Here is a 288358-nt window from a genome sequence, read left to right as displayed (position 1 = left end):
GCATAAAATCCGTTCTGTTAGCGGAATTTGCCGATTTTCTGCAATTTCGCGGTCCGCGAATCTCGCGAAATTGCAGAAAAATCCACTAAATCGGGTTCGGGACGGATTTTCAAAAACTGAAGTACATGAAGCACTTACAGGGTTACTGCAGGTGCCCAAGTTGAAGCTAATTTCTTTGTAAACATTTACAAAATGGTTACAAAGAAATTAACTTCAACTTGGGCACCTGCTGTAACCCTGTAAGTGCTTCCTGAGCGGCGCCTCCAGAGTTGTTGCCTACTTGCAACTATTCTCTGACCATGCTCTGACCCTCGAAGCAGGGTCAGAGAATAGTTAGAAGTATGGCACAATGCTCCAGGCTGTCACAAAAATTAAACCACAACCAGAAGCACTTACAGATAAGGAAGCAGGTGCCGGACTTGAAGCTCAAATTCAGTAACACATTAACCAGCCCCCGGTTGAGGCTGGGCAGGTGTGCTTTCTCCCCATAATCTACAGTGGTTAACCAGAGGGTGCTGTGATGAACCAGAAGGTGCAGTTGTGAACCAGAGGGTGCTGTGATGAACCAGAGGGTGGCAGTGGTGAACCAGAGGGTGGCAGTGGTGAACCAGAGGGTGGCAGTGATGAACCAGAGGGTGGCAATGGTGAACCAGAGGGTGACAGTGATGAACCAGAGGGTGGCAGTGGCGAACCAGAGGGTGGCAGTGACGAACGAGAGGGTGGCAGTGGTGAACCAGAGGGTGGCAGTGATGAACCAGAGGGTGGCGCTGCTAAACTGCCCGGGAGCCCTGTAGGTGTGAGCCCCTGTGCTGCTGAGCTGCCCAGGGGTTATGAGCCCACGCGCTACTGAACTGCCCCGGGGCCCAGTGGGTGTGAGCCCCCGTGCTGCTGAACTGCCCCGGAGCCCTCTCAGTGTGAAAATAATTCGTGCTCAATTGCCTGGGAGCCCTCTGGGTGTGAGCACACATTGTGCTAAGTGTCCCCCTGCCTCCAGAACATATATACCCATACCGCACAGCACCATTATGCTCTTGCACCATGAAGTCTGGTGCCTGGATGCTCCTGATCCGTGTAGGTGGAACCACTGTCTGGTGCAATCAAAATGTAAATCATAACTTGCTACACAGCACCAATAAACACGTGTCCCCCCTGGCACCAGTATGTGCATGTACCAGGCGTGGACCCGCGTGCCACTGCACCCTACTGCCCAGCGCCAGCATATGCCTGTACGGGGCAGTTTAGTATGAGATGGGACATTGTCCAGCAGCAGCAGCTGCATGCGCCTGAACCCACTGAGCAGGATCAGAATGGCTTTGTACCAACACGCGCAGCAGAGCTATCTTGGACATCCGAAGGATTCTGGGGTCCTATGCCAAACGTATTTTTGCATCCATGAGTTTCCCGAGCGCCATCCCCGTGTAGCTCCTGTGACCCTTTATAAACAAGATGCATGTGGACTCGCATAGAAGCCCTGCCCGTTTGGCCCCATCCACCACACACTAAGAGTATGAAACATCTTCCCGCCCGTCCCCACTATAATGGCCAGCTCACTTAAGGGACCTCGGCGCCTTTTGGCGCGCTGGCAAAGTTACAGGCACACGTGGTCACATATTTGTGCAAATGGCACAAAAATCCGCGAGTTCGCGGGAAAATTCACGAACTCGCTGACTTTTTTTGCAATTTCGCACGAATTCGCGGACTGCGAATTCGCAAATTTCACCCATACTTAAAATTAATCAAATAGCAATGGCTATATTAGGCATCAATACAGCGCCTAAAATCCTACTAGCTATATTACTAAACCAATTATCTACTGCAGCAAATACCTTTCCATCCATTTCCAATGCACCTGCTAATTTCTTCAAATCCTTTTTTAAAGTGGTGCTTTACACAAACACTTTTATCTCTACACTCTTATCTATATATATATATGCAGTATTGTTGAACCTTCATCATTTTACGGACTCCACCATTCTTTACCAGCAAAATATCCAATGCAAGGTGATTTTGCAAAACCATGGGTCTAATAGCTATTATTTCACTATCAACTGCCAGCAATGATGCAGCAGTACTAGTTGCTAATTAATCAACTATGGTGGAAAGCTTTCTAATCTTGAGGTCATTTATAACAACCCCTACAGATGGAATCATAGTGCCAAAAATACTTCCAACTATTTCAGAAGAACTACTATAACTGTTTGGCCTACCAAAGAAACCCACTTTTGTGCTTGTCTACCTTTTCCACATGGTAGCACTTTGGAAGTACTACAACAAAATTACAGGTACCAACTCAAAATCTTGGTAATTCAAAATATGCATGTGGGTCGCACACGTAATAGATTTAAGGAATAACAGGATCCTTCCTCACATAATCTGTTCTATATTGCCCACTAACTCAAACATATGTTCACGCTTACTTTCTTCCATGAAGTTATCATGTGCCACATTTTATCCTGTATACACACACAACTTGCCTCTGTGTTGCCAATCTAAAGTTAATGTAGGTCGAGTTCCCAATTCCCTATGTTTAATCTACTCCTTTGTACACTTGTGTTTACCACAATCTCTTCCTGTTTCTTTTCTCTCCTCAGTCACTGTTCTTCTTTCCTCCAATTCATCAAAATATTATTTTCAATTGCAGTTATGGAACAGGTCAAATTCTGTCTATTGGTCAAGTCAATCTTGGTTACTGGCCGAAACAAACTTCAAATTGTTTCCATATCATTGGCATTAGTGTGTGAATTCAAGTGTTCATACATTGTTACTTTTGAAAAGACTAAATCTTAATTTAAGAAGCAATACTTAAATTGCTCTGTTGATATAAAAGACTAAGGCCATATGTATTAACATTGTATTTTGCAAGTCCCTGATAGCGAATTTTACAGATTCACTATTATGGACTTGCAAAATGCAACGTATTTTGGATTCGCAAATAAAATTGCGAATCCTATGCATTCCTTAATTGCGACTCGCAAATTGTGAGTTTAAAATAAGGAATGGCTTCCCATTCATTTCTATGGTCCTAGAGGCCGATAGGAATGAATAGGAATTGCAAGGGCAATTTGCGAGTACGCAATAGGTACTCGCAAATTGCTCATGCAATTTCAAGGGTGCCAAAAGGACACCCTGTTGTACTCGTGAAATATGCATGTGTGCACATGTGGCACACATACATGCCCTAAGGGATGTATGTGCCCCACATGACACTTAGATGTGCATTTTTCGAAGGATTTGCAATTTACCACCAACTTGAAGTTCATGGTAAATTGTGATTCCTTAAAGCAGGGTCGCAATTTGAAAATTTGAAAAGCACTGCCTGCATTGCTTTTAGAGAATCGCAAATTGCGATTTTCTAAATGCATTCACAAAATAGGTCAGCACAAATATTGTGATTCCCTTTTTTGCATATGCCCTTTGGGGTTATACATCCCAAAAGGCTTTTTCCTGCTTGTAAATGGCCCGATTCTGCAAATCGGCCCATTTGCGAACGGGAAAACGCTTGATACATCTGGCCCTAAGGCCCTTATTATGAGTACATTGGTCCATTGGACCGCCGTACCAATGATGGCGACCTGACAACTGCCACACTGGGGGCCACCCACAGAATTATAACTGTGGAGGTTGGACCGCCACGAGAACTGGCACTGCACAGATCAAAGATCCAGCTAGGCCAGCGGTCTTCCACCGGTTAGAATATACTGGCGGTGCTACAGTTGGCATGGCCGAGCATATTCCAAGTTGCCATTTCCCCACCCTTTTCATGGCGGTGAACCCGGTGAAAAGGGTAGCGGAATGGCAACAAAGGGTGCCCTGCTGGATTTGAACCTGGGGGTGCATGCAGGAAGGCATATGTAGTGCCCCATTGGATATGCAAACCTCCTCTTCCTGCATGGTGTGGAAGGTGCAGTCGATGCTCTGACTGCGGCATACTGTATAATAGGCTCTTCTATGAGATTAGCAGACCCCCACCATCAGACGGTTGCAGGACTACCCACCGAACCAGGATTTAAACCCTAATCTGATGGGCAGTCACACTGCAGCTTTGCCAGTCCTACAGCTGACGACCCATTGCACAGTCCACTGTAGGACCACCAAAGCGCAATAAGGCCCTAGGTAAAATGCTACAGATGATCCATTAAGCGAGAGGAATATGGTGGTATGTAATGCTCTCAGTTGCTGAAGCAGGCAATCGGGTGCAAACATAGCAATTCTTTGCATCCAGTTTATCAATGTATTCAGAAAGTACCCCAAATTATGTGTTTGAGGAACAATTTGCTTTAAAATCATCGTTATGCAGCAGCTTAACATTTACATTTTGAAACCTCTCTAAAGCAGAAATAGGTGTGGAAGTTTTGAGGGTGGACCTAATAGAATCAGAAGGAAAAGGGGAAACCAAGTCTATAAGCAAAGCAATTAATACTATGATAGCGAAGATTAATATTACAGCTATTATCACCCTACGCATTTCAGGATTATAGATATTCATTACTTCTCTGCATTCAGACTATGAAGTAGATATAGCAATAAACAGAGTTTTTTCCTTATCGTTTCTCCTTGTGCAAATTACAAAACTGATTTCAGGGATATAATGTGGTTGGCTTTATATACAACAGACTTTGTGAGCCATCCCTATCCCTACTAGATTAACAATCCTACTCTTCTTCGGCGGTCCTCATCAAGGAGACACCCCACTTGCTGAGTATATGATGCATGAAGCCGGTTAGGCAGCCCTCCACAGTTGACAGCTGTATTGGTCACAAGAATGAATTGGAAACGAGCCATTGGGGCAAAAAGCTATCAGGCAACAATGGTCTTCCATTCTTCAACATCCAATTCACATCCTCATTCTTAGCACAACCAGTCTTGCTGTTCGGTATCTGGAGTCTCCTCTTGCAACATGTTAACTTCCTCCCAAGTATAAACTACAGACAACGGAAGATTTAAGTTGGTCTCATTTTCAAATACATTTCTGTATTCCCCGTTAAATAAACAGAGCCAATGAGCACAGTACCGGGTGACTTCATCAGTATTCAGCTGACCTACTGTTAACTATTCATTTTCACTCCTATGCACTGTGTATGTAACCACTGCGACTTCTTGAGGCATCTATAACTCCTCTAACAACCTCATAACATATTCCCTCTTTCTTATTGGGGAACCTGAAGAATTCATAAAACCCCTTTGTGGCCATAATTGGACGAACCCAAAGCTATACTGACTGTCAAGAAAATAATCACCCTAAGTTGGTCTGAGAACACTGCAGGCTCTTGTAAAAGCAGCTAACTCGGCCACCTGTGCAGACATTACATACTGGAACCATGATGTTTCCACTAAACCTTCAACAGTGCAGACCGTGTTTGCAGCTCTCAGTTTTTCTCAGTCAAGAGCCATCTACATCTAATATATAATCCGACTCATCGAGGGGTTAATCTTTAATACTAAGTCTTAGCTTGGTACACAATTCCGTGGCATTCACACAGTCCTGCTCAACCTCCCTGTCAATCATTTTATTTTGAGGTAATGGTAACAGTGTAGCAGGATAGAGCAATGAGTACCTCTGTTAAGTAATGTTTTCAGCTGCTAATATAACTTGCTCATAATTTGTTAAAGTCTATATATCAGGTGTTGAGTTCAGATCCACTGAATGAAGGACCACCACTGTAAGATGATAGTGACACCCACAGTTGCAACAGCCTTAAAAAAGCTGTGTAGTCCTCCAGCTGCAGGGTGAAGGGTAGCAAAAATATGTGCCACAGGTGTTCAGGCATCTCCATGCATTTGTGTAAGCACTGAGAGTGTGCTGCCCTCCCTCTTACTGCAGAAGAGTGTAAAAGTTTTATTGTAATCCGGCATTCCAAGGTATGCAATTAAACAATCATTGTCCCATGGTAGCAGATAAGGTACATCTGCGTGGGTCAGCTTCGTAGGGCTTTTGCTAGTAGGGGAAAGTTTGGTGTCTACTGTCTATAGTAGCCCATTATCCCCAAAAACATCATAACTTTTCATTGCGTGGTAGGTGGATTCGTTTTCAGAATGGTATATATCCTTTCTTTCTAAACCTTCCACTCTCTCTTTTCAATATTATGGACACATATGGGACTTCATGTTGGCAATACTGTAATTCACTTAGAGAAACCTTGGGGCCGATTCACAGAACTATCTTAAGACAAAATCCTAAGCTTACTACTTTTGGTATTCACAGACGGCATTTAGTAGTAGTAAAGTTAGGATTTTGTCTTAAGTTTGACTTAAGACAAACGTAAGACAGAATCCTAACTTAAGTCTGTCTTAAGTCTGTCTTAAGTCTGTCTTAGTTTGTCTAAAGTCAAACTTAAGACAAAATCCTAACTTTACTACTACTAAATGCCTTCTGTGAATACCAAAAGTAGTAAGTTTAGGATTTTGTCTTAAGTTAGTTCTGTGAATCGGGCCACTTGTGTCCATTTCCAGCCATGTGGTTCAACAAATCCTGCCTACCATCTTCTTGTGATTTTGATGCAACCAAAAGTTTGTCAATAAATTGCACAATAACCGAATTGCGAGGCATAATTAGGGACTCAAGGTTTTTCTTTAGGATCTGGTTGAGAATTGAGCCGCTTTCTGTATAGCCCAGAGGAACTCGCACAATGCCAAACCCTATTTGGAATCTAAGGGAAAAGAGGAATTGGCTTTCCCCATGTAAGGGAACAGAGAAGAAAGTTTAACACAAATCAACAACAGTAAACCACACGGCTTCAGACAAGATCTAGGGGTCAATCTTCAACAGTCATTAATAGATACAGTCTGTCAGCTGTCACTGTCATTGTGACTGTAAGAGCCATAGCCTCTGAAGAATCAAAAACAGGGAATTATGGAAAAAGTCTGAGTTTGAAAAGGGATTTGAATTAGCTCATTGACTTTGGTTTGGGTTGAACCTACGGTTTACCATATTTTGTTGTGGCATCAGAGCTTGGGGAACTTGCATCTTGGGGATCAAGGCATATTGGGTTTTTATATTCTCTGTATCGAAGTATTCGGCATGTGCACTGAGTTAACATTCTGCATTTGCTTGTGATTTGCATGTTGCACCTGATTGGTATTTAACCTCTTATTGGCATTCAAGGAATACTAACACTTTCAATGGCCAAATTTATTACAATAATGACGTGACTTAGAACTCTTTAGCATCGCTATTTCAATCATTGTATTTGGATCAGTAGGACCAACATGAATTCTCCATTGTGACCCACAACTTCTTCCGTACATTGTTTGCCTTCCAGATGGGTATCCTGTGCCTTGCATAACACCAACAGTTCCCACACTCATAACCCCTTCTGACCTAATTTAGATTGGGCAAACACAAATGTTTCTTTACACCACTTCTACGTCATTTCCTGCTCTTTCTTTGCACTAGTTTGCATACCAAAGGATCTCATCTAATGGCTTATTCTTCCAAAATATCACGTTCTGCTCAATATGCATAATAATCTCCAACCATAACCCAAGAACCAATTGAGACAAAAAACTGCTCATATTTCCCTTTTATGCATTGTCGATCTAACTATGGCACTTGAAAACCTGCAACAATCACTCATAATAAGCATGCACTGACTTCTTAGCCTCCAGGGTTGAACAGGTTATTTTCAAACAATGAATCGCCTTCTGTGGAACCTTTCCCTTCAGGAATGTTATCACTTGGTCATACTTTGTCATGCCAACCACCCTTGGTCACTGTATGGACACCTTAAATCAGCCCACAAATCAATTGGAACCTGCATTTCAAACAGAGATTTCAAATCCTCCTACAATACCAAGGAAATCTTTTCAAGCTGTTGACCTTTGGTATACTAATATTCAGGATTTTCCCTTAATTTTGGGAATTGGTTTGCGAAGATGTTGAGATCACCTAACTACAGGGAATGTACATATCCTCCTCCATACATCTCTCTTAAGGGGAAATTCTGAGCCGTCGCTCTGTCTGGGCGAGCTGGAAGCAGCTTCACCTTTCTCCTGAAGCACCTACAGTTTTCATTTTCTTCTTCTCCTGTTTCTTAGTCCACTTATCTTAATCACTCCATTGCTATAAACTGCCAACAAATTCCCTCACCAGCAATTTCATCCCACATGCCCTCATATTCAGGATAACCTCATTATCTAACTGAGTGCAGAAACATGTCTGCAAAGACTTGGGGGACTTTTCATGAATGGTTACATTACCCTTTTGCCACACAGGAGGAGCAAAGGTGACACAAAACCTAAGTGTGAGAAGTTGGCCTGCCATATGCTGTCCACTAATTAAAGTGGGCACCTTGCACCAGTAAGTAGCACTAATACACAGTGGGCTCCAGGGGGAGACCACACCATACACTAAAATAGTGATGTAAGAACCACGATTCGAGCCAAGAAAGTGTCTAGAGGTTGTACAATTACTCAGACCCCTAGGAACCACCCCAGGTGAGTAAATAGGGACCCCACGTACGACGGGTGCAGTGAGAACACCACTGCGTGTTACGTACAATTCAATTGGAGAGTTGCGATTGCAGTTTTAGTGTTTAAGGACCCTTCCCAGTGGATTGCAAGGAAACCCTTTTGAACATAGAAGGTTGGAGAGTGACCCCACCCATGAATACTGAAGTCCCAGAGTTACCTATCCCAGGGAAGTCGGGTGCAAAGAGTCAAAGTGGCGTCTGAAACTGCTGTCGTTCTCAAAGGGAGTAGTCAAAGAAATGCCACTACTAGAAAGAAGAAAAGTGTCCAGTGGAACCCCCAAGTGGATTCTTGAAAGAAGGAACCTGAAAGCAGAGGGGAGAGAGTCTGGGTCACTCAGGAGTGACCAGAGGCTAGGTACACTACTGCCCAATGTTGTTGGGTGCTTCAGGTGTGAAGAAGGAGACATTGACTCCGCAGCCACGGGGACCAGGAGACATTGAAGACAAACAGGAGCTGGATACAAGCTGTCCCACAAAGGATGTTGAGTGCTGAGTGGTTGGTGTCCGGCAGGAGCACCAACAAGCCTTGGCAACGGCAACCCACAAAGAAGATCAAAGAAGGTCACAGCCTGGCCCAGCAAGGACCAAAGCACTCACCACAAGAAGGAGAGTCAGGGCAGGCCTGGAGCAACCAGGGGAGCCCAAGAAAACCAGTGTTGTCCCTCAAATGAACCCACAGGCCAAAGGCACCGGAAATACGGTGGGACCTCAAGCAGTTTCACAAAGTATCAGCTTGCAGGGCATAGAGTGTGAGGAGGCCAAAGTCCTTTGTATGAAATGTGCACAGAGGTTGGGGCTATCAAAAGCCCATGGCACAAAGTTGGGGAACAACAACAGGCATATGCACTTGCAAACATATGTGGTGTACAACGGGTTCGGGTTATGCAGTCCCCATGAGGGATACTTGTTTAGAGGGCAGCTTGGCCTCAGGAACAGTAGGAACTCACGTCCTGTGTTGCTGGAGCCTTCAGATTCTGCAAGAGCTCAGGATCAGCAGACTGGTCAGTTGCGTTACGGGGCGGGCAAATGTAGGGGAGTGACTACTTTACCCCAAGGAAGGTCCTTCAGTTGTCCTTGATGCTCCACAGGTCCTGCACATAAACTGTATGGTGCACGGGCACAGACAATGCTTTGGATGGAGAAGGAGGCAAAGTCGGGCCCAGTCAAAGTCCAGCGAATTCCAGAGTGTCCAGACGATTAAAGGTCTGCGGTTTCTTGATCAGAATCTTGTCCACGTCGAATCTATGGTCCTAGAGCCAGGTAAGCCCTTTTACACCCACAGAAGACAGATTCACTGGACCCTCCCAGGGGAGGGTCAGGACAGTGGGGGGATACTCCCATATCCTTTCTACAGTTTTGTGCCAGAGCAGGAGCCAATACCTCCCAAAACTGCTTTGAGCTGGACTATGCACAGGGACACCAAGGGGTGATTCCGATTCGGGAAAAAAAACGTCTGTACGATTTGTATCCGGAGCCCTCTCTGTACAAATCGTACCCGTCCGACCGAGTCGCGTAGTACGATCTGTATTCCATGCATCCGTCCGAATCGTTGCGATCCGTACGTATTGCAAGACTGAAACCGTTAAACCGTACGACTCGTACACATGCCGTACCACTCGTACACATGCCGTACGACCCGACGAGCACGATCCGGACCGGGGTATGAGGACGCGATTCGCAGGGTCCACGTCAGGTAAGGGCGAGTCGTACGGAAAAGCATACAAACACATACACACCGTACGGTCCGTACCCCCCATGATCGCATCGTACATGGGGTACGGTGCGTAGACCCATCGTACATGGGTACGGTGCGTACATCCATCATACATGGGGTATGGTGCGTACACCCATCGTACATGGAGTACGGAGCATACACCCATCGTACATGGGGTACGGTGCATACACCCATCGTACATGGGGTACGGTGCGTACACCTCATGATCGCAGGGGTACACACCATACTCCAGCGGCAGAAAAGTACAGCTTGCAATGTGCAAGATGCCGTTTTCAATGATTGCACAGTGCCGGATGCTTGTGCGCACTGTGCAAACATTAAAAACAACATCTTGCACAGTGCGAACATGCTACTACGCAGTTTGCGTAGTGCTACGCATAGCTCGCGTAGTGCGAAGTGCACTGTGTGTAGCTACGGGTACTGATACTTCGCGAACTACACCCACCCCTACTTGCAAGGCAACCTTGCATGGCCCTGCCTGACTTGCTAAATCCAGAGTGACGCAACGCAGAGCAAATCACTGCATTACATTACTCTGCCCCAGGTAGGCTTTCCTGGATGGAGCGTTGGTGTTATCATGCATTCCCCCTTGGTTTTTGACAAATTCCTAGATTTACCAACACTGGTAACCATGGAAATGCGTTAAAATGCTACACCTCTCCAGGGGAGGCCTAAGTAGAAGAAATATGTTTATTTTTTCCCCGGTTTTTCCTCTTTCTATCAGTGCTGTATGCTGCAGCACACATTGAAAGAGGAAAAAGCTTCAGAGGATTGTTTTTGTTCAGGAAGCTCCTTCCTACCCAAACACAATCCCATCTGCAAAGCATGCACCCATGCACCACATCACAAGGGTGCCTGCATTGGCGCTAGGTAGAGGGCGCCAGCTCAAGGAAAAAGAGGGATGTGTCCTAATATGTTAAATAAGGCACATTATTTTCCTTTTTCTTTCACGCAGCGTAGAGCAGCAAGGTGGCTTGCTATGCCGCGTGAAAGTTACATAAATATAATCCTTAATTCCGTGGATATTTATGGCATATGATTCTGCTAATTCAGCGAACATGTCCTGTGCTTGAGCTGCACAGCGAGTAATTTCTTTACATACATACATGAGTTCCTTCTTCTAATATTTACCTATGTGGGAAAGGGTCAAGATTACCCAAAATAAGCTAGTCTAATTCTATTTGCAGTCTAGTAACATCTAAGCATCTCTCATCTTGAGGGGAAGGATGTTCATCACTTTCCTTTACAGACTCACCACTATCTGAAGATCTGCTAAAGAAGGGTGGGTGTGGGTCAGGGCCGGGAAGACTAACCTTCGTACAGGTTTAATACTCTGAACTTTTTGAGGTGGACTTCAAAGGGTGATTTGGGAATTCTGATTAGTAGGGGTAAACATAGCGATAAGCACTCCTCCCACTGCCCTAGCCTTGTGGGCATGTGAGCACTAATCAATAGAGCAGTTGTTGCAAGGACTTCTAAGGATTGCGTGGGCAACTTAATTGTTGGTGGCCCAAATACAGGTACAGCAGGCACAATGATAACTGATATATGTCCAGCACAGCAGACAAATGAGGCAAAGTGGCTACTTCAAAGGTTTGAGAGGATCCTCCAACCTGTGTCACTTTAGGGCTGATAGGGTTTGTAGAAACCATACCTCTACCAGTGGCTGCATCACCATTTGAAGACGAGGCAGCATTGTAAGGCTGGGGATGAGATGCCAATACGTCAATTAAAAAATCATCACTGCAGTCACTATCCATTAGTTATTTGTCTGGTTTCTCCGCATGTTTCTCTCTCTCCTAGGTCTTTCTGGTTCTTAGGGTTCGCATTTCTCATTATGAGGTACATACTAGCTCCCTTGATTGGTTACCTTCTCCACATTTGCTGTTCTGTATCCTCCTATTTAGCATCCAGGTAACTGCAAACAGTTTTATTAGATCTCTTCTGATACTTCTCCTTGTCTTTCACTTGAGCAGCCTGCTCTCAAGCATTCAAAGTCTTGTAATGGACAGGTCTAGGTGGAGGCTTCATAACATATAATAGACATCTCAGATGTTTAATTAATCATAGATTGAATGTCACATACCATGGGTTTCATAATGGCCCTTCTTTCTTGGTGATCGTATGCCACTGGTTAAGCCAAATGCACATTCCCAATTACTGCACAGTTCTGCCTGTCCTGACCAATCACATCATAACAGTTTATGATGTAACAACCAATAGCAGCGTGGCACCTGCACCAATTGTCCAATACCAGCGCGGCACTCTATAATGCAACTCTCAAACCTTATAGTGGTTCACCCTCCCTTACAGCGTTTCTGTACACTCAAGCTCTCTCAAAACATCAAAGCTAACTCTTTTACTACACAGTTCTTGTCTGTTTCACTAAAGAAAATCAAAGTGAAAACTCATAAAAGGTGACAAGGGGAAATAATGTTTTCCATCATTAACAAACACTTCTATAAAATCTCAGCCAGCGAGAAATCACCTTAACTAATGTAGTTTATCCTTTGTGCAACAGGATCTACCAGCAACTTCAACTGCTCAATAATATGCACATATGTGTCTATGCAATAAACCTAAAAGCATCATCACATCGCAAGACACACATTTATGACACAACACTGCCAGCTTGACATGCACAGTCTCGACACACAACCCTATTGATCCTCATTCTTCAGGCTAATCAGAACTCCTTCAAACCTGCTATTACGCTGTCATCCCTCTAAACTGGGCCATAGATATTAAGGGTTTGGTTTGAGCTTGGGTGACTCCAGACCTCTTCTAGGGTATTCTAGCCCCCCTACACTTCAGTGAAAAAACATCCTTTGATCATTATTATTTGATGAAGCATGGGTAATTGAATATCCATCTCTTGTACAATCATAAAATAGAATCCACCACTGGTCGTATGTACCTTTGGTTGTTAACTTGAAGCACTGCAAAGGAGCTAACATTGAAAATACTTTTCAATACAGTGAAACCATTGTGGTTTCACAATAACATCAGAGAGGATTCAATTCAATGGTAAAGGTTTATTTTCTAAATATTAGTCAAATCAGTAAGTTGGCAATGGTTAAGAAAATATTTTAATACAGCCATATTATTCAAGTGCTCAGGCATTCTAAATATAAGTATTAGGAAATACAAAATATTAAAAATATGTAAAGAATGCAAAATATATAAAATATGTGCTCCATAAAGAAACTCACTGTCTAAATTAGGTATTGTAAAAGAGCCAGGTATTTCTAAAGTGGAAGGGAAAAGGGTATGAACATTCTGTGAACCTCAGTTGAAGTTCAGAGGAAATAAAAGAGTATCTAGCATGAAGCTTTTCACTCAGAGGAAACCCAACAAAGGGGTCTGCTTTCTCCTCAGGCAAGGTAAAATCTGTCCCAACTACAACTATGGAACACTAACGTTAAAGACAATTGAAATTTCCAGAGTTCCACATTCATATCTCAGTCTCACAGTCTGGAGAAAATCCCATGGCAGTGTTTGCCGGGAGCTGGTAAACTCCCTATATTTACATACTCACACAATTAGGTGCATATCTACTTGTCCTTGAGAGTTGCATCTTCCTATTATGTCGGGTATAGCGGGCTCCTTTCACGGTCATTCCGCCACATTTGCTGCCAGCGTTTGTCTTGTCAGGTCTCACTAACAGTCTAATTCATAACAATAAACCTTTCTTTGACTAACAAGGAACCCTATAACGCGGTGCCTGCCGCTTTGTGCATGTAAATGCTGGGGGGTACCATAGGTACCCCCCATGTGCACTCCCCACCCCCCGAAACCCTGGGGGCCCGCAACGGACCCCCAAACACCAAAGACCACATGCTTTTCCATGGCAGAAAAGCCGCCGTGGAAAAGCATGTGTCAATGCACATCCTAATTTGGCTGACAGTGTCTTGCAGACACCGCCAGCAAATAGCCCTCTACACCAAGCGAATCAGCGGCGGACGGACCTGCTGTCCGCCGCTGGTCCCACCCCAATCCAACCGCTATCCTAATCTGGCGGTGGGTGATGTCTGTGGCCGCGGCGGTGAATCTGCATCCTCCAGGCCAGCGGTGGCTTCTGCCGGCCCGGAGGATGCGTATTCACGGCCATCCTAATCAGCCCCTAAGGAAGGACAAATGTAGGTAAAAGGTGCTTTGCTACTTAGGCCTGGGTTAGGAAACATAACACCCACTATAAGCTTGCTAAAAAGCATAAAAACATTGTCCTAAAACCTGTGTCTAAACACATGGTATATGTAAAAAACGGAAAAACATTTTATTGTCACTTGGCCCATAGGGACTTTGTCATTTTCACTAAGTTAGCATGAACACGCTGCAGTTTTCCTGCTGCTTTGTGCACATTACTACATGTCTTTATTTTTTGTAATAATTTCCAAGGCTGTTTTCACATGAGAACTAATTGCTGTGTTCACTCTCTGCATGTTTCTGGGATTTTGCCTGAATATTATGTGCAAGGTCAAACAACAATGCCCCTTGATATTATGTTCTGGCCAGGCCTTAGCCCTTAGACAAAACATGTTGATGCAGCTGTTGTTTGGACAACATACTTTGGTCTTATTAGAATACACCAATAGGTAGCACACACTTGGAGAGGTGCCTTTCCAGTGTGAAGAGTGAGACAGCACCTATGATGTAGACCAACCATCTATAGGCTAAGGTATGGGTTCTGCTAACAAAGCACAAAGATCTTCTAAAATATAATAATATTGCCTCTTAGCAAGGGGAGGGAGGTTAGGCTCCATTGTCTTTTCCATTATGATTTCTGCTTTCATGATACATGGACTAGTTACTATGTGACTGTATTTGTACTGTTCATTTTCCTGCTGCTTGTGGCACGTATACTGCATGATAGGGCACGTTAGTTAAAATGAATATGTAAAACTGTTTCGTGTCTCTGTCAGTTCTTATTATGGACAAGTACAAGAGTGAGGGCAAAAGGTTGTGTCTTGTTATGCAATTCCTGAAAGATCTGGGAGTGTTGTGTTCTGGGGTGTCTAATCCTTTGTTTCTCTTTGAGTGAGTAGGAGAGCAAGTGAGACACTATAGCTAGTTGGTACTGGGTTTATGGGTACTAAGGTTTTAGAATGATTCAGTCACTATACACCAAGGTCCTACAATCCTGCACATAGTTTTGTTTTTGGTCAGAATCCCTGCAACATGGCTCCCAACGTTTTGTCCGGTACTTATTCACGAGACCCCTGAGAAGCTCTTGTGCTTGTCTACAATAATCTCTACTCAGTTCCGGGAGTAGTATGTGGTGGGGGGGCTTAGCCTCCTATATTTGTATATTTATAGGTTTTTCAACCTTGAAATTTAAAAGGTTTTTCCTTACCCTATTTTGCACTACTGTTGTCTTTCTTTCTTTCTTCCTATACATATAAACATGGCACAACCGGTCGTTATTGCAGTACATAAATTCTCAGCTTTTACAGCTTTCTTGACTCACCAGGACACGGCAGTAGTCTGTTCATTAGTCCCATATTGATTAGCTCAAACAGCCTAAAAACAGCATTGATTTGCCATTTGTGCTGGCTGCTGAAAAACACAGGATCCTTACAATGAGTTTGCAGAGTGGTCTGATTCCTGCTTTAGCTGACTGCAACACCTTGGGAACGGTGTTTATTTCTGTGTATACTCTGTGCCATGGCACCCCCTCCATGTACGTTTTACTGAGCGTTCTGAAAAAAGTACAGGGTGTACACTGGGCTGGATTTGGGGATGAAGTTAGTGGGAATGTTCCCTATTCTCTCGGATATGATTCTGGCCAACATTAAAGGTGAGGTAGTTTGTTTACAAGTACGTCACAGCCTAGTGGCGGTGGCAGAAGTGGATCAGCAACAACAGTTGCTGATTATTATTGCATATGTGTATACCTCTTTAGGTCGCAATTGCTTGGAGATTTGACCATTTACACGGGCACAAAGTATACCCCTCCCATGAAAAAGAGGGTGGTCCAGTCTTTCCTAAAGAGGCTTGGAAAAGGATATAGCAGCAGCAACAACAGAAGCCTGGTTCACGTGCAGGTTCGCCTCCACCTGACGCTTCTGGGCGTAGATACGATTTGCTAAACATGTGAGAGGTTCCAGGTTCCTAATCGTCAGATCAACAGGTTGGCTGGGGAGGACATCAGGATCGCAGGGACCACCACTGTGTGAGAGAATAGTGACATCCACATTTGCAACAGCCTTAAAAAAGCTGTGCAGTCCTCCATCTACAGGGTCGAGGGTTGCAGAAAAATGTGCAACAGGTGTTCAGGCATCTCTATGCATTTGTGTAAGCACTAAGAAAGGGCTGTCCTCATTCTTACTGCAGAAGAGTGTAAAAGTGTTATTGTAATCCGGCATTCCCAGGTATGCACTGTGTGGGTCAGCTTCGTAGTGTTTTTTGCCAGTAGGGAAAAGTTGGGTACACACTGTCTATAGTAGCCCACTATCCCCAAAAAAGTCATAATTTTTCATAGCATGGTAGGTTGATATTTTTTTAGAATGGTATATATCCTTTCTTGCTAAACCTTCCACACACCCTTCTCAACATTAGGGCCCACGTATGGGGCTGTATTTTGCCAATATTGTAGTTCACTTGGAGAAACCTTGTTCCCATTTCCAGCCAAGTGGTTCAACAAATCCTGCCTAAAGTCTTCTTGTGAATCTGATGCAACCAAAAGGTTGTCAATATATTGCACAATAACCAAATTGTGAGGCATAATTAGGGACTCAAGATTTTTCTTTAGGATCTTGTTGAAAATTGAGCTGCTTTCTTTATAGCCCTGAGGAACTCGCACAATGCCAAAACCCTATTTGGAATCTAAGGGAAAAGAGGAACAGAGAATAAAGTTTGACACAAATCAACAACAGTAAATCACACAGCCTCATATAAGATCTAAGGGTCAATCTTCAACAGTCATTAAGAGATACAGTCTGTCACCTGACCCTTGCCTGGCCAGTTTGAAATCAACGTCTTCATCATGGGTCTGCAACTCAAAACAATCTGGTGTGCAGTATATAGTACAATTCAACTTGCACAATAAATTTCGGCCTAGAAGGTTTACAGGATTAGAGTCGTATATTCGAAATTGATGGACTTCTTCAAAAGTCCCTATCTTTACAGGTAGTTTTTGCAAAACAATGTTAGTATTATATTTATTGGCAATTCCCACAACTTGGATCTGTACTTTTGCTGTTCTCACAGTGGAACTGGTGGCACCAGTGTCAAAAAGAAAGGACACTTGATGAACATTCAGCTCACCTTCTACGATTGGACCACTCTGGTCTATCACCAAGACTGACTGATCCAAGTGTGCAATATTTCTCCATACTATGACACTGTCATTGTGACTGTAAGAGCCATAGCCCTCTGAAGACTCAAAAACAGTGAATTATGAAAAAAGTTTCAGTTTGAAAAGGGCTTTTGAATTGGCTCATTGCCTTAGGGTTTGGTTGAACCTACGGTTTTCCATATTTTGTTGTGGCATTGGAGCTTGGGGAGCTTGCATCATTGGGGCTCAAGGCATATAAGGTTTTTGCATTCTCTGCATTGGAGTATTCGGCATGTGCACTGAGTTAACATTCTGCATTTGCTTTTGCATTTTGCACCTGATTGGCACTTAACCTCTTATTGGCATTAAAGGAATACTAACACTTTCAATGGTCCAATTTATTACAATAATGACATGGCTTAGAACTCTTTAGCATCACCATATCAATCATTATATTTGGATCAGTAGTACCAGCATGAATTCTTCCTTGTGACCCACCACTTCTTCCATACATTATTTGCCTTCCAGATAGGTATCCTGTGCCTAGCATAACACCAACAGTTCCCACATTCTTAACCCCTTCTGACCTTATTTAGATTGGGCAAACACAAATGTTTCTTTACAACACTTCAACTTCATTTCCTGCTCTTTCTTTGCACTAGTTTGCATACCAAAGGATCTCATCTAATAGCTTATTCTGCCAAAATATCACGTTTTGCTGAATATGCATGCTAATGTCCGACCATACCCCAAGAACCAACTGAGACAAAAAACTGCTCATATTTCCCTTTTATGGATTGTCGATCCCACTATGGCACTTCAACACATGCAACAATCACTCATAATAAGCATGCACTGACTTCTTAGCCTCTTGGGTTGTACAGGTTATTTTCAATCAATGAATCTCCTTCTGTGGAACCTTACCCTTAACGAATGTTATCATTTGGTCATACTGTGTCATCCTTGCCACCCTCGGTCATTGTATGGACACCTTAAATTCAGCCCACACATCACTTGGAACCAGCATTTCAAACAGAGATTTCAAAACATCCTACAAGACCATGGAAAACTTTACAAGCGGTTAACCTTTGGTATACTACTGATCAGGATTTTCCCTTAATTTTGAGAATTGGTTTGTGAAGATATTGAGATCACCTTGACTACAGGGCATGTACATATCCTCCTCCATACATCTCTTTTAGGGGGACATTCTGAGTCGTAGCTCTGTCTGGGGGGGCCAGAAGCAGCTTCTCCTGAAGCACCTACAGTTTTCTTTTCCATCTTCTCCTGTTTCTTAGTCCACTTATCTTAATCACTCCATTGCTATAAACTGCCAACAAATTCCATCACCAGCAATTTCATCCCAGGCGGCCTCATAATCATGATTACCTCAGTATCTAACTGAGTGCAGACACATTTCTGCAAAGACTTGAGGCCTTTTCATGAATGGTTTCATTACCTTTTTGCCACACAGGAGGGGCAAAGGTGACACAAAACCTAATTGTGAGAAGTTAGCCTGGCATATGCTGTTCACTAACTAAAGTGGCCACCTTGCACCAGTCCAAACAACCTTTTGGTGATTTAAGAGGTCAAAGATAACCTTAGAAAGCTATCCAAGTGGTAGCCGTGGAGATCAGTCTTCAGGCTTAGTCTTGAAGGAATGTTAAGCATTTTGTTTTACCAGAATGCAATCTTATTGTATTGGTTAAATGAAAGAGAAAAACAAGTTATAAGAATATATAATTATTGTTATAACACTTTAAATACCTCACCGTATCAGCTACATGCAGATAAACACAAAGCACACAATACTGTAGCACAGAAACAATCGTAAGTAGCACTAATACACAGTGGGCTCCAGGGGGAAAGAAACCCAGATACTAAAATAGTAATATAAGAACCATGATTCGAACCAAGACACTGTCTAGAGGTTGTAGAATTAGCTGGGACCCTTAGGAACCACCCCAGGTGAGTAAATAGGGATCCCATGGAAGATGGGTGCGGTGTGAGAACACGACTGAGTGCTGAGTACAATTCGATGGGAGAGCCGCAGTTGCAGTTGTAGTGTTTAATGACCCTTCCACTTGCAAGGAAACCCTTTGGAACATAGAAGGTTGAAGAGTGACCCCACCTATGGATACTGAAGTCCCAGAGTTACCAATCCGAGGGAAGCCAGGTGCATAGGGTCGAAGTGGCGTCTGAAACTACTCTCGTTCTCAATGGGAGCTTTCAAAGAAATGCCACTACTGGAAAGAAGAAAAGTGTCCGGTGGAACCCACATGTGGATTCTTGAAGGAAGGAACCTGAAAGCTGAGGGGACAGGGTCTGAGTCACTCAGGAGTGACCAGGGGCTCGGTACACGACTGCCCAACAATGCTGGGTGCTTCAGGTGCAAAGAAGGAGACCTTGAATCTGCAGCCACGGGGACCAGGAGACATCGAAGACAAACAGGAGCCGGATACGAGCTGTCCCACAAAGGATGTCGAGTGCTGAGGGGTTGGTGTCCGGCAGGAGCACCAACAAGCCTTGGCAACGGGCACCCACAAAGAAGACTCTAGAAGATCACTGCCTGGCCCAGCAAGGACCAGAGGACTCACCACAGGAAGGGGAGTCAGGGCAGGCCTGGAGCAACCAGGGGAGCCCAAGAAAACCAGTGTTTTCACTCAAATGTATCCACAGGCCAAAGGCACAGGAGTCGCGGGGGGACCTTGAGCAGTTTCACAAAGTATCAACTTGCAGGGCACGGAGTGTGAGGAGGTCAGAGTCCTTTGTATGAAATGTGCACAGAGGTTGAGGCTATCAAAAGACCATGGCACAAAGTTGGGGAAAACCAACAGGCATATGCACTTCCAAATGTACGTGCTGCACAATGGGTTCACGTTATGCAGTCCCCATGAGGGATACTGGCCTCAAACTTGGTAAGAGGGCAGCTTGGCCTGAAGATATATAGGAACTCACCTCCTGTGTTGGTGGAGCCTTCAGAGTCTGCAAGAGCTCAGGATCAATAGACTGGTCAATGTTGTTACAGGCCTGCAAATACAGGGGAGTGAATCCTTCACCCCAAGGGTAATCCTTAAGTTGCCCGAGATGCTCCACAGGTCCTGCACAGAACCTGTATGGTGCTCGGGCACAGACAATGCTTTGGACAGAGAGGGAGATGAAGTCGGGCCCAGTCGAAGTCCAGCGAAGTCCAGTGTGTACAGACGATTCAAGGTCACTGATTTTTTTTATCAGAATCTTGTCCACGTTGAATCTAGGGTCCTACAGCCAGCTAAGCCCTTTTGCACCCACAGGACAGGGTTGGACAGATTCAGGGGACCCTTCCAGGGGAGGGTCAGGACAGTGGGGAGGATACTCCCATGTCCTTTTTCCAGTTTTGTGCCAGAGCAGGAGCCAACACCTCCCAGTACTACTTTGAGCTGGACTATGCACAGGGACACCAAATGTGCCCCTTGTGCAGACTTTCGGGCACTTTGGAAGTGCACCCACCCAGCCCCAATACACTAAATTCTGTCTAGGAAGTGGTCACACCTCCCTGTGACAGGGTGCCTATTGTCCTTCCTTCCCCTGCTTTATAGTTGCTCAGCAGCAGGAGGGCAGAAATGTGTCTCTGGTCGGCAGCAATTATTTTGGGCTGCCCGGGTCGAGAAGGCCGGTACCCGAAAGACCAGTGCACCCACAAATCTTGCTACAGAAGGGTGGAATCATACCTTACACACCGGTTACCAGTGTGGAGGTATGATTCCAAGGTGTTTGATACCAAACACAATATGTTTTGTTTCAGCCATTTTCAAGATAGCATTTACCGCAAGGTTATAATGCACCTCCACCTATATGTCTGGCAGTGTCACAGACAACCCAGGAAAATGGTCTCTGAAGGTGGCAGAGGGACTCTGCTCATGCAGGGACACCCTCTCACGTAAAACCCAGCATCCTGCCTTCAGGATTTTCACGGCCTGCTATAGGCGGGACATACGTTTTAAGTGTAGTGACCTACAGGTATAGTAAACCTATCTTTAAAGTAAGTGGTGTAAGCACCAGTTTACACAGGCTGCAATTGCAGACCTTTAATTCCATTTTGCATGGCCTCTCATGGGTGGCATGATAGATGCTTCAGCCCATGGGAGGCCTCTGGGGTAGCTGCGCCCTCGGTACATGTGTACCATATAGTAGGGACTTATAAGGGTACCCCAGTATCCAATCTGGAGTGTACCTCAGTACATGTCATTACATTTTAGGGAGAAAGCAGATAGACTGGGGTACTGATAAGCAGCATCACAGTCAGACTAGTCAAAAACAGTGTAACATCAGGCAAAAAGTGGGGGAAACCATCAGAAGCAGCTCCTGCTTTCCTACACTACGTCAGATTCATCAAGCCTTGCAAGGCATCCTTGCATGGCCCTGCCTGGCTTGATAAATCCAGAGTGATGCAATGCAGAGTAAATCACTGTATTAAATTACTCTGCCCCCGGTAGGCTTTCCATGGATGGAGCGTGGGTGTGATCATGCATTCCCCCTGGAAATGCGTTAAAATGCTACATCTCTCCAGGGGAGGCCTAATGAGGAGAAATATGTTTATTTCTCCTCAGTTTTTCCTCTTTATATCAGTGCTGTATTCTGCAGCACACATAGAAAGAGGAAAAAGCTTCAAAGGTTTGTTTTTGTTCAGGAAGCTCCTTCCTACACAAACACAATCCCATCTTCAAAGCAGGCACCCATGCACCACATCACAAGGGTGCCTGCATAGGCGCTAGGCAGTCTAGAGGACGCCAGCTCAAGGAAAGGGCAGAATGTGTCCTATCATGTTAAATAAGGCACATACTTGGGCTTTCCCTTTCATGCAGCGCAGAGCAGCAAGGTGGCATGCTATGCCGCATGAAAGCTACATATATATAATCCTTAATTCGGTGGATATTTATGGCATATGAATCTGCGAATTTAGCAAACATGTCATGTGCTTGAACTGCACAGCGAGTAATGTCTTTACATACATACATGAGTTCCTTCTTTTAATATTTATCTCTGTGGGGAAGGTTCAAGATTACCCCAAATCAGCTAGTCTAATTCTATTTGCAATCTAGTAACATCTAAGCGTCTCTCATCTAGAGGGGAAGGAAGTTCATCACTTTCATTTACAGACTCATCACTATCAGGAGATCTAATAAAGAAGGGTGGGTCATGGGTCAGGGGAGGGAAGACTGATCTCCATACAGGTTAAATACTCTGAACATTTTGAGGTAGACTTCAAAGGGTGATTTGGGAATTCTGATTAGTAGGGGTAAACTTAAACATAGGCACTCCTCCCACTGCCCTAGCATTGTGGGCATGTGAGCACTAATCAGCAGAACAGTTATTGCTAGGACTACTAAGGATTGTGTGGGCAACATAATTGGTGGTGGCCCAAATACAGGTACAGTAGGCACATATTTGATATTTCCAGCACAGCAGACGAATCAGGCACAGTGGCTACTTCAAGGTTTGAGAGAATCTTCCATCCCAAGTCCATTTAGGGCTGACAGGGGCTGCAGAAACCATACCGCTACCAGTGGCTCCATCGCCATTCGAAGGCAAGGCAGCATTGTAAGGCAGGGGATGAGATGACAATAGGTAATTTAAAAAATCATCACTGCAGTCACTATCCATAATTTATTTGGCTAGTTTCTCCGCATCTTTTTCTCTCTCCTAGGGCTTTCTGGTTCTTAGGTTTCGCATTTCTCATTATGAGGTACATCCTAGCTCCCTTGATTCGTTCCCTTCTCCACATTTGCTGTTCTGTATCCTCCCCTTTAGCATGTAACTGCGAACAGTTTTATTAGCTCTCTTCTGATACTTCTCCTTGTCTTTCACATTAGCAGCCTGCTCTCACGCATTCAAAGACTTGTAATGGACAGGTCTAGGTGGAGGCTTCATAACATATATTATACATCTTAGATGTTCAATTAATCATGGATTGAATGTCACATACCATGGGAATCGTAATGGCCCTTCTTTCTTGGTGATCGTATACCCAATCGCTACGCAGTTCTGCCTGTCCTGACCAAGCACATCATAACAGTTTATGATGTAACAACCAATAGCAACAGGGCACCTGCACCAACTGTCCAATACCAGCGCGGCACACTATGATGCAGCTCTCAAACCTTATAGTGGTTCACCCTCCTTTACAGCGTGTCTGTACACACAAGCTCTCTTAAAACATTAAAGCAAGCTCTTTTACCACACAGTTCTTGTCTGTTTCACTAAAGAAAATCAAAGTGAGCACACATAAAAGGTGACAAGGGGAAATAATGTTTTCCATCATTAACAAACACATCTATAAAATCGCAGCCAGCGAGAAATCACCTTAACTAATGCAGTTTCTCCTTTGTGCAACAGGATCTACCAGCAACTTCAACTGCTCAATAATTTGCGCATATGTGTCTGTAAAATAAACCTAAAAGCATCATCACACCGCAAGACACACATTTATGACACAACACTGCTAGCTTGACATGCACAGTCTCGACACACAACCTTATTAATACTCATTCTTCAGGCTACACAGAACTCCTTCAAACCTGCTATTACAGGGCCATCCCTCTAAACTGAGCCATAGATTTTAAGGGTGTGCTCTGAGCTTGGGTGACTCCAGACTTCTTCTAGGGTATTCTAGCCCCCGTACACTTCAGTGACAAACCATCCTTCGATCATTACTATTTGTTGAAGCATGGGTATTTGAATATCCATCTCTTGGTAAAATCATCAAATACAATACACCACTGCTCGTATGGACCTTTAGTTGTTAACTTGAAGCACTGCGAAAGAGCTAACTTCGAATTCAATGGTAAAGGTTAATTTTCTAAATATTCGTCAAATCAGTAAGCTCCTGCTTTTCGGACGAACCGTAACCGTAGCCAGAAGCAGCAGAAGCAGAGCAGGAGCGGGAGTGCGAGACGCTGAGGAAACTGCTCCGCTTCGAAAATGCTCGGAAAACGCCCTAACCACCCGGGCTGCCTACACGCCGAACTCCCTGCATTGGGGCCCGCACCGTCTCTCCAACACCCGCAAGCTGCCCCTCCCAAGCTGTAAGGGGTACCTCAACGCGGCAGGAGCCACGAGCCACGTCACCAACGCGGCTGAAGCTGCAAGTGTCACTGCAGCACCGGAGCTGGCAGGAGCTACAGGAGGCTACAAAATACAGCTTCAACGGCTTTAACGGCTTCAGCAGGGTTGGTGGCAGGAGTCAATAGAGACAATGGAGCATTTAGACGGGGGGCGAATGAGTTGAGCCCCTCTTCTCTATTGCATAATCGGATCTGAGATTGACTGAGATTGACGCCCCAAAAAAATTGTCAAGGAAGACAAGCAGGAGGAGGAGCCTACCCTGCAGAGCTTGCCACCTGCCACTGTCCCCTTGAGCCAACAGAGGGTCCATTCTCGGCTGGGCTGAGCTGGCTGGTCTGGTCTGTACTGAACAGGGACCTGGACACGGTCAAGAATCGGGGGCCAAATTTGCTGCTGCTGTAGCTCGCCGCCAGGTGCCTAAAGCCCGGAACGAGCCTGAGCCAGGGGTCCGAGACTGAGAGAGCCTGGTCGAGCCGGGAGCACGGAGCACGGGGTGAGTTAAGCAGAGTTGCGTTCAGTCAGTGTGGTGGCAGCATTATTGCTCGTCCACTCTCCCTCGCTCCCTCTGCCCCTTACTCCTTTTTGCTCTCCGCTCCTTGCTCAAGTTCCCCCGGCACTCATATCCACCTTCTCACCCTGCTGCCCGGCTGCCAATTGGATATGTGAAGTCTTAGCGGTCTATACGTCTACTCCTACACTTCCCCACAGAGGCCTTGAGACATTGAGGGGGCCCCTCCCAGGCCAGGGAGACCTGGGGGCTGATACTACACTGCACTTTTTGTATGACAGCAAGGTGTGGGGCAGAGTGCGACAGCGAGGTAAAGGGCCAGTGGTGGGCAGAGTGGTCGGAGTTGTTGGAAGACGGTGAGAGGGGGCGAAAGGTGTTGGGCTTCTCCCCCCCCCGCCCTCTTCACCCGTCGCCGCTTCCCTCCCGCTTTCCGACCCCAGCCCCCTCACCTCCTGCCTTGGCACCCTCTTATGTCCACCAAGAGGAATTGCACCATTGATCAAGGCCCAAGGATCAGTATCAGGACCAGGGATTAACCATGCGGTCAAGGAATGCAGGTTTGACCCAGCCCCAGGCCAATTACCTCCCTCACCAATCTGCAAGATGCCAAAAGGCTAAGATGTTGTATCCCCCTGGCGAAGCCAGTGTAAGAAATGGTTTGACCTTACAGGATGGGCAACAACTGGGAGAAAAGCAATCAAACTCTCCTTCACAACTAATAAAAAATACAAACATACATACAGCTCAAAATCTGAGTAAGTACGCCACAACTGACAATAACAACAGTAATAGTAATGCATCTAGCAGGAGCAACAGCCCCAAAAGCAACGACATCCAAAACTATTTCCAACAATTGCCTAAAAGAGGCAACTCCAGTAATCGTGGTAAGACAGTAGAAATCTCTTGCTATACAGTTAGCACCAAAATCAACGAAATCATTGCTAATACATTAGTATGTACTGAAAAATATGATATTTTGAATCAAAGCCCCTCACTGATTTTTCCGCTTTCACCAGATTCTATTATAGTTAAGGGCAACAGCGTACAACCACAAGTAAAAGAAAATGCAACTGATCTCAGCTGGTCTCATTCAGGAATCAGCATATTGGGGTCCACAGATATAGACAGTGGCCCCATGGAACAGGAGAGTGACATAGGTAAGGATCTACCTTCTTCAGCTCGACACATCACGGTCCCCACGGATAACTGTCCATCTTTGAAACCTCAGTTGGACCCCCTGGCTTTTCCTTTTAAGCCCTTTGAGATTGGGGAAGGGAACCTCCTATTAAAAGAGAGGTCTGAGCGAGTTTCAGACCTAATCCGACTAAGCATAAATGACACAAGGCAGCTGCCTCACTCAAAACAGGAATGGAAACTGGCTCAGAGCCGCAAAAAAAGTAGAAACCCATCTTGCTCTGATTAATGAAGCTTTAATCTCGATGGCAAATGCTGCCATAATGCACGCAGATAAATTAGACACTCAAATAAATATACTACAATTAGTCGCCAGCCTGATTTCTGAGTGGATTCGAAACTGAATCATTTAAACTCCCTGGTACGCAGAGCTCAGGCACACACAGACGTACAGGTAATACCAACCGACTGCGGGTGCTCCCCAATACTGCGGTCCTTGGAAAAACTCCCAGAAATAATGAGCACCCTAGTCACGGCCCTCAAGAGTGAGACCACCACTTGGACTGGAGCATGGTTCAGGAGAAGACGGTGTATGTGGCTCGGGGATGCCCGCGGAAGTGGGTGGCGATATGGTCTAACTGGAATGAGTATAGGGGAAATATTTGTGAACCTCCATGTACTGCCCGTGACGAAGAGCTGACCACTATATGATTATAGAGAATTAGCACTCATCCTGTACTTGATTACGATTTGGCTGAACTGTAATCCCTGTGATTCCAATGTGCATTTATGTCCTGTCTTTATGCCTCGGAAGTGACACCCAATGTTTGTTCTTACTTTTGCAAATAAAAAGATTTTTTTTTTTTAAAAGGAAAAAAAAAAGAATGGGACCACCAGCTGGACAAGCAATACATCTCAAAGTCCAAATACAAAGATCGGCCACAAAGAAAATAATACAACAAAAGTTACGAACAAGGGCGTATGGGAGATCAACCAACCAAAATAAGAACAAGAGACTCACAGTCCAGGCTGGACCCACAGCAATGGCCACAAGATAACCATGACAGCTCAGACCAATCGCAGGAATCCCTCAAGAATGATAGTAGCAACTTCAAAGGCCCATTGAGTATCCACAGACTGGTTTTGGCACCAAACTTGCAGTCTAAATCACAAACATGCTTCATTTCTGATGCTGGCCCTGGAAAAATAAATGACTTAGCACCCCTACCATTAGCCAGGAAAAAAAGGAAAAAACTGAGAAAATTAAACAAAACAAAAAACGACAAAAGAACCCGTGAGGGTACTATTAAGCATTGGCTTTTACCAGTAAAATATGAAAACAATTAACATAGCATGGAAAATAAAAATGGTGATGGCCACATACATAGAACAATTACTGCTGAACAAAACAGTGGCACACAAATCTGCAATACATTCACTTCTGAAATATACAGTCAGAGTTCCACAGGCAAAACATGCGGGCCCTTGATTAAAACCCAGTCTATAACATCGGCTGTGCCCAGTGACTAGCTGTTGACTAACATACAGGGCCAACAGATCGAAGAGCAATGCCGAGAAACCACAAACAAACCTGCTGCCGCACAATCAATAGCTCACAATGAACCCCACTTTGCAAATAAAACTAATGATCAAAGGGAGAGGGAAATCACCCAAGTAAGTCTGACCGATTATCCGTCCGCCCTGGACTGCACTGTTACCCTCAGGAGTGATTTGCAAATCTGCATTCCAAGCACAGTTCCTACCGGGAGGGAATTTGCACCCTGTGAAAACCAAAATCGGAATCTAACAGAGGACCTGGAAACTTCTAAGATCTCATCCAATATACTCAACTCCCCCGAGGTCCATGCCAAAGGCTGAGAAAATTCGAAAGTTTTGGTATATCGGGAATATACTTTGCAGGGGAACTGGGACATCCTCAACAGAGGAAACCTCCTGAAGCGCTGCGAAAATATGCCAGGCCTGGCAAACATCAAAACAACCAATATTGAGTAGGTGGCTTTCTCCGGCCCAGGGCTGAGCGAATTAAACGAGACAACTGAGATAACTTTTTCTAACCCATCCATGGCGAACATTTTGAAAGGGTATAAAACGCAACTGGACAACTGGGGCATAAAACTTAACCCCCACTTGTCAACAAATATCCAGAGATTTTGAAAAATAAAGTACCTTGCGCTAAACAGGGAGAACAAGATCTGAATAGACAGAAGTGGAAGAACAGTAAACACCTAACTGCACTAACCACTGGAACGGTTTTACATGGCTCCATAGGTGGCCCACAAGCAACACAGCGGAGAAACAACTCAATTCTAATCACCAAATATGTTGATGGAGGGAATCGCTTATGTTTAACCAAGGGGAACAGCACCAAAGATTGGTCCTGGCTCCCACTGGCTCTAAAGGCTAGCTCCTAACCTTGGACCCTTATCGGGTGACCAACAAATACCATCAAAGACCACCTATGTTTTAAACACTGCCAGTGCTCAGCATAGCAGCCCCACTGAAAACCATCAAACAATAAATATAATGACCTGGAATGTTGCAGGGTTACGTAAAGCCTTGCAAAGCCCAGGGGTAATAACATTCCTTGCAGGAGCAGACATAATCTGCGCCCAAGAAACATGGGCCATTTCCTCAACACCATTAGGGGGCTATGCTGAATATTTTAAACCCGCAACTAAAACCAACATTTTCGGGAGACCGTCAGGTGGCATATCAATATACATCAAACATGCACTGAAAGTTCACTTCTCTGTAATAAAGAATTCATCAGACATGTTCCTGGTTGGCATTTTGAAAGGCTTGAATACGACAGTCGGTCCAACACCTATACTTCTAATCAATGTCCACTTCAACCACCATGGGTCGGGTTCAAAAGATAAACTGACTCGGCTGATAAATGAAATCGAATCTCTGCTATTACAGCATGCAGGCATGGATTCCATCATTCTTGGTGATTTTAACACGCACAACATAGGGCTAAACACATCGGAAAACCACCTCAATGGGAACCCCGGAAGATTTAACGCCCTAATGCAAGCATATAACCTGGTAACGTCACACTCTTTAATTATAAAAGTCAATCCAACAGCACTAATAACACCTACTTACAATAACCTGACCACTATAGATTATATTCTATTAAGCGAGAACCTACAAAAACACATGCTAAATTATGCTGTTCAATCTCGGAAGGAAAGCGACCATGCAGCTCTAATCTTAGAGTTGTCCATTACTGGGAAAAATCGTCACACTCTCCGCTGCATTGGAGCTACAAAGGGAGAAGAGCTATATAGTCTCCTTAGAAGAATAACATGGGGGCCCCTCCCGAATCATAAGTTTACCTCATGGAAAGCAACATGGAAAGGCTGGCAGACAGGCCATAATGACAAGGGTCGCATAGGGGAATAGGGCTTCCTTGCATATGAATTAGCATCTCAGCTTCGTGGGAGAAACATCACTAGCAATGTCGATAGAACCCAAGGTAACCCCTCATATAAATTGGGACATCAACCAGCAATTAAGAAATCCTACAGACAACTGAATTTCAAACGCAGGGCCTTTCGAGCAACTAGATCTAAATCTGAAAAAAAAGAACTAAAACTAGCGGCTAAAAGACACATAATATTGGTCTGGCAGGGCAAACGCGAACTCACAGAGGCAAAATGGCTGAAGATCTTTGAGTTGCTTGCACCCACCAAATCACAAGGATTTTGCCAATACTTAAACAAAGAAATCCATGAGACCACCAATTGAGGGAACCCACTCAAAGCAAGCACTTGGGTAACCCATGTAAAAACCCTTTACACTGATGACTCAAAGACAAATATAATAGAACGTTCAAAAACCTTTTGGGATCAACGACCCCAGGAATTATTTTATTATTGCCTTACTGGATATTGAGGGCAAGGCTTACGAAAGCACTCTCCTGAACGAGCTAACAGACTGGGTTAGCAAGGAAGATTTGCTTCCTTTTTACCAGACTGGATTCCGAGCAGGAGCTTCCACCTTAGATAACATCATCGCCCTCTCATACTTAGTACACCAAACGACGGCTCATGGCAATCAACCGCTTTTTGCCTGCTTCATTGATTACACAGCAGCATTTGATGGGATAGACCGTAACATCTTATGGAAGAAATTGGCGCCCTGGAACATCTGTCCAAAATTGCTACAGGCCATCAGATCACTTTACTCCCACACTTGGGTAAAAGTCAAACTCTCAGGCGAATCTGCCACTGCAAAAATTAACACAGATCATGGCCTAAAGCAGGGCTGTGTCCTTGCTCCGCTGCTCTTCAACTTATATACAGCGGACTTGGGTAGTGCTCTGCACGGAGCCACTTTAGCGACGCCAAGGATTGCGAGAACTAGATCTAGCTGATGCAATATGCAGACGACTTGGTGCTCTTGGATCACACCAAAGTCGGCCTTCAAAAAGCTCTAACAGCACTCTCACATTATAATGCTAAAAACAAGCTGGTTGCAAATCCAACTAAATCCAAGATAGTAATCTTTGACCGTAACCCGAAAAAGAAATGGATGAAATGGAGCTTGGGCCCATTAACACTGCATAGTACACAAACATATAACTATCTTGGAATTTGGTTCGGCGAAACTGGACGCTCACAGGTCCACCGCCACATCTGCAAACTTTATGCCGTTTTAGAAAGCCCAAGAACTACAGCTATTCAGCGAGTCCTGAGGGCAAAACTATTATCTTCCCTTAATTATACGATACAGGCTTTCCAGGCAACTTTGCGCAGGATCTTGAAAAGATCCACTGCACAGCTTAGAAAAAATTATTTAGGCTTCCAGCATGCACTAGGAATACTTTAATTCGGCTAGAATCTAACCTCAATCGACAATCCCTGAAAGAACTGGCAAGCTTGGCAAAATAATTTTACCTAACAACCGCGGGCCCAGAAAACTCAATGAAGAGTGTTATAAACAACATTTTTCAACAATCAGGCAAACTGTGGTCTATTGGCCTCGCCTCAGCCAAAGATCTGCTGAACTTAGCCATTGAGAATTGGGATCCTAACATAATCAAGTACACCACAATTAAAACATCAATAAAAAAGCAAGTAAGATCATGCTCTCGTATACTGGACATCGAAGCTCTGTCAGCCAGAGGCTTTCATGAGACTCAAAGCTCCCTTCTTGCTATGTTGCCCTGCCCTGCTGTCAGCCCGCCGTTACTTCCTAAGGCCCGTTCTTCTTCAACTAGGGACACGGACAGCAAATGAGGCGGTTCAACAGTTATTTTAGCTGGAAACAGTGAAGCACATGGCCAATTTTGCCAAGTTTATATATCACGCCCGCCAAGCTCTTATGGACAGGCCAACCTCTGCATTACCCGGGACCCATTCGGCAGAGGGTCCCGCACAGTCTGGCCCGCACTGAAACTTTGCTTTGCTGCATTAAAAGAAACTATATTAACTGCGTTTAAAAATAAAAAAAAGGTGCCTTTTATGAATCGAAGATATATCATTCTATTTTAACTAATTCTTTTATACTGATTGTGTTTTTGTATTGGTTTTTATTATTCACACAAATAAGTTCATTGCTCATTTCTCATTGTAGTAAGTTGGCAATAGTTGGCAATAGTTAGGAAATATTTTAATACAGCCTCAATATTCAAGTGCTCAAGTATTCTAAATGTAAGTATTAGGAAATACAAAATAGTAAAAATATGTAGAGAATGCAAAATATACAAAATATGTGTTCCATAAAGAAACTCACTGTCTAAATTAGGAAATGTAAAAGAGCCGGGGATTTCTAAACTGGAAGGGAAAAGGGTATCAACATTCTGTGAACCTTGGTTGAAGTTCAGAGGGAAGAAAAGAGTATCTAGCATGAAGCTTTTCACTCAGGGGAAGCCTAACGAAGGGGTCTGCTTTCTCCTAAGTCAAGGTAAAATCTGTCCTAACTAACATCTATGGGACACTAATTTAAAAGACAATCGAAGGTTCCAGAGATCCAGGTTCATATCTTGGTCCTATAGTCTGGAGCCAATCCCATGGCAGTGTTTACCGGGAGCTGGTAAACCTCCTAAAAGTCCATACTCACACAATTAGGTAGATATCTGCTAGTCTTTGAGAGTTGCATCTTCCTATTATGTTGGGTATAGCAGGCTCCTTTCACGGTCATCCTGCCACATTTGCTGCCAGCGTTTTTTTCTCAGGCCTCACTAACAGTCTATCTCATAACAATGAACCTTTCTTTGACTAACGAGGAACCCTATAACACACCTGCAGAGAAGCTTTGTATTGAGAAAGGAAAAATAGCGTGCTCTGCTAAGGCCTTGAGTCAAGCTAAGTTTACTCAAAATGTAAAATGGAAAAGCATTGCAATATTATTAATCCTTAGCAAATCAAATGATTATTATTAAAGTGTAAATAGGCGTTTACATTGATTATCACTCAACTCAGAACAGCGGATCACAGACATAATATTGATGTATACAATATCAAAAGAGGATTGGCACAATAGCGACTACAATATTATCACCACAATAGGTGAATATTCATTAATAAATATAAATAAATCCCTTTTTGCATAAAGTAGTTATTGGAAATAAACCTAAAACATTTTATACACATGTTTAAATTAAACATAAATATATGAACTCAACAAACTCCTTACGATACACACCAATAAATTATATATCTAAAATCATAATACTGTAACCCAAAACAAACATGACCATTAACTACATACATTAACTACAAATATTTAAGCAATCTAAATAATATTAAATATGTATATAAATAAAATAATATTCAAACTGTCAAACAATATACCAAACTATATACCATACAATAAGAATAAAACTTAAATTAAAATTTACCTCAGAAGGATGAAACTGATAAAATATTAAACTAAAACAGCCAATAACATATGAATATAAACAACTTCAACCAATAAAATCAGATTAAATCAACAATATAAAAGGCACACTAGTTTAAACAACTAAATAATTAAAAAACAACAAACACTACAAGAAAAGTCTGCTGACCTCTACCACCAGACAATAAAAGAAGAAATATATACATCTACCTGCCTAACAAAGTAAGTAAAACTCATATTTAAATAAAATGTACTTGTTAATAAACTTAAAAATGTAAAACAACAATTAATAAAATGCTCTCAAACTTTTAGAGCTTTATAAAGACGTTCTTAAAGACAAAATTGCAACTTAAAAAAGGATAAACTGACTGAAAAAAACAACCACCATGAACCAGCAAAAAGATATAAGAAAGTAAGTACACATAAATTATAAAAAAATTATAAACTCACCCAAATAGCGTGTAAAAATAAACCTAAAGACCTCAACCTCTACACACTACCAACAAACTAACATTTAAAATGAAATTGTTTTTTTTATCCAACAGAAAAAAAAACACCCACCCGACATTACAATTCTGTTGCAGCCAATTTAAAATCTGGATGATTGATGAGACCTTCAAACTGTGTCCCAAACCATTCACTCCGATATACACCATACATGGTGAATATAAAAATACAAATATCCCTCTTGTATGTGCCCTACTCCCATATAAACAAAGCAGCACTTACTACAACCTCTAAACCATGTTACACATATAACAAATAACTAAGTTTGAGAAAGCCATGATTCAAACTGTTTTAAAATGTTAACCCCGCAGAGCCATACAAGGCTGTTACTGTCATTTAAATCAAAGCATATGGAGATACCTCCAACAATCTGCACTAAGGGGTCTATTTGAATTGCGGACGGTCTCTAGTCCACCCACCACCCTAGCGGTGCAGGGACCAACTGCCAGCGGTGAGGAGGTGGCGCACAGTCAATTAGGATGCGACCGCCACCATGGCGGTCGCATCCTGTATACTTAACATACTTAACATAGTGACAGGCAGTGCTGTATCCAGCACCCGCCACAATGTTAAAAGGGCACGCTGTGCATTTGCATGCACAACGTGCATGCAAATGTTGGGGGTATCATGGGTACCCCCCAAGTGCAACCACCCGCCCCCTCAAACTCCTGGGGGCCCGCAACAGGCTCCCAAAGGCATTCCCCGCATGCCTTTCCATGGTGGAGTCTCCATCATGGAAAGGCATGGGACCGCCATCATCGTAATATGGATACCGGTGCTTGGATATCTCCTCTACCATATTGCATGTCTTTTCCGCATGATAGGCAATCAGGCGGAGTGCCTACCGGCGGAAAACTGGCGGACGGTCTTCCCATCATCCGGGGTCCCCCACTATCTTATTATGGCAGGGGGAAATATGATGCGGGCGGAGGTTATTGTCGGGCGGATCGCCACCGCCATGCGGGCGGTGGCGATCCACCCAACATACTAATAGGCCCCCCTGTGTCAAATAGTCTTCAAACAGCAGAAGTGCATTTGTGCATTTGGAATTTAAAAAACATGACAGAACTAGCCTATATCCCTGTCACAGAGGTAGCCAACCACTATAATTTAGTAACAAAAAAAACACCTCTCTACCAAAAAACTGAAGGCAAACTAAGTCACCTCACAGATTATTTCGAAGACACTTGTGTTAGCAAACTACATTATTCTTGACACAGATGCCAAATCAAATTCCAAATAGCATTGTGGAATATCTATGACAGCATTTCGGCACAGGAAACCAAAACAAAAAACACAGTAGAAGGGTGACACGATGCCTTCCACTCTACAGTAGGCAGAACCCGACCTATATTCTATTAATTTATAGAACCAATACAAATAGACCAAAGCTACCAACAATTACAAATAGAGCAATCTGTTAGCCAAATTGCCTCTAATATTAAAAAATAAACCAAAAGAATGTATTAAATGCTACAATTTAAAGTCAAACTCTTCCTAAAGAACCCATAGGAATGAATAGGAATTGCATGCACAATTTGCGAGTACCCAATAGATACTCGCAAATTCGTTCATGCAATTTCAAGGGTGAAAGGGTGCCAAAAGGACACTCTGTTGTACTCATGAAATATGCATGTGTGAACATGTGGCGCAAATACATGCCCTAATTGTGCATTTTTCTAAGGATTTGCAATTCACCACCAACTTGAAGTTGGTAGTAAATTGTGATTCCTTAAAGCAGGGGCGCAATTTGAAAAGCGCTTCCTGCATTGCATGTCTCTAAATTCATTCACAAAATAGGTAATCACAAAAAATGTGATTCCCTAATTTGCGTATGTCCTTTCGGGTGATACATCCCAAAAGGCTTTTTCCCGTACGCAAACGGGCCGATTCTGCAAATCGTCCCATTTGCGAAAGGGAAAACGCTTGATTCATCTGGCCCTAAGGCCCTTATTATGATTACATTGGTCCATAGGACCGCCGTACGCATGGTTGCGGCCCGACAACTGCCACACTGTAGGACCACCCACAGTATTACAACTGTTGTGGTTGGACCGCCACAAAACTACTGGTACTGCACAGATCAAGGATCCCGCTAGGCCAGCGGTCTTTCACCAGTAGGAATATACTGGCGGTGCTACAGCTGGCATGGCCAAGCACATTCCAAGTTGGCATTCTCCCCACCATTTTGTAGCCGGTGAACCCGGTGAAAAGGGTAGCAGAATGGCAGCAAACGTTGGCCCTGCTGGATTTGAACCTGGGGGTGCATGCAGAAAGGGATATGTAGTGCCCCATTGGATATGCAAACCCCCCTTCCTCCATGGTGTGGAAGGTGCAGTCGATGCTCTGACTGCAGCATACTGTAGAATAGGCTCCTCTATGAGCCTAGCAGGCCCCCACCATCAGACTGTTGCAGGACTACCCACCAGATCAGGATTTAAATCCTAATCTGGCGGGCAGTCACACTACAGCTTTGCCAGTCCTACAGCTGACGACCCATTGCATTGTCCATGGTAGGACCACCACAGTGCAATAAGGCCCTAAGTAAAATGCTACTGGTGATCCATTAAGCGAGAGGAATGTGGTGATATGTAATGCTCTTAGTTACTGAAGCAGGCAATTGGGTGCAAACATAGCAATTCTTCGCATCCAATTTATCAATGCATTCAGAAATTAACCCAAATTATGTGTTTGAGGAACAATTTTCCTTAAAGGCATCCTTATGCAGCAGCTTAAAATAAACATTTTGAAATCTCTCTAAATCAGAAATAGGTGTGGAAGTTTTGATGGGTGGACCTAATAGAATCAGAAGGATAAGGGGAAACTAAGTCTATAAGCAAAGCAATTAATACTATGAAAGCAAAGATTAATATTCCAGCTATTATCGGCCTGCGCGTTTCAGGATTATAGATATTGATTACTTCTCTGCAATCAGACTATGAAAAGTAGAAATAGCAGTAAACAGAGTTTCTCCTTATCATTTCGACTTGTGCAAATTACAAAACTGATTTCACTGATATAATGTGGTTGGTTTTATATACAAAGGACTTTGTGAGCCATCCCTATCCCTATTCTATCTTCTAGATTAACAATCCTACTCTTCTTCTGCAGCCTTCATCAAGGCATACTCCACTTGCTGAGTATATGATGAATGAACCCGGTTAGGCAGCCCTCCACGGTTGACAGCTGTATTGGTCACAAGAATGAATTGGAAAGGAGCCATTGGGGCAAAAAGCTATCAGGCAACAATGGTCTTCCATTCTTCAACATCCAATTTGCATCCTCATTCTTAACACAACACAACCTGCTCTGATCCAGCCTTACTGTTCAGTCTCTGGTGTCTCCTCTTGAAACATTTTAACTTCCTCCAAAGTATAAACTACAGACAACAGAAGATTTAAGTTGGTCTCATTTTCAAATACATTTCTGTATTCCCTGTTAAATAAACAGAGCCCATGAGCACAGTACCGGGTGACTTCATCAGTATTCAGCTGACCAACTGTTACGTATTCATTTCCACTTCTATGCACGGTGCATTTAACCACTGTGACTTCTTGAGGCATCTATAACTCCTCTAACAACCTCATAAAATTTTCCCTCTTTCTTATTTGGGAACCTGAAGAATTCATAAAGCCCCTTTGTGGCCACAAATGGACGAACCCAAAGCTATCCTGACTATCAGGAAAAATAGTCACCCTAAGTTGGTCTGAGAACACTGCAGGCTCTTTTAAAAGCAGCTCACTCAGCCACGTGTGTAGACATTACATACTGGAACTGTAGTAGTGGGTATCAGCAAGGCCTACCAGTGCCAGGGGTTCGCCCTTCTCTGCACAGAGTCCTCAGACCGTAGAATAGTAGTTGGCACAGAAACTGGAATAGAAAGTACAAAGTTTATTAAACCTCATGAGGTGGAACTACATTCACACAACACCCTTCGGTAGTGTATGAAGTAGCACACTGAATGGAAGGAGCTTGGTCCTTTTATACCCACACAGGGGCCCAAATGAAGGCGGTTCAAGTACAAAATGCTGGTTTTAGGAACATATAAGGTCATACAGAAAATGCACAGTCAACAAGTGGGAGGAGCTAACAGTTGCTAATTCTGGTGAACACATCCTGACAGTTACAAACTGGGGACAGCTGCAACCTCAACTGAGCATGTGCGAAGCAGAAAAGGCTAAATATAACCTGTCTCTAGGCAGATTTAAAGGGCAGACAACAGAAAGGTACGACAGAGCACATGGCGAGCACATGGTAGCACATGGCAAACAAAATGGCTGACAGAAATACAAAATGGATTCCACAAAACGGACAAGATAGCTTCTAAACACAGGATGGCTTCTACTAATGCTAACCTAATCGCTGCCAAATTACAACAGACAACCCTTTTAGCATTAGCTGAAGACAGTCGTTCATCTGGAGTAATCTAGATATGCATCCTGTATATTGATGCTCATAATCTCAATGATCTCTTTATTTAGCATTTGTTGTTCTTTTATTTCTGCAATACTTCTCTTGGCAGGTGTACAAGCAATGATGCACATGGAGCAAAGCATGGGACAACATTGTATACAAGTAGAGCATGTAAATAATATCGCCAACAGTATACATAAATTAGTCAGTAGTTTCCAGCCCCAAGTAGCAAATAGTGTCCAGAACCAGGTCAAAAAAGTCCATGTACCAGTCTCTCTGTGAATCTCTGCAGCAATATTATGCAGTTTTGATATTGCGTCGTATACTGAAGGTGAGTGATCTGGTATAAATACGCAGCAACTACTACTGATGATGCGACATGCACCACCTCGATCAGCCAAAATCACATCAAGCACCATTCTGTTTTGGAGTGCTACAATCCTTGCAATTTGCAGTTCCTCTGTAACGTTCCCAAGCGCCATTGCTGTCTGATTGGTAACCGCTTCCACAACACGAGTCAATCGCCTTATCTTTCTGCTATTCAAAGCAGTACCCACAAAGAAGAACAATCCTAAGTGAAAATCAACATATTGTTGTAGAGCAGTGTCAGTTTGATCCACTTCATCAGTACTTATTGTCCTCTTATTTCTGTTCTTGGAAATGTCATTGTACAATTTGAAGTCGAGGTGATATGACACAGGTGCCAGAAACACAGGGGGCAACAGAAAGGACACATAGCAGATCCCTGACCACCCAACAGGTAGTTGATAGTATCCCTTATTTCCACAAACTAAATAGGTATTGTGCAAAGATGTGGAACTACTATTATTAGCTCCCTCAATAGTCAGTGTCAAAATACATTCACTCCGTCCCACTGGAATTCTCCCAACACTGCTTATTAACAAATCTGCTTTAGCTCTGGTCACAGAAATTACAAAAGGTCCATTGTTCTTAATATTTCTCATGTTTGTAAAGACAAATGGTGTGGAAATATTGTCAGGTTGATACTCTTCCCATTCCCATTTAGTGCTTTTAGCTTGAGGATAACTATTTGTATCTTGATAGCATACTTTATTCAGACGAAAGTTAATCCCACCTACTGAAGGTTTTCCAGAAGCAAACAAAAGTGCATACCAAGCTTGACATGAACCATTATGGGATAACGGCAGAGGAATAAAAGGTGTTCCTCCCTTTTTCTGGTGAGCCGGTATCATCCCACACACCCAACAGCTGGTGGTATTCCTGCCAATATGTGTATGATGCAACATTTGAATAAAAGTGTTGTTTAAGTAGGATTGTCGATGCTTCTGCTCGTGATAGGGAAGCGTGAAGTAATGATGTTCCATTGGCACTGTAGTAGTGGCAACAAAAAGCTGTCGAGCAGGAGCCACTTTCTCAACAAACCAGGTGATTATTGCCATAACCACCAGAGCAACAACAAACCCTACAGCACAAATGATTCTTTTGTTACGCATTGTAGCAACAGCGATAATTGATCTTTCTGCAAACTCATTGAAACAATAGTTGGAGCTCTTATCCCTAGGCAGCCGTTGATTTCTTCACCACGGGCCAAGACGGGTGTCACTACACTACGCAGGACTGATCCCCCCCCTTGCCACATCGGCGTTCCGTTTCACTAACCCAGGGCGGTAGCTCAACCAGTCTTTTTCGGCAAAGCAGATTCTGTCCTTGGTCTCAGCTGATATCGGGATTTTCCAGCGATCGTGTGGTCCGGGAAGACTTCCGCAGATTCGTCAGGTGAGATAGCTTGACCTTTCTCCGTCTCCAGAATCTCTCGATGGTCTGTCAACACATCAGGTTCCACCAAGGTAGGTAGTACTCTCTTGCAGTGAGTACTATGGACCCAATTCTTTCGATTTGTCACTCGAACTGCAGTCCTTGTAGCAAGGAGCGCTTGCTCTGGTCCTCGCCACCTTGGCTCCAAGCTGTTCGATCTGTCGAAGACCTTGACCATCACGTGGTCGCCAGGACAGAGTTCATGGGCCTCACCTGTAGATTTGTCAGGAAGAGCTTCTCGAACCTGTTGATGAAGAGAGATCAAACTGTCGGTTAACTGTGCCAAATAATCATTCATCAGAACACATGGAACATCATGTATGGGGCGTGGCTTAGGAACTCTCCAAATGTTCATTGGTCTCCCAAAGACCACTTCATATGGGGTAAGGCCAGATCGTGAATGTGGCACTGATCTTATGGACAAAATTGCCAAGGGTAGTGCATCTGGCCACTTCAAAGACGTGGAACCCAGTATTTTCGCCAACTTCAATTTCAAAGTAGCGTTGTACCTCCCCACTAATCCTGCTGATTGCGGGTGGAAGACTGCATGGAATTTCTGCTTGATCCCTAATCCTTTCAGGGCATGCTCAACAACTTGCCCAATAAAATGAGGTTCGTTGTCACTTCACAAAAATTTACAAACACCATATCTAGGGAAAAACTCCTTTAGAAGCACCTTCACTGTGGTGAGAGCAGTATTATCCTTTGTAGGGTATGCCTCTATCCATTTACTGAAGGTACAAACCCCCACTAGGACGTATTTCAGATTATTGCAGCGTTCAAGTTGGATGTAATCCATCTGCAAAACCTCAAAAGGTGCGGTTGGTGTAGCAAACCCTCCTGTAGGAGTCCGTGTCCCTTTACCAGAATTATACTGCCAACAGATCAAACAGGACTGTACTACTCTTTTAGCTGTGCTGGCAATTTCAGGATGCTCCCAAACGTGCATAAGCAATTTAGTTATTGCTAGAGCTCCAACATGTGCCAGCCCATGTGCCATTTGAACCATAGGTTGTAAATAGGCTGCAGGCAATTTCCATTTATCCATGTCTTTGTTGCGCCAACAACCCTCATCGTCCAATATTCCTTCTTTAGCCCATTGCTCAAGTTCTGCTACAGAAGCAGATCTCTGTACATCTAACACTTCCTGTCTAGCAACATGCCATCGCTCAACTTCAGATTTCACTACATACATAGAAGTAGTGCTTTGTTGCATTGCAGTCTCACGAGCTACGCGATCTGCAAAGGCTTTACCTTGTCCTATCTTATCAGTCACTTTCTTGTGTGCACTACACTTCACAATCGCTATCTTCTTCGGATATGTCAGTGTAGTCAAAAGGTTATGCACTAATTCTCCAGGCATTATCTGCATCCCATGGGATGTAAGAAAGCCTCTATTCTTCCAAAGCAGGCCAAAATCATGGGCCACTCCAAAAGCATAGCGGCTATCTGTATAGATGTTCACACACAAGTCAGTGCTAAGCTCACATGCTCGTGTTAAAGCTATTAGCTCAGCTGCTTGAGCCGACTTCTGAGATATACGAGCTGTTTCCACTACTGTCTGAAGTGTCGTAATTGCATATGCAGCTGAGGTCGTGCCATCTGGTAACTACAAACAGGACCCATCAACCCACAGTTCCCCATCTACATCTGGAAGGGGCGCATCTTGCAAATTTATGCAACCATTTTCTGTTCCTCATTAAGGAATATACAATCGTGAGGCTACTTTGACTGAGACTGAGTCGCAGGATTTGGCAACAAAGTGGCTGGGTTCAGTGTCGCGCATCTCTTCAAGGCAATATGAGGTGCTAACAGTGTCAATTCGTATCCTGTCAAACGGGCACTAGTTAAGTGTTGTGTCTTAGTCTGATTCAAAAGGGCATCGTCTGCATGGAGTACTAACACCAACAGTTTATGTGACAAAACTATCCCTTCACTCTGACGTATAGACACAGCTGTTGCTGCAACTGAACAAAATCACCCAGGCAATGCACGAGCAACAGGATCAAGGACAGCTGAAAAGTATGCACATAGACGCTGCTTATCACCATGTGTCTGCACTAAAACTGACAATGCGCATCCATCTTTCTCATGTACATAGAGTGTAAAACCCTTAGTGTAATCTGGAGTGCCTAACACTGGTGCAGAACAAAGAGCTTGACGTAACTGATGAAAAGCATTCTGACATTCAGTTGTCCATGGAAGGGGCACTGGAGTGTCTTTGGTCAAAAGTGCTAACAAGGGTTTGACAATGTGAGAAAAACCTAATATCCATTCCCTACAAAACGAAGTCAGAACAATGAATGCACGGACATCTTTCTGAGTAGAAGGCACTGGTGTATCTAAAATTGCTTGAATGCGATCTGGTGTAAGTGCATGACCCTCCTTAGACAGAAGGTGACCTAAGTAGGTTAGCTTTGGTCTAAAATATAGCAATTTCTTTTGTGACACTTTATGATGGTGTGTAACAAGAAAAGAAAGCAAATACAAAGTACACTCTTCACACAGTTCAGGTGTATCGGCTGTCAACAAGATGTCATCTACATATTGTATGAGAGCCACTCCTTTAGGCAAAACGAAAGAATCAAACTGTCTCTTCAATGCTTGGCTCTAAATACTAGGACTCTCAGTATAGCCTTGAGGAACTCTACAAAATCTATACGATTGATTATTCAAAGTGAAACCGAACAAATATCGGCTATCAGGATGAATAGGGATTGAAAAGAAAGCGTACTTCAAGTCTTTCACGGAGAATGTAGTTGCTGACGGAGGAACCGAAGTAAGTAGTGTTGTTATGTCAGAAACCACAGGATATTGCGGTATTAAAATCTTGTTAATTTCTCGCAAATCAATAATGAATCTGTAATTCCTAGTGTCAGTATCTTTTTTCAAAATGGGCAGAATAGGACTGTCACAAACATTGTAAGGGACTTCCTCCATAACCTCCACTTTAATCAAAGCATGAACAATGCTTATAAGTGCTTCTTCGCCTTCCTGAGAAATTTTATATTGAGGCAATCGTGGCAATGAAGCGCCCTCCTTGACACTAATATGAACTGGTGGGATAACCATCTGTCCTACATCTGTGTCTGAAGTAGCCCAAAAAGTACTAGGGAGTGAAGATAATGCAGTATCCTCTTTAACAAGACAAGATCTCTCAATTGTGGGGTAGTTGTCATTCAAAATATCATGTACTCCTTCAGGAGAACATCGTATCGTAGCCCTGAAATACTTGATCATATCAAGACCCATAATATTGTCTGGTGTGTTCGGAGAAAGCAAAAATGTACATGGAGCAGTAAACTTATCAACATGGAATGGGAGTAGTTGTGACAAAGGGCTAAGGGAAGGTGTTCCATCGAACCCTATCCATGTAATGGTTGAGCCAGACAGGCGAGCCCTTGGAACCAATTGTTTAGATAAGGCGCTACGAGTAGCTCCTGTATATAGGGACCCCTCTGATCTACTGGAGCTTCAACTGATTCCTTACCCCATCCTAGGCAATCCTATGCATAAGCAGAATCTTGAAAATAAGACGGCACATAGTCGGACATTTGATACTGGTTCCTTCTATCAAAAGCCTTAAACCTATCCTGTCCACGTGTATTAGCATCAAATCTAGCACGATCATCTGTGCTTCCTCTAGGCCCTGAATATCCTGAACGACTTCTTATTTGTCCCCGACCACGTGGACACTGCTGAGCATGCAGCACTGGAAAATCAGAAATCCAATGTCCAAATTTCTTGCAGTACGCACACTGGTCAACAGACAAATTCGAACGAGGATAGGAGGGAAAGGACGAACCATAAGATCCACGTCCACCTCTATCATTACCACTAGAAGGCAGACCATAAGCTTGAGCCAACATAACCTTCAGTTTGAACTCTTTAGTCTTTTTATCCTCATTACCCTTCGCTTCTAATTCCTGGCGTTCATAATACTGAGCCATAGTCAAAAGAGAAACCAGAGAAGAGGTAGTCCATGAACTCTCACTGGCCTTTATGCGACTAGCTATTCCTGGCAAAAGGTTTGCCACATATTTATCGACAAACAGATGCCTACCAGTGTCATCTGTCAATGACTGGCCACTAAAAACGTGGAATGCCTCCTCAAAGCGTGTAACGAAATCTGAAACCAATTCATCTGGCTTTTGCTTACACAACGCTAATACAGTCCAATCTATCTTTTTAGGAGGAATAATCGTCTTTAACTTAACTAATATAGCTGTAGGGACATATAAAATCAATTTACATGGTTTCTGTGCAGGCTCCCGCTTCTACATCCATTTGTTCTAACTCTTTCCATAATGCCCCAAAAGTTGCACGATCATCAACTTTACGCACAGTTCTCCACATGTCAGGCCGCAATATCGATCCGAAAAACAAATCAATATCAGGCAAAGTCATGGTACAAGAGCTAATAGCACCCTCAACTTCCTCATAAAAAGCTGCTGTATTTTTGCTCGGATCAGGCAATGCATTTTTAAGGGCCATAACATCCGCTCTATTCCAAGAAGTATAGACCCAATTATAAATAAAGTAAACCTTCAAATCGGCAGAACTTTTATCATCATCTGTTCCCTCGCCTCTAGGAGGAACATACAAAGGCGCGGCTTCCCGCATATGTTTTGCATGAACTATCATAGTCTTATGTGTTCCGAAGATAGAAGCTTGTGCCACGCCGGTCTTAGATGTTTGTGCTGCTGCGTCTGCTGCCTTTTTCTCCTCTCGTAAACGGACTGCCTCAACACATAATTTAACCAAACGCCTGATAGAGTCAGCCACCTGAGAAAAGAGAAAAAAAACATCACGCATTTGCTTACAATCATTTGCTATATCAACAGGCTCCAATTCCTCAGAATGTTTCCTAAACCGTTCAACTACTTCTGCGGCAAACACCTCTGTGAAATATACTTGCTCCCTTTCCTGCCAATTCTTCATGTCATCTAAAAGTTCAGAGGCAGAAGCAGAATTACGGGCGGCTTTGCGAGCAGCAGATTTAAGCTCAGCAGAATGTGCAGTGGGCAACATAGAACTAAGCATGGGCCAAAAATCCGTTCCGCTCGTGAAATTTGCGGATTTTCAGCAATTTTGCGATCCGCGAATCTCGCGAAATTGCTGCAAAATTCGCAAATTCGCTCGCGGGCGGATTAGTTTTTTTTTTGATTGCCAGCTCACTCAAGGGACTAAAGTTACAGGCACACACGGTCACTTGAGGCAAATCTTCTGGTCCTTTACGCAGCTGCAGTGTAGGAAAAGCACTATACATTTACCCAACGAGGTAGCACTTACTGATTAGCCAGTAGAAAGTACTCCAGTTGAGTAGAGGTATTGCAAAAAACTGTGGCATCTTCGTGGATAACTATGCATGGCAGGATTCATTCTGGCACAAGGCTCCTGTCACAAAAATTAAACCTCAACAGGAAGCACTTACAGATATAAATAAAGCAGGTGCCCGAGTTGAAGCTCAAATTCAGTAACTTTTCAATCAGCCCAAAACATTAGTGAGCACGGTCGAGGCTCGGCAAGTGGGCTTTAACCCCATATCTGCTGTCGAAAATTAGCTGTAATACTCGAGGGAGGTCTTTGAATCCATGAGTTTCTCGAGCCCAATCCCCGTGTAGTTCCTATGACCAGGAGGCTGCTTTCTCCTCACCTGCTGCCCTTTCCTGCTCTCTGACCCTTTGTGCACAAGAGGCATGTTGACACGCATAGAAGCCCTGCCCGTTTGGCCCCACACCACACACCAGCGGCATCAAATGTCTTCCCGCCCTTTCCCAACTATGATGGACAGCTCACTCAAGGGACATCGGCGCCTTTTGGCGCTGTGGCAAAGTTACAGGCACACATGGTCTGTGGAGACAAACCTTCTGGCCCTTTACGCAGCTGCAGTGTAGGAAAAGCACTTTACATTTACCCAACGAGATAGCACTTACTGATTAGCCAGTAGAAAGTACTCCAGTTGAGTAGAGGTATTGCACAAAACGGTGGCATCTTCGTGGATAACTATGTGGGGCAGGATTCATTCTGGCACGAGGCTCCTGTCACAAAAATAAACCTCAACAGGAAGCACTTACAGATATAGCAGGTGCCCGAGTTGAAGCTCAAATTCAGTAACGTTTTAATCAGCCCAAAACATTAGTGAGCACGGTCGAGGCTGGGCAAGTGTGCTTTAACCCCATATCTGCCGTCGAAAATTAGCTGTATTACTCGAGGGAGGTCTTTAAATCCATGAGTTTCCCAAGCGCAATCCCCGTGTAGTTCCTGTAACCAGGAGGCTGCTTTCTCCTCACCTGCTGCCCTGCTCGCTCTCTGACCCTTTATACACAAGAGGCATGTTGACACGCATAGAAGCCCTGCCCGTTTGGCCCAGCACCACAAACTAGCGGTATTAAACATCTTCCCGCCCTTTCCCAACTATGATGGACAGCTCACTCAACGGACCTCGGTGCCTTTTGGCGTGGTGGCAAAGTTACAGGAACACATGGTCAGTGGAGACAAATCATCCGTCCCTTTACGCAGCTGCAGTGTAGGAAAAGCACTATACATTTACCCAACGAGGTAGCACTTACTGGATTAGCCAGTAGAAAGTACTCCAGTGCAAATCGCAAAAAAATCTGCGAGATCGCGGGAAAATCCGCTAATTTGCGGATTTTTTGCGATTTCATGTGAATTCGCGGAACGCAGATCCACAAAATTCACCCATACTTACATAGAACAAGTTTCTCGCGCTTTATCCTGATCTGTAGAATATTCCTCATCGGACTTATGAGGAGCGGAAGGGAAAATATACGGAGGTGGAGAACGATCTAATAACAAGAAATCATCTTGCGGTTTATTAAGGATAGGATAAAGGGGTTGCCTAACAGCGTATTGGCCGCTTACCTGTAAATGGCACTCCCTATCCTCTCTCTCTTTCAGTTCTTTTATGTCCTTTTTTTCAACTCTAATGCTTTTACATCAATGTTGTTTCGCTGTTCTTTTTCAAACAAGGCTTGCTCACGCTTCATTCGTTCACGCACTTCTTTCTCCCACATTTGCACACAGGCAAACATATCTTGCCTAGTCTTTCCCTTAAACATACATTGTTCCACATACTGAATCTTTCGCAAATCAAATGACCCATGCATAGGCCAACGCAACTCAGGATCCTTACGAGTGTATTTATTCCATAACGTGCTGTACATTATAGAAGAAATACCATACTTAATATACATGTCCCTATATGGCGTCCCCTCCGAGGGGGCCGGTTATGCTTTATCGAGTCTCAAACTGGTACCTCTACAAAAGCAACACATCATACGAAGTGTGCTAGAAACAGGCATGCCAAAAATAGTGCAGAATATGCAGTATTATAACCAAAGTAGCGCTTAAGGTACTCTTTGTACGTTGCACTGTTCAAGCAAATTCAAAAATAGAGAAAATCTCCTCAGAACCTACCTATATAAATTGAAATTTATATATACCTTACAAACAGATACAAATATTGGCCAATCCTTCAAATCAAAAGTCACAGTAAGTGTTACTAAACTACCTTGCCAATCCGAGGCATCAAAAACCAACGGCAAGTGCCACAGAATGACTCTTACCAATCAAATGGTGCCCAGGTTCCAACTGCCAAGTTCTCAAATCGACCAAATGGTCACTGCACGGTGAATCAACAGAAGAGATCTCAGTCAAGGACCGGCACCACCTGGATGGTCAGATCAGAAAGAAAGGAAAAACGCTGTGGTTGCCAAGACTCAGGTCTCCCCAGGCAGCGATCGCGTCCAAAGCGAGATTCCAATCCTTCGTTTTGACCAGTCCTTTGGGCATAAATTCCACATACATTTTATGTTATTTTGTTATATTACATTTTTTTAATCTTGTTAAGAATTATTCTTTCTTTCTCTTATCTCTAGACGCTGGTATATATTTTGTGTTTACATGTCAGTTTGGGGCTGCATATTCCAGTTGGTCTTTAAACTTTGGCCTCTGACCCTATCTAAGCTTTTTTGTGTGTCTAGTTACAGATTGGGGACAGCTACAAGGACAGCTGCAAGCTCAACTGAGCATGTGCAAAGCAGAAAAGGCTAAATATAACCTGTCTCTAGGCAGATTTCAAGGGCAGGCAACAGAAAGGTAGGACAGAGCACATGGCGAGCACATGGTAGCACATGGCAAACAACATGGCTGACAGAAATAAAAAATGGATTCCACAAAACGGACAAGATAGCTTCCAAACACAGGATGGCTTCTGCTAATGCTAACCTAATCGCTGCCAAATTACAACAGAACTATGAAGTTTCAACTACACCTTCAACAGTGCAGACTATGTATGCAGCTCTCTGATTTCCTCCATTTCTCAGTCAATAGCCATCTAAAAATAATATATAATCCGACTCATTTGGGGGTTCATCTTTAATACTAAGTCTTAGTTTGGTACACAATTCCTTGGTATCCAGTCAGTCCTGCTTTACCTCCCTGTCAATCATGTTATTTTGAAGCAATGGTAACAGTGTAGCAGGATTGAGAGATGAGTACCTCTGTTGAGTAATGTTTACAGCTGCTAATATAACTTGCTCATACTTTGTTAAAATCTGTATATCAGGTGTTGAGTTCAGATCCAATGAATGAGGGACCACCACTGTAAGAGGATAGTGACTCCCACAGTTGCAACAGCCCTAAAAAAGCTGTGCAGTCCTCCAGCTGCAGGGTCGAGGGTTGCAGAACAATGTGTCACAGGTGTTCAGGTATCTCCATGCATTTGTGTAAGCACTAAGAGTGTGCTGTCCTCCCTCTTACTGCAGAAGAGTGTGAAATTGTTATTGTAATCCGGCATTCCCAGGTATGCAATTAAACAATCGTTGTCCCACGGTGGCAGATAAGGTACATCTGTCAGGGTCAGCTTCGTAGGGTTTTTTCCAGTAGGGAAAAGTTGGGTATCCACTGCCTATAGTAGCCCATTATCCACAAAAACATCATAACTTTTTATTGCGTGGTAGGTGGATTCATTTTCAGAATGGTATATATCCTTTCTTGCTAAACCTTCCACGCTCCCTTCTCAATATTATGGCCCAGGTATGGGGTTTTATATTGGCAATACTATAATTTACTTGGAGAAACTTTGTGTCCATTACCAGCCAAGTGGTTCAACAAATCCTGCCTACAGTCTTCTTGTGAATCTGATGCAAATAAAAGGTTGTCAAAATTTTGCACAATAACCAAATTGCGAGGCATGATTAGGGACTCAAGATTTTTCTTTAGGATTTGGTTGAAAATAGAGCTGCTTTATGTATAGCCCTGAGGCACTCGCACAATGCCAAAACCCTATTTGGCATCTAAGGTATAAGAGGAATTGGCTTTCCTCATGTAAGGGAACAGAGAAGAAAGTTTGACACAATTCAACAACAGTAAACCACACAGCTTCAAATAAGATCTAGGGGTCAATCTTCAACAGTCATTAAGAGATACAGTCTGTCAGCTGTCCCTTGCCTGGCCAGTTTGAAATCAACATCTTCATCATGGGTCTGAACTCAAAACAACCTGGTATGCAATATATAGTACAATTCAACTTGCACAATAAATGTTGTCCAAGAAGGTTTACAGGATTAGAATCGTATATTAGAAATTGATGGTCTTCTTCAAAAGTCCCAATCTTTACAGGTACGTTTTGAAAAAGAATGTTAGTACTATAATTATTATCTATTCCCCCAACTTGGATCTGTTTCCCCGAGAGGTACTGTTCTCACAGTGGAACTGGTAGCACCAATGTCGATAGGAAAGGACACTTGATGACCATTCATCTTACCTTCTATGAATGGACCACTCTGGTCTATTTTCAAGACTGATCCAAGTATGCTATATTTCTCCAGACTGTGACACTGTCATTATGACTGTACGAAACTACTAATAAGAAGGGGGACCGCTGGCAAGATGCAGGCAGGTAAACAGGGAAAATGAAGGCAACCAACAACTGGAAAATACTTGCCCAGCACTTTGAAAAAGGCCCTAGGAGAGGGTCCTGATACTCGTAAACACACACCGGAGCACACCAGGGCTATAATAGATAATCACATTGGGTTTATCAAAGTATATAGTCCTTTTCTTTTTCAGATGTACAAGTAACATTTTATCAGTTTTTCAACAAGAGTTGGATACAAAACCAAGCCAAACTTTAATAAAATATTAATAAATAGATCATGTCCCACACACCAAATTCACACATCACAATCATACTATCATATATCCCAGGACTCATCATCAGATATCCAACATCACACATACACTTCACATCAACAAATGCATCAGGGTAGACACAACAGCCACAGAATGATTGGATGACAGGTTGGAAAAAGTCATCAGGGGCGTAGGGGTAGATACAATCCAGCTGCCCCCGCACGAACAACGCCAACATGCTTTTTGGTGTTTCGCCCCAGCCGGGGCTACACCTCCATCAGGGCGGAGATGGACGAGAGGTGTGGGACAGTACACCTAAAAACATAAGAGAGGACACAAACATTCAAGATAATTACAGATACTGTCAGCCTCAAAATTCTTCATTAAATAAGATCAAATAGCTACATGATCAGCTCCAGGGAAGACAGTGATTTATTTATATAAAAGGTATTACACAAAGTCAATAAAACTGGAGTAAAGTGCATCATTACATAACAGAGAAGAGAGAAAAATGAGCAAGAATATACAATGCCCAAAGATCTCATATTCAAGGCCACGGGCAGAGCTCAATTCAAAGTCCCAGACCAAAGTTTAGAGAAGCATCACCAAAAGTGTTTAGAAGAAAAAAGAGCATATAAAGTTTACGTGCTACAAACGAAACCAGTGCCAACTATAAAAAAGAAGAAAGAAAGAGTGATGTGTGTATAACATATACCGATCCAACATGCGAGGGGAGAATTCACATGTACCACTCAGTCGCTTACCTGTTGTTAAAAAATGCAGAAAACAGGGGATTCACAACAAATTTCTGTGGAAAATAATACATAAACCTGAATATACACTGTAATTTGACAAGGAGATATCCTGTCAGTTAGGAGGTCCTTAGTAGACTTAATGTAACTCCCTCAGAGTGAATAGGGGATTAAGGAACCTACCAGACGAATTCCTGGCGAGTCCTTCTCCACAGTGTTAGAGTACCTCCATCCGTGAGGCAAAGGGAGGAAGTTTGAAAAGGGATTTGAATTGGCTCATTGACTTTGGATTTGGTTGAACCTACGGTTTTCCATATTTTGTTGTGGCATCGGAGCTTGGGGAACTTGCATCATTGGAGCTCAAGGCATATTAGGTTTTTGCAGTCTCTACATTGGAGTATTCGGCATGTGCACTGAGTTGACATTCTGCATTTGCTTGTGCTTTGCATTTTGTACCTGATTGGCATTTAACCTCTTATTGGCATTCAAGGAGTACTAACACTTTCAATGGCCCAATTTATTACAATAATGACATGGTTTAGAACTCTTTAGCATCGCCATATCAATCCTTGTATTTGGATCAGTAGGACCAGCATGAATTCTCCTTTGTGACCCACCACTTCTTCCATACAGTGTTTTGCCGTCCAGATGGGTATCCTGTGCCCTGCATAACACCAACAGTTTCCACATACTGAACCCCTTCTGACCTAATTTAGATTGGGCAAACACAATTGTTTCTTTACATCACTTCTTTTTTTTTTTTTTTTTTAGTCCTCATAAAGCATGTTGGGCAATCTTGAAAGGATTCCTCCAACTCTTCTCATCTGGCCAGCTCGTTCCGACTATTAGGCCTGTAATGATAAGGAGCTGGGGTTCCCTCAAGCTAGAACTGTTTCCTTAATCCACTCCTTTTCACAACAGCTCCATAGCCATATGTTACTTATGAGAAAAGGACCAACAGAGCCCAGGAAAAATCATAGGACTGCTTTTACTTATTACGCCAAGTCACAAGGACCGACCATATCTTATCTAGGCTCGTACTGTCACAGGCTATATCTGATTCACTTGTAAAGATGATGTGGGACACGCATTCCGCAAACGTTGGGGAGGTTTGCAGATTTCCAGGCCCTATAAATCTCTCTCCTCGCCAGAATTACAACATAAAAGATGAATTTAGATGCTAGATCTTTGAAGCAATAGTCTGTCATCAGGACAAGGAGAATTGTCCTTGGGATGACATCCACCTGTTGCTGGAGAACATCTTCAAGCAACTTTTTCACCTCTAGCTAATAGCTGATGATCTTCAGACAGTCTATAAACATATGGAGGTCGTCATCAGCTGGATGCTTACATCTAGGGCAATGATACTCAGACCCTATCGCCTTAGCTAATTTCCCCGGGATCCAATAAACCCTATAGGCCGTATAGAGATGGTTTCTCTTAAGAGCGGCTGGTTATACTACTGCCCGCAGCATAGTGAAAGAGTCTTCCCAGATGTCTCCTAAATTATGCATGTCCGGCCGAGGACATTGCCCCAGAGATTTAGAATTTCAGATTCCGCTGCTCCTACATCTTCCAGCAGGGCCCAGTACCAGAAAGAGATCTCCCATTTCCAGCCTCCCCTTCTAGAGACCGAGTTGAATCTTGCGCTAGCTTCTTCATGGTTCCAAGACTGGGTTGCCCACCACCCCGACAGTTGATAGTATTTAAATCTCGTGAGCGTGCCACTTGTTATACCAGAAAGAGATTCCCAGCTCAACAATTGTGAGTCCTTCTGGAGATCGCCCCAATATTGAATCCCTGCCAATTTCAGTGGCTGAGAGAGATTATCCCTAAGGCAGACCGGGGTGCCTGAGGAGTCCCAGATGGGAGCCTGGCATGTATAATAAGGGATTTTAAGGCTCTTCCTGGCAAAAATCCAGTTTTTTAATGCAGCCCACAGGACCTTAAGCCTGACTTTTTTTATAAAACTTGGGGTCCCCGAATTTGAAAAGAAAAAACTCCTGCCCTTGGGGAATATCCTGTAGTAATGCCTGAAACAGTAAACCCAATAAGGACGGGACAAGCTTGTTGGCCAGTATTCTAAAGTTTTTAAGATGGAATGCATGGCAATAATTTAGTAGATCTGGTAGAGCTAGGCCCCCTCTATTTAAGCTTCTCCTTAGCTTTTTCCAAGCAATTCGAGAGGACTTGGTATTCCAAAATAAGGAGCCAATTTTTCCCTGCAATTTTGAAATATCTAAAGCACTAAAGGATAATGGGATTGAGTTGAATAAAAAAGTTATCCTAGGCAGGATGATCATTTTTATAAGGTTTACTCTCCCAAATATATTCAGAGGGAGGCTTGACCACCGGAGGAGCGGACTACAGACATCTTTAAAAACCCTGCTCCAATTAATCTTGGGGATGTCATCTATTTTCTGTGCTAGTTGGATTCCAAGATACCTCATTCGAGACTTGGTCCCCTGCGTTCCGATGCCTTGATTCCATTCCATAATCTCGGTCTTATCTCTATTTATTCTGTAGCCCGATATATCCCCGAATAATTCGGCCTGCTCTACTAGTCTGGGAATGGCTTCTGCGGGGTTGGTTGTGTACATAAGCAGACTGTCTGCAAATAAGGCAAATGTTAGCCCCAGGTCTGATAATTTAAAGGTTTTAATCTGAGGATCGGTCCTGAGCCGGCACACAAAAAGTTCAATATACAAATTGAACACAAGAGGTGACAGAGGGCACCCCTGCCTGGTGCCTCGGGAGATAGTAACCCAGTCTGTCAGAGCTCCGTTGACCCGAATTTTTGCTTGGGGGCCAGAGTAGAGAGATCTAACTGCTGAAACAAAATTACTAGGGAATCCAAAACTATAGAGAGATTCCCAAAGATATGACCTGCTCACCTGGTCGAAATCCTTGGCGGCATCGATGGCAACTAAGGTTAAAGGGAGTTTTGTATCTACTGCCACATAGATGGCACCAATAGCTTGAAAAGTAAGTTCATTCAGCTGTCTGCCGGGAATAAAGCCCCTTTGATCCTGATGCATTATGGTTTTAATGATTTTCGCAGTCCTGGTTGCTAATACCCCAGCAAAGATTTTATAATCAATATTCAAAAGAGAAATAGGTCTGTATGACTCAATTTTTAGCGGATCGTTATCGGCTTTCAAGATCAAGGTTACTGTAGCTTCAGACCAGGACCTTGGAATAAGCTCACCGAACATATATACTTTATTAAAAAGATTTTTTAAGACAGGCACTACTATATCGGATAAGGTAAGGTATACCTCCGTAGGAAGCCCATCCGGGCCAGCCGCTTTACCTCTAGCCATTTTCTTCAGCTGGGCTTCTATTTCACCCTCTGTTATACTAGAGTGTAGAAAAGCCCTATCTGCTTCTGACAGCTGGGGGAGGTCTATCTGATTTAACCAGTCTCCCTGAGGTCTAAAATGAAAGTCTTCCTTATACAGGTCCTGCATAAATACTCCGGCCTCCTCCCGGATCTGATCATCGTCATATAAAATGGTTCCTGTACTTCTTTGAGATAAACTGTTTATCTGATTCCTTACTCTATCTGCCCTGGCCTTCCAAGCCAAAAGTGAGCCACATCTTTCCCCATATGAACATTTTTGGAGTTTGCTAGCATCCCAACTATCTTTTAAGATCTTATCCAAATTGGCCTCAAATTCTGCCCGGAGGCCCTCTAGCTCGGTTTGCAGACATGGCACTAGGTTCTGGGCGACTACTGAAACCCGCTGCCGCTCCTGCCATTATTCTTTAATCTTACAGAGCCGATCTTCCTCAGACCTTCTCATGGATTTTGTTTTGTCTAATCATCAGCGAGCTTAACACGTCTCTTAAAACAGCCTTAAAGGACCCCAAGGTATCTGATCATTTGTGGTGCCAAGATTGTGCCTTAAATACCCCTCTGCTTGAACTGCTAATTCTACCTTTCCCTCCTCCTTTGATAATAGGGATCTATCCAGGGTCCACCTTTTCTGGCATTTTTTATGCTTTAAATTAACTACCAATTCCACAGCGGAATGGTCTGAGAGAATAGCGGGGATATAAGAAATTTAGTCTACATCCCAGAAAATGGTCTGATCTAGCAAAAAAATAATAAATTCTAGAACGATGTCTATATTTTTTACTATAAAAAGAAAAATCCTTCTTGCAACTGTATTTCGCTCTCCATATGTCTAAAGGACTAAATTCCTTAATAAAATTTTTCAGCTCAGAGTGTGATTTACGGGGGGCGATGTATTTGGCTTTGGAAGTGCGATCGAAAAACGTATCAAATACTAGGTTGAAATCTCCCCCCAGAATGATAGGTGCAGATGTAGCCAAAAGGCTCACCTTTAACTTTAAGAGGGCCCCTGGGTTGTCTTGGTTCGGCCCGTAGTAGACTGCACATACCAGGGTAGAATCATATATTGATAAAGTAGCCACAAGCCATCTTCCGGATTGGTCAGTATCAAACTTTTCTACCTTTATCCCTGTGTTACTTCTAATTATAAATGCCACACCGCTGGTGTTTCCCCTTTGTTCCTTCCTGAATCCATCTTAGCTTGCTGAACCCCAGCCTACACTTATGAGCCCTCTAAGTGGGTTTCTTCTAAGAAGCATATATGGGCCTTACAATTGTAAAGGAATTCACTCACTCTCGACATTTTCCTCGTTTCTCTTAAGCCATTCACATTCCAGCTTATTAGTTTAAATTTGTTAGTACTAGCCATTTTCTAAAGCTTTCAAGCGAGCAAGCTCAATACCCAAGCTGGTGTTTTGCTTTCTTTTACTTTTAATTGTATCAGGACTAATTTTTTTATTTAGTCCCCCCCCTTCGCCCCCTAACCCACACCCACCACCCCCTGAGGAACCCCCTGTACTTCCCTTTGGTGATTATTGTCGCCAATTCAGGCCCACCCTTGTGCCATCATCAAAGCAAAACCCTAATGGGTGTAAAATTAAACATAAAACCCAATATCTAAGAACAGAAGTGACCCCTTTAGAGCATTATGCCTAGTCCTCCCCCCTTTTTTATTGTATCCTTCTTCTTTTTTTTCTTCTCTTTCTAGTCTTTACTCTTCGCGAACTTTCTTTTTTTATCCTCTACTATTTCTTCTGAAGGTTTCGCATTTCTCATGGATTCCTTTCTGGTTAGCTTCAGAGGTCTCAAATTTGGAGAATAGGTCCCCCCTGAGGGAATGGAACAGTAATTCCAATTGTGACTGCCCCTTGTCCGTATTTTCAGAAATAGACTCTGTCTCTCCAGATCTAGAGTTGCCTAAGCTCGTTTGATTTCGATTTCGACCACCAGCATCGTTGCTAACAAGAGAAGCTGGTATGGAGCCTGCCTGGATGTTAATCGTATCTGAGCTGACGACAGGTCCCGAGTAGCTGAGTGGCGTAATGGTGACCAGTGGAGCAAGAAGACTAGGAGACTCTAAAACAGGGGAGACACTCCCTTCTTCCATGTCGGGATCACAGGATAAAGCTGAAAATCTTCAGTGGGAATGGTAGGAGGGCATTGTTTGGCGGGAGATTTTTGGGAGGTTTTCAGACCCTTAGAGAAGGCCCCCGTTCCATGATTTTAAAAAGCGAGGGTGTAGTCTTAAGGGAAGGGGCAGGATCCTTAAAACCCTTCTGTTTTCTAATCTCCCCAACCTTCGTGCTTTTTTCTTTTAATGGGTGTCAGCGGAACTACACCCCCCCTGCTCCCTAGACCTCCCTCCTGGGCCCCTTGTGTATCTCTGCTATTTAATTCTTTCTGAGAGCGTAGCTGGTACCTATTCCTTATTTGAGGTACTGGAGGTGCTGAAAATGCTCTCTCTCCTCCCCCGTGTTCCACAGGGAAGTCCTTTTCCATGGGCAAACCCTGTTCGCCCGAAAACTTCCTCCGTACTTGTAAATGGTTCAGAGACTCTCGACAAACCGACCCCCCCCAACCGTCACTGACCGTGTTGCTTCGGCCCCTCTTCCTTCCGGGGCACGGAAATTAATTCTGGCGGCCGCCGCCTAGATTTTCCTCCACAACCTCGAATAGCGTCCTCCTCAGCTTCAAGGGCTCCACACTCAGCCTCCGCCCCCGTGCAGGACTAGCTCTGAGGTCCGTGAGCGTGACTCCCGGCTCTGTTGCTCTGCACCTCCCAGCTCCCGGCTCCCGATTCTCAGCAGCAGCGAGCGGAGCACAAAGAAAAAAAACAGAGAAACAAGGGGGAATTAGCCACTGAACCTGAACTACAATAAAAAGTCACCCCATCCGCTCTCACCGTCGAGGTCACTCCCATCTGTATTCAAAAAAGTAAGTTGTAAAGGACATTTTCCTGGCTGTAACAAGGGCTCCTGCGACCGGCGTCAGCCCGCCGCCATGTTCCTCGCACCACTTCTACTTCATTTCCTGTTCTTTCTTTGCACTAGTTTGCAGACCAAAGGATCTCATATAATGGCTTATTTTGCGAAATATCATGCTTTGCTGAATATGCATGCTAACCTCCGTCCATAACCCAAGAACCAATGGAGACAAAAACTGCTCATATTTCCCTTTTATGGATTGTCGATCCTACTGTGGCACTTGAACACCTGCAACAATCACTCATAATAAGCCTGCATTGACTTATTAGCCTCCTGGATTTTACAAGTTATTTCCAATCATTTAATCTTGTTCTGTGGACAAATATCTACCATGGTGATAAAGCAATGAATATATGCAGGCATATACAGTAATCTTTGCATACTCCTACATTTCGAACCCTACCTAAGTGTACTTAAGTGTATCAGCATGTATGTTGTGGGTGTGAAGCAAAGAATCCACTAGGAAAGAGCCAACCCCATTACCTGATGGGAGAAAATGAGAAAATGAAGGACCCATCTTGGTCATGAGTTGGACACCACACAGACCAATGCGTGTTGAAGCTTCAGCATGCAGGAACCTCCATGTCAGTGTAGAAGAGTCTCCTCTATTTACCTAGTGAAGGTGCGGTTCTATTATACCAAAGAGGTAGCCTCATGGGCTCTACCACAATCAATATGTTGTGAGTACGAATGTGTAGATACGTCTAAATCAATAATTGTAGCTCTGCAATGGAGCCCTGTCACCCAAGGATGAAGATAGCAATGACTTTTCTGCAGAGTATGTTAATCCTGTTATGTACGTCATGTGCAGGGGAGTTAAGATATTATGCTAAGAATCCTCATGTATAATAAATGAGGCTAGTTTCAAGGAAACCAATTGATATTTAGTCACAACATTACTGGGTGAAAGGTCATTGCTAAAACCTTTATGCAGAGTAAGGTAGGACAAATGTAGGTAAAAGGTTGTTTTGCTACTTAGGCCTGGGTTAGGAAACATAACACCCACTATAAGCCTGCTAAAAAGCATACAAACATTGTCATAAAACCAGTGTCTAAAAATATCTAAAAACATGGTATATGTAAAAAAAGGAAAAATATGTTATTGTCACTTGGCCCATAGGGACATTGTCATTTTCACTAAGTTAGCATGAACACGCTCCTGCTTGCCTGCTGCTTTGTGCACGTTACTACATGTCTTTATTTTTCGCATTACTTTCTAAGGCTGTTTTCACATGAGAGCTCAACACTGTGTTCACGGTCTGCATGTTCCTGGGATTTTGACTGAACATTATGTGCAAGCTCGAACAACAATGCCCCTTGATATTATGTTCTGGCCAGGCCTTAGCCCTTAGACAAAACATATTGATGCAGCTGTTGTTTGGACAACATATGTTGGTCTTATTAGAATACACAAATAGGTAGCACGCACTTGGAGAGGTACCTTTCCAGGGAGAAGTGCAAGACAGCACCTATGATGTAGATCGACCATCTATAGGCTAAGGTATGGGGTCTGCTAACAAAGCCCAGGGATCTTCTAAAATATAATATTACAACCTCTTAGTAAGTGGAGGGAGGTTAGTCTATGTTGTCTTTTCCAGTATGACATCTGCTTTCATGATACATGGACTAGCTGCTATGTGACTGTATTTGTCCTATGCATTTCCCTGCTTGTTGTGGCACATATACTGCATGATAGGGCATGTTAGTTAAAATAGATATTTACAACTGTTTTATGTATCTGTCAGATCTTATTATGGACAAGTAGAAGAATGAAGGCTAAAGATTGTATCTTGTTATGCAATTCCTGAAAGATCTGGGAGTGTGTCATTCTGGGTGTCTACTCATTTGTTTCTCTTTGAGTGAGTAGGAGAGCAAGTGAGACACTATAGCTAGTCGGTTCTGGGTTTATGGGTACTAAGGTGGTAGGATGACTCAGTCTCTGTACACCAAGGTCCTACAATCCTGCGCATAGTTCTGTTTATGGGCAGAATCCTGGCAACATGGCGCCCAACGTTTGGTCTGGTACTTATTCACGAGACCCCTGAGAAGCTCTTGTGCTTGTCCACAATAATCTCTCATCGGTTCCCAGAGTAGTACGTGATGGGGGGTGCTCAGCCTCCTATATTTGTATATTTATAGGTTTTTCAACTCTAAAATGTAAAAGGTTTCTACTTACCCTATTTTGCACTACTGTTTTCTTTGTTTCTTTCTTCCTGTACTTATAAACATGGCACAACCAGTTGTTATTGCGGCACATAAACACACAGCGGTTACAGCTTTCTTGACTCACCACAACACGGCGGTGGTCTGGTCATTAGTCCCATATTGATTAGCTCAAACGTCCTCAAAACTGCGTTGATTCACCATTTGTGCTGGCAACAATTTGTTTGCAACTCAAGGCTGTTTTTCCACTCACAACTCCTGTTAAAAAACACAGGATCCTTACAATGAGTTTGCCAAGTGGTCTGATTATCGCTTTACAGACTGCACCACCTTGGGAACAGTGTTTACTTCTGTGTATACGCTGTGCCATGGCACCCCTTCCATAAGCACTCTACTGAGCATTCCGAAAAAAGTACAGGATGTACACGGGGCTGGTCCAGCCCTGGATTTGGGGATGAAGTTAGTGGGAATTTTCCCTATTGTCTCTGATATGATTCTGGACAACATTAAAGGTGAGGCAGTCTGCTTACAAGTACGTAACTGCCTAGCGGCACTGGCAGAAGTGGATCGGCAGCAACAGTTGCTGATTATTATTGCATATGTGTATACCTCTTTTTGTCGCAATTGCTTGGGGATTCAACCATTTACACAGGCATAATGTATATCCCCCTGAAAAAGAGGGTCGTCCAGTTTTTCCTAAAGAGGCTTGGAAAAAGATGCAACAACAACAGAAGCCTGGTTCAGGTGCAGGTTCGCCTCCACCTGGCGCTCCTGGGCGTAGATACGATTTGCGTGACAGCTCTAAAATGAAGACACCTGAGAAGTTCCAGGTTCCTAATCGTCAGATCAAGTGCTAGGCTAGGGAGGACATCAGGATCGCAGACAAGGTGAGTCTGTGCAAGCTAGACATGATTCGTAGCTCCACTTTGATCTAAAAGTCAAGCAGGAGGAACAACCTCAATATCGACCCTGATTTCAGAAGAAAAAAGTGGCCCATTTGACTGCAAAGTATGCCTCAGACAGTGACAGGAGTTGGGCGGTAACACTCCTCGACAGCGCAGCCGAGGCTACCATAGTGCGGCAGACACTCCACCAGCATCTCGAGGCAAAAGCAACTGACACTTTTATTACACTAGAGAAAGCTGATACTCATGTTGCTCCTCCTGATAGGCTTTATGAGGTGATCCTCTGAAGTGAACGTAATATTGAACACTCAGTAAAAGTAGTGTTTTGGGAAAACCTCACTTCCTCTCATAATATTTAATATTATTTTGTTGGCGGAGGTTGATTACCCCCCGTTTTGTTCTAGCTTCCTCTGGAACGCCTCCTAAACGTCCCTCACAGCAGCCACATCACCCCCCACCTGAGAGACCTACACTGGCTCCCCGTCGAAAAGAGGATCACCTTCAAGCTCCTCACCCATGCACACAAAGCACTCCACAACGCCGGACCAGCCTACCTGAACAGCAGACTCAGCTTCTACAACTCCACCCGCCAGCTCCGTTCCACCAGCCTTGCCCTCGCCGATGTCCCCCATCCAACGAAGGACCTCCGTTGGCAGATCCTTCTCCTACCTCACTGCCAAGACCTGGAACACTCTCCCTACCCACCTACTGCAGACCCAAGACCTACTCGCCTTCAGAAGACTCTTTAAGACCTGGCTCTTCGAGCAGTAGCGGCACACCCCTCCCCTCAGCACCTTGAGACCCTCACGGGTAAGTAGTACGCTTTACAAGTACTCTGATTGATTGATTGATTGATTGATTGGAAGGGAAGATGCTATTCTACCAAGCTTTTCACAATATGTTCCTGATGACAATAAAATTGCTTATACCTCGAAGTGGCCTTTATCCTTGGCCCTGGCATCATATCGTAATCAGTAAGGTTGGAACAAGGATTCCCCGGTTCATGTGATTCCCTTGTGTTCTACACCTCAGCCCCAACCACAGTATTCAATCAAATGAGACGCTAAAGCATCCGTAAGTGACACTTTGACCCAATTGGAATATCAGGATGTGATTAAACCCTGTGTTCCATCGATGAATAAGTCTCTTTTTCAAATATTGAAACCGGACATTGATATTGTACAGTTTTAAATTGCAGACATTTGAACAGTCATGTTTGTACCTTTGCGGTTCAGAACACACATAGCTCTCCGTTAGTGAACAACAAAGGTCAAAAAAAGTACAAAACCATTTTGGATATTTCCAAAGGCTTCTTCAGCCACTCTTTGGCTCCTGAGAGCAATGATTTGACTGCTTTCAGTGTGCTGGGCAATCAGCGCTGATAGGCGACATTGCTATGGGATGTAAGAATAGCCCTGGTGTGTTTGTCACATACATAGTGTCCCTTTTGCATCAGATTGACCCTGATGCCTTCTCAAATAGTCGATTACGTAAACTTGACAGATGATGAACTGCATCCACATCTCTTGCATGTGGAGCTTATTATCACACATTTTGCGAACTTTGGTTACAAATTCAATTTTGCTAAGTCTCAAATCACCTTCTTGGTGGTCCTTTTTCTTGGTTACAAACTCAATAATGAAGATAGGGGGTTGGCCCTCACTTTCTGGAGAAATGTGCACAATTGCAACCTCTATCTATGCTTAAAAATTGCAATCTTTGCTGTTTTTTTTTATTTTGGGTGGACATACATTCCTGATTATGCCCAGCGTATTAAACCTCTTTACTTATTGATACAACCTTCTTATTCATCTTCCAGTTGGCTTCTGGATTAACTGCAATTCTTCGATCTCTGCAGTCTGATTTGCTTGCGACCAACTTCTTGTTAACACAAGACAATTCTACAAATTTGGTCATAAGGATTTTACTAGGAGCGTTAGGTTTTCCTTTCTTGAGTTTCAATGAAGGGGACACGGTCCCCATTGCTTATAAAATGCATTTGTATACTCCTGCTGAGATGCGTTTCTCTTCTACAGAAAATGTTTTAACAGCGGTTCAGATGGCGATTCTGAAAGAACGCTCTTTGACTCAGGGTAAACACATTTTTATGGTTTCGCCTGTTCCCGCTTAAGGAGCAGTCACAAAGGCAAGTGTCCCATATTCCAAAGCCTTGCATCCACATTGGATACAATGTGCTAGTTCTTTGACGTTGGCTGATGTCAACTTTATCTTTGAACCTTCTTTGCAAACAAAGGAGTTTTTACAATATGAGCATCTTCATCCTCCGCCTTTATCATTAGTCCCTCTTGATCATCCCAAATACATTATTTACACTGATGGATCAGTGCAGCCAGCCATTTATTTCTAAACATGCTTATTGTGCAGCCTGCATGATAGTGGCAGGTTAGATTGTTGATGGGGATTTATTAGCAGAGCTAAATTTTTTGGTATTGCCTCTTGCATTGGCTGATCCTGATGTTCCTACACTTGGAGCATGTGATTAATTTTACTGTGTACAATCCTTCTATGACAATTTGTTCTTCTGGACAGAAAATTATTTTCGTGATTCTAAAGTTAGCATAATTAAGCAAACAATGGTTTGGGTCCGAGTGGCCGCTCTTAAGGAACGTTTGCCACTTACACATGTTATCCATACTTTGGGCCATCGACGTGTGGGAGCACACTCTGTTGGTAATTCAATGGTTGTTGAGGCAGCCAAATCTGCAGTAGCCACTTGTTCAGTACCGGCAGTCACTAGATCTATGACTAAAATTGATGATGATATTCTAGCGGCTATATCTGCAACGCAAGAGGGAACAGAGTTTTCCCTGGGTTTCCCTTCACGTTATACATATAATTTGTCTTCTGATCAAATTCCATTCACAACTATTCCTTCTGTTGGGGATCGGCTGATTCCCAACGAGGACCACAGACTTTCGGTGATCATAGCCACACATGAAGGCGTTGCTTCTGCACATGCCAGAGTGACAGCGACTATTTCTATTTTGCAGCAAAAAATGTTGGTGGTGTGGTTTGTACCAACAGGCATGTAAATATGTTCTTTCCTGTGACATTTGTCAACAGATTTCAAATCCTGTAAATATCTTGATCACTGCGGTCCTTTAATATCTAACAGCGCTTTTCAGTAAATCTTGGTTGCAGTGGATTCGTGCATTAAATTCCTTTGGGTTTGGCCACAATGTAGTGCTGTTGCTTGAACTGTTATAAGACATTTGCATGTCTTTGTCTGGACATTTGTAAGCCTGGGCGGATTTAGTGTAGCCTTGCTATGTGGAACTCTGCAAAGCAGTAAAAAAAACTCTGCAACGCCACAGGGAGTTCTGCGAGCATACAAAGTTGCTTGATGTGCATGCTCGCTAGATGTTTCGGACATTCCGCAATGCAGATTGTGTGTTCGGGCGGAAATATTGCAAAAAATTTACCACAGGGTCGCCAATGGGGGCAGCCCTTTTTTTTCCCACTCTTTGTCATGGTTCTGGGGCCTGTTTAGAATTTTCCCAATATCTTTTCAATCCTTTGTTATTAAAACTTTTTTCCCTGATCTTTTCTATTTATTATCTATACTGCTCTCTTCCTAAGTGTATATTTTGCATTTTTTCTACTTTTACTGCGTTATTGTACTGTTTTTATATTACTTGCTTGCTTCTTCTTCTGGCTTTATTTATTACTTGTACATTTTCTTTTCTGCCCCCAAGAACCATTGATAAGAGTACTAAGATGATGCACAGGACAACCAGAAGCCACGTTTGTTTCAGGAGGCGGCGCCCGGAAGGTGGAGGTGGCTGCCCTAGGTTTGTTTTTGTGCAGCGCCACCTCCCCTTAACCCTACGCACACAAATGATGGATGGAATACTGAGTAAATCATACACTCACCCCCAGTCAAGAGATCTGGGTTAAATCCATTGTTCTTTTGCTCACCATGCCACCCCAGTTTAGACCCAGCCATATGCAAATCAGTCTTGACCCTGTGCCTCATGGGAACAGTCCAGACCGAACTGCCAAGCCAGGTCCTCCCCGGACCGGAAACAAGCATCCTAGGACCGGTTTCAGGTTATTACCCTTCATCAGCCAGGCTAGCTTGAGACCAGTGGCACAGTGAGCAAGGGAAACACGTCTGGGCATACCCATCCCACTTAGGGTGAAAAGTGCTACGCAAACAAATGATGGACGGAATGCTGAGTAAATCATACATTCACCCCCAGTCAAGAGATCTGGGTTAAATCCATTGTTCTTTTGCTCACCATTCCACTCCAGTTTAGACCCAGCCATATGTAAATCAGTATTGACCCTGTGCCTCATGGGAACAGTCCAGACCGAACTGCCAAGCCAGGTCCTCCCTGGACCGGAAACAAGCATCCTGGGACCGGTTTCAGGGTATTACCCTTCATTAGCCAGGCTAGCTTGAATCCAGTGGCACAGTGAGCAAGGGACCCACTTCTGGGCATACCCATCCCACTTAGGCAGGCCTGGTTCCGGCAAGGGGATCCAGAGCATCACCACCAGTGGGCGAGGGTGTGCCGGAGAATGTTTTGCTGCTCTGAGGTATGGCGCACCCACAACCTGCTAACTCACCGGTGGTCCGACATCCTGGACCGGGAGTAGGACCCACTGGACCTTCTAGGTGTTGAGGTCGTGGTGCTTGGTGAGTAGCTAATTTATTACTAGTGTGTGTTATGTTCTATGTTATTGTGAATATCATTTTTTCCCAAATAGCAAAAATGCTGCTTCTTACATGCTGGTACGTTACGTTTAAAAATCTCATACTATGTGATTGTTATTCTTCTGGACAGGTGAAAGGCGCTACTAATCTTTCTTGTTTGCAAGCTTGCACTCGCTTGGGCTGGTTATGTAAGAGAGGTTAGAGAACTAAAGTTAGGTAATGCAGACTAGATGGACTCCTTTACTTTGTCCTGTCACTAAGATAGTGAAGGTAGTTATAGTTACTTACTTATTATTAGTAGGCAATTTTTTAGCGGTCCACGTGATGCGTCCTCCATCACATGCTGCTCACTACTTAGTAAAACCTTTTGTAGCTTGTTAGTGAGTGAATAATATAGCAACTCAGCACATCAGCAACCAGCTAACAATTTGGTGTATGCAATATGCATGCGTCCATCGATGCATGTTTAAGGACTAAAATAAATGCAGACTGAGTGAATTGGCCCATCAAAGGGAGTTGATTCATTGATGATTGCAAATGAGATTATAACTTAGAAGAAGAAAACATATTTTTTGGCAAATCATTCCAAAGTCTTTGGACTAGGTGGGCTAGGTGGTACTTAGGCTTAGAATTCTGGAATCTAAATGGAACAGTGGAATAATGAAGACAAGGTGTTTGGGATGCATACTGCTTGCATGTAGGGTTGAATTTTCAGCAATTTATTTCCTGAACAATCGTGTCTCTATTTTAGAATCTTTTATATATACTTGGGTATCAAGGAATTCAATAGAGCTCTCACTGAAAGTATCAGCAAATCTTAGATTGATGTTGTTATTATTTAAGGCTTGTAGAAAATCGTTAGCTTCCTGTACTGTTCCTTGCCAAATAACAAAAAGTCATCAATGTAACACCGCCAAATGTTCACATTTTCCAACATATATCGATTGAGTTTGCCTCTGAGGACCAGCTCCTCCCACATGCACATATGCAGGCAAGCATAACTGGGAGAGAAGCTGGCCCCCATGGCTACTCCTTTGGTCTGTTGCTATAACTGTCTATTGCACATAATAATGTTATTATGCAAACAAAATCTTATCATATCTATGAGCATTTGGCGGTGTTGTTTACATTCCTCTGGTCTATGTGACAAATAAAATTTAATTGCCTGAATTCCATCAGTATGTTCTATACACGTGTAAAGCGCTGTTACATCTAATGTCATGAGTAGGTAGTCCTCTTTTCATTCAAACTCAGAAATCTGTCTTAAAAAATCACTTATGTCACACAAATAGTTTGGTAGCTTATGGACATATTCTAGAAGGAAATAGTCAATGTAAATGGTGGTATGTTTCAGTAACCCATCCCTGGCAGAGAAGATAGGTCTGCTGGGAGGATTAATCAGATCTTTATGTACCTTCAGAATGAAATACAACAAAGGAGTGGTGGGAATTTCTTTCTTAAGATATTTATATTCATCGTATGTAATACGTTTGGCTTGTCTCCAGGTATATAGTTTGCCATAATATTCCTTGTATGAAGCACTGAGCTTAGCCTGGCTGCTCCGATTGTAGCAGCTTCTATCATTCAGCTGGCTATATGCTTCCTTGTCATACAATTTCGGCGGCAAGAGGACAATGTTACCACCTTTGTCACTATATCGAACAACGATATCATTGTTGTCTTTTAGCTTCTTGATCAAACTGATGTATTGTCGATCCTTGTTTTTAATATACTTTTCTTTCATTACCACCACTTTGTTGAGCTTTTTTATTTGCGTTGTAGTAGACTCATGAAATAGGTCAATGGCATCTCTAATCATGATAGGCTTAAACTTGGACTTGGGTTTAAAAGGGGTTTGATGTATAATCTTAACAGTGTCACTCATTATAGATGTTTGTCGAGTGTCACTTGCAGTCTCACTTACATTCTCATTCCATAGTTCTTCCATGGTTTGGAGTAATGTTTGATCTCCTTGTGATATAGATAACTCACTGGGCAAACTTATGGGATGCTTATCCCTGGGGGCGTTATTGTGTTTTTTTTATTCGTCTTCATTTGTACATATTAGTTATTGAGTTTCAATTTTCTGACTCCTTTATAGATGTCTAATCTAGTTGTTGTATAATAAAAAAATTACTTCAGGGGCATATGATAAACCTAAGTTTAGTATGTTAGTTTCTTGTTTTGATAAAGTTACATTAGTCAAATTGATTATTGTATTGTTTGTCGAGGCAGTGGTCTGATTGAGTTACCATCTTCGTCTGCCTATTCTCCTGTTTCCCCTTGGAATGCCTCTTGTTTGCCCTGCACCTCTGTCGGCATTTATAGTTGACATACCTTCTGTGTTGTTCCTTTGTTGTGGTGGTCTCGGTTCTTCCCCCGGCGATGGTTTGGGTGTTTGTCTTTTGTCCATTGACATACGCATCTCAGATTCGGACTCACTCTCTTCCATTGAACTTAATTCTGACTGCGATGTATCAGTTTGTCCTTTATGCCCTCTAACAGTCTTTGTCTGCCCCTCAACATTTCTGAACTTGGATGTTCTAATGGTGTCATAACGCTTCGCAAAAGTAAAAATTTGCCCTAATTCATAGTCTTGTTTGTCCCCGTATGAATTTGAAAGCTTTATGCTCTTTGATTTTATCCTCATCTTTTTTAATTCTGACCATCATTTCTTTATGGAGTTTACTTTGCTCCTCTTTTGATTCCATTTTATCTAATTCTTAATTGATATCATCAATTTCCTTTAAAAATGTTGTTCTGTCTACGTCCCTTAATCAGTATAAGTGTGAGTTTTCAGGACGAATCAACGTTACATTACGCCCACTCCCTCATGAGGTCGGGATTAGGGTCTTCATAACTGGGGGCTGTGAGAATTCTAAGTCCCCTCGGGTATCCTCCTCACATCAATATAAACCTGGAGGGATCGTGACTCCCACCATTTGTTCTGTTCCGCCTTCATTGTTTTCTTCAACAGTTTGTATTAATCTTTAATGGTGTCATTTGTGCTTGTCTTTGCTGTTATTTTGGCAGTAGCTCCCAGAGCCCTGGGAGCTGCGTCGGAAAACATTTCCATTGCAGCCCCTTCACGTGCACGTACCGTGTCAGCCGGCATGCTGAGGTGTCACTATTGCCACTATTTATATTGACAAACTCAATATAAATGATAAGAACATCAAACTGAGCGGAAACATAAGTGACAAAGCAACAGAGTACTTAGATGTCAAGCTAGAAATCAAGCACCATCTAGTCCACACATCTCTTTACAGGAAATTGACGGCTGGGAATGATGTGCTCCATACCTCAGCAGCCACCCCGAGGCCCTCAAATGGACCATCCCCTATGGGGAGCTGCTGAGGGCCAAGAGAAATTGCAACACTGATGAGGGATACCAACTTGAAAGCGACCTGATGGTTGAACGCTTCAGGGAGAGGAGATATCCGAATTGGTTGCTCAAAAAAGCTAAAGAGAGGGCTGACGCTATGGATAGATCTTTGACGACAACTGACACATCAGATCTTGACACAAATGGTGAAGGTGAAAACACTAGAATGATCATGACCTTCAGTTCAGATTCAAGAGGTATCAAACGCATTTTGATACAAAACTGGAACATACTCAAAACTGACAACATTATCGGCAATACTCTGCCGACCAGACCGAACATAACCTACAGGAGGGGCAAAAGTGTAGGGGGCCAGCTAGTACATAGTGATATCACCATCCATCCTGATAGAAACCTTCATGGCCTGCACGTTTTTTTCCCTTGCAGACACTGTAAGTCTTGTAAGAACAACAAATTCTGCAATTACGTAGAGTAGAATGGGGTGAGGAAGGAAATAATACAATTCCTCACATGCAGCTCCACTTTTGTCGTTTATGCGATTGAATGCACCCGCAGTCTCTGGTATATCGGGTCTACCAGTCTGATGGCCAAAAACTGCATTTTATAGCATTACAGAGCTATCATTCACTGTGACCAGAAATACCTGGTTGCTCACCACTTTCAAGATAGACACATTTCCAATGCAAACAGTCTCTGCTTTCTCATCGTCAGCAGGAGAATAAAGGGGCCCGTGGGGGTAACAGGGTCCTTACACTTAGACAGAGGGAGTCCAAACATATCATTAACTTCCAAACGAAGACTCCTGGGGAACTCAACAAGGACGAAGAATTAGCCATACACTTGAAGAAATAATGTTTCGTCAAATTACACCTCGGGTCCTCCACATTGAGGAGGGTTTGTCCTACACTACATACTTTTACCTTTTACCTTGAACTTGTGTAGCCATGGGCATACAACGTACGCTCCCATATATTCTTTGTATTATACTGACATGTTGTTTTTGTTCCTCTTTGACTTCCTCCTTCACAATAGTTGAACAGTCATATTGATTTGTCTTATGTTTTCATTGATGTAAGTTTTGGTTTTGACGAGGTGGAAATTGGTAACCACACTCTTTTAATTCTATGTTTTCTGTTCTTATCTCACACAAGAGGAAGGAAGGGGCCCACTCATGTGTAATCATCTGCATGGGCCGCCTACCCTTACTACCTTCCCATTTACAACTGGGCACTTTGGCACTTAAGAGAGACTATATCCGGCACAGGTGCGTTGGATCGATTGGGGACAGGGCCCTGTCTCCATCACTGAGCACAGTGGGACCTTTGAAATGTATGGACTGTTTGAACTGTTTACACTTTCACCATACTAGTCTTTAGGACATTGGCCATTATTTAGTTAAGCACTGGTCTCTTGGTGGGGCACTTATCCAAATTGGCTCTCTGTGTCAACGTAGGTATGTCTACCTGAGGCAACATTGTGCCTGACAACATTGCACACTTTGTCAAACACCACATTGCACCTATCCATTCATGGTTGTGCAAATGAGCCGCTTTCAGATTACTTATATACCATATGATATCCCTTTCCACTCAGACTTTTAGCATCTGGCTATGCTGCATGATTCATGTCATGGTACTCCAATTCTTACCTGCTCTGTTTTATGTCTGAATTTGTGACATTGATAACGTTTTGACACACTTAATACCAGCATGTGCCAAGACCGGGCATTTGTTTGTTCTTGCTGTATGTTGATAAACAGGCCTTTGCTCTCCCTCGAGTGAGGCTTATCGCATATGCATTTTCAATATGTGATTTTATTTCTATGGAATTTAGCATACAATATGTTGTGTACATATATCTGACTAGTTTGCCACTACAACATGTCTGCCATGAATTTTTCATTGGTCCTTTCTCGCTTTCTGCACTACGGGCTATTAGAGTCTCTCTGATTCGATGAATGTTTCACGTGATCTAGGTTCTTCGGAATCGAAACATGTTGTGGAATAAATGGTGGATTGGTACTTTGACGAAATTTGTGTGTTACTGAGAGTGCGCTGATCTACGCTAAAATTTAGGAAATATATACATATATATAAATATATATCCAAAATGATCGGCTCCCACAACTTCCAACCTCACGCTGCGGCGGCGCCGAAGTAGGAGGCACAGACCCCACAGGACGTCAGGCAAGATATTTTTATTCAACCTCACACACAATGCGTTTCGAGCAAAAAGCCCTTGTTCACGTGTAGTCTTGGTCATTCGCCATTGCTACTTTGGGGTCGATTCCGATCCGGTAAAAAGCGCTCCGAATGGTCGTATGGAGCATTTTTTTCCATACGATTCGTACCCGTAACCCTCCCCGTACGAACGACGTAGTACGATCCACACCCAATGCAGCTATCCGTACGAATCGTACCAGGGACCGTGCGGACAGAATTCCCGTACGAATCGCCCTCGGAACCCGCTGTACACGACGTTTGTACGGTTCGCGGCTTCTTTTTATGACCCGGCAAGTACGATCCGTGTTGGGTGCGATCCGTACGACCCTTTTTCTACGGGAGCTGGAAACTCTAGTAAAAGCAGAGTTTGCCCCGAAACAGGTGCAGAACGGCCCCCCCTGGGTACGGCGCGTACAACCCATGATCGCAGGGGTACGCGCCGTACCCCAGCGATCACGGGGGTACGCGCCATACCCCTGCGATCACGGGGGGTACGCGCCATACCCCTGCAATCACGGGGGGTATGCGCCGTACCCCTGCGATCACGGGGAGTACGCGCCGTACAACCAGCGTACATGGGGTACACGCCGTACCCCAGCATACATGGGGTACGGCGCGTACCCCATGTACGCTGGGTGTAGGGCACGTACCCCTGCGATCATGGGGTGTACACGCCGTACGGTGTGTATGTGATTGTGCGCTTTTCCGTTTGAATCGCCCTTACCTGACGTGGACCGTACGACTCGCGTCCTGGTACCCCGGTCGGGATCGTATTTGTCGGGTCGTACGGCGTCTGTACGAGTCGTACGGAAACGGCTCTGGATGCGAGTCGTACGGACGGTGATTTTACCGGATCGGAATCTGCCCCTTTATGTCTGAAGTGACTTCCCCCTTCACCATCACAGGTCACATGGCCATAATCATGGAAGACAGACTACATTTTTGTGGTGATTCACATTAGAGAGCCATGACTGCATTCATTAATACATTTAAATGAAGCACGCTTAAAGCGCATAGATATATCATAAATATGTGCAAAATCAGCTAGCTTATTTTTTTTTAAAAATGAAATGAAGAATATATCTTTCTTCAAAATGTATAAATATAGCTGGATAAATCCACTAAATGCATCCTATAGTAGTCAAACTGATCGAAAAATTATCTCATAGGATAATTCCAATATCTGACCATGTGGTAAACTGTATATGTGCAAAATATTTCAAGAAATCCATACGTTAATCCTAGTGCAAATGGGTGTAAATTGTGCAAAAAAGCAAATGTAAAATGCAATATAAGGCATATATAAATAGATCAGATAAAGTCCAATAATAGTGCAAACATTTAAAAAGCTATTATATTAATAAAAGTAAAATCCCCTAAAAAAGGAAAAATACTATTGAAAGACATCAAAAGCATTTGTTTGCATTAAAAAATTCCATTATACTAAAATCAGATCTATGAAGAAAGGGAAAGGCGTGCGGGATTTGATACATTTGGAATACAGCGAAGACGTTTGTGCACAATAATATGACCAACCTCATCATAATCAAAAAAAGTTATGCATGTCTTCCGTATTATTTAACCCATTAGGCCATTTCTATCGAACTCTACAATGATTTTAGTTTCTAGTTGCCTGAGTTGACGTTCCCTATTGCCCTATTGCCTCTTCTTCTGGATTTAGGGATGGCATTGATGACATAATAGGAAAGGCAATTGATATCATTTGCATGAGTTTGTTTAAAATGTTGTACCACAGGGTATGCCGGCTCACTGTGGAGAATGGCCCTTATATGTTGTAAAATTCTGATGTGCACCTGCAACTTCGTGCTACCAATGTAGTTAAGGACGCAGGTGCACGTCAGGCCATGCACAGCATATTTTGGTCTTGCAATTGTAATTACCTTGGATAGGAATAGATGTCTCACTGAACGGGGTGGAATAATGAGTCGTGTTGCGGACAATATATATATATCTATCTATCTATTAGCAAAGCATTTTAGGAGGTCACTCGACAGAAATCACATCATCCGGTTTCTCACAAGAAACTTGCCTTCATTTCACGCTCCATTAGCTCTGTGCCCAACGCGTTTCAAGGAAGTGCTCCTCTTCATCAGGGGCTCGCTTGTATTGAACAAAAAGATCAGCCAATCCGTCTTTTATTTTCATGGCATTAGCATGTATTCAATTATTTACAACCATTAGTTGGCCCGCATTATGTAAGCAGCATGCTGGGACTTGGAGTCCCTGTTATTCCTTTAGTGGGTTAAGTTCCTTGTGTCCATATTAAAAGCATGTTTATTTCCTTAGTAGGACTCGTGGCTTTTCAAGCAAGTCTATTTTACTCTTGGAACTTTGTGCTGCATCTCGCTTGAAATAGTTTCCAGCAGCAGCCTCTCATACTGTGTGTGGATGGTGCTCCTCCCCAGGACGATTTGCTAGCGGAGTTTTGCGGATTTCGAGTGTGGCGTATCTTCCTTGGGACTAAGTTTTCCGGAGGTTTCTTCCCCGTTTCCCCGTGGTCTGTGGTGATATTTTGTGACTCACCCACGTGTGCCTGTCTCTACGCCCGACTACATCGCTGGCTTAATCAAGACGCCATCCAACCCGATATTTGGCGGATAAGCCGTTGTTCATCACCCAGAGACCCCAAGATAGAATGGCTCTTTTCGAGTGATTTAAATCCGAAGCTGAATGATTTCCAGTTCTACACCATATTAGCACAAACTACAAGTGGATTGGTCTTTTAGTAGCGAATCTGGTGCGCTGCTTGAGCCGCTAGTCATAATTGGGACATTAGTCGCCTGGACGCTCCATACTACTCCATTGGTGGCGTCACATTTTTTAGGTTGAAATAAGATTGCCCCATCCCCTTCCCCTGTACCCGTCCTGATGAAGACCCCGGTTAAAGGACCTAATGTAGCCTACGAATAGGGGTCGAAACGTCGACGACCTTCTCTGTTGAATTGGGACCCCGGCACAATTCCCTGATCATTTCAAGCTATGGTTGTGTCCGTTGAAATGTCCCTATGTTATTAATGACATGATAGATGCCTCAATTGTGTAGGCCTTTGTTAAATAGGACTGATTTCAAGTGTGATTTATATAATTTATTGTCACTGTCTCGATTTTTTGTACTTTGTTTCTATTCTACACCGCTATTTGAGCACTTCTCTTTTCCTTTCCCCCTCCCCCTGCCTTGGGGCTATTTACTAATTCACTAAGTCGATTGACATACTTGCTTGATTTAAGTGTAGTATTGTTGAATAAATAACAATATCAGATCACTTTTGAGTTATTGTTTAAAAATCTTTATAAGTTCTGTGTGTGTTTCTCATAAACACGTTCTCCTTGCGGGGATCCATTTACACTTACCACAGTACACCCAGGTCCCCGCGACTATATGGGTTCAACCCCCTTTTGGTAATGCCTCCCCAGGACAGGGTTGCCCTGCACAAACTTGTTTCACCAAAGGCCCGAAGCATTTTAGGAGGTTACTCAACTGAATTCCCACCATCCGGTTTCTCACAAGAAACTTGCCTTCATTTCACGCTCCATTAGCTCTGAGGCCCAGTTGTAATACTTGCAACTCAGTTTCAGATAGTTCTCTGTTTGACAGATTGATTACTTTTGTTTAAGTTCATTCTTGTTTAGTTCCATCGCGCACCTCGTTTGCTCCCAGTTACGATTGGGGTTGAACATTCCGTTTCTGCTTTTGAACTTAAGCAAACAGTAATCAATCTGTCAAACAGAGAACTATCTGAAACTGAGTTGCAAGTATTACAACTGGGCCTCACGTTTTGCCCCACACCAGCGTTTGATTATACACAAATGCGCATAGACTTATACAAGTTTATTCGAAAAATGAAACTTAGGAAAATACATATTTTGCACCCAAAGGACAAAGCCATGCAATCCACGGAGGACAAAGAAAGTTTCGATCAATTGACAGGAGCCGAACTGCATTCGATCTTAACACTTCATGATTTGGATGACGAAACTGACTTTCAAGGGAATCAAGGTACAAATCCAACACAAATATTGGAAGAAACAGGAATCATGCAAAAAGGATGCAAAAGCCAATTGAAAGCCAAATCAAGGTTTATCCCTAGAACTCCATATGATGCAATCGATACATTCCAAGAAGTGGTAATTGAGGAATTTACAGAAAAAGAAGTTCAATTGCAACAAGAGGAATTTAACTAAAGATCAAGGGGAAGTCATCAAAAACTTGAAACAGGATGAGACGATCATTATAAAACCCTCAGACAAGGGTGGAAACGTAGTAATTATCAATAAACTACAATATGAGGATGAAGCCCTGTCCCAACTGAAGAAGAAGGAACATTATATTCCCATCAACAGACAACAGTACCTTAAAAGTATCTCAAACTTCACGAATTTGATTACAAGATGGAGAGGTGAAGGGATATTAGAACAGGAAGATTGGCTTTTTCTGAAATGCGATCATCCAGAATTAGCCACATTTTATCATCTCCCTAAAGTACACAAAAGCAAAATATTGCCTCCTGCAGAGGCTCATTTTGTCATCAAAAAACTGTCTGTTGGAGAATACTTCTACGTACATTGATCATTTCATATCCTCCTTCATCAAAGATCTTAGTTCCTACCTAAGGGACACAAAAGACTTCTTACAAATTATTGAAGGAACATCATGGGAGGAAGACATGTTGTTAATACCTCTTGATATTTCTTGCCTATATACGTCCATAAGGCATGATGATAGTTTAAGAGCAATGTCTTTCTTTTTGGAAAAGAGAGCACTCAAATATCGTAAACACAATCAGATGCTCATTGATCTAACCCGATTGTGTCTATGTAACAACATTTTCACATTTGCAGGACAATGGTATTTACAACAACAAGGTACCGCGATGGGCACGTGCTTCGCCCCAGCTACGTGAATTTGTTCGTGGGCTGGTGGGAGAGGCACGTGGCCTGGGCGGGTATCAATGAAAAGTGGATGGACAAGATCGCTTTGTGGACCCGCTACATTGACGACTTGTTTGTCCTGTGGCGGGGTACACAAAGCGAAGCAGAAGAGTACCTTAGAGCTTTAAATATCAATGAATGCAATTTGGATTTCACAAGTAACATTAGCAACAAAGAAGTTGTCTACCTAGATCTGAACGTATATGTAGAAGAGAACAATTTAGAAACTGCTCTCTTTCGTAAACCAACAACAGGGAATACGATCTTGCAAGCAGGAAGCTGCCACCGGAGGAGTGTAGTAAATAACATCCCCCTGGGTGAATTTCTAAGGATGAAACGTATTTGTTCTACCAAGTCAGAATGTGAAAAAGCTATAGCACAATCGAGAAAAAGATTCCAACAGAGAGGCTATTGCAAGGACATTCTAGATCAGTCTCAGAATAAATGTGATTCTATTGAAAGAAGCCATCTGCTGGTAGACAAACCGAGAATTTCAGATCAGAAAGTGAGAATGATTACCAACTACACGGAGAAATCTTCAGAAGTCTTTCAAATTCTTAAAAGAAACTGGAAGGTCCTCCAGTCAGATAATGTGGTTGGCAAAGTCCTACCCCTCAATACACTTGTGACATGTAGAAAGGGAAACTTCCTGAGAGACCATCTAGTGAACAGTCATTTCGATCCTAAAAAGAGAAAAAAGACACCTATCACAGGATTTTACCCGTGTATGAAATGCAAAACATGCAAAACCAGACATAAAGTAAAGGAATATCTCATACCGGATAACAAGGCAAAAACCCCCATCTCCAAATTGCTAAATTGCAACTCAGACTACACAGTATATTGGCTAGTGTGCCCTTGTGGCAAGCAATATGTGGGGAGCACAACCCATCCCACAAAAAAAAGGATTCTCGAGCATCTCAGAGCAATCAATAATAAAGATCATAATTATCCCATTGCTCGCCACTTTGAAAAAGAACATGAAAGCAACAGCAGCCTACTCTCCTTCTTCATCCTCGAACAGATTGTGAAATCTGAAAGGGGGGAGACTGGGTAAGAAAGGTGCGCACACTAGAGTCTAAGTACATCATTAAGTTGCAAACAAAGACACCGAGAGGGCTTAACAATGAAGAAGAAATGCGGGTCCATATCTAACAACCATCTGGCCTTGAAATTCTCTGTTCACGAATCTCTCCAACTTGCATCATGCAGGGTTTATTATATATGAAGATGGCGATCAATACTGACTTCCCATCCTGCCAGTATTAATTTAACCCTACTAATTTTGCTCAAAAAAATTTCACTAGCCCATTCAGGGCTATATTTCTAGAAGGGATTTTAACTCTCCAGTCAAATCTTCACAAACATGTTGATATAATTGTGTCTAGAATTAAAACTGCCGATTCACAGCTCAAATAGAGTGGCCCAACCCGATCATTATTTTCGAAATAACAAGATTAGATTGTATCACACGTTTTATTCATGAGTATAATGAATTGATATGTATAATACATTTGATTTGCATATTGGTCTTGAAACATTATGATTTGCAATTGATTGTTCAAAACATTTTTGATTGATTTCCAAGGCTCATTACATTGAAGTGTGAATTAACCATTACAAAATGGCTGCCAAAAATGTGTTGTTTTCCTTTTCCCTTTTCCCTTTTCACGCCGAAACGCGTTTGTTAACTTTTGCAGCTTGCAATAAATTTGGCAATTTTGGAGATCTGAAATGGCTTTGAGTGCGCTCTTTTGAAATCGGCTCACTGTGGAGGAAGAGCCAAGCGTTGGGATGATATTTACGCACTCCACCGTGCGTTGAGCGAGCACCCGCGACATTTGTGGAGCAACGGCTGGTGGTTCCGAGTTTTTGAAATATATATATATATATATATATATATAATTTTAATATAAAATATAATTTTAAAAGAACATACATAGAAAATATTTCTATTAAGTAAATTAAAAGTTATTAACATTAATATCTATTTTATTTAATATTAAATGCAAATGTATTACAAATATTAAAATAAGTTTGAAATATTTGAATAATGAAACATTGTTTGCCAGAAATGTACTTTATTAAAATATGTAATTCCAATAATATATATTGTAATTAATATTACATTAAAATGTATTAAAAACATTAATTTAACTAAATAAATGTAAAACTTGTAAAATAAAAATTTGTCTATATTTAAAATTATTATAATAAATGTTACATTAAAATTTACACTTTTAAAAGATCTCCGCACCCTTAGCTCCAAAAAACCCAATATCCAGCTACAAAAAAAATGTAAAACCAATATTTAGATAAATTATTACAACAACAAAAAAACTCATCAGTGTCATTATAATAATGATTGTTTTAAAAACACAAATTGAAAACAATTTAAAAACATATACAATCAAACAAACTACAATAAATTGCTAACTAATTAACACTTAAATACAATGGTAGTTTCTACTGCAATATATTTTACATGGATATTAAAAATAACACTAAAAACTATATTTTACCTTTGATATTCCTTTCGAGAATATTTCTAACATCCTGATATTCTTGACACAATATTTTTGTATCACAATTTATTTTTCCGATGTTGTGTTCAACACCCAGTACAGCTTTGTATGATTTCTTAACATGCTCAGATGTGATGGCCTCCCACAATCCTTATTAGAGTAAAACACACATGTTAATGGAGCTAAACAGACATTGATTATACAGCTTACATGTAAATGCACATAAACGATATATAGAAGGTGGAGCCTAAATAGACGCGTCTCCACAATGCTTAGCAAGAAAAGTAAATCCATTGCAAAGAAGTGACCGTTTTGGAAGCTAGTTTGTGAACAAACATGGAGTTTCTTGTGTATGAAGCACATAGCTTTATTAGCAGTTGTTTGATTTATTGGGAGACAGAATTGACGTGATGCATTTGTGGTGTCTCAAGTGAAACAAAATGTGAGCATCATAAAATTGAATCATCTGGAGTAAGGCAGTGTTGGGTTAGAAATGTCTCCTGTATTGTAAATGGGTGAAAACCCCTTCCCAGAGTGCCTGTCTGCATTTGAAACTGGTATTCTGGTGTCATGCTAATCTCGCATGTGTGCTGAGGCTAAGACCTTACCCTGGTAATGCAAGTACCAGAACCTGTTCAAAAGCCTGGAGAAGTGCACCAAGCATGCCTTAACCATGGGAAGTAGAACTCTGTGGTATGAGTATAAGTACTAGGGCAAGTGGGATCCATTTTGGAGGCCCCTGGGTTAGCAATGCACATAATAGAAAATGAGCTTCCCAAGATAGCTGAAGGACTCACCTGCATTTCTGTTGCAGGTGGATGGAGACTGAGAAACTGAAGTGAGGGTGGATGAAGATAGGGCTTCACTTAGCAATTCAATGAGTGCTTTGTTTCCAAAAGGCATCTGATGAATTCTTCCTGAGCACTGCTATGGTAGGGAAAAGGAGTGGGGTGCAGTTTCTGATGTTCAAGGTGATGACAGCGCTAGGCAGGACTTGACCTTTTACCTGTCTCAGTTTACCACTACTGGTAAGATTATGACAGCCAAGGGCAGGGATGTCACACTTCATTGTGCTCCTATTTTGAGTACTCTTATTTGGAAACAGCTCAGTTTTTCTCTGTTGTGAGAGCCATTTGCTTTGCACAAAGGCTGTACCCTGATATAAGCAGGAACACTAGACTGCTGAGCATGTCTAGAGGTGCAAAGCCCTATTGAGACTTCCTGGGACCTTAGACGTTTGCCTGGCAATGAGTTGCGTGGTTCCATTGACTATTCTGATCTTAGCTATAATTCACAATGATTTATGTGTCCCATGCTGTTTGTTGTTTCTCCCTCTAGGTTCCTTTGGTCCTTTCAGTTGTTTCCTTCACGTAACCCTTTTCTTGCAGAATCTTTTCTGTGTGTATCTAGCAGCATCGTGGTATTCCTGATCCGCTTTTCACATAAGCTGCTGGAACTGGTAAGGTTGGTCTCAGTTGTTAACTGCATTTTACATGCAGCTGGTATCTGTACTGGCATGCCCTCTGTCTTACATAGGGTCACATCTACCCAAGATTCATACCATGAAGGCAGAGTGCTGCCAGCTCTACAAGCAGGCGAGTATAGGAGAGAGTGCTTCAGTCCAGACTTTGGGGGTCATTAGGATGACAGGTGGACTTAGTCCACCTGCCATCCTATCGGGACTAGGAACCGCCCGCCATAAGGGCGGGGGTCCTGTGGGTGGTATTAGGATTCAGCCACCACTGTGGCGGGCGGTGCTCTCTGCACCGCCTGCCACAATGCCATAAATGCATGTATGGTGCGTGGTGCCTACAGCATTGTATATGCAAATGCAGGGGGGTACACCCCACCTCTCCTTCGCAGGGGGCCCCCAAAGTGAAGACCCCATGCCTTTCCGTGGCGGCATTGCCAGCATGGAAAGGCATTGAAAAATGCCCATCATAATATGGCTGGCGGTGTCTGATAGACATCGTCACCATATTATTCCTTTTCCGACCCGGCCGCAAGTCGACCGGGGCGGAAAAGCGGCAGACAGTCTTTCCGTCTGCCGAGGTCCCCCCCGCCTTACTAATATGGCGGGGGAAAACGAGTGTGGATGTCGGGCGGATTGCCCCGTCAGGCTGGCGGTGGCTACCACCAGCCTGGCGGGGGCAATCCACCCGACATCATAATGGGCCCCTTTGTCTCTTATTCCTTTTCCAATTCTCACCCTGTTTCTGTGTCTGGTGATACATATCTCTGTGATCACCAGTGCAGAGAGTCATGGGGTGGCATGGGCTTCCAGTGGGGCTTTGGCATTGAACTGAAAGGATTATTGTAATTTTCTCTCAGTACTGAAGCAACAGAAGAAAGCATTTTAATTTTAACAGATGTAAATCAGTGAATACAGATTTTGAAACCACATTTTTTTTATTGGATGGAGGCAAAATTATAGAACACTATCAAAACAAAATATACAATACAGTGGGCATGGTTGCTTGCCCGGAAGTAGAATTTCCACTTTTTTTTACTTTTTAGGTTGAGTCAATAGGTCTGTATTCATAGAAATAAATGGACCTCTGTACTATGAATGAGAGTGAGACAAATTGTGCCAGGTTCATCTTCAAGCTAGAGGCAGAACTGTGTGATACCCATACACATGTAAAATCTAATATTGTCAGAGTGTCAAATATCAGCATAGGGGACCATGCATTTAATTTTAGTGGGTACAAGCCAGAGAACAGAGTTATGCCATGTGTCTCACTTAAGATAGTTTATTATGAAGATTAATTTGACTTTTGTGATTCTGCTACAAAAAAGCAACTTATAACAATGCTACTCATCTATTGACAGCCAACATGGCCAGTCCTTCATTTAATGTCTCAAGGTCTATTGTGTCATTTTATGTGTATTGTTATTGCACACTATTACCCGTTAGGGTATCCTGGTGCTGTGTAGGTGTGTAGGTGTGTGAAGCTAGCCTTAGGTATGGGAGGAGGATTTACTCTAAGAGCCACGTCTTCAACATCTTGCAGAATTCAAGAAAATAGAAGGAGTCTATAATGTGTAATGGGCTGTTGTTCCATGCTTTTAGAACAATAAAAGGCCACCCGAACAGAGATACCGCGAATGTTGATGAATGTGAATATGGCTGTTCAGGGAGCCTAGACATGTGTTGTGTAATGCTTTGTATGTGAGGGTGAGGAGTTTGAACTGTGTACACTTGTGGAGCTCCCTCAGGTGTGGTGTAATGTGATTATGGCACAGAAGATTGGAGTTTGGCTGTTGCGTTCTGGATGGTCTGCAGTCACATTGTGGGATGATTGGGGATCTCTCTGTGGAGAGAATTTCCATAGTCCAGCCTACTAGTGATAAAGGCCTTGGAGATGTTCTTTCTGTTGTTGGTTGGTACCGAATTGTAGAATTTTCTCAGTATCTTCAGAGTGTTGAAGCAGGACTTGGCGGCGGCGTTGACCTGGGTGGGCATGGTCAGCTTTTCATTTATAATGTTCCCAGGTCTTCTTGCATGTGGGCTGGGGTATGAAGGAAGTGACCTGTTTAGGGTCACCCGGGTCACTCACGACCACCTTTCAGCCTTCCATACCAAATGAAGAGTCGGTCAGACATGTGGCTATGTTGATGAAGTTATTGGGGAGGGGGCTCTGATGACAAGAGTGAGTCCTTTGATGAAGATGTGGTGGATGCAATGGTCTGATGGTGTCCCAGAGTGAATAGACTTCATGATTGTGGCAGTTGTTTCATCTGAGGTGCTTGAGCTCCCTCTGTTTTTCGTGTGTTCTTTGTCTGAGGGTAAAAGTTGTCATATATGGCTGTCATTTTGATGCTGAAAATGTCAGAGAGGTTGTGACTAGAGATGGGCAGAACTCACAGAATTTTACTCCTCAGAATTTTGTGGAGTTACATGTAAACGGCCGCCCGCATTGAGAAATCACAACAGGACTTGTCCTAGTGCTCAGTTGTTCTCTCTGATGCTTGCCAACTTAACATTGGTGAGCCAGGCATGAAACTCTGCGACTTTACTGCCCACCCGTACTCATTACATTGCTCTTGTGATGGGATGATGTTTCTGGTGGTGACTGTGGGCATGAAGAATTCATAGATATTGGGGAAGATATTTTTGCTGCTGCTGGCGCTGGCGTCAAAAGAGTCTGTTCGAACCTTCCTCTTGGTGTTCAGATTTGCTTTTGAGAGCGTGTCAAGGTGGATCTGAAGGTGTCCCTGTTTGTGGTTTCTTGACTCAATCCGTTGCTTGCAGTACCGCTTGGTCATCTTAAGTACCAGCTGCCCTGAGTTGTGTTCTTGCTATTTAACTTTGTTTGTGAGGGGCCATGTCTGGCTGTATGTTCAATGTTGGTTTTGGAGAGGGTAGAAGTCCAATCCATTGCTGCAATGTTCTACCAGTAGGAGCATGTTGGACCTATTGTGGTTGGTATTCTGTGATGCTGGATGTTGAATTTGAAGCTGATGATGACTTGAAGAGTCCAGGCGATGGGTATTGGTTTGTTCATCATGATGTTGAATGAAGTAAAAATGGGGTCAGAATGTCCGGTGGACTAGGTGGCGTTAGATAAGTGCTGGATGAATCTGAAGTTTCTAAAACTTTTGAGGAGGTAGACTGAGTTAGGGTCAGTGAGGTCTTCTAAGTGAAAGTTGAAGTTTCATAGAAGGATAAAGGCACTGCAGTCAATGAAATTTGGAGTGATGAAGTCCATGATGTTTCTGGTAAAGATGGACAGGGTCCTGAGGGTCGGTGGACCAGGGTGACACATAGGGTGATGGTGATCCATGTAGTTGATTTCAGACTCTATGGAGGCAGTGCCGCTGATGGTGTCCTTGAAGATGATGGATTTCCCTCCACCAGGCCTGTGGTTGCGGTCTTGTCTGACAATCTTATATCTGGTGGGGATGGCTTTGGCAATGTCAAGTGCTGATGCTGGGGTTAGCCATGTTTCCTTGAGGAAGAGGGGTCCAGGGCAGAGTCATCCAGCAGGTCCCAAATCTCTGTGGCATGTTTGCTGTGTGGGTGTGTTTTAAGGCTCATGAACGAGAATGAGAACTAGGGTGCTGGAGGTGAATTTAAGAGTGTTTGAACTGGTGGGGTGCTGGGTTCTGTTGGTGCGGTTGTTGTGGGTGTTGGAGTACTGAGTGCAGGTGTGTGGGTGCAGGTGTGGTAGCAGGAAGAGAAGGTGAAGGCTCCTTCTGTGTTGTAAGCTCCTATAGAGTCATGTTCATTGATAATAGAATGATAGGAAATTGTTAGAGGACAGTTGTAGGACAGGAATTTTGAATGATGAGCTGGTAGACACTAGCTCGTTACATATGGAAGGATTCCTTCTTTGCTGTGGTACACGCAAACTTGTAGCCTCTTGAGTGTGCATGACAAACTATTCAGTCATATGGTAATTAGTGTTTTTTCTACTGCCTTTCTAGCACTCAGCAATGTGATTTAAATTGACAGAGAATGACGGTAAAACATTGTTTAGTATTCAAGGTGCGTAGTTTTTGGGTAAAGACGGGAGTCAGAGTATCTAAAGCCTTGGTTAGTTTCAATTCCATGAGATCTAGAATATTGGCAAGAGTTTTGAAATGTAGATCAGGCATTTCAAGAAGAAGTTGATTGTAGGTTTTAGACTATTTTGTTGTGGTTTCTCCATGAACAGAAAGCTAACTAATGATTGAAGAATTCTTTGGTCTACTGACTAGCTCTCTATCAATGTCCTGTTTGAATATACCATAAATGATCAAGGTGTGCTATTAGTTTGCTTGAAGCTGGAACACAAGTACTAGGTAAAACATTAGATAGCGACAACGGTCCCCATCTGTTACTTCATTAACCAGTGAAGTAAAGCTGAGGATATCCTTGTCGCAACATTTGCCTCACTGTGTGCATTGGATGGGTTAAAATTGCCCAAAATTAAATCTCGGTCCGAGATGGGTAGAATATGTTGGGCAACATCAGGAGGATCATATCATCCTGGGTGTATAACAGATGACCGCATAGACAAGGGAGGTAGTTGGACTTGGGTTGACGTGTTCTTTGCCGGGCCCATTGTCATTTTCCCTATATTAGCCAACTATGGATGACATAAGCAGCATTAGCTTTGCACATGTTACTACATAAACACATTTGCTTTTGTGCCTCATTATATTTCCTCACAGAAACTGCAGTTGTTTTCTCGTTCTGTTATTTTGTGGGATTTAGCAGAAAAGGTTAAGCAACAATTTCCTTTGTTATTTTGTTCTGGTCAGACACTCACACCTAGACACAACACAGCAATGCAGGAGTTTTTTATGAACATGTAAACCTTGTCATATAGATATGCACAGTAAATGTAACACAGAGAGAGAGACAGATAATTTCTGAAAGAAGATCACGGCTGTATCTGAGATGTAGAGCGTTCATCTTTTTATGCTAAAGCACGGGGTTTGCTGCTAAATCCAGAGTCTTTGGTGTATAATCGGTTTGTTTCTGTAGAAGGGGAGGTAGGTTAGACTATACTGTCTTATAATATGGCAGCTCTTTTCATAATATATGGTCTATTGACAATGCTTATGGTATTTTTGATAGGCGGTCATTTTCTGATTGTGGAACGTATACTGCATTCTAGAGCACAATAGTTTAAATCAACATTTCAAACTTACTTTGTGTCTCTGTCAGATCTTACTGTGGACAAGTACATGTGTGTGAGCAAAAAGGGGTGTCCTGCTACCACGGTCCATGAGAGGGTTGGGAGTGTTGTGTTCTAGGGGTCAATTTATTTTTTGCATACGAGTAAGAGGGATCACTGACATAATATCAAGAACCAAAACATAGAATACACAAAATATCGGCGTCAAAATATCGACTACAATAATATTGACTACTAATACTTATTTTAACAAATACTAAAATATAGAGTAAAAAATATTGTACATAACAAATAAAGAAACACACAATATCGAAGCAATAAATATTGAGAAAATAAATAGCATTAAACAGGAAAATAAACACAAAGTAACAAAAATATCGAATGCAAAAATATAGATAACACCAACAAAGAAATTCTAAAAATATCGACTATGTAAAAATAATCAAATTAAATATAACTCGAACAAAACAAAATATATTTGCTTTATAATACACCTCAAAACATTTAAACAACATAAATGAATCACTTACTAATACATATACAAATTAAACTGTCACACAGAGAAAAAAATATATTCTTTAAAAAAAAGTTCACAATTATTATACTTGCAGAATATAATAAATAAAACAATGTAAAATATATTTAAAACAGAAAAACGAAACTAAAATAATTCCCTTATATAAAAAAACAGCCAAAATAAAAAAAAATATAAAACAACCAATGAAATGCTCCCATTTAAAAATAAACCAATAAAATGAAGCAACTAATCAAATACACAGTATAAAAGAACGAAATGTTTGCATCTATTTTAAACTTATAACTCAAAGGAAAAGAAACTCTGCCCAACTGTTTCCTGAAAGAACAATTCTTCAAGAAATGAATATTGCAGAACTACCCAAAGTAAGTTAAACCATTCTCAAAATAAAACAAAAGCCTAGAATTAAAACTATTTAGAAGATCAATTTAGTAACCTTAATTTTATACCATTTATATCTCCTCTACAGCCATCTCCTAAACACAGCACAAGACTTTCTACATCTTCCCCAGTAAAAAATAAATGAATGTAAGTATATTTAAAATTTCTATGACACACCTACAACAATTATTAAACTAAAATCTCTAATACATATTTTATTGGTTTTCTATTTCCTTTACAGAAAACTTGAAAAACATCCCAAACTTACTTCTTCAGACTAAACAACTCCACAAATAAAAAAGTTAGTATATATTTTTCAATTATTAAAAAAGCCTAAAATCCTAACTCCAAATTGCTTCCCCTCTAAAAACCTATCAAAATTAAACAAAAGAATACAATAACTAAATGTTTTTTTTCTCTCACCAAAAGAAAATACAACAAAAAAATACAAGTAGAAGCTTGAAATAATCTCCTGGACATTTCAAATTACATCAAAATAAACATTGTAAGTATAATAACTGAAAAATAAATGCATTTAAAATATATATAACGTTTTTTATATTTAAAATATATTTGTTCTAATCTTTCCTACAATAACAAAGAAAAACATGACTGAAGGTGCTGAATTTGTAATGTCTCAATAAAATAAGATGTTATTATGTTATATGAGGTATGTGTATACACAAGAAAAGCAAACTGGACTCAAAGTTTTTGGGAAGTGTAGTAAATGCTACTCAAACAAATGCTATGGTAGAGCTATTACTGAAGAAACTACAGTACTGTCTACAAAAGAACATAATCACCCCCCAATATAACAGAGATTGAGGTCAGAGATGCTCTAGAAAACATAAAAAAAGCAAGTACTAATAATGAAAAACCTACCACTCAAATACTAAAAGAGGAACTATTAAAGGTACCTCAACATGCTTCTGGACAATTACCCTCAATAGAGTCGTTGAAAAGAACTATTGCCAGACAAAAAGAGCAACAACAACTACTCTACCTAACCCTAAAACCTTTGAAGAAGTAGGGATTCCCCCAGAATTAACCATAACCCACAATACTGAACAATTTCTTCTTTTTGACAACAATGCCTTAACAACAGAATAATAATGTTTGCTACTGCAAACAATGTAATTAAATTACAGCAATATCACAGCTGCATGATGGATGGAACTTTCACAACGTGCCCAAAACCGTTTTACCAGCTGTATACAGTGCATGGATTGTACCATCATTCTAACATACCATTTATCTACTGCCTGTTACCAAATAAACCACAAAATACCTATATAGATGTACTAAATAAAATTAAACAAGAAACCAATAATTATTTCCCACAAAAAAATAATTATTGATTTTGAATTGGCAATGATAAATTCTATCTTAAAAAACGTTTCCACACACAGCAATCCAGGTTTGCTATTATCTTTTTAACCAAAGCCTAAGGAGACATCTCCAAAAATCAACACTAAGGGCCCCATTAGGATGGCGCAGATCGCCCCGCCAGGCCGGCGGTAGCCACCGCCAGCCTGGCGGGGGCGATCCGCCCGTCATCCGTGCAGTAATGACTCCCCGCCATATTATAATGGCTGGGAGGTCCGCGGCAGACGGAAAGACCGCCTGCCGCTTTTCGACCTGGTCGACATGTTGACTGGGCGGAAAAGACTTCTATATGGTGGCGGTGTCTTTCAGACACTGCCAGCTATATTAGCATGTGCTATTGTGAATGCCTTTCCGTGGCGGGATTGCCTTCACGGAAAGGCATGCGGAGTCTGCTTTGGGGGCCCCCATGGACTCCGGGGGGGGTGAGGGGTGCACATGGGGGTACCTATGGTACCCCCCTGCCTTTCAAAAAACAGCGTGGTAGGCACCGCGCGGTGTCTGTCACGTTGTGCTTTGAAATGCACAACATATATTTTAGCATTGCGGCGGACGCCGCAATGTTTAAAATATGGGATGCACCCACCACTGTGGCGGGCGCTTCCTAATTGCCCCCACAGGACCCCCGCCCTTATGGCGGGCGGTCCCTTTCACTGTAAGGATGGCGGACGGACAAAGTTCGCTCGCCATCCTAATGGGGGCCTAAGTGTACAATATGCTACAGATTGCACTTTTGCCTACCAGGTTAAAAAGCAAATAGCCCTAGCATATGTAACTTTGACCGGCGTACAGTATACTAATAGACAGCCCCTATTACAAAAGAAATGAAGACAAATTAGCACCACTCCTAGACTACTTTGAGGACACATGGGTGGGAAGACTGCACCGATCTGGACATAGAAGACAACCAAAGTTCCACATTCCTTGGTGGAATGTGTACCTAAGTACACTAAACAAAGAAGCCAAAACAAATAATAGTGTTGAAGCATGGCACAATGCCTTCCAAGCAACTACAAGTAGATTGAAACCTACCATACAAAAACTACTGCAATCTATACAGAAAGAACAAAGCTGTCAAGAGTTACGCATAGAACAATCTGTAACTCAAATTGCTCCTAAATTAACCAAACAAACTAAAAAAATTTTTCAACTACTACAAAGTCAGGTAACCCTATACCCTTCAACAAGAGGCCTAGACTATGTATCTCTAATAGCCAAAAGCATCCTATAATTTACCTATCCACTAATAAAAATACACAATAATGTACAAAATAATCAGTTAACAAACATAAATAAATATTATATTTCCAGGAATTATCTATAATTGCCATACATATTTTATTCAATAAACTAAATATGGGCCCTATTAGGATGGCGGACGGACCTGCGTCTGTCCGCCACCCCAGAGGTGGAGGGACCGTCCACAGGGGCAGTGGCGGTCCCTCCGTGCAAATTAGGATGTGACCGCCACCCTAGCGGTCACATCCTGTATGTTTAACATTGCGGCGGGTGCTGCTTGAAGCAGCACCCGCCGCAATGTTAAAAATGCAAGAAGTGCAAAGCGGCAGGCACCGCGCGGTGCCTACCGCTTCGTGCATGCAAATTCAGGGGGGTACCATCCCCCCTTCACCCCAGGGGCCTGCAACAGACGTATGCCTTTTCGTGGCGGCATTGCCGCCGCGGAAAGGCATATCCCTAAGCAAATCCTAATAGCCTAATATGGCTGGCGGTGTCTGATAGACACCACCACCATATTAGAGCTTTTCCGCCGCGGTCTCGCGGCGGAAAAGCGGCGGACGGCGGGCGGCGGCGGACGGTCTTGCCATCCGCAGATGACCCCCCCGCCATCCTGATCTGGCGGGGGGTCATTTCTCTCAACGCAGCGGTGAATCCGCATCCTCTGGGCCGGCGGTGGCTTCCGCCGGCCCGGAGGATGCGGATTCACCGCAATCGTAATCGGGCCCTATTTATGTACAATTATAAATTATTTCTCAAAATATATTATACATCACATCCAATTATAACAACATTTCCCACCCAAATATTTTAAAATAAATACACTTACAAATCATGTAGCAGCAGAAGATGTAGTCCAACAAGCAATAATCCTTACACTGGAATGGAAATCCACGGTAATTTTAAAAAATGCCCAAAAATAAAATGCAAAAATACAATATCACCAATAAAAATCGTTCCTCGATAAATCCAATATATCAAAACCCTCAAAAACCCGAACAAATGTAAAAAGAGTAAAAAACGCTCCAGGAAATCCCAAGAAAAAAAGTGTGATAACTTTATATATTAAAGTAACATACACACACTTTTATTAAAATAAAAACGCGTCTTCCTCTTCAGCGTAAATACGAAACCCTTAAAAACCCCAAAAAAAGAATTTAAAAAGTAAATAAATGCTCCAAGAAACCACGAAAAATTAAAGAAAGTGTAACAATATTAGTTCAATCAACTAATACACACTTCTTTAAAAAAAAAATGCATCCATCTCCCGACCGTAACCGCGATAAACAGGAATCTGCAAAAAATATCAAAAAAACATACCCACCCACACAAAACCCCCAATAACATGCAATAAATAGAATAACATCAATGTAAAACATAAAAACGACACATTTTTAATAACATAATAAACTAGACACACTAGGCCTAAAACAGTAACTCATAACACCTCCGTAAAAAATTACAAACACCTAAAATACACCAAAAACACGACCAGATAACAAAAAGAACACTACAAACCTCCTAACGACACTTAAACATAAGTATTTTATAACATATAATACTTAAAATTCACCTTACCTTGTTCAACGCGACATTGCTTCCAACTGCAAGCTTCTTCAGTCCTGAATGAAGCAAAATAACATTACTCGTCTAGAAAATAGTCCAAGTGAAATAAAAATGGCTACTTAAATATATTCAATAAAACGTTAAAAATGGATTATCCTTAACTGTAAATGTTACAATTTTGTTTCACTATGTTTAAAAATGACTATGTAATTAATTACCCTTGGTAAATTAATAATAATAATTACTTACAAATTAATATTAATTATTATTATTAATATGTTTTTTTATTTATACAAAAATTATACAAAATACATAACAAGCATTTAAAAATTGTAAAAAAATACTTACCGGTTCAAAAAATTGATACAATAAAACAATGCAAGAATTAATAATGTTAATATATTGTATATATTAATATTAGTAATTACATATTTAATGAAACACAATTACAAGTTTTTTTCTCAAACTGTTAATTATTGTGAATAACAAAATCATTCTGTTGCAACATTTTTATAATGTGAAACACACTGTATATATTTATTATTAAAAAATTTAAATGTAATAAAAAAATGTAATACTTGAATGTAAAAACTGTTATGAATGTTAAACAAATACATATATGTTTTTTCATTGATTATAAATACTCATGTTATTAAAAATTATAATGTTATCAAATATTGTTTACCAAAAATTTCAACATTAATAAAAAATATGTTCATATTTTCTGTATTTTTACTAATGTATAATCCATATTGTAAATAAAATAAATGTAACTATTTCTCTCTACTTACTACTACAAAAATTAAAATTGTTTCCCCCAAAAATGTGCTTTTATTTAAATATTTGTGTATTAATATATAATATTTTACTTACATGTTTTGAATCTACAAGTATAATTTAATTACATACATTTTAAATTAATATTTTTCTCACTAAACTATAAAAGAGACTTAATAAAAGTTTATTATAATTACACATAATATACATTTATATTATTCTATACATTGTAAGTACACACATTAAATTATTTCAACAAATACCAATATACATTTAAAAAATAAAAAATAAACACATTATAGAAACATAATTAAATATAATAAAATGTTTTCAAATATTTCCTACATAAATACATATATTTTTTTATTTCCAAAACACTTAACTAAAAAGAACAAAATATAGTTGACTCTAACCATATAAAACGTACTATTCCTACTCCAGTTAGGTGAAAGTCAGAGAAGGTGCAGGACACTGACCATACATAATTTACTATTCCCACTCCAGTGGGGTGAAAGTCAGAGAAGGTGCTGAACAGTGACAAAATATAATTTAATATTCCCACTCCTGTTAGGTGAAAGTCAGGGAAGGTGCTGTACACTGACCATATATAATTTACTATTCCCACTCCAGTGAGGTGAAAGTCAGAGAAGGTGCTGGACAGTGACCAAATATAATTTACTATTCCCACTCCAGTGGGGTGAAAGTCAGAGAAGGTGCTGGACAGTGACCAAATATAATTTACTATTCCCACTCCAGTTAGGTGAAAGTCAGGGAAGGTGCTGGTCACTGACCATATATAAATTCCTATTCCAACTCCAGTTCGGTGAAAGTCAGGGAAAGTGCGGGACAGTGACCATATATAAATTACTATTCCAACGCCAGTTAGCTTCAAGTCAGGGAAGGTGCTGGACAGTGACCATATATAATTTGCTATTCCAACTCCAGTTGGGTGAAAGTCAGGGAAGGTGCTGGACAGTGACCACATATAATTTACTATTCCCACTCCCGTGGGGTGAAAGTCAGAGAAGGTGCTGGACAGTGACCACACATAATTTACTAATCCCACTCCGGTGGGGTGAAAGTCAGGGAAGGTGCTGGATACTGACCATATATAAATTACTATTCCAAGTCAAGTTAGATTAAAGCCAGGGAAAGTGCTGGACAGTGACCATATATAAAATACTATTCAAACTCCAGTTAGAGAAAGTCAGGGAAGCTGCTGGACACTGACCATATATAAAATACTATTCCAACTCCAGTTGGGTGAAAGTCAGGGAAGGTGCTCGACACTGACCATATATAATTTACTATTCCCACTCCAGTTAGGTGAAAGTCAGGGAAGGTGCTGGACACTGACCATATATAATTTACTATTCTCACTCCAGTGGGGTGAAAGTCAGAGAAGGTGCTGGACAGTGACCAAATATAATTCACTATTTCCACTCCATTTAGGTGAAAGTCATGGAAGGTGCTCGACACTGACCATATACAAATTACTATTCAAACTCCAGTTAGATGAAAGTCAGTGAAGGTGCTGGACACTGACCATATATAAATTACTATTCCAACTCCAGTTGGCTGAAAGTCAGGGAAGGTGCTGGATGGTGACCAAATATAAGTTACTATTCCCACTCCAGTTGGTTGAAAGTCTGAGAAGGTGCTCGACAGTGACCGAATAAAATGTACTATTCCCACTCCAGTGGGGTGAAAGTAAGGGAAGGTGCTGGACACTGACCATATATAAATTACTATTCTAACTCAAATTTATTTAAAGTCAGGGAAGATACAATATACTAAACAGCATATTTATTTGAAAATAAATATACATTTTAAAAATAGATTTTTTGTTTAATTTCCAATTTCGAAAGAATTAGAATTTAAAATGTAAAATGTTATTCTAAATTAAAAAGAAATATTTTTAAAACACTCCCCACCCTTATCCCCTAATAACCCAACATCCCGCTCCTAACAAATAACTATGAATTCCAAATTTAAAATAAATTTTCTAAAAATCAAATTTTGAAATAATAAAAAAAATCGCATTTCAGAACAATTAGAAATTTAAATTTTACATTTTATTCACAATTACAAAAAAATATTTTTAAAACACTCCCCACCCTTATCCCCTAATAACTCAACATCCTGTTTCTAAAAAATACACTATAAATTCCTAAATTATAATAAAATATCCTCAATAAAAATTCTAAATTATAAAAATATTTTCTAATTTTGAAACAATTAGAAATTAAAATTAAACATGTCATACAAAATTAAAACCAAATATTTTTAAAACACTCCCCACCCTTATCCCCTAAGAACCGATCATCCCGCTCCTAAAACAAATCTTAAAATACATTTTTAACAAAATTATTACATATATTAATACAATTAAAATAATTATAAATTATTAATTAAAAATAACTAATTCGATATTTACTAAATCGATATTTTAAATATTCTATATATTTAATTTCGATATTTTTAACAACACTAAACATTCGATATTATAGAAAAACAATATTATCAATCGGTATATTATACTTCGATATTTATTACTTTAAAATGAAAACGATATTTAAAACACCGATATTCTATTATTCGATATTATGGTAATATCGATATTTTTACTTCGATATTACTTACATTGGTATTAAGAATTCGATATAATGACTACTTACTGTGTAGGAGGGCACGTGAGACACTGTAGGTAGTCGGACTCGGGCTCATGGTACAGAGGTGGTATGGTGAGTTAGTTCCTATAGACTAATGTGCTATGGTCCCAAGTATAGTTCTGTTCCTGAGCAGAATCCCTGCAACAGTGGTTGGCTTTGTTGGAAGGTGCTAGAATGAGTCACAGATGGATCTTGAACCTCCATGAGGAAAAGTGAAATATGAAGATGAAAAGCAACCACACAGTGTCTAGCATGGTACACCTGCCATCATTATTTTTATTCAGGATGTCATGGTTAGGATGAAGGAGGCTGACTATTTCTGCTGCAAAGGAGTTGTTTAGGAAGAGGTTGTGAATGGCATACATTTGTGATTACGATTCTATCAATTCAATTAAATTCATCTTTATTCGGTGTAAATAATACTACCATAAAAGTATTCTATTCAGAGGAAACAGTTACAATTGCAATTTAAAAAAACCTAAAAATAAACCATCAAAGGATAACATCAACATTTCATACTCATACAGTAAGTCGAGCTACAATACAAAAGTGCAAATGCGCAATCTGACCAATAACAAGAAAATATACAATCAAGGGGTACGATCAACGTTTCATAAGCATTCAGGTACATAACATGGAAGGTGTTAAAGTGTATAAGAAAAATTCCGGCTCCATATCTTCATAGACAATGGAGAGCAAGCAGGATAGCCTTTGTCATACAAATATAGAAAGTGCATAGTGCCATTATGTGTACCACAACTACATCTGTGATTACAGTTCTATCATTGATGAGGGCACTTAGCAAGTCATTGCCAGGTGAGCAAAACCATACTCAATCTCCTGAAGAGGTAATAGTGGGCTTTGTTAATGTGGCGTGCACCACAGTCCTGGAAGTGGAAGCAGGAGATACTCGAGGAGGCATCAGCTGGGAAAGATGCTTGTAGAAATTCAATCCATAGGGGAGGATTCATTGCATTTAACTGCTTTTAGCTGGCCAGTGTTCTGGTCACAGGTCTGAAGACTCAAATGGTCTGCCTCAATGATTATCTTTGCATTATTGTAGATGTGAATTGTTGTCAAGGAATTCTGTGCATCTGAAGAGATGATGAGCTTGCAAATACTAAGTAATATTTACCTGGAAGGGAAGGAATGCTCTTGAGAGAAAGTACTTTACCAAACTACGATGGCTGGAGCACAGAACTAACAAACAGTGTTGATATCAGTATTTACTGGGTTGGTATTTGCAATTAGAGTCTCTTTATGAGTAAATTTGATTAAAATTTCATCTTGCTTTATGTCCACGGTTCCAGATAAGGATTAAAATTACATTTAGAAAGACAAAGAACACCATCTGATGGCCACACCGAACCTTGTTACCTATAAACAAACAAAGACCATGACTTTCCCCTCACTAAAACACTTCTGTAAGGGTTTATTTAAACCATCCACTTTGAATCACTTGTATTGCCCATCCTCCTTGAACTTTGCTTAGCGTCTAGTCAACTAATTGTATGCATTCAAAGATTAGGAAATACTCAAATAAAAAGAAATGAAAAAATTGGGGCCTGATTTAGAGTTTGGTGGACGGGCACTTCTACACAAACGTGACAGATATGTCTTCTCACTTATTGCAAGTACCGTGGCATAAAGTACACTTGTAAATATGATGGACAGAAAATCCAATACGTTTGTGACAGAGCAATTGTCCACCAAACTCAAAATGAGGTTCTCAGTTTACGGGACTCCGTTGGTGGATATCTGAATTGTCTTTATTACTGTGCTGTGGATGACTTGTAAAGGTTTTAGGGCCTGTCATTTTACGACAAGTGATATTCACAAATACAAGCCTGATTTGAATGTGCAAATTCCTGGGTATTTCTTGGCTCCCAAAAATACAATACCTTGGCATGACGTATATACTGAGTTTGATAAATAACTTATATTATGAATATGTACCATTCATGCTTATGTGGCATTTATTGCATCACAATCTACTTGACTTTTTCCAGGCATCTTGCTCAAATATATTTTGTCAGATTGGGTTGTGATAATTATCGTATCTCCTACTGTCGATCCTTGAGCAAATTCCCGTCGGGGTTTGGATTTACCCCCGACTAATAATCATATCTATAGAGAATAATGACAGCCAAAAAAGGCAACGATTTCTATTACATTTTTCTACATGGTATTATATAAACATGATACGTGAACTAAAAGTACATTTCTGTATAAAGTATACAAATCCGTATGAATTAAAAGTATAGGTATGCATGTACTGTCAATTCAAAGTAATTCTCATCCTAAAATTATTTTACACTACTGACCTTATGTCCTGAAACGTGCAATTTTCTCTATAATTACTCAAATGGCAAAAGAAAGCATTACATAGAAAGCATTTTCTCTCAGTTTAGACTACCAAATAAAAAAAAATGTTACAAACATGCAGGATTCTTTACACATAATAGCACTAGCCTGTTAGGTATATAAAGGGTATTTGGGGGTCAACCCAGCTCTAAATAGAAAGAACTTACTGAGAAATGCAAATATGTATTCAAAATACATAGTTTCATGTGGTATCAAATGTTGAACTACAAAGATGGTTTTTGGTAATATTAACATTTGAGCCCCTGCTGTGGGTTTTCTATATTTCTATGAATACTGGCCACATGGCACATAACTACTCCCTACAACTTACTCCCAGTCTTAATATTTCAAATCTGCAGTGCTCGGCGGGCTCTTTTCTTTCAACAAAAAGGCTTCACCTACAGTACAAAACCTAATACAGAATCAGGACTTCTAGATGGATTGGAAAATTAACTTCTTTCAACCACCATGTGGGGATCCTGGGCATGTCTAGTACTCAACTGTGCGACCAAAACCATAAATACATAAATAACAATACATTTCATTTTTTTTTTTAAATATCTTTATTTGCATCAAATGGACACATGAGAAAAAAAAAAAATTAAAAAAAAACATCATTTACAAAATCAATCGATTTCTGTGACAGCAATAAATAAACATTAAATATTCCATAAGTAATAAACAGAAAAGAGGTCAAAAAAAGGGAACATGTCACACCCTATAGAAAAACACTTCAGAAAATGACAGATGCTATTATTAAGCCATAAACAAACCCCATATTCTGTCAACTTTGAGTTTAGCCTGTATACCCCTTGAAGCAGCAAGTGCAAGCTCCATATTGTATGTTTCCTTGACTAGGCTCCACCATTCCATAACCATAGGTAGATTTTTTTGAATCCAAGCTCTAGCAATAGTAAGTCTTGCGCAGGTGATTAAAATATTCAGCAGATCCCTCAATGCGCTAATAACCCCACAGATACCAACCAAAACATCAATGGGTGATAATATGACATTCTGAGCAAGTCTATCAGAAACCACCTTAATTATACCATCCCAGTAATCTTTAAGATGAGAACAAGAGAAGAACATGTGGACAATATCAGCACCGCTCAGATCACATTTAGGACATTTCGTACGATCCCCAAAGTTGTTATTTGTTGTCCATTTAAGAATTCTCTTGGGAGTATGGTATAACTGACAAATAGTTTTAAACATTTGCAGTTTTAAGCTAGAAGATTGAATTGCCAGATTTAAGCTTTTAAAAGATAAAGGAACTAGATCAGATGGTAAAATCAAGGCCAATTTTTTATTTCATTTCTCGGTTAACTTAACTATATCATTAGTATTAAAGCCAAAGAGAATCTTATATCCCATGCTAATCATAGATTTGTCTACTTCTCTATAGATACAGTCCCATAGCGAAGCATCTACTACCATTGTAAGTTCTAATTTCTTCACTAAATAGTCCTTGATCTGATAATATTTAAACCTAGCCAGTTCAGGTAGATTATAGCATAGCTTCATTTTTTCAAATGCCATAAATCCCTGATGATCATATACGTCTCCCAAGAGTCTAATACCAGAATCTGAAAATATTAGGCAAGATGTATCATGGAAAATTAAAGGAAAGCCCGGATTGCCCCACAAAGGAGTTTTACTATGTAGATGTGAAAGATTACACTTAGCCAAAATGGATCGCCAGATATTGACGGTATCTCATACCGTCTTGAATTTTACCCTTTTAAAATAGTTAGGGTCATTTAGCCTGTAAAGAAACATGTTAGCATCCTGTCCAAGTAGAAATTTATGAAAATAAAAACATTTATCATTAACTATTAAACTACGAAGACGAATCAAGAAAGCCGACCAATAATAAAGCTTAAAGTCCGGGAGAGCCAATCCACCTTGATTGAAGGGAAATTTAAGTAAAGATACAGCACGCCGGGCTTTTTTATACCCCCATATAAAACTGCTAATATTCCCCTCTAATCTAAGAAAGTAAGAATTATTGACCCGTAAGGGAATCGCTCGAAATAAATATAAGTATTTGGGCAGAATTTTCATTTTAACTAAATTTATTCGGCCAATGATACTAAGTGGCAATTTATGCCATTTCTTAAATTGCATAGCAGTCTCTTTTAACAATGATTCATAATTTAATGCTACAATGGAATCAATATTCGAGGAAATTTTGATGCCCAAATAGGTTGCCACACCACATATGCCTGTGATGGGGGAGGGCGGGTGATAATTCATAACAATTTGCGTTTTGGTAGTGTTAAGTCTATAACCAGAAACTAGACCATATTTACCAGCTTCTATTAAAATACCTTTCATTGCTTGAGGGACATCTGAGGAAAAAACTGCAATATCATCCACATACACGGTAATATCAAGTTTATTTAGGCCGTTGAAAAAAGGGCAAATTAAAGCCTGACGTTGCAGTGCGATTAAAAAGGGTTCTATACCTAAATCAAAAAGCAGGGGTGATAAAGGACACCCCTGTCTTGTCCCCCTCTTAATTGGAAATATAGCAGAGCATTTTCCCATATAAGATACCTTACCCATAGGAGTATCATAAAGCGCTCGAATCCATCTCAGAAATTGACCTTTAATGCCAAATGCTTGTAAGACCACCCACAAAAAATCCCACCCCACTCGGTCAAATGCTTTTTCTGCATCCAATAAAATCATCCCGAGTGGGGCGGATTGGGTCCGTGCAGCATCAAAAGCAGAAATGGCCGTATTAATATGCGCTGTAGTGTCTCTTTTTGGAATAAATCCATGTTGTTGAAAAGAAACAAGCTGAGACATTACTGGCGCCAGCCTCCTAGCCAATATTTTGGCAAAGATTTTAGCATCGCAATTGATAAGCGAAATTGGCCTATATGATCCTCTCTCTTGTGGTGTTTTACCCTTTTTAAAAAAAAGATAATTTGAGTTAAGTTCCATGTTTTGGGAGCTTGTTGCCCATTGCCTATAGCGCGGATCACATCGGTCAGTAAAGGTATCAATTCCTCCGTGCAGCATTTATATAATTCCAAAGGGATAGAATCCTCCCCTACAGCCTTACCAGTTGCTAGGGAGTTAATAGCATCCTTAATTTCTGTTGCTGTAATATCTACCGCTAATTGTATAGATTGTTCTGGCGCTAGCATTTTAACCATATTTAACTCTATATAATTCTTAATACTATTATCCGAAATTACATTTTCGGGTGTATATAAATTGTGATAAAAAGAAGCAAATTGTTGTAGTATTGATTTAGAATCACAGAATAGTTGATTATTATCCCCTTTGATCTCTTTAACTATATTCTGGGAACGGTCTTCAGCAACTTTGTAGGCCAAAAGTTTACCAATTTTGTCACCACTTTCATATTGATCAAGCTGATATTTCTTTAATTTGTCAATACTCTTGACCCTGAGATCATCTTTTAATGCAGTTTTAAGTTCGATTAGTTTAAGGTTAAGTACATCTACGTTCAATACCCCATCAGAAAGAGCTTCTGCCAATTGAAGTTCAATATCGCGGATTTCTCCAAGCCTTTCCTCCTGTAAATTTCGGCGTTCTTTATTTTGTCGCCAAATATATTGCTGAGTGAATCCATGTATGCTTGCTTTACAAGCATCCCAAACTATCAATGGTAAGCTAGAGTGTATATTTATGTCAATAAATTCTTTTATATGCTCTTTAAGTTGATTTATGAACACAGAATCAGTGAGCAGATATCTTGGGAATGAAAAAAGGCGAGGCGAAAATTCTTCAATTGCAGACTCAAAAGTTAAAGATATCGGATTATGATCCGAGGTCACCCTTGGATATATGGCCATTGAGCAATTACCGAGAATAAAATCTGAGACCCAAATCATATCCAAACGTGAATATAACTTATGAGCTGCAGAGTAATATGTATAGCCAGCTAATTTAGGATTTAAGCATCTCCAAGCATCCTTTAAGAGATGAATAGCAGCTAGATCCAGAATTGCAGCTCTGGTTTTCCTCATTCTCTGAAAAGAATTTTTCCGAGTAGTATCCAAATTATAATTCATAATACAATTAAAATCACCCAGCACAATATATTCCCCATCCCATTCAAGTAATTCCATATTGATCTGATCAAAAATTATAGGTTCATCTTGATTTGACGCATACACCCCGCAAATTGTATATTTGCGACTGCCCATTTTTATTTGTGCTATGGCCCATCTGACAGCTTTATCAGTATGCGTCTTCATTAACTCACATTTAAAGCCTTTATGTTTTAAAATTGCTACCCCCCGGATTGAAGCATTAAATTCAGTGCAAGCTATAATATCATATCCTAACTGCTTAAGTAAATGTCTATCCTTATAAGCTATATGAGTTTCTGTAATGACCGCGATTTGAGGATTATACATCTTGAGCTCCTCGTATACAAGACTCCGCTTTATTCTATTATTTAGACCCGAGACGTTCCAAACTAAGCATTTTATTTGATACATTTCAAATTATATATATCACTACCTATATGACCTCTATATTTAATCAAACAACAGATCATAGCAACATTATTTTTCCTTTTGATTTTGTAGATTTTGTGCCTTTTGATGCATTTTTTATCCCAAGGTGAGTCTTCCCCTTCCCCTCCCCGCACTCTGCCCCAACCTCCCCCCACCCAATAATTACCTGTCGGTCCCCCCCTTAATCTGGCTGCTGCTATATTGGCAGCCAGTGAGCGGAATTAGCCGCTTTTAGGATCCGGGCATTCCAAAAATAAAATATTCAAGACGCCGTACTTTTTACAGTTGTTAACATCTAATGAAACCTATTACTACCAAACCAAACCAATCAGACCTGTCCATGAATAAATTAGAACATATACCCAAAGAAAGGTCCAACAAGTATAGCATTTGTCAAAAAGTCAATATCCAGTTAATTTTTCCAATCTCCAAGTAGCCATGGCAGATTCAACCTCGTGTTCTTCCAAAAAAAAGTAAGACCGGCCATTTTTGATTACTTTCAGTTTTGCTGGTTCTTGAAGGAAAACTTGGCACCCCAATTCCTTTATAGGATCAATAAATTGTTTCAGTTTCCAACGACGTTCCAGGGAAAGTTTGCTTAAATCAGATCTAACAAAAAATTTAACTGAATCAATAGTAACTGGGGTATTAGGCCGTGCTTTTATTGAGATAGCTTGACGAAGCAGAAAGTTACCTACACAGATCAGGATTGGGCGAGGAAAATTAGCACTCTTATTCCTTTGAACTAAGGGTAGCCGATGAGCACGTTGAATCTGAGAGTCCCAATCCCAATCTGATAGGTCAGGAAAGGCCTTCTGAAATAATTGGGTAATAAAAGCCCTAGGGTCAGTGCCTTCTGAGCCCTCTGCAATACCAAAAACACGCAGGTTCTGTCTCCGTTGTCTATTTTCCAAAGCCTCGAGCTTAGCTTGCATCTGGAGTAATTGAGAAGTATGTTTATTCACAGCAATTTCAGAGCGCTGTGTCTTTTCCTCCGTAAGAACCACTCTTTGCTGTAGCTCCTCCACATCTTGTGAGACAGCCACCAGTTTACAAGACATCTCTTGCAGAGATATTTGAGTCTTATTATTATCTTCCCTCATTTGTTGGTAATGGATCTTGGCTTCTTGTTTCTGTTCATTAAGTAGCTGTAATATTGTCTGAAAAGATGCAGACACCTCCCCTTGAAGGGTCCAGTCTGCCGATGAGATAGAAGGATGATCCAATCCTCCGGGAGTAATCACTTTTGTTGGTTCTGTTATTGAGGCCAGCTCAATGCCATCTTTAGTTATACTAACGGTGCATTCTGTGTCTTGTGCTAGAGTATTGTTAATATTGTTAATTTGTGATGATGTAGGAGTTTCACCCATAGATGTTATAGATAACAGAGAGGGTGGTTGCATAGTTGTTAACCCAGAACCGGTGGGCTCTTTTAAAATTTCTTTACCAAAGCCAGTTAATTCCTGTCCTTCCATTCCCATCACAGTCGTCACTGCCATCGAATTTTCTACATTCAGAGCAGCAGTAGATATTCTGATTGATCGCTGGTTAGCACTCATTGCTCCAGATGCTTCTATCGTAGACCCTGAGGCGGTTGCGTCATTAGTTGGAATGCCTAAATCACTGGGACTATTACCTGAAAGTCTCATAGCCATTGATTTAACACCGCCCTTTGCTTGCACCCATTGTCTGATAGGGCTATTTTCTACTATTGCTTTCATGGTGTTTGGATTAGATTTGTTAATAATCTTTTTGGTTTTATTCTTGGTTTTACCCCTAAACTTTTTGGTATTAATAGTTTTTTCTTTAGTCAGACCAGATATGTTAGTTCCAAGATCATTAAGGTCGACATACTCCTCATCTGTTTCAATTCCATCAATATTATCAGTGCCTTCAGCCCTTAACCCCCCGCTCACAGCAGATTTGGCAGAAAAAATAGTAGACAACCCTAGATCAGAGGAAGGATTTTCCAAAAGCAAAATTTCAGACTGCGTGGGGGTTATGCTAATGTTAATCACTGAGTTAGTTATTGAGTTCACCGCTTGAGTAGTCCGGGTAAGGGAGCCGGTACCTGAGCCAGTATTGAGATTGACTTCATTCATTTTTGACAAAAGAGCATTGTTAAGTGTAGGCTCAGCATTACTTTTATCATGTATCACCTTACCTCCTATAGCCATTGGAGTTTTGGTATTGTCCTGGTTCCCCGCTATAACATTATTGCAGATTGATTCAGGCAGCATTGACTGATCACCGGCATTTGACAGCCCCTTATCGGCATTATTAGCTCTAATACCATCCATATTCACTCCTTGCTTTTCTTGCCTTTCTTGCCTGCCAGAAGGTTGTTTATTCGGTGTTATATCAGCAATATTAGCGAATTTCTCCAACGAGACCGAATTGCAGGTGGTAGTCATCGCTGGCACTGATACCGGCGTCTGCTTCGCAGTTATTGCCGTGGTCCGGGTGTTCCGTGCAGGCGGTTTCATCGCCATCCCAGGGTGATTAGTCGCTGTTGTCGGCAAGGAGGAGAGCCGTCGATAGATTCGAAGACCGAACCAGCTGATCGCCGACCAGCTCCTCGTGGACTCGGGGGTCAGGCGCGGAAATCGAGCAGAACGGAGCAAGCTCCGCACTCGGCTCTCAATCAGCCAAAATTGCAGCATCCAGGTAGGCTCAAGTCCGCAGCGCACTGCCCGCTAACAAAGGTCTGTAGTATACCAGGACCACCGTTTTTTTTTTTTTTTTTTCCGCACCGCTAGAATCAGCGCCCTGCTATGTTCATGAGTCGGCAAGAGGAGTTGTTAACTTGCAGCATAAAACAGCAGAAACATGCACCAAAGCCCGGATCCGTTCAGCGCTCCTCCGCTCTGACGGTGTCAATCCGCCATCTTGGTGTAACAATACATTTCAGGGCATATTTATTATGTTTTAACAACTATTTTTTGATTGCTTCATTTTAAACTATAAAAGTTTCCAAGTCGTAAGTAAGCACGATTCCATGACACTGTGATTATTGAACACATGGCTGAGTAGTAATATTTAGGCTTACCTTGGATCTAACTGTTTTGATCTGTATTTTCTAATCAGGGCTCCCTAAAACCATGGAGATTCACACAGGATCAGCAGTAGTTCCAGGCTAAATCACTTACTAAAAATTTCCGGGAAGAATGCAAATCATTCCTCGAAATATTGTCCGAAATGTTGTCATTGACAAACCAGGAAAATAATTATGAAGTATTTTTTTATTCAAAACAGTTTTATTATCTTAGAAAATGATGTGAGAGCACACTGCTTCACCTCCAAGCAGAGTCGCCCCTAGGCATCATGGTAGATGCAGTTCAGTTCGACAAGCGAGTACACTTGGAAGGTCTTGAGTGTTTCACCAGGTGGGTGCAGATTAGTGCTGGCCATCTCTGGACACGTGTTTCTGGATTATTATCCGTCATCAGTAGAGATTAGGCAAAATTATTTGGGGTTGCTGAGCTGAGTTTTATTATCTAGTATTATCTGTAAAATATTGTTTTTATTAACTTGTAACAATAAAAAATGAAACAGAAATTAAAATTGTTGTCTGACAAATGGCAATGCTGGAGTAATCTCCTAACGCTACCAAATGATTTTTTTAAAAGTTTATATTTAGTTGTATTGTGTAAGCATTTGTTTCATACTGTTAAGGAGGGAACTTACTAGCCGCAAAAGAAAGGAAAGTTCCATGATGCAAAGAGAATTCTCGAATCAACAGGAAAATACTTTGTACATGCTATATAAAAGAGCACTTTATAAATACATTTTTGCGCACCATAACTTAGCACTAATTCAATTGTTTTCCATGCAGTCAATATGGTATATAAATTCTGCAATGTTAAGGTAATGCTCCTTGGCTGTAAATGTCATTACTTTATGTCAGCCACAGAAGTTCAGAAAAGCTAGATCAAATAGGTTATTTCTGCACCAAATGAAGTGAACCCTCTATAATTAGACTAGCGGGCATATTTAGCATAGGCTTGTGTCGTCCTGCACCACGCAAAACGACGCAGGGTGGCGCAAAATGTACAATGAAATTTTTCAAGCAATGAAATGCCATTCTGTGTGGCTTGGTAAACCTAGTGCTGTATTTAATACAATACAGTGCACTCCTGCACTTTTCCAGTGCTGGCGCACAATGTGCTGCCTAGTGCCAATGTAGGTCATGGGCCATGGTCTGGGGTAAATCTCTCTAGCGTAATTATTCATAAGTACTGCAAAATAACTTGTAGTTATGCGCATTTATGTGATAACCGTAATCCACAATCATGTCTAAAATGGCTCAGAGGATGCATTTTTCACTAAGAATATAGCAATAAATGCTATAGGACATGAACAGTAGTAGCTAGCAGTCACTAATATCACTTGGTTCTTTGTTCCAGTGCCCCTTCAGTGGATGTTTGCCCAAAATTACTTTTAATTACTCAAGCTGGCGTAATTGCATAGTTTTTGTAATTTCGTATCACAAGACTATTGCATAATGAATTAAATTACTATGATTACTCCTGCAAAACTAAAATTTCACTCAGGCCTAATCTAAATGTGCACTCATGTCATGTTTGACTTCATGAAGGTACATCAATCTAATTATCACAAATTCGTCAGTATTTTTTATTTGGCTTCAGCTTCAAAGAATTCACTGGCATTATGCTAACATCTTTATTTTGAAATGCTGACTCCTCAAACATGAAAGCACCCTTTCCAAATAGAGATGATGTTAGACTTTCATAACTTAAAGGAACATTTAGTCCACGGTATCATCCTTCTCTCACTGATGCTATTTTCTCAGACGAAGCTGCTGATGATGACAGCATCACTATCTACTATCTGAAGCATATCCCAAATAGATGAGATAAAAACGATATTGAAAACCCATGTCACTCAGAGAAATTGTTGGCTGTAAAAGAATTCATGAACAAGTAATAAAGCTGCACACATAGATTTACATATATATGTGTGAATGGAGATCTACAGCCTTATTCATCAAGCTAAATTGCACTTGCAAAGGGCAAGATTCTCAGAATCTTGCCTTTTGCGAGTGCAATTTTTGCATTTGGGATTCATCATCCCAAATGCAAAAATCGCTATTAAAGAATTCGCACATTTGCGAAGAATTGCATTTAAGGAATCTCTATTTGAGATTCCTTAAATGCAATTCATGAATCATTTTAAAATTGCGAAATTGCAATTTTGGGCCGCTATTTACCGAGAGGTCAGACCTCGTGGTAAATAGCAAAAACTTAGAAAAATGCATTTAAATGCATTTTTCTAAGTTGCATGTTACACACACACATGTCCTATGGACATGTGTGTGCGCAACACCAATGTAGATTACATTTCAGGGGTGCTACAGGGTGTCCTTTGGACACCCCTGCACCCTTGTAATCGCATCCTTATTTGCGATTAGCTAATTGCTAATCGCAAATAAGGAATAACTCCCCATTCATTCCTATGGGCCTGTAGGCCCATAGGAATGCATGGGGAGTTATTCCTTATTTGCGATTAGCAATTTGCTAATCGCAAATAAGGAACATGTAGGAATCGCAATATTTTTTGCAATTCCTACATGAATCCCGTTTTGCAAGTCCTTAATAGCGATTCCTTATGAATCGCTATTAGGGGCTCGCAAAACGGGAGAATGATGAATCAGGCTGCTAATCTTTTTTTGGACGTGACAGCCATTAACAGGAGTGTGTCTGGAAAGCTGTTTCAGGTGCTGGGTTTCCTTGATAACAACTTTAATGTCATGTGACTATCCCCAAAGACTCCTATACCCTTGACCGGAATTGTCTATATCGTACATGCCTGCAAAAAGGGGAATGGTCAGCCTGATTCATCAAGGTACCGTTTTGCGAGTCTCTAATAGAGATTCATAAGGAATCGCTATTAGAGACTCGCACAACGGTATTCATGTAGGAATTGCTAAATAAATAGCGATTCCTACACATTCCTTATTTGCGAGTAGCAGATTGCTATTCGCAAATAAGGAATAACTCCCCATTCATTCCTATGGGCCAAAAGGCCCATAGGAATGAATGGGGAGTATTCCTTATTTGCGAGTAGCAATTTGCTACTCGCAAATAAGATAGCGATTTAAAGGGTGCCAGGGGTGTCCAAAGGACACCCTGTAGCACCCCTTAAATGCAAATTGGAACAGGTGTTGCGCACACACATGTCCAAAGGACATGTGTGTGTGCAACATGCAACTTAGAAAAATGCTTTTAAAAGCATTTTTCTAAGTTTTTGCTATTTACCGAGAAGTCTGACCTCTCGGTAAATAGCGGCCCGAAATTGCGAATTAGCATTTTAAAATTGGTTGATGAATTGCATTTAAGGAATCTCTAATAGAGATTCCTTAAATGCAATTCCTCGCACAATAGCGAATTCTGTAATAGCGATTATTGCATTTGGGATGATGAATCCCAAATGCAATAATTGCGCTTGCAAAGGGCCAGATTCTCAGAATCTGGCCCTTTGCGAGCCGATTTTCGTTTCATGAATCAGGCTGCGTGTCCCTATGCAAACTCGCACTCTTTTTCTGATTCCTTCGTGCTTGTGGGGAAATTGACTCTCATAAATAAATTATCTTCTGTTAAGAATACCTGTGTGGATTCTTGGCAGGTAAATGTAGTTGGAACATTACATTTAGGACTGACTTTACCTTTGTGATTCGGGTACCATGTGTTCAAAAGAAGCTCCAGAAAATTCACTTTCCATCATACTGCTAAATTAGCGTTTTCTAAATTCAGCAGTTTTATAAGTCGAACTATAATACTTAAACAAATTAAACCAATCTAAATGAGCTGACGTTTTGGGGGAATGTAATAGAAGCATGGTTGATGCATATTGGAGATGGGGAAAGGCATGATATTTAATCAAGTAAACGGAAGTAGATCATGAATGTTTACCTGTGTATTGCAATAGGTCTTAGGGAACAATTTTAGATGGAATTCATAACTTGCAGGAACTACACCAGGATTTAGAATTGGGATTTGTGAAAAACCTTAAGAAATAATGGGCCTGCCTCATATAATATTGTACATTAATTAAACCCATGAAAATGGTAAGTCTTTCGCATTCAAGTACCCTAGAATATATGTCGAATGTGAGATTTTATTATTTTCTGAGGTGCAAGTTTGAAATATCGTTTGAGAATCTGCTCCCTTGCAGACATTTTAGCTTCGAGGTGTGTGCTTTAGATAACCTATTCCAGAAAGGAAGCATGACTTTAAATGTGAATGAAAGAACAGTACATTGGATTGTACTTGCCATGTTAGAGGTTGTGTGACAAGCACTTGAGGGTAACATCATTAGATGAGGAGGAAATTGGGGCCTAGTTATCATTCATGAGAGAGAATAGAAAAGCAGATTCAAACAGGAGATTGGGCAATCACACAAGCAAAGCAAGTCGAAAATTGTATGGAAATGTATTAACTTAGAATGTCAGAACAATAGCTTATAAGGAATTTTATTTATGAACAATTACTTGTATCTGAGGTTCTTGTAGATACTTTTGTTACCACAAAGACAAAATCTTATTAAAATGTACAAGTTTATGGGCTTATTGACAGACTGTATTTTGTAGTTTATTTAGTACTACTACAATAGCACTACTAAAACTTAGATGCCGATTCCAATGTCGGACGGACGTGAGTCCTTCCGACATCGAGCTGGAACTGGGAACGACCGACTGACTGACCTCCTGTCAGCGTACCCAAACCAGCAATTAGGATGCGACCGAACACTGTTCGGTTGCAATACTATTATTTCACAAAGGAGCATTCATTCTGACTGGAATGCATGCTCTTATTGTAAAGAGCTGAGGTGCAGGTTGTCCCTTTACTCAGTGCCAGACACGTCAAGGTGGCTGCCACAGGGGTCTGGTGGGTGCCTGTCACTGTGTGCAGAGATCAACAGGGGGGATACCATAGGTGCCCCCTAGTCCTCCATCCGGAGGCTTTGCACCCAGGGGGCCCGGCTGGGGGCCCCAAAAGTTTGATTCCCTCAGCCTGTCTGTGTCAGAAAGACCAGCACAGAAAGTTTGTAGGAATCTACCATCGTAATCCCTCAGGCAGAAAGAGCCGTCCTTGGGATTACAGGCCCCTTTTTGAATGTCAGACGGCCTCTCTGAGCCCATCGTAAGACATTTAAAAATCCTGTTTGGATTAATTTCCAATCTACTCCGTCCAAAATTAATCCAAACAGAAGATTACGATGATGTAAATACCATACACATGTTTTACAAATTTTGTTTTGTGTTTAAGAAAATGTTTTCCTTTTCCCTGTACTATACCATAGTCGGACTGTGCAGCTGGAGTGGGGATCTAGGGAAAATGTAATCTGTTTATTAAACTAGGAACAAATTAGTAAAATATTTTTTGCTAAGGGGCATACTATGAATCTGACTGTCCTACTAGCCGGGGTGGGACGGTCTTCTGACCGCAATATTAGGACCAGAGCGGCGGGGCTGCCCTGGGACCACTGCAACTGTGGTGCGAGGGTCTTGAGGCCACAATATGCTTGGTGGGGCGGCTGCCATTCTGCCAAGAATATCGTGAGTTTCCTCACAGCCACAATTTTCATGGCTGTGTGACTGTCATAAAAAGTGTGGTTGTGAGGAAATAAAGCCTTATGCCATGTGCATGCACATTGGGGGGCATGGGGGAACAACATGTGCCCTCCGTGTGCATGCACACTAGTACATGAACGGCATGGACTGCAACATTCCATGCATTGCCAGTACTGCCTTTGATGTTCCCATTGCAGTGCCCTGTGAATGCCAAAGAACGGCCTGCCAGACTAGGCGAAAATTCCTGATCTGGCAGGTGGTTCCTATACGAGTTTGGTGGTGCAGGATCAGGGTGGTACTGCTCCTTTACCTCCAAAATCATATTAAGGCCCTAAGTAGTAACATGAATTAATTTAATATATTTACTTTACATGTAGAACAAAAGATGATGCAACAGAAAAAAGATGCTTCCAAAATTTTAAATTACATCTTTATGTAAATTGAATACATTAAATTAAAATAAGACTTGCAGTGTTTGCAGAGTTTTGCCCACACCGCACTCCACTGGAGCAAGGAACTCCAGAAAAAACCTGTCAACAACTGTATGGCGGAGTTTTTTCCCGCACATGGCTTGCCATCTCTAAGTTAGTGAGTGAGAAAATCAAGCTCTAGACCACCTCCCAGTGAGATTTCTTAATTTGGGCGGTCGTGGCAGGTCGCTACCGCTAGCTTTGAGAACACTGTCGCTCACGATGAGAAAGCTGCAGTTCAAGTAAAACAGTCTACTCAAGCAGCAGAAATAAGCTGTGCCCTTTGGCATGTAGTGTGCTGCCTTTTGAACTGATTTTACAGGGCAGGACAAGTACTGGTACTAAGAATCAGTGCAAGCAGTGATACATACTAAAACTCTGCCGCTTGCCAAACTCCGTGGAATCTCGCTGAGCTTTTAGTTAACTTCATGGAATTCCATAGAGTGAAACTCCACGAGTTCCACCCAGGTCTAATAAATTGGGTTTCATCCCCTGTTTCAGGAGGTGAAGACATGTAAGGGTCTGATTATTATTGCGGCAGTCTTCCGGCCACTGCACTCGTGGTGGCACAGCAGTGGTGGTCCACCGCCTGCCAGAGTACAACTTTCAAAGTTCTACTTGCTGTGGACCACCGTCTGCACTAGGGAAGGTGCTCCACAATGTAAAATGCTCAGCAGGACTGCGCAAGTACCGCTGACCATATTACAAGTTCCTGCGCCCCATGCCCCACGCCATAGGGATACATTCAGGGGACACAACATGTCCTCCCGGCCTTATCCCCCCGAATTCCAGCACAGAATGGACATCACCACCCATGCGCTGCTGCAACTTTTTTTGCTGTTCCCCTCTCGGTGCCTGTTTTCCAGTCACCGCCATGGGAAAGGCAAAGGACCGTCCTACTTACACGAGTTTAACTCGTAATAAGGCGGGCGGTCCTTGTGTAACTTTGTCCTCACTTTTGAGTAATGTTTTTGAATATTTTGTAAATAGCAAAAGTAGCAAAGTTACTAAACAGTGGAAGGGTAAAGTTAAATGTGTAACTTACAATTGTAAGTTACCTTTATGAATAACCCCCATTATGTTTTATTTTTCTTTACACAATAGGGGTGTGCACTGTAGCAGGGGTAATGGGAACATTTGAAATGTATAATCACAGGTTATTCTTATTTTCTTTCAAATGCCCAGCACCAAAACAATTGTGCACAGTCGAGTGACAGTGGTGTCAATTTGACAAAAAAATCTATCCTTTTAAACATGTGGCTGAGCCTATTGAGCAGGCTGTAGCCATTTCACAGATTAAAGCACCAGGGGGCAGATTTAGCAAGGGATTGTGTTGCCCATTCACCACACAGAGTATTACAAGAACAACACAACTCTAAGTCAGATCTAACAAACAATGCAAGGCCACCTTGCATGGCCCTGATTTGCTTGGTTATTCTGGAATAACGCAAGGCATCGCAAGTTGCTGCCTTGCATTTCATGCATGCATTGCATGGGTGGAGCATGGGTGTTCACATGCACCCTGACATGGAGTCTGGTGCACTCCCAGATTTATCAACACTGGTAAACCTGTGAATATCTAAAAATGCAATGCCTCCCAAGGCGAGGTGCAACAAGGAGGAATATTTATTTTTCTTCTTTCCTCTTTCTGTGTGTGCTGCATTCTGCAGCTCAGCTAGAAAGAGGAAAATGCCTCTGAGGATTGTTTATGTGCACAAAGGTATCCCTGCCTGCACAAGGACAATCCTGACTACAACGCAGGCACCCTAGCACCATGGCACAAGGGTGCCTGCGTCAGAGTAAGGCTGCACATTGAGCATCAATGCAAGGCGAGTCCAGGAATGCACCATTTAATGTTAAATATGGCACATTCCTGCCCTCTCCCTTTCACATAGCGCAGCAAGGCGCCCTGCTGCGTTGAGTGAAAGTATGATAAATCTGACCCCAGATATGGAAAGCAACACTATTGGAGAAGAGGCATTCAAAAAACATATTTTCATTCTGTGCTCATTTGAGGTGAAATTGTAGGATGATGCATAGGAACTGAATGCGTTCAAAAGATCACACCTATGACCTGAATTATTTACCCCAATACTGTCACATTGCAAGTGCTGATAGTGGCGCGAAAGCCAGGTAGGCAACAAGTCTAAGGGTATGTGGAATTTGCAGATTTTATTTCTGCGAAATGTGTTATTATTGTGAAACTATGCAGATTATGCATAGATTATGCAAAGTCCAGTTTATCAGTATCTCAAGTATCTGTTCTCCTCAACATACCTATCGGAGACCGGTTCGACTAGGCAATGTCTCATTCTAGGACAACATGTCTCTCCACTACACGTTTTCTGTTCAAACCAGTGAAGAAATATCATGCAAAATTTTGTAAAATGGGGAAAAAAGATTGCAACTAAAATTGCGGAAAGGCATATTCTTCCCACCCCACAAGGGCGATACCAGGCTCGTGGGCAGTTCTACCCCTCAGCATGGAATGCGCTGGCATATTTTGCTACTGTGTGCGCGCTTTTGCTGTTTGAGAAACTGTGCATGGATAACCAATATGTCATTTTGTTCCTTATAGCTATTGCATTCAATGTAGTCTTGTCCGATTTAATGTTCAGTAATTCAGACTTGTTCTTCCTTTCCAAATAGATACTTTATTTGATCGCATGCATTCCTGTACGCTTTTGTTGTTTCTGTATATCTCTAAATGCAATCAACAGAAATGTTGGAACAAAAGAAAGTGTAATTTATCATTAAAGTGGAACAATCATTTTTGTAGCATTGGGAAAAGCTCTTCCTGTAGCAAAGGTGGGTCATTATTTCAAATAACGCGTACTTTGAGAAAGCTAATGCTTCAAAAGACAGTATCTGTACATTATGCTATTGTTATTGTTATTATCTTGCTTTAAAACTGTATGTCAACATCGACAACGCAATTTAATGGAGAAGGTTATTACAGTATACACAAAGGAGAACTTATTTTGTAATGCAACAGAAATGCATTCTATGCTTTAAAGTGATTCCAATATATTTGTATTACAGCTTTGCTCACATGTTCCATTAGGTAGTGCAACTCGGTAACTCCAGGAACATTCATTTCTATAAGCAGAAGAAACAGCCCAGCCTTGAATCTGGCAAAAAGAACAATAGTAACATTTACATTAAAGGAGGTGAAGTTCCTATGTCACACAGTTGAAGATGCTTGCAATGATGTTAGTGGGTCGTTGTCGTCATGTTTAGCTATTATCATGACTATGGAACGTGTATGTTAGTAAGGTAAAACCATTAGGCCCCGCGTTTGTCTAAGTAAGCAATGGAAAAGCCAGAAGTCTGGCTTTTAATTGACAATGTCATGATGCTTCCATTCATGCAGTGAGCCATCCAGCACTTGGGCAGCCATACTTACTCTCATGTGTCAATTAATCTACACATTCACTTATTCCTACATTCACACACAGTGTATACTTTTAAGCAGTAGGTGACTGGTAGGTCTGTCAGGTGTCTAAGAGTGATGAAGTAGTGGGAGTGTTCTGCTCTGTGAGGGGAATGAGACTGCTGTTGGAGGTGTTTTAGTGGTTCTCTGTCACATACTGCTCCGGATGATTGTTGTGTTTTTGTGACACGAGCACCACTCATCTGACTGGAAACAGCTCGATGCAAATTACTGATGGTGGAGTTGAGGGGAAGGGGAATGAGATATTCAACTGGATAGTGAGTGGCTGAGACTCACACACAGGGAATGACGAGATTAAATCTGACAGTATTGAGGCTAGTGGGTGAGCCGGTGTTGTAAAGACATTGACTGGTAGGCTCTGGTGTCAATTTGTGGAAGCATTGGCTGCGTAGTGCTGTTTCCTGATCTTTCTCTGAGGGAGGGCTCGTCCACTGCAGCTTGGAGGGCAGAACAAAAAATGCCATTTTGTCAACTCCTCTTTAGCGAAACGGTCCTTGCAGCCAGTGGCGGCTTCTTGAAGGAGAGCTGTAGGGTGGTGGGGCGGGGCGGGGCAGGGTGGGCGGTAGCAAACTCCGGCATAAGGCAGAACTGAGTTCAGTAAATAAATAAATAAACAAATTACATTGCGCGAGCTGCATCACCGATTAGCGTTTCAACACGTGCAATGTAATTAGTTTTATTTATTAATGTATTTACTTAACTCCGCTCAGCTGTATGCCAGAGTTTACTACAACCCCACCCTGCCACTCCCCCACCCCACCACCCGCAGCACTCCCTCGAGGAGCCGCCACTGCCTGCAGCCCTTGTTTGTGTACAAGCCCTGCAGTTGTACTCTGAAGCCGAAATCTAATTACCACCTATTTATTTACAGTGGGCACAAACAGATCAAGGGACAGAGGTGCATGGAGGAACATGAGTCATTCGGGGAGAGGCGTGCTGAAGTCTACCCCTGAGCGTAGACCAAACTCCTGTGACCGAAACCCTGAGTTCCCACACCCGCTCACCTGTCAGCTTCTACAATAGCTCAGAGGAACACTGAACGTTATATTCGTGGGAATCACATCTGGCATATATGTATGGAGGTTTATGATATACCAGGAATATCAAAATATCGGTATGATCACAGTTCACTACTGATAGATGTATGCTCTGCATGAAGCTGTCTTTAAGGCTCCATTCATTTGGACTTAAAATTAGCAAGAACTCTCATCTAGTTTCTCCGACAACGTTTCTAAACATGAGATTTCTTTTTAGAAAAAGCAAATGTCTAGAAAACCACTCTGCATAATGCCTGAAGGCTTCTCGGTTGAGCCTGGTAGAATTGGCATGATCATTCTTTCCATTATTAGGACTAGAGTGGAGTGAAATCATGTGAGTAGAGCATCTGCAGAAATTGGGGAATACATGTGCTGAAGAACAGGTTGCTCCAAGAGTAGCATATGAAGAAGCTAACAAATGTGCTTCGTGAGCAGAAATGGCTGAGGATTGCAGGATAATGCTTCAATGGCAAGTTTCAATTTACAAAGAAAATCCTGGTGTCGTTATGTCAGAGGCAAACAATGGCTGGCTGCTGATGGTTTCAGAAATAGGTAATGCGAGTTGTGAGATGAGATCTGGGAAAGGAGACCAAGGCTTGTAATGGTAGAGTGTGGGCTGTGTGAGTGCCAGTACAATCAAACATATGCTAGTGGTGCTGTAAGGATGCGGGTGGGCTCCATTGCTCACTGGCAGATATTTCACTAGCATCATGGAGACTGTGGGGGCTGTAGAAGGGTGGCGTGTGCAGCCACAAGCAGATGCTGTTAGAGATAAAGGGGCAGATTTACAAGCCCCTGGTGCCTCTTTTGCACCGCCATTGCGTCACTTTTGTGACGCAGCTGCGGCGCCAAAGATGCGCCATGGTGCGGGGTATTTACAACGTGACGCATCTGGGAGATGCTCACGTTGTAAAGCCCTGCGCCTTAAGGAGATTTTTCTGCGCAGGGGGGGCCTTCCTGCGCAGGAACTCCTCCTAAAAGTGGCTGAGTGAAATCTACAAGATTTCACTCAGTCACTTTTAAACCAATGCTGCTTCAAAACCCTGCGCCTGCTTGAAGCAGGCGTAAGGCTTGAGGCAGCATTGAAAGAATAGGACCCCCCAGAGCATTGCTGGGGCTGCGTCACGCTTGCGGCGCTGCTCCAGCAATGCGCCGCCCTTACGGCACAGATGCGTGACGCATCTGTGACATTTTGGCCCCATGGTGCGCCGCATTGTAAATGCGGCGCATCATGGGTGACGGAGCTGCGGCGCACAATTACTGGTGCATCCCTGCTAATTTGCAGGGATGCGCCAGTAATTGCGAATCGGCCCCAAAGTGTGCAGCCAGCTGGAGTTCTACAGATGAAACAGGGGGACCACTTCAGATGTGGGCAACAAGCAGGGATATGACACATTCAGTGACAGTTTTTTGGGAAGAAAAAATAAAGCTGACGAGGGGGGCGGCCAGAGCAAACTATTTGTTGTTCAGCAAAAGAAATGTAAACCTCTGTGATGTGCCATGTGTTGCATAATCTATGACTTTGTCATACCTCTACAAGGTATGCTTTCCCACCCGCGGGTGACACGGATGAAATTGGTTCAATGGAACAACGATGAATGTGAAAAACAGTGTTGTATAGATCTTCAGAACACTATTCAATGTGAAATTGAAATAGAAGTATTGCTTTGGGTTACTAACAATCGAATAAAGAGATCAGGGGCACCATCGCAACAGTAACAAACCTTATTTCATAATTCACAGTATCACACACACTGGTCTAAGAAGAATGAGCACTTTTCAGTGAAAAGTATTCATTACTACAAGAATAATCTGTTTTTCAGTATTCCTGAAACAACTACACAGAATATTATAAAATCAGCACGAAGAAACGTTATAAATAACAAGGACAAAATTAGCAATTTTAACATGGTTAAAATGTCTACTTCTATGCTCTATTCCAAAGAGCATGGAAGGCAGAGCATATTGCAGTATAGAGTTTTTTAGGGAAAAGAGATGCACTGCATACCTTGTTGACAACAAAGGATGTCTTTATCAGCGGATGTGTGAAGACAGTGTTCCCAATAAAGAGCAAGCACACGCTGCTGTAGCAGTCTCTGCTTTATCAGCTTCAAGCTTCAGGCAAGTTGAAACATCTGTGAAGTGTGAAGTGTGCTGGCAGTAGGTGAGACCATCTCCTGCAGAATCCCATGTGATAATCTGGGTGAAGGAACTCTGTTGACAAGTTGTAGTCCTTATATACTTAACTCCTATCAGAAATTGGAATAGCTGACATAAGTTTGGAAATGTCTGAAACAGATTGTGTGCATCAAGGTATGCATCCCACACATTTCCTTATGAACATATATTGTAAAAGGAAGTCAGTCCAGACTACATTATTTTGATTAAATGCTTGTATATGTTCTTAGTTACCCATGACATTGTGAAAAATTGACATTTGACCCAGACAAATGTCGCATCAGTTGTTGCATCTATGTCAATAGTCAAATGACTGGTGCAATATTAGTTCTTACAAAAGTAAGGTCACACAACATCTAACTCAAATAGAAGACAGGACAACAATCCTGCATAAATTGGGAAATATGGCGACTTCCATTTTCCAAGAGTTAGAAGATGGAGATCTCCATTAGCCAAGATGGAGTCGGACCTTAGGAACTTGACTTAACATGCACTGGTCCCAAACCTTTGTGGATAACCCAGCAAGGCAATGCCTTATGGAGGTTTGCACTAACAGGTCACTGCCTAAGGTTGACTGACCTAAATCCCCTTTTTATGTTTATGTACGTAAAGTGTATGTGTGCGTGTGTGGGTGTGTGCATGTGTGTGTGTGTGCATGCACATGCTCGCATGAGGTCTAGTGAGACCTAAAAATACAAATAAAGGGCAAATTGCAAACATGAACTCCAGTGGTGGATGTGGCATGACATGTTGTATACCGGAGAAGCTGATTCCAAGGGATTCTTTAGCTGCATTAACAATTTGTGGTTTGGTAGCACCAAAATGGATTTGATTTCTCTTCAAGCATGAAGGAGTACCAAACCAACGTAATATGTAAAAGAACACCTCCAACAGACAGGAGTGGGATAACTTGATATTACACAAATTCGTTTTATATACAGCAGAACGTGTATCTTCTTTCATTTTCACCTTTCTGTATATGGAGCATTGTCTTTTGAGTTCATGTAAACATTGAGTTGTCCCTCATCACTTTCAAGAACTTCAGCCCTTCCTGGATTATTAGATCACAGCACATTACATTTAGTGCCTAATTCCGAGTATGGCGGTCTTCAGGACTGCCGTACACACAGTGGATGTCTGACTGTCACCACCCTACTGGTCCAACCATTGTATTAGGAGTGCGGTGGCGAGACTGCCATGAGCCCGCTACCTCCACTGGGATCAGGGATCCCACTGCAGCGGCAGTCTGACAATGGCATGAATATGCTGGTGGTGCAGTTGCCGGCACCGCCAAGCACATTCCAACCTGCATATCCACCACACTTTTCATGGCAGAGACGCTGTTATGAAAAGGGTGGCAGACATGCAGGTAGGGGGGACTTAACAGGACCCCTGGCTGATTCTGGGCCTGGGTGGTAATGCTGGGGCGGCACATGTTTTCCCAGCTGGAATTGCACCCTTGTTCTGCACAGTGTGGCAAGCAAGACATGGTGAATGTCACACCATAAGGAACATCCTGCAGGCGCTCTGATGGTGGAGGAATGCTGGATAGGCTCTCCTATTAGCCCTACACAGCTGCCGCCATGAGTCTGCCACAGCACTGCCTGCCTGCCCTGTATAACATCCATTAATCCTGCTGGAGGGCTCACCATGGCCTCAGCGGTCTTCCTTGGACAGCCGCAGGGTGGATCCCATTGGAAGACCACCAATGTAATAATTAGGCCCTTAGTGATTTTTGGAAATCATGAAATGCTAAAAATCATAAATGTATTTTCCAAAAGAGAGCCTCCTGTAACTAATAAAACAATGAACGAATGACATAGCAAGGGGCCAGTTTGAAGTAGCCTATGCTGATTCTCTATGTCTTAATGTCCCCTTAAAATGTACATGCTGCTTACTGAGCATCTTTGCACCTATTGGAGCAAATCCCAATGTACAAATGGTACAACAAGGATTTCTGTAGCCATATAGTAAAACAATCAAAGTAAATGTCATTGACAGGAAGATTAGAAAACCCATTCAAGCTAAATTGGAACCAAATGTAATTATTGGTTTGATATATTACAAACTGTAATTCAATCGGATTGATTTTTGTTTTGGAGCAGAGCTGATCAGGATAAGGGGGAAACTGTAACAATAGGTACAGAGGAACATCCGCTGCCACTGGACAGTCCAGCCCGTCTACAGAACATCAATGCAGTTGCAGAGCACCTCACCAGCAATAGTACAGGTCTGTGGCATTTCCTCATTCCTCATATAGCATGCAGCTGGACTGTGGATCCCTCAACTGAGCCAGAGTGTAGCACAAAGAAACAGTCTTCCCTTTTACACCACCTCACAGAACAGCACTCTGCCAAGCAAGTGCTTCTCTTTATTCAAGAACGTACTGGTGCCTAACAAATTCTGCATGGGATGAACACAACCCAAGAACCCCTTTTGCCAGATCTCCTTGGAAGATGCTCAGCCTGGGACTCCAATCTGTAATCGCTTCCAGGTTCATCCTTTTAAGAAGGATACCACTTATACAATCATTACCACAATTAATCCTTGCGTGCTGGTGAGGGAACCACTCCATAACCAGCCACGGATGCACTGTGCTAATGACGGAGTGATTCCGTCACGGCCCGGCCGCCGCGCCTGCGCGGCACGAATTCCGCGCCTGTGCTGAGCGTTCTATTGAGAGGGCGGGGCTGTGACGGAACCACTCCGTCACAAGCACAGCGCGCCCATGGCTCATGACGGAGTGGTTCCGCGGCCAAGGGGTTAAGAGCAACCCTCTAACAAGCCCTACCTGTGAGAAGCACATGGAAACACCCGCACTGCTTAAAAGAAGCTCAGCCTCGGACACCACTCATTGTGATTGCCAGGTTTACCTCCCTGTAGAACATTTCCTGTGACACCGCTCTCCTTCTAATCTGATTCACCTCTGCTTCCGTGCATGGCTCGAAGTATACAGGAAATAATTACATGGATGCATGAAATATGTGCAATCCAGGCATGTGTATATCAGACGCAAAAAACATCAACCTGCTGACCATATCAGAGCCCTCAGATGAGATTGCAGCATGACGTAGTGAAATAAATAATCAGAGCTTAAATATAGCACCTTCTTTTGTTTGGACTTTCACCTCCTTGCTGTGAAGGATTGTTAGCAGGTGAACTGGTCCAACCACTGTTTGTTCAGTGTCAAAGCGATGAATGACAGAAAAATAGATTAAAACATTGTGTAATATGAATGTAGTGTCAATATAAAATTATCAAGTTACAACATGTAGAAATTAAGAATATAGTTTATTTTTATTTTTTTTAAATATTGTTGTATTTGTTGTTTGCCTTGATATAGTTGTATTAGGTGTATTAAATAGTGCTTTTAAATAATGAAATATATGAGTTCTTGCATTAATTGTGGGTGCTGATATTATTCATGCAAATGTTTGAAATGTATGGGCATAGTTTGTGATTTGTTATGTGTAATTTAACATTATTTACATTTAATTAGCAATTTATAATTTATTAGCAAGTTGCTGCATTTGTAGAGGAAAAGGAAGGGAAACTTTTTAACTTAAATATATTTTTTATTGTCAACTATTTTTTATGATAATAACATATTTGCTGGTTAATTGTGTAAAATGATTATTTGCTTTTCCAATTATTTAAGTATGTTTTCTGAATGCTAATTTATATTTTATTTCGGTAAAGAAGAAATAGTAAATTATATTTTACTTATCGGTTGTTGCAGTTGAAATGGAACTAGGTGGTAAGGTATTTAAATTATATATATTTTTGCTTTTTTTTATTTAATATTCAATTATATTAATTTGTTAAGTGAGTATGTGTTCTTTAATTTTCTTGTTGTTTCTTAACTGATAATTGATTCGTTAGTGTATATAACATATTCAATTTTTAAAGTGTAGTTTTATTAATGTTTTTATTTTATTGTGTTTTATTGTTTAAATATTTTAGTGTTAGTATTTTATTTATCAGTTATTAACACTTTTGGGAGGTTGTGGTTTTTTTTGGGTGGTAGGAAAGAAAGATCACTATGTACTATTTTTTTTGCTTCATTAGTGTTGGATTTGTATTTTTTACATCTAATTGTGTTCATTTATATAGTATATAACATGTTTTAATAATTTGTATGTTTATAAGTAGTTCAATGTTTATTTAAAAGTGATTAGGATTTCGAATGATATATGTAAACCTTTCTAAGTCCACCACTTTCTTGACATTGTTTATGTTGGAGTGGGAATAGTAAAAGTAACCCCTCCATTGTCAAACATTTTCCCTACTGTTGCAATTTTGATTGGAGTGGAATAAGTTAATCTAACCCCTCCAAAGTCCATCACTTTAACTACTGTTGTTTGGATTGGAGTGACAATAGTAAATCTAACCCCTCTAAAGTTCAATAAATTCCCTGATTTTGTATAAAGTGGAATAGTTTTCAGATGATTGAACGAGTTCTTCTTTATTGGCTTCAAAAAGGTGCACGTGCAGCCAACGCATTTCTCCTTAAAGAGGGCTTCATCAGTGCAATGAAAACACCACCAAACGGTTGTTAGGGAGTGGAATGTCCCTTCAGAATGTATGTCCCACTCGAGATATTGTAGTCTTAAGGTCAATGCATACAATACATAAATGGGTTGATTTAGGTTCAAATAAGAGCCACAAAAGTTGTGTCCAATTGCGTGATCCATTGTGATCGTTCTGCAAAATCTTGTGTGGACCTCAGGTACTCCTTCACGTATGGGTGACATGAATTGTTACAGGAATGAGCAGAGTGCGATACTCATGTCCTCAAAAAACGCAGCGAACAGCCTGAAGGATAATCAGTCAACTCAGTTGGTGGTGTTTTCATTCCCCTGATGAAGCCCTGTTAATGGTAGAAACACGTTGGCTGCACGAGCACTTGTATGAAGCCAATAAAGAATAACTCTTTCTACCATCTGAAGACTTTCTTTGGCCATTTAACTGCCTATTTCTGTTGCCTCTCTTATCTATATGTTTTCGATATCTATATCTGTATATACATATATATAAATATATAGATATATATACATATATGCATATATAAAAAAATATATATATATTTATCCATATAGATAAATTGATAGATAGATAGATAGATAGATAGATAGATAGATAGATAGATAGATAGATAGATAGATAGATAGATAGATAGATAGATAGATAGATAGATAGATAGATAGATAGATAGATAGATAGATAGATAGATAGATAGATAGATAGATAGATAGATAGATAGACATACAGCCTGACAGGACGTGTGCACTCCCATCCATACAATGATTAATGACTGGTTGCAATAAAACGCATTTCGGCTCAAACCATAATCTTGTTTACTTCATGAGAGAGAACAAAAAACAATCCACTGGTATGCAATCCACCATTTCGTAGCGAAATAAATATAAATGAGGAATAATTCTGCATCTCAATCCTCTATAGACATCGAAGGTAAACCTACAATAGACTCCCCGGTTCGAGCGTCGAGGGGCAGGTATTCCAGCCCATTCCGGCGACATTCTAATCGACACCCGATCTAGGTGTCCCGGTCCCGCTCCGAACATGGACTGGAGCAGGTGATTTAGGTTACCCGACTTACATGGAGAGACTGTTCCCATAGTACCTGACGTGGTAGGTAGCATCCGCACCCACCACTTTTGTGTAGATAGTTTGTCCTTCACACTAGATCCAGAAGAATTGCAGAGGATCACTAGGACCGCGATGCACAAAACATGTTGACCTACAGAGATGAGCATAGCTGAGCTGAACCTTGACGTCAGCAGGCTTCCACTCTTCGTTTGTTTTTAATCAGGTTGATAGCCAGCCTGAATAAAGTCATATTTTGGACTATCCAATCTGTTTTAATAATCACTTCCACTCACTCACATCTACACCACTAGGCCCCTCACATGCACCACACCATACGGCCAGGAACAAAAGATCTCCTGCCAGAGAGCCCCTTTAAGTGTGCCCGTCGGGTATTGCAGCGCCGACCCGACAAGGAGAAGGTCCATATGATGAAGCATGACATCTAACTTGATGGGTGTATGAGGACCCTAGTTCCGACAAGAGGAATCGATCTTTCCTCTTTTGCCTCCTCTCTATTTCTCCCTCTCTCCCACTCTCCACCCCGAGGAACTGCTTACTCTTTTTCTCTTAAACCCACAATGCAGTCATTGGTAAAGGTATAATTTATATTATTTACATTATTTTTTTGTACTCATAAAAGCTATGTCATCGTACATCATTTTTGTTTGGTAAGCTGCAATGATATGATACAAAATTAAACTTTTCAAAATATGGCCATTGAATATTCCTAGTATGATATTCCCAATTTGTGCATATTATGATTTTAAATATTACAATGTAAAAAGTTACTATGACGTGGTGGCATATTCTTTTCGGTCTCCATATGTGAAGTGAGCACAAAGCAAACACAAATATGAAATATGGGTGCGTAGCATTCTGCGGTACTCTCTTTCTCTTCACTTGATGAAGTATTTGCCCTTCAGAGGAACATTCCTTTCTCATGCTCTAAACAAGCTTCGCCAAAGACTGAGCATTATTCATTTAAAAATGCTGTGCGTTCACCAGCAGTCATGAACCTGATGAGCACAGGTTATACCAACTATTATAGATGTTCAAGAATTGGACGTGGACCACTCCAGATGTCCTGCTTTACTCTGTCGGATGTTTCAAACAGGCCACTGGAACAAGTGGCTGCTGCTCTCTGTCAAATCTTCAGCTTGAATCGCGTGCTCAACCGCATCGTTTTTTGAGTGCCTCTCCCAGGAAGTCACTTATAGTACCTCAAGGTCCTCGCAGTTCATTCACGATTATCAGAAGTGGACTGTGTGTTGCTGTTCCAAGTGTGTGCACTTACCAATCCTCAAAAAAGATTGTTCATCTGGAAACAAAAAGAGAACAGTGTCAGACTACGACTAGAAGCAAACTGTGAGTCACAATACATTTTAATATTCATAGCACTGTTCTGCAGCGATTTGAAGGATACTGACTGCACATACAAGAGGTTTACTATAGTCAAGGGGCATAAGAACTGAACACTACCCTAAAAACCATTTAACATTATTAAAGGTAGAGTTAATGGTTTGAAATGTTGCCATTCCCGTAATACAATAGCGATTAGAAGCCTACTGATATTCCAGATTAGTTAATTTGTTGAGATGTCTCCTCCACTCTTTTCTCCTGCCCTGGGCTTAATTTGTAATAAAAGAAGCACTGCAGCTTGCGCCACCGGTTGTATCTGCCAGCATTGCCAATTGTAGTAGCAACAAAGTTACTAACCATCACACTGCTGCAAGTGTGACAATTCTGCCTATTTCAATAAACCAAAGCTATATGAATGGATTAGGCAGCAGGTAATAGTCATTTTTAATGTATATTGAATTAATAATTAAATGCTGTTGCAGTCATCTCTAAATTAACCAGACAGCACCACCTTGTAGCAGACTGTCACAAGCACCGGTGTTGACAACCGAGTGCCAGTGCCCAGCACCGGAAATCACCCACTCAAATTAAGTACTGCGTCTGCCACACTAAAATCACTACCAACATGGATGATGTGGGTGGTTTACTATTCGGTATCACATAAAGAAAACCGTAGCTAATTCTTTTTTTAAAACTTCTGTGCACAACTATAGAGTGTAACACAATAAGACCCAATGGTGCACTTTTTTGGGAAACATTTGTGAGGATTTGTCACCCGGCGCCAATGATATACGGAAGTAAAAAAATGCTTTTCCTGTGGAAACCCGGGCCTAAACATAACTACCTATAACTATGTACTGGCGACCAACTGAATATATTAGACAGACGGCGTCACATGTAGATATAGTTAGGTAAGAGTTTCCATTGGAAGAGCATTTCCTAATGTTTAGTGGTATTATTGATAATAATGCTATTGCAATATCTTTTTTAAATATATCTTTTTACCTTTCTAAATGACATGAAATCTAACCCTATATATACTAATATTTATATGGATGGATCTGTGAAATAATGCATACCAGGATGGACATTCCAATGCCCCCACATCCCCCAAAAAATGCAACAGTCTTCCTGCCCCCACAGGAGGCAGATGGGGGCAGTAGCCCCTATCTGCCCCCCGTGGGGCAGAAAGCCCACTAGGCACCAGGGATTATTTTCTTGTTTATACATAGGGGTGGGGGCTCCCCAGAATGGGCAAGCAAATACCCCAACCCAAAGAACTATTGCCACAGTCTGTCTGGCCCCGAGGGAGGCATATGGGGGCAACAGCACAATATATGCCTCCTCTGGGGTGGAGCAGAAAGCCCACTAGGCACCAGGTATACATTTGTTTATAAAAACGGGGGTGGAGGCTGCCCAGATCAGGTAGGCCAATGCCCGCACCCCCTAAAAATATGCCAGAGCCTTACTGTCCCACCCCAGGAGGCAGACGGGGGTAGCAGCCAACCAGGCATCAGCGATTATCCTGGCTTTTTTATACGTTGGGTTGGGCCCTGCCCAGAATTGGCATCCCTATGCCCCCCACCCCATCCCCCCCAAAAATTGCCACAGTCAGAAAGCCCACTCGGGCCATCAGAATGGCTTGGTCGGAAAGGAATCCGGCCCACACATTCCGGGTCGGTCGGAAGGGCTCCGACCATCGTTCGGAGCCCTTCTGGCCGAAATCGGAATCGGCTCCTAAGAAGAAGTTAGAGGTGTAAACGTCGGCACAAATGGCTGTTTTTTTCAACTCATTTTCAATTTTTCCTATTTTCAAATGTTAGTTTGTATTGAAAAAACCTTGAAGGATCTACACAAATGATCCCTTGCTGAATTCATAATTTTACCTACTTTTCTGAAATGTGTAGCTTTCCAGGATCCATTATTGCTTTCCTATCCATTTCTATCATTAACTGGAAGGAGGTTGAAAGCACATAAAATAGCAAAAATAGGCTATGTCCCAGTAAAATGCAAAAACTGTCTAATGAAATGTTTATTTTTCGGACAAAAGTTTGTCAGTCCCTGAAAGCTGGGAAGATGGTGATATTAGCACCACAAACCCTTTGTTGATACCATTTGCAGGGAAAAAAAACAGACGCTTTCATCTGAAGACCTTTTTTCCCATTTAAAAATAAATAAATGAATTTAGATGTATTTTGGCTAATTTCTGGGTCCCCTCAAGGGGAATCAACAAACCCTGGGTACCTTTAAAATTCCTGTGATGTTGGAAGAAAAGGACACAAATTTGCGTGGATACCTTATGTGATCAAAAAGTTCAGGGCCCTAAGCACGAACTACCCCAAATAGCCAAAAAAGGCTTAGCACAGGGGGGGGGGAAAGGCCTAGCATCGAAGGGTTTAATATTGTCTCTTAATTTCACACTGTTGTTTCATCACAGGTAATGTAAATGAAAATAGCCCAATTAAAAGATCTTTTGAACATATGTCAATTTACTTCAATTCCAAAATCAACTTCATATATTCGTAGATACAGTAAACACTGTTCACTATATTTTCCTGGGGGTCTCACATTACTGTCCTGTGCACTTTGGAGCTTTAGGTTCCTTTATCAGAGAATACACTAGTGGTGGGTGTAACTCACGAAATTTGTGGTAGTCTAATTATGCGACAATTACACCAGAATTATGCAAGATTACAGAGATGTACACCTCGGCATAACCATGCATTTAGCTCCATTTTCGCAGGACAAAATCCAACAGAACAAAAACAGCAGCAGTTGCTCACTCCCTGTTCTTGTGCTCTTGTGAACGGCAGTTTACCCCAAATTAATCTCAATTATGCGAGTAGGGGTAATCAGATAATTTTGGTATTTTCACATCACAAGAGCATCGCAAAATTAATGAAATAGCTCAGACGTAGTTAAAATTTCACCCAGACCTAGAATAAACAAATATGTAATTATAGCATCTATGTCTCAGTTAAAAACACCAAACTTTAACTAAATTGTGGATTAAATCTTGTCCAAAATGCCTTTCCTACTACCAAGTAGGGTCAAATACATCAGTATGTTTCCAATCTATGTCTATGTCTTTCTATGTCAGCATTACTCCCTTCTAAAAATACTAATAATTAGTCAACCTCATAGCAAAACATACTCCATTACTTAAGTTACTTGTTAAGGTCCCATTGCCTACCCAATCTTAGTTTGTTTTTTTACCTTGGATTCCATCAATGCCATCCACCATCTGCATACATGTACTATGGCATCCTGTGTTATATCCTAAATACACTACCTCATTCAGATTATGTATTCCCTTGTTTCAGTTGTCTCCATGTTCTACCTGTTCTCCCTCTACTCTAGAACTTTGTTCCTTTTCTTCTTCCTTAAAAACTCACTTTCCGTTGTGTTTTTGAACAGGCTCCTTGTTGATTACCTAAAATACATTTTATTTTTCTTTTGGACAATGTTCTATGTTCCCATCTCCATTGCTCACTGAAAAGAAAAGGATTTTAAACAATTATGATTTTGCCAGAGTATAACTGGTTCCCTTATGTACAGAAGACTCATAAAGTAGTAGTAGTAGTAGTAGTATTTTATAGAGCGCACAGCTACCTCCGACGGAGGTGTCCCGGCGCTGAAGACATTAATCTCAGAGGGTCGGGGGGGAAGAGGGGGAGGATTTAGATTTGGATCTGGGAGAAAAGCCAGGTCTTTAGTTTTTTTCTGAAGAGGGGTTCTGAAGTTGTGAATCTCAACTCTGTGGGTAGCTGGTTCCAGAGTTTAGAAGTGACAACTGCGAGAGCCCTTCCTCCTGTACGTGCAAGACGATACCGGGGGGATATCATTAGGCGTAGGTGATTGGATCTGAGGTTACGTTGTGACTGTGAGAACTCCATTCTGCGTCGGAGATATATCGGGCCTCGGTCATTAAGGGCTCTGAAAGCCAAGGTCAAGGCTTTAAATTGGATCCGTAGTTTTATTGGGAGCCAGTGGAGTTTGATAAGGTGGGGAGAGATGGAGTGACGGAAAGGGATATTGTTGATTAACCTGGCCGCAGCGTTCTGAACTCTCTGTAGCTGGTTAATAAGGTAAGATGGGGCACCTACATATAGGCTATTCGCATAGTCTAGGTGGGAGGTTATTAGGGCATGGACTACTGTTTTCTGGGAGTCTGGCGGTAAGTAGGGAATGATTTTTTTTAACATGCGTAATTCCAGAAGCAAGCGGAGGTGACTTTGCTGATTTGGGCTTTACAGGAGAGGGAGGTGTCAAATTGAAATCCTAGGTTTCGGGCAGTTAGGACAGGCACTGGGGGAGGGTATAGTTCGGTGGGCCACCAGATATTAGGAGATGGGGAGATTTCTGATTAAAGAATAAGACTTCTGTCTTATCCGTGTTGAGTTTTAAATTGTTCTCAGACATCCATGAGGCGATCTTTAGCATGCAATGGCGAAAGTTGTCAGAGGTTTTTTCAGCGTGGTCTTTGAAGGAGAACACCAGCTGGGTGTCGTCGGCATAGAAAGTCACTTTGACGCCACATGATTCGACAATCTTTGCCAATGGTTTGAGATACACGTTGAAGTGAAGCGGGCTTAGGGCAGAGCCATGTGGGACTCCCCAAGTCAGTGGTTTTTTAGCAGAGAGAAAGGATCCTAGCATCACTTGTTGAGTTCTCTTTTTTCGAAATGATTTTATCCACAGGAGGGGAGGCCCGCTGATCCCTATCTCTTGTAAGCGAGTTATTAGTTTGTCGTGCGAGATGGTATCGAATGCAGCGGACAGGTCGAGGAGGACCAACATGGCCTCCTCTCCCCTATCCGTGCATTCTCTAATTGATTCGGAAACTTCTAGTAGTGCTGACTCAGTACTAAAGTCTGTTCTGAAGCCAGACTGGGTGTCATGAAACAAGAAGTTAGATTCCAGGTAGCTTGATAGTTGTAATTGGACAGCTTTCTCTAGTACTTTAGCGGGTTTGGGCAGAAGTGAGATCGGGCTGTAATTGCTTAGACAGAGAGGGTCTATGCCTACTTTTTTTTGGATTGGGATAAGTAATGCATGTTTCCAGGCAGCAGGGACAACACTGGTAGATAAAGAGGAGTTCCAGATTTCAAGTAGGGAATTGATGGTTAAGGGGGCAATATCATTCAGGATTAAGGCTGGGGCAGGCTCTAAAGGTGAGCCTGATTTACAGTCCAGAAATAATTTCGTAGCTTGTTCCTTAGTAAGAGGTTGAAAGGCTGTAAAGGCAGGGTTATGGTTTGTGTCGGGGACTTCTTTACTGACTACGCCGCTTTGACGGATAGTTGCTGCGATCTTAATAATTTTCTCTTCAAAAAAATTTGATAGATTGTCGCACAGTGTTTGAGACATGGGAACTGGGGCAGCAAGTGCTTTGGGCTGAGTGAAGTCATTCACTATATTGAAGAGGGTCTTGGTGGAGTTCTTTGCTTTGGCAATGGTGTCAGAGAAATAGGTGCTCATGTAATGGTGTTTAAGTTTACGAAACTCTTTAAGGCCTTGTCTGTAGAGGGCCTTGGTTGCAGGGTCATAGTTCAGTCTCCAAAGTCGCTCTAACTTTTTACACTTGCTTCTATGTGCCCTGAGTTCTTGTGTGAACCATGGAGCAGAAGGTTTTTGTCTGTGGGAGGTGAGAGGACGCAAAGGGGCAATTTTTTCTATTGCAGAAGTAAGGTCATTGTTCAGTGTGCATACTGCTGCGTCCAGGTCGTCGGGAAGTGGGTTGAGCCTGTTGAGATAAGTTTGCTCTAAGGCAGTTAGAGAGAGTTTATGCCAGTTTCTGCCTTGAGTTCTTATGGTGGATTCTTGTTTTATGATTTGGGATAGGGAAATCTCAAAAGGTATAAAATAATGATCAGACCATGTGAGGGGTAAAAGGGGGAGGATTTTAAGTTTCTCATGGTTTGAGAATATGAGGTCGAGAGTGTGCCCAGCGGTATGAGTGGGGCCTGTTACCCTTTGTGATAGATTTAGGTTTTGCATAGATTCCAAGAATTGGGCTAACATCCACATGATGATTAAAATCTCCCAATACCATAAAGTCGGGGTGTTTAAGGGATAGATCTGCTGTCACTGCCAGTAACTCTTGGGTGGCAGATAGGGGAGAGTTAGGGGGAACGTAGGTCAACATCCCGGAGGAGACGGCAGTGGTGGAATCTAGGATAGAGAAATATAAAGCTTCAATAGGTTTGATGTTAGTAATTTTTCTGGTGGTAATTTTTAGGTGATTCCTTAGGATTACCCCTATTCCTCCTCCTGATTTGGAGCCTTCGCGGTTAAGACCGGTAAATGTATAACCCGTAGGAATAGCTAGGGCAATGTCAGGGTTGGAGGAGACTTTGATCCAGGTCTCCGTTAGGAATACTATGTCCCAGGGTGAAGAGGACAGTAGAAGCCAGATGTCATTGGCGTGGCAGGGTAGTGAGCGGCAATTCACTAGTCCCAGGTAATAGGTTTTCGTGGGGGGGGGATTGATGTTAACAGGTTTGTGAGGGCGAGCCCAGACGGGGAGAAGCGAGAAAGAGCAGTTAGGGCATTTGTGCGAGAAGGGAAAGCAGCCGGGCAAAGGTGAGGGGCAGGATGTCTTACCTATGTCCAGGAGTTGTGATCTGGTCCAAGTTAGTCTCTGGGCAGTAGGAGAGCTAACAGCATGGCGGGCCCTAGGCATGGAGCTGGTGCGGACGGGCGCAGACGGGCTTGCCTTAGGCGCGCCTTTGGCGTGCAAACGGCGCGCTCGCCCGCTGCGCGGCCGGGAAAGGCACATATTTGAGGTATTCGGGGGCGTGGCCTAGGGAGGTGGGCGTGGCCTCGAGATGCCGAGCAAATGGCGGCAAGCCTGAATGGCGATCCACGTCAGCGCTAGAGTCCGCTGGGCGTGAGAGTGCAAAGGAGCAGCAGGTAGGCTTTAAAATACACAATATACAGTCAAAGATTACAATATTTAGGTAAACAAACAAGCACTTCTCCCGGCTTCCGCCTCAGGAGATTCACAGTCTTCTGGTCGCCCTAGCTATCAGCGCGCCTAATGTAGTCTGTGGGGGGGCGTGGCCTAGGTAGGTGGGCGTGGCCTCGAGATGCCGAGCAAATGGCGGCAAGCCTGAATGGCGATCCACGTCAGCGCTAGAGTCTGCTGGGCGTGAGAGTGCAAAGGAGCAGCAGGTAGGCTTTAAAATACACAATATACAGTCAAAGATTAAAATATTTAGGCAAACAAACAAGCACTTCTCCCGGCTTCCGCCTCAGGAGATTCCTAGTCTTCTGGTCGCGCTAGCTATCAGCGCGCCTAAAGTAGTCTCTGGGGGGGCGTGGCCTAGGGAGGTGGGCGTGGCCTCGAGATGCCGAGCAAATGGCGGCAAGCCTGAATGGTGATCCACGTCAGCGCTAGAGTCCGCTGGGCGTGAGAGTGCAAAGGAGCAGCAGGTAGGCTTTAAAATACACAATATACAGTCAAAGATTAAAATATTTAGGCAAACAAACAAGCACTTCTCCCGGCTTCCGCCTCAGGAGATTCACAGTCTTCTGGTCGCGCTAGCTATCAGCGCGCCTAAAGTAGAGTGACTCCGCCGACTTTATCCATTAAGAGCATTTGATAATTCCATGCCAGTATTAGCAGTCAATGCCCTTCTCAGCTCCAACAAGATTAAAATGTTTTTTTTCCTTATGTCCAGTTATTCACAAATTACATTCCCAACATTCTGTCTAGTTAAGACTTTTTGGTGCTTTTATTTCAATCTATTAATCCAGAATGTCTCTTTCTGGTTCCCAAGGAATTGTTTACATACACGTTATGGACATTTCAACACTGAGGCCACAATTTGCAATTTCATCTCTTTCATTTCAACATATTTTTCTAAATTAAGTTTATTGTCTCCGAGAAACCTTTGATGTCTGAGAATTTGAATTTAGGGCAAATCCTAGGTAATTCCATTATGAAGAAAATGATAGAAGTTTTCATAGATCAATGTCACCAAAGGCTGTTATTTTGATCTAAACTGCCACATAAAGGTAATTATTAGATAGTGTCCCAATATTAATCATGAATTTCAAATACATCTTTAATACATTGGTATCAGAAATAAATGCCACTAATGTTTGTTTATCTACTGTATTTCAAAGATCTTTTCTATATATATTCAGTAAAACACAAAGGAGGGCCCGAGGAAATTTAAAGACCTGCAGGGGTGGACTCCCCTAATCCGTAACCAACAGCACAAAAGAGACTCCATAGTCTGAGAAATGGAAGAGTGCTAAGGGGATGTCCATTTTAAAGGACGGGTTGAAGAGGATGGCATGTTTCTTCATTTGGTAACCTCCTAGCATTATGAGCCTGGTCCTAATGCGGGCCACAACCCATTCTCTGATGGGGAGGGGCTCAGGGATGTTTTCTTAGATAGAGAGGTATAATGAACCTGTAGGGGAGCAGGGTGTGGTGAGGAGTGCCAAAAGAAGAGTGTTGTAAGCTAAAACTAACTCCAGGGTGCATAACAAACTTTATGAGGGTGCCCCTAGCCCAGTATTAAAACCACGCTCTGGTAGTAGGGAATTCAACCGGTCATAAAATGAAAAAATAGGTTGACATGTTACAGCCTGGTACCCTTGTAAGAGGTGTGGCGGTTTTCTTCAGGACCTTGTGAAAAGTGTAATAAAGTGTATGTGACAAAGGCACTGCAGTGCAAGCAAACCAAAAAATTATATTAATGGTATAGAAAACAAGTGGTTGGAGTGGAGTACGACTCAGTCAGGGGTCCACTGGTGGGTGTCCAACTCTAAGAAAGAAATTGTTTTAAAAAGACATATTCATACTTTGTACATCAAAGCAAGCAAGGAGAAGCACTCATTCCATTTGGCTCACACACGTATAGGAACTATTATCAACTGACAAGAAGTAACAATCTAACAATGCTCAATGTGTTATCCAGAACTGTGTATTAGCTTTAGCTTATCCGCGCAAGGCAGGCAACAAGCTTCAGCTTTATCTTGGCGCAAACTCAAGATGGCATCAACTTTTACAATTGAGAGGACAAGCAAGCACTCAGTATTACAGAAGACAAATATAAATTAAATTAAATGGATGACTCAATTGCAAACACTTGTAGGGAATTCTCATACAAGTTCAAATACAACAACTGTTAAGAAGTCTAGACACACCTCCTGGTAATAAGCTTCAATTTAAAAACAGGACCAGTAATGTATGGACAAAATTGTTTCAATAACAGATTACATGTCAAAAGTGTGAGCACAGGTGGCGTGGGTTGCACCTGGTAAGTAGATCGGGGAGTATGTGCAAGTAAACAACGTCACTTAGGTTACGTCATGAAAGTTACCCAGCTTACGACACTCCCCCATATTATATCAGCCACTGGGAGGGCTGCCTCTTTGGGACTGCGAATTGGATGGAAAATGTAGTTCCTGATCTATTATTCCTACATGATGGGACCAAGGTTAGCGCCTTGAGACCCTCACGGGTGAGTAGCGCGCTCTACAAATGTATTGATTGATTGAACATTCCTAATTGAGGGTTGGCATACAAGTGAGATATGATTAAAACGGCAGGCCTGCAGCACAGTTATGAACTGCCACTTCAACCTGGAAAAAAACTATTCCCATTCCTAAACCTTTATTTTTAATACTTATAAGGAAACCCTAAGCTAGGCCCTCAATGCTCACAGGGCAGGGTACATTATATTTAAACAGTAGAAGATGTGTGCTAATGTTTTACATTTCCTGACAGTGAAAAAATCCTCAAGTTGTTTTCATTATTGTAAAGCCTATCTTTTCCATTGACTAACACTGGGCCAATTTGTTTACATTTAATCATTGATGACAGTGAATTGGCAGCTGGTAGGAATATGCTGCTTACACTGAAATGAATTGTAATTTTAAAACCACTTCAATGGCAAAGTCAGATTTTAAGTCACAATTTTGAAAATCCACTTTTAGAAAGTTAGGTTATAAGTAATAATGAAACCTGAGGGTCAACTGTGAGATTGTTTAAGTAAGGAACAGTGTTCTCAAGACCAGAGATATCATAATCAATGTGCAAATACATCAAATCATCGTTTTATTCCATTGTATATAAAAACATTAAAATCAATATGATGGCACAGTAGGTGTGTTTTTTAAATGTTCTTGGTGCTCTCTTACAAGTGATACACACATTTAACATTATATGATCAAAAGTTTGTATCAAGAACAACATGCCTCATTTTATTCTTATGTAGAATCAAATTGGGTCCGTGGAACTAGTTGACAATTTTTTGATTCTTTAAACAGATAGAAGGATCGTCAGCAAGATTCTAGAATATAGAAGCCCTAGAAAAATGGAGAACTGAAAGAGAGCACAGAAAATGTACTGTTAGAGTAGGGAAAACAATAGTATGGGATTCAAATGTTTACAATGAATAAAAACTCACTGGGCACTAATCAAACATTGTTGAAGGCACCAAGGAGTTTAATTCCGCTACACCTATAGATTTAAAATACCGAAGACATCAACCAAAATGGCAAGAAAACTTGGGGAAGGGGACATGGTAAATGGAATTAGAATAAATATCAAATTACCTGTGTAAAGATTGTATAGACTTCCAAAATTGTCAAATGTTGCCAATATTGTTCGTATGGAGTCCAGGGGAATATAATGTGAGTTGTCAGAAACTGTCAATCAAATAAATAGGTCAGGAAAGAAATGGAGCAGAGGGGGATCTTACAGCAGATATGGCTATGGTGTCGACAAATTGGTACTTGTGTTTCTTGTGTGGTTTGTCCAATCTAAAGTTTACCGAATATGCATACTATTGCTTTACAAAACATTAGAATTATTGCAGTCAGGAAATCTTTAAGGGGTACCACAATGTTATGTACAAACATTTTGGATTCTAAAGAAAAAAGGCACACACCTCCGCTTTTGAAAGTTGACATTTTCTTATCCTAACCATTTTTGGTTTCTGCCAGTGTCCTGGGACACATGACTGTGAATTGCTCTGCTGTTGGGGTTTCTGTATTCCTCCCAGAAAAGGGATTACAGTGGGCAGCATGGGCCATTCTGCCAGAATGGCCGGGCCAAGGCTGTGCCATGTCCCACTTGCACTTCGAAGAGATTGCCTCCAGCACACAGATAGGAACCTGACAGCAGCAATTTCTCACCCCAGACTTCTTGGAGCCTTGACAGGGTAAAGGAAAAACTTTCCAGAACAAATGTGGCGGTAGTATAGGGAATCCCCTCATACAAATGGTGGCTCTTGGAATAAATATTGGACCCCCACAGCCACTCATCAGAACAGTTCTGGACATGTGGTCATTACAGAAGAAGGACTGATCTGCTGCTATACTGCCCAGCTGCTTTAGGACTGCCTTGTTGTCTGAGAAGAAAGATTGGTCTTGCTTACTTTCATCCCAAGCTAACCTGAGTAACTCAAGGGTCCCTTGGTTGATCTCTTGTTTGAGCTAGAGGGACATACCAAACTCCATTGGCCTACCTGCAACTGCCCAGCAGAACCTGCTCCAACTAGACCTGCCTGGACCTGCAGCAGGCAGTGCCTGAGCATTGCTAACCTCTGATGGAGTGAGTTCCTAGATCCCCAAGATGTTCCCCTCAGGTCCTGGGCCCTAGTCTGGCATCAGTCCAAGCTCCTCCCTAGAGGAAAAGGTAAAGTCCTTAAGTTTAGGCACTTAGTGACCATGAACAGGCCACTTTGCATTGAGCCTCTGCCACCCACCATTACTGTCAATGTGAATCTATGGTGAAGACCTGTACTACAGTGACTGCCAGCAACATGGAGTAACAACCAGCAATACCAGATCTGCACTTTGCGCTATAGCATCGACAGCCTGCGGTGACCACAAACTCAAAGCTCCAGCAGCGACCATTCACATCACCAGACCGGCACTTTGCAGTACAGTAAAGAGAGGCTGCCCTGCCCAGCCTGCTTTTCACCCCAGACGATGACCATCCACAAAGCTCTCCCTGTTCCTAGCGGCCCCCTCCATAGTGAATGGAACTCTTCAAACCTGACTTTGAGAAGGTAACTCTTTCAGTGGGACTAACCTGATCCCTCTACCTAACTGTGCTCCATCGCAGTCAGTCTGAACTAGTGATTTCCCCCATAGGCACTTTATTTACTGAAAACCTCAACACTGATTATCTCTCGTTATACTGATTGGAATTGTGTCATTGTGGTATCATTTTTGTTTAATACAACTTACTCTATGTTTGAGAGTTTTCTTGTATTCTATAGTTATTAAAAATGTAATTCAATTGTGAAGTTAGATTTGTAATAACTATTCCGGAAAGGTAGCTTTTAGAAAGTTACCCTTTCCCTACATGAGCTTTCAAGAGGCCAATTTGCATTAGCTTTCAAGCTATTCCTCGCCAGTGCTCAGCCTTGATTGAGTCGTGAAATTCCTCCAGTGGCACACAATAAGCTGTCCTGAACGGGCAGCTCAATTGAGCTACGAGCTCAATGGAATGTGCAGGGTGGGGGCATTGTCCTGCCTGTTGACACCCCAGTGTCAAATCCTGCCTTCAAATGGAGCAAACAGTGAGCTAGTATATTTCTTGTGCATCGCCTGACTGTTTGTTGAAGGACCATGATTTTGTCTTACCAGTCCGCTGTCTCTTGGTTTGTTGTGGATACAGTGCCTCCTTCAAACTGGATTAGAAATATGATAATACACCCCCCCCCAAACATCCCATCACTCAGAGCTTAGGTGTAGTGCTGCTGAAGATTTTTACCATCATGAACATGCCCTAGGATCTAGTATATTGGGCCTCTTTGCAGTAAAGCAAAGAAACTAACGCAAATGTAGGTGGGTAACAGTCTAGGAACCTTTACTACATAGGTCAGAGAGGAACCAGGAGTGTTTTATGGTGTGCCCCACCCAGAAGCTGGTGAAGCCTACAAAGTTGCACACATACACAGCCTTCCAGAAGGATACCAGGTGAGCTGATCCTGCTGCACTTGGCATCTGTGACCTGTGTGAAGGACCTGAAAAGGTAGGACCCCCTTCCACCTGGCATCCAATGACAGACATATCTCTAAGTATCATAAAGCTGAGGGGCCATTCCTGTAAAGTTGCAACTAACCTGGACTGAACTTTGCTATCAGCCTTTGCCTGACACACTAAGAATCTTCAAGTGCTACCCTTGAGATCCTGAGGAAGGAGGGTTTTTTGAAGTGTGCTCCTTTGGTTCTCTACCCAACAAACAAAATTCTGGAACTTTTTTAAAATTCTTTCTCCAAAGCTTCACAGGGACCAATCATCAGCAGTTGCACAGTGTGGATTGTCTTTCAGGTTTGTCCCATGTGGGGAGGGAGTTTTTCTTCAGAAAATCAACACAGTCCCTTTTCAGATTGGGACTTGGAAACTTTTTTAAACTTCCCTACTTCCAGTCCCAGCAGAGAGGGAATACTTGGTGTACTCAACATGTGCACTATCATGGTATGCCTCAAAGTCATGCCTAGGTCCCAGCCAACAGTGACCATTGACTAACAATGGCCCTTTGTGCTTTTTGGTGCTATTTCACTTACATTTTTAAACATTCAAATTTCCTGGTTGCTGTAATTGAACTTTTATAATTTGGCACCATTTGATTTTTTTACATTTTACTTTATGATTCTGAGGTGGAGTGGTATATTTATTGTGATGTGTTGTTGACTTTTTAACAGTTTTGGTACTTATAAATGTTTTAAACATTTTCCCTCAGTTAAGACTGTCTGTTCTGTCACGGCCACCAGGGGTTGAGCTCATATTTAAATAACAGAACCCTTTCACTAAACCTGGCGAGATAGAGACTTTATTTCCTCTGATGGACACTAATCCGCCACTTTCTCACATCTATTGTATATATTTTGCACCCTCCTTTAGTTTTAGTTTGAGTATTAATCTTCAATATTATGCATCCAAGTTCTCCCATCTGTCATCATAAGCATAATACTCGGAAGTGCATCTATGGAATCTTTTCTTTCCTTCCACAGAACCCTCAATTCATAATAGTTGTTAAAAAAGCAATTCAAAAGTAACAAATACCTTTAGATTCATGCATCTGTTTATTCATATTGCAAAATCAGCTTCGTTCTTTCTTGCACTGTCTTCGTGATCAAATGTTTCTTATCGATACTCGGTGCTCTCACATTACTCTGCCATGTATTTCAGAGCTTCCAAATACTTCTTGAAGGAACGTCCCAATTTGCGATTAAAACATTCATATTTATAAAGAAAAGGTCAATGTACACCTATGTTGTGCATCAGTTCTCCATCTAAATGTTTAACTCATTACCATGGGCAGTCACAGACCACAATTATTGGATTAGACACGTAAAAAAAAAAATCAATGTCCATATTAATCGTTCCTAAAACTCTGAATAATGACATGCTAGTCAACCTCACCTCTAACAATAATCTGCTGCATAACATGTGTGTGGACTCATCTGGCCTACAACCATTGTGGTATATTTTTCCTTGCACGCCACTTAATGGTGTGGTGTCCTATGCTGCGCCTTTAAATATTTTATCTCAACCTGTTGGTCCATCCAAGACCCTTGTTTCTGCTTTCTCCATTCTCTTCATGTTTTTCACGTAATCGACATACACTCTTTCTAATGTAGACAGACTCTTTGTTCTTTATCTAAAATACAAATTATTCTTATTTGCGATAATGTTGGTGGTGTGTATATATATATATATATATATATATATACATATATATATATATATATATATATATATAAATATGTACATATATATATAAATGTATATATATATATATATAGACACTTGTGATCGCCTATCGCTCCTAGCGTGAACTGAAGCTGATTGCGCTCTGCGTAAATTGATTTGCTAATTTGCACGAAGCGCGTTTATTTTTACTTGTATAATGTAATTTTTTGTACCTTGATTTTAACTCATTGGAGAAATTTTACATCCACGTTAGTTGTGTTGAACCTTTCCAGTGGCGATTCTTGCCGCCCCTGTCACCCCGGTCCACCGCAAGCGCTAGGCTTGTTTGTTGTGGAGGGTGCAGGCTTACTTCCGGGCTTCTCACTTTGCCAGGCAGTGATTGGTTGTAGCGGTGGGAGGCGGTGCTGACTGATAGCGCGGCCCCTACAAAGCCCCAGAGTATCCAGGCGTCCAGTCTAAAGACACTTGTGATCGCCTATCGCTCCTAGCGTGAACTGAAGCTGATTGCGCTCTGCGTAAATTGATTTGCTAATTTGCACGAAGCGCGTTTATTTTTACTTGTATAATGTAATTTTTTGTACCTTGATTTTAACTCATTGGAGAAATTTTACATCCACGTTAGTTGTGTTGAACCTTTCCAGTGGCGATTCTTGCCGCCCCTGTCACCCCGGTCCACCGCAAGCGCTAGGCTTGTTTGTTGTGGAGGGTGCAGGCTTACTTCCGGGCTTCTCACTTTGCCAGGCAGTGATTGGTTGTAGCGGTGGGAGGCGGTGCAGACTGATAGCACGGCCCCTACAAAGCCCTAGAGTATCCAGGCGTCCAGTCTAAAGACACTTGTGATCGCCTATCGCTCCTAGCGTGAACTGAAGCTGATTGCGCTCTGCGTAAATTAATTTGCTAATTTGCACGAAGCGAGTTTATTTTTACTTGTATAATGTAATTTTTTGTACCTTGATTTTAACTCATTGGAGAAATTTTACATCCACGTTAGTTGTGTTGAACCTTTCCAGTGGCGATTCTTGCCGCCCCTGTCACCCCGGTCCACCGCAAGCGCTAGGCTTGTTTGTTGTGGAGGGTGCAGGCTTACTTCCGGGCTTCTCACTTTGCCAGGCAGTGATTGGTTGTAGCGGTGGGAGGCGGTGCTGACTGATAGCGCGGCCCCTACATAACACTGAGGATGTCTAACACGCGCAGCGAGAACGCGCAGCACCCGCGCCGAATCCGCGCCGAAGACACGCCTAAGACGAGCCCGTCTGTGCCCGTCCGTGCCAGTACGGGACACGGGGCTAGTCATTATACTCCTCTATTCAGGCTCTCTAAGGTAATGTCATCTGACCTATTAAAATCTTTGCGCCCCGTTCTACATGACAATTGCACTTTGCTCGAAATCCCTCATCTGGGCGCTGCTACCTGCCCTTTTTGTAGCTATACATTTACATCCTATCAGCCCTACCCCCCTCGTAGAACTAGACGTAGTAAGCAGCTGAAGCCAGTACACCCTACTCACGAAAACCACTTGTTCTACAATCTAAATTGTCGATCCCTACCTATGCATAAGGTTGAGATTTTCGACCTGTTAATGGACGACAAACCTAGCGCCTTGTTTCTTACCGAGACTTGGCTACATGAAGGTTCAGGGCCTGATATAGCTATGGCCCTTCCTCCCAACTACACGATCGCCAGATTGGACAGAACCCTTAAAACCGGAGGTGGAATTGCGATTGTTTACAATAAGCAATTTAACTGCACTTTTGATTTGATAGTTATACCTGACAGTGAGGCGGCATCTTTTAAATTATGTCTAAATCCAAATTTCACGCTGTCCGGTATTCTTATATACCGGCCTCCCGGAAATGGCACCAAATGGGCTTCAGAACTAGCAAATCATATTACCCCTTTTATATTAACATCCAAAAACTTCTCTATTTTCGGAGATTTGAATCTGCATTTAGAAGATAAATCGAATATAACATGCATGAATTTGCTGGATGATCTTTTAGCCACTAACATTCACCTTATGAACTCAGGGCCCACCCACAGGGCAGGACACCTACTTGACCCGATATTATCAAACCTTCCCTCACTAAATTGGATAGAAAATAGCCCTGTATGCTGGTCAGACCACTTTCTAGTTAAAGTCGATCTTACTTTACCCACTACCTCTACAGACCTATACAGGTCATTGCCTTCTCTGAGGAAAAACTGGAAAGCTCTAGACATTTCCAAGCTTAACGCAAATCTAATTTCACATCCCCCAAATAAAAACCACAATATGGAAAGCATTGCCATGGCCACTCAACTATGGCTCACCAATGCTGCAGATGCCTGTTTAACCCAGACTAAGACCAGGGGGAACCTACATCGTCCCCCGGCTCCCTGGTTTACTGACTCTCTTAAGGAAGGAAAAACTAAATGTAAGGCACTTGAGAGAGAGTGGCGCAGAGATTTCGATCCTGACAAAAAAACTAGGTATCATAAAGCTAGAAATCTCTACCATACTGCTTGTAGGAAAGCTCGCACGACATATGTAGCCACGACCATAATGGAAGCTGCGAATAAATCAAAAACGCTGTTTAATACAGTTAAAGATCTTGCAGGGGCCCAAACTACTGCTCCAACGCGGCCCCTAAATACGAAGCAATGCCAGGATTTAGCTCAATTTTTCTCTGATAAAATTGACAATTTGATTGTCGAGATAGACAAAAACACTGCGACAATCGCTCCTAAAGATGACTGGGAGTATACACCGACCATAAATCAGACCCTTCAAAAATGGCCCCCTATTACAACTGATGGTCTCATCTCAATTATGAAGACGATAAAATCTGGTTCTCCACAGGATCCAATTCCTATCAAGATAATAAAATTACTTGACACACCTGCCCTCAAAATCATTGTGGACACCCTAAATTCATCTTTAGAGCTTTCCACAGTGCCAAAGATATGGAAACATGCTATAGTAACACCTTTGCTGAAAAAACCTACAGCCGATCCGGATAAATTGGCCAATTACAGGCCTATTTCACTCCTTCCTGCTTTTTCCAAATGCCTGGAAAGACATGTGCATTTAGCACTGACGCTTTTTTCAGAGGAAAATGCTTTACTTCACTCCACCCAGTCAGGTTTTCGAGCGGGTTTCTCTACAGAAACTGCCCTTTTGGGTGTTTCTGAAGCCATGAGGAAACTCCTCGATGGTGGTCAAACGGTTGCGCTTATTTTACTTGATCTAAGCGCAGCCTTTGACACCGTATCGCATAAAAGGCTAATCGCTCTACTGGAAAAAAATGGAATTGGTGGAAACGCACTGCAATGGATTAGATCATTTCTAAATCTTCGGACCTTTCAAATATCATCGGCAGCGGCATGTTCGGGAATTTTCAATTCCCCTCATGGAGTACCGCAGGGCTCCATCCTTAGCCCGCTCTTTTTCAACTTATATCTTAGACCCCTAGCGGATCTAGTGGAAAAGGCGGGTCTAACCTTCATGTCGTATGCCGACGACTCTCAGATTGTGTTCTCACTATCTGAACCCCAAACTTCTTCTCCATCTCTCCTTAAAGCTGGCCTGCTATCCATTTTCAACTGGATGTCAACAAACCAGTTGAAACTAAATGGAGACAAGACGGAGATTCTCCTTCTGGGCAGGCAACCAGAGCTTTGGAACTCATTACATTGGCCTGCCCAGATGGGAAATCTCCCGACACCAGTGCCACAGGCTAGAAATCTGGGGGTAATCCTGGACAATTCTTTGTCCATGAAACAGCAAGTCAACAAAGTAGTGAGCATCTGTTTTACCATCTTGAGATGGCTCAAGAAGATCCTGTGGATGCTGCCTAGCCCTATGCAGAAAACGGTGGTCAATGCCTTAATTACATCTCGGCTTGACTACGGGAACATCCTGTATCTAGGTGCAAACAAAGCAGTCACAAAAAGACTGCAGATTGTTCAAAAATGCGGCTGCTCGTCTTCTTTGTGACATACCTAAAAACAGCAGCGTGTCCCCTTACCTGCGTGAACTGCATTGGTTGAGGGTGGAGAATCGCATTAGGTTTAAAGCCCTAAACTACATGTTTAAAATCAAAGCAGGTACCGCTCCCAAATATTTGCAGGCACTAGCTTCCCCCTACATCCCCAATAGGAATTTACGATCCAAAGCAGCTGAAAAATTCTGTGTCCCCAGATTCAAGCTGGCCAGGATGGGAGGCAAATCCTTCGCCTACCTGGGTCCCGTCATTTGGAATACACTCCCAATTCAAATACGCAAAGAGCAAAACCCTCTCAGGTTCCGAAAGGAGATAAAAACCTGGTTGTTTAACCAGTAATCTGATCACTTTTGCTGTCTACATTTTCTACCAGGCTGTGTGTCAGGCGCCGGGAAACCCTTTTTGGGTAGCTGTTGCGCCATATAAGTTGATAAAAAAAAAAAAATAAATAAATACATATATATATATATATATATATGAAAACCCAAAAGTGCTCAGATGTAAAGCCGCACTCCGCTGTCAGGTAGATGCACAACACCTTTATTTTCAAAAACATGCAGCTTTTCATCTCGTGAAGAAATCTCCCGGCCTTACGCGTTTCAAAGCCTTCTTGCTTCTCATCAGAGGCCAGCATTCAGAAAGAGTTTATTTCCACCACATACTCTCCGCATGACTTCAATTATTTAAATAGGCCTCCGGTGTGCCCCTGTGATCCAAGTTCGTTTTGCTCAATGCATGCTGGGGTATGTAGTCAATTTGAAAAATATTTCACCCTCCAGTGGGTTTCTTTCTCCCCTGCTCAATTCGAGATAAGTTTTACAGCCCTCCAGTGGGCCCCAGATGAAACTTTGCATGCTTTCTTAATTTAAATACCTGCAGCGCTGATACCGAGGGGATGGTGCCTCTCTTACAGACCTTCACTTGCTCTACAGGCGGTGCATTGCTTCCACGGCCGGAGCCGCCGTGATATTATTGAAAACCCAAAAGTGCTCAGATGTAAAGCCGCACTCCGCTGTCAGGTAGATGCACAACACCTTTATTTTCAAAAACATGCAGCTTTTCATCTCGTGAAGAAATCTCCCGGCCTTACGCGTTTCAAAGCCTTCTTGCTTCTCATCAGAGGCCAGCATTCAGAAAGAGTTTATTTCCACCACATACTCTCCGCATGACTTCAATTATTTAAATAGGCCTCCGGTGTGCCCCTGTGATCCAAGTTCGTTTTGCTCAATGCATGCTGGGGTATGTAGTCAATTTGAAAAATATTTCACCCTCCAGTGGGTTTCTTTCTCCCATGCTCAATTCGAGATAAGTTTTACAGCCCTCCAGTGGGCCCCAGATGAAACTTTGCATGCTTTCTTAATTTAAATACCTGCACCGCTGATACCGAGGGGATGGTGCCTCTCTTCCAGACCTTCACTTGCTCTACAGGCGGTGCATTGCTTCCACGGCCGGAGCCGCCGTGATATTATTGAAAACCCAAAAGTGCTCAGATGTAAAGCCGCACTCCGCTGTCAGGTAGATGCACAACACCTTTATTTTCAAAAACATGCAGCTTTTCATCTCGTGAAGAAATCTCCCGGCCTTACGCGTTTCAAAGCCTTCTTGCTTCTCATCAGAGGCCAGCATTCAGAAAGAGTTTTTTTCCACCACATACTCTCCGCATGACTTCAATTATTTAAATAGGCCTCCGGTGTGCCCCTGTGATCCAAGTTCGTTTTGCTCAATGCATGCTGGGGTATGTAGTCAATTTGAAAAATATTTCACCCCCAGTGGGTTTCTTTCTCCCATGCTCAATTCGAGATAAGTTTTACAGCCCTCCAGTGGGCCCCAGATGAAACTTTGCATGCTTTCTTAATTTAAATACCTGCAGCGCTGATACCGAGGGGATGGTGCCTCTCTTCCAGACCTTCACTTGCTCTACAGGCGGTGCATTGCTTCCACGGCCGGAGCCGCCGTGATATTATTGAAAACCCAAAAGTGCTCAGATGTAAAGCCGCACTCCGCTGTCAGGTAGATGCACAACACCTTTATTTTCAAAAACATGCAGCTTTTCATCTCGTGAAGAAATCTCCCGGCCTTACGCGTTTCAAAGCCTTCTTGCTTCTCATCAGAGGCCAGCATTCAGAAAGAGTTTATTTCCACCACATACTCTCCGCATGACTTCAATTATTTAAATAGGCCTCCGGTGTGCCCCTGTGATCCAAGTTCGTTTTGCTCAATGCATGCTGGGGTATGTAGTCAATTTGAAAAATATTTCACCCTCCAGTGGGTTTCTTTCTCCCATGCTCAATTCGAGATAAGTTTTACAGCCCTCCAGTGGGCCCCAGATGAAACTTTGCATGCTTTCTTAATTTAAATACCTGCAGCGCTGATACCGAGGGGATGGTGCCTCTCTTCCAGACCTTCACTTGCTCTACAGGCGGTGCATTGCTTCCACGGCCGGAGCCGCCGTGATATTATTGAAAACCCAAAAGTGCTCAGATGTAAAGCCGCACTCCGCTGTCAGGTAGATGCACAACACCTTTATTTTCAAAAACATGCAGCTTTTCATCTCGTGAAGAAATCTCCCGGCCTTACGCGTTTCAAAGCCTTCTTGCTTCTCATCAGAGGCCAGCATTCAGAAAGAGTTTATTTCCACCACATACTCTCCGCATGACTTCAATTATTTAAATAGGCCTCCGGTGTGCCCCTGTGATCCAAGTTCGTTTTGCTCAATGCATGCTGGGGTATGTAGTCAATTTGAAAAATATTTCACCCTCCAGTGGGTTTCTTTCTCCCATGCTCAATTCGAGATAAGTTTTACAGCCCTCCAGTGGGCCCCAGATGAAACTTTGCATGCTTTCTTAATTTAAATACCTGCACCGCTGATACCGAGGGGATGGTGCCTCTCTTCCAGACCTTCACTTGCTCTACAGGCGGTGCATTGCTTCCACGGCCGGAGCCGCCGTGATATTATTGAAAACCCAAAAGTGCTCAGATGTAAAGCCGCACTCCGCTGTCAGGTAGATGCACAACACCTTTATTTTCAAAAACATGCAGCTTTTCATCTCGTGAAGAAATCTCCCGGCCTTACGCGTTTCAAAGCCTTCTTGCTTCTCATCAGAGGCCAGCATTCAGAAAGAGTTTATTTCCACCACATACTCTCCGCATGACTTCAATTATTTAAATAGGCCTCCGGTGTGCCCCTGTGATCCAAGTTCGTTTTGCTCAATGCATGCTGGGGTATGTAGTCAATTTGAAAAATATTTCACCCCCCAGTGGGTTTCTTTCTCCCATGCTCAATTCGAGATAAGTTTTACAGCCCTCCAGTGGGCCCCAGATGAAACTTTGCATGCTTTCTTAATTTAAATACCTGCAGCGCTGATACCGAGGGGATGGTGCCTCTCTTCCAGACCTTCACTTGCTCTACAGGCGGTGCATTGCTTCCACGGCCGGAGCCGCCGTGATATTATTGAAAACCCAAAAGTGCTCAGATGTAAAGCCGCACTCCGCTGTCAGGTAGATGCACAACACCTTTATTTTCAAAAACATGCAGCTTTTCATCTCGTGAAGAAATCTCTCGGCCTTACGCGTTTCAAAGCCTTCTTGCTTCTCATCAGAGGCCAGCATTCAGAAAGAGTTTATTTCCACCACATACTCTCCGCATGACTTCAATTATTTAAATAGGCCTCCGGTGTGCCCCTGTGATCCAAGTTCGTTTTGCTCAATGCATGCTGGGGTATGTAGTCAATTTGAAAAATATTTCACCCTCCAGTGGGTTTCTTTCTCCCATGCTCAATTCGAGATAAGTTTTACAGCCCTCCAGTGGGCCCCAGATGAAACTTTGCATGCTTTCTTAATTTAAATACCTGCAGCGCTGATACCGAGGGGATGGTGCCTCTCTTCCAGACCTTCACTTGCTCTACAGGCGGTGCATTGCTTCCACGGCCGGAGCCGCCGTGATATTATTGAAAACCCAAAAGTGAGTATGTGGTGGAAATAAACTCTTTCTGAATGCTGGCCTCTGATGAGAAGCAAGAAGGCTTTGAAACGCGTAAGGCCGGGAGATTTCTTCACGAGATGAAAAGCTGCATGTTTTTGAAAATAAAGGTGTTGTGCATCTACCTGACAGCGGAGTGCGGCTTTACATCTGAGCACTTTTGGGTTTTCAATAATATCACGGCGGCTCCGGCCGTGAAAGCAATGCACCGCCTGTAGAGCAAGTGAAGGTCTGGAAGAGAGGCACCATCCCCTCGGTATCAGCGCTGCAGGTATTTAAATTAAGAAAGCATGCAAAGTTTCATCTGGGGCCCACTGGAGGGCTGTAAAACTTATCTCGAATTGAGCATGGGAGAAAGAAACCCACTGGAGGGTGAAATATTTTTCAAATTGACTACATACCCCAGCATGCATTGAGCAAAACGAACTTGGATCACAGGGGCACACCGGAGGCCTATTTAAATAATTGAAGTCATGCGGAGAGTATGTGGTGGAAATAAACTCTTTCTGAATGCTGGCCTCTGATGAGAAGCAAGAAGGCTTTGAAACGCGTAAGGCCGGGAGATTTCTTCACGAGATGAAAAGCTGCATGTTTTTGAAAATAAAGGTGTTGTGCATCTACCTGACAGCGGAGTGCGGCTTTACATCTGAGCACTTTTGGGTTTTCAATAATATCACGGCGGCTCCGGCCGTGGAAGCAATGCACCGCCTGTAGAGCAAGTGAAGGTCTGGAAGAGAGGCACCATCCCCTCGGTATCAGCGCTGCAGGTATTTAAATTAAGAAAGCATGCAACGTTTCATCTGGGGCCCACTGGAGGGCTGTAAAACTTATCTCGAATTGAGCATGGGAGAAAGAAACCCACTGGAGGGTGAAATATTTTTCAAATTGACTACATACCCCAGCATGCATTGAGCAAAACGAACTTGGATCACAGGGGCACACCGGAGGCCTATTTAAATAATTGAAGTCATGCGGAGAGAATGTGGTGGAAATAAACTCTTTCTGAATGCTGGCCTCTGATGAGAAGCAAGAAGGCTTTGAAACGCGTAAGGCCGGGAGATTTCTTCACGAGATGAAAAGCTGCATGTTTTTGAAAATAAAGGTGTTGTGCATCTACCTGACAGCGGAGTGCAGCTTTACATCTGAGCACTTTTGGGTTTTCATATATATATATATATATATATATATATATATATATCACGCTCTTGAGGTCACCACACAAGCAGGAAAGCACACGAACAGCAGGAAGGTTCACCTCTTAACCTTTAATCTTCGGTACAGGCGAGTATGGCATGCAGGTAAGTTTAAACAGTTCCAGCGCTCTGCCTGACGCGTTTCGAGTGTCTCTTCATCAGAGGCGTGGCGTGGAAAACGTGCAGTGGTGGACGCACCCCCATAGAAATGCTCGCATCAGTATTGGTGCTTTATGGGAGATATAGTCCGTTATTCCTTTATGAATTGCAGCACTTTTATATCTGTTGTATTCAAGGCTCTGCATGAGCCCCCCCGCTTGCCTGCTCGTCTTTATCCTGTGCCTGCTGTTCCTTCATGGGATAGGTGTATCCGAATCCTCAGTGGCCCCCAGTGATCGCGGGGTGGTGCTCTCCCAGCGGCTGGGCTGCCGCTTATATATCACGCTCTTGAGGTCACCACACAAGCAGGAAAGCACACGAACAGCAGGAAGGTTCACCTCTTAACCTTTAATCTTCGGTACAGGCGAGTATGGCATGCAGGTAAGTTTAAACAGTTCCAGCGCTCTGCCTGACGCGTTTCGAGTGTCTCTTCATCAGAGGCGTGGCGTGGAAAACGTGCAGTGGTGGACGCACCCCCATAGAAATGCTCGCATCAGTATTGGTGCTTTATGGGAGATATAGTCCGTTATTTCTTTATGAATTGCAGCACTTTTATATCTGTTGTATTCAAGGCTCTGCATGAGCCCCCCCGCTTGCCTGCTCGTCTTTATCCTGTGCCTGCTGTTCCTTCATGGGATGGGTGTATCCGAATCCTCAGTGGCCCCCAGTGATCGCGGGGTGGTGCTCTCCCAGCGGCTGGGCTGCCGCTTATATATCACGCTCTTGAGGTCACCACACAAGCAGGAAAGCACACGAACAGCAGGAAGGTTCACCTCTTAACCTTTAATCTTCGGTACAGGCGAGTATGGCATGCAGGTAAGTTTAAACAGTTCCAGCGCTCTGCCTGACGCGTTTCGAGTGTCTCTTCATCAGAGGCGTGGCGTGGAAAACGTGCAGTGGTGGACGCACCCCCATAGAAATGCTCGCATCAGTATTGGTGCTTTATGGGAGATATAGTCCGTTATTCCTTTATGAATTGCAGCACTTTTATATCTGTTGTATTCAAGGCTCTGCATGAGCCCCCCCGCTTGCCTGCTCGTCTTTATCCTGTGCCCGCTGTTCCTTCATGGGATGGGTGTATCCTAATCCTCAGTGGCCCCCAGTGATCGCGGGGTGGTGCTCTCCCAGCGGCTGGGCTGCCGCTTATATATCACGCTCTTGAGGTCACCACACAAGCAGGAAAGCACACGAACAGCAGGAAGGTTCACCTCTTAACCTTTAATCTTCGGTACAGGCGAGTATGGCATGCAGGTAAGTTTAAACAGTTCCAGCGCTCTGCCTGACGCGTTTCGAGTGTCTCTTCATCAGAGGCGTGGCGTGGAAAACGTGCAGTGGTGGATGCACCCCCATAGAAATGCTCGCATCAGTATTGGTGCTTTATGGGAGATATAGTCCGTTATTCCTTTATGAATTGCAGCACTTTTATATCTGTTGTATTCAAGGCTCTGCATGAGCCCCCCCGGTAGCCTGCTCGTCTTTATCCTGTGCCTGCTGTTCCTTCATGGGATGGGTGTATCCGACTCCTCAGTGGCCCCCAGTGATCGCGGGGTGATGCTCTCCCAGCGGCTGGGCTGCCGCTTATATATCACGCTCTTGAGGTCACCAAACAAGCAGGAAAGCACACGAACAGCAGGAAGGTTCACCTCTTAACCTTTAATCTTCGGTACAGGCGAGTATTGCATGCAGGTAAGTTTAAACAGTTCCAGCGCTCTGCCTGACGCGTTTCGAGTGTCTCTTCATCAGAGGCGTGGCGTGGAAAATGTGCAGTGGTGGACGCACCCCCATAGAAATGCTCGCATCAATATTGGTGCTTTATGGGAGATATAGTCCGTTATTCCTTTATGAATTGCAGCACTTTTATATCTGTTGTATTCAAGGCTCTGCATGAGCCCCCCCGCTTGCCTGCTCGTCTTTATCCTGTGCCTGCTGTTCCTTCATGGGATGGGTGTATCCGAATCCTCAGTGGCCCCCAGTAATCGCTGGGTGGTGCTCTCCCAGCGGCTGGGCTGCCGCTTATATATCACGCTCTTGAGGTCACCACACAAGCAGGAAAGCACACGAACAGCAGGAAGGTTCACCTCTTAACCTTTAATCTTTGGTACAGGCGAGTATGGCATGCAGGTAAGTTTAAACAGTTCCAGCGCTCTGCCTGACGCGTTTCGAGTGTCTCTTCATCAGAGGCGTGGCGTGGAAAACGTGCAGTGGTGGACGCACCCCCATAGAAATGCTCGCATCAGTATTGGTGCTTTATGGGAGATATAGTCTGGTATTCCTTTATGAATTGCAGCACTTTTATATCTGTTGTATTCAAGGCTCTGCATGAGCCCCCCCCGCTTGCCTGCTCGTCTTTATCCTGTGCCTGCTGTTCCTTCATGGGATGGGTGTATCCGAATCCTCAGTGGCCCCCAGTGATCGCGGGGTGGTGCTCTCCCAGCGGCTGGGCTGCCGCTTATATATCACGCTCTTGAGGTCCCCACACAAGCAGGAAAGCACACGAACAGCAGGAAGGTTCACCTCTTAACCTTTAATCTTCGGTACAGGCGAGTATGGCATGCAGGTAAGTTTAAACAGTTCCAGCGCTCTGCCTGACGCGTTTCGAGTGTCTCTTCAACAGAGGCGTGGCGTGGAAAACGTGCAGTGGTGGACGAACCCCATAGAAATGCTCGCATCAGTATTGGTGCTTTATGGGAGATATAATCCGTTATTCCTTTATGAATTGCAGCACTTTTATATCTGTTGTATTCAAGGCTCTGCATGAGCCCCCCCGCTTGCCTGCTCGTCTTTATCCTGTGCTTGCTGTTCCTTCATGGGATGGGTGTATCCGAATCCTCAGTGGCCCCCAGTGATCGCGGGGTGGTGCTCTCCCAGCGGCTGGGCTGCCGCTTATATATCACGCTCTTGAGGTCCCCACACAAGCAGGAAAGCACACGAACAGCAGGAAGGTTCACCTCTTAACCTTTAATCTTCGGTACAGGCGAGTATGGCATGCAGGTAAGTTTAAACAGTTCCAGCGCTCTGCCTGACGCGTTTCGAGTGTCTCTTCATCAGAGGCGTGGCGTGGAAAACGTGCAGTGGTGGACGCACACCCATAGAAATGCTTGCATCAGTATTGGTGCTTTATGGGAGATATAGTCCGTTATTCCTTTATGAATTGCAGCACTTTTATATCTGTTGTATTCAAGGCTCTGCATGAGCCCCCCGCTTGCCTGCTCGTCTTTATCCTGTGCTTGCTGTTCCTTCATGGGATGGGTGTATCCGAATCCTCAGTGGCCCCCAGTGATCGCAGGGTGGTGCTCTCCCAGCGGCTGGCCTGCCGCTTATATATCACGCTCTTGAGGTCACCACACAAGCAGGAAATCACACGAACAGCAGGAAGGTTCACCTCTTAACCTTTAATCTTCGGTACAGGCGAGTATGGCATGCAGGTAAGTTTAAACAGTTCCAGCGCTCTGCCTGACGCGTTTTGAGTGTCTCTTCATCAGAGGCGTGGCGTGGAAAACGTGCAGTGGTGGACGCACCCCCATAGAAATGCTCGCATCAGTATTGGTGCTTTATGGGAGATATAGTCCGTTATTCCTTTATGAATTGCAGCACTTTTATATCTGTTGTATTCAAGGCTCTGCATGAGCCCCCCGCTTGCCTGCTCGTCTTTATCCTGTGCTTGCTGTTCCTTCATGGGATGGGTGTATCCGAATCCTCAGTGGCCCCCAGTGATCGCGGGGTGGTGCTCTCCCAGCGGCTGGCCTGCCGCTTATATATCACGCTCTTGAGGGCACCACACAAGCAGGAAAGCACACGAACAGCAGGAAGGTTCACCTCTTAACCTTTAATCTTCGGTACAGGCGAGTATGGCATGCAGGTAAGTTTAAACAGTTCCAGCGCTCTGCCTGACGCGTTTTGAGTGTCTCTTCATCAGAGGCGTGGCGTGGAAAACGTGCAGTGGTGGACGCACCCCCATAGAAATGCTCGCATCAGTATTGGTGCTTTATGGGAGATATAGTCCGTTATTCCTTTATGAATTGCAGCACTTTTATATCTGTTGTATTCAAGGCTCTGCATGAGCCCCCCCGCTTGCCTGCTCGTCTTTATCCTGTGCCTGCTGTTCCTTCATGGGATGGGTGTATCCGAATCCTCAGTGGCCCCCAGTGATCGCGGGTTGGTGCTCTCCCAGCGGCTGGGCTGCCGCTTATATATCACGCTCTTGAGGTCACCACACAAGCAGGAAAGCACACGAACAGCAGGAAGGTTCACCTCTTAACCTTTAATCTTCGGTACAGGCGAGTATGGCATGCAGGTAAGTTTAAACAGTTCCAGCGCTCTGCCTGACGCGTTTCGAGTGTCTCTTCCTCAGAGGCGTGGCGTGGAAAACGTGCAGTGGTGGACGCACCCCCATAGAAATGCTCGCATCAGTATTGGTGCTTTATGGGAGATATAGTCCGTTATTCCTTTGTGAATTGCAGCACTTTTATATCTGTTGTATTCAAGGCTCTGCATGAGCCCCCCCGCTTGCCTGCTCGTCTTTATCCTGTGCCTGCTGTTCCTTCATGGGATGGGTGTATCCGAATCCTCAGTGGCCCCCAGTGATCGCGGGGTGGTGCTCTCCCAGCGGCTGGGCTGCCGCTTATATATCATGCTCTTGAGGTCACCACACAAGCAGGAAAGCACACGAACAGCAGGAAGGTTCACCTCTTAACCTTTAATCTTCGGTACAGGCGAGTATGGCATGCAGGTAAGTTTAAACAGTTCCAGCGCTCTGCCTGACGCGTTTCGAGTGTCTCTTCATCTGAGGCGTGGCGTGGAAAACGTGCAGTGGTGGACGCACCCCCATAGAAATGCTCGCAGCAGTATTGGTGCTTTATGGGAGATATAGTCCGTTATTCCTTTATGAATTGCAGCACTTTTATATCTGTTGTATTCAAGGCTCTGCATGAGCCCCCCCGCTTGCCTGCTCGTCTTTATCCTGTGCCTGCTGTTCCTTCATGGGATGGGTGTATCCGAATCCTCAGTGGCCCCCAGTGATCGCGGGGTGGTGCTCTCCCAGCGGCTGGGCTGCCGCTTATATATCACGCTCTTGAGGTCACCACACAAGCAGGAAAGCACACGAACAGCAGGAAGGTTCACCTCTTAACCTTTAATCTTCGGTACAGGCGAGTATGGCATGCAGGTAAGTTTAAACAGTTCCAGCGCTCTGCCTGACGCGTTTCGAGTGTCTCTTCATCAGAGGCGTGGCGTGGAAAACGTGCAGTGGTGGACGCACCCCCATAGAAATGCTCGCATCAGTATTGGTGCTTTATGGGAGATATAGTCCGTTATTCCTTTATGAATTGCAGCACTTTTATATCTGTTGTATTCAAGGCTCTGCATGAGCCCCCCCGCTTGCCTGCTCGTCTTTATCCTGTGCCTGCTGTTCCTTCATGGGATGGGTGTATCCGAATCCTCAGTGGCCCCCAGTGATCGCGGGGTGGTGCTCTCCCAGCGGCTGGGCTGCCGCTTATATATCACGCTCTTGAGGTCACCACACAAGCAGGAAAGCACACGAACAGCAGGAAGGTTCACCTCTTAACCTTTAATCTTCGGTACAGGCGAGTATGGCATGCAGGTAAGTTTAAACAGTTCCCGCGCTCTGCCTGACGCGTTTCGAGTGTCTCTTCATCAGAGGCGTGGCGTGGAAAACGTGCAGTGGTGGACGCACCCCCATAGAAATGCTCGCATCAGTATTGGTGCTTTATGGGAGATATAGTCCGTTATTCCTTTATGAATTGCAGCACTTTTATATCTGTTGTATTCAAGGCTCTGCATGAGCCCCCCCGCTTGCCTGCTCGTCTTTATCCTGTGCCTGCTGTTCCTTCATGGGATGGGTGTATCCGAATCCTCAGTGGCCCCCAGTGATCACGGGGTGGTGCTCTCCCAGCGGCTGGGCTGCCGCTTATATATCACGCTCTTGAGGTCACCACACAAGCAGGAAAGCACACGAACAGCAGGAAGGTTCACCTCTTAACCTTTAATCTTCGGTACTGGAACTGTTTAAACTTACCTGCATGCCATACTCGCCTGTACCGAAGATTAAAGGTTAATAGGTGAACCTTCCTGCTGTTCGTGTGCTTTCCTGCTTGTGTGGTGACCTCAAGAGGGTGATATATAAGCGGCAGCCCAGCCGCTGGGAGAGCACCACCCCGCGATCACTGGGGGCCACTGAGGATTCGGATACACCCATCCCATGAAGGAACAGCAGGCACAGGATAAAGACGAGCAGGCAAGCGGGGGGGCTCATGCAGAGCCTTGAATACAACAGATATAAAAGTGCTGCAATTCATAAAGGAATAACGGACTATATCTCCCATAAAGCACCAATACTGATGCGAGCATTTCTATGGGGGTGCGTCCACCACTGCACGTTTTCCACGCCACGCCTCTGATGAAGAGACACTCGAAACGCGTCAGGCAGAGCGCTGGAACTGTTTAAACTTACCTGCATGCCATACTCGCCTGTACCGAAGATTAAAGGTTAAGAGGTGAACCTTCCTGCTGTTCGTGTGCTTTCCTGCTTGTGTGGTGACCTCAAGAGCGTGATATATATATATATATATATATATATATACACAACCATTATCTCAAATAAGAATAATTTGTTTTATATTTATATATATATTCACTGAAAAAACCATAGGTTATAGACCATATATAGTTAGGAATTAGCATTTAAAAAACCTTATTTTACTCACACAAAACCATTGAAATTCCATATATAGTTAGTTGCACTAACTATATATTGCGCACCCGCAATCCACTGCTGATCATGTCACATATTACATCATTCATGACATGGTCAGTGACATCACTGATGACATCACTGATGACATCTCAAATGACATCACTGATGACATCACTGATGACATCATCCAGTGACTGTGTGTTTCTGTAAAGTTTAAATATGTTTTAGATATTGAAGAATGAGTAGATGTATAACTGTCTGGACGAAGGATTTAGTAGGTGCATGACTGAATGTATGAGTGAGTGATTAAATGTGTCTCACTGAGTGCATGGGTTAGTGACTAAACTGTCTTAATTTGTGCATCATTATGTCTGTTGTTCTGTAAACTACTGCATGTGTTGATCAGTAGCTATATGATTAACTATATGGGTTATTGATTGATTGTCCAAGTATTTGTATGGGAGACTGAGTGTGTGTGTGGCTGGCTGGGAGGTTTGTGACTCTGTGCAGATCAATGTGTACTTGTATCAATGATTGTATAAGAAAGTAAGTATGTGTTACTATATGTTTGAAAATGTAAGGTGCTCTATGTTTAACTGTATAGACAAGAAAATGGAAGTGTGATTGATTCTTTACAGGACTGACTAGGTGTGTGAGTAACTCCATGGATGAGTGGCAGAGTGTGAGTGTCTGTATAGGTGTATGAGTGCATATGATAGTGTTGTAAAGATGAGTGATTGTATGTATGAATGATTGTATGGGTGAATGAGTGAATGTGTGTGTAGACGTAGGAATCAGTGAGTACGTATGTAGTAACTAGTATTGGTGTGTCAATGGTTTCAAAAATTATACTCTGTATTTAACACTGGGTGAAACAGAGGTTATATTAAAATGTGAGGAGATGCATTGTATTGTCACATGAATGATATCATCAGTGATGTGGTCATTGATGTCAAATGAGATGTCATCAGTGATGTCATCAGTGATGTCATTTGAGATGTCATCAGTGATGTCATCAGTGATGTCACTGACCATGTCATGAATGATGTAATATGTGACATGATCAGCAGTGGATTGCGGGTGCGCAATATATAGTTAGTGCAACTAACTATATATGGAATTTCAATGGTTTTGTGTGAGTAAAATAAGGTTTTTTAAATGCTAATTCCTAACTATATATGGTCTATAACCTATGGTTTTTTCAGTGAATTTTCAAGGTTTTGTAAATGCTAATTCCTAACTATATATGGTCTATAACCTATGGTTTTTTCAGTGAATTTCAATGGTTTTTTAATAGCAAATATCATAAGCTGTCGAATGTCAAGTACGTGGTAAGTGAAAACATTTTCGTGTTTATGCACACTGATCTGCTTTGAATGGTGCCCCCCCCCTCATTTCTATTAGGAGTACTCTCTCTTTGCAGATAGTGAAAGGTAGTTAACGCAGGCCTTTGCCCCCGTTGTAATCCGTCGTGCCTGCTTCTCTCTCCATTTGATTGATTGTTATCCAAGTATTTACTGTTTTAGAATTAGTTCTCTTTGGTTCATTCTCTATTTACAAACAAACACAGAGTCGCAATACTCTGTTTAGTCTTTGCAGATAACGAAAAATCGTGTAAAAAAAAAGAAAAGGAATCGAGCAAAATCAGTAGGCCACTAATGGGATCTCTTTTTGACCTCGCTAAAATAGAAACATTAGGAACAACCCCTCATGACAAATACAAAACTAGTGAGATGAACTGAACTCCACACAATGATGGCTGCAAAACAGCTCGGCTCCGCCACCCACCCCGCCCAAAATAACGATAAAGAGCGGCTGCCATGATTGGTTGCGGAATGGCCACAACGGAGCTACGAAATGGTGCTGCTCTCATGCTAACCCCAGCTTCGGTCTGAAACATCCAGAAACACTGTAGACTACCAATTCGATCAGTTCCGGTAGCGCCCCAATGTAACCCGGTAGAGAAGAACTAGCCCTCCCCTCTTTGACTGATGGTTCTTGTTGCCTGTCCCTTCTGTTGTCATTTAACAGAACTATTTAGCCTGCTGAAAGGGGTTGTGTTTCGACCGCTGGTTGGTGGAGACATTTTGACTATATTCTGGACCTGCGTTGTCGCGTAATGCGTCATATGACGCGCCGCGTTAGCGCATCCGGAAGTCATCCGGGGCGCGCAGCGCGTAACGTAAGCATAACAAGTCATGTGACTTGTTAATAAAACTTTTCATTGGTTCATTTTACTTTTCTTATTCTAATGATGAAAGCCTTGGTCATATCACCTAAAAATTACACTTTTAATTACTTCCGAACATTATTTTCTCTTAAATATATGTTATAATGTTCCAGGCTAATGTACTTTCCCGGAAATTTTACAACTGTCCTGCAAGTAAAATATATTCTTTTTTCGAGAAAAAGAGCGTTTCTTCGTCCCATGACGGAGCCGTTGAGCAAAAGAGGGTCGACCTGCTGTCTTAGTCGCCGATACGCCTGAATATGAGATTCTTATCGATCACTTTATGTTGCAGGAATAGAAAACACAACAGCCCTTGACCATTTATCTTTACTGCGTTCCTTCGTATTATACCTTTTACCCTTCATGTAATTGGTCTGCTTTATTTCACTTGCCTTTTAATGATTCTAAAACAGTGACTATTATTAAAAACTTTACCAATGTATACACTACTACCATGTTTTCTTTTAAAAACCTTTATTGTGAAAATTTCATTATACAAATACGAGCCTATAACCACGTGGGCCTGCCACGGAGCAAACTGTAATCGTATATGATGAATAGACATTTACACTGTAGAGGAACGTAACGGGCGGGCCATTAGGTTGCAAAAACTAAGGTGTCTAACAGTTACGGAATCGGTGGACGTACATTTTATAATTAAAATACGACAGGGCCAGTTACAATAAAATTATCTAGATATACATTTGCGGGCAAGTACCATGGGTGGCGTTAATTCGAATTTTCAACAGTACAGTAATCAATAACACATCAGAACTTAATATCAATAGGGATGTCGAAATATTCAATCAATTCTCGTCCCCGCCCGCCATGTGCTTCAAAACTGCATACGTATCTCGTGATATCAAGGTTGTGCAACCAGTACACAACAAGGAGTTACGAGTCCCATTTATTCCGGCGCCATTTTGGGCGAGGACGGGCAGGTCCAGGATATAGTCAAAATGTCTCTACCAACCATCGACTATGATGATGTTCATATGCTGTATTTATTAGAGTAACACTCATCTGCCCACATGAAATTAATTTACCACAATCTAAACATGTCATTTTAATCTTTCCAAAGTTCTTCTAAATATTTGGGACCGTTTCCCTTGCCTCTGAAGCTCTCAGTGCCACTTCTTTAATGAATGTACTAGCAGGTCAGGGGTTCTCCTCCAAATCTCTCTTTTATGCAGCACTATAATTAATTGGTGCCACCTCTCCATATGACGATGCATGGTATAGTTACCACAACTATATTTTTTTTCGGTTCCTCTGGAGAGTTCATCGTGGCAGATGAAGCGTGTAACATACCGGGCATTTACCTTTTTTTGCATGTACAGGAAAGGAAAAAAAAATCGAGCGTCCGAGTTCTAAGGTGTCCCAGGGCCATTTTAGTGGACCAGGCCCAAATCCAAAGAACAGCCATCTCACAGGCTAATGGGGCGACCCACGCCGAGTTTCAGCATTGTAGGATGACCACACAAGTACAGCAACTTGCTAGACATCACCTCGGTGCCATCCGGATCTCGGCGCCCCACTGCAGATGAAGTGCCTCTCAACTATGAAACCACCACGGTGACATCCGGATCTTGGCGCGTTGTGCTGCCTTCGGCCTATTCGCACATCGGTCCGCTACTGACGCCATCTCACAGGCTAATGGGGTGACCCACGCCGAGTTTCAGCATTGTAGGATGACCACACCAACTTGCTAGACATCACCTCGGTGCCATCCGAATCTTGGCATCTCAACGCCTAGTGGTATCTTCCATACAGAAAATATTGTTACGCTGCCTTTGGCCCCATTCGCACATCAGTCCGCAACTTAGACATCACCTCGATGCCATCCGGATCTTGGCATCTCAGCGCCTTGTGGTGTCAGTCAGAAAATATTGTTGCGCTGCCTTTGGCCCCATTCGCACATCAGTCCGCTACTGACACCATCTCACAGGCCAATAGGGCGCCCCACGCCGACTTTTACCATTGTACGATGGCCACACCAGTGGCACAACTTGCTAGACATCACCTCGGTGCCATCCGAATCTTGGCATCTCAACGCCTAGTGGTATCTTCCATACAGAAAATCTTGTTACGCTACCTTTGGCCCCATTCGCACATCGGTCCGCAACTTAGACATCACCTCGGTGCCATCCGGATCTTGGCATCTCAGCGCCTTGTGGTGTATTCTCTTCAGAAAATATTGTTGAGCTGCCTTTGGCCCCATTCGCACATCGGTCCGCAACTTACACATCACCTCGGTGCCATCCGGATCTTGGCATCTCAGCGCCTTGTGGTGTCTTCTACTCCGAAAATATAGTAGAAAATATTGTTGCGCTGCCTTTGGCCCCATTCACACATCAGTCCGCTACTGACACCATCTCACAGGCCAACAGGGCGCCCCACGCCGACTTTTACCATTGTACGATGGCCACACCAGTGCCACAACTTGCTAGACACCACCTCGGTGCCATCCGGATCTTGGCATCTCAGCGCCTTGTGGTGTCTTCAAATCAGAAAATATTGTTGCGCTGCCTTTGGCCCCATTCGCACATCGGTCCGCTACTGACGCCATCTCACAGGCCAACGGGGCGCCCCACGCCGACTTTCAGCATTATAGGATGGCCACACCAGTGCGGCAACTTACTAGACACCACCTCGGTGCCATCCGGATCTTGGCGCGTTGTGCTGCCTTCGGCCTATTCGCACATCGGTCCGCTACTGACGCAAACTCACAGGCCAACGGGGCGCCCCACGCCGACTTTCAGCATTGTAGGATGGCCACACCGGTGCGGCAACTTACTAGACACCACCTCGGTGCCATCCGGATCTTGGCGCGTTGTGCTGCCTTCGGCCTATTCGCACATCGGTCCGCTACTGACGCAAACTCACAGGCCAACGGGGCGCCCCACGCCGACTTTCAGCATTGTTGGATGGCCACACCAGTGCGGCAACTTACTAGACACCACCTCGGTGCCATCCGGATCTTGGCGCGTTGTGCTGCCTTCGGCCTATTCGCACATCGGTCCGCTACTGACGCAAACTCACAGGCCAACGGGGCGCCCCACGCCGACTTTCAGCATTGTTGGATAGCCACACCAGTGCGGCAACTTACTAGACACCACCTCGGTGCCATCCGGATCTTGGCGCGTTGTGCTGCCTTCGGCCTATTCGCACATCGGTCCGCTACTGACGCAAACTCACAGGCCAACGGGGCGCCCCACGCCGACTTTCAGCATTGTTGGATGGCCACACCAGTGCGGCAACTTACTAGACACCACCTCGGTGCCATCCGGATCTTGGCGCGTTGTGCTGCCTTCGGCCTATTCGCACATCGGTCCGCTACTGACGCAAACTCACAGGCCAACGGGGCGCCCCACGCCGACTTTCAGCATTGTTGGATAGCCACACCAGTGCGGCAACTTACTAGACACCACCTCGGTGCCATCCGGATCTTGGCGCGTTGTGCTGCCTTCGGCCTATTCGCACATCGGTCCGCTACTGACGCCGCCTCACGTGCCAACGTATTTTCTCCGCATTTTACACCCTATGCCGCATAACAGGTCATGTGACTTGTTTATAAAACTTTTCATTGGTTCATTTTACTTTTGGTTTCCTAATGATGGAAGGCATGATCATGTGACCTAAAAACAACACTTTTCATAGGATGAAAACTTTTTTTTTTTCCCAAACGATGAAAGCCCCACCTTGTTACTGGATGTTTCAGACTGAAGCTGGCGTCAGCATGAAAGCACCACCATCTCGTGGCTCCGTCGTGGTCATTCCGCGAGCAATCATGGCAGCCGCTCCCCACCAGAAGCCTGCAGGAGTCGGAGCCCCCAAAACTTTTGATGAATTCTCAAGGCGGAGGGGACGCTTTCGAGAATGGGGTCCAAGACCTAGCAGACAAGCGTCCGATTTCCAAGGTGTCCCAGGGCCATTTCAGTGGACCAGGCCCAAAAAGGAAACAGCCTGCCGCCATTTTGAGAGTCCTGTGACAGCCGCCTATCGCTGCACCGCAAGAGTGGGCGCAACTCAGCTGAATTGCGGCTTTTGACACAGTGGACCAAAAACGGACGGAATGGCAACTGAAACGGTAAAGGGGCGCCCCACTACAACAGATGACACTCCACCTGGAGAGGCCCGTTCACGCCGCCTCCCCCGGGGCGCTCCACGCCGTTATTCGGAGCAGCATTGTAGGATACCAAAACCAGTGCGGCAACTTACTGGACATCACCTTGGTGCCATCGTTCTGCTGCCTTGGAACTATTCGCGCAACAGTTTGCTACTGATGACCCACCCCCCGCGACGCCCCATGCCGTTATTTGCTGGGTGGCAACTTACTAGACATCACTTTCGTGTCATCTAGATTTCGGCGCGTTCTGCTGCCTTGGAACTATTCGCACAACAGTTTGCTACTGATGACCCACCCCCCGCGACGCCCCACGCCGGAAATCTGGACGTTGTGCTGCGTTGGGACTATTCGCACAGCCGACCGCTACTTCGTTGTTTTTCCCTAAAAATGTTTATATGTTATTACTATTTTTGTTTTCTTGTATATATTTATAAATTATTAAAGTTTTATAATCTTACTACTTTGTCGGAGTGCTATATATTTTTAATGTGACACATAATTGTAAAAACTTTGATGTACAAACAGTCATCCCTGGAATCTTCCGCTTCAGGCTCGGTCCCCTCCCCAATCACAATACAGGATGGTTTTCAGATAATAGCAACGCTTCTGCTGTGACGGATCTCATCGAGTGTGGGCCTTGATCTACTATAACTCCTTTGAAGAGGGGTGATTCTTTACAGCTGTGGCCATAAACTACATCTGCAGGGCTAGCTGATACCCTAGGACCAGCCTGGACAATCGGACACAGAGGAAAAGGAGTGTCAGAGGGTGCGGTAGTGAATAGGGCGAAAGGGAGGTGTCGGGCGGGCACAGGGTGTGATTCTCAGGGAACAGCAGCGCAGATGGGGGAGGTTTATTACCCATGCATAAGACAGAGAGCGGGGGTGACCACTGCCTGGGGGAGATGCTTGCGAGGGTGGGGAGCCATGCTAAGGATCAACAGCGTGCACAGAGTGGGTCTGGTCAAGGCATCTAAAATGGCTGCCGTGCACGACAAAAGTGTGGCATTTGAAAAAAGACAAGATGGCGCAGACAATGTTTTTCAACACTTCCTGATTTCCTTCGAATCGAACGTTAACAGACGTTGGGGCATATTACCAAAGTTAAGCGATATTTATCCCTAACGATGCTTAGCAACGATTTTTTTACCGTCAGAAATTATCGCAGATAAACCTTGCTATTATTAAGGTTTATCGGAAATACGATAAAAAACGACCGCAATGCATTAATATCGCTGAAAACTCAGCGATATTCATGCATTACCGAGCTAATGCTCTTAGCCATGTTATCCACCTCCCATTGGATAACATGGCTAAGAACTGCTCAGGGCAGGTGGTAGCTTTTGGAGATATTCGCCCTTATCTCGAATATTTCCAAAAGTTGATAATAGGAGATAGCGATGTTAGCGACTGTTTCCAGTCGCTAACATCTTGGCATGCCCACTTTGCATGTCATTAGTGATAAATATCACTCACATGCAAAGTGGGGCCCAAGATGGTCGCTATCTTCTACTAGCCGTCGCTAACTGGTGTTAGCAACAGCTAGGTAATACACATATAATTTTATCTCCGCGAAGCGGAGCGCTGTTACAGATATATATCTTGTTTCTGAACGTTAATTTCTCAAAATGCACTGAAGCACATATATTGAGACCTAGCAAAGGCACATCGGGCTACCAGTCCCTACAATTTTGCCAAGTTTCGTGCAAATCCATTCAGCTGTTCGATCCTACCGAGAGACAAGATGGCGGCCGCTACGGACTGTTTGGAATGTTTACAGACACCGGAGAGCCAATCAGCTTCGCTTCGCAAAGCTCCGTAACGCGAAAAGTACGCGAAGCGGTGCGCTGTTACAGATATATACCTTTTTTTGAACGTTAATTTCTCAAAATCCACTGGAGCACATATATTGAGATCTAGCAAAGGCACATCGGGCTACCAGTCCCTACAATTTTGCCAAGTTTCGTGCAAATCCATTCAGCTGTTCGATTATTATTATTTTTATTTTTTTTTGCCCCGCGGGGCCCTTTTAAAACCTCCACATCAAACCTAGGGGGTGAGCGACAATGTACTATGCCCCCTTATGGTCATTTGCCCCTTCGCTTTGGCCTCCTCTTGTCTCTCGATCCTACCGAGAGACAAGATGGCGGCCGCTACGGACTGTTTGGAATGTTGACAGACGCCGGAGAACCAATCAGCTTCGCTTCACAAAGCTCCGTTGCGCGAAAAGTACGCGTAGCGGAGCGCTGCCCAGTCCGCTGTTACAGATATATACCTTTTTTTGAACATTAATTTCTCAAAATCCACTGAAGCACATATATTGAGATCTAGCAAAGGCACATCGGGCTACCAGTCCCTACAATTTTGCCAAGTTTCGTGCAAATCCATTCAGCTGTTCGATTATTATTATGTTTATTTTTTTTTGCCCCGCGGGGCCCTTTTAAAACCTCCACATCAAACCTAGGGGGTGAGCGACAATGTACTATGCCCCCTTATGGTCATTTGCCCCTTCGCTTTGGCCTCCTCTTGTCTCTCGATCCTACCGAGAGACAAGATGGAGGCCGCTACGGACTGTTTGGAATGTTGACAGACGCCGGAGAACCAATCAGCTTCGCTTCACAAAGCTCCGTTGCGCGAAAAGTCCGCGAACCAGAGCGCTGCCCGGTCCGCTGTTACAGATATATATCTTTTTTTAAACGTTAATTTCTCAAAATCCACTGGAGCACATATATTGAGACCTACAAAAGGCACATCGGGCTACCAGTCCCTACAATTTTGCCAAGTTTCGTGCAAATCCATTCAGCCGTTCGGGCTAAAAGTGAGGCCAACCGCCCTATGGAAATTAACATGGGAAAAACGCGTTTTGGGACCCCCCTTTTTTCTCGGCCCCCCCTTGACGAACCCCCCCAAAATTTTCAGGGGCTGCTCAGAAACAAAATGTGCCATTTTCCTGAAAATTTCAGCCAATTCCGTCCACAAACGCCAAAGTTATTAGACATAGAATTTTCAAAAAACCCATAGAGAAAAAATCCTAACTATATATACCTACTGGCGACCGCCAGTAGGTAATACACACACACACATATATATATATATATATATTCACATATATATAGAATGTGTGTATGCACATTTATATATGTCGTCATGGATCAATGTTATTGAGCAGAAAAAGATATACAACTACGGGGCATATTACCAACAACTAGCGATATTTATCGCTAAATGCGCTTAGCGACTTTTTTTTTATTGCTGCCCATCACTGGATATTTTAGCGGAGAAAACATACTATTAGCAACGTTTTTCTCCATTGCGCTAAAATATCCAGCGATAGCGGCGGAATGCGAGAATATCGCTGAGAATACAGCGATATTCTCGCATTAGCAACGAAATGCTCTTAGCCATGTTATCCACCTCCCATTGGATAACATGGCTAAGAACTGTTCAGAGCAGGCGTTATTTTTTGGCGATAGTGGGAATATTTCCATCGATACGCCAGCCGTGTTAATAGGCGATAGCGATGTTGTCGACTGCTTTCAGTCGCTAACGGGTTAGGTACGCCCACTTTGCATGTCATTATCGCCTTCAAGCTGTCGCTAACTGCTGTAAGCGACAGCTTGATAAAATTTTCGCCGCTAAACCAGCGAAAATTGCCTATCGCCCCTTGATAATATGCCCCTAAATCTATGAGCCTATCGCATTCAAAGAAGATTTCCAAGTCTTCGACGAAGCTGTCTCAAGGGACATGGCCCTGAAGGGCACCGACAAACGGTCACCAAAGAAGCCCACAAGTGACCCAGGTGACCCCGGACCTACCACAATGTTCACATGCAAATACACCCATGCATAGGGTTTCTGCAAAGGGCCACAGATGCCTTTAACGAAGAAAACATGGCTTGGACAGCTTTTCACTCCCTCCCAATCATTGGTAATTGTTAAATGGTGCACGGATATTAACATATAAATAGCACTGACGTCAGTCTGGAATAAAATTCGAAACTGTTGGACTTTTTGGAAGCGCGAGTTTCCATTAGTCTGGATTTTTTCCGCAGCTAAACACTACCGCAATGCAGCACACCGACAAAGCAATACAGAACCCATTATCAAAGAAAAACGACAGCATCATAACTGGTTGATCCCAATTTGCTCGCAAAAAAGTGAAGCATTAAGAATTATTTTGAAGATGTCATTCGAATCCTTAATAAATATGTTTTTTAAACATGTTTGTGACACACCAGAGCACAATTATCTCTCTTACAAGATAATCAATGCTATTGTTAGATAGAAAACCATAACAAGCGGCAAGTAAAATGTGTTTGCATTTAAAGCTCTGTTAACCACAACATTTTCTTTATGAGTTGAAGGTGTAAAACACAAATGAAACACCTGGAGTCTAAAATCTTTGTTTACAAGAACGTCTGCAAACTGCTTCTCGAAGCAGAGCTGCAGGAATATTGGAAAACATAACAAGAAAGCAGAGACTGTGCAACTCAAATAATGGTTTTCTCTGCCTTCAATCAATAAACAGCTCTGCTGTTGCAAAAGTAATTGTTTTTCCTCCATTCTAAAAGGATTATTATTATATCATAAGTTATTTCATTTCTCGAGTGAGCAATACTAAACGCAACCCAGAGGTACCGGTGACATGACCAATTCAAGGTGAAAAACAGCTAACAACATACAATGAAACCACAAATGCATGTTGTATCCTTCTAGTTGTATGTCACACCTCACACCGAAACACAAAATCTCCAACAAGTTGTCAATCCTGTGAATTGTGTATGTTTTAGGTTGGCTTATTTGGAGGTCAATCTGAATTTCATCCCTAGCTTTTCCTCTTGAAATTGTGTGACACGTCCGTAGGCTACCATTATAATTAGAAAAAGCCTTATTTCAATGGCTGGAAATAGCAGGGCAACATCGGAGATATTCCCTAGGTGGTAGGAACTTAATTGCAGCCCCCATGGGTTTCAGATGGCCTCACCAATTGGAGGGAAGATCAACATTTAGGGCCAGATGTGCAGCTGTTTTTTGCGGTTGCAAAGGGGTTTTAGGCCTGTTTGTAACCGCAAAAAACGTGTAACCAATGTATTAACCCTATTTTGCGAATCACTAATCAATTAGTGACTCGCAAAATAGGGTTAGCAACTCGCTATTAGGAAGGGGCGTACCAAGTACGTCCCTACCTAATAGCGAGTCCAGAACCCATGTATGAATGTTTTGCGACCGACACTTGCAGTTTACCACCGTTCTCAGAAGGGTGGCAAGGCACTCGCAAATGGGAAGGGGTCCCCAGGAGACCTTCCTCTTTAGCAATGTATTCACAAATATTTTTTTAGAGCAGTCAGTGGTCCCAGGGACTACTGACTGCCCTTAAAAAATGAAACTGAATAGTTTAATTTTAATTTAAAAAAAAACTAACTGCTTTATTAACAAAGCAGTCCCAGACATGGTGGTCTGCTGGCCCCAGCACGCCACAATCCCTGGGAGTGCTAGCCATTCCCAATGGGGTAGCAAATTGCAACAGCCTCATTAATATTCACGAGGCATACAATTTGGCGCCCGATTGGGATTCGCAAACAGTTTCTCAGACACTGTTGTACATAGCATTTTGCGACTCTAAATTTGTCCCAATTTGCAAGTAGTAAAACGCTATGGTCGTACATCTGACCCTTAGGCCAACTCTTAGGGTCCATGCATTTCTATTGCTAGCAGTTGGATTTTGTGTAATACTGCCAAAAGCTGAAGAGCGGTCCTCATTGTCCTTATTATGTACTTCTTGCAAAGGTGGAAAATTGTATGGAAAATATATGTCATCAGAAAATTGTGTGTGTTTAGAAGAGTTGATATTTCAGAAGGGGCATTCTCAATAACATAGAATCCTAATTCTACCCCAACTCAAAAGTCGGATTTAGAGGCAATAAAACCATTATTTAAAATATTAATCTTTACAGAATTTATCACTGTGAAATCCATATAAATTTTAGAGTCAATCATTTTTATTATGCAGGAAAGCATCTTGGTACACAGCCCAGCTGCCTACATCAACTTGACAGCAGGGCGTACTCTCACAGCAATGACACAGCGTTTGGGCCTACACCCCAGAGGGCAACCCAGCGTAGATGAATAAGCTCTAAGAGCAGCCCCGCCTGATGAGGACGGAAGTCCTCATCCTAGGATCCTCACCCTCCGCCTGGGACGACTCCTGGTGGCCCCCCACCCTGGGCAGCGCACCCAAACCAACAGACCACGCACGCAACCTGGGCTTCATCCTGGACTCCTCCCTCTCCATGACCAGACAAGTCAACGCCGTCTCCTCGTCGTGCTTCAACATCCTGCGCATGCTACGCAAGATCTTCCGATGGATCCCCTCCGAGACCAGGAAGACGGTCACCCAGGCCCTCGTCACCAGCCGTCTGGACTACGGCAACTCCCTCTACGCCGGAACCACCGCCAAACTCCAGAAGAGACTCCAGCGGATCCATAACACCTCAGCACGACTCATCCTGGACATCCCCCGCCGCAGCCACATCTCCGGACACCTGAGAGACCTGCACTGGCTCCCGGTCAACAAGAGAATCACCTTCCGGCTCCTCACCCACGCACACAAAGCCCTACACAACCAAGGCCCAGGATACCTCAACAGCCGCCTCAACTTCTACGCTCCCAAATGCCAGCTTCGATCGACCAGCCACGCCCTCGCCGCCGTCCCCCGCATCCGAAGAGCCACCACAGGAGGAAGGTCCTTTTCCTACCTGGCCGCCAAGACTTGGAACTCCCTTCCGACCCGCCTCCGCCTGACCCAAGACCACCTCACCTTCAGGAAGCAGCTCAAGACCTGGCTGTTCGAGCAGTAGCGGACCCCCCCCCCCCCCCAGCGCCTTGAGACCCTCCGGGTGAGTAGCGCGCTATATAAATGCTTTGATTGATTGATTGATTGATTGAGCTATAACCACCGCTTTTGTGAGAAAACAAACAGGAAAAACAAAGACCCCCAACCCCCTAACCCCCTCCCCCCCTCCCCCCTCCCCCCTGACAACCCCTCCTTCCCACCCCGCTCCGCATCAGCTTCTACCTACTACCTTCACTCTCCAGAATCCACCAGATCTACCAAGCAGCACTCAAACAGCAGACATAACCCCCTTAGGCTCTAAAGGAATGAGCTGCAGGATTTGTAGATACTTCTGTAGTGTAGTTCCTATATTCCCAATAGGCTCTGCGCATTGGAATAATATATTTAGCAGTGTAGACGTAGGACTGAGGTCGACTAGGTCTCTACTGACTATATTAGACTTAAGGTTTGCCAGCTAGCTCAGAGGTCACTAGAAACTTTCTCGAATAAACCAGGAGGAGTTTAACCTCCCTGGATAGACAAGAAGGGATTAGCTTCTGACAACCATAAAACATGACAACTTTGCTCCCTCAGAATAAGAGTGTATCTCTAGAGTCGTGTGAAAACAATAGACAGCTATTTCACTCAGTCAAGTGTGCATACTTAGTTTCACCAGAGTGCAGAGAAAAGAGAGACGGGCATTTTCAATAAAAGGTTGTTATTTATTGAGCAGTCTTCTTTCTCATGCAAGAGAAATGAATTGCCACAATTGCAATACTCATAGTAAAGTAAAGTGCATACAGTAAAAGGAGGATTCAGAAATAATACTGTAAAAGCATTGATATGGTTTCTTAGCCATAAGATACTTTAAAATAGATAAAATATATACATACATATATACATTGACTAACGTACCCAACTGGTGCTTCTAAATACGCCTACCCCGGTGTACCTGACCTAAGCCTAATACGTGGGAAGGAGTAAGTAAGTAGCAGTTTAAGTTAAGTTGGTTTTGCAAGGAATCTGAATCAAGAATTCTCTTAAAGGGTTTAGTCAGCTCCGTACCTGGGTATTAGAAAGTAGAGGTCTGGTATCTCTCTCTCAGGACTCGATATCCCAGTAACCCGCGAGGGTATCTGGGTACACCGGAGCTGGATTTCTCGGCAGGAGAAAAGACAGCGTCTCTCTCAGTGCGTCAAAGAGGAGGGGCAGCATCCGTGGGCTCTCGCATCAGCTGGGCTCTCGGACAAGTAGATAGCTGCTCTGCTCCAAAACCACCACCGTGTGTTTGCTTAAGGCAACGTTGGTATATTTATACCTGAAAGGTGCCGGGTTTGACGTAAGGTTGGACATAAGACGTCAATGAAGATGTCACCAAGAACTGGCCGTTCTTAGAGTGATCACAGGAGTGCTAGGAGGAAATCAAAACAAAAGCAATGGGGAATTCCCAGGTTGCTGGAGGTTTGGTTTGTTTACAGAACTCGTTGTACTTGCTAGGAGCCTGGGGAAGTAGCCTTGCTTAATTTGGACAGCATGGGCTATGACTAAATATGGATATGATTCTTATGCCTTTATAAGGATATTATTCATTATAACCACATAAGGGCATAAATCAGGACTATCGAATTTAGGGTCCTAGATAGAACTACAACACCCACTCCACGATCTAATGTCCCTCATTACTTAAAACTAAGCAATAGTAAACATATAATGATGCATGTGTTTTCCAACCCACCCCAAAATACATAAATTTGCATATTGAAATGGAATATGGTAATACACGAAAATGAGTAATGGTACTGTACGCTTTTCAAGCAGTGGATTCATTCAGTTAAAAAATGCATATATATATCAGCTGAATGAATTGCGAAAATTTACACATGAAATGGCTCTTAATACAGAAAAGAAGGTCGAGACCATTCCATCACATAATAATACAAATTCTGTACATATGCTAGAGGCTGAGGTAAATATTGTCTCTAGAGTTCCTAAATATAGAAGCTCTGTTCTCTAAGAATAGTTCTACTTTAAGCAGAGTACATGTGCCAGAAAAAGGGTAAATATTTTGGAGAAAAAAGAAAAATAATTTTGCTTTAAGGGGAGAAAAAAAGATAGTTCCAAATATTTTCAGTAGCTTTTGTTTATCAAAGCTGAAGGCCGAATTCAGAGTTCAGGGAACGCTGTGTGCTCGTTGCTTAAAAATTTATTCTGTCTGTTCAGGGGAGAACATCATTTCAGACAGACTTTCAAAAAAGTGGTTTACCGCTTCAGGTGAAAGTTCGACCAAGTTTGAAAATGCCGCAACAGTGCAGTCGTGAGAATGATTGCTATCATCGATGTCAGGATCAGCAATGCTCACAGAAGATCGTACGGCCATAAAACAGCAAATGCTTTCAATCTGGGTATGCAGGCAATAGGGAACTGGATGGCCGCCAATTGTCTGAAATTAAACTCCGACAAATCTGAAGTAGTCATTTTTGGACAACTGACCCCGGAATGGTCCTCCCTTTGGTGGCCGTTATCACTGGGTTCCCCGCCTGAACCAGTTAGTAAGGTGAGGAATCTAGGAGTCATGTTCGACGACCATCTTACCTTTCTCCCTCATGCCAATCAGATCACTTCCTCTGCCTTTCACAAATTACGACTGATAAAAAAAATTCTACCATTCCTCCCTGAGACAGCTGGCAAAACCTTGGTTAGTTCCTTGGTACTGTCCACATTGGACTACTGCAATGCACTCTTTCTAAACGCCCAAGAAAGAGTACTAAATAAAATGCAGATTATCCAAAATGCCGCCGCAAGTCTCCTAGGAGAAATTCCCAAACACCATTCTGCGTCAGAAACCATTAGAAATCTACATTGGCTCTCTATTAGAAATAGAATAAAATTTAAGACTCTCTGCATAGTCTACAAGGCTCTGCTCAACATGGGACCAGCCTTTTTCACAGAAAATCTTATCCCCTACTGTCCCCCTAGATCCTTACGCTCCTCTAGCTCACAAGAACTTGTGGTACCCCTTACCAAAACTGTTTTATGGGGAGACAGAAGATTTCTTGTCTCAGCGCCCAAACTTTGGAACACTCTTCCGCTCTCGATTAAAACAAGCCCTTCACTCTGGTCCTTCCGCAAACAACTTAAGACCTGGCTTTTTAATCGGTAAATTCAGCATCCCTCTCTTTGGTTAAACACTGCAGATATTCTCAGCGCCAAGACGCCCTTGGGCCTTTGTTGCGCTTTATAAAAGCTGATAATAAATAAATAAATAAATACCTAGGTGATGCTGCTCTCATCTCGTACTTCACTACCACCTAATCGTAGTGGCGAAGTTTCAACGAATGCCGTCATCAGAATGGGTAGCCGCTGGGGACAACACGATGCATGAGCCGTTACTGGACTTAGCAAAGTATCTGTATCCAATGGTACTGCTGATGGTAGTGTAAGACAGACGTCCAACGCGCATTCTTCTCCGCATAGCATACATCGAAGCACAGGTAAGATGCAATTCTGCCAGATGGGTCTGAATGAAAGAAACCAGGTCATATTCAAATCTCTTAGCCGGGCTAATCCAAGGACTTTAGTTATGCGGTCCAGATAGCGTACAGCTAGGATCGTTTCTTCCATCGTTGCCGGAGTCTTGTCTGCGACTTGGCTTGCCATATCGGAGCAGAAGGATCAAAAATAAAATTCCTGCTACGAGTCCCAAAAGAAGTGGTAGGCCGCCAAAGACAGAATGGACAAAATTAGGAAAAATGCCCAGAACTGTTTCGAAGGGTGTTAACAGTCCCGAAAAAATTGTCTTAAATACATGTGGGATGCCACTGGTATCTGACATATTTAGGATTTGCCTTAGCATTTTTGCGAAATGCACGGGGCCATTTGTTGATAAAAGGCTATGTATCTCTGCCGTTGTCCTTGCAACTTGCAGATCATACGTTTCTTTTGATGACGTTCAGGGCACAGTTGTCTGTAAAAGGACAGACTTTATTCTGCTTAAAGTATCAATTCGAATAGAAGAGATATTCAAAGAAGGCCAAATTGTTGCCTTCGTATCTGGAGTGCTGTTTGGATACAATACTTGCATACAGCAAGTTACCATGGAACTCACGCTCACGAGATAGGTTTTCCCTGGCACCATGCCACAACAGCTGTGGTCCACTATTAGAATATAACTCCCATTAAAAAGTCGTCTAAAGAATGGCTCTATTTGTGTTGCAGGTGTGCCGTGCTGGTGACATGAAAGGTTATTTGAAGTCCCCTCACAGGCCCCATGCAAGTTAATACCTTGACACAGAAGTATACCGCTCAGTGATCGTTTACAATTGTTACCACTAAGAAATACATTCTGTTTATTTTCACTGTAACATTTGTGTGTGTAAGATAATTTCCATGATGACCTAATGTACCCTTTACCCAACCTTTCATACTGGCCTGCTGGTATATACTCTTGGCAGTATTTAAATTGGAAAGTTGTTATCGGAATTGTAATTATTCTGTGTATTATCCATTCAATGACAGGTCTTTCTGACATTGTCAATGGTAATCTCTCAGGTTTTTCAATGCTCAGAATCGTATAGTCTGCTCCTTTTTGTGCCAAACTGATTTGAGTATCAGTAAGGTTAAAGATAGTGAATAGTGACGTTGTGGTGATTAAACGCCAGGTCACGTAGCCTGAACAGAGATTTTGCAACGACCAGCCAAGCTGTACAATAGAACGCAATTGGGACTGACCGTGTTGTAACATTAGTAAGTCCTGCTCTATTATATCAATAGCAGATGATACAATACTGTCCAGTGATTATATCCTGGAAGACAGAGTCGTTAACCCATTGTCCACAACAGAAAGTGATTTTTCCAAATTAATACGATCAATTTCTCGTATTTTTTCTGCAGTTTCAATTTGCATTACTTTCCAAGCTTCGTTGTATGCAGCGTATATACCGGCCGCTATGAAACGTTTTTGACGCTGTTTGCGTGGTCCCATTATGAAATCACGCAAGTCAGCACCGTCTTTAAGTAAAGTCAAGTGTTGCTTAATTTCAGCCAGTGTGGTTTTCTGTAGCCATTCGAGGCAGAGTTTCCCTACACTGTATGTTGTGACTATCCCTGGATGTTGTCTCTGGGAGTATCTAGGGTCTGGCCTGGTCATTTTGAACCCCTGGATTTTGTTCAGGAATCTATCTTGACAGTTATTGTGTCTGTGGGCCAGATCAACCATTTTTTCCAATCAGGATGTGTTCTGTTTTGGTTAAAAATATGGGATACGTCTATTTCAACATCTGTAGTGCTGTTACTGTCAGGTGTTGGCTTTGGAATAGACGGTTTGTTTAAATCTTTTATCTTGGCTAGGCCAAGACAAGTAGTCTGTTGAATGGTATCATTCAAGAATATTATTTGTTCTGGGATCATGCAGGCTCTAATATGCTTCTAAACTTGGACCTGCCAATCTTTGGTACCCCAGATGGTTTTTGTTTCAATGTTATTTTTCCAGAAATCAAAACCAAATGTGATAATTTTTTCATAAAATGTTTCCGAATAGATCAATTTAGTATTTGCCAGCATTGTTTTCACCCTTGTCTTATTTAACAGTTTGAAATAAAACGTTTCTGCATCACTTGTGTTAAACCCTGAGAAGTATGTGAATTTCTCGTACAATGTTTTCGAACTGCTTTTAGGCGGAGTTGCACAATGTTGCCATTGATTATAGTTAAAAACATTTCTAGGCTGAGCAGATTTATGCAAATAGTGATGTGCAAAGTGATTATAACAATACATTTCTTCATAGTTTGATGAACCCTGTAAGTAATCATGTTCTGTAAATTTTGCTGACATTACTAAATCTGACATATCATTAATACTTTCAAAGTCCCAATCATCAGAGAATGTACTCGGTTTTACAAAGTCACTTAATGAAACCTTGAACTGGTATGGATATTTCAAGAGCTCAACCGGGCCATAGATTTCGTAATCCGTTTTGTCCCATGCTACCCCACCGGGTATTGGATTGGCTGTGACATTCACTGATGATAGTTCTCTTTTCTCGATGTGAGATGACTTGTGAGGCCTGAGGACCAAGTTGATGTTCTGACTTGCTGTGTCCATTGTACTGTATTTTCCCTCAATGAATTTTCCCAAACAAAGAACCATGATGAGCCAAAGCAGGAGGAAAAGTACACCTAACACAATCCAAAATTCAATCTAAGGAGAAATCAGATAGGTTTCTTTGAGTTGATGAAAGAGTTCAGTTACTTTGTCTTTAAAAGTTTTTGTTGCTGGCGTTTCTTCAGGTTCACTTGGATCTTCAGAAAAGTTATCGAAATTAATGAAGTAGCCAGATGCAGTTCTGTCAATTGTTGGAATCGCTTCCGGATTTTCATTTGCTTTTGCATTTTTTGTTTCATTAGCATACTCTGAGGCTACATAGTTGTAGACAGGTGTTTCTTGACGAACTGTTGCAATTTGGGTTTCAAGAGGCACAAGTTCCATGGCATTGTTGCATAGTCCTTTTTTATTCACTGCAGGTTTATCAAATGTGATTAGTCTCTCAGTTTGAACCTCTTGTATTGTAGCAAGTTTTGGTACTCTGCTACTTCTTAGGAGTCCACTGGGCCTACTACTTATTATTGGCAACATGATTGTCAAGTCAAGTCAAAGGATCTTTATTCGGAATAAAAAACATCCATAAAAGTACAAACAAAAAACACATATCAAAACATTCAATTCAATAATGACAATTGGAGAATAATACAGGATAAAACGAGCACAATCAAATCTGAATCGAATCATAATCTATTACAATAAAGATAGTTTCACAACTATACCAAATTTGTCCATTCCCAATAATCATAATAAAAGGAATTTGATAAAAAACACAATTTTAAAAAACCTTTCTTAAAAGACAAGCATCACATTATTATAATATTTCCTAATTACACATAAATGCTAAGGATTAAAATGGTAAATGTAAAAAGTTCATTATCATAAAAGTACAGAATAAAAAGTGCAGTGTGCTATGGTTAAACATCAATAATAAGGGTGGCTCTCGATCTAACGGCAGCTTTGAGAAAACAACTCATCCTAAAAATGACTTCGTCTGATCCCAATACCAAGAAGGACCGAAGTGCCAATTTAAAATTAGTCAGTTCATTTTTCTTGCAATAGGGCATTAAATAATGTACAGTAAATTTTTTGTAAAAACCACAGAAGAACAGGAAATGCATGAGACTTTGTTTCATGCAGGGATTACAGGGGCAATTTAAAGTTTCAAGATGTTTATTATATCCCAGAGGGAAGTTCAATAAATTAACTATACTCCCCTCTCGGAAACGAAACAATAAGCCCCTTACCCATCTACCAAGATGCAAACGCAAATATCTGTACGGTAGGCCAGGTTTTTTAATGTGAGGTTCACAACAGGCCATATATTTTACAACCGTACATTTGATCTGATTCTTTCTGTCCCGCTCTTCACTATATAAATCATACAATGCCCTTAAAATGATGGTCTTATGGGAGCGATTTATTAGGTGCGGTGATGTGAACAAGGATGCCAAACCCACGCTTACGAGGCACTCTTTTACTGATTTCAGCCATGGAATCTGATGTCCCCTGTCACATTTTAGACAATCCGAAATAATATCACGGGTCAATGTAGCAGCCATATTGTTCCATAACTTTATCCAGAACAATGCTGGTCTTGATCTCACAAAATCCTCTATGTAGGCAATGTTTAATTCATTATGACATACATAGGTTGGAGAACAGATGACCCCCCCCAATACCTTCCGACAGAATCTATTTTCTTCTGTTTGAATGGAGGAACACTTAGTGTAGCCCCAAACCTCAGCGCCGTAAGTGCCAGTTGGCATGCATTGGGTTTGGTATATCTTCACCAGGGGGGTTATCACATCAGCTTGGGTGGGCTGCCTCAACGAGGTTACACAATTAATGGCCTTGCCCAGCTTATTCCTGGCATAAGAGACATGGGCATGCCACGTACCACTATTTGAGAATAAAAGCCCTAAATAGGGGAAGGTGTTGGTACTTTTTAAGACATTTGACCCTGAAATAATCTGGGGGATTTTGTGACTTTTTGGCCCACAGCTCATAATCAGTGATTTTTTAAAATTGGTTGTTAAACCTAAATCGGCCATAAAAAGGACAAACCCTGAAATTAAAATACGCAGTGCCTTCGGAGTACGGCCCATCAGGACCGCGTCATCTGCGTAAAGAAGGGTGGGTATTGGGGCTCCGTTAATGTAAGGCACATCACTAGTTAGGGTGCTCAAAGTGCCGCTTAGTTTATTAATATACAAAATAAAAAGGAGAGGGGCCAGCACACACCCTTGTCTCACCCCCCTACCAATGTTAATATCGTTGGAAACTTCACCCATTTGATTCACACGTACACAAGCTTTAAGATCACGGTGTAGAAAAGCTAAAAAATGTACCAGATGGTCATCCAAACCATATTCGAGAAGGGTAGACCAAAGCCGGGAGCGGTTAACGAAATCAAAAGCCGAGCTCAAATCCATAAAACCAAAATATAAAGGGGATTTCTTTGCAATGTTATATTTTCCCATGATCAAATTCAGATTCAAGCATTGTTCCACCGTTCCGACACTGCTGCGGAACCCAAACTGACTAGGATGTAGGATGTTATTCTCATCTGACCATGTTCTTATCCTTTTAAATAAGATCCGTCCCAGGACTTTTAAGGTGTTATCTATTAAAGAGATTGGGCGGTAACACCCAGGGTCCAGCCTATCGCCCTTTTTACAAATGGGAACAATAATGCTACGTGACCATGTTTCCGGAATCTCTCCTTCAGTTAAATTATTGAAAACATTGCATAGCAAAGGAGCCCAAAACTCTGGTTCGCATTTTAATTGGTCTATGGAGAGCCCATCAGATCCAGGAGCTTTGTTCCCGGCGCTTTCTAAAATTGCATCGAAAACCTCAAGCGTGGAAATAGACATTGGGTGTGGAGGGGTTAGCAGCAAAGGAGTATTGTCTGGTGTTGCGTAAATTTTACCAAAGTGCGCAACCCAGATCGGGCCAGTGATGTTACAGTTAATTTCCGTCAAATTTGAGCCAACATGATTGTGGTTTTACCAGGTCGATGGATACAACTCGGTTCTCCTTTTTACCAGCAAGGGGCGGTAGTACAACTGATCTTGTTCCGCTGATAGCTAAGACAGGTACTGCTTTTCTGTAAGAAGGCCCAAATTCCTTCTTCACCGCGATCTTATCTCTGACCAGATCCCCAATCTTTGGAATCCAGGCAGGCCTTGCTGGGACAGGTGGTTTATCTTCAGTGGCTGTTGGCTGCTGTTTTAACTTTACGTTGCTCAGGCCTTTTCTTGTTTCATTTAAGTCCTGTAAAATAGCCAAACGATCTTTGATATTAAAGCATTTTTCTTCTACCACTGAAGTCTGACTATCGAGGTCCTGAATATGCATTCTAGTCTCGAACAATAGTTCGTACGGACTGAAACCTTTAAGAGAATTTCTTGGCAGATTATTAACACTACGTTGGACACTTGTTAAATGTTGGACCCACCCATCACCCGAATCTAATACCCTCGCCGTTATAGATTGCTTTATATCCCGGTTTTTTCTTTCCACAATCCCATTTCCCTCAGGATGGAAGGGACAAGAGTACCGCAATGCAATGCCCATGCTGGTCATGGCCTCCTTATAAGCTCGAGAGCTAAAAGCAGGACCCTGGTCAGAATGTAGCATGCCAATTGCGTATGTGCCGATATGGACTCACAAATCTTTTATAACAATTCTGGCGTCAGCCGAGTTCTGGTGTCTACATTTTTAAGTGAATCTGGTCTTAAACATAAATGGGATGCATTTCTCCTATCGGATTTCTGCATATAGATAGCCTTATGCTTTCTAAAAGAAGGGTCCTGGCATTACTCCGGCCAGTTCGCCACTGCGTTCTCTGTTGCAGTTTTGACAGCCCATTGCAAATTTGTAGTTATGCAGGCTCATCCCCGGCCACCAGTATTCTGATTGTAATTCTTTCAGAGATTCCTTGATCGCTTGGTGCCTTAGACCCAATCCCATATGTGCTTCTTGAATCAAGAAGACTCTCCTGTTCGTGTTTGGAATTACTCTATCCCCCACTCCAGGGATTCGAGCAAAAGGAACGGAGTTTGCATCTATTACGTATGTATAATTGAGTGGATAGTTCACGGGTAGTGCTCAACAGTCACCTTTTGAAGACGTTTTTACCGCCAGCATGGTTTCCCCGTCTATGTATTTTTCTGAATGCTTTTTTGTGGCTACGGAAGCCGGATTAGTTGCTTCCTCTCTGGCTGTGTCAGCCAATGAATTCCCTGCAGCGTGAACGCCATCACGCTGATGACTCAGTGTATGTATCACGTGAGTCTTTTGTAGTTCTTTCTGCAAAAGAACTACTTGTTCCCAAAGCTTTTTATGCTTTATTGTGGCACCTGTATCATCTTTGTAATCGTTTTGAACCCAGTTCTGCAAGTCATTATTGTAAGATTTGACGCAGTAATGCGAATCGCACACTTTTAGTGTCGGGAATTCGCGATCGGCAATATCGAGCGCCATTTTTAAAGCTAGTAGTTCAGTTCTTTGAGCTGAACTGTCTTTTACAGATTGAGACATAGTTACCAGTGGTCTCAATTTACCTCCGTGCCACCCGCATTTAACAACCGCGCACGCAGCACTGTAAGCTTGCTTACCCCAAACTGCGGATTGTGCTGATCCGTCTGTATATATTTCACAGGCGTAAAGTTGTAGGGGCAGAATTTCGATTGGCAGAGGATATTCTTTTTCATATGTTAAATTTTTTTGTTTTTTCATGTTCGGGTCAAAATAGTATTTCACGTCTTCGGCAGCAAGAGAATTTTCCCATTCGATCCATTTTGGATCTAATGCCACCTTAGTCATACTGCGTGGGCTTGTTAATGCCTCAAAGGCTGATTCTGCTGTTAAACAGTTATCCTTTTACCTTGTGCTTGGGCTCTTTCTTTTGCTACAGCAGTTTGAATCGCATTTACAATGTTTTCTGTAAGACTAAATGTTTTTTCAGCTTGTGTGTACAAGTGTGATTTGTAAGCTATTGGTACAGTTTCTCCCTCATTAGAGGTCAGGTACGTGAATCCGCATCTTCCTGGGATGACTCGGATTACAAGATTGCGTATGTTTTCGCGAGTTTTCAATTTTGTTTTAGCTAACATGTCTATTTGCAATGATCTCAAAATTTCTGTGTGTTTTTGAGTCCAATTGATTGGTTTAAAATCAGGTTTTATTAGTTCATAGAGAGGTTTAACCCTCTCTGCATAATTTAGAATGTAAGTTCTTCCGAAATTCAGGAAACCTAGTATTGATTGTAAGTTCTTAAGCGTTTTTGGTGCTTTGAGGACAGCGCATTTCTCTAAGAAATTGTCCGCTAGGCTTTTGCCTTCACTTGATAATTCATATCCTAAAAACAGGACTGTTAGATGGGCAATTCGTGACTTTTTAAAGTTGAATTTGTAACCCTCTGCTGCGAACCCAAGTATTATGGTGTTCACTCTTTTCAAGTGAGTATCCAGGTCATCATCTGTGAGATAGATGTCATCTCCTTTTCTGTTGGCTAATAATATAGCCGAGACCTGCTTGAAGTCTTTCAGTAATTTCATACCCAGAGTTAAAGCAGGTTCTGGACCGTATTCATTTTGAATCTGTCTTAGCACATCTGGTATTACCGCCATGGACGGAACACCATGTGTTTTTGTATAAATGGAAGCAAAGACCCTGCCCCAAGTGTCACAGTCCTCCACATGTGGTGCGATCCCCATTGGAAGACAGATAGTCAGAATTCTGTGTTTCTCATTAGGTGTAGTATCTGGAAATACTGCCTCTATTTGAGTGATTTTTTGTGCTAACCAGAATGGAATTTGTTCCCGTTTTGCGGGTGTTTTACCAAGACAGGATTGTATATTCTGTGGTGTTATTTTGTTTGTGTTCCCCTGATGAGGGGTCAGCTGTGGAATGTTAATTGCTGGTTGGACCGTTGTAGTCCGCATTACATATTGGACTAATTGTCTATGTGTTTTAATCAGTTGTTTTAGCTGTGCTAAAAGTTCTGGTACTGACATTTTTTCGATGTCTGGATGTGGTGTGTAGCTGGCTAGAACTGGCCACATTGCTCCTGGTCTACCTAGTGGACCGAGCCTGGTGATGTGATTTTGATGTTTTAGGGCGCCTTTAAACCAGAGCAGGTGCTCTTGGAAATTTAATGGGATTTCCACCTCCTCGAAAGGGGTGTACTCTTCCGGAGGTTCCTCTATTTTGTAATAGTGGAAGTCGTGTGTGACAGCGTTTGCTGCTGGAAAGTTTATCCATGAATAGAATACCTCTGTATGCCGATATTCATGGGCCTCTATCATGAATATAACTATACCACCTCGTGATGTCAGTCCATTTTCTATAAGTTTAATAGTTATAGTTCTTCCTATGTTGACCGGAATGAGTATAGCATTCGGGTCATTCTGTTGGAGAGTTGTGTCTTCCAACAACAATTCGTCTCCGTCAGGCATTTTACTGACAGAAAGTCTTTTTTAGTATGCAGATCAAGTTTCAAGGAAACAAAGATTAGGTGCACAATATTTTGGAACACTGTATCCTTCAACGTTGACTAAACCAAAAACTATACATAAGAATCTCTTCCTACTAAGTTCCGGCGGATTTTTAACCTTTTACCCACTCCAGACGTCTTTTGGAGTATTTACGGGAAAAAGGGTCTGTGTGAAAAAGCACGACTGAGTTACTCTAACGTCTTGCGTTAGATTTATCGCCTTACCAAATGTTGGGCGCCATGTAGTGTAGTTCCTATATTCCCAATAGGCTCTGCCCATTGGAATAATATATTCAGCAGTGTAGACGTAGGACTGAGGTCGACTCGGTCTCTACTGACTATATTAGACTTAAGGTTTGCCAGCTAGCTCAGAGGTCACTAGAAACTTTCTCGAATAAACGAGGAGGAGTTTAACCTCCCTGGATAGACAAGAAGGGATTAGCTTCTGACAACCATAAAACATGACAACTTTGCTCCCTCAGAATAAGAGTGCATCTCTAGAGTCGTGTGAAAACAATAGACAGCTATTTCACTCAGTCAAGTGTGCATACTTAGTTTCACCAGAGTGCAGAGAAAAGAGAGACGGGCGTTTTCAATAAAAGGTTGTTATTTATTGAGCAGTATTTTTTCTCATGCAAGAGAAATGAATTGCCACAATTGCAATACTCATAGTAAAGTAAAGTGCGTACAGTAAAAGGAGGATTAAGAAATAATACTGTAAAAGCATTGATATGGTTTCTTAGCCATAAGATACTTTAAAATAGATACAATATATACATACATATATACATTGACTAACGTACTCAACTGGTGCTTCTAAATACGCCTACCCCGGTGTACCTGACCTAAGCCTAATACATGGGAAGGAGTAAGTAAGTAGCAGTTTAAGTTAAGTTGGTTTTGCCAAGGAATCTGAATCAAGAATTCTCTTAAAGGGGGGGAGGAGCTTGGCGGGCATCCGAGATGGCCGCGTGAGCACAGCGCTCCCGGACCACCGCCACTCCCGGCATAATATCCTGAACAAATCCTGAATTTTCACGAAGATTGGTGTAGAGGACGTTGGGCTGATCTACCTGGACCTTTCAGAATTTTATTTCGACACCGGGTGCCGGAGTTACGGTGCTTCGAACTTTTGGGCTCCGCCCTTGAGGTGCGCCCGGGACTGGGTGAGGCTCAGTGGCCGTCTTGGAGTTGAACAACAACGGCAGGGGGACTTGCCTTGAGGGTCCCCCTCTTAAGTTTCGGTTTCGATTCTGCCTCAGACTGAGACATCGGCGGGAGAGTCTGGCCGGGGCTGGGTCCGGGGCACGAGACGGCTGTCGGGCCTTTGGCTGGCTTATTCTCCTATTTGGCTGCCTCTATCCTAGTGGTACCCGTGTTGCGGCCCTTTGGTCCCGAGGCCTCACTTTCTGGTGCCCGGTCCGTTGACCCTGGTGAGTCTCCTTGTGACGCAGTCTCCAAAATGGCGGGCAGAGGGGACCGGGAGACACGGAAGACGAAGACGCCTCTGCGCGGGGGTCCGGTCCAATCCAACGTTATGGACCGTTATACCCACTCGAAGGGGTCCCCCGGAGCTGCCCTGCCCGGTCCCAGCGCGTCTGACCACATCGTGGACACGTCAACGGAGCCTTCCCTGCAGGACATCATGGGCGCCATTTCTGGCATGAGGGAGACGATCGGCCAACAATATGAAACTTTGGCCCATAAAATTGACACCGTCGCCATTGATGTGAACTTAATTCGAGCCGATCTATCGAAAACCAATGAGAAGGTGAAGTCATTGGACCTCAAGTCATCCAGCCTCACGGCAGACGTCTCGGAGATACAGACAGAGGTTGGCAATCTCTGTAGGGTGAACGATTTCATGACCCGGCGCTTGGAAGACTTTGAGAATAGGGCACGTCGCTGTAATGTTCGCGTGGTTGGTGTTCCGGAGAATCCAGAACCCCACTCGGTTGATCTCCTAGTTGAGGACCTGATCCAAAACTACCTCTCTCCAGCTGGACTGAGTAAATTTTTCGCAGTGGAACGAGCACATCGTGTTCCGGGGGGCCAGGGTAAGCCAGGTGCCCCGCCGAGGCCTATTGTTGCAAAACTTTTCCACTATAGGGATCGGGACGCTATCCTGCAGGCATCGCGTGTGAAGGGCCCGGTGGCCTTTGAGAATGCCACAGTGAACTTTTATCCGGACTTTTCCCAACAGGTCCAGAAGCAGCGAATGGGATTTCGTGGTGCCAAGAAGCGTCTTCGGGACATGGGGTTGCGCTATGCTATGCTCTTTCCGACCAGGCTGCGGGTTGAGTACAATGACCGAACCTTTTTCTTTGATCGGCCGGATGCGGTGAATGACTGGCTGGACTCTCTGCCTGACCGATCTCCTGAGACTGAGTCGGCTGCCCACCCGGGCGGTGCTGAAGGTGGTGTAGAGAGCTGAACATTTCATCTATGCCTGGGGCCTTGTTTTGAGTAACTCTTTCCAGGATTGTATCCCTACGTTCCTCTATTGTTTATGTGATTTGTTGTGTGTTTTTCCTCGTTATCGATCTTGCTCGGGGTGGCGGGTGGGACGGAGCTTTTCCTCCTCCGGGGTCTTTGTGTAGAATGGGGGTTCTTGGGCGACAGGCACACTGCAGGTTGGGGTGGCTTTTTAGCTTTTTGCAGGGGTGCAGGGTGGGGGGTGTTCTTTTGTTTGTTGGGGGTGGGCGGTTGGGAAGTTCGTTGTTTGTGTGTTTTGTTCTCAAGGCGACTCTATCCTGTATTTGATGATATTTCTTGTGTCATGCTCATGGGTGAGGGGTTTTGGCGTTGCTGGGTGGGATGGGGGGTAGCGGGTTGAGATTTGTTTCGTGGAACGTTAACGGTCTGGGGGATCGTATTAAGCGGAGTGTGGTGTTGAAATGTATACGACGTTTATCTCCAGATATTGTTTTCCTGCAGGAGACTCATTTGGTGGGCAATACTTGTCGTGCGATGAATAGGTGGGGCTATCGCCTCGCAGCACATTTGGGGTTTAGCTCAGGTTCTAGGGGAGTGGGTATCCTTGTTCGGGCTTCCCTCCCCCTAGCTATCGATGATGTGATTCTGGATGATCGGGGGCGATATGCTGTCCTTGTGGGTCGCTATGAGGGTCGTACCCTCTCCTTATTTACTGTTTACGTGCCCCCCGGCCTGCAGACTTCTATCTTTTCCGATTTGGGCCGTGTGTTGTTGGACCTCCCTGATAGTACTCTCTTTGTGGCAGGTGATTTTAATTCTGTGTTCTCCGGTCTACACGATCGCCACCCCCCTAGAGAGACTCCTGCGGCCCAACAGTGGTTGGGTGGGTTTTTGGATACATTTGGCTTGGTGGATTGCTGGAGGCTTATGCATCCTACTCAGCTTCAATACACGTTCCACTCTGGGGCCCATGGGAGTCTGTCTAGACTGGATTATTTCCTGATGCCTGCGGCTCAGTCGCCAGCGGTGCGTGAGATTGTACACCTCCCCAGGGGCATTTCTGACCACTCTCCACTCTGGCTCCGTTTTGAGATTGGAGTGGAGGCTGTGGGCCGGGTGGCTCCTATCAACCCATGGTACCTTACCTCCCCCGAGACCCGCAGCCTTTTGATTAAGTCTTTGGACGCATATTTTCTGGATAACGAGGGGTCGGTTTCCTCCGCAGTGTCCCTGTGGGAGGCCTTTAAGACGGTGATTCGTGGGCATGCCCTCTCCCTTATTGTTGAAGCTAAGAGGGCGAGGAATCGGGAGGTGGTGGACCTTGAGAGAGATATTTCTGCACTGGAGGCTACTTTGGAAGCGGGTGTCACGTCTGCGAAACTCCACGCCCTGGGTCTGAAACAATTTGCCTATAAGTCTATGGTCACGGATGCTGCCAAACTGATGTTCCGGGAGCAACAGGGTCGCTTGTATGATGTGGGGGACAAAGCGGGTAAGTTACTGGCATGGTTGGATAAGAAGGAGAGAGCTAATCGTGTGGTGCCGGTGATTCAGTCACCGAATGGAGCGAGTGTGACGGACCCGATTGGAATAGTTGAATGTTTTGCTGAGTATTTTCGTGTGGTTTATACCCCTGTGTCTGTGAGAGATGTGGCTGACTCTCGCCTTCTGTTGCGCGATATAGCTCTGCCCAGTGTTTCCGATTTAGATCGTATAGCGTTGGAGTCCCCCTTTACTATTGACGAGATAGCTACTGCCATCCGTTCACTCCGTTCGGGCAAAGCCTTGGGCCCGAACGGGTTGCCAATTGAACTGTACAAGCTACGCCCCGACAGAGTGGCGCCCTATCTTCGTGCCATGTTTCTGGAGTCCCGGGAACGGGGTATTCTCCCATATGATCAGCGTCTGGCCACAGTAGTTGTCATCCCCAAGGATGGTAAACCGCGGGACCTTTGTTCATCTTATAGACCCATATCCCTGCTGAATGTTGAGCCCAAGGTGTTGGCTAAGCTCCTGGCGACCCGCCTCCTGATGGTCATTAATGACTTGGTCCATCCAGATCAATCCGGATTTATCCCGCATCGCAACACGGCTCTTAACCTACGTCGTCTCCACGGTGCGATTGCGAGGGCGGGGCTTCTGACGGAGCCGGCCATTTTGGCATCGTTGGATGCCTCGATGGCTTTTGACACTGTGGAATGGCCTTATCTTTGGGCGGCTCTTGAGAAATTTGGTTTCGGGCCTGAGTTTATCGGTTGGATGAAGTTATTATATGCTGAACCCTTAGCACAAGTTGTGGTAAACGGTAGAGTTTCGGCCCCTTTCAACCTTGGCAGGGGGACCCGTCAGGGTTGCCCCTTGTCCCCGTTGCTTTTTGCACTTGCCCTGGAACCGTTAGCTGCATGGCTTCGATGGGAGCCTTCGCTTAAAGGGATCCGTTGGTCGCCGGATTTTGAGGACCGCGTCTCACTTTACGCGGATGACATTCTTTTATATCTCACCTCCCCGCGTAAATCTCTATCAGTTCTATTTGATGTTCTTACTTCATTTGGTGCCAACTCAGGCCTCGTTATTAATTGGGCCAAGTCCTGCGTGTATGTTCTTTCGGGTGTATTGCCCCCGTTGCCGAGCAGACTTCCTATCCAGGTGGTCCAGTCCGGCTTCAAGTATTTGGGGATCTTCATAATGTTGGACTCCTCGCTCCGATTTGAGCGTAATCTCCTCCCCCCGTTGCTTAGATTGCGACTGGATGTGGCCCGTTGGCGTAAGCTCCCTTTGTCTCCTTTGGGCAGGGCGGCTCTGTTTAAAATGATGTCCTTGCCTCGGTTTCTTTATGCACTCCAGAATTCCTATGACGACATCCCCAAGACCTATTTCCGGGAGATCGAGAGTCTTCAAAGGCAATTGATCTGGGACGGGCGTCCACGTATTGCCCTCGCAAAACTCACCGTCCCTTGGTACGACGGGGGCATAGCGCTCCCCGACATCAAGAGATAATATTGGGCTTCCCAGTTGTCTGCCATTAATCACGTGATGTTTTCACCGGGTCGTAATCCTGCCTTTGAGATGGATAGACTCCAGCTGCCGGGTGGGGACTTTAATAGAGCGCTTTATTCTAGATCGACTGGGCGCCATCTTGTGGGTCCGTCCAGGATTGCAGTCACTGTGTGGCGAGCCGCGAATGTGAGTTTGGGATGGGAGGATAGAATGACACTGGCGACGCCGCTTTATGCCTCTGAACGTTTGGGGTGTCTCTGGTCTACTAAGGGCTTTGACCGCTGGGATATGATTGGGATATGTAAGGTGGGTGATGTCTGTTCGAAAGGTAGTGTGAAGTCGTTCCAGACCCTTCAGGCGGAATACGGTTTGAATGGTAGAGAGTTTTTTCGCTATCTGCAGGTCCGACACGCCCTCGCCTCAGTCTTGACTCCTGATGAGACCCTGCCTGAGTCTTCCCCCCTCGAAGATCTTGTCCTTGATGGCCACCTGCCTGATAGCACCATTTCCCTGATTTATAAGAAACTGATCAATAATCGGACAGACTTATTGGTCCGACTTCGGGAGGTTTGGGTCGGCGATGGGTTGGAAATGGACGACGAGGATTGGCAATCGGCACTCTCTTCTCCGAAAGAAGTAGCCATCCCTGCCCGTCTCCGTTTGGTTCAACTTAAAATCCTCCATCGAGTATATGTCACTGGTCCGCGTCTGGTGACAATGGGCTTTTCCCCGGATGGGTTATGTAAGCGTGGTTGTGGGTCGAGTGCTACTTTTTTACATATTCTTTGGGAGTGCCCAGTGGTGGCGACCTACTGGATTGCTGTGCTTGCGGTGATGACTCCTGTGACTGGTGTTGCCCTGCGGCCGGAGCCACGACGGTGTCTGTTGAATGTGTGGGAACCCACCGACTATTCTGTAGCCCAGACCAGATGGGCTACCTCGGGATACATGATTGCAAAACGGGACATTGCGCAACTCTGGGGCGCGTCCAGACCCCCTGAGGTCTCGAAATGGGAGGATAACATGGACTGGTCCATGTTTCGTGAGAAGACTGTATATGTGGCCAGGGGCAGACCCAGGGCGTGGACGAAGATTTGGGGCCAGTGGAATGAATATTGTGGGGATATCTGTACCCCTCCCATGGTTGGCACTACTGATGTTACCCTGTCTCCCTAGGCTGGCTTTCCCGAAACCTTTTCATATTGTTCTGTGATTTTCCGGTTCTCCCCGCTGCTCCCCCCCCCACCCCCCCGGCCTTGTCAGAGTCCCATGGTTCGTGTTATATTTTCCTGACTGTTGGCCTTTCCCTTCGTCATTTGGGCTGACCTTGATTACTGTGCATTCGCCTTTTTTCAGTGTTCGTTGTTTTTATGTATAAAATAGAAAATTAATATGCTCTGTACTATGTTTGGAGTAATGCTTGATACCTGATCTGTACCTGACCAAGGGAGTGATTTTCTGCCTCTTCCATTGTGCCTTACTATTAGCGGCCAGCCCGTGAGGTTGTAGGCCCATTCTTGTATTTTCCTTTGCTTGCTCGAATAAAGGTTTTTCAAAAAAAAAAAAAAAAAAAAAAAGAATTCTCTTAAAGGGTTTAGTCAGCTCCGTACCTGGGTATTAGAAAGTAGGAGGTCTGGTATCTCTCTCTCAGGACTCGATATCCCAGTAACCCGCGAGGGTATCTGGGAACACCGGAGCTGGATTTCTCGGCAGGAGAAAAGACAGCGTCTCTCTCAGTGCGTCAAAGAGGAGGGGCAGCGTCCCTGGGCTCTCGCATCAGCTGGGCTCTCGGGCAAGTAGATAGCTGCTCTGCTCCAAAACCACCACTGTGTGTTTGCTTAAGGCAACGTTGGTATATTTATACCTGAAAGGTGCCAGGTTTGACGGAAGGTTGGACATAAGACGTCAATGAAGATGTCACCAAGAACTGGCCGTTCTTAGAGTGCTCACAGGAGTTCTAGGACGAAATCAAAACAAAAGCAATGGGGAATTCCCAGGTTGCTGGAGGTTTGGTTTGTTTACAGAACTCGTTTTACTTGCTAGGAGCCTGGGGAAGTAGCCTTGCTTAATTTGGACAGCATGGGCTATGACTAAATATGGATATGATTCTCATGCCTTTATAAGGATATTATTCATTATAACCACATAAGGGCATAAATCAGGACTATCGAATTTAGGGTCCTAGATAGAACTACAATACTTCGGGCATGTCACTTCTCGAAGGTCTTTAGATAGGAGTTGTAAGAACGGACCCTAGAGCTTTGCATATTCAGAGCCCTTCCCCTCCATGCCCAGCAAGAGCCGTTCCATGGCTAGAATGTGCCAAAGCCTTTTAATCCAATCTCGGGGGTCGAGTAAGGCCGGGGAGACCCATTGCGCCAATAGAACCTGCCTCGCAGCCAGCAAAGCCAAGGAAACCTTTCTACCCCTCAGCGAGCGCAAGGGAAAGAACTTAGGGTGGGGAAGCCCCAACAGCACATGCTCCGGCATCCGGGGGAATGTAATCTGAAACGCATCATCTAACTCATCCAATACCATTTTCCAATACCTCCCCAACTTCGGGCAATGCCACAGCAAGTGCACCAGTGTCCCTGAAAGGCCACACCCCCGCGAACAGAGGCCTGACTTCAGAACATCCCATGCCTTGACGTGCGCTGGTGTGTAATACCAATAGGCCGCCACTTTGTAGGCCGACTCGGTACCCGCAATGTTGGAAGCCGTGTGATGTGCGTGATAGAAAATGCGCTCCCACTCCTTTCTTGTCAAGGGACGCCCCAGCTCCGTTTCCCAGCGGACTTGCACTTTCGTCCACTGCTTCTTAGGATGGCGCAGAATCATCTCATATAGCTCCGAGACATTCCTGCGGTCGTCCTTCCTGCAGAATAACTATTTTTTTAAACGCCGTCAAGGGCCGAAACATAGAGGCAACATTGGCTTGTTGGGACACCCAATGCGCCACCTGCGAATAGTGGAAAGCGTCAGCCTCCGGCAGCTGGAAGTATTCTGTACATAACCGGGCAAACAGAATCAGGCCATCTAGGTCAAAGAGTGAGCCCACCCTCTTACAGCCTTCCTCTCGCCATCGATGGAAGACTGGAGACGCGCATCCCGGCGGAAAGTCCGGGTTATCAACGATAGGTGTCATTGGGGAGGGGAAAGTAGTCCAACTGTTGCGCTGGGCCAATTGGTCCCATGCCTTTAGGGTCGGGGAAGTCACCGGGGAAGAATAAAGACCCATGCCCTATGCTTGCGCAACAACCAAAACTCCCGCCATATGTTACAACCCGCCACCGTTTGGTCCATAAAGTTCCAATGCTTGCTAGACAGGGGCCTGTTCCATTCTACGATGTAACGAAGACAGGACGCTTGAAAGTACACTGTCAACAAGGGAAAGCCCAGCCCACCCGCCGCCTTCGGGGTAGTAGCTATGGACAACGCAAGCCGTGGCCGCTTATTGTTCCATAAAATCCTATTGAGGAGCCCCTGTATCTTCTGCAGAATGCCCGGTGGGGGACTCAAAGGTAGCATTTGGAATAGATACAGTATACGTGGGAGTACAGTCATTTTTAACGCAGCCAGCCTCCCATACCAGGCCAAATTGAGACGGGACCAGTCTGAAAGGGCTTTGACAACATGTTCAACAAGCCAGCTATAATTAAGGGACAACGTTTTAGCAATAGATGGGGACAGTCAGATGCCCAGGTATGGAATGTCGGAATGCCCCCACTGAAAGACAAAGTCTTGCCCAAGATCCTGTACTTCTGCAACAGGGACGGAGAATTTGTGATTTTGAGAAGTTAACTTTAAAACCTGCTACCTTCTGAAATTCGAGGAGTTCCACCGACAGACACCGCATGGAGGAGTGAGGTTGGGTGTAATGACAGAATTACGTCGTCCGCATACAGGCTGATCTTATGAGTATCAGCACCAAACTTTATCCCGGAGATACCGATGTTGGACTGAACGTGCTGGGCAAAGGGCTCCATATAGAGCGCAAGGAGCAACGGGGAAAGGGGACATCCCTGTCGCATTCCCCTAGTAATGGGGAAAAGGGCTGATTTACAGCCATTCACTCGCACTGCCACTTTAGGGGCCACATAGAGTTACTGGACCCACCGTAGGAAGTTGTCCCCCACCCTGAATGCCCTCAGAACAGCGAACAGATAGTCCCATTCTACATGGTCAAAGGCCTTCTCTGCATTGATAGAGAGCAAGAAGCCTGAGTCTGAGAGCGATGAACCAAATCCATGAGGTGGAGCAACTGCTTGGCATTATACCCCCTTGCCGAGTTGGGATAAATCCCGCTCGATCCGGCTCTATAACTCCGTCCATTAGGGGGCTAAGTCTCGCAGCCAGCACGCCTGCGAACAATTTGGCATCAATATTGGGCAGCGAGATCAGCCTATACAAACCACAATCTTTAGGGTCCTTGCCAGGTTTAATAATGACCTGGATCGCCGCCTCAGCCATGGACAGAGTCACCGCACATGTATCAAGAAAGGAATTAAAAAGGCGGGTTAAAAGAGGAGCCAGCTCCACCCAGTAAGTTTTATAAAGTATGGCAGAGAAGCCATCTGGCCCTGGAGATTTAGCTACCTTCAACCGCGTGATTGCAGATATGACCTCCGCGATGGGGATCGCTGAGTCTAAAGCTTCCGCCGACTCCCGATAGAGGGGCGTAATGCCGCAAGACACAAGATAGTCCGCCATTCCCCCAGAGGCCGCGCCCTCTCTCCTTTATAAGGTCTGATAGAACTGTCGAAAGGTATCCACAATGGCGGCATCAGTGGTTTGCTTAGTTGCTTGAGGGTCCCTAATGGATTGGATAGTGGTTAAATGAGGGCGCACCCGCATCCTGTGTGCAAGCATCCTTCCCCCTTTGTCCCCACAGAGGTAGAACTTGTGCCGCAAGCGCAATAAAGCATGCGCAGCACTATCAAGGTCAAGGTGTTTCAGTATGCGCCTTTTCGTCTCCAACTCCCTCCAGACCCTCGGGCCCCAGTCCTCTTATGGATCGCCTCCAAGCCACTAACTTCCTTCTCCAACTCAGCGCGCTTCTCTTTGCGCAATCAGAATTCTCCCCGCACTACTAATTTCACTGCCTCCCAGATTGATGCTAGGGGTATAGACCCTACCTCATTATCAGCAAGATAGTGGGTAATAGTGTCACGTATCTTCGCAACCACCGAGTCCGAATGAAACAAGGAGTTGTGGAGGTGCTAGCCAGACGGCGGCGGCCGAGCGCCATGGGAAGTAAGTAAAACTGAGATGAGCGCATGATCCGACAAGGAACGTGGCACAATTTTGGCTGCCAATAGATGAGGCAAAAGAGAGGACCTGGCCAGGAAATGGTCTAACCACGCGTACGTCTTATGGGCTGCAGAGTAGTAGGCATAATCGCGCTCCTGGGGATGCTGTATGCGCCATACATCATGCAACCCTCCCTCCAAGAGCCACTGCTTCCCCCCCTGTGACATTGCCCCCGCTTGGTGGGACCTCTGCTCAGACCAAGCCACTCCCGAGTCCATTACAATATTCAGGTACCAACCCACAAGAATCAGGGCGTCCGGCGACGCCAACACCTGTGAGAGGGCCGCTTGCATGATAGGCTCCTGCTTAACATTTGGGCCGTAAATAGACCCTATTGTGAACTGCATCTCCCCCCATTGCACGCGAACAGCCAAAAATCTACCTTTAATATCCACTACCTGTGAGATAACTCTGCAATGAGCACACACGCTAAAAAAGAATGGCCACCCCGTGCTTTTTAGTTGGACCTGAGGACCGAAGTTGTAGCAAAAAGCGCTTGTCTGCCATGCGGCTAATATCTTTAGAGAGGAGGTGAGTCTCCTGCAACAGGCACACACCACCCTCCGTATTCTCCAGGAGGTAGAGGATAGCAGCGCGCTTAACTGGGCTATTTAGACCCCTAACATTGAGGCTAACTACCTTTAGGTCCCTACCCACCATATCAATAACAGGGATAGATAGCCGATGCACGTCCCAACTCCAAAGCCCCTACTGTACCACATTGCCTCAACTGCTCCCCGGATCCTCACCCAGGTCCCCCAAAAGCTGATGTGGAGCCCCCAAAACAACCCCAAACCCCCAACCAAACCCCCCACCCCAGCCCCAATCACATGAAAACCCCATAGGACAAAGGACTCAAAGTTCGCAAAAGAGAAGAAAAAACAATAGTTTGTTAAACAGGCCCCAATAGCAGGGGAACATGACGTCTTCATCTCACACTCCCAGTTCCTGATACAGGACACACCACCGCCCAAGGACATAGGAGTGCCACCAAACTTCATCGGAGAAACGTCCGCATCCGGCGCCAGCTGCAGACCCAGCTAGAACCGAGCCGTTGGGCCTCAAGAGACTCCAGATGTGTTGGTGACCAAGGACACAGAGGCAACCACATCCCCCCTCTCCAGTAGACTCGCGGACAAGTCTGGTTTTGCAGCGGAAGAGGTCTTCCCAACATGTTGCCACTCCATGGAGCGCCTGCACTGCCTAGAAGGCGACCTGCCTTTTCTAGGTGTGGAAGCGGCACGTTCCAGTCCCAAGATGCCGAAGGCCAATTTCAAAGAGCGGACCTGGACCAGCTTGCCATTGAACTTCAAGATTAGCCGGAACGGGTGCCCCCACGAGTAGGAAATGTCCTGCTCCCTCAAGTGATTAGTGATGGGCTGAATTCCCTACGCTTGACGAGAGTGGAGGCTGCCAGGTCCTGGAAAAGAGCAGGGTGGTGGTTGCGGAAGTGTATGGGATTAAGATCATGGGATTTCCGAAGGATCTTCTCCTTAAGCTGAAAATCATGGACACACACCAGTATGTCAGGGGTAGGGGCCCTGGCCCTACGTGGCAGACCGACACGATGGACATGATCCAATTGAATGTCCTGGACCTCCTCCTCACCAAGGATCTAACAGAAAAGTGCCCCACATACTCGCGTAGGTCAATCCCCTCTCCTTTCCATGGAACCGCCTCTAATTCTAATATTGTTCCACCAAGATCTATTCTCCAAGTCCTCGGCGTGTGCCTGGAGGTCCAGATTCCGCTCCGTGAGCCGGAGTACATCTTGTTGGAGTTGATGGATGTCCTCTGCCCCCACAGCGTCCACATCACGCCTCATCTCACGCAGATCTGACATAAGTTGTGAGCAGAGCTCTAAAATGTCCTTCTTAATGGCAGAGAACAATTCTAACATGAAGGCCTTGGTCTCCGGCGCCTCACTATCTTCAGAGCGTGGGGATTTGTCAGCGGGCGGAGAGGCGCAGCAAACGTTCAGGTGGCCCGGCCGAGGGCCTACGTGCTCGCCCCCAGACGCAGGCACAGCACCGCAAAGGACCTCCAAGGCCTCTCGCCCCCGGGGGGGGAAGCAGGACCACCACTCGCCCAGGGCCTCGCTCAGCGTCCCAGAGACCCAGTCATCATCCCAGGCCACAGTAGCCAATCGCCAGGGGGAGAGGGGCAGCACTGGAAAGGCAGGTTCAAAAGCCCTCCCCGATCGCACAGTCACAGTCCATGGGTGGCCCCCCTGCACCCTGCACACAAATCTCACAGGCCTCAATCCACAAGCAAGGGTCAAGAGGCACATTACTGCAGGGGTCTGCCCAAGGGTTGGCCCCAATCGCACTCCCAGACTCCGACGAAGGGGGGGGGGGAGCATGCTTCGCCACAGACCACAACTATTGTGCAAGTCAACAAGGTGCTAGGTTCTTCCGTCTGCCCCCACCAGCGCTCCACTGCTGCACCCGGGCTCCAGGAGTAAGTCGGCTACTAGACCACGAGGCTTCGTCCAGGCCCGCACACAGAAGCGGCCGCACCCAAAGCTGCCCGAATAGAGGGCCCCCTGCCGATGTGTGGGTCGATATCAGCCCAGCCCCCCCGAAGACCGCCTGAAATTTTTTTAATGCAGCAAGCAGCAAAAATAAAATGATTCAGGAGAGTCAGTAGCCAATTAAAACAACCATGTTTCTCTAGCTAAATAAAATGATAGCTTATTTGTGGAAAAACACATTGTATCAGAAGACAGTGAAATTTGCATTTTGAGAGGCATTGCTAATCTCGTGGAAAGTGCAGTGTAAAGGGACATTAGTTTTCTGTCTCTCTTCCTCTTTCAGGTCCTTACTCGCAAGGTGTCTCACTTTTAAGACAGACAACCCTACTTTGTGCATGGAAACAGTGTAAGCTCCACACAAAGGACACCACAAATTGCTAGGGAATTTCCATCATCCACCTGGTTTGCTCTTTCTCCACTGGGGACTGAGAGCTGCTGGATTTGTGGTTTCTGCCAGCTTTTATCTACACTTTTCTACTATCAGCTTCCCCCTGCTTAGCTTATGGTTACTTATGTACCTTAAGGTTACTACATAGGATTTTATTTTTCTGGAGTGTCTGACTTCATCCCCTGTTGTGGTTCTCTTCGAAATTTGGATCATTTTAATCATCAAAGACTTTCTTTCAAGTGGAAGGTGAATGGATTTGAGCTTTGGACTTGTTATACAGTAATGCTAACAATCGCTGTTTTCACCTAAACCTTGATGTAGGGGAAGCAGCTAGATGGCGCATTTGGCTTCCCTGTGTTGTTGGATGGGTAGCACACCACATCTGCCTAGATGGTTGCAGTGTCCTATTTGGTGAATCTTAAAGAGGCGGAGTGCCCTGCAGCACTATTGCCTTGGATGCATGCATGAGCTTTCCATAATTGCCACTAAGAGTTGGTGAGTAAACTGAATGGTGGCTGTCTCCTTCATTAAGTACCCTTTGCTTACACTGGTGAATTTCCTGAGCACCAGTTTTCTTTCATGGGTAGAGAGAGATCTATTTCGGCACTGCACTTGCCTCTTCTCTCCCTTTAGGATCAATAATGGCTTCTCACTGAATGTTATTCATGCATGTGCTGTGTGTAGTGTTTCTGGTTTTTGGTGGAAGATTCCACACTTGGGCAATTATGAGTGTCAGATCACTGGAAAAAGCTTTGCTTATTTCTATCAATTTCACCTGTTGCTCGGTGGTGTGTGACTATAAAGCTGGCAATCTTTTGCAATGCATAAAGTATCATAGTATTTTAGAAGTGTACAAATGTGGCAGATTTTTTATTTTGTGGAATAATCTGCCACCTTACATTTGTTGTACTGCCAGCATCCTTGAGATCCCTTGGTAAGCTCTCCCTCAATTGTCAATGTATTGTAATGCAGTGTTTCTGTTTTTTTGTGATTATTACTTGCGGGCAATTTTATGGTACAGTTGGACACACAGGTGCTGATTGCAGTGTCGGCGAGACCAACACCGACATGCTGTCAGTCCCACTGACATCTAAAACCACGGTCAGACAGCTGCATTAGGATGCGGTCAGTCAGACTGCATTGCTCCAGGGACCGACTGACAGCTTCCAACTGGCTCAAAGAGCCCGTCAAGCAGTTGGTCGTATTCCATTCCCCACAAAGGATGAATTGCCTTCTTAGGCACCGCCGGGGGGGTTAGGATCCACCTTTCCACCATCCATTTCACGTCAGTTCATCTGACATGAAAAGGCTTGTGGAAAGGCTTTTTGGGGCCCTTAGAAGGGCCCCTGTCCCCCGTGGCCTCCACCACAGGCCCTGCATTATGTGGCAGGCAGTGTATGGTTTACAAACATGCCTTTTGGCATTGGGGGTTGTGCTGATGCCCTTTTGCAGGCTGCAGCATAAGACTCACTGCTAAGAGGCATATTTCCATCTGCCTCCACAGCGGTCGGATCGTAATTTGCTGGGAAGGACCGCTGACTACTTGTTGGCCGGTCCAGTTCCCGCAATGATGGTGGTTGGACGCTCGTTCGACCGCCGTCATATTCAGCCCCACAGTGGCTGATAATGCTATCATGTTATTCATGCTATCTTGTACAGTGTCAGATCACACATGTCTGTCCCTGGTGTGCGTTGCTCTGTACTTTAGTGTGCATGAAGACATCTTCCTCTTCAAGGCTTCATCCCTAACTACTGCCTTCCCAAAGAACATTTTGGCTTATTTTGACTCTAGTTAAATGGAACCAGCCACTGGAACCAGCCATCTTTCATTTTAATATTTTAATTCTGAGGCCTGCCCCTCTAGAAGGCTTTGCTGTGCATTCCTGTGGTTCCTTCTCACACACTATCCCATTGTTGTTCCGCAATGGCCCCTTGGCAAACCTCCACCTCATCCCTGCTTGCCACAACACACTTATTCTCAAACAACTCACCATTATGCACTCCTTTTTTTTTGTAAATCTGTTTTATTGATTTTTGTATTTGAGGAGAACATAACATGTATATGTGCGGGCACTGTTGGGCGTTCGAGATGTCACACAAGGTACAGTGCATGCTCGTTTGTGCATTCTTATTACGTTCGCAGGGCAATATAAAAAACTGTAGAAAACAAGTCTGTAAGTGCATTTACAAATTGTCTCCAACAGGTAGTTAAGGGAAGGGTAGAAAGAAGGGTGGGGGGGACAAAAGACAAGTCAGTTACACTATAGCTTACATTCTTGAGTGTCCTGTGGAGCATATATGTTGCTACATGCCTACCTCTGCGCCCTCTTTACATGTCTAGACTTACAAATCAAGCGATTGCACTGGTGATCATATATGGTTGGGCGACAATAACAGATTCCCAGGAGAGCAAAAAGAAAAATAGAACTTTGCATACATTAACTGGTAAAAGAAAAGGGGAGAAAAGAAAGGAAATATGAAACATGTGCAATAAAATGTTCAGCCCTCAACCCCTCCCCCCGGTTCCATGTACAGTGTTACATATTGCTCTCGATCACACAGTTAGCAGCTACTTGCTACCTCCCCATTTCTAATGTGTATGCTTGTATATTGGTACAGTCAGCACGTATCTGCCAGTAGGAGGGTGAAAGGGTGTATACGCTGTCTCAGATGGTATGTATGGTAGCTAGCTATGGCCTGTGCATCAGAGGGGTCCGTGGACGGTGCGACTGCACTTCATTGCAATTCAGTATAGAGGGTGTCCCAGTATGTGGTAATAGGGATCTCACGCAGTCCCAGGGTTTCTTCGCATTTGATGACCAGGCTTTCCGCCTTTTTCCTACGCGAGCGTGGAATTCCACAAAGCCTGTATATGGGGGAAGTCTGGCGCTTTCCACCTTTTACGGATCAGCCTCTTGGCCACTGTCATTCCCAGGTCTACACATTTGGACCTGACTTTCGCATTGGGTGTCCTGCAGAATTTGTGCAATAAATAGGAGGGCCAATCAATAGGAGCCAGTAGTAGTGCAGTAGTGCAGTAGTGCAGCCACTTCACTTCAGTATGTACCCACCCGGGTGTAGCTCCAGAACATATGTACCAAGTCAGCTCCAGTCGCAGCACACCTTGGACATGTGTCATCTCCACAATTAAAATATTGGTTGATTTCCTCAGGCGTGAGGTATGCCCTATGTACTATGTATAACTGTATCTGCCGAAAGCGCATGTTCCTGGGGATGCGTGACGGACTCTCAAGCACCTGGGCCCTCTCCTTGTCGGTGAACCAGTGACCCAGATCCCATTTCCACTTGTGGTGAAGTGTGTCAAGACTTATTGCTGCATGAGTTCTGAGTGAGGCTACAAACCAGTACATTAGGTGTCTGCCTTGTCCCATGACATGTAAGTACTGTATGGTGAGATGCGTCCGCTGCTCTGTAGTGACATCCCCCCATATTGCCGCAAATGAGGCTACCAGCGCGCAATGGGCAAGGAATTGCCCTGGTGGTATAGGTCTCCGAGTGTTTGGATGCCCTTCTCTTGCCATCCCATAATTGCAGGCGCTGTAAGTATTGCTTGCCCACTGGGAGTTCCTTCTAAGGGTATCGCCGGCGAATAAGGGATCATGCTACGTGTTATATATAGACTCCTACGAAAGCATCAATGGGCCACACAGCAATTGTGCACTTCTACTTGTTTCTCAGTAAGAAGTTTGGATAAACAATCAGCTCTTGTGTGTGTGCTACCTGGTATGTACCTGATCTCAAAGTATTCTCTTGAAGCTTAGAGAGTCAAGATTGCAGGATGGCTTATCTTTAAAAAAAATTGGGACACACCCCTGTGTGGAATTGACTGCCCATCAACAAGGTGAGGTGGGAAACGCCGGTGAAGCTATATTGCATGCTATGATAGATGCACACTTTGCTTTGCACAAACTTCTCTACATTTAAGTCACACGTTAAAGCTGTTTGGACACCTTCTTTGAAGGAAGTGGCCCTCAGGGGCCACTTCGGTTTTCTAACGACCACCTGCTATGCCTTCCCAAGAATGAAGAGTCAGTCAGACAGTAGAGAATACAAACTTACATTTTTTATTAGCAATACTCTGCAGAGGAGTCCAATCAGACCTTCTCCCCAAGATGCCTGCCGAGGGACTGACCCCTCAACAGTCGACAGTGAGTAATAATTCTTCTGAAGAAACCTCCAACCACGCCCACAATGGACCGAACATGAACAAAGAAGGCACAGGGAGATGGACTACCACCTGCCATATGGGTACATGTTATTATCAAGTCGAGGTCACCGCGCTGAGTCTCAGCATCTTCTAACTTGGGGCAGAGCTACACACTCAGATAGGTATGTGAAGGCAGAATGGCCCATTCATTAGTAAGTCGTAAAAAAAGCATTGAACAGGAGAGAAAATAATACCGAAATTCAATGTTCTGCTGAGGCAAGCAATACAAATGATGAGGCCTAGTTCAATGCAGCCTAAGCAGCTTAATGAGGATCACGAAATACAAAATGGAGTCACACTTGCTAACTAAAGCTTCCATGTTGCAGGGATAACTCAGTGGGTTGCATAACGTGAATACAAATGGCATCTAGCCACACACTGCTAACCTAATATAGCTTGAAACAAGTGCATTGCGGAAATGGCATTTTCAAACTTAACAGACCCTCCTTTTAGCTTAGGTGACTAAATTATTTATCGGGCTATCAGGTAGGGTCTTTGCAATTCTAAGTGGAGAGAAAGGAATTGCATAATCACTCAAGTTATGAAAGAGAACAAATCAACACAGAAGCCTCAAAATTACTTAATACTCAAAGATGCCCTCATTTATGAGCATGATAACCTGGATGTCCTGCATTAAGCATGGGCGGATTTTGCGGATCCACGATTCACGAATTTGCGTATTCACGGATCGTGGATCCGCAAAATCCGCGGATTTTGCGGATCGGCGGATTTGGGGGCGGGGCTTCCATGCCAGGACCATCGTGCCAGATTGAACCCTGCCCTTCATATTTATTCAAGAAGACGCCACCGTTTTGTGCCATACCTCTACTCAACTGGAGTACTTTCTACTGGATAATCAGTAAGTGCTACCTCGTTGGGTAAATGTATAGTGCTTTTACTACACTACAGCTACCTAAAGTGCCCGAGAGTTGTCAACAGCGACCAGGTGTGTGTTACTATGCAATCGCGCCGAAGGGCGCAGGGGTCCCTTGAGTGACCTATCATAGTGGGTAAATGGCGGGAAGACGGTGCACACCTCGAGTGTGTGGGCGGGGCCAAACGGACAGGGCTTCCATGCGAGTGCACATGCCTCTTGTGTGTATAAAAGGTCAGAGACTGATCAGAGCAACAGATGTAGAGACAGAAGCTCCTGGTCACAGAACAGCACGGGGATTGCGCTCGTGAAGGTCAAAGATGCAAAGGCCTGTATCCAGCGTCACAGCTGATTTTCGACGGTATATTTGGGAAGAAGGCACACCTGCCCAGCCTCCACAACGCTCAGGATTGTTTTTGGGCTGATGAATGAGTCACTGAATTAAAGCTTCAACTAGGGCACATGCTGTATTGATATCTGTAAGTGCTTCCTGTTGAGGTGTAATTTTTGTGCCAGGACCGTCGTGCCAGAATGAACCCTGCCCTTCATATTTATTCAAGAAGACACCACCGTTTTGTGCCTGTTGTAACTAATTTACGATGGCGCCGGCAAGCTGCCAGCGCCATCCTAAAATAGTTACTAAATTAGCTTCAACAGGAAGCTCTAATTGGTAACATAAAGCAGGCGCTCGAGCCCCTGCTTTATCTTATCTCTTAGAGCTTCCTGCTGAAGCTAATTAAGTAACTTTAGGATGGCGCTGGCAGCTTACCGGCGGCATCGTAAATTAGTTACAGACCAGCAAGGCGTGAACTTTTGACCGGGAATCCGCCGCTCGCGAATTGCGGATTTTCGGTAAATTCGCGAGAGTTCGCGGATCGCGGATTTACCGAAAATCCGCAAAATCCGCGATCGGAGCGGATTTTTCGCTCATGCTTATCCTGCATCATCATAGTGGAGACCTTATTATCTCATCTTGGCAATTTAGGGGCGGGGGTGGGTTTAACTGCAAAATAGGTGCAACATGATGGAAGACAGTTAAAACATAGGCAACACGTAGAAATAGCTCCTGCGATGGCTGTTAGGACATGTAATATCTTCCAACCCCATGATGTCAGTAGACCCCAGAACCACCCTGACAATAACCATGACCCATTATCTGGGTGAATGTCAGATGCAAGCTTGTGGAGCTTCTGTATAGCAGAATAGACAGTAGGGGTGTGGTCAGGGATGTAGACACAACAACTGCTACGGACGAGACGAAAAGTTCCACCCCTATATGCGAGAATGACATCTAAAACCATCAGATTTTGAAGAGTAACGAGTCTCGTGGCGTGAAGCTCTACTGTAATGTTGGTCAATATTCCTGCCATCATATTGATAACCCCCTCTACCACCTGGGTGAGTCATCTAATATTGAGGCTATTGGCCTCAGGGCCCCAGAAGGGTAGAATCAGGAACAGTAAACTGTTGCAAGGTTGTGTCAGTCTGGTCTATGTCATCTGTACTAATCATCCTCTTAAACCGGGAAGCTACGACACCTCTACGCTGTAGGCAATGAGTTTTGTGGTAGTCGGGAGGGGCTATATTAACTGGGGGAAAGAGAAAGGAAAGGTAACACTGCCCGGACCATCCCTCAGGGAGCCACACATAACCACAAGCACCACAAACAAAATAAACATTAGGTGGCGGGCTCAAGGGCAGACTTTTGGGCATCCTCAATATAGAAGTGGTAATGCATCTACTGTCACCTACCTCTATATCTCCCGCCTCTTGAAAACAAAATGGAGCCAGTACATCTACCACTGCCAGGGGTATGGGCTTATCTTTGGTGACATTGCGGGCTTGGAAAGATTGATAATACTCTGATACATTAAACTGTGAGAACTCATTTCTGTCCATCTCTGTTCTATTTGCTTTTCTACATCAATCTGCTGCTCTGAGACAAGAACTCTAGAATACTCGATCAAACCACCCATTCCCGGGGGAAACACCAAGTGGGGACCTAAGTTGGGAATACACATTCATTGTCAAGGAATGGGAACGGGTGTCTCTTTGTTTCAAGGTATCAACCTGGGATATCGAGCGGATCATACTATGTAAGGCAAATACCCTCAACGATCCTGTCCAGTGTCCAGGGCAGTGCACCAGTGCTGTTCACTCTAAACTAAAGCTGGCATCATAGTCACAGCACCTTCGCCCTAAGCTCAAGTCCTTCCCTAACAACTGGACTGTCCTACTGGTGCCCACCTCAATCGGGCATCAGAGAAAGGAGCAAATCGGGGCACCCACTCCCCTTCTTGGTGAGCGATGCCTTCGTGGACCCAATGGTCATCCGGAAGGGGTAGAGGCACCCTTTTCACATGCGATGCTCTTCCGGCCTTCTAGCTTCACAGCGGTGTGGGTAGCAAGTACCACAAGGAGGGGCCCTTTCCACCTCAGCTCCAAGCAGTTTTTTCACTGAAAATTCTTGACCATAACAAAGTCACAAGGTTGTAGTTGATGCCTGGGCCCCTCTGGTACTTGTTGCAGCATGGCGTTAATCTGTTGGTGGAGAGAACGGAGATCTTTAGACAACTCATACAAATAATCTGTGAACAGGGGGTGCTCTATCTCGGAAAAGCGCTTGGGTCTTAGGACACCCCAGACATTTGCAGGGCATCTAGAAAGCGCTGTCGCTCTTTTAGACAAAAAAGCCAACGGTAATGCATCTAGTATCTGCCCAACGCAATCCTGTGCTTTCCTGTATTTTTGCTAGCTTAAGTTTGAGAGTACCATTGTACTTCTCAACCAGGCCTGCTGACTGGGGGTGGTTCGCTGCATGAATCTTCTGTTTATTATGCAAGCCCTTGCACACCAAATCAATGACTTCTGAGTTGAAGTGACTTCCGTTGTCACTCCAGATCACACGTGGCAATCAATAGCTCGGGAAGAACTCTTTTAAAAGTGCCTTCACCGTCGCCATGGTTGTAGTAGTGGAGCAAGCCTCAATCCATTTATTGAATGCACAAATCAGTACTAGCACGTATTCCAAGTAGTTTACTCGTTCCATGTTGATGAAATCCATCTGGAGGACCTCGAAAGGGAAGGAAGGCGGGGTAAAGTTACCTGCAGGTGTAGGGGTGCCCTTCCCAGGGTAGTGCTTCAGACAGATAATACAGTTCTTCACTAGGTGTGTGGCTACCTTGGAGACATTATCATTTTGCCATACTGTGTCTAGTAGCTTACATATTTCTTTAGCACTAACGTGTGCTGGCCATGGGCCATAGTAACAACAGGGAGAATATAGGCATTGGGCAACGACCACCTTTGTTTCCCCGACAACCTCATCCAGATGCCCTGTTCTCTCCTCCCATACTGCCAGTTCATCTCTAGTCGCTTCCCTCTGTATTGCCCTGACATTTTCCAATGTGTCCTCAAACATTCCAGTGTCTGGAACCCATTTATTGGGACCAGCCACACACATCTTGTTCATCTTCGATCTAGCTGTCTCCTTAGCTGTCTGATCCGCAAATGCATTGCCCCTCCTCACATCGTCTGTAACAGCCTTATGAGCACTGCATTTTATGATTGCCAGTATATCAGGAACTGTCATTGCTGACAACAGTCTAAGTATCCATGGACCATGATGTATTCCAAGCCATGCGAGGTCAAGAACACTCTCTTTGCTCAGAGTCACCCAAAATGATGGGCCAGACATTGACAACAGTCCTTCACTCAACTCGCAAGCCCTAAAGAGGGCAACCGGCTCTGCAGCTTGGGCCGATTGATATAGAATACTGGATGTCTCAACTACAGAGTGTAACGTTGTGATCGCATAAGCTGCAGTGGTAGTGCCCTCTGGTAATTTGAAACAAGAGCCATAGACATATAGTTCCCCTTGGGGGTCAGATAAGGGAATATCAGTCAGGTCTACCAGTCCTTTAGTTTCTTCCTCAGTCCGAAATAAACAATCATGGACATCATTGTCCTTTTCTTCTGAAGGGAGGGGTAGTAACTTGGCTGGGTTCAGAGTAGCACAGTGTTTCAAGGTAATGTGCGGAGCAAACAACGTTAACTCATAACCGGTGAGACAAGCACTAGTTAGGTGCTACTTCTTTGTCTTGTTCAAAAGTGTGTCTACAGCATGAGGTAACATTACTGTGAGATCAGTATCAAGGACGAGCACTGCCAATTGTCTGATAGAAACTGCCGCGGAAGCTCTTAGGCAGCTTGGGAGCGCTCTGGAGACATTATCAAGAGTAGCAGAGAAGTAAGCGCAGGGCTCTCTGCTTACCATCGAAACCCTGTGTTAAGACAAAAAGGGCACAACCATCTGCCTTGTGTACATAAAGCACAAAAGGCTTCTGATAATCAGGAGTACCAAGCACAGGAGCAGAGCAAAGCGAAACCTTTGATTTGTGCAAAAGCTTGCTGGTATGCAGGTGTCCAAGGCAAGGGCTCATGCACATCCTTGGTGGTAAGGTAAAGAAGGGGCTTTGTTAGCAAGGAGTAATTAGGGATCCAGTGCCGACAATACGAAGTTATCCCAATAAACGCATATACCTCGCATTGGGTCTTAGGAACAGGCATATTAGTAATAGCAGCTATGCGTTCAGGTGTTAATCTTCGACAGTAGGTGACATAAATAGGTGACCTCCTGTTGAAAATATTTTTAAAAAATTGAAAGTGACACGTTATGTCCATGGTGTGCCAGGTGTAACAATAATTTAACTGTGGCCTCCCAGCAGCCATCCTCAGTGTCTGAAGCCACAAGTAGGTTGTCAATGTACTGCAATAGCACATTACGAGGGGGACGCTCCAAGGAATCCAATTGAGCTTTCAAAGCTTGACTATAGATACTTAGGCTTTCTATATAGTTTTGTGGAGCACGGCAGAATCTAAAGCTCCAACCGGCTATTGTGAATCTAAAAAGATGTCAACTATCTGTGTGGATCGGGATGCTGAAGAAATCATTCTTTAAATTGATCACGGAAAATAATTTTGCTGACGAGGGAATCATTGTCAAGATCGTGGTAATATCTGGGACCACAGGGTACTGGGGAACCACTATTTTGTTCACCGCTCTAAGGTCAAAATACAAAGCGGTAAACATCGGGTGGGCATTAGAAGAATCCAAGGGTGCCTTTTTAAGGATAGGAAGAAACGGGCTATTACACACATTTGCCACTGTCTCCTCAACCACACCAGACTTAATCAAATCCTGTATTATTTGCAATAGGGCCTTTTCTCCTGCCTGGGATATCTTGTACTGGGGAATATGTGGCAATTTAACATTGTCTTTGATCTGAATAGAGACTGATGGGATCTGGAGTAACCCCACATCCTGTAGCCCATAATGTATGTGGCACATCTTAAAACTCAGTGAGAAGGGGGCATCCTTTGTGAAGCATTTTTTGGCATAAGCCACGTGCGGTCCAACAGTCATGTAAACACTGTCTGGAAAACATAAAATGGTTGCATGCCCCTTTTTAATAAATCCAGTCCTACCAATTTCCCCCCACAATTTGACATCAGAAAAAATGGTGAATCAACCATAAAGGGGCCAATAGTCAAAGCAAGAGGCTTGGAAATGTGGCTAACAACCAGCACACCTGGGAAACCCACCGAAACATTGTTTTGGCAAGACAGAGCTGCCCCCAGGACCAGTGAACGGGAAACAGAGTTATTCATAGCCCCTGCATCAACTAAAATAAATTTGGTTGTACCCTGTAAATCATAAGTGACATAAGGTCTGTGCTGATATATAGGCACCTGAACTGGTCTCTCACCCTGTCCCTGGCTGTCCTAGCTGTGAGACAACCCTGTCACTTCGTCCATGTCATAGTCGTTATGATAGTACTGTCTCCCTCAGGCTCATCAAAATAGTTCCCGCTCTGCCTATTGTGTGATATATCCTCTGACTGCGTCCCCCTCGGCCTCCACCTCCTCATCCGTGTTCTCAAAAAACTCGACCTCTCAGGGCCTCATCTTTCTGCAACAACTCCAGACAGTCATTCTGCCAATGTCCCTCCTGCTTACAGTACGCACATTGATTAAGCCCAAAAGGCACGCTTGAAGCGCCACCCCTGTTAGAAATGGGATAGCCGTGGGGCCGAGCCCGACCCTCTTCCACTTACCCTCGCAACTTGCTGCATCAACACGCTTGTCTTCAAATCATTTGACTTTTTCTCTACCCTTTCCTTGTCCTCATTCTCTCTGTGTTTGTAATACTGTGCCATATTCAATAACTCTGACGGGGACGAGGTCTTCCAAGTGCTTTCCGAAGCCAGCAACTGTGTCGCAATGTCAGGAAGCAAGTTAGTGAAAAATCTGTTAACAAACAAACACCACCCTTGTGTGACAGGTTCTGACAACTAAAATCTAAAAACACCCCTTCAAATCTGGTAAGGAAATCCGGCACACTTTCATCCTTCTTCTGAAGACACGCAGTCAACTTAACCCAGTCCACTCGGTTCGGTGGGATAAGCGAGTGCATGTGCGTTATGATACGCCCCGGCAAAGCTAGGAGCTCCGCTTTTGGCTTTTTGCCAGGCTGACGTTCCTGATCCCATGCCTTGACCCCATCCAATGTGCCATCCAGCTTTAATGCATGATCCTGTGTATGAACCTGCCTCCATATATCTACTGGTACCAGCAGGATGAAAAATAACTCTATATCAGCTAACGTCATCACTGTGCAGTAGTGTTTTTCCGGGGGTCCTGCAGCTGGCTCTTTAGGGATAGGACCTCACTCCTCTTCCAAGGAGTGTAGATCCACTGTTCATGAAACCGAGCGTCAACTCGTGGTCTAATCACATTATCTGTGGAACCGCGCAGTTCTGGAATTTCAGGGGGGTAAATGGCATTGTTCTCCCTCGTGGGATGCTGTGTCCCTATCGTCGGAACCTTCTGGAGCAATCTGCCACAGTAACCCACTAGAGTTGTTACATTGCTAAAAACCTCATTAGGAGCCATACCTGTAGCACATACCCTGTCCCGTATGTCATAGATGATTTGCAGTGCAAGTAATTGAAAACACTGTTCCCACAACCCTATCAGCGTGGCCGATATGTACTTAAGGGCTTGCTGCTGTATAAATGGCTCATAATCTTTAATCACACTCCACACATCCTACACACTATAGATTGGGTTCTGAGCCCACTGAGCTGCTTGATTCGTCACCATTTGCTTTTCCTCATCACCCACAGCAGAACGCACCTACACTTTCTCCATGCGATTTTGCGCTGCTACCCAATTCGCTTCATGTATCCCACGCACAGGAGTTTCGACATTCAACAGTGCTTGGGGTGTCACACTCATGGGGAAAGAGCAGATGCAGAGACAGGTACCACCATGTAGGGAAACAGGGTTGTAGGGGTGAAAGGGGGAGTAGCCTTCGATACGGAACCAATAGACAGGGCAGGGGAGCTAAGAGCATATGCTGGCCAGTGCTGAGGCGGTAGCACTAGAAACAGAAAAACTAGAGGGGGTGGCACTCAAGGACCGGGGGCTGAGACGTCAGGCGTGTTATATTCGTTCAGGGGTAAAAGGAGGAAGACGGCGAGAATCCAATAGCTCATCAACAAAATCATCACCTTCCTCTCCAACATAACATTTATCTGTCTGTAACCCAAACTTTCTATCTGCGCATTCTATGCCCTTCTCTATCTTTTCTATTTCATAGGCTACTGCTTTCTGTATAATAGTTTGTGTCTGTGCCTTCCGAGCCTCTTTCTCCGCTCTCATACGCCGTTGCTTCGCCTCCTTCTGCAAACTCTTAGAGAATCAAACATCAACTGCCTGCTCTTTCTAGCGAACAATTTGTCCTACAAGAAATTCAATTTCTGTTCATCAAATGAGCCGGTAAGCGAACACTATAACTCAGCATTGTCCCTCGTATATTTATGCCACAATGTGCTAAACACAATAGGGCCAAAACCATGTCGAAATTCGGAGAACCCTCTGGAGGCGCATGCTGGCTCTCTTCCAATCGAGCGTCAGTAAAACAACATCAACATCCAAAACACCTCAATTTGCCTAAACAAGGCATCTTAATATAAGACACATGCACTGTCCCTAACGGACAAGTATAACACCAGCAACACTAATAAAAGGAAAGGTAAAATAACAAATAGTATTCAGGAACCAAACCGAATGGTCCAGAGACGACTCCCTACAGCCCGAAGACTGTACCAAGTTCAAGAAGACAGGCTCCAGCCCGAGATCTTTTCATGCATTAGCCAAATTACCAGATGGTCTGGCAGATTGTTCGTGAACAGTCCCTGACCTTTTCAAGTGGGGGCCAAATTTCCAGGTGGTCTGTTAGACTGCCCGCAAAAACTCTGTGCCTTTTCAAAGGTCCGCAAACCCACCAAGTTCAATAAAAGACGGCCCGAGACATGGCCCGTCGACTCGTGCCATTCAAGCAAGGCAGTTCAAAAACTGCAAACAAGACAGTCCGAAGATTGTATTAGGACACAGCTCGTAGGCTTGTAGGCTCGGACTGTCCAAGAATGGCACCATTTTCCCAACACTCAAATCACTCACCTGGTGCACATAGGTTGACTGCTGACTCTTTGGACCAAACGGTCAACTCCAAGGATTTGCCTTCTCAGGAACCCCAGACGGTGACCACTAGACTAGGGGACGCCCAATCAGCCGGGCGGGGCAGCTGTGAGAACCAAGCTCGGTCTTGTGTGGGGTACCCCGATCCGACCCGACCAACCAAACGCACCCCGACCCTGCAAACGGAGTATGGGTGAGTGAGATCACCTTGTGGGGTCCCTGTTCGAGTGCCCTACAACCACCTACTATGCCTTCCCAATAAAGAAAAGTCGGTCAGACAGTAGAGAAGGCAAACTTACATTTTATTAGGAATACTCGCAGTGGGGTCCAAGCAGACCTGCACCCTAAGATATCTTCTGAGGGTCTGACGAACAGTCGTCAGTGAGTAATAGTTCTTCCGAAGAAACCTCCAACAATGCTCACAATGGAAATTTGCCAGCCTGGGCTGAACATGAACAAAGAAGGCACAGGGAGATGGGCTACCATCTGCCAGATGTATACATGTTATTATCAAGTCAAGGTCACCACGCTGAGTCTCAGCGTGTCATAACGTGGGAGCAGAGCTACACACTCAGATAGGTATGTGAAGGCAGAATGGCCCATGCATTAGTAAGGCGGAAAACAGCCTTTAACAGGTGGGAAAATAATAACGAAATTCAATGCTCTGCTGAGGCAAGCAGTACGAATGATGAGGCCTAGTTCAGATGCAGCCTAAGCAGCTTAATGAGGATTACAAAATACAAAATGGAGTCTCACTTGCTAACTGAAGCTTGCATGTTGCGGGGATAACTCTGTGGGTTGTATAACGTGAATACGAATGGCATCTATTTAGCCACACACTGCTAACCTAATATAACATGAAACAAGTGTTTTGTGGAAATGGGATTTTCAGACCAAACATCCTTAAGCAAACAGTTGACCCTCTCAACCGCACCATTGCCTTGAGGTGTGTAGAAAGCAACATTGTAATGTTTGCTACCTTTGGCCTTTGAAATTGTTTCCATGCTTTCTGAAACCAAATGAACCCCATTATCCATGATCAACTCCTCAGGATAACCCTCAAAAACAAAAACTTTCTCAAGAAACTGAATAACCATTTGCATTGATGTTTTAGCCACAAAATGATAATATATTCACTTGAAATAGTAATCCATGATCACTATTAAATACTTAGACATATCAGATAATGCTGAAATAGGTCCCACTAAATCAAATGCTAACCTGTGTCATGGTTCACGAGGAAATGGTTGGTAATCAAAGGTGCATCATTCAGCTTCCAATGTTTATTGGACATAATACATTTTTAACAAGAGCTAACATAAGCACCCACATCCCTTTCCATGTAAAGCCACCAAAAGTAACACCTTAGGGTCTTCTTAGAGGCTGAGGACCCTAAATGTCCTCTGTGAGCCAATTCAATTACTTGAGATCATAACCCTTTAGGTACCACAAATTTCCCTGCAAGTAGCAAGATTCCTGACTCAATGGTGATCTGATTAGTCGTTTGAAAAAAACAATATTCGTTTCCCATGAAATGTTTTACAGAAGGCCACCCAAGTTGCACAAACTGCATGACTTTTACCAGGACCTCATCATCCTTACAGGCAGTATCCTATTCTTGTTCAGATATGGCCCCTTGGCAAAACTCCACCATATCCATATGCTTACCACAACACACTCATTCTCAAACAAATGCACTCCTTCCTGTTTTTCAGGAAGAAGTCTGAAGAAACAATCAGCTATTGTGTTCATGCTACTTGGTATGTACCTGATCTCAAAGTTATACCTTTGTAGCTTGGAAACTATTCTTATTAGTCTAGATGGAGCAGATGTTCCTTTTTCCCCCAACAAATACATCAAAGGTTTATAATCAGTACATAAAATAAAATGAGCAGCCCAAGCATACATTTTGAATTTCATTAAATCCCATGACAACCCAGGGATTCCCTCTCAATGGTGCTATACCTTCTTTCTGCATCTGATAACCCCCTCAATGCAAAAGCCACAGTACATTGAAAGTTGTCAACTAGTTGACTCAACACCGCACCCAACTCGACTGCACTAGCATCCATAATTATAATGCACTTTTGACCAGTAATGTAAGTGCTTATCGCTGGAACCCAGGGCAACAACTCCTTGATGTCCTGAAATATTTTCTGCTCCACCGGTCCCCATCTGAACTTCTCTTTCTTTCTTTAATTCTTTTTAGTGGTTCCATGAGGGTGGCATACCCCATCAAAAACCTTGAATATTATTCACTCAAGCCCAGAAAGGATTTCAATGCCTCCTTGTTGCAGGGAGCAGGTAAGTCCTCTTTAGGTTTAACCCCCTGAGATGTGATGCAGTGACCCAAATACTCAGCATTGTTGGTTAAAAACCTACATTTGTCTTTAAATACAGTCATACCATGCTTACATATTATGTTTAACACTTGTTCAAAAATAATATTGTGTTCCACTACTTTTTAGGTAAAAATAAGGGTGTCACCCTGGAATGTTAATGCTCTGGTTACATCTTTGAACAATGTAAATATTTATTATTGGAATATGTTTGCTGCTGATGCTAAACCAAACGGCAAGCGTAAATGCTTGAATGCACCGAACGGAGTGATGAAGGTAGTTAGGGGTTGTGATTCCACAGGCAACGGTACTTGGTGGTAATTCGCTTTTAGATCGATGTTACTAAAAACCTTTGCTCCTTTCACAGTGGTTAATATTTAATTTGTTTTCGGGAGAGGATGGCAATTCACAAAAATGTTCTTAAGTGAACGCAAGTCAGCACACAAGCCATTCTTGCTATTATAACTGCACCGATCTTTCAGTTGCATTCACTTGTTCAATTATTTTATCCCAAGACAGCTGATTGAGGTGTTTCATAAGGTCTTCCCATACTGATAAAGGAACACCACGCTCTTTACGTTTTACATGTACTGCCTCCTTTTTCAAGAATATCTCCGCAACAGTACTAATTTAATCAGAAAACACAGTAGGATATTTTGCCAAAATGCGATCCACCCCTTCCCAATCTTAAAGGGTGTTGGGAGCGCACTGCCTCACATCCCAGGACAGTTCACCCCTTTGCATCCTGGTAAATGCAGTACAAAAGAAGTGCTTATTTGAAAATTAGCTTTAGTTTTTCACCAAAGTTGGTGCAGACATTGCTGTATATCTTTAGACACGTATTTCTGGGTTCAATCCTTTATCAGCAGAGAGCAACAGTTGCAGACAGCAAAGAAAAGTCATCTGGGGTTGCTGGAAATGCTGCCAAATTCTTCTCAGGTCACAGTACCACTCACAGGCGGTGCAAAGACATAATATCGAGTTTTTTATTTCATCCTACATAAATATTGATTTTTAAATATCGAAGGGACAGAATATCGACATCAAGAATATCGGTGACCAGAATATCGACCTGAAGGTAAGAAATATTGTTTGCGTTAATATTGAAGTTAGTATACTGATAGCAAAAATATTGATGTTAATATTATTGATGTTTATATTAGTGTTATGTATTTTAGTATGTATTTTATATGTATGTGTTTGACATGTTTTGTTATATTTTGTATTTTTTTGTAAAGATATGTATTAAATGTTTAGAAATTAGAATTTTTTTTAAAGTTAATTTTAGGGGTGGGCGGAATTTGCATAATCGCATTACGCAAATCTTCGCGAAAACGTCACAAATCTCCGCAAACGGGCAGAAATATCGCCTGTTCACAATGTTTTTTGCGTGATCGCGTGGGAAATGTGTTGCCAATTTGCCCATGCGGTCGCTAATGGGCGTAGCCATCTTGTTTTCACTTGTCCTGCCTGCTCGAGATGCTATTTCCTGTTCCGGGTTGCGCAATGCATGCTCGCGCCCATTCGTGATAAGTATTTCCTGTTCGTGAACGCGTATTACGTGGTCGCGATGCTTTCTGCGTGCTCGGGGGGAAAATATTGCATAAACTTGCCCATGCGGTCGCAATGGGTGCAGCCATCTTCTTTTTCAATCTATTGCTATGGTTCTGGGGCCTGCTTTTCATTATTTCCTCTATCTTTTCAATCCTTTGTTTCTGGAAACTTTTTAAAATCTTTTTTATTTATTATCTCTCTCTCTATTTTCCAGAATCTATTTTTTTTGTTTTCGTCTACTTTTTTTGTGTTATTTAACTTCTTTTTCACTCTTTTTCTATTACCTGCCTTTTTCATTTTTTTTACTTAGTTTTTAAATTTTTACCTTTTCTTTTCCGCCACCCGCCTACCCCAGAACCATGGTAAAGGGCCACAGGGCTTATCGCAGCCAGAGCTGCAACCGTATTTCTTGCAGAAGGCGGCACCCACAAGGGGTGCAGGCACGGGCCTTATTTGGGGAGGTGGAGTTGGCTGCACTTGGTTTTTTTTGTGCAGTGCTGCCTCCCTTTAACCCTAGCAGTAGGCGGCAGATCTAGGTCCGGGTACAGGCTCTGGGAGCTTCAGCAGCGGTGGCGAATGGTGCGCCGGGCAGTGTTTCGCTGCTCTGGTGTCCGGCGCACCCAGAACCTGTTGACACACCGGTGGTCTGATATCCTGGACCGGGAGCAGGACCTGCTGGACCTGCTGGGAGTGGAGGTCCCGGGTCTTGGTGAGTAGCTATTTAATTATTACTACTTTGTGTCTGTTCTACTGCTCTGTGTTATATATTGCAAATATTTTTTTTTTCTGACCAGCTAGAATGCTGCTGCTTACATTACAGGTAAATTACGTTTAAAAGTCTTCTGTGATTGTTATGACACAGGTGCTCTGCGCTACTAATCTTACTTATTTGCAAATTTGCTTTTGTTTTGTGTTATTATGTAAGAGTTTATTTTAGAGAACTTACGTTAGGTAATGCTAGAGTGACTCTAGTCCTTCCTTTGTCCTGTCACAAAGATATAGGGGTGGATCGATACTTAGGTTTAGATACCTATTATGAGTTTGTAATTTTTTAGTGGTCTGTGTGATGCCCCCTCTGTTTCATCACGTGCTGCTGAGTGCTGCTCATGCTTACCACAGTCCTTAGTAGAACCTTTTGTAGTTTGTTCAGTGAGTGGTAATAGGCTTAGCACTAGCAGAACATCAGCATCATCCAACTAACAATTTGGTGTATCCAAAAATGTAGGCATGTGTCCTCCATTTATGCATGTTTGAGGACTAAAAAAAGTGGAAATGCTTACTTAATGTACAATTGACACACCTGGAATAGTTGGGCTAGGTCAGGTGGTACGTACTACTTAGGCTTAGTTAGTATTAAGGAATCAGAATGGAACACTGGATTAGTGTTGATAAATAATAACTAGTCGGTCCGCGAATCCCCCGATACTACTTGTTGACCAGATTAGACAGGTCAATTTTATTGCAATTGTTGTTTACATAAAGGTTTTTTTGACTGTTTTTAAAAAATATTTTATTTGTTTCACACCAATCATCAATGTTTGTCTCTTTCTTTCTTATATCTTTCATGATCAGCATCCAGGGGCAAGAAGGCAGGGTCAGAGTCGGCGGGCGCAGTTGAACACCAGGGACAGGAGGACCGGGACGAGGGTTCATCTGCTGGCCCCAGTAAGTCTTTCTGTTTTTAATATTAATAATTCCTATTCACTAACTTTAAATGCACCATATTTTTTCAGAATGATTTTTTCCGTTTCATAATGCTATTTTATACCAACAATTATACTTCGATCTAGACTCTCTGTTTCTAAATTCTTGTTATCCCTGCCTCTAACTGCCTCTGCTAAGACTCTCTGTACTACTACTATTAGTCTGTCTGTAGCTAAGCTTGCCCAGTTGGCCACTCTTTATTTAAAAGGTTTTAAATAAAACTCAGATTCACCAGTAGCTCTAGCCATTGAGTCCAGACCTGTGGGTTGTCCTCTTGTACTCCTTCTAGTCTTCTTAATCTTGAGGCTTTATTAATTTTGAGGCTTTTCTACAATTCCTACCAACAAAATGCCCAATCAGATTTTACTATGTTGATAGGATAGGACATACTACTACTGTTGTAGGGATTGTGCAAAAGCAGAACTTTACACAAGAAAATAGGATGTTGGTGATGGGAGGTTGGACCTTCCTCACACCTCAATCAGAACCCACCACAATACTCTGCCTGACTAGTTATAGGAGTGTCTCATAACTATTGGCTTTCCGAACCCCCCAAGATACTCCCAACCTCTCAGTCGTGGAAGCAATGCACATGCACACCCTTCCTTTCGCTCGCTCACTTGTGTAAATCCATCCACACCAAATACCACTGAGTCTATGTAAGTTCAAAAGTTTTATTTGCAACTGCCAAGCTCTGTACATTGTTCTATAATGCAGCACTAACAGCAAAATGCATAAGATTAAAACAATAAACATGGTTACACTTAGTTACACTTACAACAACTACAAGTCCATAGAACAAAGAAAGAAATGCAAAATCATGATAACTGAACAGTGGTGGAAGTACCACCATCCCCTTGGTAGGAATATAGTTTATATAAAAATATAAATGAAGATCTCTGAGCGAATTCTGGGAACCCCTTCACCTTAGAAGAACCTAGTACTGGTTACATCATAATCTCTGCAAAGTTCTGGTTCGTAGAAGGGAATCTTCCGTCTGTTATGAGAAAAATGGTGCGAGTTGGTATGTTGCAAGCATTTCTCAGTCGTGCCAAAAAGTGTAGCATTTTTATGGATAAGTAATATGGACTAACATCAGAACTCCATAACAAAGTTGCTTGTTTTGTTTGACCTTGTACGCAGCGCTTAGACAGTAGCAGTATGAGCTTATGTGGGCTCAAAGGCGTCTTTATACAACAAGCTGTGTGGTAACATGTGCAAAAACAAAAGACACAAAGGTAAAATGGTTGCATGGCTTGGGCTACCTAAGCAAAGACTAGAATGACCCAAGGGACCATATAACTACTAGTGTCTACTCTACTACTTCCTAATGTGTACTAGTGATGTATGTTGCATATGTAGGTATTACTATTGACTCATTTTTCAATCTTGCTAGTGAAAAATAGGGAGAGGTGTGTATGACACCTAAAAAATGGGTAATGTTTTTTCTAGGCGCACTACCGACCACCAGTGCAGGGGCCAGCGGCAAAGGCGACGAGGCTGGTGACAGAGGAGAGGATGAGGCAGTTGCAGGAAGAGCTGCAGGGAGTGAGCCAGCAGCAGTGGCGGGTGGTGGTAAGTTAGTTTCCTAATCCTTACTTATTGACATTACACTCACTGCAAGGATGTACTGTACACTGTACTGTTGAGACTTACTAAGTATGAAGTTGTTGTGAACGGTTTGTTGTGTGGCAATTTAGGTTCTGATTGAATTTTCCCGATTCATGCCCTCATATAGGTACAATTCACATTGCCCTTATATAGGCATAGAAATCAAGCCCTTATTTAGGCATAGCCCATGCTACCCAAATACAGGCATGGCTACTTCCATCCGTTTACCAAACGTCACAATGATTTCTTGGAAAACCAGCTTAAGCCGTTAGGGAACTTCCCCTTGGTTGAATATTGATTTCTCCAAGAGCTCAGTTACTTGACAATGAACAACTATTCCCCAGGGGTTCATTTATGATGTTCATATGCCCGACTTTACGCCAAACTATGGCATTTCTAAACACCTTTAAGGTATAAATATACCTTCACTTGCTATAGCAAGATACGTTGGTTCGGAGCAGTTTGAAGACCTACTTGCCCAACGCAGCACGCTACAGCAAGTGCCCAAGGAAGCCGACTCTCCAGCTGGCGCACTGATCAGGGAGCTGTCTTCCTCCAGCCGAGTTTCCAGCTCCAGTGCTTCCGGCCCCCTTGCGGGGTGTTGGGAAATCGAGTCCCCGAGAAAGAGATACCAGACCTCCTTCATTCTAAGGTATGGAGCTGATTAGAACCTAGAGACACTTTTGGTAGATTCTTGGCAAAACTAAACCTATGCTAAACAATACTTACTACTTCCCACGAACTAGACCTAGGTTAGGTACATTGGGGTAGGCGTATTTTAGACGCACCAGTTGAGTGTTTTAGTCAATGTTATTTATGTATGTATTTTTATATGGCTTAGCAACCATACAATACTCTTACAGTATTATTTTATATTACTGTTTATGCTGTACGCATTATACTTTGCAGTCTGCCTTACGATTGTAGCAGTTCACTTCTCTTGCATGAGAAAGAAGACTGTTCAATAAACCCTTTTTCTTGAAAACGCCTGTCTCACTATTTCTCTGCAACTCTGTAGAAACGAAGCATGCACGATTGACTGAGTGAATTAGTTATCTATTGTTTCCACGACTCTGATGAGAGATATATTCTTATTCTTGGGAAAAAAAATTGTTATGTTTATGCGGTTGTCAGAAACTAATCTCTTCTTGTGTATTCGAGAAAGTTTCTAGTGACCTCTGAGTTAGCTGGCATACACACAATCAAGTTCATCATATTTGATAGAGACCTATTGACTGAAGTCCTACGTCAAATCTATAGGATATATTATTCCAATGTGCGGAGCCTATTGGGAATATAAGAACTACACTACATGGCGCCCAACGTTTGGTGAGGCAATAATTTAAAGCCAGATACTAAAGTAACTCAGTTGTGCTTTTCTCAGAGACCCCTTTTTCTGCAAAATACTCCAATAGGCGTCTGGAGTGGGTAAAATGATAATATCCACCATAGCTAAGTACGATTAAAAATCCTATGTATTAGTTTTTGGTTTTCAACGTTGAAGGATACAGTGTTCCGAAATATTGTGCACCTTATCTTTGTTTCCTTGAGACTTGCTTTGCAAAGTTTTCATTAAAATGTCCATAAACGGAGATAATAATACTGCGGCCGGTAGAGCTACAGGCAACAACGTCGTACAAGCTCTTAACACCACAGGCTTTAATGAGACAGACGAGGATGCTATAATCACTCCTCAAAATTTAAGAAGAACCATCACTATAAAACTAATAAAAAATGGCCTATCAGCAAGAGGTGATAGGGTCGTTTTTGTGATAGAAGCACACGAATATCATCAGACAGAGGTATTCTACTCATGGATAATCTTCCCTGAAGCAAATCCAGTAACAAATGTGTTTCACTTCTACGAAGAAGATGAACCACCTAGGGACTACATTCCCTTCGAGGATATTGAAATTCCACTAACTTACCAGGAGCATGCACTCTGGTTTAAAGGCACCCTAAAACATATAAATCACATTACCAGGCTTGGTCCACTAGGTAGACCAGGAGCAACATGGCCGGTATTAGCCAGCTATACTCCACATCCAGAAATTAATGTAAGGACGGATGCGGAACTACAAGCTCAACTCAAAGAGCTGATCAAAATCTATAGACAATTCGTTCAATATGTCATGCGGACTTTCACAGTGTAACCAACAATATTGATTCCACAGCATCCCCCCCACCAGGGGAACACAAATAAAATTACACCACAGACTCTACACTCAGTCGTTGGTAAATTACCCGCAAAACAGGAACAAATTCCAACCTGGATAGCTCAAAATATTACTCAAATCGAGGCAGTATTTCCTAATACTACCCCTCATGAGAAGCACAGAATTCTAACAATCTGTTTACCAATGGGGAACGCACTACATCTGGAGTATTGCGACACTTGGGGTATAGTCTTCGCTGCAATCTACACCAAAACACATGGTGTTCTGTCTATGGCGGTAATACCAGACGTCCTGAAACAGATTCAAAATGAATACGGGGCAGAGCCTGCTGTACATCTAGGTATGAAATTACTGAAAGATTTCAAACAGGTTTCAACAATAATATTAGCTAATATTAAAGGTGAAGCAGCATCCCTGGCGATCCGCCAAAGTTAAGGGAATTTGAAGTAACTGAGCAACCACAAGAACTGGCCAGAATAATAGAAAAATCCTATGAAGAATTAGGCAGAGACAGTTTGTGTGGGAAACCAGTAAAACCCCAACTGTCTGAAAGTCCTGAAAAGCTCTTTATTAAAAACACTCCGACTCCTTCTAAAAAGAAGTTGGAGAACACTAAACAAACTTCTAAAGAGAAGCGTTCTCATTCCAGAGGAAGGTCTCCTCAAAAGAAACCCTCTGAAAGGAGGTATAACCTCAGGAATAGGGACAATTTGAGAAAACCTGATAGATATCAAGATACTGATACACGTTCCTCTCGTACCTTTCAGACTTCGTCACAGAAATCCAAAAGAAGAGGACGGTCAGAACACAAGGAAGAACGCGTGAAGTCCAAAGACGATCAACATATTCAGAAAAATAAGAAACCTCAATTGACCAAAAAGAAGGTAGCAGGTCTAAAAATCAGACATGCCGAGGATCTTGAGGACACAACTCAAGAACGGGGAATAGGCTCAAATGATGCTGGACAGCGCAGCAGAAGTCACCACAGCTCGCACGAACTTGAAGGATCATCTGGTGACAGTGGACTTGAATTAATTCATTCAAGTTGAAACTGCAGATACCAGGGTTAGTTGTCTACATAAGTTACATAAAATAACACTCCGGATGGAGGGGGACATACCAACAAAAGTGAGAGCACTCTTCTGGAAGCGGCTTTCTAAGGTTTATGACATTCTTCTAGCTGACAAACACTGGCCACCGTAATTTTTCAGGGAGTGCCCACATGGCAAAGACATCATTATGCCAGCCTTCTCCAACCACATTCCAATTCATTTAAAATATACTTATGCCAGGAAATGGGCAGTGGCCCAGGCTCCTGCATTATATATAAATCATGTAGGATGGGATGAGGATTCTCCTTACCATAAAATCCAGTTAACAAATCAACCAACTGCATAAAGGCAGTATCCAGTTAAGCAAGAAGCTAAAAAACAGGTCTGGGAGATATTAGATCAACTTGAATACCAGGAGGTGATTGAAACATGCACCTCGCCAATGAACAATCCTTTGTTTCCTGTCTCCAAACCAGCCAATATGTATCGTCTAGTATTGGATTACAGACATTTAAACTCCTGTTGCAAAACTTTTGCAGTACAAAATGCACATAGTGCAGCATTAATGAATAACATTGTGCGTAAAAAGTATAAAACCACATTAGCTATTTCTAACGGTTTCTTCTGCCAAAACATTGCACCAGAAAGTAGGTATTTCAACTCTTTCTCAATTATGGGGACACAGCGTCAATTCTGTAGTCTCCCTCAGGGATTCAAGAATAGTCCAGGGTTATTTTCAGCTAGAGTAACAGAGTTACTACAAACGTATGATGATGAAGCATTATCATATGTCGATGACATCTATCTAACAGATGATGTCTTGGATAGGGTCTTGAACAGGGTAAACACCATGATATTGGGGTTCGTCTCTGAAGGGTATAAATTCAATTTTAAGAAATCGAGAATTGCCCACCTCAACGTCCTTTTTCTAGGATATGAACTTTCAAGTGAATGCTAAAGCCTGGCAGCAAACTTTCTAGAGAAATGTGCGCTGCCCCAATCTCCAAAAACGCAGACAAATTTACAGTCAATTCTAGGTTTCCTAAATTTCAGAAGAACTTACATTCTAAACAACGCAGAAAGGGTTGAACCTCTCTACAAACAAATCAAACCTGATTTCAAAACAGTTAATTGGATTTAAAAACAGACAGAAAATTTGCGTTCACTACAAACAGACATGCTAGCAACTAAACATTTGCAAACACGCGTAAACATACGCAACTTAGTGATCCGAATCATTCCAGGACAAAGGGGATTCACGTACTTAACTTTTAATGAAGGTGAAAAAGTACCAATAGCTTACCATTCACACGTGTACACACAAGCAGACATGAAATTCACTTCAACAGAAAAAAATCTGACAGCGGTTCACACTGCAGTAGCAAAAGAGAGAGCCCACGCACAGGGTAAACAAATTATAGTCGTTACACCTGTACCTACCTTAGAGGCAGTGACAAAACTGAGCCTTCCGAATGCTAAAGCTTTACATCCGAGATGGAGACAATGGGTTGATTCTCTTGCAGCAACAGATGTTGAATGCATTTTTAACCCATATTTGAAGACCCAAGATTTTCTACAATACGAACAAAAATGTCCTTTGCCTACTGAAATTCTGCCTCTAGAGCAGTATCAATGTATAATTTATAATGATGGATCAGCCCAACCTGCTACAGAGGGTAAACAAGCCTGTAGTGCTGCGTGCGCGATCGTTAAAGGTTGTTGGTGCTGTCAGGGGACATGGCACCGCCACGGCCAGCGTTGCACAGGCACATAAAGAAATGGGAGATAGACTACAACTCCCGGCAGCCTTGGCGATGCGTCTGATGTCAGACGCACCACCCCCACGTGACGCTGGACCTCCAGGATAAGGCAGGGCAGTGACAGAAGACGATGCCGTTGATTCCTAACGGTCCGGTTTGGAAGCTGGTCTTTTCTTTGCAGTATCCGGTCTGGTAAGGGTGCCAGTGGCACCGCTTGTCGTTATTTACTGTTGTGCTTCTTTGCGAGGTACTAGAGGCATTCTGGTAGTCCTCAGTGTCTCCTTTGGTGACTTGCAACTCCTTCGTTGGTGAGCTTTTGTGAGAGGAAACGTTTAATTCTTTCCTTACTATGCCGAGCTCGTATTCCTTAAGAGGTGGCACTAGAGCTCTTGATATAGTTAACTACAGTGCCTGATTTATTCTTGATACTTTCACAGCGTGTTATCAGATATACATTTGGTCTTCCCTGTTGGCGAGCTAAGGAAATACACTCATGCAGGGAAGAAACTTGTTTCTGTTCATTATTGTGACGGATAGGAGAGTGACTTTCAACTCTTCCCTCAGGCCGCATTTGATTTATCATGTAAGGTTCCTGGATTGTGTTCTTCATTGTGCCATATATGATTTACTAATCACTCTTAGTGATCCTTATTCTTTCACATCCACAGGGGTACATTAAGGCATGAGTTCCTTCAGAGCAGAAGCCCTCCTCTCACTATATCCGGGTAGGTGCTTCATATAGAATTCAAAGGCATATGTTCCTTTAAAGAATAGGGGTATACAAGTTTCCAGAATCACTTTTTACAGTATCTTTATTTTTTTTGTATTTTTAGGGTATATGGTAGGAAGAATGCGATTACCTGCTCAGCACCCTTGTTAGCCAGCATTCTTTTCTTACAGGTTAGTGGAAGTATGGGTAGAGATAAGGATGAAGGGCTTTGGGAAGCAGTAGCAAAATTGAGGCGGTAATTTGTTCCTTTGTATTCACAGATCTCCTTCCCCGCTGTCCCCATCCTTCCCTTCCCTCGCTTGACCATCCTTTAGTCTGCGTGTACATTATATCCAGACTTGGGACTGTCAAGAGGTGGACCCCCTAGAGCATTGGTTCGATACTGAGGATACGTTCTAGCATCGGGTCAGGCGCAATGGTAAATTCTGACCAACGGTCATTAAAACGCAATCTCTAGGAGATTGTACAGCTCAGTGAGCTGAACTACAAGCATTCAAAATGGCGCTTCAAAATACGGATCGCGAATTCCCCACACTCATAGTGTGCGATATGTGTTTTTGTAATAAATCATATAATGAATACTTTCAAAACTGGATTCAAACCTGTTACAAAGATGCAAAAGGTGGCACAATCAAGCATAAGTTGCTTTGGGAACAAATAGTTCAGTTGCAACAAAGACTACAAAATGCTCACGTGATATATACGCTGAGTCATCAACATGATGGCGTTCACGTTGCAGGGAATTCATTGGCTTTTGAAGCCGCGAAGACAGCTGTGCAAATGGCTTCCATAGCTGCAATCACTCGTTCAAAAAAAACAATAGACAGCAAAATAATGCTAGCTGTCAATGCTACAAGCAAAGACAGTGGTAAGACATTACCAAAAGGCTTTCCACTCAAATACTCGTACATTACTGATGCAAACAATGTTACGTTTGCTCGAATCCGTCGAGTGGGGAATAATTCGAAACATGGAACATAGCTTAGGACTAATCTTAGTAGTACAGGAAGGGCTAACCTCTGCACAGGCAGGTGTTTCTGCCACAGTATCATTATTAAAACAGAGATACTGGTGGCCGCGCATGAGGAAACAAACCAGAAATTATGTTTTGGAACGTGAAATCTGTCAGAAGATGAAAGTGTCTACAGTAAAACGTCCTGCAGAGACGCCCCTAATAATTTCAGATAAAGCATTAGCTTGCGCTTACCTAGACCACTGTGGTCCCTTACATAGGCATGGTAACTATAAATATATCATGGTCGCAGTGGATTCATGCTCAAGATTCATTTGGATGTGGCCTCAGCGCTTGGCTGACCCTTGAACTGTTATAAAAGATTTGGAGTCTTTATCGGCACATACGCAGTTGGCACGCTACATTCTTACCAGGGTCCTGCATATGCAGGCACATGCATCAATATTGCATTTTGCGATTCCTTAATTGCGAAAAATAAGGAATCGCAATTAAGGAATTGCAAAATGCAATGCATCAAGAAATCGCTAAATAAATTGCGATTTCTTAATATTCCTTAATTGCGACTCGCAAATTGCGAGTCTCAATTAAGGAATACCTCCCCATTCATTCCTATGGGCCTAGAGGCCCATAGGAATGAATGAGAAGACATTCTCAATTTGCGATTAGCGAATCGCAAATTGAGAATGCGATTTTAAGGGTGCAGGGGCGTCCAAAGGACACCCTGGTGCACCCCTGAAATCAATCTGTGCACATATGTTGTGCACACACATGCCCTAAAGGCATGTGTGTGCACAACATGAAACTTTCGCAAATTACCATGAGGTTCAACCTCATGGTAATTTGCTCCCCTAATTGCGAAATCGCAATTTTTTAAAGTTTCATGCATTGCATTTAAGGAATCGAAAAATGCGATTCCTTAAATGCAATCGCAATTTGAGTATTCACAAATATTTGCGAATTCTCAAATTGCGAGGGCCTTCACCCTTCATGCATTCCAAAAGCAGATTTTGCGATCACAAACAGCCGATTTTTGCGATTCGCACCGTTTGCGATCGCAAAATCCTTTGATGCATGTGCCTGTTAGCTCTCGAGCTTATAAGGAGGCCACGGCCAAATTGGGCGCTGCATTGCGGTACTCTAGTCCTTTCCATCCTGAGGGAAATTCGGTAGTGGAGAGAAAAAAACGGGTCATAAAGCAATCTATAACAGGTATGGTATTAGGCTAGGGTGACGGGTGGGTCAAACATCTACCAAGTGTCCAGCGTAGTCTTAACAATCTGCCAAGAAGTTCTTTAGGGGGTATCATTCCATTTGAAGTCCTTTTTGGAACCAGAATGATAATTTCGGATCTCGATTGTCAGACTTCAGTGGTAGAACAAAAACCCTTTGATATCAAAGACCGTTTGACTGTTTTGCAGGACTTAAATGAAATAAGAACGAAACAAAGTAAAATGTTCCTGAAGCCAACAACAACTACTGAAGAGAAACCGACCGTCCCAGCAAGGCATGTCTGGATTCCAAAGATTGGGGATCTAGTCAGAGAAAAGATCGCGGACAAGAAGGAATTTGGGCCTTCTTACAGACAACCAGTACCTGTCCTAGCCATCCACGGATCAAGAACAGTATTACTGCCGCCCCTTGCTGGAAAGAAGGAGAACAGGTTTGTGTCCATCGACCTGATCAAACCACATCATGTGGCCGATAATAGGCAGTAGGCCAAGTGGACTCCAAAGATGTAGCAGACGCCCGAATGTGGCTACTATCCAAGAGTTTCAAACTGAAAGGCTCATCACTTTTGAAGAATCTGCAGTGCAAAATGAAAGACTAAGCAACAGATCTATGGAACTTGTACCTCTTGAAACCCAAATAACAGTTCATCAAGAAACACCTGTTTACAATGAAATAGCATCTGACTATACAAATGTAACAAGTGATCAACTGGTTCCAGCAATTTTAACGAATCCTGATGTAATCCCTACAATCGACAGAACTGCCTCTGGCTATTTTATCACCTTTGATAAATTTTCTGAGGATCCCAGTGAGCCTGAAATGACAGCAGTAAAAAGAACTTTCAAAGAACAAGCAACAGAACTTTTTCTTCACCTGGAAAAGACTTATCTGGTTTCACCATGGATTGAACTTTGGATTGTGTTGGATGTACTTTTTCTTCTACTTTGGTTGACTCTGGTGATAACTTTGGGAATGCTGATAAATGGAAGATATGTTAAAAAGGACAAAGCAAGTAAGAACATCAACTTATTACTCAAGCCACACAAATCACCTCATCGTGAACAAAGAGACTTGTCATCAGTGAACATCACAACCGTTCCTATACCTGGTGGTATGGCTTTGGACAGAACTGAATATGACATTTTTGGTCCGGCGGAGCTGTTGAAGATTTTACACCAGTTCAAGATTTCCTTGAATGACTTTGTTTCATCTAGTACTTTTTCTGATGATTGGGGCGTTGAGACTGTTAATAATATTATGTCAGACTTAGAAATGTCTGCTGTATTTACAAATCATGAATACTTAGAAGGTTTATCAGATTATGAACAACTGTATTGTTATAATCACTATGGTCATCATTTCTTGCACAATTCTGCAAATCCTTGAAAAGTACTGATGTACAAACAATTGGAACATTATCCGACGCCATCAAAGGGTGGCTCAAAAACATTTTATGGCACATTTCCATACTTTTCAGGTTTTAAGGTATCCAATCTAGAATCATTTTACTTTAAAAATGTTAATAGGACAGGAATGAAAAGTATGTTGACAAATACCAAACAAATGTATTCTGCGGCCTTTTATGCTCAGCTGTCTTCGTTAGGTTTCGAATTTTGGAAAGACAACATTGAGACAAAAACTGTCTGTGGCACAAAAGACTGGCAAGTGCAGGGATTGGAAGCCTTATTTAGAGCCTGCACCACCCCAGAGCAAATAATGTTTTTGAATGACACTGTCCAACAGATATCTTGTCTTGGGTTAGCCAAGATTAAAGAATTAAACAAACCGTCCATACCCACACCTACACCTGATAGCTGTAACACTTCAGAGTGGGAGGTTGACGTACATACTAATTTGCTTCACAACAGAACAGATCCAGATCGGAAGAAATGGTTAAGCTGGCCCACAGACACAAACAACTGTCAAGATAGATTCCTTAATAAAACACAAGTGTTCACATTCACTAGGCCAGACCCAAGATATGTTCAGAGACAGCATCCAGGAATAGTAACAACATACAGTGTAGGAAAACTGTGCCTTTCATGGTTACATAGATCTACACTCAAAGATGCTAAACAACACGTATCTTTACTTAAAGATGGCGCTGATCTAAGGAGACTTCTTGCAGGGACCTACTGAAACGCGTCATAAACGTTTTATATATGCCGGTATCTAAGCATTGTATAATGAAGCATGGAAGATTACGCAAGCAGAGACTGCAGAACGAATACGAGAAATTGATCGTATTAACTTAGAGAAATCTCACTCTGGAGTTGACAATGGGTTAACGACTCTGTCGTCCAGGATATATTCCTTGGACAACATAGTATCCTCTGCCATAGACATAATGGAACAGGACTTGGTCATGTTGCAACATGGTCAGTCGCAATTACGGTCTATCATGCTATTAGACTGGACGTTACAAAACCTTCGTTCAGGCTATGTGCCTTGGCGTCTGATCAACTCTACGTCACTGTTTTCAGAATTCAATCTCACTGATAAACAGATCAAACTGGCACAGAGGGGAGCAGACTATATGGTGCTGATCATTGAAAAACTGGAAATATTGCCATTTACAGTCGCTAAAAAAACAGCTATTGAATGGATAATACACAGAACAATCACTTTGCCTGTTACAATTTGCCATTTTCAGCATTGCTTAAAACATATACCAGCAGGCACATATGAAAGGTTGGGTAAAGAATACATCAAGACATCCTGGGAATTACCATACACAAACAAATGTTGGAGTGGGGGTAGAGATGTTTTTCTTACTGGTAAAAATTATGAAAACGCACTAAGCGGTTCTCTCCTTTGTCAGGGTATTAATTTACACGGGGCCTGCGATGGTTCCTCTAACAACTTATCCTGCCACCTGCAAGGCTCACCAGCTGCAGTGATTGATCCAACTTTTAGACAACTTTCCAATGGAAGTTACATTATGTTAAATGATCACAGCTGCTGTGGCATGTTGCCAGGTTTACCCTATCTCATAACTGTGTCAGCCAGGGTCACTTGCTGTATGCAAGTATTGTTTCCAAAAACCAAGACAGACCGGGAGTCGCTGTTATGGCCATCACTGAACATCTCTTCTATACGAAATGATACTTTAAGCAGAATGAAAACCATTCTTTTACAGAAAACTGTGCCACTGACCTCGGCCAAAGAGACCTATGATCTGCAAATCGCAAGGACTTCTGCAGAGATACATGCCCTCCTAACTAAAAACTGCTCTATACATTTCTCAGAAATGTTAAGTCGTATCTTAAACATGTCTGATACAAGTGGTATTGTACATGTATTTAAGACAGTTTTTTTGGGACTGTTAGCACCCTTTGAAGCAGTCCTAGGAATATGTCCAAACTTTTTGCTTTCTATGTTTGGCGGATTGCCTCTTATTTTGGGACTTGCTGCAGGGATACTATTTTTGCTCCTGCTGCTGTGATATGGCAAGCCAAGTCACCAGCGACACCCAGATCACCGTGGAGACCACTCTACTGGTGATGAAGTTTCATGAGCACATTGTCCAAATTTTGGGAATAACTCTTTTAAGAGAATTGAATACCACATGGTTTTTATCATTCAGACCAATTTGGCAAGATTGCATCTTACCTGTTCTACAATGTCTGCTATGTGGAGAAGAATGCATGTTAGACATCTGTCTCACACTCCCATCAATCATGCCAACAGATGTTGATACTTTGACCAAATCCTGGGCACACGTATATAAACTCAAAAGTTTATACAAATATGAAAAGTGATGTAGTCGACACCGGTGGTTTTCTTAAGGGATATTTATATGAAGATGTTCATGAGAAAAACAACGCTAGCCGACACGTGTTTCGCCTGTGACTCTTCAGGGCGTGATGCGCGTGTAGTGAAAATGTAAGGACCGGTGATATTTCCAACCCAGTTAGTATGTCCGACATACTCCCTCGGTGAGAGACGAGCAACGACGTGGACCCTGCACATCAAGGCTCCACTCTACACGGACGCACCCGCCCGTTCCTATCTTTCCATTACCGGACTGCCACACTCGGCTGTCCTGATAACCCGCTAACCGGGTTGGAAATATCACCGGTTCTTAAATTTTCACTACACGCGCATCAAGCCCTGAAGAGTCACAGGCATTGACCTGTTGACGAAATACGTGTCGGCTGGCGTTGTTTTTCTCATGAATATCTTCATATAAACATCCCTTAAGAAAACCACTGGTGTCGACTACATAACTTTTCATAATTGTATTAACTTTTGAGTTTATATACATGTGCCCAGAATTCGTTCATGTTTGTTTGGCGAAGGGCTTTCAGCTCTTCCCTCATTCAGGGGTTTTGGGTCCACCTCTGACCTGGTAGCACCAATTGCTCTTGTTCATTATTCTGTCAAACACCCGACTAGGTTACCTGTACGAGCACCACTCTCCTGCTACCCTAAAACCCTGTGCATAACCAATTAGGATGTTGATACTTTGCTGGACCCAGTAAAGGCCCATGCGCAGTGTTGTCCCCAACGGCTACCAATTCTGATGATAGCATTAATTGAGATCTCACAGACGCAAAATGCTGTCGGTGAGGTGCGAGAGAACACAGGCACACAGGTACCTTCCAATTCTAACATTGCTAATGCAACCAACGCTGATGGTAATGCTTCACATCTATGTGCGGTTGATCTTCTTAACGAAGTAATCCAACTTTTACCTACAATGGTAGACAAATTCTTTACAGACTTAGAAGATTTGATGTTTTCTCCAAACAATAACACTGACTTTTGAATGTGGCACGCAGTGTTCTGAGAGACTCTGAATTTGACCTTTATTTTTTCAAAACAATGTTCTGACTTTGGGACTCTTTTTTTCTATGATTTAACTTTTGTTTTTCAAAATTTGTATTTTTTCATTATTGTTTTTGGGCACAAAAGTAATCTGCTTAAAGAAGAACTATTCATAGAGAACTAGAATTCTTTGAAAACTTCCAGAGACAATATTTGACCTTGTCAACATTCAACACAGTTTATATAATTTGCCATGAAATGGTCTTGACTTTTATCTTCTGTATTTAAGAGCCATTTCGTAAATGTATTTTTCAGGATTCATTCAGATAGCATTTTCAAATGTCATACTATATGCTTTGAATTAAACATTGCTTTAAATGCATACAGCACAAATGCTCTTTTCGTGTACAACCAGTACCAATGCAATTTTATATATTTTGGGTGGGTTTTAACACATTATGTTTAGATATGTTTAACGCGTTTAGAACTTAGTAATGTCGTACATAAAAAAGTGGAGTGGGTGTTGTGTGGCGTTTTAGGTTCCGATTGAATTTTCCCGATTCATGCCCTTATATAGGTGCAATTCACATTGCACTTATATGGACATAAAAATCAAGCCCTTATTTAGGCATAGCCCATGCTACCCAACTACAGGCTTGGCTACTTCCATCCGTTCACCAAACGTCACAACGATTTCTTGGAAAACCAGCTTAAGCCGTTAGGGAACTCCCCATTGCTTGAATATTGATTTCTCCAAGAAATCAGTTACTCTACAATGAACAACTATTCCCCAGGGGTTAATTTATGACGTTCATATGCCCGATTTTACGTCAAACTATGGCATTCCGAATCACCTTTAAGGGATAATTATAACTTCACTTGCTATAGCAACATACGGTGGTTCGAAGACCTACTTGCCCGATGCACCTCACTACAGCAAGTGCAGAAGAAAGCAGATTCTCCAGCTGATGCACAGATCAGGAAGCTGTCTTTCTCCTGCCGAGAATCTGGCTCCAGAGTTTCCAGCTCCCCTGGGGGTGTTGGGAAATCGAGTCCCCGAGAAAGAGGTACCAGAACTCCTTCATTCTAAGGTATGGAGCTGATTATTGGCAAAACTAAACCTATGCTAAACAATACTTACTTCTTCCCACGTACTAGACCTAGGTTAGGTACATTGGGGTAGGCCTATTTTAGAAGCACCGGTTGAGTATTTTAGTCTATGTTATTTATGTATATATTTTTATATGGCTTACAAACCATACAATGCTCTTACAGTATTATTTCAAATTACTGTTTACGCTGTACGCATTATACTTTGCAGTCTGCCTAACGATTGTAGCAGATCACTTCTCTTGCATGAGAAAGAAGACCGTTCAATAAACACTTTTTATTGAAAAAATCCGTCTCACTATTTCTCTGCAACTCTGTAGAAACGAAGCATGCACGATTGACTGAGTGAACTAGTTATCTATTGTTTCCACGACTCTCAGAGATATATTCTTATTCTTGGGAAACAAAGTTGTTATGTTTATGCGGTTGTCAGAAACAAATCCCTTCTTGTGTATTCGAGAATGTTTCTAGTGACCTCTGAGTTAGATGGCACACTCACAATTAAGTTTAGTATATTTGATAGAGACCTATTGACTTAAGTCCTACGTCAAATCTATAGGATATATTATTCCAATGCACAGAGCCTATTGGGAATATAGGAACTACACTACAGGTTGAAGACACACTTTACTTAGCATTAGTAAAAGCATTAGCGGCGGGAGTGTTGAGTATTCAATGGCCTCTTCTATCTGATTTCAACTCAGCTGTGAAAGTTTTATGAAGAAGACTAGAAGTCAGATCAGATGACCTTGATGCATGGGTTGAATGAAAAGGGAAAGAAGGGTGGGAGGAAGAAGGATGGGTGAGATTTAATATTTATGACTGGCAGAGAAGGATACGTTGGATGCATGAATGCATATGTGGATAATAGGAATCAGATGCATGGTTGGTTGAATGCCTGAAACTCCCACAAATGGCAAAGGCCAAGGAAGATGGAGGATAGATACATACCACAAATGTTATGTACATTGCTTGCTAGTGCTACCGTGCCACTATGTGTAGAATGAATTTTTCTTACTGCTTTGCTAAGAGTATATTTTACAATAGTCTTGTTTATCCTTCTTGATATATAGCTACTCCTTCCAATGGGAAACCTGACAGGAAGGAGTTGGCAGCCAAGGCCCGGTGGCGGAAGCTGCAGTTTATACAGCAGGAATACTGTCAGATGGTAGTTCTGGAAGAGGAGTAGGAGGAGGCAGCAGCAGCTGTAGCCTCCTCCAATGCCCCGGGCCGCAGCCACCGCCCTCCAGTGTTACGGTGCCACCATCTGGCAGTCTCCCGCTGCCGCCCCTCCTTTAACATCACTGCTGCCCCCCCATGGATGCAACTGCCGTGCTTTGAAGCCCTGTGTTGCCCGCCTAGAGGAGCAAGGACGTGTCCTCCAGAGTCGAGCTCGCTGAGCATAAGACCCTGTTCATTGCCCCTTTTTTATTTATTCTTTTAGTGTGTGGGAATTGGGTGTTTGGGTTTCTTTGGACAATTGGACATTAGGTAGGACTTTTTCTTTACGGACATTGGTTGGGGTTAGGGAGAGGGGTGGGTCAGGTGTTGTGGGATTTTTTTACATAGTATATTTTTGTTAGGGGATTCAATTATATATTTCTACTTTACATACAATGTTGGTAATGTCTTGTGGGTGGGGTTACTGTTTTACATCACACTGTTTCCTTGCTGGTGCAGGGCCGCCCACAGCCAGTGTTTGATTTAAATAATTGGCTGACTTTGTAAGACACAAACATATAGATGCGGAACCCCTCACTGAGTGACTTGTCCTACTAGTACTGTCAGTCTCTTCTAGTCTATGCATTCTGTAACTGGATTCAAAGGGGTGTGTGAAATTGAATTAATGAAAACATGTCCATTATTAATTATGCCTCCCCCAAACTTCTCTTACCCTTGCTTGATGTTTAACTTAGGCACAGCAATGGCTGCATGGTGATGAAGGTTTTCTTTCCTAACATGCCATGGTTGTGGTAGTAGTAGTAGTAGTAGACACTGGCAGCAGCATTTGCAAAAAAAGAAAATGAGACAGTCAGTCGACTGAGAGTAAAATGTAGTACAGTACAGAACTTACTGCCAAACAATAATATGCAAAAATACAACAAAACATAATGGTGGTGGGGATAGCCTAGTACACAGAGTTACAAACTCTCATTGTGTCTAGTCAATTGACTAGGCCTACAGTACACTGGACACAAGCTTAATAGTTAGTGCTGTGTAGGAGGATGACAACAAATTCATTAATCCAATTGATGCCGGCAATTAATGCTGATGTATTAGGATCCTTCGGTAAAAAAAATTACCTCACAAATATACTGCTCATGGGTGAGCAAACAGAAGAAGATCCTCGCCCTGCCTTGAAATTGAAGTACTGTTGCTTTTGCCACATCCGCCCGAGCAAGCGTGTGATAAATTATTGGTATACATTTAATTTATTCAAACAAAAGAAGAGGGTGAGTGGAATAGGACTATAGGAGTAAACCACATAAAGGAGCAAAAAGTTGAAACTGACCTGACTTAACTTAGTTACGAAAGCCCTCACTCACCGACCTGGTCAGTGACATGCTTCATCATCGGGCCCCACTAAAGAGGCCGAGTGCCTTTTTAGTGTGCTGCGACGCCAGATTTACTGCGGAGCAGGTTTTGTGTAAAGGCTTGCAGTGAAAGTAAAGATAAAAGTGTCTCAAGTGTATCAAAAAAACTTTATTTGTAGATCACTAGGACACGGTTATAAAAATTAGTTTATGTGTCAGGAATTTAGTCCCAGATTAGTTGTATGGTTAATTCCATTTACTAATAACATCAGTCAACATGTTTCTGCCTCTGAAACGGTGTTATTTTACAAGGCATTCATCAGGACCATTAATTGTGCTAAACCCTGGCGGTATGAGCACCCTAAGGCTCACCCGTACCTAGGGGCGTGAAAGTGAAAAAAATAGTAACAAAGTGAAAGTGCAAGGGGAAAGAGCAATTGCCCAGTCCCTGTTACTCCTGGTTTAGGAGGTTTACCAAAATCAGGTTTCTGTACCTGGAAGAGGAGAAAGACACAGACATACATAAAGGACAAAACAAACATTAAGTAGCTGGTCTTGTTCATAAACGTACATCCGTGCTGCTCCATATATGTGGGAGGACAGTGGATGGCAACTACACAATATGGTTATCACCAGCCTCTGTACCCTATGGGAACTACCATTACAGTTAGGGGGTGTAGAGAGCTACAGGTGGACTAAACCGAGCCAAGTAGCTATAAGGGTTAAAAAACAGGGGATCGCCTGCTTCGGTTTCAAATCAATGGACCAAGGGTCAGTGATCCCATCGTGTAAATACAGTTTGATTAAAATTGTCTCACTTGTAAAAAGAATTGTGATCTGCACCATGGGTCACTGGAGGGGGGTGGAGGTGTAATTGGCACACCCTAAATGCAGGAAAGAAACGAATTATCAGTTATTTGTCCAAAGGTTACTTATCTCACAATGCCGCTGGAATCGTATGCCCACTCACGCCCTCAACGCCAGGCACCCTCTTGGAACCTGTGACTCCCTCATACCGGACCCCGACGATGGACTGCGGGGCCGGGGAGGGAGATTAAATCCAAGCCGCGCTAAGCGACTCGTTTCCGGGCTGGGCGTGGTCGTTAGTGTGGGTGGGCGTGCTAGGAATGCTTTAGCCAATTTCCGAAGTTTGCTGGGTATGACGGTGCAAGTAGGCCACTCGCTAGGTCTCGCTGTTTGCAATGATGCCGTAAGTCACGTGGGACGGCTAGGACGTAAGTCACGTGGGGCGGCAAGGATTGTTGCATGAGCTGAGTTCAGAATTTGAGAACTTTATTGAAACCAACAGCGGAACCGAGCATCAAGCTCTGCGGACCGGACAGCGCCACAGCGGAGCGCTGTCAAAATCAGCCTCGTGCCAAGCACATAGGGCACGGAGGGAAAATTCTTAGATGACATAGAATGCTCTGTAGACCAGGATGTGATATCCTTGACAATGCTGGTTATGTGAAAATGAGCGTTCTGCTGACAAGGATGAAATGTCATTGACAGTGCTAGTCATGTGGCTTTATCAACTGAGTCTCAATGGTACTGGGGAGGAATTAGTAAAGCCACTCGAGAACATATCATTTTATTTATGAGAGTGCATTAACATAGACATTAGATTGTTCCGTGTAGAATGTTTCAGATACTATTAGCAATAAACAGATTGACACTAAGAGCAAGTCAATTAAGTACTGAGTTCCATCATTTAACCCAGTAAGGTGGGTCCCTAGACGGTAGACCCACCGTTGCTCTTTTTCAAAAAGTCGTTTAGTGATGTTGTTGCTCCCATTGATTTGTTCAATCACTGTCCACCGTAGGTCATTGGTGGTGTGGTTGTTATCAAGGAAGTGTCTACTCATTTTTGTTGTTGTCTTTTTACACCTGATATTGCTCCTGTCCTCACAGATGCGTTGCTTAACTTTTCGTGTGGTCATCCCAACGTATCGTAGGTCGCAAGGGCAGGTGATGATGTATATTACATTTAGTGAATTGCAGTTCGTGTGTACCTTTTGCGTCCACACTTTTCCTTGTTCTAGTGTTAGGGTCTTTGATGGTGTCGTCAGATGACACACGCTGCAGTCTGAACAAGGGAAGTGCCCAGTTATTTTGGGCAAACCCCAGGAATCCGTCACTGAGCGCGCTCCAGATGGTGTTTTTTCTTTGGGGCGTGTATGTACTAGCGCATCTTTCAAACTGCGGCCCTTTTTAAAGGAAAACAAAGGTTTTTCCCATGTCTTTTTTTGCACTTGTAATGATTCTCCAATGTTTGTTAACAGTTTTCTTCATGAAGTTAGAAAGACTGTTATATGTGGTCACACAAGTGAGAGGAATTTAAACCGGAGTGATAATTTTATCTTCTAGGAGCACCTCACGTGGTTGGTTACGCGCTCTCTTGTAGCCTTTGTTCAAAATAGCTTGTGGGTATCCTCTATTTTGCAATTTTACTGTGAGTTCAGCAGATTGTGTCAAATTCATGCACGTCACTGCAATTGCGCCTAAGCCTCAGGTATTGTCCATACGGTAGGTTTTCTTTCAGGGGGCGAGGATGAAAACTGGTAAACTCCAGCAGATTGTTTTTGGCTGTGGGTTTGTAGTGCGTTTTAGTTGAGTGGCAAGTACCATTCAAAGTAATGATCACATCAAGGAAGACAATGTCTGCTTTGCTTACGGTGTGTGTGAACTTCAAGTTGTGATCCAATGTGTTGATCCAGGTTAGGAAGTTCTCGAGATCGTTGTCACTACCCTCACATAGCAACAGAACATCGTCGATGTAACGTCTCCATAACAATATGGATGAGTAAAATGGTCCATTTGATGGTAAGATATGTTTGGCTTCAAAGACCGCCACGTACAACCCTGCCACACTGGGAGCAAAGGTACTACCCATGGAGGTACCCGTGCACTGAAAAACAGTACGCATGGACAAACAACTTTGTAGACTACCATATCCATATCAATATGTTAAAGGAGAAAAGGGAAATGCATGCATGATGATGATAAGGAGACCCGGATTACATACAGTTTGGACCAGGCTTACTTTTACAGATAGCAACGAAAATTTTAAAGTATCTGTAGGGATGACTTATAAACAGAGAGCAAACATAATGATAATAATAACAACAAGAACACACTGTTGTAATGATTGTAGACAAAAAAATGAATTGAATTATTTTAAAGATGATGAAAGTTGATACTGTTACTGTGTTATCCTGGTCAAAATAAGGAGTTGCTTCTCGGCATTCCTCTACGTCGTCCCTTCCGTGGATGCTCCGTCCATCAATCTTGGGTGACGCCGGTGCCTGCCTGGCACATGTAGATTCATTGGCAAGGTAAGTGTGCATTGATTTCCCAAGTATAGCACAAGGTAAGGCCCGGCCTGTAATTGTAGATGGAAGAACAAAAAGGATATTGAGAAACCAAGTTGAAAAAAATGCACAAGTTATGGTGTAGTGCAACAAGAACACTTTCCGAGGCGGCATGGATGCATCATCTCTACTCTGTTTCCAGCATTAACCTATAACAACAACAGGACAGAGCAGGCCCACGTGATGGCACCCTTTGCACATTCTCCTTTTAACGTACATTTTTTGAAAGAGTTGGACAAAGCACATAACCAGCAACATAGCATGTTACAATTTAAGTGATTCAACCAATACACCGCAGTCAAACCACCGCTACACTCAACTCCACCGCTACGACATTTAGGTCTGCTGTGGTTGTTGTTGACTTGTTTACCTTTTATGCCACTCGTGAAATGCCCTGACTTATTCCATCAATCTTCTCCGATCCTTGTACTGAGTGACTGTGAAAGTACTATGTCGCTGTGGTCAACATGATGGTGTTGTTCAACTCAGTCTGCAGTGCACCGAGTGAGTCCAGATTCCATATTCAAAAATGCAATGGATCGGCCTGCAGTTGAAGTACAATTTTGTTATTAAACAACAAGAGTGGAAATATTGACTTGAGTCACTGTTAGTGTGTAGTGTAAATACTAGTACACTTTGACTTCACTTCATGCACAACAAACAACAGAAACACAAACACCAATCACTCAGAGTCGGTGTCCAATGCATGCCATTCATTACCTGTTCCTTCTCATCTTAAGTGAATGGGCCGTCCCTATCGCCATCATCATCATGGTGTTGTCCTGCTCAGTGTGAAGTATACAGATTGAGTCCCCTTCCTATATTCAAAATGCAATGTATCGGCCTGCAGTAGAAGTACAAATTTGTTCTTAAAAATGCCAGAAGGGAAAAATTGCCTTGAGTTACTTTTAGTGTGTAGATTATTACATATAGTACACAATTAAGTAACTTCATGCACAACAAACAACAAAATCACTCAGTCAGCGTCCAATGCATGGCATCATTCATTACCTTTTCCTTCTCATCTTTATTTAATGGGCAGTCTCTCTTGGATCAGAAAGGAGGATAGCTATAGTAGTCATCATCATGTTCCACTTCTTTTGGAGGGACTAGGAAAGATTTTCTTTTTTCTCATATTTTGCATCAACCAATCATCATCTGACTTGAGGGCAATGGATTTAGGGAGATTCAGGAGGATGGAGGAGCAGGATTTGGAGGAGTGTACTGTTAAATGCAGACAGCTGAAACTCGTATATGGCAATAAAAAGAGTAGAAGGTGGTGGTGATGGATTTGTTGTGATTCAAAGTTTCTAACCAGAGAGACAGACACACAAATAAAAGAAAATAAGGGAGGAAGACAGTAAGAAGTGCAAGCCTAATTGTCAGGGAAGTATAGCTCATCCTCATCTCTGGGGGTTCAACCAAAAGTAGGTAATCATCATCTAACACACTACTTCTGTCACCTGAGCCACTGTCCTTATCTTCCTCCCTTGATTCATGTATTGTGTAATTCGGCGATATAAAGTGCTGATTCATTTTGATCATGGTTAACCTCTCCACATTCTTGGGTGAGAGACTGGTCCTTCTCACTGTTACAATAGAACCAGCAGCACTGAAAACACATACAGAAGAGACACTAGTGACAGGGCAAGCCAGATAGTTTATCGCTAGCCTGCTGAGCAATGGCCATTGGCCCCTTTTCCCATACCAATACCACAATTGGTTTTGATCAATGTTCACCTCTGTTGGGTCGTCCAGATAGGCTGGACCATCTGCTCAATGTTCAGGTATGCTAAACTTTTTTCGGGCTCTTTTCTCTTTGCATCAGCACTGGACTTCCCAAAGCCTTGCTGTAAATACCAATCGTTTAACGATTTTACTGGGCCTAATGTTCTTGCTGTTGTCAATAGTGTTGGGGAGTGTTTTGAGCCAAACGCACTGCCCTCAGGCTCCAAAATTGAACTTTACGCCGGATGCCCTGCTGCAGTACTTGTTGTGGGTTTATCTAGCAGGCTTTTAATTAGCAGCCGTTCATTTTCCAACTTACTCGCTGACTCAGCTATTCAAGTTTTGTACCGGGCAACATCCATTTCTGAAAAAAGAATTAATGTCTTCAGTGCCCATTTTGTCTGTGGATCCAGAATTGTTGCACAAATGTAATGTTCTTGTAACAAAATCTTATTTTGCACCCTTGTATTTTCGGCTAAGTGACTGGCTAAGCTCTCCACCAACTCATATGCTTCTTTATTTTCCTCTACACCTTTGTATGCTTCAGACACCACCTTCAGCTGATGCTCTAGCCTTTGCAACAATGGGATAGCTTGGCCCATAGTACAGTCCTCCTTTCTGACTTCACGTGTGAAGACCTCAAAAGGAAGAATCATCTCAGTCAGGCATTTAACTAGGCACCATTGGTCCATCTGAAGGGTCATGCCTTTCACAGTAGCATCCCCTCTTCACATGACATATTCATTAATTGGCCTGTACGGCTCAAACAAATGGTCAAGCGTGTAATAATTTGAGTACCAATGTATTGCCACCTCCTGGATGAGCGCTTTGACTGACATTCTATAGCCATGTTGAATGATCCTCAGCTGCTTCCGAGCTTTAACAGAATGGCTGAAATCAGTGCATATTCTTCGGCAGGTGGTCAGTATGTTGCTGACTATGGCTTCTTTTTTCAGAAAGTCTTGAACTATAATTTTGATGCAGTGCGCCAAACACGGAACCCTGAAATAGTAACCAAGCTCCATGGCCTTATGTACATTACTGCCATTATCTGTGGAAACAAAACCAATCTTAAACCCTCTTGGGCGCAGCCATTCAAAAACCTTGCTGTGAAACGCTTCCAATATGTTTACAGCAATATGAGATTTCTCCATGGCGAATATGGATACAGTTGCATGTTTCCGAGTAGCTTTAAAAATCTCAGCTGTGTCAACAGCACCTACTTCAGATAGCTTATCTCTACCCCCCACAAAAGAGACCCACATGTAATCGGTGGCTTGGCAACTGGTGCACAGGTCTGATGTCAGGTGGATATTGTGAACAGCACTCTGCTGCAAAGCATGTCCAACCAATTCCAGCACATCATGATGTAGTACTGGAACAGCAACTCTTGCGAAATAGGACCGGCCGGAAACCTTCTATTTAGGGCAGATGGCTGACACAAATTCAAGGAAACCCACCCCTTACTCAAATGAAAAAGGCTGAAGGTCCAGCGCTAACCTTTTAGCCAGCTTCACATTGTACAACCGTGCCGTTGGGTGGTTGCATTGGTACTGCCCCTCCAACCTAAGCATGCTCTCAATGGTAGGCTGGATTATTTTCCTTTGTGGTGCAGTTGTTTTCTTTAACGACGCACTTTGTTTTATTGCAGTTCTCGGTCGCCTTAGTGTCTCAGCCTGACTCTGATTATTGCTCTTATTGTGGTGCCACTAAGATGTTGCTGAGGATGTGGACGGTACCATTACACTACTGGGGAAAGGGCTAGAAATGTCTCCCTCTTGTTCACCTTCCTCCGCGATAATATTGTTCCCTGATTCTTCATGCCGAACAACAATGGGTTGAGTTTTACTTTGTTCCAAGGGAAGTAGATGAGACTCCCACATGATAGTGTGGTGTATTTTGAGATGACTTGTTTGACCTCTGGTACCATAGTTTGTACCAAGCTTACCCCGCCTAACAGCATGTCGACAATTTGAGCATACTCCTTACAGCTAACCGAAAAGAAGTCCCAAAGTGGGGAGGAGAACTTTCTGGCGCTGCTGGATGTGCCATTTTCAATAGCAGATGAACTGGAGGGTGTGCTTGGAATGTGACTCTGTTCAGCTACACTGTGACTTCTACCACTACCTACTGAGGTGGTGGTTGAGCTGGATGTAGGTCCCTGCAGGGCCTTTGCAAATGTAAATATGGAAGCCGGAGGTCGTGGTGGTGTTACCTGTGTTGGTGGTATCCGTGCTACATCCCTCGCAGCCATTTTTGATATGGTAATAATGTTGGTCTCCATCTCCTTTTGGCTAGGAGTGATGTTCATGATGATTGGCTCATCATCATCATAATCCCCCTCTTGTACATCTACCTCCATAACTCTAAGGCTTTCTGGAACCTTCCTTTTTATTAGCCTTGTCTTGTGCCGTGCATCGCTCTCAGACTGAGCTGGTGGCTTCCAAGTTGCATCTCAATCATCAGAAGCGGGGCTTGAAGAAGAAGATGATGGACTAACCCTCCTTTTCCTTGCTGGGGGTCTGGAAGACAATGGATCTTCTGAAACAGTGGTTTGCTCTACTTTGTCTGCAGGAAGCACGATTTCCTGAAATGCCCCTACTTCAGGAGGAACAACTACTATTGTGTGCTGTTGTTGTGGCTGCTGCTGTTGTTGTGGCTCCTGCTGTACTTGTGGCTGCACCTGCTGCTGCACACTTATCTGCTGAGTTTCCGCCTGCGTTGATTGTGTACTACTTTGAAATAATGACATTTCATCATCGCGGTTCGTTAGTAGGCTTGGGCCTAGATTGGTGGGGTTGGCCCGCTGGTGCGCAGGTGGTGCTCCCAGCTTGGTTCCCAGACAACCCTACTGCAGGCGTAATTTTTTGGGTCCCAAAAAAACACATTGGCCGGCACACCAGTCGTGGTAAGTGCCACTTCCTTTTTCTGTTCCTTCTTCTTCTCACCGGCAACTTTCTTGGTAATGGAGGACCTGGTACCTTTCTTTGGGGCCATCTTCTTCAGATGTCTGGCAGGACGCAGGTGCACAGGCTGCAGAGATGTCTGTGGTCACACATGGACGTGATATGGTGTGCAGCAGGATTTCTGTCTGACAGTACAACGGGTGATGTTGATACCTCCTCCTCTGTCTTTTTCTGCACCTAAAAGCAAATAAGTCAGGAGAAGAACATCAGTGAAATTTGTTGCTGTGGTTCAATTACTACTAGTACAAACAAACAAATAAAATATATAGTGTAGCCATTTGTGTGACTTTGTCTACAAGGGCTATGGTATACTACTGGGTACCCACTACACTCTCAGGAAGGATAGAAAAGAATAAGAACATCAACCAAAATACAAGTGTAATGGAAGTGGAGTGGACCATGTTTGGCATTAAATGTTTTGACCATCACATCATTCAAGGAGCTGCTGCTGGCAAAGGGGATGGATGGATGTGGTGAGCCAATAGGAAAACCATGCAGGCCTATATGGCAAAAGGAGCACACTAATAACTCCCACTAGAAAAGGCGACCAGTCACATGGACACTCACAAATCACAAGCAACAAGCAGGAGGCTTGGGAAACAATGAACTGACAAAAGGCCTATAAAAGCCAGGCAAAGGATGCATGCTAAACCACACTGCTTTGCCTTTTTAATGCAATAACATGCAAAAACGAAAATCCACAGGGCAAAACAAGGTCTGCAGAGTGCACACCAACACACCAGACACACACAACAAAGGCATTTCTTTAACACACACCCAAAAACAGAAATAACCCCCAAAGAACACATTTTCCAACTCAATCCAATGTCATCCATGCCCTAAATGATGTTTGAAATACATTCAATACACACCAAAGGAACAGTTGCTTCACCATGCACCCACCCATGACTAACTCTGGGCCTACTGGCTACCCACAACAATTTAAAAAAAAAAGAATGATAAGTACCAACATTGTAGTTGCAGAAACTGCAATGCCCCCCATCAAACAGACACAACACCAACTTACTTGTAAAATATCAGATTCAAAAGTCCTCAAATCCAATGATAATGATGCAGCAAAATCCAAAGGCAGAATGGACAGGAGATGGACAAAGCACTGGGAGGAGCCTGCTGGACAGTAACAGGAAGTTTGATACTCTGTGGCGCTTCCTCCCTCTACCCCCAAAAAGTATTTTTGTTGTTTAAAAGGACTCTTTGCACAAAAAAGGACAGCCAAATGTCAAACTGAGAAGTTTTTTCATCCAAATCATCATTTACAGAAGGTTTTATGCTGCTAGAGATAATATTCTTCTCCAGATTGAAAATTTGGTGTGTTCGAGATCGCGAGCTTCACCACACTTCCGCCGGATGTCGGTGGCGCGTGCAAATAAAGTGTTCGCGATCTCATGCTCTCTGTCGCGGTGCAGATTGACATGCTTGCAACCTTACGCCCTCTCTCGCGGTGGAGAATGACGTGTTCGCGATCTCAGACTCTCACGTTGCCTGATGGCGAGGCGAATGACGTGATCGCGCACTCTCGTTGGATAGCAGGACCAGCTACCAACATCTTGTGACGCACGCAAATGGATCGTAAAACTCATCGGCGAACACGGGGATCCTGGTAAGGCGACCGTGTGCGCGAGAACGCATTTTCAAAGCGCATAATAAAAAAATCTCAACTACACTGCGAATCGTGGAAATGTTGGCATTTTTGCGCTCTCCGTGGAACGCAAAATTGTCAAAATATCACAAATTCCACGAGGGGAACGGAATTTGACGCCCACCCTTAGTTAATTTGCGTTTTAGTATCATAGCAGGTTGTGGGTTTATTGGGGGATTAGGGAGGGAAGTAATTTATTTATAGTTAATTAAATCTTAATTTTTAGAAATTATTAATTATTTTGAATTAAATTTTGCATTTTAGTTCCGAAGCAGGTTGTGAGTTTATAGGGGAATAGGGTGTGATGTAATTTAATTGTAATAAAGAAATGATACATTTTTATTTATTGTGATTGATAATTAATTTATTGTTAATTAATTATTAATTGGTGATTCATTTCTATTAATTGATACATTGAAAATTATATTTATTGTGTTAGTTTTTTTATTGGAGCGGGTTGTGGGTTTATAGGGGAATAGGGTGGGAAGTAAATTAATTATAATAAATTAATTAATTCATTTCATTTTGGTATTGATAATTAATTTATTGTTTATTACTTGTAAATTGGTAAACAATTTGTATTAATTGATTAATTGATAAATATATTAATTGTGTTAATTTAGTTTGGGAGTGGATTGTGTTTTTATTGAAGAATAGGGTGGGAAGTATTTTATTATAATTAAGTAATTACTACTTAATGTGTATTGGTATTCATAATTAATGTATTGTTAATTAATTATTAATTGCTAAAAAATAATTGGAGTGGGAATAGTAATTTTAACCCCTTCACTTACAACACTTTCCCTACTGTTGTACTCCCTAGAGTGGGAATAGTAATGTTTACCCCTAGCCTATCCAACACTTTCCCTACTGTTGCACTTACTGTGGTGGGAATAGCAATTTTCACCTCTACGCTATCAAACACTTTCCCTACTGTTGCACTCTCTGGAGTGGGAATAGTAATTTTTACCCCTACGCTATCCAACACTTTCCCTAATGTTGCACTCTCTGGAGTTGACATTGTTATTTTTACCCCTACGCTATCCAACACTTTCCCTTCTGTTGCACTCTCGGAGCTGGAATAGTAATTTTATTCCCTCCGCTATCCAATATTTTTCTGTATTCTTTTAGTTAATTTTGTGTAAAATGTATTTTAAAAAGTTTCAAAATATTGTAGTTTATTTTTTGTTATATATATTTATTTATTTATATTATTTTCATATGTGTATATTTGTATTTATAATTTATAAAAAGTTTTTAACAATTTATAAGTTATTAAAATATTATTAAGTAAGTAGACATATATTATATTATATATATTATATTTTAGGCCAACGAGGCCCAAAACGCGTCATGGCTGAGGTGCGGGGTTTCATGCACAAATAAAAAATGCACCTTTGAAATTTGGGTCCGCTGTCGTCCTTCGAAATACTTAAGGTGTCGACTTTCCTTCTTCTGTATTACATTTTATATGTATATGTATATGTTTAATTTATTTTAACATTATATACATTACTTATGATTTTAAACATTGTTAAATATTTTTAACTATGTTTCTTTTAATTATATGTAATATTTACTTTATTTTACATTATTTTTGTAGCAATTGAAATAAACGTTATTTTTAACAACGCTATTTTAGACATTGATAATTTTTTTCTTCAAAATTATTGTACTTACCATGATGTAGATAGGATACCAATATTTTTGACTTTAATATTTTTGTCACAATATTTTTGTACCTCGACATTGTGGTACTCGATATTTTGTCAGTGATTCCGCACAGGCACACAGGTGCATCTCCAAAGCACATCAGCTTGCTGACTCAAGGGAGCCTTTTAAACAGGGGGTTGGGTCGGCCAAACCAACATGCACACTTGGATATCTCCAAGCTATTGCTTGGAGATCTCAGCAGGGTTCAGGAGCAAAGGCTCCCACTCCCTGCTGGAGATTAGAACCAGCCTGCTCCGCCCAATCCCCACCCAAGTCCTTCGCTTCTCTCATGCCGCATGAGAGTACCATCTGGATTGGAGCAGGGGACTCTGGAAGCCTGTGTGAACATTATCTGAACAGAAGACGTGGTGCGGCGGTGGTTGTCAGGCTTCAGGTTAGTTTTGTTTATATTTAATATTTTCCCCTGTGCAACCACACCGATTTCACCTGCTAGCGGCCGCCACTGCAAGTACAGCATCCAGGTGTGACTAGGTCAATGATTCCTTTTGTCCAGGGTTGGATTAAAGGGGAAAAATAAGTTTCACATTGCCTACAACATGTCAACAAACAATATTTCGAGAAATGTGTGCTGAAGGAAACTATTGCTTTGACATTGGTTAGAAAGTGTGAAAAATCAGCAACCTCTGAATAGATTGCAGTATTTTAGAACATGTTAAAATGTTTCATGCCTTTCTAGGAGCGATATTCTGTTAGATACATGAAACCCTTCTGAGAGATTCATTACAAATAAATCGATATATTCACAGCACTGCACCGAGCATGAATCTCTACTGATATGTTCTATTATGTTAGCTTAGATGTATAGCAGCAGTCAGATTACTTTAATGGATTCATAAAATGGAGTGTTGCAAACATTGCACTGCAGCTCATTAGCTGCACTTGGCTGAGGTTTCATTTTGTTTTTTCATGTTCTAAGAAATTATTGATTTACTTACAAATTTGTTTTTTGCTTCCTTTCAACAATCAACGAAATACTTTAAAGCCTGGTAGTTTTTACCACTGAGAATTTTAGAGTAACTCGTTTTGTCACATTGACTAGAGTGACCAAAATTATTTAGAAGCTAAGGGGCAGATAACATTGAAGTCACACAACACAACACAACACAACACAGCAAGACAACGTCCAGCTCTGCACTGTGTGACAGGGCAGAAATGTGCCTTCTCTACTAATATATGATGCATTTCAGTTCTCTCCCTGCACTGGCGCACTGTGGGATGTCTAGTGCCACTGCAGGCACATTTGTTCCATGGTGAAAGGGTGCCTGCCTTATGAGAAGGATTGTTTTTGTGCAGGAAGGGATACCTCCCAGCACAAAATCAATTGTTAAAGAGATTTTCCTTTCTCTATGTGTAATGCGGAATGCAAAAAGGAAGTAATGAGAAGAAATTAAGATAGTTCTCCTCGTCACACCTGGGTCTGGAAGACGTACCATTTTGACACATTCTCTGGATGACAACTCTTAGGAATGTGCCAAGATCCGTGGGTGGATGCATGGTAATGCCCACACTCCAAATGTGGAATGCCTCCCTGATGCAAGATAAAACAAGTCAGGGAAATGCGATGCCCTGCATTAATTTGGATTTACCAAACCACGCATAGCAATTCAAGGTGGACTTGTGAGGTTTAGTAAATCCCACATAAGGGCTTACTTTGCCTTGTTTGACACAAGGGCAATACAAGCCCTTAGCAAATCTGGCCCTAGTTGTGAATCAACTTTAGATTATCGAAGAAATTACTTTTAGTGATCTGGTGCAAACTGTATAGTCATTTTGGCATTATTTGTCTACAAATGGAAATCTCTTTGCAATGGCTTGTGCATTGTTTTAGGTCTGATCTACAGAAAGCTATTGTATCAAATACAGAATTAGAGTAAGCTTTGTGTCCTCTAATTGCTCATGATTCAACATGTTTCTCACCAATGTAGGTTTCCTACTTCTGACTCAATGGCTTTCCTCCTTACACTTGTGCATGTCTTACCCAAGGAGCTGTTTACTTTCATCATGTTTAGATTTGATGAGTTGTATTCTTCTACTGATTGGATCAGGCTTGTGCATTCCAGTGAATAACGGAGTATTTTCTCTGCCTGTCAGTGACTCTACCTGCTCCAACTTCGTTTTCCACCCATACCTTGGTATGCAAACCAACAGCACCCATCTTGAATTTTTGTTTCTTTTGCTTTACGAAACTTTATTCCAAGATGGTCACCATGCCTGCACACAGTTTGTATCTGTCTGGATAAAAACATTGGTACAGCTGATGGGTGTGTGCACTGGTGTGACAAGCGAGGCCTGTTGGCTTTTTCAATTCTGTTCTATATAGATACCAATTACTTTTTTTAATTTAAATTTTAAGAATATGATTTCTTTAAACCTTTCGTATTTTCCAAAACATTGTTTTGGAATTTCACAAAAAGTTAGACAATCTTGTATTATTATCTACAATCCATAGTTATCTCTGATTTGAGGATGGAGCTGTATTGTAATAGACTCAAAGCTTTAATCCAGGTAGCTGAATCTGTGGCTTTAGATTCTATTAACCAAAGCTTTCCACTTGACCATTATTCCAAATTTACCATTCGGAAAATTGCCTTAGAATTGACTTTTGCTTATGACAAGTGGAACCCAAGACAGCTGCCTGACTTCTTAGCTAATGTCAAATAGATTTCATCACCTTCTATGTCCTCCAGTGTTCAACACCAGGTGTCTCCAACTAAAAGCGCGCGGGCTCTCAGTAGCTTTCCAGTATCCTTTGAGTAGCTCTCCTGTGTGCAGTCCAGCCTACTAATATAGAAGCTTTTCGCTTGGCTGTATTATTATTTGAATACCAAATTCAAAAAGCATGTATTTGAGATGAAAATATGTGTATTTTCAGAACTCACATGCAAACGTTCAGAGAAAAATGTTAAGCTATTATTTCACTTGGAGAGATTTATTATTCATTATTTCCTTGATGCCACGGGGATTGCGGCTATGGCTGTTTTGTACTGCCCACGTAGATGCATTCCAAATGTATAGTGTTTTTTACTTTACTGCTAGCAACTCTGCCTTATACAATGTTGTGAACACTGCTGACAATCTTGGATTAATGGTCACTATCAGATCATTACATAAGTAGCTCTGGATGACTTTCATTGAACATAAGTAGCTCTTATTACAGAAAAGGTTAGAGACACTCATCTATACTATCACCATTCTTCAGACACTTGTGATGAAAAGAGCAAGACGTCACATTTTTCCATTTCTGATGTTCTTGCAGTGGCTGCCTCTGGACAGACGGATGAAAGAGACAATACCCGTGAAATAAGTGGTTTCCTATTCAAGCACATCAACAATTGGAGACAGACAGACAGTCACAAATCTTTAGACTCCTGTGGGTTATTATATCTTTTAGAAAACACTTTCCCCGTACAGTTCAGTTGAAACATCCATGAACTGATTAGTCCTTGCTGCTCCAATTTAAAAAGAGATTGTCAATAACCACATCCCAAATAAATACCAGTAAGTACTTTATTCGGTTAAGATTATTAACCATAAAAGCATACAAAATACAAAATTCATTTACATTAAAATAACAATGCAATTTTAAATAAAAATACATCAGATTTCCTTACAATCAAACAATACAAAGTTGATAGGAGTGATATCCTAGTTCTATCAGAGTACATATCTGGACCAAGGGGTAGGTTCTAGTAGTTATAGGGAGGTAACTGCTGATATCTAGTTGGTTCAGGACCCCACCTACCCTCCTGGTGGTATCCCTCTACGCTCCACCTAGTGCTTGGCGAGTATGCAGTTCTTGGGTAGAAATCGCACAGTTCAAGTGTTGATATAGGCCCGTCTCCTATTTGTGGCTCCCAGCTTTGCAGATAAGGAACAACCAGGTTGTCCCGAAAGTTGACAATGACCAGGTCTCCCGCTATGTTCTTAGGACGGGAGCCTATCCACCCCACCCTTCTGACATTTAGGATTTCCCCGTTGATGTTGGATGGAAGTGGTCTATTTTTTGTCAGACAAAACTGGACTTTGTTTTTGAGATCCTGGTGACCTTCAATCTTCCCGGTGGCAAGCACGGGCACTCCCGAGAGGACACATACGTAGGGTGCTGCCTCTGGTGGTAAATTTATGGATCTATTACTCCCGGCTAGCCCAACAGAACATTTACCTACTTTCGACCGCCCAGCTCTGGGAACAGAACTATGTGCCATTGTCAGTTCATTGGCTACCTCCTTATTTTTAATAACTGATAGTACAGGATCAAAAGGGTTATTCTGGGCAATTTTGCTGTGTGCAGTCGTGTCAGAGATTTTTGAGGCAGCAATTCTCTGAGATTGCTTGTTTGACTTTGTTGGCTTCGTATTGTTGTCTATTGTTGAGAGCTTTTCCCCAATTCTCTCTAACCTTTCGATAAGCGGGGATAATAGAATTTTTACCAAATCTTCAAAGTGGGCCAACAAAATAGATGGTAAAAGGGATATAGGGGTTTCCAGTATTTGACCCACTTTAGGTGTCTCGGGGGTGGTGGTGGCGGTAACCAAAGAGGGGTTTAAGGTTGTTTTTCGGTATTTTGATGGTTTCCCCTGGGAACATAAGGATGTACTAACCCCTGAGTGGTAATTTTGTCTGTTGTTACAACTGGGATTTCCAGTGGACTTTTATTAGGTTGATGCGAATTCCTAATCTGAGGGCTTCCAATACCCATGGGGCATGTTGTGAGACTGGATTGTTCAATTCCCTGTTCAATGGGGATATACCTGGTTTTGCAAATAGCGTTTAATTCCCTCCGTAATAAAGAGTTGGGCGAGTCAATTAGGATTGGAGGGGATCGTTTGCTACCTATCGTGTCTTTAGGGAGGCTAGTTCTATTGACTCAAAAGCCGATGTTACCCTAGTTAAATAAAGGTCAAGTGTCCCCTTAAGTGACCCTCCTTGCGAGGCAGATTGTTTGGCTGATCCTTTAGAGGTCATAATGCGACAAGCTAATGACCCAACTGCACACACCTTGTGTGAGGCCAATGGATATCTACAAAGACTAAGGAAGACTAAGGGGCTACGGAAAAAATAAACAGGAGCATTCGTTGGTAGGCTCTGAATAGTTGGTCTCTAGTTAGGCATACCTTAGTTCATGTCTTTAGTCCCTAGAGAACAGCCAAGAGGAATGACCCGACCCGACCTCCTCTGGCCTCGGAGGCCCACAGAGGGCCCGCCCTTTGCCCGGGCTCAGCCCGGCGATGTCTACGCGCGTCCGCGACGCGGAGGGAGCTGCTCGGCTTTGTGCGCCTCCGTGCGCGGTGATTCCCGGAAGTGGGCGTGTCCGCAAAGGAGTCTGGGAGCTGTAGTCTTCCCCCACTGCGGCCCCGCGATCGAGTTTGCGGTGGCGGCAGGGAAGACCGACAGCGTCAGGGCCCCAGACGATTGGTGCTGCACGAGTGGCCAAACCACCCTCCAACAGGTGAGTGTCCGCTGCAATGTCCCCCGCTCCTCAGTGGGAGCTGCTCGGCTTTGTGCGCCTCCGTGCGCGGTGATTCCCGGAAGTGGGCGTGTCCGCAAAGGAGTCTGGGAGCTGTAGTCTTCCCCCACTGCGGCCCCGCGATCGCGTTTGCGGTGGCGGCCACTTTGGTAAGAACATTTTGCAATAATGTCTGTATCAAATTCCTCAAAATAAAAATGAAAAATGTGAGATCGGTTAGGAAGCACCTCACATGCGCAAACCCACAGGGCTACTGGATGGTACTATCCAGTTTGCCACGTTATCATCATTGGTTGCTTTCTTAACCTTAACAAAAAAGAGAAAGAGAAAGGAAAAGAGGTGTGTGCTTTAATTCCACTGGTGTGGATGATCAAAACAACATAAAAAGTGTGTGATTGACAACACTGAGGCTTCGTAATTCACTCAGTATTCAATCATCCCCAACTGTGCAAAGAGAACAAAGTTCTCAATGAATTAAAAATGAGGTATCACTCACATACAACACCATCGTTATTCAATGTTGTGAGCGTCCTCAATTTAAAAAGCAGACATGTATCTGGCCACTTTCTTTTGCCAAAGGCCAACTTGTTTCTTCGCCAAACCATCAAGGCAAGTTTGTCAGGGCTGTTGGGGCACCAATCCTCACCTCAGTCCTTTTCACACCAAATGAGGTGGTTACTTGTGTCAAGCGTACCTACAACCACCTTCAGTACAGGAACCTGCGCCAAATGGTCGCGTTCCACTTTCAAGACGGCATTTGTCAGTCCCTTCCTCAGGCCACATCCCAATCCATTGTTTATCGCCTACCATGCCACCACGGTTTGAACCTAGCCCTTTGCAAATCAGCCTTGACCCTGCTCCTCATTTGAACAGTCCAGCATGGACTGCCAGGCCAGGCCCACTCCTGAACTGTAATACAAGCAACCCAGGACTGGTGTTGCCCCGGTGTTCATCGATCAGGTATAGCTTGATTCCAGTGGCACAATTAGCAAGGGACTCACGTCTAGACATACCTGCCACACTTAGGGCATCAAATAACAAAGTGATGGATGGAATGATTAAATCAATCTCAGGGAGAAATTGCCACCTATCCCGGGGCACAGCAGACGGCGTCAGATCAAGTTGTTCTCAAGATTCTAGTCGCCTGTTTCCCAAAGGAGTCAATTTCCTCCTTCACAAAGTTGTAGACACAGTTACATCTGCAATAAGGAAGTGTCCAAAAGCCCTGAGTAACCAAAATGTAAGTGTCCAACAGCCCTGACTAACCCTAATGTATTTGTTGTTTTTCAGTCAATTTGTCCTGAGCAACAGTGTAGAAAGAGCAAACTCAAGTCAGAAAATTGCTCTTCGAAATTCAAGAGTGAGCCATTTAGCCAAGTTGATATTGACATGACCTGGTAAAGCCATAATAAATATCTTTGATGTGAAGGTAAAAACTGTGAAATGTATCTCTAAGCACCCCCCACACTATTCTGTAAAATGCTATATATTACCTTAGATGGGCCTCAGAATACTTGCACCCAATTGTTCAAATTATATATGCAGCAATTGAGTGCATATAGACATTGAACAATGCAATGAAGGGAATGTATCCTTTGAGAGCTCTGTGAATTACAAGAACTTGAGTGGGGTTGAATGAACACCTGCCAAGGATTACATTGCTAAATTATGTGTTTAGGACTCAACTAATCTGTAATCTAGATTGAATACATTAGTCACCTAGAGCTGGAGAAAGCTTTTAACTAAGATCTTAAATGCCACCAATTGATCAAGTGATGTCAGGATCTCATAACCTTGAATGCCAATGAGCAGTAATTATCAGTAATCGCTATAGTGGCAGTTGTTTTATGCTAGAAGCTAAACACCAAATGCAGGTGGTACAGAATGATGTTGGAGCCCAGACAGACCAATTATGCAGCTGAGAGGTTATGGTAAATTTAAAAATCTTCAAGATGGTTGATAATGTAGCTCTGGTAAAAAAAACTCATTTGACTTCTGAGATCACATGTGGATTACTTATTTTGGTCTGATGTGTACTAATTTCCAACTAGTCAGGGACACATCATTTTGCAAGACTCAAGTTGCAAAACAGTGCTATTCAATGGTTCATACTAATACCTTTGTCAGACAAATAAATGAGCATAGTGTCAGACATCCCATTAGCAGGATGTCTTTAAGTTGTCAAAGATAATGTTGACAGCTTCTGCAGTGGTGGACTGGAAAGCGAACCTAAAATGTAGACACATGGCTTTTATTCAAATTTACTTCTTTATATTTAAGCACTTGCATTGTCCCAGCAGGCATATTTTAAGAGCCCATTATCTTTTATCATTTAGGAACAGTTGAGAACATGTAACTCACCTCACACAGTTTACGATTAGATCACTTTGGGTCTTTCAGGATTTGGGATATAATGCAAGTGTATTTATTTGGGAGGATGAATATCGTCTGAGTTATACTGCATCCTAAATTTATATTATAAGTTTAAGGTAGTTCATTCAATTGACTTGTAGTCCTTTACTAAACATATAGGGGGTCATTAGTATCCATACCCCCTGGAAACTGGAACACCCACAATGCTTGTGGTGGTCCTGCACCTACAATTAGGATGCGCCCGCCACACTGGCAGGTGCATCCCACATTTATAATATTGCGGTGGGCGGTGCTGAATTCACCGCCTGTCGCAATGACACAAAAGCAAGTTGTGCCTTTCAATGCACAACGTGACAGACACCGCGCGGTGTCTTCCACTTTGTACATTGAAATGCAGGGGTGTACCATAGGTACCCCCCATGTGCACCCCCACGAATCCTTGGGGACCCGCTACGGGCCCCCAATGTCGAAGACCGCATGCCTTTTCATGGCGGCGTTGCTGTCACAGAAAGGTATGTCCCCGCCTGCATACTAATATGGAGACCAGACACTGCCACAATATTAACAGCTTTTCCACCCGGTAGGCGGATTGCCTACCAGCGGAAAACCGGTGGACAGTCTTTCCGTCCACTGGGGTCCCCCCACCATAGTAATATGGTGGGGGGAATTTACATGCGGGCGGGCACAAATGTCGGGCAGTGGCAATCCGCCCAACATGCTAATGGGCCCCATATTCTGTATTTGCTTTGTCTGGATCATAACGTGCACTAATTGTTGAATAATACATATACATAAATACTTAATAATAAAATGAAAGGTGGATCACTTCACTCAAATTCCTTATTTTATTATTGAGTTTCTCACTTTAATAGATTATTTCTATTTCCAGAGACATATTGATAAGGACTACATAGTACAAATCAATAAGGCTATGATAGTTCTGAGAATTCTATAGTAATAAAATCTACATGTATACAAAAAATGATATATGCCTTTAACTGAGCCTTAGGGTACATTTCAAGACACGTAAAGCGTAAATCATTTAGGTAATTAAAAAAATGACTTTTCATATCTATTCCCACAGATCTTGGTTTTTTGTCTACATGCAAATGTACTCCTTACAAATAGATTTTTGCTTACATTTGGAATGTTAGGTGAAACATATGGCAAATCATGCTTTTCATAAAGGTTTACGGGAGTCTCCATTCTAACTGGATATAGGGGATGAAGACCAAAAAGATGCTTGACATCCTCACAATTAGGTACTTCGTTATAAAGCTAAGATTGTGAGTGGCAAGAGTCTGAAGGGCTTTCTTCCTCACATGTGATCTAAAGCAGCTGGGTAGAGCACACCAAGATTACTTGCCTCTTTGCACCATAAAATAAATTAAGAGTCTTTTGTCAGAGACAAATTATGTCTCATTCAACACACTAGTCTTATACATGCGAATATTTTTATAACCGGATTATGTCCCTACCAGTTTGGAAAGGAAAAACACTTTAAGGTTGATCTTTACAAAGAAGGGTAAAAAGTGTATTTAATTTTTTAAAGAAACCCAGTTGGAACAAAAGTGCCTATAAATATTTAGGTCTTCATTTTTCATATATTCTCTGTTGGGACAAATAAATGGCTCTAAAGTAATCGTAAATTTTAGCTACTGCTAGTGCCCTTAAACTGTTTAATTACTGACATGGTGGCTTTTCTTTTGAGCCTTTAAAGAAAGTCATCTTAGGGAAAATAGTTCCTCAAGTACTTTATGGTGCAGAGCTACTGGCCGATGGCTCCAGTGTAAACTGGGAAAATCTAGAAAGCCTCAGCTTAAAAATACTCTTGGCACTTCCCCCTAGCATTATGATTCAGGCCTTTCAGCCAGATTAGGGTTTCTTTTCAAGAGAACTAGTTGGCAAAATCCAACTTCCTGTGACTGTTGCAGCCATTAAACTGGAGTAAGGACAGACACAAGTTTCAATTGCCTTCTAGAAGGTTACTATTAGCAGGCCAGACATCTCAACAGGTGATATATTGAACTTGGTGTCAAACCCTGAAATAGGGACTGATATCTTTCAATCAGAAAATTCACTCTCCTGGATCAAAGTTAAAACAATTGTTAGAAATTGGGTCTCTAATTGGCAGAGGTATGCACCTTGTCCAAGTAGGGAACACAATACCATTCAGGGAAAGTTAGACACACACTAAAAGATAACCTGTGCTCGCCCTCTGGTAGCTTGGCACATAGCAGTCAGGCTTATTTAAAGAGGCAATGAGTAAAGGATTTGTGCAACACACACACACAAACACAATGAAAACACCACAAAAATACTCCACACAGGTTTAGAAAAATAGAGAATCATATTATGACTAAAACAATATTAAAACAACACAAATCCAATAAGTAGAACCAGAATTATGATGTTTTAAAGAATAAAGCAAAAAGTAGTGCTTAGAAGTCAATAGCGCTAAGGGGTTATTTGTGGTTGCTCTGGACCAGGGCAAATCCACAGTTCAGGCCAACCATGATAGAGGGCAGTCTGGCTACACGACCCATGCAGAGCCCGCTTAAAAAAGTACCTTGGATGAAGCAAATGTCAGCGTCAATGATTCGATGCGTTGTTTCCAATTCACGCAATAGGGTGAAGCGGTGTAGTTGAGCCTCTAAATCGGTCCCCACATCACCATCGAGCCATGCAAGGTTGTTCTTGGATCAACAGTGGGTCGGAACAAAGGGCATTGCGTCGTTTCTGATCGGCATAACCTTGTCACTGTGTCAATTTTGAAGTAAAACAGCTGCAGAAACCACTTCCAAGGCCCAGCAACTGGATTGGCACCTCAGGCAGGTTAAAACTCAAAGATGACAGAGTCCGGCATCAGAATTATCGGAAGTAGTAGAGTGGATAAGGCAGATCTCTCCTTGGCACCTTCTGTTAGTGCTATTTGCCAGCACCCTAATGTGAGACTGTTATAGTCCAGAGTTTGGCCCATCTAGCAGTAAATGCTCCTTTCTTTGCAAACAATGATGGACCCAGGATAGAAGTGGCTATAGATGAAGAGGCTTGGAGAAAATTCTTCTCTGGCATTTATAGCGATAGGGGGGCCAAAGATTTTAATAACTGTTACTGATTTGCGGGCACAAGGAGGGGCGGAAGGTTTCACGCCCATAAGGTTAAATGTCACTCTAGACCACAGCTTTCCAAACTTTTTATGTTGGGGACACACTTTTTGGAGGTGCATCATTTTGGGACACAGTAAGGCAGTGTAGCGAGCGAACGTAGCGTAGCGAGCCCAAACTACCTAAGGGTGATGCTGGGGGGGGTTCTCACTCACTCTGTCTGTCTCCCTCTCTCTCTCCCTCTCTCTTTTTGTAACTGTCTCCCTCCCCCGCTCTCTCCCTCACTCTCTCTCCCTCTGGCTGTCTTTCTCTGTCTGTCTACCTCCCTTTGTCTCTCTCTGTCTGTCTCGCTTCCTCTGTCTCCCTCCCTCTGTCTGTCTCGCTTCCTCTGTCTCCCTCCCTCCCTCCCTCCCTCTATCTGTTGCCCTCTGTCTGTTGCCCTCTGTCTCCCTCCCTCTGTCTCAATGCCTCTGTCTCCCACTCTGTCTGTCTCCCTCCCTCTCTCTCCTTCTGTCTCTCTCCCTCTCTCTCCCTCTGTCTGTCTGTCTATCTCCCTATGTCTGTCTGTCTGTCTCTGTCTGTCTCTGTGTGTCTGTCTGTCTGCTGTCTGTATCTGTCTTTCTCCCTCTGTCTGTCTCTCTCCCTCTGTCTCTCTCCCTCTGTCTGTCTGTCTCTCTGACTGTCTGTCTCTGTCTGTCTCCCTCTGTCTGTCTCCCTCTGTCTGTCTCCCTCTGTCTGTCTCTCTCCCTCTGTCTGTCTCTCGCCCTCTGTCTGTCTCTGTCTGTCTGTCTCCCTCTGTCTGTCTCCCTCTGTCTGCATTTCTGTCTGCATCTCTGTCTGCATCTGTCTGTCCCCGTCTCTGTCTGCATCTCTGTCTGTCTGTGTCTCCCTCCCTCTCTATCTCTCTCCATTTCTCTACCTCTTTCTCCCTCCCTCTGTCTCCCTCCCTCTCTCTCTATCTCCCTCTCAATCTCCCTCCCTATCTCCCCCCTCTCTATCTCCCTCCCTCTTCATCTCCCTCCCTCTCCATCTCCCTCCCTCTATCGATTTCCCTCTCTCTATCGATCTCCCTCTCTCTCTCCCTCTCTCACTCCATCCCCTCTCTCTCTCCATCTCCCCCTCTCTCTCTCTCTCTCTCCATCTCCCTCGCTCTATCTCCCTCTCTCTCCATCTCCCTCTCTCTATCTCCCTCTCTCTCCATTTCCCTCTCTTTCCATCTCCCTCTCTCTTTCCATCTCCCTCTCTCTTTCCATCTCCCTCTCTCTCTCCATCTCCCTCTCTCTCCATCTCCCTCTCTCTCCATCTCCCCCTCTCTATCCATCTCCCTCTCTCTTTCCATCTCCCTCTCTCTTTCCATCTCCCTCTCTCTATCCATCTCTCTCCCTCTCTTTCTCTCTCTATCTCCCTCTTTCTCTCTCTCTATCTCCCTCTCTCTCTATCTCCCGCTCTCTATCGATTTCCCTCTCTCTATCGATCTCCCTCTCTCTCTCCCTCTCCATCTCCTTCTCTCTCTCCATCTCCCTCTCTCTCCATCTCCCTCTCTCTCTCTCTCCATCTCCCTCTCTCTCTCTATCTCCCTCTCTATCTCTATCTCCCTCTCTCTCTATCTCACTCTCTCTCTATCTCTCTTGCTCTCTCCCTCTCTCTCTCGCTCTCTCCCTCTCTCTCTCCATCTCCCTCTCTCTCTCCATCTTCCTCCCTCCCTCTGCTTATCCCCATCCCTCTATCTCCCTCTCTCTGTCTCCCTCCCTCTGACTGTCTCCCTCTCTGTCACCCTCTTTATCCTTCTCTCTGTATCTTTCCCTCTGTTTCAATCCCTCTGTATCCGTCCCTCTGTCCCCCTTCCTGTCTCTGTCTCTCTGTCTCCCTCTCTCTACTTTCCCTCTCTCTCCCTGTCTTCCTCCCTCTATCGCACTGTCTCACTGTCTCCCTCCCTCTGCCTGTCACCCTCTGGCACCTCACCCCAGCCTCTCGGGCATGCCGGTCTTTAAAGGAACATTTACTTGTTAATGGGGCTTTGTTGTGAATCTCCCGCGCCCCCCCCCCCCTCCTAGAGCAGAGTGTCTCGGAGTCGCTGTTGTGGCTGACTCCGAGACACTCTTTCAAAGGAATGCCTCCTAACTAGCAGTTATGTGCTAAGTGCCTCATCCTGCGACACACCCACCACTTGCAGGCGACACACTACTGTGTCGGGACACAGAGTTTGGAAAGCTCTGCTCTAGACGAAGTCACAGCAGCAATAAATGCAAGTAAAGGTGGCAAGCTCCCGGGTCAGATGGCGTCCCTATGGATTTATTTCAGAACATCCCCGCACTCTGGTCCCCTTTGCTGACACAGGTATTGAAGGCTTGTTGTGAGAAGGGATTTATCACAACATGGTCCGAATCCGTGATCATTTCAATATTTAAGAAGGGTGAACGGGAAAATCTGGCGTGCTACCGCCCAATTTCCCTGCAGGACTCTCTGGTTAAGATAGTAGGTAGAGTAGTCTTGAACAGATTGCCAACATGGGCCGAGGATAATAACATTTTATCTAATGTACAATACAGTTTTTGACAAAGGTTAGGGACTATTGAGCAGGAGTTGAAATTTACAACGCTGTCAGGGAAATATGCTCAAGCCAAAGAAGGGAAAATGTACGTAGCGTTTGTGGACCTTACGGTCGCTTTCGACTGCGTCAGTCATAATAAACTTTGGGATATTTTGCAAGACAAAAAAGTAGACCTAATTTTAGTACAGTTTCTGAGGCAACTGTATACAGGGACCTCGGCAAAGGTGAGGTCTGGGGTAGGGGGCGAATGCACCACATCGTTCCCCGTGGAGAAGGGCTGAGGCAGGGGTGCGTCCTGGCCCCGTTCCTCTTCTCCTTATATACCAACGATTTAGAGGAGGTATTAACGGCCAGGACAAAAAACCCTCCTTATTACATCAATAAGCCCATTGTGTCTCTGCTCTACGCGGACGACGCGTTGCTTATGGCCAGGACCAAGCTAGGCCTACAGAGTGCCCTTAGAACATACACTGAATTCATGGATAGCCGGGCCTAAAACTTAATGTCAAGAAGACATATGTGATGACATGTGGAAAGGGGAGAAATATTTCTAAAAGCTTGCCTCTAGGGAACGATAGGATTAACGCAACCAATATTTTCTCCTATCTGGGTGTCTTACTTGATAATACAGGGACATGGATCCCGGCGGTTAAGAATAGAACTCTTCTTTTTAAAAGGTCAATTAGGGCACTGATTAACTTTTCTAATAAATTGGGTCAAAGACCCCCGGGGATAATACTTAAAATTTACCAAGCGAAATGCATGAGTATAGCTATGTATGGGGCGGGAGTATGAGGATACCGGGATGTAGCAATATTACAAAGAGAGGAAAATTTGTTTTTAAGGTTTTTACTAGCAGTACCGCAGAGCTCCTCCGTGTATAATTGTCACAATGAGTTGGGGATTCCCTGTATCTCTGACCCGATTAAGATGCAGCCACTGCTACTATGGCACAGAGTCTGGACGGCCAACAACACTGAGCTAAACAGAGACATAATTGGAGATGTTATGAGTTTAACCCATGCAAATAGGATTCAATGGTTAAATTATATTTGTAGATCTTTAATAGACATGGGTAAACCTGACTTTTACAATAACCCCGAAACTCTGAGTACAATTTCCAGGAAGGATTTTAAAACTACCTGTCAGGCTCACTGAGAGGCTTTAAGAGCGGCCATAGAGATGAAGAAAAGTACTGTAATCCCACATCAGCTAACTCTCATATCCTACAATATTAAACCATATTTTGAGTAGTGTATTGGAGGATATGACAGGTAGGTCCTTACAAGACTTAGATTTGACAGTTTCCATCGATTAGTCAGCTTCCCAAAATCTAATGATTGGACCAGTGACCTTTGCAGGTGCCCCTGTGATAAAAGCTTACCTCAGACGACAATACACGTGATTTTATTTTGTACGTTTTCTAGCGCAGAAAGAACAAGGTGGATTTTGCCATTGCTGAAGAGAGGGGGATGGAGGGAATTTCGCTCTGCCTTCCTATATTTACAAATATTGGACAACGTATACTGTGTAGGTGTTATGTCTGGACTTTTGAAAAAAAGGAAGAGTCTCATGTGGGAGACCCAATCTGAGGAGGACCAATGTATAGAATGACTGGTTAAATAATTATGAATTAAGCATCTCCCGCGAAAGCTTGGTCCCCACTAGCACTACAAATTACTGCTCTTACCCTAAGGTTCGGAATCAGAGCCTGTAATGGGCGGATGAAATCCGATACTCCAAGTAAAACCACCTATAATAGACGGGGGAGAGAGTCGCGTTTGGACTATGTCATGGTCCAATTAACGAGGTGGGCTACAATCCGGGACTTTAGGGTGATGGAAAGGAGTGAGAGCGACCATAATGCCCTGGAGCTTGATCTGGTGCACCCAGGCCCCATAGCCTTGGGGCCTATAGTGGAAGGGAATAAACCCGCGCTCCTCCTGGATAACAGCAGGAGAAGAATTAGGTGGGAAAATATGGTCGCAACCAAGGACAAACTTCCCCTACTATATGCTGAGATTGTCCCTATTTTGGAAGCCGTGGGGAGTTCTGACATTAAGGAAAGTAACATAGACTCCCAGACCAGAGTATTCAATGCCCATGAGGACCTCACAAAAATTGCGGCACTACACTTTACCAGTAGCTCACGTAAGACCAGAGAGAGGCCCCGAGGCAAAGCATTGTGGTACAATCAAACATGCAGACGGGCTAAATCAGAACTTCTCAAAGTAGTCAAGGAGGGGGTAGGAGGAGAACGCCTGAAACATAGCAGGCAAGCCTATAAAAGGCTTCTTGACCAGGCTAAATTAGAATGGGAAGAAAATCAGTGGGAAGAACTCACAAAGGCTTTGGCACTCCAAAACCAACGGTTGTTTTGGAGGATAGTGAATGGGGGGTCAGGGAATCTACAATCGGCACTGGAGCCAAATATAGCACCTGGGGTTTGGCAGGCCCATTTCCAGTCGCTCTATAGCTCTGAGCCAGGAGAACTCCCTGCATCTATCGAGGTGGAGGGGTCGGGCCACCAAGGGGAGGCAATTACGCTGGGCGAGGTCATTGCCGCTATCTCGGGCCTGGCTTCTGCAAAGGCGCCGGGACTGGATAGCTTACCGGGGGACCTGTTTAAACAGGAGCCCATCGTTTGGGCACCTTATCTCGCGGCCCTTTTTAACAGTGTTCTCGGTGGGATGGAAATCCCTGGTACTTGGCTGGGGGCAGAGGTGGTCCCTATCTTTAAAAAGGGCTCCCCTCTTCTCCCAGCCAACTACAGGCCAATCAGTCTGATTGATGTACCGCAGAAACTGTTCGGCAGGGTCTTGCTGAACAGGCTTCAGGACTGGATAGAGGAGGTGGGAGCCCTCAGTCCCTATCAGGCGGGGTTTAGGAAGGGGGTATCCACAGTGGACCAGGTTTTTAGATTAAATCTAATCTATTGGAAGACAGCAAAGTTCGGCGGCGGCAGTTTGTACACAATTTTTGTGGACTTACGGGCCGCTTTCGACCTGGTCCCCAGGGGGAAACTCTGGAGCGTCCTGGCAGAGATGGGCGTCCCCCCAGACATCCTGTCAATCTTACAGAGGCTCCATCATGGTAATTATGCCCGAGTGAGGTGCGGGAGGTCGGGGGAGCTGACTGATAGGTTCCCCGTTGGCCGAGGGGTAAGACAGGGCTGTGTGCTGGCGCCGACCCTGTTTTGCCTTTTTGTCAACGGGGTAATCGCCCATCTCAATGCCACTGATTACACTGACGCCCCTAAACTAAACGGCCACAGGGTGCCCGCAATTATGTTTGCGGATGACACCCTGTTGCTTTCAAAAACCCCTATGGGTATTCAAAGGATACTTGACTCCTTCACTGCATTCTGCCTTGATAGAGGGTTAGAAATTAATGCCACTAAAACCAAATTTATGGTTTTAAACCCGAGCCACAAATTACGCCAGAATCCGCAACTGGGAACCGCGCGGCTCGAGAGAGTGGCCACCTTTGAATATCTGGGTGTGACCCTCAACGAAACTATGACCTGGGGATCCCACCAGAGCAGGGCAAATCTTAAACTCGTGCAAACTACTGGGGGCATTGCACGAATAATGATCGGCTCGACGTACCGGCCATTGGGCTCTTTAATTCAGATATATAAGGCCCAGGCGAGGGGAGCAATCATGTACGGGGCTGAACTGTGGGGGCACATGCCCTGTCATAGCCTCTCTGTAACCGAAAATAAGTTCATAAGAAGGGTGGCTGCTCTCCCCCCGAGCACACCGCTTCTTCCATTGAGGCTTGATTTAGGATTACGACCATTAGCTGATGAGATAGGCCTGAGACCCATAGCCTTTTGGCGCAGGCTATGGAGCAGTAACGATCTCACGGATTACAGGGCAGAATTGGTCGAACTATTGAAACACCCCAAGGTGCTTAGTGTCCCTTGGGTTAAAAACATTCAAGCCACTTGCATGGACTTGGGGCTCCCTGATCTATGGACAGACCCGGCCACGGCAGCACTCAATATCTCCAAGAAGTCTCTGTCGAATTTATACCATGAACGCAAATTGGCAGGGGCCATAGCTGCCCAGCCAGATGGGTCCTTATCAGCTGTGTTCTTGCAAAGCAAGGACACCTATAGGCTTGAAAAGGCCCTGGACCCTATTTATCCCATACTTGCCAGAAAATTGTATCTCCAGTGGCGGTATGGCACATTACCCCTCCGGTCTTTTACTAGTTTGTGGTCGTCGGCTGCCCCTGTAAAGCATTGCCCTGTGTGCGAGGATAGGGAGGAAAACGACCTGCATGTGTTTTTTTTTTGCCCAGCCTATAGGGCAGCCAGAAAGTATTGGCTGCTTCCGTTGATAAGGAACATGGGTGGCAGGGAATATGCACCAATGTACAGGATTTTAAAAACTGATGCTACTGGCCCAACTGTTTTCGCACTTTCTAAGTTTTTTACCAATGTGTGGTATACACGAAACCGTTTTTAAAAAAATGTGGGGTAGTGTCTAAACATTTTTTAAATCCATTATAAAGTTGTTTAACCCTGTACAGACCCTTTTTTATATGTATCCAATATTTTACCTGTAATGATATTTGTATATGTGTTTTTTTTCTTTTCTTGTATTGTGCATCTTTTATGACCAAATGGTCGAAATAAAGATTGGAAATGAAATGAATGAATTAACTGAAGAAGGGATATTAAGATACAAGTGGTATATAAAGATGTCATTTTCTATGTACTATTAAAAAAAAATTTAAACAGTATTGTGTAAATTTTACTATGTGACTTTTATGATTTTTAAATGCAAAAAATCGAATAAAGTTTATTTGATTTTATTTGACTTTATTTGTCTTATTGGTTGTATTTTATTTGTATGCTATCTTTAGTGATGCTTTCGTACATAGTTCAAGAAGTGTTTCTATTGAAAATATGCACTAAACTTCATTTCAGTTTCAATAGTTTTAGCTGTGCAAAGCATGTATTGGGGTTCAAGGGGGCTGCCAACAGGAAACAGGTGCTTGGTTTCTTTATTGGTCCCTTGCCATGTGATTCCTGTTCCTGTGGTTCTACCTTGTTTCCTTTGAGCTCCGTTCCAGCGGTCTTTTCTAGTGCTGGGTTTTGATCCCCTTTTTACCCTGCTCCCTTGTTTTCCTATTCCCTTGGGCATTTCTGAACCCTTTATTGGGGACCTGTTTTTGATCTTCGGTGACGTTCTGGGATTCGCGGCTGCGTTTCCTTTGTGTTTTAACGTCCCGTTATTTTCCCTTTTTGTATCCAAAGCATCTTGTTATACGCTGTGTTTGGGTGGTTTCACGAAGGAGCTGAATAACGGCCGTTTTTTTGTGCTACCTTCGTGTTCTTTTTTAGATTCCAGGGTTTTTTTGGGTATTCCCTTTGATACCATTTTTTCCCCTGTCCTTTTTTGTCCTAAGAATTGTGAATTCCACCCCCTTTGTCATTCTCGGTGTTTCCCGAGGGGGGCGTGGTTGGTCTGCGGTTACGCAAGAAACTACCAATACGATTGCAGTGGAAGAATTCCTGTTTCGTATCAAACCACTCCCGTTTGTTATCTGGGGTAAGCAGGGAGGTTGGTGGTTCGTGTGTGTACTTGGCACTGGTAATAGTAGTAGGGGTGTGTTTAATCTTGTCTCCTTCTTTCGTTTTAGCGGTCTCATCTGTGTCAAGCTGACAGCTGCCAAGAAGCCGGAGGAGACGAGTTGTGTTCCCCAAGACCTTGGGTTCCCTTGTTTTGTTACCCACCTTCTCCCGGTGTCGTGTTCTCCACCATCCGTTTTGATTGCGGGTGTTGGGGGTCACAGTGAGGGTAGAGGATTGGGACGTTCTTCACTCCTGCGGTGTTGGGCCGGTCGGCATCGGAACAGAAAACCATGCCCACGAATTAACACACCGCCCGAGTGAAGAATGGTTGAGGAGGCAGCAGGGGGGGCTTCTTCGATGTAGGAAATCATGCAGGCTTTAGCGCACATACAGGGTGAAGTCCAATCCCTGCGTCAGGAGAATCAGGAGTTACGGGGGACACTGAGTGAGGTGAAGGAAAGCACTAAAACAAGAGGGAGGGATCCCTCAGTTAAGGCTAAGCCCCCATTGATTCAACCAGCCACATTTAAATATGAGAGGAGTGGGGGGCAGAGTGGGTCTCCTTCTCCTTTGTCCGTTTCAGTGAACACTCCCGTGCCGGTGCCTCTAGCAGCTCCAGAGAGGTTTTCCGGGGATAGTAGCAGATATGCTATATTTATGAAGCAGTGCCATTTGCACTCCATGTGTCGACCAACCGCTTTTCCTGACGACACTACTAAAGTAGCGTTTGTGATCTCATATCTTTCGGGTACTGCAGCTAGTTGGGTGGTCCCCTTAGTGGAAAACAATGACGCTGTGTTGAATAGTTTCCCGGCCTTTAAGAACCAGATGCATAGTCTGTTTGCTAAGCATGCTTTTATGCAGGCAAGCGATGTTGAATTGTTAAAGCTACGGCAGGGTAAGCAGGATCTTTTGGGTTATGTGGCTACTTTCAATCGCCTAGTAGCAGAGACACAATGGCCCATGGCAAAAAGAACCTCTTTATTTTATCAGGGCTTGTGCGAGGACTTAAAAGATATAGTCTCTCAGGTTGTAGACCCCCCTGAAGATTGTGTTGAGTTCATAGATTTGGTTGTCAAACTCAACCATCGTATGAGTGAAAGAAAGGGGAAAAGATCAGGTTTCAACCCTCTAGGACCACTGTAACCAAGAAAGAAACATCTGAGAATGGGGGCGTGAAAACAGATCCTGAACCTATGCCTTTGGGTGGGGTGCGGGGTTCCTTATCCAAGGAGGAAAAGGAGCGAAGGCGCTTGTTGCAGTTGTGTTTGTATTGTGGGAGGGGTGGACCCTTTGCTCGAGAGTGTCCAGTGAAACCGTCCCGGATCCCAGAGAATAAGGCTGTGGCTTTCGTGGGAAGAGATAGCGAGAGTCCTTTAGTCCATGAAAGAGGTTTTTGTAACCCATATGACGTACAAGGGGCGGTTCAAAGAGTCCCGCATTATTTCACGGTATCGGCTTGCTTCGCTTACTCATCTTGTGGTAGAGCTTCCTTGTCGGTATTATTGGATTGTGGGGCCACAGGGAACTTTATGGACATTGGGTTGGCCGAGTCGTTGATGGTTCCCTGTGTGATGAAGAAACAACCTGAACCCGTGAGGGCTATTGACGGCACAGAGTTAACCTCTGGGTCGATTGTACGACAAACCGAACCTTTGTTGATGACATTTGATAATGGGCATTCTGAGACGGTCTGTTTCGATCTGATTGCCGCACCAGCATTTGGGGTGGTACTCGGGGTACCCTGGTTACAGGCCCATAATCCCAGAATCGATTGGGCGCGGAGGCTGGTTACGCTTGATTCGAAGTATTGTCTTCTTCACTGTTACTGTGAGGCGACTGATAGGGTGTCTCCGTTGTCTTGTGCAGCGAGTGGTTGCGATCAGAACGGTTTGCCTCCTTAGTTTGTGGCATATAAGGAGGTGTTTGATAAGGATCAGCGTATGTATTACCACCACACAGGGCTTTTGATTGCCGTATTGATTTGGTTCCGGGGGCCATTGTGCCCTGTAGTAGGGTTTATGCGTTGTCGGAGCCGGAGGAGAAACATCTACGGCAGTATTTGGATGAGATGTTAAAGAATGGGTTTATTCGGCCTTCTTCTTCGCCTGTGTCTTCCTCCATATTTTTTATACCGAAGAAGGAGGGTGATCTACACGCTTGCGTGGACTACAGAGCGTTGAATAAGGTCACAATAAAGAACAAGTACCCATTACCTCTTGCACTGGTGTTGTTAGACCAGCTGCGACATGCCAAGGTGTTCACAAAGCTTGATTTAAGAGGCGCTTACAATCTCGTTCGCGTCCGCGAGGGCGACGAATGGAAAACGGCCTTCCGTACTAAGTTTGGTTTGTTTTAATATTGTGTTATGCCTTTTGGTTTGTGTAACGCCCCTGCCGCTTTTCAGTTTTTTATAAATGAGGTTTTGCATGAGTTTTTGGATGTCAGTGTGATTGTTTACATTGATGATATTTTGGTTTTTTCCCCGTCCTTTGAGGAACATGATGCTCAAGTTTCGCAAGTTTTGTCTAAGTTGTTGGAACACCGTTTATTTGTCAAGCTGGATAAATGCACTTTCGGTGCGACACATGTTGAGTTTTTGGGATTCCTGATATCTGCGGATGGTATAAAGATGGATCCCCGGAAGATCGAAGCTATAGTTAACTGGACCATACCCGCATGTGTTAAGGATATACAGGTGCTACTTGGTTTCGCCAACTTCTACAGGCGTTTTATCAGTCATTTCTCTGACATTGTTTCGCCTATGACTTCATTGCTGAAGAAGGGAGTGGTGTTTGAGTGGACGCCTGCAGCACAGTTGGCTTTGGAAAGATTGATTGGGCTTTTTTCATCTGCTCCTGTGTTGATGCATCCTGATCCTGCTCTTCCGTTTTATGTAGAGGCGGATGCGTCCCAGCTAGCCGTTGGGGGCGTGTTGTCTCAGCGTGACAATGAATCTGGGTTGATGCATCCAATTGCGTACTTTTCAAAGAAACTACTACCTGCTGAGCAGAATTATACAATTGCCGAAAGGGAACTATTGGCCATAAAGCTGTCTTTTGAGGAATGGCGCCATAACCTTTGGGGGGCTCGTCACCCCATTACCATCTATACGGATCACAAGAACTTGGAGTTTTTCCGGTCCGCTAGTGCTTTAACTCCCAGACAGATGAGATGGGTGCTATTCTCCAATGAATATGATTTTACCATCACGTATAGGCCAGCTGCTCAACAGGGGAAATCTGACGCATTATCTCGGATTTATGCGGATCCGTCACAAGATAACAAGACGGAGGAGTCCTGTTTTATGATTCCTGGTGTTAAGATAGTTGGTTGTGCTTCTATGGACAATTTCATGGTTAAAGTGCAGGATGAAATGAAGCAGTTAGATCTGGCTCCGTGGCTGTCGGAACCTGGAATCACGTTAAAGGATGGGTTATTGTATCAGGCAAAGAAGTTGTTTGTGCCCCCCGAATTGCGTACACTAGTTCTTACATATTGTCATTCATCGTCCTTGGTTGGGCATCCGGGGATCAATAAGACCAAAGAGCTGTGTATGCGTTGGTTTTGGTGGAAGTCTCTGGCCCATGATGTACAGGTATTTGTGGCCTCATGCCCGGTGTGTGCTGTTAGTAAGTCCTCGCACATGTCTCCGTCTGGGTTGTTGCACCCATTGCCAGTGCCTCCTTCCCCCTGGCATACGGTCAGTATGGACTTTGTGACGGATTTGCCGCTTGATTCAGGGTTTACGGCCATTTTAGTTGTTGTGGATTTATTCACAAAAATGGCTCACTTCGTTCCCTTGCCAGGGTTACCTACATCTAGAGAATTGGCTGATGTGTTTATGGCCCAAGTAATCCGACTGCATGGGGTTCCTGCTGCCATCGTTTCAGATAGAGGGGCACAGTTTGTTTCACATTTTTGGACTGCCCTGTGTCGATCATTAAAGATGGAAGTACGTTTGTCAACAGCTTACCATCCACAAAGCGACGGGCAAACAGAACGTACCAATCAAACCATGGAGCAGTATTTGCGCTGTTTGCTAACGTCACTGACGGGCAGTTGGGTACAAGCCCTTCCTGTGGCTGAGTTTGCTTGTAATAACAGCATGCACTCAGCATTAGGCATGTCACCGTGTTATTGTTCAATGGGGTTCCATCCCAAAACCATTCCTATTCAGCCATCTGAGAGGGTACCAGCAGTGGATTCCCTGAGTTGGGGGTTTGATTGAAATCTGGAAGAAAGCCTAACAGCAGTCAGTCAGTCAAATTTCTTTATTCGATTAATTAAAATCATAAAAGAGCGAGCAATACACGGGAACATTTCATCATGACACATAATAATACATATCAAAAATTTGTTTAAAAAACCCTAAAAACACATTATACAGAATAAATTATGCAATAATCTTTAAAAATATAAAATCAATAAGATATAGAGGGTAATCATTAATCAGGGACAGAGTGCCTAATACTAAAACGATGCTTATTTATACGTGCACCAGCAACCAAAAAACTAGCAACATGGAATGCCACTTTTAAATTAGGTAAGAGTTGCAGGAATAGCACAGCTGGTTTTACCTGTGTAAAACCCATATTGCACAATATAGGCAGCAAGAATTTTTTTCTACTCTCTTTGTAGTGACCACAGAACAGGATAAAATGGGTCGTGTCTTGAATAGAAAAATGATCGCAATCACATGGATCAGCATTTTCAGGTCTAGTCCATTTTTTAAAATTGCCCAGAATGAAAGGAATTAAATCAAGACGAAATCTTGTTAGGAGGAAACGATGGAATGGTTTATGTACCGAAAAAAGATATGGTTCCATACCTAGAACAGATGTTATCATACAATGTTTCCTAACCGTGGGTTTATTCAACTCTGTGGCTTCCCTCTCCAGGACATAACAATCAGTCAAAAGATTTTTGACTATCTTTACGTCTTCCAAATTTATCAAATGTGGGGAGGAAAAAAGTTCAGATCGGCCGACTAGAGTTAACTGCGTCTTGACATATTTTAACCATGGAATGTTATGTACTTTGTCCAGGGCTAAACAATCTTTAAAAATATGGTGGTTTAGAGTAAGCTCCTGATTGAGCCACACTTTCAACCAACCAATAACTGGGGCTGCCTTCAAAATGTCGGTAATGTAGCCCAGACCGAGCTCTGTATGTATTATATATGTAGAAGTTGACTGGGGGACAGAAAGCAGGGTTCTCAAGAATTTATTTTCTACTTTCTGAATTTTATCATGCTCGTGATTAGTATGCCCCCAGATAACAGAGCCGTATTGAGCAACTGATAAGCATTTGGATTTATAGACCTTTATAATGCTTTCCATGGGGCGAGCACCGAGCTTTTTAGCGAACCCAAGCAGCCCAGCAGCCGCTCTTGCTACTGCGTTGCTTTTAGCCAAAAGCTGGGGGCCCCACTTGCCTTTTTCATCAAAGATCACGCCTAAGTAGGGGAAAGATGGGACTCTCCTGACCTCCTTCCCAGCACAAAAGAAAGTTTTAGTCTTTCTTTTCCTGCCTGCGGCTCCTGCTATCATTACGTGGGATTTTTCTACATTAGTTTTCATGTCCAGCGAGGACATAAAATCCCCAAAGGCTGAGAGGAGTTTATTCAGTGCCACTCCAGAGCATGCTAAGAGGACAGCGTCATCCGCGTATAGGAGGACAGGTATCTTTATCTCTCCTGCGCGCAGAATATCAATATGGGACACTGCCAGGACTGCCTCAAGACCATTTATATAGAGTGTAAAGAGAAGGGGTGCAAGGATACATCCTTGCCTAACCCCTCTCCCTGATTCAAAGTGGCAGGTGCATCTTCCTTCCCTAGTCACTCTGACCGACGTCTTGAGGTCTCTGTGTAACTCTGCCAGGTACCCCACCAGGGGGGCATCAAAGCCCATGGCCAAAAGGACCCCCCACAGCTTAGCCCTGTTAACCAAGTCGAAAGCTGAGGAGAGGTCCATAAAGGCCATGTACAGAGAGCCCCCCTTGGCAGTTACATATTTGCTTATGATCAGTTCTAAATTTAAACACTGATCTAAGGTTCCTCTTTTGGCTCTAAAACCATATTGTGCATTCGATAAAATGCCCTTCCCTTCTAAGAGCTGGGTCAGTCTTCCTAAAAGGACTCTTCCCAAAATCTTGATACTAGAATCGATTAGGGAAATTGGCCTATAACAGGCTGGATCTGTTCTTTGTCCCTTTTTAAAAATCGGTATAATGGTAGACTTTGACCAGCTGATAGGGAAAACAAAGTCTCTTGTGGCATTAAAGATGTTAGTAAGAATTTTGGCGCTTAATTCAGGGGCACTCTTAAAAAAGTCTGCGGGAACCCCATCAGGGCCCGGAGCCTTTTTAGAATGTGTGTCGCTGATCGCTTTTTTTTACCTCTTCTATACTAAAAGGGGAAATAGGAGAGGCTGCTTGTGTGGGTTGTGATCCGCAGCCTGAGATATTATCAGGACAACTATAGATATTACTGAAGTGTGTGACCCACTGATCGTCCGGTATGATGCAATCTGCTCTCTGCTTGTCTAGATCCACGAAAAAGGGGGTGATTTATTATCGCCCAGAATTTTGAGCTGTCTCTCTGTATGTCGGGCGACAACAAGTCGTTCCAGGCCTCCTTTTTAATCTCTGTTTTTCTCTTCCTGATAGCGTCATTATAATTTTTCCTTAGCGACGCTATCTGTGCTTTATCTCTTGGCTCAACTTTTAAAGCCTTCAGGAGAGTTGAGTGGGCCTTTGAACAATCTGAATCAAACCATTTTTTGCCCCTACATATCCGGGCCTTATTCCTTACAGTCAGATCTAGATTAACCTGGCTACAGATGGTGTTAAATGCTTCTATCAGGGTAATAGGCGGGTTATTATTATCCAGGCAGATTGCAACCTCACCCTCAACTTTGGACAAAGTGTCCTGTATAAAAGTGATTGGGGTGACTTGGTCCCACTTCAGCCTGCGGTTCTGATCTCCCAGGACTAAGTTAGTCGCACATAGAACTGCAGCCTCTCTCTTTCCAAGAACTCCCTGGGATAAAATCTCTGAAATTACTGGGTTGTGATCACTGAAGACTGAGGTTTCTACCTTATAGGTTGAAACCTCAGACAAAATACTGGGCGACAAAAAAATATAATCTACTATTGTGCCAGAGTTGTTACCCACAAATGTTGGTAACCTCAAGCCTCTATTGCTACTAGAAAATTCATAAAGGTTAAAAGTTGCTAAGAGTGATTCCAATGCCTCCCCACGCGATGAGTGTTCAAAGTGCGGAATACAGAGGAAGGGGGGAAAATCCTCATATTCCTCACGGCAATCCAAGTTGCATGGGTGGATGTTATAATCTCCCATGAGAATCACATCAAAGCCGTGGGCACTATTCTCGCTGTGGGTAGACAAGAAATCCTCTAGAGTTACCAAATGCTCGTTAAACATTTGACTGACAGGGGAATTATAAAAATTAACTAATAGAATGGGCTGTGAGTTAAATGTTGTTAATTCAACCGCTAATATATTTGTTGAGTTAGTTTTAATCTGTCTTGGCTTTCCCTGGACATTTAAGGAAATATATATAGCCAAGCCTCCCTTTGCCCTTCCAGATGTGCTAGATACAGCAGGTACAGAGAAATGGGAAAAGCCGTCTAGAACAAATCCGTCGGACGTCTCCCAAATCTCCTGGAATACAAGAATGTCGTGTGATCTAACCATTTCCAACCAGTTCTTATTACTAATTTTAGAACTAATACCAGCGACATTCCAGCTCAAGATACTACAAACCCTGTTACTTGTAATTTTTAGATCTGAGAGTACAGGGACAGGTAGAGAAACAGGTAAAGAACCCTCATTATTGGTATCTTCTGCAGGAGCGAGTCAGTCATTCTGATCCATGAAGGACAATGGGGCATAGCGATTAAATAACTGGAGAGGTTCAACAAAAGAGTTTTGCTGTGGTAAAAGGGGATAATGGGCCACAGAGTTAAGCCCAACAGCATTTATTTGAGTCCAAGAAAGCCATGAAAGTACAGGCAGATAGGCATAGACGACCAGCTCCTCTGTATGCAGTTGGGGATAGGGTTTGGCTATCAACGAAGAATCTGAAGTTGCCAGGACCAAGAAAATTACAGCCTCGGTTTGTAGGTCCCTTTCCTGTCCAGAAGGTGGTGAATCCAGTTGCGATCAGGTTGGCTTTACCGGCTGAGTATGGTATTCATCCTGTATTTCACACCTCTTTGTTGAAGCCATACGTCACCACTTCTCAAGAGTTGCCACCTCCTCCTCCCGTTTTAATAGATGATAACGTCGAGTATGAGGTTAAAACTGTTATGAATTCCAAGCGGATGAAGGGACGGCTGTATTACCTAATTGACTGGAAGGGTTATCCCCCAGAGGACCGTTCTTGGGTTCCGGCAAGTAGGGTTCATGCTGCCCAGTTAGTTCGTCTGTTTCATCGCCTGCACCCTGGGAAGCCAAGGCCTGTAGGGAGGTTTTCAGGAGGGGGTACTGTTGGGGTTCAAGGGGGCTGCCAACAGGAAACAGGTGCTTGGTTTCTTTATTGGTCCCTTGCCGTGTGATTTCTGTTCCTGTGGTTCTACCTTGTTTCCCTTCCTTTGAGCTCCGTTCCAGCGGTCTTTTCTAGTGCTGGGTTTTGATCCCCTTTTTCCCCTGCTCCCTTATTTTCCTATTCCCTTGGGCATTTCTGAACCCTTTATTGGGGACCTGTTTTTGATCTTCGGTGACGTTCTGGGATTCGCGGCTGCGTTTCCTTTGTGTTTTAACGTCCCGTTATTATCCCTTTTTGTATTCAAACCATCTTGTTATACGCTGTGTTTGGGTGGTTTCACGAAGGAGCTGAATAACGGCCGTTTTTGTGCTACCTTTGTGTTCTTTTTTAGATTCCAGGGTTTTTTTGGGTGTCTTTCGTATTCCCTTTGATACCATTTTTTCCCCTGTCCTTTTTTGTCCTAAGAATTGTGAATTCCACCCCCTTTGTCATTCTCTGTGTTTCCCGAGGGGGCGTGGTTGGTCTGCGGTTACGCAAGAAACTACCAATACGATTGCAGTGGAAGAATTCCTGTTTCGTATCAAACCACTCCTGTTTGTTATCTGGGGTAAGCAGGGAGGTTGGTGGTTCGTGTGTGTACTTGGCACTGGTAATAGTAGTAGGGGTGTGTTTAATCTTGTCTCCTTCTTTCGTTTTAGCGGTCTCGTCTGTGTCAAGCTGTCAGCTGCCAAGAAGCCAGAGGAGACGAGTTGTGTTCCCCAAGACCTTGGGTTCCCTTGTTTTGTTACCCACCTTCTCCCGGTGTCGTGTTCTCCACCATCCGTTTTGATTGCGGGTGTTGGGGATCACGGTGAGGGTAGAGGATTGGGAGGTTCTTCACTCCTGCGGTGTTGGGCCGGTCGGCATCGGAACAGCATGCCAGAGGGCTCCATAGTGGAAACCATTAGCCGATGGACCTTGTAGGTTCATCTACCACCTATCCAGCATTTCACGAATCTTTTCTTGCTGCAACCAAAGGTACGTTTCTAAAACCATGCTAGCTAAGAGAAGAAAAATAAAACATTCTGGACTGAAAAGTATGAACTTATTCTTTAACACACGCTCAAGACTAGGAAAACATTAAATACTTGGTTATTGATACATGGTATTTGATCTATAGACATGGCTGCGGCAGTGTACATTGAAGGGTGTGAGATCAACAATGTTTGCACCATTTTGTGTGCACCAGCTGTTTCATTTGTGATGCAAGTGATGGCTTGAAAAACCATGTTTTATTTCTGTGGCATGAATGCAAACAATAATTAAGGAAAAATACATTCTGCCCAAAGATTGAATCACATATGTGATCATATGTTTACACAGTAGGGTGAAGAGTACTGGGTTTCTCACTTTCTAACAGACCTAGATATTTCTAGAAAAATAGATTCTTCTCTCCAAAAGTATAAAGGCTTTCCTCTTCCCCATATGAAATCTTCAGAATGTCCCCGCTATATATCTATGCCGCAGGTAGGCATGGCAAGGCTCCACGGGTGAAAATGAACTCTGCAAATATATTGCAACACTACACTTTACATCTCCACAGTGAGTAGAATTCAAACAAAAAGCATTGAAATCTCAAATATATACTCACTTGCCTACCCTTTCCTATACACTTGCTTTACCATCTCAGCTGGGATGAGAAACTTAAGGAGTAAAGACCCCTTCTACCTTGAATTTACAAAAATCAAAGCTAATTGCTCCTAAATATTTTTCTGGTGCTACCTCTCTGTTAAGAAACTCATTCCAAGGATATCAGCTGTCAAGAAGGTTTAGGCACTTTCCAGAAGAAAGTAACAACTCTACGCATTAACCTCGCATTAAATATATTTAAACACCTTCATCTTTTTCCCACAGTAATGTACAAACTTGATTTCATCCTGTAAAATGTCTTGGTTTTTCAACTTGTTTTCTTCTCTCTTACATATACATTTTACTTCTTTCACATATTGTTGCATAATTAAATGTACGTCTGAGACCCTCTCTCAGGATGAACTGGTTAATTATTAGGGACTCTAGGCACCTGATGGAGTAAAGGAGCTCTATGTTAAAAATCAGAAGTTAATAAACACTTCAGATTTTTTTTTCCTATAAAGTTATGCATCATTTAATTACTCAATGTCAGTAGCGGTCCATGGAGGGAGTGCCGCAGGGCGGGAGGGCAGTGAGGGGGAGGGGCAGGATGGGGGGTATTAAACTCCAGCTCACAGCCAACTGGAGTAATGTAAAGAAATAAATAACAAAAACAAATGTCATTGCGCGTACTGTAACACCAAATGCATTTCAGTGCGTGCAATGAAAAACCATACAACAGTTATTCAAGCGAATCATGCAATGATTTTATATAGGCTTTACAATGGTATAGGGTTTAGAGGGATTTCTTTGAGAATCCACAAGTAAACATCACTATATATAAGTAAGCACAACATATTTGTACACTTGGGTGGTTCTACTGGGCAAGAATGTCTTGAACTGCTGCAAACAAGAGTAGAACACCCCAGCAATATGACATAATTGTCTAATAAGCAATTATTAGACAATTGATCCTCCATTTCAAAGGTAAAAATGGAAAGGCAGACATTATCCTGATCATAGTGGCTAACACAATAGAACTTATCTTACTAACTAAATGCAGCTCCAGTACATAACATATAAATACCGTAGCAGATATTAAATGATGATGGCAGCCAATCAAATACCTTAATTGACTTAATGTCAAAATATCTATTCGATATATGATTTTAAATATTTATGTTGTGGAGGGCAGCGACAATTAACCCAATTTTTAAGGAGGGAAATAGGCAACAGCCGGTTCAAGGTTCAAAGGTTCAAAATAAGCTTTATTCGATATTCCAAAAGAAGTATCATATAAGCATACATAGCAATAGTTTAAAAACAAGAAATGTCAATAATTTTAAAATAATTAAAAAATTTCAGATAAAAAAACGAATAAAAGACTTCAATGTCGCCTAGGTCTTTATAACAATTTTCTAAGTTTGAGCAGCAATTTTAAAAAATGTTCCATGATACATATCACATCCCTATCTTCTAGCTTTTGTAAGCGTTCAAAAGCGTCTTTACAGGCCCTTACGCCCCATCTCTTAAGTAAGGGTCTCAATAGAGATTTCCTAGGAGTCTCGTAGTATCTGCAGAATAAAATAATATGAATATTAGACTGTGCTGAGATATCATTGCATGGACAGGGCGACAGATTCCGGGACCAGTCATTACATTTGGGGAATGTAACCAGACGAAAGAAGGAGCCCAGTCTAAATCTAGTGAGCATCATTCTAGTGTAGCAGGAAAAATCAGTTGAAAGGTATAATTGAAGTCCTTTGTGCGGTGTCACCCTTTGATATGCCTGGTTTGTTTTATTTAATTTTTGCTTATTCCATCTTTTAAGTTCCAGGTAATCCATTAGTGACTTTCTCAGGTTTTTCCTCGAGATGTGTTCCAATAGCGATGGATCTGTGAACAGCTCTGGACGACCAATATCATCCAAAAGATTTTTGACATAAGTCAACCATTTTGAGTATTTCAAAGGTTTTGGCCCCTCCTTGTTTAAAATATCTGATATAACTTCCCTGTTTAAACCAGTCTCAGGAGTGGTCCAGATTTTATGCCAGAGAAGCGAAGGCTCCACTTTGATTAGATCTGATATGAACGGTAGATCTAATTCAATATGCATCTTATATACAGAGGTTGCTTTTGATGTAGCCAGAAGGTACCTTAAGAAATTGTTTTCCACTTTTTGTATCAAAGAGATATTATTGTCGATACCCCACAAACCGGCTCCATAAATGGCTGTTGAAGCACATTTTGCTTTATATATTGTGATGAGCTGTTTTACCGGCCTCCCCCCTATTTTTCCAGCAAAGTCTCGAAGTCCGCCAGTTGCTCTGACAAAGGCAAGTTTCCTCTTTTCAACTGCCGACTGCCAGAACATTTTCCGATGCAAACATATACCTAGATATGTAAAGTTCTCCACTGTCTCCAGTCTTTTGTCCTCAATAAATATGGGGCATGGTGTTCTTTTGTTCTTCTTACTGCATAACATTGAATACGTTTTCCCTATATTCACTTTGAGGCCCCTGTCGTTCATGAAGGCAGTGAATGCCGTAACCGCTTTTTGTAGCCCCACTCTTGTTTGGGAGAGGATAGCCACATCATCTGCATATAGCAGGATCGGGATGGATTTACCTCCTACTTTTGGGTAATCGCATTCGATGTTTTTCAGATGCTCGCCTATAGCATTTATATAGAGCGAGAAAAGCAGAGGAGCTAAGATGCACCCCTGCCTGACTCATCTGTTGATGGTAAATCTGGGCGAGCATTCTCCCTTTGGGCCAAATCTGACTCTAGCTCCAGCATCTCTGTACAAAGACATAATGAAGCGGAGGATTGATGGATCTATCCCCAGATGTTCAAGAATATCCCATAGTTGTTCATGGAGGACACAATCGAATGCTGAAGTTAAGTCTATGTACGTTACGTACAGGCTTCCCTTCTTAATGTCCACATATTTGGACATAATGAGATGCAGGTTCAGGGTTTGTTCTACTGTGCCTCTTCCAGATCGGAAACCATATTGGAGGTTTGATAGTATGTCCTCTTCTTCTATCCACTGAGTTAAGCGTTTCAAAATGATACGGCCAGCGATCTTCATTAAAGTGTCAAGCAGGGAGATAGGCCTATAGCACGATGGAGAGTGCCTATCTCCCTTTTTGTAGATGGGTATTACTATTGCCTCGGCCCAAGATGGAATATGACCAGAGCCATTTACAGAGTTCAGGGCAGAAGTCAATAAAGGGGCACGAAAGGCTATCTCTGCTTTATAGACATCTGCTGGAATGGCATCCGGGCCCGGTGCCTTTCCAGTAGGGCTCTCCCTAATGGCCAGCTCGACCTCCTCACAGGAAAAAACGATGTTGGAATGTCTATCGCAGAAAGGTCTTATAATTGATGGGGGGATTCGCTCTGATGTCAGGTTTTTTGAGGGTGTGGGTTTGCTATAGAGCTGTTGGAAGTGAGCAGCCCAAGTCTCACCATCAATCGCAAGGTCCAAACTCATCTCAGGCATTTTTACCCAAGGAAGCGGGGTGTTAATGAGTTTCTAAAAGGCTGAAAGGTCCCGTTTTTCGGACGTTGTCACCAAGTTCTGCCATGCTTCCACCTTCAGTGCTTTTTTCCTGTTTTTGATAGCTAGGCGATATCGGAGTCTGGCCTGGCGTATCTCCATGAGTGGTTTTGGTATCATATGCAACAGGTTCTTCCGTGATTTTAAGGCCCTGGAACAGTTTTTGTCAAACCACCTTTTGACGGCCATAGGTCTTGTTTTAAACTGTCGTGTTAATAGTTTTTTCAAACAGGCCTGTATTTTCAAAAAAGCTTCGCGGATGGCATGGGGCTGTTCGGTCATGGACAGACAGATATGTACCTCCTCCCCCCTCATCTTCAATAAATTTTTCAGGAGGGTGGTTGGATTAATTTTGTCCCATTTGATGGTATAACCGTTAATAGCCCCCACTTTGATGGGTTGTTCGTACTTGACTTTAAAGTTATTTTGTATAGTTGTTGGAGAGGGAAACACAAGAGATAAAGACAAGGGGTAGTGGTCGCCATATAGGTGGTCAAGAGTGTCCCAAAAGAGTATTAACGGGGCATGGGTCTTTGTGAAAAGTATAAAGTCTATAACAGAGTTTATTTCTCTACCATGGAAGGTTGGTTTAAAAGTTCTTAAAGTGAGGAGTAAATCATTTGCAAAGTGTAAGTTAAAAGTGGCCATGAAATTATTTAGTAACTCCCCTGATTTTGAGTGTTGGAAATGGCTAGATATAACTTCATCACAGTCGAACTCCTGTGTATGGAAGATATCACACATACCCTTCGGTGCGTTTGGGCAGATATGACAATTAAAATCGCCCATAAATGCTATTGCGCACTCGCTCCCGGATGTTTCTTTAATAGTTATCAAAGCATGGTGTAGGTCATCCAGCACTTTCTCCAACTGCTCTGGGGGCATATTGTTGTAGAAATTAATAATTAGTAATAGCAGGGATGGACCAATATTCATAACAATTATTTGGTATGAAACCCTGAGTACCGTTTTTATAATCCTATGCCCAACTGCAACGCTAATATATGTACAAAGCCCCCCTTTATGTCTACCCTGCTTGCTCACTATCGCCGGTGAGTGTAAGGTCTGGTAACCAAGTAGGTGTATAGGAGAAGTCACCCAAGTTTCCTGGAAACACAGGACTGAGTAATGGTTTATTACATCTAACCAGTCCTGTTGTGTAACTTTCGAAGAAAGTCCTGCTAGGTTCCAGGTGAGGATCTGCAGGTTGGCTGTAATGTTCCTATTTTCCACCTCGGTAGAAGTTGTATTTATGGTGGATTGTGGCTTCACTAAGAGCGTTGTTTTCATAATATTCGTTCTATCAATTTTTTCTGCCCCGTTTTCTAAGCCTTTTTTGATAGTCCTTTTGTCAGGATTGCCCTATGTTGGGGATACCTTAGTGTTTATACTAGGTGATTTCTCACTGCCCCGGTAGTCTACTTTCTTTTGAGAGAGTCATTCTACGTCATCTAGGCCGTAGAGTGGCTCATAATAATTGTAACAGGGGTAGTTCCAATGTGGAGTTAAGGGTGGAAAACGATGACCATAACCCACAGGGTCATATCTGTAGGTCGAAAGATATCTACTTTCCTGCATATATTTGCTATTTTGATGACTGTTATAAGAAGGAAATGTATAGTCCTTTACTACATCCCCTAAGGGATACTTATTTTGGGCGGGTCTTCTGAGCTGTTGGAAATGGAGCTTATCAAAATAGGGTTTTGGTTGGTATGGCTTCGAGGGCATTAAGGCTTCAGGATAAAAGTAAGAAAGTGGTTTAGGTATTATTGATCCACTATTTGAGTCTGAAAACCAATCAGTTATATGCATGATAACTCTAGGGTCTTTAAATGTGACAATTATTACATCGCCCTCTATGTCTTTAGGGCGAATGCCAACCCAGTTTGTTCTTCTCACCGTAATTATTTCGCCATTTATATGGGAAGGTAAAGGCCTGTTATTTTTTAACCAGAAAATCGCCTTATTTTTAAGGCTGGTGTGGTTTTCATAGCCCCCTGTAGCTGATAGTGGTGGTACCCCCGTTAGAACAATGACGTTCTGAGATGCCGCTGGGGGTAAGTCCACATTTCTTTCATGTGGACGTCTTTCAGATGTAGGAGCAGTTTTGATCATGTCTGTTTTTGTTTTTGTATTGCCCATTCTTGCAGAGGCCATAAGGGAGTTTATTAGTGGGGAATATACCCGTGTTTTGAGAGATGCTTTAGGTGGAGGAACTGTTGCTTTGTTTGATGGCCTCGACGTAGTTGTACATATTTGTTGAGTTAGACTTCTCGAGTCCTTCCTAGTTTTTGGGTCCATGATTGTTTCCCCTGTGTTTGGCATTTTCACTCCATCTTTAGAGCTAAGTACGTTAGCTGAGTCCTTGTTATTAGAATGGATTTGGGTCGAGCATCCTATAAGGGTATCCAACTGACTTCCTATTCTCCTCATTCTCTCAACTATTGGTATTAGTAGAACTTTCATAAGGTGTTCCATTGCATCCACAAAGTCTTTAATAGAGGGAGGGACACGGGAGGTCAGTGTATCTCTAGGTAAAAGGAGTGACCCTTCTGGTATTTGTGACAAATCTTTGGTAAATACGTCCTTAGCAGATTTTTGTGCTAAGAAGTTTACCTTAACCGAGCCTCTTTTTCTGCGCTTTTTTGGAGGTGAACGAATAATGACCTGTTTCTTTTTAGATTGATTTTTGTTGTTCACAGATTTGTCTACTGGTTTGTCTACTATTAGTATAGGGGGCGCTGGAAGGAACAATGTTTGCTGATCAGCCCCCACAGATGATGGTACTTCTAAAATATCTGAGGTAAGATCCTCAGCAGCCTTGGGTGAGTTGGGAGTGAGCAGATCTATAAGATCAGTACTTAAGATATTAGTATTGATAGGGAAATCCAATTGAGGCGAACCAATTATATCGTTTTTTGGAGACAAATAAGATTGGAAAAGTAAAGGAATATTGTCCGTATTTAATGGGTCATTGTCTATGTTATCCTGGGTAGGGTTTAAAGGATAATCCTCAGGCGTTACTGTGAGGCAAGGGTCACGTATGGTGTTTTTAAGGTGCTCAATAGATAATCGCCGAGCAATGCGACGCTCGGCCAATGCCAAGTCTCTATCTATTTCAGCAGTAGCTTTAAAGAAGAATTTATCCAGAGGACCCAAAATAGAGCCTCCATCTGTTGGAGTTTGAACATCTGTAGCAAGCTTAGCCATGAGCAAGGGTGTACAGACCGGCAAATGGTCGTGGCTGATACAATTGTAGAGTACTACTCACGTTGGGGGATTGGCCAAGCCGAGCCTTTTCTGGCCTTGGAGGGCCGTAGAGGGCCCGTCCTTTGCCCGGGCTTCGCCCCGGGCGTCCCGCGACGCTAAGGGCTCGCTCCTTTAGTAGCCCCTCCCGGCGCGTCTAGCGCGTCAGGGAACGTGCCGCCGCAAAGGCTGCCGGGATATAAAGTCCCGGAGCGGCGGCGCGACTGGTGGCGGCGTTTCTTGTGCTGCTGCGGGTCTTCAGGGTGCAAAGCCTCTCTTGCCTCGCTCCTTACGCTTGGCAAAGGTATATATCGCTTAGGCAGGTCCCCCCGCTCCACCGAGGGCTCGCTCCTTTAGTAGCCCCTCCCGGCGCGTCTAGCGCGTCAGGGAACGCGCCGCCGCAAAGGCTGCCGGGATATGAAGTCCCGGAGCGGCGGCGCGACTGGTGGCGGTGTTTCTTGTGCTGCTGCGGGTCTTCAGGGTGCAAAGCCTCTCTTGCCTCGCTCCTTACTCTTGGCAAAGGTATATATCGCTTAGGCAGGTCCCCCCGCTCCACCGAGGGCTCGCTCCTTTAGTAGCCCATCCCGGCGTGTCTAGCGCATCAGGGAACGCGCCGCCGCAAAGGCTGCCGGGATATGAAGTCCCAGAGCGGCGGCGCGACTGGTGGCAGCGTTTCTTGTGCTGCTGCGGGTCTTCAGGGTGCAAAGCCTCTCTTGCCTCGCTCCTTACTCTTGGCAAAGGTATATATGGCTTAGGCAGGTCCCCCCGGTTAATTATAGCCTAATTACCCTGCATGACGTTAAGTCTAAATATTTTGCCAATCTCGTTCTTACTGAGTTACTAGAATAGTCAAACGATAACAACATTATCCCTCCTAACCATATGTGGCTTTCCAAATCTCAAGGAATGGAAATCAACCTATTGGCGGTATCAATATTAATGGATAAAATAAAAAATAGGAACCAGCCACTTTATTTATGCTATGTGGACTACAAGCCTGCTTTCGACTCTGTAAATCAAAATCTCCCAAGGCACAAGCTAACCCTTTGTTGTAATTTGACCTCTCTTACAAAGGCAATATAGCTATTATATACGGATACCTGGGTGAAGGAATAATAGGAGATGGAACAAGGCTATCAAAGCAAATAGAGACACAGCGGGTCCTAAAATAGGGCTGTGTCCTTGCACCATACCTATTCAATCTATTCCTAGCAGACCTCCTGACAGATCTAGATAAAGTAAATTCCCATCACCCAAATTTGAGCTGTATGCCCATATCTAATCTTTAATATGTAGATAATTACATATTATTAAGCCAGACAAACATTGGTTTACAGAGACTTATAGACCAGCTTTTTATATATTCCACAAAAAATGGATTGACAGGCAATCTATAGAAAACAAAGATCATGGAAGTTAGTTGGAAATTAAAGAAGAAGTATAAATGGTACTTGGAAAAAACCCAGGTGGAGCAGATAACAACATATAATATCTAGGAGTTCTTTTTGACCATTGGGTGACTTATAATCTGCGTAAAGTGGATCTGAAGATAAAAGCTATCTCCTTAATCCAAGCGTTCTGCATCTTACCAAGAACTTTAGAAGGTCCCCGGTATGCACCACTTCTGAAACTGTTTTCACCAAGGTTGCTACCAGCTATTTTATATGGTATTGAAGTTCTCTGCCGCAGGAATGAAGTTCTTTTAAATCTGATCCTCTTGAAATTATTCAGATCTCTCTTCTACCTATCTTTGAAAGCATCTCCAGCCCAGATAAGAATGCAATTCGCACTCACTGATCAAACAATAGCAATGATGGGGATATATGTGAGAACGTGGAATAGAATAAGAACTGCCTCTGAAAGTCATTTGTGCAAAGCATTGTGGCAGGACATGCAATATAAAGATAAAGCTCCAGCCAATATTTATCTAAACACAGAAATAAATGTATTAAGTATCCAATCAATATGGGAACATTCTCCTCAGCATAACGCTTTTAAGAAAATAATTAATGAGATAACAAATAAAGTATCTAATTTAAAGGATAAGGAGAAATTAGCCATTACAGCCCATACCTGGTCAGTAATTAATGAATGTAAAACTCTTAAAATTCATCCATATTTAGAAGCTGGCTAGTCCAGAAAATTGAAAATTAATGTTAAGCATGACCGTTTCGGCAAAAATTCAGAAGAAAATTAAAGGACTAAAGTATCCGCAAGAATATCCTGTAGACTCTCTAATAAAGGGGTTGAGAGCATTGTCCACATTGTATGGGCATGTCCAGGATTGACAAAAGAAAGAAGAACATTTTTTAAAACCTCTTTTAACGAACAGGGAATTCACACCTACAGGCAAGCTTTCATTGCATGTCTTCGATCCATAGACCCAATGGTCACCTGCAGCTATACTAAAATTTTTAATGTGTCTGGAAAAACATTACTGGTATGCCCAACGGTCTACCACTGGTATCAGTGATTGCATAATATATCTGAAGATTTTAATTACAGCACAGAGCTCATGTACTTTTAGGGACACAAAACGCGTCCTAATACTGGGACGAATCAGAAAGAGATTTTTTTTAATATGTAATTTGTTCTTTGCTGTCAAATTTTAAATACCCTTTATGCCAGAATCCAAGTGATGGCATTAGAAGTCATTTTGGGACATTCCGTTAATGACTTTTTGTATCTTGCACTTTTTTCTGACGCCATAATGAAGGTGATATATTTTGTCAGTTAACAAAAAAATTATGCTTTGCAATTGACACTTTATCTTGCTCTGCCGCCCCTTTTATTATGTGTTCCTGGTTTTAACTCCTGTTTTGTTTTACTCATGAGATGTTTCTTTGTTATGGTTTTAATTAACTATACAAATAAAAGTTAGGCTCTTGAATCAAATATTTAAGTAGTGTTATAATCTAAAATTGTCTTGCCTTATTGCAAAAAAATACAAGCCTATGTAGAAATGTTACACTCTCAAGAAATTCCTTTATGTCTTCAGAATGTACACTTACAGAAGTTTAGGCTCATGACTAAAAAAAAGACTTTGAAAAAAAATTATAACTATATTGAATATTCTGTAGAATTTATTCTTTCCCTCCCATGTAAAACACTGGGGATAGTACAGCCTTTCCTCTCTAATGAATATTCCTGAGCATTCCTTTACTTTGCCACAGTGCCAGCAGCTGAATGGGACATGCTGAGGTAGATATGTAAAGATTTACAGGTCTTTGACTCGTCATCTTTCAGTAGGTTATCATTCTTCTGAAACAAATACGAAAATGGGAACTGTTCAGGTAAACAATTGATCAAAACTTAAATGAAAGTGAATTGGCCTTGCTTCACTCGTAAGCACAAGTGTATGGGTATGGCACCATTGGATTAATTTCCCTTATGACACAATCAAAAGGGAGGCCATTGTGCTTAAAATGTGTAGATGTTCTCAACGGAAGAGAATAAAATATACTAAAAAGAAAACGTAGAGGATGAATTCCTTAAGCAGACCTTCTTAGTTCTAAATATAACAAAATAAATTGGGAGACTAAAGTGTGTCTTTCGATACTGTAAATAATTGCTACATTTTCAAGGATTTACTTTTGCTCTTATGTATTCAAATTGGGTTAGGATTATGTGATTTTTCTTGCACCAAGGTGGTGAGTTACATGTGCGCTAGACTAGAGATGGTTTATTAGTTAGTTATTTGTAATGAGATAAACTAGCGTGCTGAAAGAAAATATAAAACGTCGAAGTCCATGACATGTCACTTGCATGCGGGAGGCAGGGGGCGGTCTGGGCAATGTCGGGGCGGGCGGGGGTCGGGGCGGGAGTGCACCCAAGCCTGAAATGTTGCCCCCAGCCCCCTTCTGCCCCGGTCAACGTTGCCGCAATCCGGAAATGCTGCCCCCAGGCCCCTCCTGCCCCAGGCAACGCTGGGGCGGGCTGCTAGGGTCAAATATAATGTACTCAGGAACTATTACTGCAAGGTGTATTGTAACGGGAATTTCAACATTAATTTAAGTTTTGATCATAACTATAATGTTCCTTCAACTGAACATGCCCACACACATGCAATCAATGTATGATGCCTTATTGACCAACTCGTACAACATATATAGATTGCTCAGAACACTGACCAACAACTTCTAACATGTGACTTTGCGAGTCAATATATTGTTTAACCTATTCCATAAAAGCATCTATTCAATGGCCTGGCCCTACATCCTATTTTGCACAAAAGTCTACCACTTGGTGAACACTTTATGAAAGAGAATTCCTGACCTCTGAAAACTAATGGTTTTTATGTGTAACAAACCTCTAAAAATTGCTAGCCACAGGATCACCACCAATTGTACTCAGGTCCAGTAATTACTCAAAAAAATCATTTTTTTTTCAGTCATAGGCCCATAATACTTACAACAGCATAACAGGGGTAAATGCATCCTATTCATCAACTCTAACTTCAGACAACACATTACAAGTACCTCATAAAAAAAAAACCAAGAACCGTGGGTGGAATGTTCTCCTAGCCTTGTAGGCCTTGTACTTTGGTATCATACGGTAAAGAGCTTCTCCTTAATTAGAGGCCTTTGCCTGCGGCTTGACCTATAACTTGGTCTCATGTCCTTTCACAACAGGTGAAGCCCTCGACACTGGGCTCGATGCGTATATTACGTATGTACATTAGTCTGCTTACATAGGATAAAATACATTTCCATTGTATAATTAGACAAACCGTGATATATTAAAAGCATGACACGATAAAGAGCCAGTTACAAACAATGCAGAGCCATTTATATAGATCAGCCACAACCCTTAGGGAGGGCGTGGCTTGAGCGCCGAGGGAGATGGCGGCGTGAGCTCGGAGCTCCGTGCCTCTTCCCCACCAGAATCCTGAAATAAGGGCCGGAGAGCCCGTGTGTGCCCCGGCGCCGATAGCTTGACCGGCGGAGACCACCTGGACGAGGTTTGGGCGGCCGGCGGCTTCACATCGCCGAGAACGGCAGCCGATCGTTGTGGCCGCTGGAGAGGAGGGGAGGACGGCGCCGCGCAAGATGGCTGCCGCGGCGGAGCACTGACGGACGGAGGGCTGTGCCGCGGGACACACTGCCGGCGCGCACAGGGGAGGCGCGGTCTCCGCCAGCGACGAACCCCACACAGCGGGGGACGATCCTTGGACCCCGGCGGCGGTGAGCAGCGGCCGCGGAGGCGAGAGGTAAAGGCCACCCAGGTGCGCCGCTGCGGGAGAGCCTCACGGCCAGACTCCATTGCCGCGAGGGTTGGATCCGGGGCTTCGACCCAGGCCGGAGCGCCACACGAGCCAACTGGTGGGCGGGGGCCGCCTGGAGAGGGGGTTCACGGGGGACGGTGCACGGCGCTGGGCAGCTTGCCCCCCCCCCCCCCCCCCCCTCGCCCCCACAGCGGAGGCCTGAGAAGCACAAGGGGGCAAAACGAAGGAGCCCATGGGCCGGTGGAGGGTCTTTGGCGGCATCAGACTTCCGGTAGAGCGTCCAACCTACCGCGCCGATCAGGGGGAGTGAGAACAATCCTCCACAGCACCCGGGGATTGTACGACACGGCGGACGCCACCTCTGATGCGCAGTGTTCGAACAGCGAGGCCCCATAGCGCGCAGGAGCTAGCCACGTAGCGGAGGCCCGGAGACAGCAGACAGCTGAATAAGGCGAGGACGGCGAGGCCGGCTACTATGGGGAAGCCAAGAGCTAAGGCGGAGGAGGCGGCGACGTCAGATGTGGCAGAGGGGGGCCCCGCTGAACCGACAGAACTACAGCGATTGCAGGATCGAATATTGGACGCCATAACGGCCACTAGAGACACGCTACATAACGATATAGCGCAGGTGGCGTCGGGGCTGGGCTTGCTCCGGGCGGACCACGACAAACTAAAGGACAGGGTCAAGGATGCTGAAGCGGTGCTCAATGACCTGGCGCCGGCTCACAAGGTGGTGGAGAGTAAGCTAACGGAGGCCCTGGACCGCATCCGCACCCTGGAACGGCGAGCGGAGGATGCAGAAAATAGGAGCCGACGCAGTAATGTGCGGGTCGTAGGCGTGCCAGAGACGGAGGGGACGGGGGACATGATTGCCTACATGGAGGAATGGCTGAAGACCGTGGTGGCGCCGGAAGGGCTTTCGCCATTTTTCACCCTGGAGCGTGCTCATAGAGTCCCCTCGGGACCTCCCAAGCCCGGGCTCCCGCCCAGACCGATCATAGCCAAGTTACTCCACCACAAGGACAGAGATCTACTCCTGCAGAAAGCTCGAGAGGATGGCCCTTACCAGATAGCGAACAGCAGAGTCACACTTTTCCCAGACTTCACTTTCGAGACGCAGAAGCAACGGGCCTCCTTCCTCACAATCAAGAAGGAGCTACGAAATGAAGGAATTGCCTACTCCTTGCTTTTCCCAGCCAGGCTAAGAGTGGTAGTGGACGACAAGGCGATCTTTTTTGCAACGTCAGCGGAAGCCTGGGACTGGTGGGAGACATACAAGGCCGGGACTGACGGCGCCAAGGCAAGAGAAGAGCGGGAGAAGGAGCGGGAACGCTCGCCCAAACGGCTGCGGAAATCGAGGAGACTATGGAAACGAGGGCGGGGGAAACTGGGACCGACGGCCTCCCAGACTGAAGCGGAAAGGCAGGCCGCGCTGCTAGAAGTGGAGAAGCTCGGACGGGCGGAAGGCACCGGATCTACAGGGGCCATGGACTCGGACACTCATGTATCGGCCTCTGGCTCGGAGTCGGATCTGTCGGAGATCCACCGCACTGAGGGACCGCTAGTGACACCGCAGACGGCGGACGAGATCCTGAATGTTTGAACTGCTGGCATTGCTAAGTGGGTAATGTTTGAGGGGCTGGGTGGGGAACCATTGCCTATGCACATAGCGGGGGTCGGGGCACACCAAGGGGTTCGGGGCGAGGTGGTTGTGGGGAATTGGGGAGGAGGCGAGGAGCTGGGCGGCGCAGCCCCCCACTGGACGAAGCCGCGCTCCGTAGGCCCTTAAGGCACCCACAGCTACGGCTGTGTAGTTGAGACCTGGGTCATCAGGTGTGGGAGTTTGGATGGGGACTGATATCTCGATATTGGGGCCTGTTCTGGGGGAGGGGGGGGGGGCTCCACAGTTGGGGATTGTTTACTTTTTTTGAAGTTGTTGACCCTGGGTGTACCAAGGGATGGGCTGTTGAGAAGTTTTGTTTTGTTCTGGGGGGGCACCACCACCGTCGAAGGGCTGGAGCTGGAGGGAGTGTTTCGTCCGGATTACTGGGACAATGGCTAATGTGAATGGGTTGACCTGTATTACTTGGAATGTCCGGGGCCTACACACTATGCAGCGCAGACACAAAGTACATGCCTATTTAGTGCGCAGGGGAGTACACATCGCGATGCTACAGGAGACGCATCTTACACGACAAGAGGGGGCAGCGCTACAGAGGCGATGGCGGGGACAGGTTTTCCACACCAGCTACTCGGCCTATGCGCGGGGAGTACTTATATGGGTTAGAGCAGGCACGCCTTTCCAACTCACGCGCCAATGGGTAGACCAGGATGGGAGGTATGTGGTGGCAGAGGGGAAGCTAGAAGGTAGAGATATTGTGTTAGCTAGTATATATGCCCCAAACACAGACCAGTTGGCTTTCCTCGCGACGCTTTCAGGGACGCTGGCCCACTCCCTGGCGGGCCCGGTCCTGCTGGGGGGCGACTTTAATTCCATTGCCGACCCCTTGCTGGATAGGTCCCACCCCCCTCTACGTGACTCCCCGGTTCACAGGCTATCCAGAGGTAGGAGGGAATGGCAGGAGCGCTGGGAACTTGTGGATGTCTGGAGAGGGCATCATCCGACTGACAGGGATTACTCATTTTTCTCTGGACTGCATGATTTGCATGTCCGGTTGGACACGATACTCTGCTCCCGGGGGGTGCTACCATGCGTCACTGGATCGGAGTACCTGTCAAGGACAATCTCGGACCATAACCCACTCCTGGTTCGGCTAGCGTGGATAGCAGAGAAGCCCAGGGTTCCGCTCTGGAAATTGCGGCCTGAGACCCTGGAGGACCCCCTCTTCGGGGAGGCCCTTGCGGAAGGAGTGGCCTTATATTTCACGGAAAATGAAGGGACGGTGGACTCTAGAGGGACGGAATGGGACGCCTTTAAGGTAGTGGTGAGGGGTATCTGTATCAAGGATTATGTAGGCGTGCGGAAAGTGTTGCTGGGCGACTTGGCTAAGGCGGATGCTAAGCTGAGGGAGGCAGAGAGGGGGCGGCCTGGACACCCAGAACTCCAGGAGACGCTTTGTTCGGCCAGGGAGGCGGTAGCCGTTGAAGTGGAGAGGCTGCGAGCCTTTGACTACAAGCGATATGTGCTGCGCTCCCATGTTGAAGGCGATAAGGCGGGCACCCTCCTGGCATGGCTCTCGAACCCCACAAGACGATGCGCTCCCATACTTCAACTGAAGGATAAGGCGGGCGTGGTACAACACACTCAGCTGGGCATAGTCGCCGGCTTCCAGAATTATTACGAGGGCCTGTACAAGAGTACCCCGGGAGACAGGAGGGGACTGGTAGAACCCTTCCTGGCTGATCTACCCCTGCACCGGCTGGAAGCAGAGCAGGCGAAAGACTTAGGGTCGGACATTGACGCGGGAGAGATACGATCGGCGGTGCGGCGCATGGAAAGGAACAAAGCGCCGGGAATAGATGGGCTCCCCATAGAATTCTATTGCAAATATTTAGACGTACTGGCACCTCGACTCCTGACCGTATATAAGGAGGCCAAGGCGACGGGCCGACTACCGCAGTCGATGCGGGAAGCATTGGTGGTCCCGCTACTGAAGCCGGGCAGGGAGGGTAATGACCCAGCGTCCTATCGACCACTCTCTATGCTCACCGCGGACTATAAGATCCTGAGCTCCATACTAGCGGCGAGGCTTCTGCCTCACATGACGGGGCTTGTGCACGACGACCAGAACGGTTTTATACCACAGCGCAACACCACAATAAATATCAGAAGGCTTATCCGTCTCATGAACGGGCTGGACGGCGGGGCAGGGACGGAACTGGTTCTCTCGGTCGATATTGAAAAGGCCTTCGACAGTCTCGAGTGGGACTATCTATATGTTGTCATGGAGCGCTTTGGGCTGGGAGCTGGTTATATTCGTTGGACGAAGGTCCTTTATGCGGGGGCGATGGCAAGGGTGAGGGTGGGACCGACGGTGTCCCTCCGCTACCCAGTGGAGCGGGGCACTCGACAGGGCTGTCCCCTATCGCCGCTTCTGTTTGCGCTGGCTATTGAGCCGCTGGCGGCTGCGGCCAGAACGGGGCGGCACGTCCGCGGAGTGCGGGCCCGAGACGGGCAACATTTCATCTCGCTATATGCCGATGACCTACTACTGTTCCTCTGCGACGGGGGTGAGGACTTGCAGAGAGCGGAAGCCCTACTGGAGAGCTTCGGAGAGATGTCGGGCCTAAGGGTTAACTGGCCCAAGACGAGTTTGTTCCCACTGTTGGAGGGCGCTGCCCAGCCGCACCACCGGTCGGAGGTGGCCTGGAACCCCACCTGTATTAAATACCTGGGGGTCCATATTTACCATAAGCCGGAGGACCTGCTTGAGGGCAACCTGGGGCGATGCATACGCGGACTGAAGGGCTGCATGGCCTTCTGGGCCACGCTGCCACTATCGGTAGCGGGCCGGATTTCCCTGCTGAAGATGGTCGCCCTACCGAGATTATTGTATTATTTCCGGACGCTCCCAATCTGGCTACCTAGCTCCTTCTTTAGACTCTTTAAATCTCAAATTACGACGTTCATTTGGGGAACGGGACGATGCAGAGTAGCGCTGGCCACGCTTTCTCGCCCGAAAGATGAGGGGGGTCTGGCGGTGCCGGACTTTGAGCTTTATTACCTTGCGGCCCAACTGCAAGTCTTCACGCAGGAGGTAGCGAGGGTGTTTCGGGGCCCTGAGAACGACAGCTTGCGAGGGACGCCCAGACACGTCCTGGCATATATAGTCCTCCGGCAACGGCTGGACAGTCGGGATCTGTCGCTGGAGCAGTGCACGTATCGTCAATGTTGGAATCGGGCCCAGAAGAGGGCGGGTATCCAGCGCCCATATGCGCCTGAGATTCCCCTGGGCATGCTAACGGCCTTGCCACATGGCGGCGACTGGTCGCGCCTACAGGAGTGGGAGGAAGCAGGAATACAGGTGGTTGGAGACCTCTTTGAGAACGGCGCACTGCTCCCGTTCCAGGAGTTAATAGAACGCTTTGGCATACCGAGAGGGGGATTTCTACTTCATGCAGCGGTAACCAGGGCAATGCAAGCCCACTGGGGTGCGGGACTTGAGGAACCTGGGACGGCAGCGGCGTGCCAGTACACCATGATGGCGGCGGGCACGATCAAGGCGGTGACGTGCCTCTATAATCGAATGAATAGGGAGAATATCCCTCCTCTCACAGCCCTGAAAGCCAAGTGGGAGGCGGACCTGGGTAGGGACGTACCTGACACGACGTGGGCACAGCTGGTCCGTAGGGCTCGCAACAGCACGAGAAACGCTAGGTTTCAACTGATCCACTACTACGTGTTGCATAGGGCGTACATGACCCCGGGCAGAATCAGGCGGTATTTTGGAGATGGGACAGTGACCTGTCCCCGATGTCCGGAAGAGGGGGCCGAGCTAGTGCACATGTTGTGGGCATGCCCGGCCCTGCGGGACTATTGGCAGGACGTTGGGGAGGTGCTGAATGAGGTGACTGAAAGATCAATAGAATATGGGCCAGCGGAATGTCTTTTGCACTGGTTTCCCCATACCCCCAAAAATAAACTCACGAGTAAGTTTATCGACATGGGACTGATGGTGGCTAAGAGGGAGATCACTAGAAACTGGAAGTCGAGAGTGGGGCCAACTC

The sequence above is a fragment of the Lissotriton helveticus genome, chromosome 4_1 (genome assembly GCF_964261635.1).
Source record: "Lissotriton helveticus chromosome 4_1, aLisHel1.1, whole genome shotgun sequence".
NCBI classification, from domain to species: domain Eukaryota; kingdom Metazoa; phylum Chordata; class Amphibia; order Caudata; family Salamandridae; genus Lissotriton; species Lissotriton helveticus.
The sequence above is the reverse complement of the archived record's forward strand: the minus strand, read 5'-3'. Positions refer to the sequence as shown.